Source organism: Narcine bancroftii, chromosome 1, assembly GCF_036971445.1.
Source record: "Narcine bancroftii isolate sNarBan1 chromosome 1, sNarBan1.hap1, whole genome shotgun sequence".
Taxonomy (NCBI): domain Eukaryota; kingdom Metazoa; phylum Chordata; class Chondrichthyes; order Torpediniformes; family Narcinidae; genus Narcine; species Narcine bancroftii.
This window is the reverse complement of record NC_091469.1, coordinates 251123692-251412049: the sequence shown is the minus strand read 5'-3', so window position 1 is coordinate 251412049 and position 288358 is coordinate 251123692. Positions and strand designations below refer to the sequence as shown.

At 45.6% G+C, this 288358-nt stretch overlaps 4 protein-coding genes and 1 long non-coding RNA gene across 22 annotated transcripts in view; 3 read left to right on the top strand and 2 right to left on the bottom strand.

Moving 5' to 3' along the window:
- Positions 1 to 1092, top strand: part of LOC138741213 (uncharacterized) — a 3350-nt gene extending 2258 nt beyond the window's left edge. Inside the window, exons 2-3 of the long non-coding RNA XR_011343401.1 lie at positions 46 to 122; positions 1018 to 1092. This is a non-coding gene — a long non-coding RNA (uncharacterized lncRNA). The remainder of the gene's footprint in view (positions 1 to 45; positions 123 to 1017) is intronic.
- The window catches only part of pex16 (peroxisomal biogenesis factor 16), a gene marked incomplete at its 5' end in the record, with an annotated part of 31112 nt that extends 16546 nt beyond the window's left edge, over positions 1 to 14566 (top strand). The window contains 6 exons of the mRNA XM_069921145.1: positions 8225 to 8312; positions 10141 to 10284; positions 10525 to 10597; positions 11291 to 11410; positions 12558 to 12622; positions 13503 to 14566. Of these exons, the coding sequence (XP_069777246.1) occupies positions 8225 to 8312; positions 10141 to 10284; positions 10525 to 10597; positions 11291 to 11410; positions 12558 to 12622; positions 13503 to 13561 (549 nt within the window). The remainder of the gene's footprint in view (positions 1 to 8224; positions 8313 to 10140; positions 10285 to 10524; positions 10598 to 11290; positions 11411 to 12557; positions 12623 to 13502) is intronic.
- A 34710-nt stretch (positions 14567 to 49276) lies between these two features.
- Positions 49277 to 111099, bottom strand: pacsin3 (protein kinase C and casein kinase substrate in neurons 3). Of its 15 annotated transcripts, none has more exons than XM_069894897.1 (11): positions 111012 to 111032; positions 80050 to 80177; positions 69578 to 69669; positions 67869 to 68025; positions 64985 to 65220; positions 64405 to 64560; positions 61805 to 61980; positions 57242 to 57362; positions 55464 to 55591; positions 54291 to 54451; positions 49277 to 50121 (listed from the first exon to the last, which is right to left on the bottom strand). In XM_069894897.1, the coding sequence occupies exons 3-11, from the start codon at positions 69620 to 69622 to the stop codon at positions 50006 to 50008; spliced, it is 1296 nt and encodes a 431-aa protein (XP_069750998.1). In that variant the 5' UTR covers positions 69623 to 69669; positions 80050 to 80177; positions 111012 to 111032; the 3' UTR covers positions 49277 to 50005. The 15 variants fall into 15 exon arrangements, with proteins under 15 accessions (XP_069750998.1, XP_069750932.1, XP_069751027.1 ...); XM_069894831.1 differs by lacking the exon at positions 111012 to 111032 and adding an exon at positions 110719 to 110939; XM_069894926.1 differs by lacking the exon at positions 111012 to 111032 and adding an exon at positions 110719 to 110939 and having other exon boundaries at positions 65126 to 65220.
- A 19943-nt stretch (positions 111100 to 131042) lies between these two features.
- acp2 (acid phosphatase 2, lysosomal) lies at positions 131043 to 194354 on the top strand. Of its 4 annotated transcripts, none has more exons than XM_069895019.1 (11): positions 131043 to 131331; positions 162642 to 162737; positions 165579 to 165665; positions 167425 to 167577; positions 168327 to 168425; positions 173975 to 174070; positions 181060 to 181192; positions 181820 to 181908; positions 182369 to 182472; positions 190677 to 190852; positions 193163 to 194354. In XM_069895019.1, exons 1-11 carry the CDS (start codon positions 131227 to 131229, stop codon positions 193309 to 193311), a joined length of 1287 nt encoding a protein of 428 aa, XP_069751120.1. In that variant the 5' UTR covers positions 131043 to 131226; the 3' UTR covers positions 193312 to 194354. The 4 variants fall into 4 exon arrangements, with proteins under 4 accessions (XP_069751120.1, XP_069751145.1, XP_069751129.1 ...); XM_069895038.1 differs by lacking the exon at positions 131043 to 131331 and adding an exon at positions 150744 to 150764; XM_069895028.1 differs by lacking the exon at positions 165579 to 165665 and having other exon boundaries at positions 131044 to 131331.
- LOC138741244 (prostatic acid phosphatase-like) lies at positions 193930 to 268233 on the bottom strand. The gene is made up of 11 exons (XM_069895005.1): positions 267973 to 268233; positions 250993 to 251088; positions 237076 to 237162; positions 233552 to 233704; positions 231145 to 231243; positions 226992 to 227078; positions 226149 to 226281; positions 221650 to 221741; positions 214921 to 215027; positions 212026 to 212201; positions 193930 to 201087 (listed from the first exon to the last, which is right to left on the bottom strand). The coding sequence occupies exons 1-11, from the start codon at positions 268165 to 268167 to the stop codon at positions 200957 to 200959; spliced, it is 1356 nt and encodes a 451-aa protein (XP_069751106.1). The 5' UTR covers positions 268168 to 268233; the 3' UTR covers positions 193930 to 200956.
- Between the last annotated feature and the right edge of the window lie 20125 nt (positions 268234 to 288358).

The window sequence follows — 288358 nt, the reverse complement described above, 5'->3', positions numbered from 1 at the left end:
GAGTATTGGTGGCCATCACAGAAACTGAGTTTGTCTGCTTGGCAGTATATTCTGTGTCGAATCTGCTGGTGCTGTTGAACGATGGGATACTGAGGAAGGAGCTCCCTCATTCATTACTGATGGTAAGTGACCTACAGCCACAGAAGGTTAACTTACTTTGGGTCTTTTCTGAAACAGACACATTTGGATCTACAATCCAATGGTGTGTTGCACTCTCCAGGTACCTCTTGTAACTTTCCGGAATCCTTTGAATTCCAGCTTGTGACTTGTTTTTAACATGAAACAGCATTGACGTGGTGGTTGTGGGGGTGGGGGGCGTCTGCTCCCCATCCGCTCCGATTTGGCACACAGAGGTTACACCTGGAGTGTGACGGAACGAGCTGAGGGGGAGGGAGGCTCAGGACTCGGACCCAGCACAGTGAAGGAGCAGTGGTGGTTCCGAGTCGAGCCTGTTGTGTGAGGTGGAGGGGAGCCTTCAAGGGGTGGCACTGCCTATGTGCCTGCTGCCCTCAGCCTGCCCAGTGGGGCTTTTCTGAAGTTTTGCATTCAGACCTCAGTCCTCTAGCATGGTTGTGAGAGAGGGTTGGCCATCACTAAGGGGGAGCTGTGCTGGCTCGGGTATTTCTGGTGCTGGTGTTTACTGATGGTTCCGGCATCGACCCAATAAGGTTGGGGGCCAGGAAGGCACAGGGTTGGGGTCCCAGAACTGAACCAAGCAGGGCAGGAGAGAACAGGGTTGTGGTCAGGAGGCAGAGGAGATACAGGGTCAGGGTCCCAGCACCATATCCAGGATATTGAGGGGGGGCAGGGGGGTACAGGGTTAGTGACCCATCGGGTCCGGGGAACTCACGGGTTGGGTAGAATTCTACGGCGAGAACAGTTGTTGCTTTGGCCGAGGAGGTGGGCTCTCGGACCCCCATTCCTCTGTTCTGCGCCCCCCAGACTGGCTGGGCTCAAGTGCTGGGACCGTGACCGTTATACCCCCTGACCCAATCCTTTGCTTTCCCCCACCACCAGCCTTTACCCCAGCATCAGTTGCTGACGTGGCTGACGGTGCTGGGAGCACTTGGAGGTTTTCACTGAGATGTGCTCCGGCCAGACTGTGGGGAGAGGGCTTCCGCTGGCTCATTCATCACCGCCACTCCAGCTGACCAAGTAAGTGACTCACTCCCCCCAATCCCTCTCATGTCTGTCGCTGGGAAACCCCCCTCCCCTCCGTCTCATTCACTGGGTGACCCACAACCTCCCCTACCTGTCCCCATTCACTGGGAATGACCCCCCCCCACCTATCCCCCACTGCTGGGAGACCCAGCACCCCACCCCCACCCTGTCCCCCATCACTGGGAGTTAACGTTCCCCCCCCACCTGACCCCATTGCTGGGAGACACCCCTCCCCCACCTGACCCCATTGCTGGGAGACGAACCCTCCCCCACCCACCTGACCCCCATTGCTGGGGAAGACACCCTCCCCCACTGACCACCCCATTGCTGGGAGACCACCCACCCCCCACCTGACCCCCATTGCTGGGAGACACACCCTCCCCCACCTGACCCCATTGCTGGGAGACACCCTCCCCCACCTGACCCCCATTGCTGGAGACACCCTCCCCCACCTGACCCCATTGCTGGGAGACACCCTCCCCCCCCACCTGACCCCCCCCATTGCTGGGAGACACCCTCCCCCCACCTGACCCCATCTGCTGGGAGACACCCTCCCCCACCTGACCCCATTGCTGGGAGACACCCTCCCCCACCTGACCCCATTGCTGGGAGACCAGACCCTCCCCCACCTGACCCCATTGCTGGGAGACACCCTCCCCCACCTGACCCCATTGCTGGGAGACACCCTCCCCCACCTGACCCCATTGCTGGGAGACACCCTCCCCCACCTGACCCCATTGCTGGGAGACACCCTCCCCCACCTGACCCCATTGCTGGGAGACACCCTCCCCCACCTGACCCCATTGCTGGGAGACACCCTCCCCCACCTGACCCCATTGCTGGGGAGACACCCCTCCCCCCCACCTGACCCCATTGCTGGGAGACACCCTCCCCCACCTGACCCCCCATTGCTGGGGAGACCACCCTCCCCCCACCTGACCCCATTGCTGGGAGACACCCTCCCCCACCTGACCCCATTGCTGGGAGACACCCTCCCCCCACCTGACCCCATTGCTGGGAGACACCCTCCCCCACCTGACCCCATTGCTGGGAGACACCCTCCCCCACCTGACCCCATTGCTGGGAGACACCCTCCCCCACCTGACCCCATTGCTGGGAGACACCCTCCCCCACCTGACCCCATTGCTGGGAGACACCCTCCCCCACCTGACCCCATTGCTGGGAGACACCCTCCCCCACCTGACCCCATTGCTGGGAGACACCCTCCCCCACCGCTGACCCCATTGCTGGGAGACACCCTCCCCCCACCTGACCCCCATTGCTGGGAGACACCCTCCCCCCACCTGACCCCATTGCTGGGAGACACCCTCCCCACCTGACCCCATTGCTGGGAGACACCCTCCCCCACCTGACCCCATTGCTGGGAGACACCCTCCCCCCACCTGACCCCATTGCTGGGAGACACCCTCCCCCACCTGACCCCATTGCTGGGAGACACCCTCCCCCACCTGACCCCATTGCTGGGAGACACCCTCCCCCACCTGACCCATTGCTGGGAGACACCCTCCCCCACCTGACCCCATTGCTGGGAGACACCCTCCCCCACCTGACCCCATTGCTGGGAGACACCCTCCCCCACCTGACCCCATTGCTGGGAGACACCCTCCCCCCACCTGACCCCATTGCTGGGAGACACCCTCCCCCACCTGACCCCATTGCTGGGAGACACCCTCCCCCACCTGACCCCATTGCTGGGAGACACCCTCCTCCCCACCTGACCCCATTGCTGGGAGACACCCTCCCCCACCTGACCCCATTGCTGGGAGACACCCTCCCCCACCTGACCCCATTGCTGGGAGACACCCTCCCCCACCTGACCCCATTGCTGGGAGACACCCTCCCCCACCTGACCCCATTGCTGGGAGACACCCTCCCCCACCTGACCCCATTGCTGGGAGACACCCTCCCCCCACCTGACCCCATTGCTGGGAGACACCCTCCCCCACCTGACCCCATTGCTGGAGACACCCTCCCCACCTGACCCATTGCTGGGAGACACCCTCCCCCACCTGACCCCATTGCTGGGAGACACCCTCCCCCACCTGACCCCATTGCTGGGAGACACCCTCCCCCCACCTGACCCCCATTGCTGGGAGACACCCTCCTCCCCACCTGACCCATTGCTGGGAGACACCCTCCCCCACCTGACCCCATTGCTGGGAGACACCCTCCCCCACCTGACCCCATTGCTGGGAGACACCCTCCCCCACCTGACCCCATTGCTGGGAGACACCCTCCCCACCTGACCCCATTGCTGGGAGACACCCTCCCCCAACCTGACCCCATTGCTGGGAGACCCCCCACCTGTCCCCCATTTGCTGGGAGACCCCCCCCCACCTGTCCCCCATTTGCTGGGAGACCCCCCCCCACCTGTCCCCCATTTGCTGGGAGACCCCCCCCACCTGTCCCCCATTTGCTGGGAGACCCCCCCCACCTGTCCCCCATTTGCTGGGAGAACCCCCCCCCCCACCTCCTGTCCCCCATTTGCTGGGAGACCCCCCCCCACCTGTCCCCCATTTGCTGGGAGACCCCCCCCCCACCTGTCCCCCATTTGCTGGAGACCCCCCCCCCCACCTGTCCCCCATTTGCTGGGAGACCCCCCCCCACCTGTCCCCCATTTGCTGGGAGACCCCCCCCCCCACCTGTCCCCCATTTGCTGGGAGACCCCCCCCCCCCACCTGTCCCATTTGCTGGGAGACCCCCCCCCCCAACCTCTCTCCATCCCTGGGAGACCCACACCTCATCCCCTGACGGAGATAAACATCCTGCATCCCCAGTCACCTACCCACTTCCCCCACCCCCTCAATCCCCAGAAGAAACCTTCTCTCTTCCCCCACCCCCAAAAAAAATGGACATCCATGCTGTTAACCCCTTGCTGCCCTGTTGCAGGGCGAGCCTGCGGGTGCTACTGCTGCTGAGGTACAAGACCGGCATCCACGCACCGACCATGGCTCCGTTGGACAGGGACGGACATCTGTGCCGCGAGGACCCCCAGGGTGAGGCAAAGAGGAGGGGACCTGGCTTAGGCTCTGAGGACATAATACGGCAGGGGCTGCTCCCCACCCCATCCCCTCCCCCACGTCTGCTCCTTCCTCCCCCACCACCACACCGGGTCTCCACCTGCCCCTCCTTTCCCCCCCCTTCCCCCCCGTGTCTCTGCCTGCCCCTCCTTTCCCCCCTTTCCCCCCGTGTCTCTGCCTGCCCCTGAGTGTGCCTGCCCCTGAGTGTGCCTGCCCCTGAGTGTGCCTGCCCCTGAGTGTGCCTGCCCCTGAGTGTGCCTGCCCCTGAGTGTGCCTGCCCCTGAGTGTGCCTGCCCCTGAGTGTGCCTGCCCCTGAGTGTGCCTGCCCCTGAGTGTGCCTGCCCCTGAGTGTGCCTGCCCCTGAGTGTGCCTGCCCCTGAGTGTGCCTGCCCCTGAGTGTGCCTGCCCCTGAGTGTGCCTGCCCCTGAGTGTGCCTGCCCTGAGTGTGCCTGCCCCTGAGTGTGCCTGCCCCTGAGTGTGCCTGCCCCCTGAGTGTGCCTGCCCCTGAGTGTGCCTGCCCCTGAGTGTGCCTGCCCCTGAGTGTGCCTGCCCCTGAGTGTGCCTGCCCCTGAGTGTGCCTGCCCCTGAGTGTGCCTGCCCCTGAGTGTGCCTGCCCCTGAGTGTGCCTGCCCCTGAGTGTGCCTGCCCCTGAGTGTGCCTGCCCCTGAGTGTGCCTGCCCCTGAGTGTGCCTGCCCCTGAGTGTGCCTGCCCCTGAGTGTGCCTGCCCCTGAGTGTGCCTGCCCCTGAGTGTGCCTGCCCCTGAGTGTGCCTGCCCCTGAGTGTGCCTGCCCCTGAGTGTGCCTGCCCCTGAGTGTGCCTGCCCCTGAGTGTGCCTGCCCCTGAGTGTGCCTGCCCCTGAGTGTGCCTGGCCCCCTGAGTGTGCCTGCCCCTGAGTGTGCCTGCCCCTGAGTGTGCCTGCCCCTGAGTGTGCCTGCCCCTGAGTGTGCCTGCCCCTGAGTGTGCCTGCCCCTGAGTGTGCCTGCCCCTGAGTGTGCCTGCCCCTGAGTGTGCCTGCCCCTGAGTGTGCCTGCCCCTGAGTGTGCCTGCCCCTGAGTGTGCCTGCCCCTGAGTGTGCCTGCCCTGAGTGTGCCTGCCCCTGAGTGTGCCTGCCCCTGAGTGTGCCTGCCCCTGAGTGTGCCTGCCCCTGAGTGTGCCTGCCCTGAGTGTGCCTGCCCCTGAGTGTGCCTGCCCCTGAGTGTGCCTGCCCCTGAGTGTGCCTGCCCCTGAGTGTGCCTGCCCCTGAGTGTGCCTGCCCCTGAGTGTGCCTGCCCCTGAGTGTGCCTGCCCCCTGAGTGTGCCTGCCCCTGAGTGTGCCTGCCCCTGAGTGTGCCTGCCCCTGAGTGTGCCTGCCCCTGAGTGTGCCTGCCCCTGAGTGTGCCTGCCCCTGAGTGTGCCTGCCCCTGAGTGTGCCTGCCCCTGAGTGTGCCTGCCCCTGAGTGTGCCTGCCCCTGAGTGTGCCTGCCCCTGAGTGTGCCTGCCCCTGAGTGTGCCTGCCCCTGAGTGTGCCTGCCCCTGAGTGTGCCTGCCCCTGAGTGTGCCTGCCCCTGAGTGTGCCTGCCCCTGAGTGTGCCTGCCCCTGAGTGTGCCTGCCCCCTGAGTGTGCCTGCCCCTGAGTGTGCCTGCCCCTGAGTGTGCCTGCCCCTGAGTGTGCCTGCCCCTGAGTGTGCCTGCCCCTGAGTGTGCCTGCCCCTGAGTGTGCCTGCCCCTGAGTGTGCCTGCCCTGAGTGTGCCTGCCCCTGAGTGTGCCTGCCCCTGAGTGTGCCTGCCCCTGAGTGTGCCTGCCCCTGAGTGTGCCTGCCCCTGAGTGTGCCTGCCCCTGAGTGTGCCTGCCCCTGAGTGTGCCTGCCCCCTGAGTGTGCCTGCCCCTGAGTGTGCCTGCCCCTGAGTGTGCCTGCCCCTGAGTGTGCCTGCCCCTGAGTGTGCCTGCCCCTGAGTGTGCCTGCCCCTGAGTGTGCCTGCCCCTGAGTGTGCCTGCCCCTGAGTGTGCCTGCCCTGAGTGTGCCTGCCTCCTGAGTGTGCCTGCCCCTGAGTGTGCCTGCCCCTGAGTGTGCCTGCCCCTGAGTGTGCCTGCCCCTGAGTGTGCCTGCCCCTGAGTGTGCCTGCCCCTGAGTGTGCCTGCCCCTCCTTCCCCCCCCACCCCTGGGTCTCTGTCTGCCCCTCCTCCCCCCCCGCTCTGGGGTCCCCGCCTGCCCCTCCTTCCCTCCCCACCCTGGGGTCCCCGTCTGCCCTTCCCCCCCCCCTCCCCGCCCTGGGGTCCCCATCTTCCCCTCCTCCCCCCCCCCCTGTCTTGGGGTCCCCGTCTGCCCCTCCCCCCCCCCCTGCCTTGGGGTCCACGTCTGCCCTCCTACCCCCCTGCCTTGGGGTCCCCGTCTGCCCTCCAACCCCCCCCTGCCTTGGGGTCCCCGTCTGCCCCTCCTCCCCCCCCCCCCCGCTCTGGGATCCCCGTCTGCCCTCCTTCCCCCCCTCGCCCTGGGGTCCCCGTCTTCCCCTCCTTCCCCCCCGCCCTGGGGTCCCCGTCTGCCCCTCCTTCCCCCCTGCCCTGGGTCCCCGTCTGCTCCTCCTTCCCCCTCCCGCCCTGGGGTCCCCGTCTGCCCCTCCTTCCCCCTCCCGCCCTGGGGTCCCCGTCTGCCCCTCCTTCCCCCTCCCCAGCCCTGGGGACCCCGTCTGCCCCTCCTTACCCCTCCCCAGCCCTGGGGACCCCGTCTGCCCCTCCTTACCCCCCCAGCCCTGGGGACCCCGTCTGCCCCTCCTCCGTACCACCCCAGGGTCTCCACCTGCTCCTCCCTCCCATCCTGGGTCTCTGACTGACCTTCCTTCCCCCCCCCACCCCCCACTGCCCTGGGGTCCCTGTCTTCCCCTCCTCCCCCCCCAGCCTTGGGGTCCCCGTCTGCCCTCCTACCCCCCTGCCTTGGGGTCCCTGTCTGCCCTCCAACCCCCCCTGCCTTGGGGTCCCCGTCTGTCCCTCCTTCCCCCCCCCCCCGCTCTGGGATCCCCGTCTGCCCCTCCTTCCCCCCCTCGCCCTGGGGTCCCCGTCTTCCCCTCCTTCCCCCCCGCCCTGGGGTCCCCGTCTTCCCCTCTCTTCCCCTCCTTCCCCCCCGCCCTGGGGTCCCCGTCTGCCCCTCCTTCCCCCCTGCCCTGGGGTCCCCGTCTGCTCCTCCTTCCCCCTCCCGCCCTGGAGTCCCCATCTGTCCCTCCTTCCCCTCCCGCCATGGGGTCCCCGTCTGCCCCTCCTTCCCCCTCCCGCCCTGGGGTCCCCGTCTGCCCCTCCTTCCCCCTCCTGCCCTGGGGTCCCCGTCTGCCCCTCCTTCCCCCTCCCGCCCTGGGGTCCCCGTCTTCCCCTCCTTACCCCTCCCCAGCCCTGGGGACCCCGTCTGCCCCTCCTTACCCCCCCAGCCCTGGGGACCCCGTCTGCCCCTCCTTACCCCCCCAGCCCTGGGGACCCCGTCTGCCCCTCCTTACCCCCCCAGCCCTGGGGACCCCGTCTGCCCCTCCTCCCTACCACCCCAGGGTCTCCACCTGCTCCTCCCTCCCATCCTGGGGTCTCTGACTGACCTTCCTTCCCCCCCCCACCCCCACTGCCCTGGGGTCCCTGTCTTCCCCTCCTTCCCCCCTGCCCTGGGGACCCCGTCTGCCCCTCTTCCTCCCCCCCCCCGGCCTGCCGACCCCATCTGCCCCTCCTCCCCCCCTGCCCTGGGGTCCCCATCTGCCCTCCCCCCCCACCCCAGGGTCTCCATCTATCCCTCCTCCTCCCCCGCTCCAGAGTTTCCCTCTGCCCCAACGTCTCTGTTTGCCCCTTCTCCCCCTGCCCCAGGGACTCTGCCTGCCCTTCCTCTTCCCCTCCCCGGGGTCTCTGTCTGTCCACTTTTCCTGCCCCGGGGTCTCCCTCTGTGCTAACCACCCCCCCCCCCAAAAGCCCCATGTCTCCTTCTGTTCCCCCCCAAAAAAAACCCAGTGTCTGTGTGCCCCTTTCCAATCAAGACTCCTTACCCCATGTTCTAACTCTGCCTTGTTTGCAGCCCAGCCCCATGGTGAAGCCGATAACCGCTGGTGCTCCAGTGACACTTTCACCGGCCATCGTTCCCGAAGGGTGGTGCGGACTCTCAATCGCAGTGAGTGCCCGACCCTCATCTGTCCGGTATCTGCTTGCCCTGCCCATTTGGTGAGCTGCTGCGATGGTCCCTCCCCTGTGAGACATGCACTGTACAGAGGCCTGCTCGAATGAGGGCTGCCTCTCCACGACTATGCTTCCTCCCCCACCCTAATCCACCAGAGCCCTGTTTGTCCAGAATTGCTGGCCCTCATGATCTTACCCCCACTTCCCCTTCATGTAGCATTGCAGACATTAGTTCTCTGTTGATCTGTGTGACCATAATGGGGGTTTATGATCATGTAAAATGCCAGATGCCAGGGAATTCTTGCCTTTTCTATGTCCCCTTTAGTGCAAACCCACCATCTCTGACTGCTGCGTTTCCTCAGTGTTGCACTATTGTCACAGAATCGATGTCATTTGCAGTACAGGTAGAGGTCGTTTAGTCCATTGCCCCATGCTGGCCTTGGGGTGTTATTTGGACAAATTCCATTCCCCTACTTTCTCTGAGGACAAGCTCCTTTTTACCCAAATGTGCCCTTTGCCCACTCGCAATTCTTCTTGCACTGTAAATGGTGCAGCCTTTACCCGGACACCTGAACCATTGACACAAGGCTTTCGGATATGTTATAGACCAGGAGTGGCCAAACCGCGGATCATGAGCCACATGCCCTCTGATGTGAATCACGGAGGTATTTTGGCTGTGTAGTGTTAATGGCCATGGGTTGAGGTTGTGATTGTGACACGTGTGCCTGGGTTGCGGCCATGGGATTAGTGGGGTGTCAGTGTGATCCAGGCCGCTTGCCCTTCCAAGCTCCCAACGCCTTGGCCGCTCGCATTCTCCCCGCCCCCCCTCAATATCCTGGATATGGTGCTGGGACCCTGACCCTGTATCTCCTCTGCTTCCTGACCACGACCCTGTTCTCTCCTGCCCTGCTTGGTTCAGTTCTGGGACCCCAACCCTGTTCCTTCCCGGCCACCCTCCCATCCGCAGCAGCCCTCCCACCAGAGCTCTCCATGTCTTGAACACGGATCTACCATCCAGTCCTTGCCGGCCGCCCATCCAAGCTCCTGACACCTTGAACGACTTAAGTATTTATCACAGTCAAAAGTTGATTGTGTGACTTTTTTTATGGAGCGTTGCAGGATGAGAGGAGACTTAATACAAGTCTACAAGATTATGAGAGGCATAGATAGGGTGGCAGCCAGCACCTGTTTCCCTGGGCAGGAATAGCAAACACCAGAGGACGTGTGTACAAAGTGATGGGAAGGGAATTTAAGGGAGACATCAGTATTTTTACACAGAATTGTGGGTGCCTTGAATGCCTTACTAGGGATGGTGGTGGAAGCTGAAACAGGGGCATCTAAGAGACTTTTGGACAGACACATGGATGGAAGAAACATGGAGGGTTCTGGGGTAGGGAGGGTTTAGTTCTATTCTTAAGAAATATGAGTCAGCACAAATTGAGGGCTGAAGAGCCTGTACTGAGCTGTAGTGTTCTAGGTTCAAACCCTTTTTGCCTTCACAAACTCCCACCCTGGGAGCATATTAAACAGCCTGTTGACCCATTTTGGCAGCACATTGCCCTGAACCCAGGTGTCTTGTGAGACAGCTTACTGAAGGCCTTAAGGTCCAAATACATCTCATTCACTGCTACAATCTCTTGAGCTGCTATCTTGAGAGGAAGATAGAGCAAGATCATTTGACCTAAACGTGGCTTGCAATTAGCAAACTGTTAGTGAGTAAAATGCTGATAAATTGAGGGGTAGCTGTCAGAAAAAACCCTCCTCCCCAGATGATGTTGAGGCTGAGGCTTTATTTAGAATGTAACCTGTTCCCTTTGTTTCAGCATCCAGCCAGCATTTCCATCAATGGGGAACTCCCCAGGAGAGAGTTCAGAGTTCACCGGGAGGAGCACAGCCGCCCCCGACAGACCTCAGCAAGCAAGAGGTGGTGGCTGAGGCGCTGTACATAGCTCGACCTTTGGTACACCGTATCCTACCGTGCAACAGCCATGTGTGCTCGGGTGGCTTTAGTTAGGTCCCAGGGTTTGGGAGGCCAGTTACCCTAAGATGGGGCTTAGGAAGTTGGTGGGGCTATCGGGCACTGGAGGCAGGCTGTGTGGGGCAAGCGCTGTAGTCACTGTGCTTGGAAGCAGTGGACAGCAGCTAGGGGTGGGAAATCACCAAACCCATCCTGGATCTTTGGTCTGGTCTTTAACCTTGGATGTCAGTTGTGACTTTGTGGATTTGGGGATGGAGATCATGGAAGCCATGGCTAGTGTCGGGAATCCTTGATGTTACCAGGTGAGTCCTTGTCACCAGTTATGTGTAGTATACAACATGGGTGCAGCCTTGCTTTACAGGCAGCAGGTCAGTGCCACAACATGACATTCCCCTCAGGAGGGGCAGGTTGTACCAAAACCAGGCTGTTTCTCTTTCGGTGGGGGGAGGGTTTGTACCAACACCAGGGGGTTCCCCTCTTGGGGGAGAGGGTGGGCTGTGATGAGATCAAGGCGTTCCCTTCTCAGTGAGGGGGGTGGGGGAGGGAGATTGTACCTACACCAGGACAATCCCCTCTCGAGGTGGGGGGGATTTGTACTGACACCAAGGTGTACCCCTCTTGGGGGGAGGGGTTGTGTGTACCAACCCAGGGCGTTCCCCTGTCGGGGGGGGGGAGGGGTTTGTACCGACACCAGGGCATTTTCGTCTCGGTGGGAGGGGCTATACCGACACCAGGACGTTCCCCCCTCGGGGTGGGGGGGATTGTACTGACACCAAGGCGTTTCCCTCTCAGGTGCAGTGGGGGAAGTTGAACTGACACCAGGGCACAACCCTTCTCTCTGGGCAGAGCTACACCACTCAGCATGCCTGTCCATTCATGGTTGGGATGGAGGCTGACAGCGGTGCTCCCGGACCGTTCCGAGGGCAGGGGGTGGGTTGTGGTCCGGTGCAGTCTCCGGAGTCATCCTCGCACATTTCCTCTCCGTTTCCCTGCAGCCTGAGCCTACTGAAGGACACCAAAGTAATGACGAGGGAGGAACGAAGTGAGCTTCAACGGAGGACCTTTGCCTTACTCTACTACCTGCTGCGGTCACCTTTCTACGACCGATACTCCGAGTGAGTCAGGTCCTTGTAGGACATTTTGCTCCATCACACATAGATGTCCTGGGCCCTGTGAGCAGGGTGTCAGGTCACCCATGCCCTCTGTCCTGGGTAATGCAGGGGTCCGGTTGAGGGGAGGTCGTCCAATTCCAGAGTTGGTGTGTTGATGGTTTGCCCCGAGCATCTCTACTCAGCAGCCAGCATCCTGGAAGATGGCTCTCATTGCCCACATCCTCAAAGCTGGTAGGGATCCAGGGCAGGAGAGTTGTGGCGGGACCTCCTTTGGAAAGGTTCAAGATTAAGTTTATTGGCATGTAATAAAAACAGGGTCATATTACATTTGCCATCGGCAGAAGTTGCCTGAAGCTCCTCTCTCAGTCAGAGAAGTGAAAGAGAGTCACCGAGTGTCCATGGATTCACCTCCAGCCCTCCCGCAGCCTCCAGAGCCACACAGTCCAGTCCAAACCATCGACAACCCGAGCTCCAGATCCCAACCTCTGATACAATCAGGAACCCTTGGCACCCTCTCTCATCCCGGTTCTGATACCTGGTACCCTTCAGCCAGTTTTGAGACAATCTCGAGCAGCCCACAGCCTGGTGTAAGTCCCTTGACCGCAGACTCCAGCAGCCCACAGTTTGCATGGGTTCCTTGCCTTGTCACCAACAGCCTGCCACCTGTGTGGGTCCTTCAGTGGTCTGTTGTTGTGGTCACCATTCTGTGGGTCGTCTCCTGCTTTTCCTTTTCAGGCCGGGGTGGGGCTATCCCAGTTTTTTGGTGCCCTGCACCAGAATTCCACTCCCTTGGAGTCTGCTACCCCTCGTGCCTGCTACTGATCATATGCACCGCCATCTTGGGTTCAGACCTTGCGGTCGCGGAATTAAAACTACTGTCAGCTCCTTTAACAGGCCATTCAAAGCCTGTACAGAGCTAATGACAGTCAGACTGGACAGTTGGACCCCATGGGAGTGCTGAGTCTCTGCTCCCCACTCTCCGTGGGTCCGCACCAATGGCAACACTGCTGTTACAGTTGCTCCAGTACCACTGCCATTTTCAATGAGCCTGGGGGATGGATCACTCGTGGTACTTCCTGGGCTACGTCTGTTGCACTTGGTCAACAATCTGTGTCTCATCGTTGTCCTCTTTTCCCCCCCCCCCCACCAGGACCATCATTCTGTTTCTGCTCCGCCTACTTGCTGACCACATCCCCGGAGCAGGACTGGTGGCTCGTACGTATAATCCGCCTTCTCTCTACGTCGAATAGCACAGGCCCAGACCCTTCGGCCCTCGACTGCTCTGAACACAGTGCCAACATTGAAAGTAGAAAGCCAGAAATCTCTTCTGCACACGAATCCTGTCCCTGCACTCACCGCATCAGCATGTGTATATCTAACTGCCTCTTATTGAATCTGCTTCAATTCCCACCCCTGGCACCCCATTTAGTCACCCACTACTTTCTGTATGTGTATATATAACTTGCCCCTCACAAGAGTGGCACAGTTAGCGCAATGGTATTATTGAACCAGCAACCCGGGTTCAAATCCGGAACAGTCTGCAAGGATTCTTGTTCTCCCTGGGAGCAGTGTGGACTTCCTCTGGGTGCTGTACTTTCTTCCCACCTACCAAAGACGTATGGAGGTCATTGGTCATAAGGGACTATTTGGACGGCACAGGTCTGTTTCTAAGCCGTAGCTTTATATTGAAAATCTCCTTTACATTTTCCCTCCCTCCTCTCCAGCATTTCTGCCCTGGGATAAAGATTGACTGCCTCACATAGTTTTGTAAAACTTCTCTTGTGCCACCCTGGTGCCTCCAACCCTTCGGTTTGTCCAAACTTTCCTAGCTCGTACCCTCTAACCCAGACAGCATCTTGGTAAACCTTTATCGCCCTAACATTTTTTCTGTGGCACTCCCTTCATTTGGGGCTTGTAGGGTCCAGGGACAGGGGGGGGGGGGGGGGGGTTGAGAAATTTCAGGGTTAGAAATTGTGGTGGGGGTTGTAGGGGTGCATTGGATTTTCACCGAACAGGAAGAGGAGCTGTGGGTGGGCACAGTGACCTCTGAATGCCAAGGTTTGTCCCAACACTCTGCTCCCTCTCTCTCTTCCAGACCCACTGATGGATTATTTACCAGTTTGGCAGAAGGTTTACTTTTACAACTGGGGTTAAGCAGATGCAATACCGTCCTCGTCATAAACATCTTGTGCTTGAAAAGAATTCTGCTGTGGTCGCCTTCAAAGGACCCTCCATCTCATCCTGCAGCCTTAGGAACTGAGGCCACTGGTACTGTGTGATTGACACAGTCAGGTTACAGCTCGCAATCAATCTGACTACAATTTATGGGAGACTGGGTTAGGCTCACCACACACTCAAGGTTGAACTGTACTGTGTGGCAGAGATGAGTCTGCCGTGAATACCTGGGATGGAGATTGCAGTCTGATGGTAACCTCGTTCACAGTCATTTTGCTGGATGAGGAACTCATGCAAAGGCCAGCAGTAATTCCACAAGGGACACAGCGAAGGGCTGAGACCTGGGCGAAGATTTTGTGCTGCTGGCCAGCTCACTGTTGCAGAAGCATAGAATGCTGACCACATGGGTGGAGGTCATTTGGCTCTGTGCAAGAGCAGTGCAAGTCCCCCTCTTTTTCACGGATGGTTCCTATTTGTAATCTGCAATTGGGCTACTCTGCAGCCCAGACCATAACCTCTCACCATGTAAGATCAACAGTATTTCTCAGTTCACCTTCAGTTATTTTACGGTCTAGCGCCCAGGATCGTGCACACCCTGTCATATTCCTTGTTGCTCTACTGTGTCACGCACCATGCTATTCTAACCACTGTCAGCTAGCCTGGCGGTGTACAGAAACCCCTCTCAATCAATGGCCATTAGCAGGGAAGACTCTGAAATGAAGGGGAGCTAAATGTCAGAACGGTAACACCACTCTCCCTACACTGACCTCATTCCTTGGAAGGGTATTACACTCTGCTGTATTAACAGCCTCCCATCCAGCTCATCCTTCCTCCTGAATAATGCCTGCCTGAACCAGCCAACATCCTCCGCCATCCACCCGAACCGGCCAGCACCCTCCGCCACCCACCCGAGCCGGCCAGCACCCTCCGCCACCCACCCGAGCCGGCCAGCACCCTCCGCCACCCACCCGAGCCGGCCAGCACCCTCCGCCACCCACCCGAGCCGGCCAGCACCCTCCGCCACCCACCCGAGCCGGCCAGCACCCTCCGCCACCCACCCGAGCCGGCCAGCACCCTCCGCCACCCACCCGAGCCGGCCAGCACCCTCCGCCACCCACCCGAGCCGGCCAGCACCCTCCGCCACCCACCCGAGCCGGCCAGCACCCTCCGCCACCCACCCGAGCCGGCCAGCACCCTCCGCCACCCACCCGAGCCGGCCAGCACCCTCCGCCACCCACCCGAGCCGGCCAGCACCCTCCGCCACCCACCCGAGCCGGCCAGCACCCTCCGCCACCCACCCGAGCCGGCCAGCACCCTCCGCCACCCACCCGAGCCGGCCAGCACCCTCCGCCACCCACCCGAGCCGGCCAGCACCCTCCGCCACCCACCCGAGCCGGCCAGCACCCTCCGCCACCCACCCGAGCCGGCCAGCACCCTCCGCCACCCACCCGAGCCGGCCAGCACCCTCCGCCACCCACCCGAGCCGGCCAGCACCCTCCGCCACCCACCCGAGCCGGCCAGCACCCTCCGCCACCCACCCGAGCCGGCCAGCACCCTCCGCCACCCACCCGAGCCGGCCAGCACCCTCCGCCACCCACCCGAGCCGGCCAGCACCCTCCGCCACCCACCCGAGCCGGCCAGCACCCTCCGCCACCCACCCGAGCCGGCCAGCACCCTCCGCCACCCACCCGAGCCGGCCAGCACCCTCCGCCACCCACCCGAGCCGGCCAGCACCCTCCGCCACCCACCCGAGCCGGCCAGCACCCTCCGCCACCCACCCGAGCCGGCCAGCACCCTCCGCCACCCACCCGAGCCGGCCAGCACCCTCCGCCACCCACCCGAGCCGGCCAGCACCCTCCGCCACCCACCCGAGCCGGCCAGCACCCTCCGCCACCCACCCGAGCCGGCCAGCACCCTCCGCCACCCACCCGAGCCGGCCAGCACCCTCCGCCACCCACCCGAATTGGCCAGCACCCTCTACTGGGGACAGACCAGTTTGCAGATGTTGGAATCTGCAATAACAATCAATCAGTGGGATCAACTCCGCAGATCGAGCATCATCAATGGCAGAAAAAGAATGGTGGAAATTTTTGGAGCCCTTCAGCAAGACTGGGAAAGAAGTTAACATAAAGGGTGCTGGCCGGTTCAGTGCCATAAAGGAACGCTGTCTTGATGTCCGAGCATTATTGAGCTCGTTCCCTTTTCGAGTATCGCACTCTACCTTTGGTGAGTCTTAATGAAGAGTTCATACACAAAGGGCTATGAGATATGGCAGACCAGTCCCTGCAAATGAGAGGGTTGTCTTGCAAGGAAAATGTTGGACGTGGCTACGTTTGCACGAGCATGCGGAGATTTAATTAAAACATGTAAGCGATGTGGAGAAAATGCTATTGTGGGAGAATCTAGAACCAGCGGCTGAATTGGAATTTTTCTCATGTGCCATTAGACATAGAGCTATACAGCACAGAAACAGGCCCTTTGGCCTAACCTGTCCATGCTGGCTAAGTTGTCCAGGCCCTCCTCGTTTGTCTGCATTTGGCCAATATCTTTCCAAATCTTGCCTATCCATGTACCAGTCTAATGCCTTTCAAACATGATCTTTGTACCTACCTCTACAACTTAATTTTGCTGCTTGTTCTATCAACCCACCGCCCTCTGGGTGAAAAAAGATGCCCTTCAGGTCCCTTTAAATCATTCCCTTCTCACCTTAAATCTATGCCCTCTTGTTTCACACTCCCCTACCCTGTAACTATCTACCTCAGCACCTCATGATTTTACATCTCTTTTTACACTCCCCCCTCATCCTCCTATGTGCCAGGGAAAAGAGTTCCAGGACATCCAGTTCTCTCTTACCCAAGCCTGGTAAAACCAGTCCCAGTAACATTCTCGGGAATCTTTTCTGCACCCTTTCCAGATTCATGACCCCTTCCAATGGCTGGGGTCCAGAACTGCCCAAAAAGCTCCAAATGTCTAACATCTTCTACTCAGTGGTATTACTGATGAAGGCAATCATTTCAAAGGCCACCTTCACTACACAGTCAACCTCTAGCACCATCTTCAGGTGACAGTGCACGTGTACCCCTCTGTCTCTCCGAGTCCCTGTCATTCACCATGCGAGTCCTGCCTTGGTTTGATTAACCAAAATGCAGCATTTAAAATGTTGGGGTTAGTCTTTGGAACTTGCTCCCTTGGAAACAGGGTCCTTGAATATTTGGAAGATGGCATTCGGCAGATCCTTGATAATCCAAAGGGTGAAAGGTTTCCACAGTTCAAGAGGAATTAAATTAAAGGTGACAATTGAATCAGCTATTTTATGAAATAGTGAAGCAGGGCTGCGAGGCCAACACCTGCTCCTAATTTGTTTGCAGAGAATGATCCTGGACGTGATTAGGATGGGAGGGAAGGTGTGAGAGGAGGGAAAGGGTCATTGTGGGAGAGGACTATGGAGCAGTTGAGGGTGTGGGGATAGCAGAGAACTACGGAGGAGACCAACCAAGTAACATGAACTTTGGACATACTGCGCAATCTGTTTACACTGTAAGCTCAAGGTCAAAGAAGTGGATTGTCCTGAAGTAACCAAGTCTGGGAGGAGTCACGTGATGGAGTAGTGGCTGGTAGGGGAACTCCAGCTCTCTCCAGAAAAGTTTAAAAAAAAGATAGAGAAAAAACAAAGGTACAAACATAAAAACCATAACAAATTGAAAGTGAAAGTGTGGAGAAAATGGCAGCGAAGAAAGAAAAACCAAAAACAACGGGAAGAAAAGAAGGAAGGACGTCGGAGGAGGAAGGTGAAAGCCTTACCGGTATGAGGAGGCCCGCTGTGGAGAGAAGCCAGCTCCCTGAGGTCAGTGGAAGCCCTGAACTCGGGACTACAGATCCTGGAGTGGACTCAGAAGAAGAGGAGGAAGAACACAGAGAAATGGAAGATGAAGGGAAGGGCAAGTACATGGATATATTTTTTTTAAGGAATATATGGAAACAGTAAAAGAATGGCAGTCACAAGAATTCAGTGAAATAAAAAATACAGAATAAAAAGTGAATAGATCAGAGATGATCATGACAGAAATAGGAAAAAGAGTAGACAAGGTGGAAGAATGAGAAACAGCCATAGAAATGGAAGTAGATGACTTAAAAAAGAAATTAGAAGAATCTGATAAAAAAGTTAAAGACACAGGAGCTGTTAGTTCAGAAGATAGATATATTGGAAAATTATAATAGAAGAAACAATATAAAGATAGTGGGCCTTAAGGAAGATGAAGAAGGCAAAAATATGAAAGAATTTATAAAAGAATGGATTCCCAGGGTCCTAGGAAGACCAGTATAACAGGAAGAAATGGAAATAGAAAGGGCACACAGAAAATTAGCCCCTAAACCACAACCACAACAAAAAGCAAGATTCATTCTAGTAAAATTCCTAAGATATACAACAAGAGAAAATATATTGGAGAAGGCAGTGAAAAAAATAAGAGAAGACAAAAAACCACTGGAATACAAGGGTCAAAAAAAAATTTTTTCTATCCAGATATAAGTTTTGAACTCCTGAAGAAGAGGAAGGAGTTTAATGCAGCAAAAATGACCCTATGGAAAAAAGGTTATAAATTTATGTTAAAATACCTAGCGGTACTTAAAATAGTTATTCCGGGGCAGCAAAGCAAACTATTCTCGGATCCAGAAGAAGCACGAAAATTTGCAGAACAACTACAAAACAGACAGAGAGATGAAGAGATGTGACAAGAACAAAAATGACAACAAACTAAAGGAGGAAAAACCCAACACCCAACCCCAACCAACCAATTTTCCCTTGCAACCGCTGCAATCGTGTCTGCCTGTCCCGCATCGGACTGGTCAGCCACAAACGAGCCTGCAGCTGACGTGGACTTTTTACCCCCTCCATAAATCTTCGTCCGCGAAGCCAAGCCAAAGAAAGAAATATATGTGTATATATAGGTAAGAACTAAGAAGGGAAAGAAAGGGAAGAAAGGAAGTAAGGAGGGAATTAAGAGAGTGACCTTTGTTATATATGAAGATTAAAATCTTTTCTGGGGGGTGGGCTGGGTGGGGAAAAAATAACAGTCACTGCGAAATCAGTTGATGCTTGTGAGCGGATTTGCAAATCCAAATGGAGAGGGGAGATGTGGTTGCCCGACAGGGGACAAAGGGCAACTCAGAAAGGGGAGGGACTATTGGGGTTAAAGGAATTTTAGATATGAGAATAGTGGAAATATTTTATGTTTTAGAAATGTTGTCTTATAATGTGTTCAAAAAAAGAAAGCAGAAATGGATAAGAAGGGAAGGTGGTGATGAGGAGACGGAAAGGAAAGATAAACAAAGTATGAAATGACTATGTTGAACTATATGACTTTAAATATTAATGAAATACATAACCAAATCAAAAGGAAGAAACTTAAATTTACTGAAAAAAAAAATTGATATAGCATTTGTACAAGAAACACATCTAACTGAAGTGGAACACAAGAAATTAAAGAGAGATTGGATAGGACATGTAATAGCAGCATCATATAATTCAAAGGCCAGAGGAGTAGCTATATTAATCAATAAAAATGTACCAATCAAAATAGAAGAGGAAATAATAGATCCAACAGGGAGATATGTAATGATAAAATGTCAGATATATTCAGAATTTTGGAATTTACTCAATGTATATTCACCTAATGAAGAAGATCAAAAATTTATGCAAGATATCTTTTTGAAGATAGCAGATACGCAAGGGAACATACTAATAGGAGGGGATTTTAACCTTAATTTGGACTCAAACATGGATAAAACTGGAAAAAAAACTAACAGAAAGAACAAAATAACTAAATTTATAGTTAAATCAATGCAAGAAATGCAACTTTTGGATATATTGGAGGAAACAACACCCAAAGGAAAAGGAATATTCATATTATTCAAGTAGACATAAAACATACTCAAGGATAAACCTATTCCTACTATCAGCCCACATTCAAGGGAGAGTTAGGAAAACAGAATATAAAGCTAGAATATTATTGGACTGTTATTGGCAATAGAGCTAGAGGACATCCCACCAAGAATGTATAGATGGAGATTAAACTCCATGCTACTTAAAAGACAGGATTTTAGAGAATTCATTGAACGACAAATTAAAATGTACTTTGAAATAAATATGGAATCAGTGAAAGATAAGTTTATACTATGGGACGCAATGAAAGCGTTCATCAGAGGGCAAATAATAAGTTATGTAACTAAGATGAAGAAGGACTACAATCGGGAAACAGAACAGTTGGAAAAGGAAATAACAAATATAGAAAAAGAATTAGCAATAAAGGAAGATACAACTAAAAGCAGAGAATTGACAGATTAAAAAAATAAAATATGAAACACTACAAACATAAGGTGGAGAAGAACATAATGAAGACAAAACAGAAATATTATGAGCTAGGAGAAAAAATGCACAAAATTCTAGCGTAGCAGCTTAAGACAGAACAAACTATAAGAATGGTATTGGCATTAAGGAAAAAGGACAAAGAAATTACATATAATCCAACGGAGATCAATGAAAACTTCAGGGAATTCTACGGGCAACTATATCAAACTGAAAACAAAGGGAAAGAAGACAAAATAGATGAATTTCTAACTAAAATTGAACAACCGAAATTACAAACAGGAGCAAAATAAATTAATAAAACCATTTGAAATAGAAGATTTACAGGAGATATTAAAAAAACTACTGAACAATAAAACACCAGGAGAGGATGGATTCCCAATAGAATTCTATAAAACATTTAAAGACTTATTAATTCCTCCCCTCCTGGAAGTAATCAACTAGATTGATAAAACACAAAGCATACCAGATTCATGCAAAACAGCAATAATTACAGTAATACCAAAGACAGGGAAAGATCCACTTGCACCAGTGTCATATAGACCAATATCTCTACTTAACACAGATTATAAGATAATAGCTAAACTATTAGCAAACAGATTGGCTGACTATGTACCAAAAATAGTAAATCTAGACCAAACTGGATTTATTAAAAAAAGACGAACAATAGACAATATCTGTAAATTTATTAACTTAATTCATGCAGTAGAAGGAAATAAAACTCCAACAGTAGCGGTTGCTTTAGATGCAGAGAGGGCCTTTGACAGAATAGAATGGAATTATTTATTCAAAGTGCTACAAAAATTCAGCCAACCAGAGAAATATATTAATTGGATTAAAGCATTATATAAGGGGCCATTGGCGAAAGTGACAGTAAATGGATATATATCAAAACAATTTAACTTAAGCAGATCAACAAGGCAGGGATGTCCACTATCTCCCTCACTGTTCGCGTTAGCCATAGAACCACTAGCAGAACTGATAAGAACAGAAAATAAAATAAGAGGGATAAAAATAAAAGAGAAGGAATATAAAATCAGTCTATTTGCAGATGACGTTATAATAGACTTAGCAGAACCAGAAATATTAATAAAAGAATTATATATGAAATTGAAGGAATATGGAGAAGTATCGGGGTACAAGATTAACGCAAATAAAAGTGAAGCAATGCCAATGAATAATGTGGATTTCACAAAGTTTAAGAAAGAATTGCCATTTAGATGGCAAACACAAGCAATGCGATACCTAGGTATATAGCTAAATAAAAACCTCGGCCATCTATATAAACTCAATTACCATCCATTAATGAAAAAATTACAAGACGACTTAGAGCATTGGAAAGACTTACCACTAACACTGATAGGAAAGATAAACTGTATTAAAATGAATATTTTCCCAAGGATACAATACCTATTTCAGTCATTACGAATACACCTAACAGAGAATCTTTTTAAGGAGTTAAAGAAAATAATAAGGAAATTCTTATGGAAAGGGGGTAAACTGAGGATAGCACTAGATAAATTAACAGAATAGTACAAACAAGGAGGCTTACAACTACCAAACTTTAAGAATTATTATAGAGCCGCACAATTAAGATACCTATCAGATTTTTATCAAACAAGGGAAAAGCCAGATTGGACTAGATTAGAACTAGATAAAATAGGGGAGAAGATACCTGAACATATATTATGATAATTAAAAAATTTGTAACAAACATGTACATTAAACTGCAAGAAAAGGAGAACGAGGAAACAAACGGTAAACCTAAACAAAAATGGGAACAAGGTCTAAACATAAAGATAAAGAATGAAACATGGGAGAAGTTATGCTCCGGAACTATGAAAAATACAATAAACACGAGGTTACGCATGATACAATATAACTGAATACACAGGCTATACATCACACCTCAAAGTTAAATAAATGGGACCCAACAGTATCAGACAGATGTTTTCGCTGTAAAAAGGAAACGGGAACAACAATTCATGCAATTTGGACATGTGAGAAAGTGGAAAAATTTTGGGAAGATCTAAACCAGATATTAAATAAAATCACAAAAAGCAATACACCAAAAAACCCAGAGATCTTCCTCCTAAGTAATATAAGAAACAAAAAATTTGGACTCGATTTGGATGGAGCACAAAAAAGATTTGTTATGATAGCACTAGCTGTAGCAAAAAAAATGTATTATGTCAACCTGGAAATTAGAAGACAACTTGAGAATACAACAATGGTATATAGAAATGAATAAATGTATTCCATTAGAAAAAATAACATATAATTTAAGAAATAACATTACAATATTCGAACAAATATGGGAGCCATACATGAAACACAATAGAGAAATCCTACCATGGACTTCCACCAGCTAAAATGACAGAAGGAGAAGATAACGAAAAGAACTGACTCAGTAAAATTTCTTGTTTATTTTTATTAAGTGACAACATTGTTTAACGGGTTTAATGTATCTTATAGATTGAACTTCAAATAAATGGGGAAGGGGTGAGGGAGGGAAGGGAGGGGGGGAAGGGGTAAAAATGACACTATATATTTAAGAAGAAAAGTGTTTGTATCTTGGTCAATATAATTTATAGTGTGAAAAATAAAAAAATTTAAAAAAAGAAACAAGTCTGGAACCATTCCAGCTCAGCAAGATGATTGGGAATTAGCTGGGCCTCTTCCATGGGACTAGACCAGCCAGAAACACTTCCTCCAGGGTTGGCAGGATGAGTCCAGGACAGAGTGGTGTGCTGCAGACGAGCATGAGAGAGGATGGAGGTGTAACACCACCTGATGCAGAACTGCTTGGGACCCTGGCTCTATTTCTTCAAGATTGAGCAGGGTCAGGTCTTTTAGACAAGTGTTCCCAAACTGAACGGAATGAGTTCTGCACTCACTGCTAAATAAAACCTCACATTCTTGCAAAAGATTCTAGCATTGCAGTGAATTGATAGGTTAGTTTCTTGTTCCCCTTTCATTATGGGTCATGATGGCCTGATTTATTAATGAAACCTTCAAAAATGGTAGCTAATAAGTTGTGAAGTCCATCACTGGGAGAACAGAGTGCCTTTGGATCCCCGGAAACATGCAGAGAGAATGCAATGAGCCTGGAGCCTTGTGTGTGTGCATGTGTCTCTCTCTCAGTTCTAGTCACTCATTTCAAGAAGGATGCAGACACTTTGATTAAGGTACAGAGATTTACCAGGACGTTGCCTGGGTTGGAAAGCAGGTCACATGAAGGCAAGTTGACTGAGCTTTTCTCTTTAGAGTGACAATGGGTGGTGGGTGACTTAATAGAGATAAGATTATGAGGGGCTTAAATAGGGTGGACAGCCAGCCCCTTTTCCCAAGGTGACAATAGCAAATACCAGAGGGCATCTGTTTAAGGTGTGGAGAGGAATGTTTAGGGGGAGATGTCAAGGGTAATTTTTTTAATGCAAAGTGGTGGGTGCCTGGAATGCATTTCTGGGAGGCTGGTATGAAAGCAGCATTTAAAGATTCTTAGGCACAAGGATGTGAGAAAAATAGAGGGCTATGAATGTGAGGGTTGGACCGGTGTGGAGTAGGTTCACATGGTTCGGGGCCCATCATGGGCTGAAGGGTCCCATACTCTTCTATAACAACTTACCAATTGTACAACTGGACACACCACTTCCACTGAGTTTTCTCAATTTTGACTTGTTTAATTTTCTACTTCATTTTCATAATTTCCTCTCAAATGTTCTGTTAAAGTTAACCCACCTCCCTCAAATCACTTTCTCTTGAGATGTTTTTGCTTTCTTTAAGGATCCCCACTCTCTTAGTGGTATGGGATTTGTCATCAATCCAAAGCTTAAATCAAATGCTCACAAAATCAGGTAACCCTTCCTCACCAGAAATTTATCTATTTTCTCTCACAAGAAAGAAACCAAACCAACATCATTTTATCTGTGGGTTCCTTCATTTGACGTTGAGCAGCTGAAGTTCCTTGTGAGTCACAAAGGCTTCGAACATGCTCCTGATTGGTCACAAGAGGAGCAATGGTCAATCCCAGCTATTCAGGAATCTCCCATCACGCTTTCGTTCTGCAGGAGATATTATGGCAGGTTCCTTTTAGGACGTATTTGTACTGAACGATTGATCTTGTCTAGTAAGCATTCATCCGCCTCCCACAACTTGCATTCCTGGCACCTGCACCAACGACCCCAGTATTGTGGCAACTTTGAAAGCCAGGGCATCGACAGAAACCTGTACAGGACACCATCAACCTTCTGAACATAGAATCCATGTTCTGAACCAGCCCAGGGAACATAACACATCCTCAGCCTTCCCCACAAGCATGTCTGTATCCAACCCCAGAGCTCAGCAAGAGAAGATGAGAGCCATGCAACAGGGAGAGCAGCAGCAAGGTCAAAGTCTGCTGGTGCCAGGCTCAAGTACACATTACGCACGGGAAGAGGAAAGCTTGACTTAATTGTCCAAGTTAACATGGACACTCTTCTTCCACTGACACGTGGTATTGCCCACTGATATTTTTTGCCATCAAAATACCTAACTGCATGAGGGGAGAGCTCAGCTCAGGAATAGAACCAGCCAGTCTCTCACACATGCTCTACTACTTGTATCCCCATATTCACCATTCCCTTCATAGAACTATAGCACAAAAACAGGCCCTTCTCGTCGGTGCTGAACTATTAATCTGCCTAGTCCCACTGACCTGAATCTGGACCATAGCCCCTCAGACTCCTCCCATCCATATACCTATCCAAATGTTTTTTAGATGTCAAAATCGAGCCAGCTCTCACCACTTCAGCTGGCGGCCTGTTCCATACTCATCCCTCTCTGCATGGAGTTCCCCCTAATGTTCCCTTTAGATCTTTCCCCTTTCACGCTCAGTAGAAGCCTGCTTCCATTTACTCTATACCCATCATAATTTTGTACACTTCTATCAATTCTCCCCTCATTCACTGCCTTTGTTAGCCTTTCCCTGTAACTCAGTTGTTCAAGTCCTGGCAACATCCTAGTAAATCTCTGCACTTTCAATCTTATTGACATTCTTCCTGCAGTTAGGTGACTAAAACTGGACACAATACTCAAATTTTAGCCTTACACAACTTCACAATAACATTCCAACTCCTGTACTTGATACAGTAAAACCCCTGTGGGGTTTGGTAGATGCCAGATAAGTGTATTTTCCGGTTGCTTGAGATTTACTCTTACAATGCCTAACTAATACACCTCAATTAAGAATAAACAGTTTAAAATACAAAAATATGATACTGCACTTACCCTGAACAAACTTCACCTGCATGAATATATAAACAAAGCATTTTTAGTCATATTCTTTGAGAACATTTACCATTGCTGCATCTGCAGGTTTCTACCCCTCCGTGGAGCCGCCTGAAAGATGAACAGTAACATTGTAGATAATTAACTCCCCCTCTCCCATTTACAGATAAAGCCTCTGAGTGGGGTGACTCTTACTAGCAGGGATAAGGTGACACTTTAAGCGAGTGGCATCAACCAGGTGACGCCATTGATGTTTCACACAACTTCATTCAATCAGGTACTATGAGCAAAACCCGACCCAAGGCGCTCCGCTTCACTCCCTTCACCAAAGCTTTCTTTACAACCTTGTCTAATCTGTGACACCACTTGTAGGGAATCGTGTTTCAGTATTCCCAGATCCTTTGGTTCCACTGCACTCCTGAGTGCCCTCCCATTTACCGTGTATGTCCTACCTTGGTTTGTCCTTCTGAAGTGCAACACCTCACATATGTCTGGGTTAAATTCTATATGGCATTCAGCAGCCAATTTTTCAGCTGGTCCAAATCTCTCTCCAATCTTTGTGTCATCTGCAAACTTGCAAATCTAATTTACTACATTATCAACCAGATCATTGATGTAGATGACAAACTGCAGTGGACCCAGCACCAATCCTTGAGGCACTCCTGTAGTCACAGGCCCCCAGCCTCTGGCATCTCTCTGTAAAGCTGATCCCTAATCCAATTTACTAATACCATGAACAGCAAGCGACTGAACCTTCCTGACCATTCCTCCAATGAGAGACTTTGTCAAAGGCCTTACTAAAATCTACATATACAACATCCATGGCCTTTACTTCAACTTACCTGTAACCTTGGAAAAAAACCCAAAAGATTGGTAAAACGTGACCTACCACGCACAAAGTCATATTGACTATCCCTAATCAGTCCCTGGCTATCCAAACACTTGTTTATCTGATCTCGTAGAACACCTTCCAATAATTTATCCACTACTGATGTCAGGCTCACTGGCCTATAATTTCCTGGATTTTTAAAGCCTTTTTTAAACACAGAACAATATGAGCTACCTTCCAATCCTCTGGCACCACACCCATGGCTGAGGACATGTTAAATATATCTGCCAGAGTCCCTGCAATTTCTACACTCGCTTCCCTCAAGGTCCGAGGGAATATTTTGTCAGGCCCTGGGGATTAGCCTAAGACAGCAAGCACCTCCTCCTCTAATCTGCATTGATTCCATGACCCCACTGGTTGCCTCACTTCCATAGACTAGCCTGTTTCCTGAGCAAATACAGAGGCAAAAAGCCTATTTACCATCATCCCCATCTCTTCTTGCTCCATATCTATAGCTGATCACTCTAATCTTCAAGAGGACAAATTTTGTCCCTTGCTATCCTTTTACTATACCTATAGAAGCCCTTAGGATGTTCCCTCACTTTGTCTGGCAAAGCAACATCATGTCTTTTTTTTTAAGCCCTTCTGATTTCTTTCTTATGTTTTTTATTGCAAATTTTTATACTCCTTGTTGCCTATACCTGCTATATACCTCTCTCTTCTTCAGATCCCTAATAGCCCTAAAAAAAACAAGATTCCTTATGCCTGTTAACTTTGCCTTTAATCCTGACAGGAACACACAAACTATGTGCTCTTAAAATCTCCCTTTTGAAGGCCTCCCTTTTATGAAGCATCCTTGTGAGTAAACCACCTGTCCGAATCCAAGCTTTCCAGATCCTTGCTCGTTTCCTCAAAATTGGCCTTTCTCCAATTTAGAATATTAACTCTAGGACATAATTATAACAAATGGAATTATTATCACTGGACCTAAAAGTGTTCCCCACACATTTCCATCACATGCCTGTCTCATTTCCTAATAGGTCCAAAATGTTGATTTAGAAAACGTTCCTGAACACATTTGACAAACTCTAACCCGTCCAGCCCTTGTACAGTATGGAAGTCCCAGTCAATTTGTGGATAGTTAAAATCACAATCACAACTTTGTTTACTGCAGCAGTTTGCTATCTCTATGCTGATTTACTCCTCCAATTCTTGCTGACTATTGGGTGGTCCGTAATACAACCCCATTAAGGTGATCATACTTTTCTCATTCCTCGGCTCCACCCGCATAGCCTCGGTAGACAAGCCCTCTAGTCTCTCCTGCAAGAGCTCTGCTATAGTTTCCCTGACTAGCGATTTCATCCCACTCCTTTCATCCACAGAATCCCGGAAACATTGAGGTCCTACACTTGTCCCCCTTGCAATCATGTTTCACTAATGGCCACAATGTCATAATTCCATGAGTCTTTATATGCAGTCTTAACATTTTTTCCACTACTCTATCTGCTCTGTCACTGTCCTGCAAATCTAGATTCCCCCCCCCCCCCCCACCCAGGCAACACTAGGAAACCTTCCCACAGAGATATTAGTCCCCCTCCAGTTCACATGCAAACTGTCCCACCTTCCCAGAAGAAAGCCCAATGAGCTAGAAATCCGAAGCCTTCCTTCCTGTGCCATCTCTTCCCCTTTGGCAATTAGGTTGTGATTTCCAAAGATTCACAACCCCTCTATGCTAGGAGGAAAAATTTCCTTCCATCTGTGCCCTGAATGACCAACTACTTATTTTGAGTCTGTAATCCTGGTTCTACAATCTCCAAGCAGTGAAAAAGATCATCCCTGCATCTCTTGTGCAAGCCCTGCATGGGCAATGAGATCAGCAACCATTCTCCTCAAAGGCACTGTCTGTTTAATCTCTTGCCAGAGGATAAACCTGCCATCCCAGGAACTGCACTCCCTCAGTGGCAGGTATATCTGAGGTAACATTTAGTTATGTGGGTTGATACAGCTTGCAGGTAAGAAAGAGATCAGCCATTATAAATGGTTTAAAACCAGTCATGTTAATGACAGGACTGCACTGGTAAGAAATTTATGTTATGCGGTGATACATCAATTTCCAGTGATGCGTGTTCGGAGGAACTAGGGAGCAGAATATCAATGTCTTGGATCAAGAAAACACACAAATGCTGGAGAAAGTCTGCAGGTCAAACAGTCCCTTTATATAGCAAAGATAAAGGTACATCAACGTTTCAGGCTGGAGCCCTTGATCAAGATGTGAGGGAACATGAGAGATGTCTGAACAAAGGGGGAAGGTGAGGGTGGGAGATGATAGGGTTGAGTTGGGGGGGTGAAGGACCGCAGGAAGGGGGTGTGAGGAGTCTAGGATGGGTGGAGAGAGAAAGCAAGTAGGAACTGGAATAACTAGTGAAGGGGGAGGCAAGCTGATTAGTGGAATGCAGTGAATTCGATGTTCATAACTTGGGGTTGGAAAGGGCCCAGATGAAAAATGAGGTGTTCCTCCAGTCTGTGGATGGTCAGGGTGGGGTGGTGTGAAAGGCCATGGACAGACACATGAGCTTGAGAGTGTGACTCAAAATTGAAATGGTTGGCTATGGGGAGGTCGCTTTTGTTGCGGATGGAGAGGACGTGCTGGGCAAAGCAATCTAATCTGTGACCAGTCTATCCGATGCAGAGGCCACAGAGGGTGCACCGAATGCAGTAAATGAGTTCTTTGGAGATATAGGTAAAGTATTGCTTCACATGAAAGGTCTGTTTCGGACCTTGGTGAGGTGCAGGTATTGTACCTCCTGTGACCACAGTGGAAGATGTGGGGGGGGGGGGGGAGGAGTCACGTGATGGAGTAGTGGCCGGTCAGGGAATTCCAGCCCTCTCCCGAAAAGTTTAAAAAAAACGCACAAAACACAAAGGTACAAGATTAAAATTTAAAACAAAGTAAAAAATAAAGGTGAGAAGAAAATGGCAGTGAAGAGAGAAAAGTCGAAAACAATGGGAAGAAGAGAAGAAGAAAGAACGTCGGAAGAAGAAGGTGAAGGCCTTACCTGTCCGAGGAGGCCCACCGCGGAGAGAGAAGCCCGCTCCCTCAGGTCAGTGGAACTCCCGGGCTCGGGACTACAAAAATGGCTCACCGAGCCGAGTAAAAGATGCGCATGAAAAAAACCACACTGACGGGAGGGGGGAGTAGCTGCGGAGTCGATCTCCACAGCTGAGAGAGACACCTGCAACACAGCAGCAGGCGCAGAACACAGACAATAACGACAACAAGAAAGAAGAGGGTAAAAAGAAAACAAGGAAACAACACATGGTCAACGCAGAGGAAGAAGAAGAAGAAGAACAGAAAGAAATGGAAGAAGAAGAGAAAGGCAAGACAATGGATGTATCTATTTTTAAAGAATAGATGGAATCAGTGAAAGAATGGCAATTACAAGAATTTAATGAGATAAAAAGAAGAATTAAGAATGCAGAAGAAAAAATGAATAAAATAGAAATGGTCATATCAGAGATAGGAAAAAGAGTGGAAAATATGTAAGAATGAGAAATAATTGTAGAAATGGAAGTAGAGGACTTAAAAGAGAAATTAGAAGAATCTAATAAAAAAGTTAAAGAGGCACAAGAGCTGTTAGCTCAGAAGATAGATATAATGGAAAACTATAATAGAAGAAATAATATAAAGATAGTGGGCCTTAAGGAAGATGAAGAAGGCAAGAATATGAGAGAATTTATAAAAGATTGCATCCCCAGGGTCCTAGGAAGACCAGAATTACAGGAAGAAATGGAAATAGAGAGGGCACATAGAACATTAGCCCCGAAACCACAACTGGAGCAAAAACCAAGATCTATTTTAGTAAAATTCTTAAGATATACAACAAGAGAAAATATATTGAAGAAAGCAATGAAGAAAATAAGAGAAGACAAAAAGCCACTGGAATACAAAGGTCAAAAAAAAATTTTCTATCCAGACATAAGTTTTGAACTCCTGAAGAAGAGGAAGGAGTTCAATACAGCAAAAACGATCTTATGGAAAAAAGGATATAAATTTATGTTAAAGTACCCAGTGGTACTTAAAATAGTTATTCCAGGGCAACAAAACAGACTATTCTCGGATCCAGAGGAAGCACGAAAATTTGCAGAACAACTACAAAACAAGCAGAGAGATGAAGACATGTAATGAGAGTAAAAATGACCACGAACTATATGTATGTGTGTATATGGGTATATGTGTGTGTGTATATATATATACATATATATATATGTATATATATATATAGATGTGTATGTATGTGTGTGTATACATGAATGTATCTGTATTTAGAGGAAAATATATAGAGATAGATAAGAATTAACAAGGGAGGGAAAGGGAATAGAGGGAATAAGGAGGGAATTAAAAGAGTGACCTTTGTTACATATGAAAATTGAAATCTTTTCCGGGGGGGGGGACTGGGTGGGGAGGAGTTACGGTCACTGCAAAATCAGTTGACGTTTGCGAGTGAATTCGCAAATCCAAATGGAGAGGGGAGATGTGGTTGCCCAGACAAGGGATAAAGGGCAACTCAGGAGGGAGAGGGGAGAATGGGGTTAAAGAAGTTTTAAATAGGAGAATAAGGAAAATGTTTGATGTTTTAGAAATGTTGTCTTATAAAGTGTTCAAAACAAGAAAGCAGAAATGGATAAGAAGAAAAGGTGATGATGGAGAAACAGAAAGGGAAGATAAACAAAGTATAAAATGGCTACGCTGAACTATATGACTTTAAATATTAACGGAATACATAACCAAATCAAAAGGAAGAAACTGCTAAATTTACTGAAAAAAGAAAAATTTGATATAGCATTTGTGCAAGAAACACATTTAACTGAATTGGAGCACAAGAAATTAAAGAGAGATTGGGTAGGACATGTAACAGCAGCATCGTATAATTCAAAAGCAAGAGGAGTAGCTATATTAATTAGTAAAAATGTGCCAATTAAAATAGAAGAGGAAATAATAGATCCACCAGGGAGATATGTAATGACAAAATGTCAGATATATTCGGAGGTTTGGAATCTACTCAATGTATATTCACCTAACGAAGAAGATCAAAAGTTTATGCAAGATATTTTTTTGAAGATAGCAGATACGCAAGGGAACATATTAATAGGAGGGGATTTCAACCTTAATTTGGATTCAAATATGGACAAAACTGGGAAAAAAATTAACAGAAAGAACAAAGTAACCAAATTTATAATTAAATCGATGCAAGAAATGCAACTTTTGGATATATGGAGGAAACAACACCCAAAGGAAAAGGAATATTCATATTATTCGGGTAGACATAAAACATACTCAAGAATAGACCTATTTTTGTTATCAGCTCGTACGCAAGATAGAGTAAGAAAAACAGAATATAAAGCTAGAATATTATCGGACCATTCACCCTTGATATTGACAATAGAGTTAGAGGACATCCCTCCAAGAATGTATAGATGGAGATTAAACTCCATGCTACTTAAAAGGCAGGATTTTAGAGAATTCATTGAAAGACAAATTAAAATGTATTTTGAAATAAATACGGAATCAGTGAAAGATAAGTTTATACTATGGGATGCAATGAAAGCGTTCATTAGAGGGCAAATAATAAGTTATGTAACCAAGATGAAGAAGGACTATAATCAGGAAACAGAGCAGTTGGAAATGGAAATAGTAAATATAGAAAAAGAATTAGCAATGAAGGAAGACACAACTAAAAGAAGAGAATTGGCAGATAAAAAAATAAAATATGAAACACTACAAACATGTAAGGTGGAGAAGAACATAATGAAGACAAAACAGAAATATTATGAACTAGGGGAAAAAACGCATAAAATTCTAGCATGGCAGCTTAAGACAGAACAAGCTAAGAAAATGGTATTGGCATCAAGGAAAAAAGACAAACAAATCACATATAATCCAATGGAGATCAATGAAAACTTTAGAGAATTCTATGAACAATTATACCAAACTGAAAACGAAGGGAAAGAAGGCAAAATAGATGAATTTTTAACTAAAATTGAACTACCAAAATTACAAATAGAGGAACAAAATAAATTAACAGAACCATTTGAAATAGTAGAAATACAAGAGATAATAAAAAAATTACCAAATAATAAAACACCAGGAGAGGATGGATTCCCAATAGAACTCTATAAAACATTTAAAGATTTATTAATTCCTCCCCTCCTGGAAGTAATCAACCAGATTGACAAAACACAAAGCTTACCAGATTCATGTAAAACAGCAATAATTACAGTAATACTAAAGCAAGGGAAAGATCCACTCGCACCAGTGTCATATAGACCAATATCATTACTTAACACAGATTATAAGATAATAGCTAAACTATTAGCAAACAGATTAGCAGAGTATGTACCTAAAATGGTAAATCTAGACCAAACTGGATTTATTAAAAAAAGACACACAACAGACAATATTTGTAAATTTATTAACTTAATTCAAGCAGTAGAATGGAGTAAAGCGCCAACAGTAGCAGTTGCTTTAGACGCAGAGAAGGCCTTTGACAGAGAAGAATGGAATTATTTATTCAAAGTATTGAAAAAATTCAGTTTACCAGAGAAGTATATTAATTGGATTAAAGCATTATATAAAGGACCATTGGCGAAAGTGACAGTAAATGGATATATATCAAAGCAATTTAACTTAAGCAGATCAACAAGGCAGGGATCCCCACTATCACCCTTATTGTTCGCGTTAGCTATAGAACCACTAGCAGAATTGATAAGAACAGAAAATAATATAAAAGGGATAAAAATAAAAGACAAGGAATATAAAATAAGTTTATTTGGGGATGATGTTATAGTATACTTAACAGAACTAGAACTATCAATAAAAGAATTATATAAGAAATTGAAGGAATATGGAGAAGTGTCGGGTTACAAGATTAACACAAATAAAAGTGAAGCAATGCCAATGAATAATGGGGATTTCCCAAAATTTAAGGACGAATCACCATTCAGATGGCAAATGCAAGTAATAAGATACCTAAGTATACAAATAAATAAAAATCTCGGCCATCTATATAAACTCAATTATTATCCACTAATGAAAAAATTACAGGGCGATTTAGAGCATTGGAAAGATTTACCATTAACACAAATAGGAAGGATAAACTGTATTAAAATGAACATTTTCCCAAGGATATTATACCTATTTCAGGCATTGCCAATACACTTGACAGAGAAATTCTTCAAGAAGTTAAAGAAAATAATAAGGAAATTTTTATGGAAAAGGGGGAAACCGAGGATAGCACTAGATAAATTAACAGAATGGTATAAACAAGGAGGCTTACAACTGCCAAACTTTAAAAATTATTATAGAGCCGCACAATTAAGATACCTATCAGATTTTTATCAAACAAGGGAAAAGCCAGATTGGACTAGATTGGAACTAGATAAAATAGGGGAAAAGATACCTGAACACATATTATATAAATGGGATGAAAAATTGGTACAACGTAGGAGTTCTCCAGTATTACATCATCTGCTCAATATTTGGAAGAAGATTCATGTAGAAAGGAATAAAACATATTACCAATTACCAGAACTAATATTGAGGCAAAATCAGTTACTCCCTTTTACAATAGATAACCTTTCCTTTAGAGAATGGGAGAAAAAAGGTATCAAAAGAATAGAAAATTGTTTTTCAGGAAATAGATTATTATTCTTTGAACAAATGAAAGATAAATACAATATAACTCAAGATACAGTGCTGGCATATTACCAATTGAGATCCTACTTGAAGGACAAATTAGGAAGCAGTCTGAGGTTACCAGAGGGAAGTAACTTTGAATATGTGATTACAGATACAATGATAATCAAAAGATTTATAACAAATATATATATTAAACTGCAAGAAAAGGAGAATGAGGAAACAAATGGTAAAACTAAACAAAAATGGGAACAAGATTTAAATATAAAGATAAAAAAGAAAACATGGGAGAAGTTATGTTCTGGAACGATGAGAAATACAATAAATACGAGGTTACGTATGATACAATATAACTGGATACACAGGCTATACATTACACCTCAAAAGTTAAATAAATGGGACCCAACAGTATCTGACAGATGTTTTCGTTGTAAAAAAGAAATGGGAACAACAATTCATGCAATCTGGACATGTGAGAAAGTAGAAAAATTTTGGGAAGATCTAAACCAGATATTAAGTAAAATTACAGAAAACAATATACCAAAAAACCCAGAGATCTTCCTCCTAAGTAACATAAAAAAACAAAGAATTTGGAATTGATTTGGATGGTGCACAAAAAAGATTTGTTAAGATAGCTCTAGCCGTAGCAAAAAAATTTATTATGTCAACCTGGAAATTGGAAGATAATTTGAAAATACAACAATGGTATATAGAAATTAATAAATGTATTCCATTAGAAAAAATAACATATAGTTTAAGAAATAATATTGAAATATTTGAACAAATATGGGAGCCATACATGAAACACAATAGAGAAAATCTACCGGGGACATTCACTACCTAAATTAACGAAAGGAGAAGGAAATGAAAAGAATTGACTCAGTGGAATTTCTTGTTTATTTTTATTGAATGATAACATTGTTTGACGGGTTTAATGTATCTTAGATTTTGTACTTTAAATGGATGGTGGCGGGAGGTAGGGAGGGGAGATGGGGGTGGGGGAGAAAATGACACTATATATTTGAAAAGGAAAATGTATGTATCATGGTCAATGTGGTTTATGGTGTGAAAAATAAAAATAAAAGATGTTGGGGGTGAGCAGGGGAGGAGGTGGCAATGGGTGCAGAGGAAAGACTGGACAAGAAAGTCATGAAGGAAGCATTCCCTACAGAAGGCTGAGAGGGGAGGAGATGGAAAAATGTGTCTGATGGTGGGGTCCTGTATTGAGTACTGGAAATTACTGCAGATAATGTGTTGGATGCGGAAGCTGATGGGGTAGTAGGTGAGGACGAGGGAGATTCTGTGTTTATTGTTTCTGGCAGGGGGGGCTAGAGCAAATGAACAGGGGATGGAGGAGATGCAGGTGAGGGCCATTGATAGTGGCTGAGGGGAAGCCACGTTTGTGATAGACCTCATCTTAGGAGCAGATACAGCAGAGACGGAAAAATTGAAAGAAGGGGATAGAGTCCTTGCAGGGGACAGGGTGTGAGGATGTGCAGTCCAGGTAGTTGTGGGAGATAGAGAGTTTGTAATAAATGTCAGTGGAGAGTCTGACTCCTAAGATGGAGACAGGGAGATCCAGAAAGGGGAAAGTGTGATCAGAGATGGAGCAGGTGAGTTTGAGGTCAGGGTGGAAATTGGCCGCGAAATTGATGGAATTGACGAGCTCATTGCGGGTGCATGAGGCCACCCTGATGTAGTCGTCTGATGTACTGGAGGAAGAATTGAGGGGTCTTGCCTGTGTAGGCTTGGAGCATGTTTTGCTCCACAAAACCCACAAACAGGGAGGCATAGCTGGGACTCATGCAGGTACCCATGGCTACTCCTTTAATTTGGAGGTAGTGGGATGAGTTAAAGGAAAAATTGTTAAGGGTGAGGACAAGTTCTGCCAGGTGGAGAAGGGTGGTGGTGGAAGGTGACTGCTCAGGTCTGAGGTCCATGAAAAAGCGAAGTGCTTTAAATCCTTCTGTGTGGGGAATGGAATGTAAAGGAATTGGACATCCATCATGAAGATGAGGCAGTCCGGTTCAGGGAATCTGAAGTCTTGGAGGAGATGGAGGTTGTGTGAGGAGTGACGGATGTAGGTGTGGAGGGATTGAACTAAGGGTGAAAAGATGGAGTCAAGGTAGGATGAAATTAGTTCTCTGGGGCAAGAGCAAGCAGACAATGGGTCTGCCCGGATGGTCAGGTTTATGTATCCTGGGTAGAATGTAGAAATGAGCAAAGCGGTGCAAGGATGGGAAACAATGAGGTTGGTGGCCATGCAGGGGGTGGGGGGGGGGGGGGAGAGGGGGAGGGGAGGTGCCCAGAGTCAAGTCAATGAAGTGAGAGATGGTGTAGGAGACAGTGGCTTGATGGGTGATGATGGGGTCCTGTGGGAGGGGTTGATAGGAGGAGGTGTCTGAGAGCTGTCAATTGGCCTCAGCAAGGTCGAGGTCAGTGCGCCAGACTACAACAGCACCACCCTTGTCTGCGGGTTTGACAGTGAGGTTAGGGTTATTGTGGAGAGAGTGGAGGGCAGAGCACTCTGAGGAGGTGAGGTTGGAGTTGGAGAGGGGAGTAGTGAAGTTGAGATGGTTGATGTCCCAGCAGTAGATGGAGATAAAAAGGTCTAGAGTGGGCAATTGGCCAGGAAGAGGTCTTGAAGCGGGAGAAATCTTGGAGAGTTGTGGACAAAGTAGTGAGCCTGGATATGGAGGCAATGTTAGAAGAGTTCAGCATGACAGAGTGTGCGGAACTCGTTGAGGTGTGGATGGAGGGAGATGAAGGTGAGTCTTTTGCTGAGGATAGAGCGCTCCACCTCTGAGAGGGAAAGGTCAGAGAGGATAGTAAAAACCAGGCAAGCGTCAGAGTGGGAGTCAGTGTGGTGAAGGGTGTTGGGGGGAGGTCCAAGGATGGAGAAGGGAGGTTGAAGGGGGGGAGGAGGTTGGGGGGGTGAGAGAAGGGTAGGATGGTTAGCCTGAGGGAGGGGGAGAAGGAAGATTAGTGGTTGAAGGGTGGGGATGGGGTGATGTGGGTGAGATAGTGGGAGGTTGGGGAAGGAGGTGTTGGGGGTTAGTGAAGAGTGATCCAATAGAGAGATCAGGGTTCCGGATGTAGTCAGTGTCGGGAACCACGTTGGACGAGTCAATGAGGAAGGCGCCAGTGTCTTCAGGTCCAGTGCTAGAGTCAGAAGCTGCGATGAGTAGGGAGGTCAGATCCTGGGTTGGGGTAGGCGGTGGTGGCGATGGGAGCTCTGTCGGGTTGGCAACAGGGGCTCCGATACTAATAGGAGATGGTAACTGTGGTTCCAGTGAATGGAGTGGTGGTGTGGGTGGCCATGGTGGTTGGAGCTCTGTAGTGTAGGCGGCCAGGGTCTGGGCCTGGGTAAGCTGCCGTGGCAGTGGGAGCTCTGTTTTGAGGGGGGCCAAGGCCTGGGCTTGAGTCTGAAGCCATGAAGGTGTGAGCTCCATGGTTGCAGCGGCCAGGGTCTGAGTCCGGGTTGGCGGCTGTGGTGGTGGGAGCTCTGAAGGGCAGGCGACTGGTGCCGAGATGGGGATCCACGTGGAGGGTCGCAGGGGCTGCAGTCTCCAGGGAGGTGAGCTTACAATCCTTGGTGAGTGTGGATGTAGTATAGGAGAGGTCCAGAGCTGTGGCTGCAAGAGGGAGAGTTGCTGCTGGTATCTAATGCATCGAGGTGAGGGTGGTGCATAGGTGTAGTTGGGAGAAGTGGAGAGAGCAGCGGTCAATGTGGTGCAAGTACCTTGGGTCCTGGTGTGGGCCGAGCTGAGGAGCCTGGAATCATAGCTGGAACCCATGTAGCATGAGCTGGTGGCAAAGGCAAGTAGAGAGGAAGGCAACGTGGCAGTGGAATGTAGTCTGGGTGAGGACATGGTCGTAGAGCTTGAGAGCAGCAGGGGTGAGAGTTGGGGAGAAGTGAGAGAGAATTCCCTGCGGAGAGCAAAAGCAAACTTCTTCAGGGTGGGCATCCCTTGGAGAGCTTTCAGAGGCGTTGTAGTGATCAGACATTACCAACGTTTCGGGCTTGAGCCCTTCAAGGTCTCCAGCATTTGTGTGTTTTTTCACTTAACCACGATGTCAACAGAATCCTGCATTTTACCCAATGTTGTGATCTTTCACCTTTCAGAATACACTGATTTTTTTAAAAAAAGTTTCCATCAATAGATGAACTCACATTTTTCTGTCTGTCACATCATCGTCGCCTGGTCTGTGCCTGTGATTTAGGTGACTGCATCGTTCTCATAAGCCCCACCACCACCAGCTTTGTGTCAGTGGTTAATGACTCTTGCACCACACCTCTAGATCATCGATATAGACTGTGAGCAGCTGGGCCCAGCAATGATCCCAGCAGCAGCCTATTCAGGGCCATCATCCATTCCCACGGTTCCTTGCCCATTAACCAGTTCTCCATCCATACCAGCACCTCACTCCACAAACCATTTTTGTGATTCCTGGCATCTTTTCAAAGGCCTCCTGAAAACCCAAATACATCCTGGCTCATGGCTCTCCCTAATTTATTGTTGGTTACTTCAGCAAGTTTGTCAAATAGGATTTCCTTTTCATAAATCTCAATTTTCTGTTCCCAGTCCTCTTCCAATTTTCTCAGTCTAGTGTCTTGTTACCAATTCCTTAATGAATGCTCTACAGATTCTTTCCAACAGTGATCAGTCTCTTGACCCGTGTTGCACCAATCAGGGACTGTTCTAACACCATGAAAGGGCTCTCTTATAAGCTTTCCTTATTTTGCTCTAAGATTACAGAACAGCCATGAGCTTATCTGCCTGTCCTCAGGACAGAGGAGGAAAGTAGAGGACCCACACAGTTACAGGGAGTACGCTGCAAACTTCACATCAACAACATCTGAAGTCTGGCTGAGCAATTAATCTTTGGAATGGGAAGAACCAATGACCTCCTTCCACTGAGCCAGGTCCTTCCACTTAATATAATACCGATAAAGAGATCAATGCCATCTACAATGTATGTAGGCACCAAGATCCTTACTTACTGCAGCTGAACAGGTACTTTGCAAAACAAAACAAAACTAACTACACACTAAATACTGAATTGAATTAGAAAGACAAATATACTGGGAGATAGAAATGGGCAAAGTTGCATCGTTCTGGGCCACTCAGCACATCTAGTCTGATGCATCAGGAATAAAAGCTAGAGAGTGAAAGGAGTCACCTTGGATGCAGCAAGTTCACTGAAGTACAAGATTCCAAGATGCCATCTGAAGAGAACCAATCCTTCTCCCTGACCAAGTATGGCATCTAGTTGGCCGTTTGTGGGACCTGGCATTGGTCACCATTTCCAGAGGGACCAGTGGCTGTGCAGGTCCTCGAGACACCCACAGGCAGTGTGGACAGTTACACTAAACTGGAGTGGGCATGGGGTATGGATGAGGAGGGCCGTGGGAGGGAGGGGAAGATGGACTCAATCGCCAGACCTGGTTGACGAAGTTGAACCAGTAGCCCTGGCTTGGGACTGAGCACCTGGCCTGTTGTGAGATTGGGTGGTGGGGAGTCCAGTCCCCTAGTCTGGTGGGGAGTCCAGTCCCCTAGTCTGGTGGGGGGGGGAAACACTGAGCCCCCTACCCCGAGTAGGCATCTGCTGCCCTGTCCAATATTTAACTATCAGAGATTCAGAGGTAAAATAACCAGCCTTCTTACAGTTTGGGTGAAAACTGCGACATTTTAAAATCCAGAGTGGGGTGGGTGCCTGGAGTGGGCTGCCATGGGGTAGTGGAAGCAGATACAACAGTAGCATTCGAGGGGCTTCCAGACAGACACAGAAATATGGAGGGGGTGGGGTATATGCAGCACATTCATATTCGGCACAGACATGTTGGTTCATGGCAGTAGTTCAACTTATGCATTTGTAGTTGGTGCATCTTTCATACCTTTGTGGCTACAGCAAGAATTTTAGAAAATCTATTATACATTGTACACAGCGAAAACTCTCATCTCAACTTGTAGGAGGCACGTGGAGCAGGTGTAGCGCACATTCTGGGTGGGGAGAGCAGTGAAGACCAAGAATGATGAAAGATAAACTATGAAAGTCTGCAGATACTGTGGATGAAGTAAAAACACACGATGCTGGAGAAGCTCGGCAGGTCAAACAGTGCCCTTTATATAACCCGCTGTTTCGGGCTTGAGCCCTTCATCAAAGCATGGAAAAATGTTGGAAGGCATCCGAACAAAAAGGTGAGGGAAAGGGGTGGGGGAGGAGCATGGACCCAAAGGCAGGAGGTAATAGGTGGAGAAGGGAGGGAGGGCACTGCAGCAAGCAGGGGAAGGGGGGATGGCTCAATGAATAGAGAGGGAAGGGGGTGGAGAGATGAGGGAAAGAAGACAGGGGACAGATGAAAGGGATGGGACAGAGAATGGAGAGCAGGGTAACAGAAGTTGGAGAATTCAATACTGATGTCATCCAGTTGGAGAGGGTCAGGTCGGAAAATCAAGTATTGTTCCTCCAATTTACAGGTGGTTTTGGTGGGATAGTACAAGGCCATGGACAGACATGTGAGTGTGGGAATGGAGTGCTGAATTGGAATGGTCTTACAATGGGAGATTCCTGTCACTGATACATACAGAGCATAGGTGCTCAGTGAAGCAATCTCCCAGTTCTGTGTCCAGTCTCACTGATGTAGAGAAGGCCACCAAGGTAAATCACCCGTGCAGGTACACAAGTGAAGTGTTGCTTCACTGGAAAGGTCTGTAGGGACCCCGAATTGTGGTGAGGGAGGAGGTGTGGGTGCCAGTGTTGCACTTGATGAAGGGCTCAGGCCCAAGATATTGGTTAGCCTTTGCTTCCTATAGATGCTGCTTGGCCTGCTGAGTTTCTCCAGCATTTCTGTGTATTGCATCACAAATTATCTGCCAACTTTCCTCTTCAACTATCACAGTGATAATGTTTGAGAACGGATGGACTGGGCAGTAATTCGGTTGGAGTTGTCCTGTGTTGAGCAATACTCCCCACTGTCCAGCAGGTGCCACTGTTGTACACAAGTCTCAGAGGAGGCAACAACTAATATCACGTGTCGAGTCCACAGCTCTTCACTAACCCTAGAATGTCCTCTCTCTTCCCCACCCCCACCCTTCATGCCATTCCAGTAATCTCTTTTGGACGAATGCAGTGGTTGAGCTCTCCCAGTCCTCCAGGGTAGTGAATTGCACCAGACATTTCCCCTCAACCCTGGTCCCTCTCTGCACCCAGCCCTGTGAAGGGTTTGCATCCTTTGGAGCTCCGTACAATATGTTGTGATCACCCACACGTGGCGGACACCCGAGTCACTGAACCATGCGTCTGCATCGGGGTAGGGTGAAACAAAGCAGGATCGTCCCCATCGCTGGCAGAGGAACACTCAGTGGGCCTCCCAGGTATATAATGTTGTCCAAGCATTTAAGAACATGGTAGATGCAATGCAACATGGTGGAAAAAAGGTACATTTTTTTGAATGGCCAGTGAGTGGCTTGAACGTCAGCCTACAATGTTGGGCCTGCCCATGTAACCTGCTCCACCATTAATCCTCTCTTCACTCATGTTTTCCACTCTGTTGCATTCTCACCTGGTCTGTGACTGTATATGTGACTTAGGCAGGGTTAACAACAGAACGTCTAATTGGGTGGGGGGGGGGCACAATCTGACATGGGAAGACTCGCTCAGCAGGGGAGGGGGGTGTTGGTGCCTACCTGCCACGAACCTCCTCCATGCTCCACAGCCACTCATAATCCCCTCCACCACCAGCTTTGTGTCAATGGTTAATGACTCTTGCACCACATCTCTGGATCATCGATATAGACTGTGAACAGCTGGGCCCAGCAATGATCTCAGCAGCTTATTCAGGGCCATCATCCATTCCCACGGTTCCTTGCCCATTAACCAGTTCTCCATCCATACCAGCACCTCACTCCACAAACCATTTTTGTGACTCCTGGTATCTTTTCAAAGGCCTCCTGAAAACCCAAACACATCCTGGCTCCTGGCTCTCCCTAATTTATTGTTGGTTACTTCAGCAAGTTTGTCAAATAGGATTTCCTTTTCATAAATCTCAATTTTCTGTTCCCAGTCCTCTTCCAATTTTCTCAGTCTAGTGTCTTGTTACCAATTCCTTAATGAATACTCTACAGATTCTTTCCAACAGTGATCAGTCTCTTGACCTGTGTTGCACCAATCAGGGACTGTTCTCTTACAAAAGTCTCCTTATTTTGCCCTAAGATAATGGAACAGCCATGAGCTTATCTCACACAGTCAGGAGAACGCTGCAAACTCCACATCAACAACATCTGAAGTCTGGCTGAGCCATGAATCTTTGGAGTGGAAAGAACCAACGACCTCCTTGCACTGAGCCAGGTCCTTCCATTTAATGTGATACCGATAAAGAGATCAATGCCATCTACAATGTACGTAGGCACCAAGATCCTTACTTACTGCAGCTGAACAGGTACTTGGCAAAACAAAACTAACTACACACTAAATACTGAATTGAATTAGAAAGACAAATACATGAAGAAAATGAGAGGAACGGGGACTGTTTCTGGGAGATAGAAATGGCTTTAATGGGCAAAGTTACATCGTTCTGGGAATAAATATGTTATACCACACACTAATCTTTTTTGTTATTTTCAATTAAGGGCATATCTGAGAGATAAATTAAGGCCAATTTTGTCTAATTTTACTGACATAGAACTTATTAGGAGTGGGAATGTCAAAAATATATTTCTTTGAAATATTGAAAGTGTATTGAATTAGGATTGTATAGATATAGGAAGAAATGGGAAATAGACTTAAATATTATGATAGATCAACAAATTTGGGAAAATTATGTAGAGATTCTATGACCAATACTATTAATATCAGGTATAAATTAGTCCATTTATATCTTATACCACAGAAATTGAAGATTGAAATCAGATTTATCAGATCAATGTTTTAGATGTGGTGAGGATGTAGGATCTTTCATACATTCAACATGGTCTTGTTCAAATGTGAGACCCTTTGGGTATCTATAAGTAATTTTTTTTACAAGTTACAGGAGTTGTTTTTCCATTAGACCCTGATAGCTGTTTTTATCAATTGAAATTTGTTAAATTAGCATTAGTGGTTGCAAGGAAATGTATTGCAATTACTTGGAAAATTGGATACATCTTTAACTCTGTTAAGGTGGCGTGCTGAAATTAAAAGGTGTATCCTTTTGGGAAAAAAAACTTATAAATTAAGAAATAAATATTCTATTGTTTTACAAATTTGGTGCCAGGTAATGGAATTAAATTTATAGTGGTATCGATTTTATCTTTCTGATCCTCCAGAATTCTTCTCTATATGTTTGTGTTAGAACGGATAAGTTGCACTGCACAACATCTCTCTCTGCAATCCAAGATTCTTGGTTTTTTTTTTCTCTATATTTTTCAATTTATATTTTTTTCTTTTTGTGGGGTGGGAGGTTGTGAATTTGGGAAGGGTTGAAACCCATTGTGTATGTAATCGATTTGTCCTTTGATATCTGTATTATAATAACTGTATTTACTGCATGTATATATATATATATATATATATACATGCAGTATATATATATGGTTATATATATATATAACCATAAATCTTCATCCGCAAAGCCAAGCCAAAGAAAGAAGATAGAATTATATAAAATATTACAAGAAAAGTTTCAAGATATTATTGAGATTGAAAAATTATTTAAGATTAAATTGTCATTAGACCCAAAAATTTTTTTGTTGTTTCTCTGACTGGTTTGGGGTTAGATAAGTTTCAGATAGCTTTTGTTCATTTAGCACTGGCAGTAGCATGGAAAAGTGTTGCAATTACTTGGAAAGATGATGTAGAGGTAAATATAACTCGTTGGCATAATGAATTGAGATCTTGTATTTACATGGAAAAAATACAATTTGCATGATGATTATTCTTTTTTTGTTCAGATGTAGTCACCTTTTTTGGAATGTGTGGGTTTAGAAATATCTTAAGATATTGTGTAGTTTATGTTTGTCATTAATTGATATATGTCTTTTTTTTTTCCCCTTGCGGGGCTTGCTGAGGGTGGGGGGGGGGGTGTTTATTGTATTTTAGTTTATTTTGTTCTTATTTTTATGTATTATCTCTATATAATTTGAAAATCTTAAATAAAGTTTTCTTTAAAAAAAATAGAGCCCATAGAGGGAAACCATCTGCAAGCCAAAGACTGTTCAGTGTTGATTAAATTTCTTCAATACTAGGATAGAGAAAAGATTTTGAGACTTGCGATACAGGGGGTAAGGGATAGAAAAGGCCCCCTTGTATATGAAGGAGATAATATTTTGTTTCATCCTGACATAAGTGAAGAGTTGCTGAAGAGAATTTAATATAGTTAAAAAGGGTCTCTGGGAGAAAGGATATAAATTGGTATTGTGACATCGTGCAACTTTGAAAATTTCCCCTCCTAGTGGACAAAATACATTTTTCATCAACTCTATGGAAGCAGAAGGTTATGTGAAATATCTTCCAGAACTATAGTCACAGGCAGAATGAAGAGTTACAACACTAATCATTCTTTTAGATCATTATATATAAAAAAAAACAATGACAGCGAATAGTGTTGTAACTCTTCATTCATTTTGGAAAGTTTTTCTTTTTTATTAATGAATTAATTGTTTAAAGATCATATGATAAATATATCGGGTTGGGAGTGCTATTTACGACACATCATGTGTGTAATTGTCATAACCTGTAAAATAGAGGGAGGTAGTGTTGTGCATTATTTAAACAACACTAGTTTTTTTTGGGGGGGGGGTTATTGTTTATATATAGTTATGAATGTTGGAACTTTCTTTTTTTAAAATGCTTTTTCCTTTTCTTTCTTCAGATTGCCAGGAGAGATGCAAGTTGGTACGTTGGACAATGAGTAATGGAATTGATGAGAGGAGATTTGCAGGGAGGGGTGAATGGAACAAGATGGAAGGGATTAAATATGGTTAATTGAGATGAGTAATACATTGAAATGTGTAAATTTTAATATTAACGGGATAAATGGGCAGGTTAGAAGGAAGAGAGTATTAATACGTATCAAAAAAATGGGTGCAGACCTGGCTTTTCTGCAAGAAACCCATTTAACTGAAAGCAAACATTTGAAACTGAAAAGGGATTGGATTGGAAATGTAATGGCCTCTTCATTTAATTCTAAGGCAAGAGGAGTGGTAGTTTTGATTAAAGAAAAGAATTTACCAGTTAAAATTCACAGCAGGAAAATATGTAATGGTAAATTGTCAAATATATTTGGAGTTCTGGACATTCTTAAATTTGTATGCCCCTAACATGGATCTTGAGAGTTTTATTCAAGAAACATTTCTTAGCAGAAGCGCACAAAAATATTTTAATTGGAGGAGATTCTGATTTTTGTTTAGATCCATTCATAGATAGATCAATGAGAGGAGGGACAAGAACTAAAGTGACGTTGGTTTTGATAAGGGATTTAAATTTAATAGATGTACGGAGGAGAATACATCATAGAGAAAAGGGTTACTCTTTTTATTCGAATAGGCACAATTTTAACAGCTCAACTGAGATTTATTTTTCTGAAAGAGAGAGAAAACTGGCATGGGTTAAAATAGAACTGGAATCAATAGGAGAGAGTAGCAGAAGAGTTCATATATAAATGGCATTCAAAATTAATGGTTGGTGTCAAAGAAACACCATTGTTGAAATATTTAATGTTTTGAATAAGATGAATGGTGAAATTGGAATTAAGGGAATTAAGACACTGTTATTTCAGAATTATCTTATACATATATCTTAAGTATTTGGTCCCATTGAGGGATCAAGAATATGGAAGATGGTTATGAACAGTTTCAATTGATATCATTTCAACAATGAAGGACTGGAGTAAGAGTGCCACAGGATCTAATGTTATTTTTACTGAGAGATATTAGAGGAATTAAACCTAAATTAAAATGAATATGTATCATGAAATTTGTTCAAATTGCTTTAGCAATAGCTCAAAAATGTATTGCTATAACTTGGAAGTCGGATGTCGATTTGGGAATGGAGGGCATGCAGAAGTTCGGAGTTGTATTCCACAAGAAAATTACTTACAATTTAAGAGGTAAACATTATATTTTTTGTGAAATATGGAGCCATATTTACAAACTGTTGGTATTAAAATTTAAATGAATCTCGAACATTCCCTTTCTCTGTGGGTCTCAAATATTTGTAAGTATCGGAACATGAAGTCCTCTTGTGGTGAGTTTCTTGTCCCTTTTCTCTTTAGTTTGTTGGGAGAGGGGGGATTTAGATGAGGTCTTTCTTTTGTATTTTTTTAAATTCTTTTTTATATAAAATACTACATGAAATATTGTGATATCTTAAGAAGTTTTATATTAAATATTTAAAAAAACAATGAAGGAATAAATATGGGATAGCTGGTAACACTCTTTTGAGAGGATACTAGAGAAAAATTGGGTTCAGTTATGTCATTACCTATTTGCAGTGAAGTGGAAAATCTCATAAGAAAGGGCAATATTAAAATTTTAATTTCTACAATGTATCTTTTAATACAAACAGGAACCCCTAAGCATGGAGTTTATAAATCTAAACAAAGGTGTGAGATGGATTAGAATATTGTAATTAATGAACGAAGATGGTCAGAGTTATGCCGAGATTGTAGAACTAATACTATTAATGAAAGGTATGAACAAGTTCAGTATAATTTTCTACATCAGTTACACATTACACCACAAAAATGGAATCAAATTATATCAGACATATTGGCTCAATGTGTTAGAGATGTAGAGGTGGGGACTTTCTTCCACTCAACATGGTCACGTCCCAAAGTAAGGCAGTTTTGGGTGGATTTAGATAACTTTTTAGAGCAGGTTACAAATGTATTTCCACAAAATCCAGATTTATTCCTATTGGGGAATATACAAGGGGCAAGACCTAAATTGAAATCATCAATATATCAAGTGGAATTTGTTAAATTTGCACTAACAGTGGCAAGGAAATGTATTGCAATTACCTGGAAATCAGACTTGCATTTGGGTATGAAAAAATGGAATGCAGAAATTCAGAGTTGTATTCCTTTAGAGAAAATTACATACAATTTCAGAAATAAATACAGTATATTTGTACAAATTTGGCACCTGGATATGCAAATTTTAGGCATAAATATGTAATAGTCCTTCCTTTCCCGTGCCCTGTATCGATCCTCTCTAACTATTCAGAGCAATCCTGGATGATTTTATTTTATTACTATATTATTGACCTTTAAATAATTTATTTTTGAGGGTAGGGGTAGAGGGGAGTAGGGAAGGGGAGGGATTATAAATATCATGTAGTGTTTTTTTAATGAATTTTATTATTGTATTAACTACATGAATGTAAAATTTAAATAAAATATTAAAAATCTTGTCCTTTATATAGGAAAGACAAAGATGCATAACTGACATTTCAGGATTGAGCTCTTCATCAAAATATGGAAAAATGTTTCCAGGTGCCTGAACAAAAAAGGTGGGGTGGGGTGGGAGCACGGAGCCAAAGGCAGGAGGTTACTAGGTGAAGAAGGTGGGGGGGGAGGGAGACTCCGTAAATAGAGAGGGAAGGGGCTGGAGATATGAGGAAGACAGGGACCGACAACAGGGACGGGAAGGAGAATGGAGAGTAGGGTAACAGAAATTGGTGAAGTAAATATTAATGCCATCCATTTGGAGTGTGTCAGAATGGAAAATCAAATATTGTTCCTCTAACTTATGGATGGTCTTGGTGGAATAGTAGGAGGCTGTGGACAGACATGTGAGTGTGGGAATGGGGTGCTGAATTAGAATGGTCTCACAGTGGGAGATGTGGAGAAAAGGTGCTCAGGGAAGCAATCTCCCAGTAATGCTTCCAGAATCTCCGACGTAGAGAAGGCCACCATTGGAACACCAAATATGCTAAATCATTTCCGTAGATACACAAGTGAAGTGTTGCTTCACTGGAAAGGTCTGTAGGGACCCCGAATTGTGGTGAGGGAGGAGGTGTGGGCGCCAGTGTTGCACTTGATGAAGGGCTCAGGCCCAAGATACTGGTTAGCCTTTGCTTCCTATAGATGCTGCTTGGCCTGCTGAGTTTCTCCAGCATTTCTGTGTATTGCATCACAAATTATCTGCCAACTTTCCTCTTCAACTATCACAGTGATAATGTTTGAGAACGGATGGACTGGGCAGTAATTCGGTTGGAGTTGTCCTGTGTTGAGCAATACTCCCCACTGTCCAGCAGGTGCCACTGTTGTACACAAGTCTCAGAGGAGGCAACAACGTGGCTGTTTGATCTTCCTCTATCACGTGTCGAGTCCACAGCTCTTCACTAACCCTAGAATGTCCTCTCTCTTCCCCACCCCCACCCTTCATGCCATTCCAGTAATCTCTTTTGGACGAATGCAGTGGTTGAGCTCTCCCAGTCCTCCAGGGTAGTGAATTGCACCAGACATTTCCCCTCAACCCTGGTCCCTCTCTGCACCCAGCCCTGTGAAGGGTTTGCATCCTTTGGAGCTCCGTACAATATGCTGTGATCACCCACACGTGGTGGACACCCAAGTCACGGAACCATGCGTCTGCATCGGGGTAGGGTGAAACAAAGCAGGATCGTCCCCATCCCTGGCAGAGGAACACTCAGTGGGCCTCCCAGGTATACAATGTTGTCCGAGCATTTAAGACACAGTAGATCCAATACAACATGGAAGATTGTGAAATCTGTTGCTTCAGAACTTTTTTAAATGGCCAGTGACTGACTCGAACATCAGCCTACAATGTGGTGCCTACCTATATAACCTGCTCCACCATCTATCCTTTCTTCTCTCACACCCATAATCCTTGTCCCTATCTGAGAGTAATTTTGAAACGTTGATGCTTCCTTGCGAAAGGCCAACATGGCAGGTTCAGCAATTAGGAAAAGTATGTTGGCCTTTATCATGAGAGACATCTTTCAATTACCTTGACTGAGATTACATCTGGGGCATTTGTGCACTGATTTGGTGTCCGTTATCACGTTGATGGGGTATAACCTTAAGATTTTGCAGAGATTTAGGATGGAGATGAGGGGGGAACTGCTTCTCCAAGAAAGTAGTGTATCTATGGAATTCTCTGCCCAAAAAAGCATTCAATGTATGCATCCATTCAATGTATTTAAGACACAGATAATTGGGGAATTTAGTGTTATGGGGCAAAAGCAGGTAAATAGATCTGAGACCATGGCCATGTATGGTGAGGCATGCTTAAAGGGCTGTATGGCCTTCTCTGTTCCTACTTTCTCTGTTTTTATAAGCTGAGATAAGGAATTATTTGCAAATGATTCGAGCTAACTGGTGGAAGGGTTTGAGCAAGTTCAGTAAGTGAAGACCTCTCTCCCTGAGAAGACCACGCAGCCATCACCAAACAGCTGGACAAGCCAAACTCCCACAGGACAGACAAGCACCTGGCCAGCATATAACCGATGGGCTAAATGGCTTCTTCAATACAGACCAGGCAGCTGTGAGCAGTGTTCCCCTCCTCCCCCCCAAGCATAGGATAACAAGTCACCAGATCACTGGGTGATGACTCATTTATTTTCTCTTGACACAAGTACATTCAAGATCCATTAGAACACAGTCCTTGCCAGCTCGCTCGAGGAACATGTCTAATCTTTTGTCCAGAACAACTGTCGCTGCATCCAGCATCCACTGTGGTCAAAACTGTCCTTCCATGTTCCAGAGGGAAGATGAGATATGGGATACAGTTAAAGCAGGCATCCAGACCTCGCTCAACAGACCCAGAGCCCTCAACCAGAAACAGGCTCAGACCACCCCAGTATCCATGGTGGGAGAAACCAGGCTGCTACCTCCAAATTCAGTTCACTGAGCTAAAATGTGGACTCTGTTCCTCTCTCCACGGACACTGTCTGACAATACAGTGGGGACTCACCAGGTTGATTCCAAAGATTCAGCAGCCCCTACACCTTGTTTATGAAGAGACACTCCCAAAAGTCATGAGCCGCGAACTGAATGATCCATAGTTTATAAATAGCGGTCTGCTCATTCTAGAAGCTCTGTACAGGCCCTTGGTTAGATAACACATAATAAAATGCACAAGGGAATACAAGGTGCCAAACAGGCCCAGGATCAATATACTCAAGTGCTTAACTGCAGTGTGTCTAATTCTTCACTCCGAGGCTAAAATGAACAATGGGAGAAGTTGGGTGGGGGGGGGGGGGGTGGGGAAATAATTGACCGAAGTAAGCTGGAGTGGGGGAAGGGGGAGGTTGCGGAGTCTCTGGTCAGGATGTCACCAGCACTGCATAGTTGGCAGGGTACAGCCCTGCTTGTCCGCTGTTGAGCTGACCCTTGCACCAGCCCTGGTCATCCTCTTCTCCGATCTTCAGGAACTCTTCACCTGCAGGAAAACAGAAGAACACAAGAGGAGAGGAGCAGGAATTGGCAATCAGACCCCTGAGCTTGGAATCTGGCCGTGGACTCAGCTTCATCTGCCCACCTGATCCCCATCACTCTCAATTCCCCTACTATGCAAAAGTCTATCTCATGGTGTCCTAAATATTCTGCTTCCTTTGGGAGAGAGATCTGCAGATTCACCACTTGCTGCAGGAAGCAGTTTCTCCTCATCACCATGCTAAATCTACTCCCCAGTATACTCCCACTAGTTCAGTCTCACCTACAGTGGAAAAAACTTTCCTGGTCCTATCCTATCCATCCTTTTCTTAACTTCATACATCTCTAGAAGCTCCCCTCTCACTCCTCTGAATTCTAGTGAGTACAATCCCAGGCAACTCAATCTCGCCTCATGGGTTAAGCCCCTCATCTTCAGAATCAACCTGGTGAGTCCCCACTGTATTGTCTCCAGAGCCAATTTATCCTTCCTCGTGTGGAGGATAGATGACCAGGCTGCCAACAGGATCTGTGTCCAGGGTGTGAGTCGGGGTGGTTGTTACCATACAAGGTAGAAAGAAGTTGGTGGGGGGGGGGGAGAAGAAGCTGGAGGGGGAGGATTAGGGTGCCAGAAACCCTTGCCACCAATAATACCACCCTCATTCCACTCTTCCCCAACTGCTACCTCGTTGGTGTCCTCAGCCCACACATCACATCACGAAAGACTGCCTTCCCATGGGCTAGGTCGGGTCACACCGCCCCCACAAACAGTGAAGTCTGCAGGGTCAGGGCAAACTAAAGACGGGGAATGCACTGTGTGACACTGGTTTTTCCTGCATTGGCATGGTGAGGCTCGGAAGTCTAGATGTGGTGAAACAAAAGTGTTCGGGCTGCAATGGAAAATGGGTTTGGCTGCAGCTTCAGGCTGGAGGTTAGGAGAGAGGGTCAGAGGCAGGCAGGACTGGGAGTTGGCTCTGAGTCTGTCACCATGCACAGGAGGGAAGATGGCAAGAGGTGTGCACCAGATCAGAGCCAAGGCTCTACATTATAATCCACAGCAGGTAAATGTGTCTGTTCCACATGGTGGGCTTAGAAGATTGGGCCCCACATCACGCAGTCCGGGAGTAACAATGCAGAGAAGATTTACAAGGATGTTGCCAGAACTTGAGGAACTGAGTTACAGGGAAAGGTTAAACAGGATAGGACTTTATTCCCTAGAGCAGAGTTTGGGATAGAGGTATACAAAATAATTAGGGGTCTAGATGGAGTAAATACAGTGGACTTTTTCCACTGAGTTTGAGTGAGACAAGAACTGGAGAACATGGGTTAAAAGTGAATGATGAAATGCTTAAAGGGAACATCAGGGCGAACTTCTTCACGCAGAGAGTGTAGAACGAGCTTCCAGCTGAAATGGTGAATACAGGCTCAATTATGAAATTTAAGAACAATTTGGAGAGATACATGGATGGGAGGGGATGGAGGGCTGTGGTCTGGATGCAGGTCATTGGGATGAGGCAAAGTAATAGTTCATCACAGACTGAATAGGCAGAAGCGTCTGTATTCATGCTGTAGAGTTTGATGGACCCTCCCACATCCAAAGCCTTACAGGAAGAGTAAAAGGGTCTATGCTAGAACACATGGCCACCACAGTCCCAACTACAATCAGAGAGAGAGGGACAACACAGAACCAGGCATTTCAGCCCATTGGGTCCATGCCAACCATCAGCCACCCTGCATTCTTGTTAACCCCCCCACCCCTTACCCACACTGGGGGGAAATTTACAGAGACCAATTAATTCAGCAACCCACTCATCTTTGGAGCAAACCTGCGTGGATAAAGGGAGAACAGGGAATGCCCGAAATCAGGAATAATTACAGGTGAGGTAGAAACTCTGCTAGCTGCATCAACGACCATGCAGGAATCGTGTCTTCAATTAAGCTTTCAGCAGGTCACAGGCTCTGTTTTTCAACGTGAGTGCCTCATGTCCTGATACCCCAAGGCATTTTCATCATCTTTTAGTTTCCATTCAGGGATGGATGGGATCTAGGGATGTAGGCTTTGCAGCCTGGGCCAGGACTTACTTAGTTTCCCATTCTGAATCTTGCTTCACAAGGTGGTGAGAGAGCTACCCTCTTGAATCCTGCAGCCCCAGAAGTGTAATGTCCCACCCCCCCACAGTGCTAGTAGGGAGGGAGTGCCAGAGTTTTCACCCAGCAGCGGTGAAGGAATGATGACATGTTTCCTCGTCAAGTGTGCCACTCGGAGGGTAACTTCCAGTGCTGGAGTTCCCCATGCTATTGCTGATCTTGTCCTTCCAGCTGCCCAAGGAGTCTTGGTGAGTTGCTGCAGGTGGTCCAGAATGCTGCTGCTGTGTGTGGGGGATGGAGTGAGTGAATGGTTGCAGATCGGGGTGTCTACCAAGTGGGCCACTGTGTCCTGGATGATGGTGGCATTGAAGCTGTCCTTGACTATGCAAGTCGAGAGTGTTCCCTCACGTTCCTGACCGGAGCCTTGGAGATGGCAGAGTCCTTGTGGTGTCAGGAGTCAAGTTACTCACTGCAGGGGCCCCAGCTTCTGACCTGTTCTCATTGCCACATTGTGTACATGGGCCACTTCTGTTCAGCTTCTGGTCAATGGTAAACTTCATCTTCGTGGCACAAGACAGAAGTTGGATGGAAGCCTCTCCACTGACATCCAACACACAAGAAACTCGATTCCATCTAGGACAAAGCGGCCCATTTCAATGGTATCCCATCCACCTGTGTAGATATTCATGGAAGCCCCTCAACCAATGGGGTGGGGTGGAGAAACAGCAAGACGCCACATTGGTGGTAATGGAGTATTAAGAGAAGACTGTAAAATGTACAATGATGAGTATGTCTCGATATGATTGACACTATGGTTGCCTGGCACCACAGTTGGGGGCAAGGATGGAATATATCGCAATATACCAAAGTGCTGGAGGATGTCAGCAGGTCACGCAGCTTCCATAGGAAGAAGCAGGCCTGGGACCTTCGTCAGGAAGTACCCAAGTTTCTCCAGTACATCTCTATCTGCAGACTTTCTTGTTTAACTGGAATATATTGGAGTTATTTTCTGACAGCACCTCCCAAGCTGCTCACCATCCTGATCTGGAAATAAAGCCACATTCTTGCGCAGTTGCTGACTCTAAATTCTGGCACCCATCATGCAATGGGAGCACCTTGTCCAGGACGTCAAGCTGGTAGCTCACTCCCACAGTGCAAAGCAAAATTCATAAGAACAGCTTGGGACAGATAAAAAAACACTGGTCTTGAAGGTGTCAAAAGGTAACAATATATACTCCGTCCAATCCCAGTAATCCTGCACACTTCCAACATTCATTACTATCCACCCGAGCAAATTCCAATTGCCCACTCACTGCTTATACCCCCGTCCAACAGCATTCTGTCTCCCCAGTCTAGTTCCAGTTCCTGGCTCCATCACCATGACCTATAACCACAGTCCAAATCCACCCAACACCTGTCCATCCTCTAATATCTCATCATTCCTTCTTATCTTGTGAAGTCCCACTCTCTCCACATGGGGCATCAAATGAGATATTGTGGGTCACAGGGTGTGGTCAGCGAGCAGGATAGTGTTAGACTGGGTGGGATATCAAAGGCGTGGGAAGAGAACACGGTAGGATTGACTGGGTGAGAAATCAAAGAATCAGGGAAGTGGGTGGGACATGAGGGGTCAGGGAAGTGGGTGGGACATGGAAGGGTCAGGGAAGTGGGTGGGACATGAAGGATCAGGGGAGTGGGTGGGACATGGAAGGGTCAGAGAAGTGGGTGGGTCATGGAAGGGTCAGGAAAGGTGAGATGGAAAGGGTGAGGGTGGAGTAAGAGCAGAAGTCTGGGAAATTGAGGAAATCTGAGCACTGGACAGTGGGGCTATGGATGATTCTGAACAGTAAGGTAGGACTGGACGGCATGGGTCATTGGGAGAGGACAGCAGTAGGTTTTCTGGGCTTTGTGTTCAAGCCAGGGTATAATCTGCTGGTGAAGTGCCCTGCATTTGAGACAGGCAGCCCATGCTGCCACCACAAAGGTGTGGTGCACTGTGAGTTTTGAACAGCACACAAACATGCAAAGCAACGTGCAGCCCACGGAGGAAATCCTGTGCATCAAAGCCAATGCATGTTAGTTGGTCAGTACCTGCAGAAAAGCTCAGCTCATCAGCCTCCAGCCCCATGTAATCGTACAGCGCACGCACTCTCACTGCTGCTACCTTCACTGCATCCTCCGATCCCAGCATTGGAACGCTCCTTCTGGGACTATCCTCCTCCGACCAGTCGGATGAGTAATCCCTGACTCCGCTGTGGAGAAAGGCAGAGCTCAGTGCATGTCCAGAGGGGAGAGGGGAGGTGGAGGGAGGGGAAAGAGCACAGAGAGCAGGGGAGTGAAGAGACAGGTGGAGAAGTAAAGGGCAAAGGACAGGTGAGGGACGGGGCGGGAGAGGGAGAGGTGGGGCGGAGAAGGGGAGGGAGAGGCAAGGGGGAAGAGGAGGGAGAGGTAGGGGAAGGGGAGGGAGAGGCGGGGCAGAGAAAGTGGAGGCAGGCGCATGCAGATTTTCATAGCACCAGGTGACAGAGAGAGCACATTTTGCAAGATGGGATTAAACGGAGTCAATCAGAGATCTGACGATCATAGACTGTCTGCGCTTTGACAGGATTGCCGATTAATTCTGGCCCACCACTTTATCCATCAAGTACTTATCTAGTTCTGCTTGCCAATCTGTTTGTGGATCTTCTAATTGGAGCTAAACAGTCCATCTCTGTTGGCTGGTGTTTACAAAGATGTTTCCTGCTTCATTCCCCAATTACCTGAACTTACTCTCCTGACACCACAGTTTCCATTTCTGACAAAACTGTGTTTTCGATTCTCATCAGATTGGTTAAATCTGATCTTTTGTGCTTGTGCAACCCAGTTTTCCCCATTTCTCCACACAAGCCAAGTCCCTAGGACCTTCTACTGCATAATCATGACAAACTTCCATAGAAACAATGCCCGAGGTGTATTCTAAGTGTTGTACGTAGGATTGTGTCCCTTTCATGAAATTTCTAATCACCTGAAGGTCAGCTGCCATGTTCCCCTACTGGAGGCCTGTGACTAGTGGTGTGCCTCAGGGATCGGTGATGAGACCATTGTTGTTTGCCATTATCTGGATGATAATGTGATAAATTGGATCAGCAAATTTGCAGACGACACTAAGATTGGACAATGAGGAAGGTTTTCAAAGCTCGCAGAGGAATCTGGACAAGACTTCCATCCTTGTATTGTGGTAGGTCAAGAAGGGGTAAGTGATAGGGTGGATGAGGTACTCTGTACCTGTTCTGTGGTGAGGAGTGCGGAACGGAATCACGGGACGGCAAGACGTTGGTGAGAGTCACTTCATCTGTAACTTGACCGAACCTCTCCTTGCGATGAATAGCTCGGTTTGCCTCTGGAAACCACTCCTGTCAGGACCACAAGATAAATGAAAATGGGGTCAGGAATCCCAGTGTGAATATTCTAACAATGTAGAAACGACTTGGCCCATCAGGACCATGACAGCTACTATCACACTCATTCTCTCTTTAATTCTTTTTTGTCATTAACCTATGCCGTGTAGTAAATCTACCTGCATGCTTTTTGGAAGCAGGAGACAAATGTGGTCATTGGCAGGATGTGCAAACTGCACTCAGTGACATGACTGGAAGTGTACAAAATCGTGAAAGGAATGGATCAGGTTAATGCAGTCTTTTGGTCAGTCAAAGGGGAGTGAAGAGCCAGAGACAAAGGTTGAAGGGGCAACTTTAAAAAAAAACTATACACAGAGGGTGGTGGGTGTATGGAATGGGCTGCTAAAGGAGGTGGTTGAGGCAGGTGCTGGTGGAACATTTAAGAAACATTTGGACGGATATATGTATAGGATGGGTTTTTGAGGGATACAAGTGAAAGATAGGCAGGAGGCAGGTTGGGCCTAGTGTAGGTGGGACATTTTGGACAACATGTTAATGCAAGCGGTGACTCTATGATCCCTGGAGCTGAGGCAGTACCTGTTACTGCCCAAGCACGTTCGGCTGACGCTGGGGCTCTGTAGTCCCTGGTGTATGCACCTTCGACAGGGACACCTCCTGCAGCTTCGTTGGGAGCATGGATTGTGCCTCTTACCCATCTGAAATGGTGCTTCTTGGAAATTCACCTTCCGCAGAGGTCGCGCAGTCCATGCCTGACAAAATTTCTGCAGAACACAAGCCTCTGGGATTGTGAAAGGGCAGAGAGTGGGGGTGGAGGGGGAGATGTCGGAGGAGGAGCTGGTGCATAATGTTTCAAACAAATAGGGACCTGAAGAAAATGGCAAGAGTGGGGACATGGAAACATCCAGCAATTAAACACCAACTTGTGTTCAGTTCTGGTCTCCTCACTCCAGGAAGGATATGGATACTATCGAGAGGACGCGCAGGAGATTTACAAGGACGCTGTCTGGATTGGAGATCCTGTCTTCTGAGAAATAGGTTGAATGATGGAAGATGAGCGATGAGCAGAGGTATTGGTGGTGGGGATGGTCAGTGGCTGAAAGAGCTAACATGAAGGGGCATAGTTTTAAGGTGCTTGGGAATGTGCGGGGAATGCAAGAGGCATTGTATGATTTTCACACAGAGGGTGGCGGGTGTATGGAATTCACTGCCAGCCACATGGTGGAGGCAGATATACGAAGATTGTTTAAGAGTCTTTTAAATCGGTACACGGAACTGAGAAAAATAGAAGTATTATGCAGTTGGGGAATCCTGGAGTAGGTTATTAGGTTGCTACAACACTGTGGGACAAAGGGCGTATACTATGTCCGCCTGGTAATGGGCTGATCTCGAATCAACAATGGTTCTATAAGCATCCCACATGGTGCTCTAACCAGCATCAAACAAACCCACTCCAACAGCCAGAGCACAATGTACAGTGTGCTCCATAGCCACAGGCTTCTTCCACCCCAGGCATGCCCCACCCACCTCAAACCTCCTCCTGTGGCTCCGCATGAGGTCCAATCTCATCTCCCCAACTCGCCTTAGGATAACATCAACACCAAGAAGACCCTCTAGCCCCGAGACGAGGGAGAAGCAAGCACTCACCTCGAACTGTGGCCAGCTCATGGGCACACCGGGCCCATGTGTGTTCTGCCACCACCGGAGGTCTTCCTGCTCGCTGGCCAAGGCTATAGCCTGGCGCATGTCCCGGTAGATTGTCCGGAAACTGCAACAAGACCAAGGGGGCAGAGACTAGTCACAAGGCTCTCATAAGAGAGCAGTTCAGCACAGGGCAGGCACTTCAGCCCCACTTGTCCATGCAGCCCAAGGTGGCACTCTGGGCTAGTCCCATCTGCCTACATATGGCCCATATCCCTCTTATCCATGTATCTGTCCAAATGCCCTTTGAACATTGTACCTGCACCCACATCCTCTGACAGCTCATGCCAGACATGGACATGGAGTGCAAAAAGGTCTCCCTGAAATCTATTCCTTCTCACTTTAAACCTATGCCTTCAAGTTTTAGAATAGTTCATCTGGGAAAAACTGTGAGCATTCACTTTATCCATGCCCTTAATGATCTTCAGATCACCCTGTATATTATTATGGTGCCGGTGCTCTGCAATTGCTCACCTAAAGGACACTCCTTCTGTCCGATAGCCTACAGGTCAGCCTTGGGCAAGGTGTAGTCCCTGTTCAGCTTCCCAATCAAGGTCACGTGAAGCCATGGATTGCAGATGGTGGATGGTTTTTACCAGAAGACAGTACAAATTGGAATTTATGGTTGTCAGACTAAAAACACTGGGCAGATGAATCTGCTGATCAGTGGCCAGGGTTACCTGTCCAGTATGGACACTGTGACTGAAGAAGGCAACGGGAAACCACTTCAGTATTTTTCCCCATGTATAATCATGAACTCAACATCGACTATGGTCTCAGCTCAAAGATGGAGCCTTCACGGAAGGAGAACAGGGGAGGCAACAACTACAATTCGGAGAGTCAAAGATCATGACGGATGGAGAGACATGATCGCCCACACCAAACGTCAGGGCACCTAAATGATGAATGATGTACATTATTAAGGGACAAGGAGGAAATCATATATATGGGTTTGAGACAAGGATTGGTGGAACAGGACAACAGCCCAGTCTGGTTATAAATTCAATTTTTAAAAAGATTTAGACATACAGCACAGTAACAGGTCCTTTTGGCCCATGAGTCTGTGCAACCCAATTGACCCACAACCAAGGTACATTTTTGGAGGGTGGGGGGAATCCCAGAGCACCTTGAGGAAACCCATGCAGACATGGGGAGAACGTGCAAACTTCTTCCAGACGGTGCGGGATTCGAACCTGGGTCGCTGGCACTGTAACAGCGTTCCGCTGTCTTGCTAACTGTGCTGGTTTTATTCATAATATCAAGGTCTAACAATTGGATGAAGATTGCCCACAATGTCCTTCATTGATAAACAAACTGTTCGCAATAGCCATTCAAAACTGCACATGAAGAATGAAAATTAACTGAATTGTGTAAGATCACCCTCAAGCTCGTGTGTGCCAGGGAATAAAGTCTACCTAACCGTTCCCTAGAACTCAAGCCCTCTACCCCCAGCAACGTCCTAGTGAATCCTCTCTGCATCTCCTTCCATCTTAGTGACATCCTTCCTGTAGCTGGGCTCATAAGTGCACAGGGAACTTCAAGTGTGCTCTCACTAATGCCTTGTATAACTGAATCACGGAGTCCCAACTTTTGTATTCAATACCCTGCTCAACAACAGTCAGAACGGAAAATGCCTCCTTCACCAGCTTGTGAGTCACAGTTTTACTGGGAACTATGCATCGGTCCTCCAAGGTCTCTCTGTTCTACAACACTCTGCCTTTTCTTGCTTTGACTTAAGCAAACTCTCACTTTATTCAGAGTTAAAATGAACTTCCCAATCCTTGGCCCACCACCCCAACTGATCTAGATCTTGTAAAACTTAAATATCCTTCCTCACCATCTGCTACACCCCCAATTTTGATGTTATTTGTAAATTTCATCTTAAATTAATTGACATCCAAATTTTTGAAAAAAAAAATTTTTTTTAATTTTAATCGAGAAGATGCGGGTAAGGGCTGAGTTAGTGGCAGTGGAGGGGAAGACATTTTTTGAAGAAGGAGGATATCTCAGATGTCCTGGAAGGCTTCATCCTTGGAAATGAAGGAACCAAGGGAATGGAATAGAATCCTTCCAGGAGACAGGGTGGGAAGAGGTGTGGTCAAGGTAACTGTGGGAGTTCATGGCTCTATAGTTGTCTGTCTTCAGAAGTGGAGGCAGAAAGATTGAGAAAGCGGACAGAGTTACCCGAGATGGCCCAACTGAATTTGAGGGCAGAGTGGAAGTTGATACAGTTGACTGTAGTAACAAAGAGTTGAGGTGTCTTGCTTGTGTAGGTTTGGAACAACAAAAAAAAAGGCCTAGTTGGGACCCATATGAATACCTAAACCACCTTTAATTTGGAGAAAGTGAGATGAGCCAGTTATTGAGGGTGAGTACAAGTTCTGCCAGGCGGAGGAGGGTGGTGGTGGTGGAGGGGGTCTGGTTAGGTCTGTACCCAGGAAGAAGCAGAGAGTCTCTTTATGGGGAATGGAAGAGTATAGGGACTGGTGCTTGGTGAAAATCAGTCAGCCCAGCCCAGGGAACTGAATGCTGGTCAAACTGGAGAGTAGGTGTGGTGTCCCGGTTGTAGGTGGGAAAGGACTGGACCAAGGGGCACAAACCTCTTCACTCAGTGAGATGTGAGCTCCCTGCCACAGAATGTTGTTGAGGCTGGTTCATTAGACATTTTCAAAAGGGAGTATGATGTGCCCCTTATGGTTAGATGGATCAAGTAGAATGGAGAGAAAGCAGGAAGAGGGGAGTGAGGTCCTATTATCATGTTGAATGGTGGTGCAGGCTCAATGGGCTGAATGGACTTCTGCTCCTATTTTCTATTAATCTATGAAGTGGCAAAGGTGCTCAGCAATCAACCAACCTGTGTTTGGTGTCTCCAGTGTGGAGGCCGCCAATATTGTGAGCCCCAAATGCAGCAGACTTCAATGGAAGTACAAGTGAATCGCTCCTTCACCCAGAACATCACACTCTCTTCTCCCTCCTGCCATCGGGCAGAAGATGCACATGCTTGAAAACACAAACCTCTAGGTTCTTTGCTGCTGTTATCAGACACTTGAATGGACCTCACACTGACAAAAGCTGATGCCCTTCCATTGTATTTTTCTCCATTCCCCATACTGTTTGGACTTTTCTTTATTCATTGCAGTATTTGATTTACTCCCTACACTGTTGCCTTATTTGCTTTATTTTGTTTTTATTACACTACCTGCTGATTGCCTAGATAGCACATCTAGCTTTTTACTGTATTGCAATACACACAAGTCAATTCAATGATTGTTCGGGTCACCCATGCAGCCCAGGGGCAATGAAAGGATCACAGTGCCTGAACTCTCAACCACAGGTGCAGCCCAATTTATCTCACTGAATTGAATTGTTTATTGTCCCCTATACCAAGATACGGTGCAAGTTTTGCTTACCGTGCTATCCAGGCAGGTCAACCCACATTTGACTAAAGCAGGTGGCATAATACTAAATAACAGGGTGGCACAGTTGGCATAGTGGTTAGCGCAATGCCTTTACAGTGGCAGCGATTGGGACAGGGGTTCGAATCCCACGCTGTCTGTAAGGAGTTGGTACGTTCTCCGTGTCTGAATAGGTTTCTTCCAGGGTCTCACCCTTCAAAACATACTGAGGGTGCATATTAATTGGGCAGCAAGGACTTGTGGGCCAAAATGACCTGTTACCGTACTGTATATCTAAATTTAAAAAAAATGAAACCTTCTTACAGCACCAGCAAACCCAGGTTCGAATCCCGTGTTGCCTGTAAGGAGTTGGCATGTCCTCCTCATGCCTGTGTGAGCTTCCTCTGGGTGCTCCAGTTTCTTCCCACCAAACCATACAGGGGCTGTAGGTTAATTAGTATATTGGACGGCACGGGCTCGTGTGCCATATTGTATGTCTAGATTTAAATTTAAAATAAACCAAAACTGCAGTGGTCCCGTCAGAGTGCAGAGTATAATTTTACAAAGACTCAGACACCAGAGAAAGAAGTGGGACCTTCACTCTGCATATCGCATCAGTTGTCGTTGCAGAATGTCATCTCAACACCGGCTGATTCACCCATTGAGTATTGCTAGCATTATCAATTTCTATCGCAGATTTTTAGAATCTGCAAGGTTTTATTTTGCTTTGATTCCTATTGGGGCTTCCACAGGGCAACAGAGCAGGCAGTTCTGGTATCGTTTGCCTGCTCTCCCCTTTTGCTACTTACATGAGAGAGTGGCGTGGTTAGTGATGTGGATATTACAGTGCTAGCAACCTATAAATGCATTTGCCGCGATCTGCAAGGATATTGTACATTCTCCACATTACCTGTGTGGGTATTGTCCTTGTGCTCCGGTTCCCTCCTATGTTTCAAGACTTACGGGGTTAATTGGTAGCATGGGCTCGTGGGATGGAAGGGCCTGTTTCCGTGCTGCATCTCCAAGTTTATAAAAAAACACTAATTTTTGCAGCAAGCTACTTCCCCCTTCCAAGCTCCCACCTTCACCCTGACTCCCTGGGCAGCTTCCTCACCTGTCGACACTGGAAAGGTCCAGATGTGTGTGAAAGTCAAGTAGGACTTCTTTGAAGAACCGGAGGCGTTTTCTTTCATTGTCCTGGCAGGTGTCAAAAACCTGTTCCATGTCTTCCATGTACTTTGGGTTGTATTTATTCAGGTCTTCCAGAGCTTTCTGATAGCGATCCCGACTCTGCACACAACCAGCATTCGGGTTACCTCCTCTGTCTACTCCAACCCCCACTGGCCTGAAGCATTTCATGTCTCTACTCCCAGCCTGAACCCCCTGTATTTCCAACTACAGGCTGACTGTTATGAGGGGTGGGCCAAGACCCACGAAGATACATCCGTGACCCAGGTTGGAAGGGCCTGTCATGGGAACAGTGGGGGTGGGGGGGAAGTGCACAGGGAGTGATGTCCTCCCCAGCATTCCCCCCCCCGTCTCCCCCAACTCCTGTCCCTTCCCCCCACCATCTCCAGTCCCTCCCTCCCAGCTCCAGTCCTTCCCATCTCCCTTCCTTTCCCTCCTACTCCCCTAACTCCCGTCCCTGCCCACCATCTCCCATCCCAGTCCACCATCTCCCGTCCCTGCCCACCACTTCCCCCATCTTCCCCGCACCATCATCTCCTGTCCCTGCCCACCACTTCCTCCATCTCCTGTCCCTCTCCCCTTCTCCTGTCCCTGCCCCCCAGCTCCCGTCCTTCCCCCCAGCTCCCGTCCTTCCCATCTCCCTCCCTCCCCACCTACATCCTCACCTCCTGTTCCACCCTCTGTCTCCGCCCCCCAGCTCCCATCTCTCTTCCCTCCTCACCTACTCCCCCAACTCCCTTCCCTGCCCACCATCTCCTGTCCATGCCCACTCTCCCACCATCTCCCGACCCTGCCCACCACATACCACCGTCTCTCATCCCAGCCCCATCTCCCGTCCCTGCCCATCCTCCCCATCTCCTATCCCTGCCCACCATCTACCACATCTCCCATTACTGCCCAATCTACCCCATCACTTATCCCTGCCCACAACCACCCCCTCCCTGCCCACCATCTTCCTGATCTCCCATCCCTGCCCACCCTCTTCCCCATCTCCCTCCCCTGCCCACCATCTCCACCCCCGCAATCATCTCCTTCATTTCCCATCCCAGCCCACCATCTTCCCATCTCCCCGACATGCCCACCCCCTCCCCTGCCCACCCTCTCCCCATCTCCTGTCCCTGCCCACAACTACCCCCATCTCCAATCCCTGCCCACCACCTTCCCATCTCCCATCCCTGTCCACCACCTTCCCATCTCCCATCCCTACCCACCACCTTCCCATCTCCCATCCTTACCCACCACCTTCCCACTCCCATCCCTGCCCACCATCTCCTCCAACTTTCGTCCCTGTCCCCCATCTCCCGACCCTTCCCAACATCTCCATTATCTCCTGTCCCTGTCTACTACTTCCTCCATCTCTCGTCCCTGCCCACCATCTCCCCATCTCCCATCCCTGCCCACCATCTTCCATCTCTTCCCAACAACTCCCCATCTGCCGGCCACCCTCCCTGCATCTCCTCCATCTCCAGCTTCTCTCCCATCTCCATCAATCCCCAGCCCCTCCCCATTTCCTGCCCATCCTTCTTCAGCACCTTCCCCACTACTTGTCCTTCCCCCTCCCCCCCATCTCCCATCCCTCTCCATCATTTCTCTCCCTATCTCCAGTCCCACCCTAGCCCGTGGTTGGCACAGTGCTTCATGTTGTGATTCTGAGTTCACTCTGCTATGCATGTGCTCTAGTTCCCTCCCGTATCCCAAAGATGGGTTGGTTGGTTACTTGGCTGCTGTATATTGCTTTGTGTAATTGGGTGATAGGACTGTAGGCGATGCTAAGCAAACAAGATGCAGCGAAAATTAGTTGTGGGGTATAGGCTTGCTTGGTGGAGTGGGATATTCTCAATGAGCCTAATGTCCTCCAGTGCAATATGGAACATACAACCTCAGACAACCACAGAACAGAAACCGGGCCTTCAGCCCACCCAATTTATTACCCTGCCTCGTCCCATTGACCAGCACCTGACCATAGCCTTCTATACCCCTTCCATCCATGACCCATCCAAATTTTTCATAAAATGTCGAGATCGAGCCCACATTCACTACTTCATCTGGCAGCTTGTTCCTTACTCTCAGAGTGAAGGTTACCCTAATGTTCCCTTTAAACAATTCACCATTCACCTTTAACCTATGTCCTCTGGTTCTTGTCTCACCCAATCTCATTGGTAAAAGCTTGAATTTACCCTATCTAAACCCCTCACAATTTTACCTCAATCGGATCTCCCCTCATTCTCCATCACTCCAGGGAATAAAGTCCAGTTTAACCTTTCCCTGTAATTTACCTCCTCAAATCCCATCTGAGTGAGACACCAGGATGAGGGGCACCCCAAACCCTTGCTTCCAATCCCAAGGCATGGGTGAATATTCCCCTCTTGCCTGACTGGGTGCAGGGCCAAGAACCTTTGAGATGTTCAACATCATCCTGGACCATCAACCTCACCCTATTTATGACATGTGGACAGACCCTGCTCCTGCACCACACATGACCCCAGGCCACAGATGAACTTGCACCGAGACCCACATCTTCCTGACCTTCGCCACCTCCTCCGAGCTCCTCTGCACCCGCTCCTGCAGTTTGCGGAGCTGGTCTGGGGCCAAGGACTGGTCAGCTCTGCCGTTGCTTTCGCGGATCTGCGCTGCTCGTTCCTCTTTGCGAGCACCGTGGTAGCTCCGTTTGGCTGTGTCTACCTGTGGTGGGTGGGGGGGGGGGGGGTAGAGGTTAGGCACAGACCATGGAATGCAGTAAACCGCTGTGGAGAGGGAGTAGTTCAATCTCCCCTCAATAGAGGTTAGAAACTGACCCGCCCCAGCTCATGGGTCAGAGACCAATCTGCCCCACACAGGGGCCTGAGAGACCGACATGCCCCAGCCCAGGGGTCCAAGACCAACCTGCACCACTCCAGGGTCCATCCTACTCATCCCAGGGGACTGAAACTGACTCCCCCACCCACCCAGCCCAGGGGGACCATTTGAGCCACCCAGGCTCAGGGAAAAGAGAAACTGACCCATCACACCCAGGTCTGAATAACACAAGGAGACATTTTGGGTCTATGATGTGAACACCACCAGTACATTCCCCAGCTGACTGACACCCCTGAAATGGACACCTTACCTCCTTGAGCTTTTTGACCCAGGGTTTCTGTGCCTTACAGAACTCATCCTCTGCCTCTCTACTCTCCTTGAATCCCCCGACCAGCTGCTTGTGGTACGCCTCCCTCTGCCACTGCTTAACTTTGGCACTGTCTGCACCCACCAAATGTCTCTGCATTTCCAGGTGGAGTTCACTCAGCTTGTCCGCAGCCAGCATGAAGGCCTGCCAGGCTTTCTCCAGGGTGCCATACTGGGAACCTGGTGAGGAGGGGTACAGAGGGAATGTGGAGGGAAGGTCCGAAGGGAGATGAGTGAAAGTGGGGTGGTTGGAAGAGAGGGCCAGGGAAAGAGAGGGAAGGACCAAAATGAGGATTGAAACAAACGGCAAGGTTACAAAGGGTGTAACATCACAGAATAACATTGTGAATGGGACAACACGGTTCGCATAGCAGTTAGCACAATGCTGTTACAGCGCCATCGACTGGGGTTAAAATCCCGCTCTGTCTGTAAGATGCTTGTACCCCATGTCTGTGTGGGTTTCCTCTGGATTCCTCCCACCCTTCAAGGTTTGTAGGCTAATGGGTGTATCTGGGTGGCATGGGCTTGTGGGCTGGAAGGGCCTGTCACCGTGCTGTATCTCTAAAAAAAAAATATTGAAATAGTGATTTGTTGCAACCTTGTGGAGCACGCGTCACAGCTGCCCAACGAGAACCAACCCTATTCTTTACCCCCTGTTGCCTGGATAGCTTCAACTGTCTGCATTTGCCTTTAATTTCATAAATTCTAATTTTGTACCTCACAAGAAACTTTTAACAGAGCATTCCCAAAAACCCATAGAGATAGGACGTGGATGAACACAGTGACACCAAAGCTTCAGATGCTGGGAATCTCGAGCAAATAAAAAACTCAACAGGTCAATGTCTCAGGTCTGAACCCTTTATCAAGAGTAAGGTGGGATAGGTGAAATTCCATATATAAAATGGGAAAGAAACTGGGTGAGGGGCTCCCAAAGGTGGAAGAGAACAGAAGATGTGAGGGGTGGAGGGAGATAGGAGAAGGGGGGGGTGAGAAGAAAATTTAGAGAGGGTAAAATAAATCAGTACAGAATGAAAACCCAGTGTTCATGTCATTAGATTTAAGGCTGTCCTGGGAGAATATGATGGGTTGTTCCTCAAGTTTACACTTGGCCTCACCCTGACAGTGAATGAGGATGAGGGCAGGTTGTTGGAATGGTTGGGGGTGTTGAAGTGGTTGGCTACAGAAAGTTCAAATTGAGTCCCACAGACAGCGTCGTAGTTTGGCAACCCACTCCGTGCTTCGTTTCACAAAGGTACAGAGGCCTCCATCATATCACTGCATTCGCAGACCTCTTCAAAAAGGTACATCAGCCTGATACAAGTTCGAGTTGTGATGGGTGTAAGAAAGGAGAGGGGCCATTAGTCCATATGTTCTGGACTCGTCCTCGTCTGGAAAAGCACTGGAGAGAGGTTTTTCCACCCCTACCTTTAATTCTGAATATAAAATTAGTGCCGAGCCCTTTCGTTGCTCACAAGAGGGAAGGATGGAGTTCCTGCACCTTCAGTTCAGAGTCGCACTCTCCTTTGCCTCTCTTTGGGCGAGACGTGCAATTTTGGAAGGATGCTGGCCCGCCCACTCACGGTCAATGGCTGGGGGACATCATGTCCCGTCTAAACGTGGAAGAGACTTGGTATTCAGTTAATAATTCAGGTATAAGATTTCAGATGTGTGTGTGGGGGGGGGGGGGGGGGGGGTGTTCATTCACAACTCACTTGCCCACTTTATTTTTTTTCAACATAATTTGACTGTCTGACCCATATCTTTTCTTTAATCCCTTTTTTCTCCCTTTGCTTTTATTTTAATGTTAAATATATGTAAAATCATACAACTGTGGGAAGGGAAAGGGCTGGGATTTTTTTCTTTTGATAATTTCACCTTTCTTTTTTTCCCCTTTATTTCTGTTTGAATATACTACCCAGACTATGATTTATGGATGTTTTTCAATTTATATTTTTGACCGATTGTTTACTAGCCATGTACAACTCTTCAAAACTCACTTTCATTGTATTTTTAAATTTGTATAGTTTAAAATGAATAAAAATAATTTAAAAAGGAAGGAAAAAAAAGTCCACTGGGTACATCCTACAAATCAAAGTAGATTCTCTCTACATCAAACAGTACAGGGAACAGGCCCATTTCCGTGCTGAACACAAGGTCCAAATCCAATCAAAACTGCTGCTTGCATCTGATAGATATCCCTCTACCCCCTTCATATTTGCCTGTCCATCTAGCTCCTCCACTGCATTGTGTTTAGCATCAGATTCGGCATCTGAAGCCACCTGTGTGACCCAACCAAACAAGATGTTGGTACAGTGTGGACTGCCTATAGCAACGTGGCAAAGTTAATTATTAATGGGGGGGGGGAGGTGGGAAAGCATCTGAAACCTACTGCATGCGAGTGCAGCCGGGTCAGAAATACTCAGCTCCAAATGCAAAACAGGGTGAGTGTGCAGGAGTGCGAGTGTAGATGGTTCAGAAGAGGGAGAGAATAAGGTGGTAGAGGGCGGGATGAGGGAGGAGCCAGATGGAGAGTGATAGAGAGAAAGGAAAGGGGAGAAGCAAGGAGACAAAGAAGGGGGTGAGAAAAGGGCAAAGAGTAGATGGCAGAGGAACGGGGGAACGAAAGGGGTGGGGAGAGGGAGAAAGAAAGGGGTAAAGAGATAGGTGGCAGGAGGGAGGGATAGAGGAAGTAGAGAGGAAGGGGAAGGGGAAGCAGGGGGAGAGACAGACACAGGAGACTGAATTTTGCAAGGAAACCTCTAGAGGGATGGGAGGTGTGGGAATAGTTAAGGGAGGAAGGGCATGGGTAGATTTGTAAGCCCTTTTACCTTTCTCCACCCTGGACCTCCATTTCTTGGACCAGTTAGTCAGCATCTGAGCATATTGTTTCTCGATCTGTGCCCTCTCCTGGAAGCAGCCGAGCAGCTCATTACAGAGACGGTTCCCATCGTCGATCCGCTTCACTGTCCTGCTGTAGCGTCCCGGCTTCAAGGAAAGGCAGAAAGCAAGAGGTGAGCACTTCCAGGGGGCCGACCTGAGCAGGGGAGCTGAGGTACAGGGTGAGTCACAGGATGTACCACCGACGGTCTGGAGTTATTTCAGGAAGTGTAGCAGGAAGGGTGAATATGGTCCAAGATTGTGGGGGGGGTGGGGGAAGAACAGGAGCGTGCCAAGGGTTAGAGGTAGGGGAATTGGCAGGGGAATGTGGAGAGCAGCGAGAAGAAGGGATGTGAGAGAGGAACAGGAGGCAGCCTCCCAGGCCAAAAGTCAAAATTGTTCATTGTAATGTGTACAAAGGTTGAGCAAAAAGCTTTGTTTTACATGCCATCCAGGTAAATCAATCCATACTAAAGTAGAGCAGTTAGTGAAAGAAGTGTAGACGACAGTATTACAGGTAAAACAATGCAAGGACAGGACAGGCAGGGTTTGTGAAATCAGGCAATCAGATTTTACCGATAGGAGTCTGGTTAACAGCAGGAAAGGAAGTGTCCTTGAACCTAGATAGATTACGAGAACGGGCAGAGAAGTGGCAAATGAAATATAACATCAGAAAGTGTACAGTCGTGCACTTTGGTAGAAACATAAATGAGCAGACTATTTTTTTAAATGGGGAGAAAACTGCAAATTCCCAGATGCAAAAGGGAACTGTGACCACCCATACAAGATATACTGAAGGTAAAACTGCAGGTCAAGTTGGTGGTGAAGAAGACAGATACAACATTGGTATCCATTTCAAGAGGAATAGAATGTAAGAGCAGGGATGTGATGCTGAGGCTCTATACGGCACTGGTGAGACCTCACTTGGAGTATTGTGACCAGTTTGGGTCCCCTCATTTAAGAAAGGATGTGCTGACATTGGGGAGGATTTAAAAGTGGATGATTCTGGGAATGAAATGGTCATCATATAAGGAATGTTTGACAACTCTTGGCCTGTATTCATTGGAATTTAGGAGAATGGGGGTGGGGGGGGGAATCTCAATGAAACATCTCGAATGTTGAAAGGCGTGGACGGAGGAGATGTAGAAAGATTTTTTCCCATGGTGGGAGAGTCTAAGACAAGAGGGCACAACTTCAGGATTAAAGGACATCTACTTAGAACATGAATTTCTTCAGCCACAGGTTGGCAGAATTTGTTGCCACAGACAGTTGTGAAGGCCAAGTCATTGGGTGTATTTAAGACAGAGATTGATAGATTATTATTTAACCAGGTTTATGGGGAGAAGACCGGGCAGTCGGGCTGAGTGGGAAAATGGATCAGCTTATGGCAGGGCAGACTCGATGGACTGAATGGCCTATTCCTGCCCCTAGGTCTTAACCTGGAGGTACGTTTTCATGCATCTTCTGCCTGACAGGTGGGGTGGGGAAGAAGAGAGGGTGATTGGGGCAACGGCGGGGAGGGGGGTGGGGGGGGGGCAGGTCAGGTTGAGAGTGAATGGGGGGTTGGGTGGTAATGGGGCCAAGGACTAGGGAGGATCAGGCAGGAGTGATGGGAGATGTTGAGCCAGGACCGTGGTGGAGTCAGGAGACTGCAACTGACCTCCCAAAAGCTCTCGCCAGCTTCACCTTCGCCCGGCACTGACATGCCTGCTGTTTTCTTGCAGCACAGAATTTTGGCGGCTTATACTTCTGCTGGGAGAGAAGAACAGACGTTAGCAGAGGCATTCTCAGAGAGGATGCGCAGCCTGTAGTATCGGGGATCGGCACTGCCCAGTACCCTGCCAGCTGAGGTGTGGCATAACCTGGGCACAGAGCTGCTGCGGCAACACTCCCTGACCAACCAACTCAGACCTGGCTCTGAGTATTAGGACTCCAAAAGGGCCTCAGCTTCCTGAATCATATCAAGGGTTCAGGACCAGCTTGACTTCACTGCTGGAATGGGGAGGAGGCTGTGAATCTGCAGAGGTTACAGATCCAAGGACACGGTGTCTTTGAAGGGACTCTTTTGGTTCTCTTTCTTGAGCTTGTTGGCACCTCTTTATGCACCTTTACGGCAAGAAACAGTTGGCAGATTTTGTGTATTTATGTATATGACAATAAAGGAATCTTGAATCTTCAAAGCTAACCCGCTTTCAACAGGCCGGCAGTCAAACTGCGTGCTTGAATGCAACTTAGAGGAATCAGCAAGTTTAGGTCCAATACACCACACCTGGATAGATGTGGGGCAACACTGTTAGCGCAAGACTCTTATGGCACCAGCAATCTGGGTTCGAGTCAGTCGCTGTCTGTGTGGACGTTCTTCCCATGTCGGCTCGAGTTTCATGTGGGCGCTCCAGTTTCCTCCCACGTTCCAAAGGCATAAGGGGGTTAGTTGGCTAATTGGTCCCATGGCTGTATTTGGGTGGTGTGGGTTTGTGGACTGGGAGGGTCTGTTAGCACCCTGCATCACAAAATTAATAATCAGATTAACTTTATAAACCACTATAAAGTTATCCCTCCACCTCCTATTTTCCAATGAGAATCATATCTATATAACTACAATCCTCCACTCTAAGCAACCTTTTTTGTTGAATATTTTATTGATGATTTTCCAATCAACATTGTCAGTGTCAATGAAACAGGATCAGCATTGACTCCATTTTGTACAGTTTTCTGCAGAGTTCAAGCTCCTGCCATCTCTCTCCCTCCCTCTCCACCCCCACGTTTAACACTTAACCAACCACTGTTACACACAACATTCAGAATGTTCACGTCCAAGATATGAAACGGACATCATTATGGGTTTGTCACAACACAGCGCCAGTGGTCAGGCTGCTTTCTTCTCTTTTCCTGGTTGGGATGGGATGGACCCCCCCCTCGCCTCTTCTTGAGGGATAGATGAGGAAGGTAGGATGGCAAGGCGCGATGGTCCACACGATAATCGCCCTCCTATGGAATTTAAGTAAGGTTGCTAAATTTTCAAGAAAGTGTTATACTTTTTCCTTAAGTTGTAAGTAATTTTCTCCAAGGGGACCCAGCTTCATATTTCTGTGCTCCAGCATGTAATGCTCAGGCAGGAGTCAGATTTCCACGGAGCCGCCAGGCACTTCCTGGCCCCTGCCAATGCGATCATTGCAAATTGGATTTGAAATATGGACAGGTTCATTGTAAGTCTTATGTCCATTATGCTTTCCAACAGGAACAGCTCTGGGTCCTGTGGGAATTCTTTACCTATGATTTTTTTTTCTAGGACTTGGCCTAGTTTCACCCAGAAGGGTCTCACCTTGGTACAGGTCCAAAGGTTCCTGTCTCAATGCCACATCTGAAGCATTGATCTGATAATTCTGGTTTAGATCTTAATGCATCATCAATCACTCAGGAGACTATTGTGGAGGAACCAATGGGCTTTAATTCACTTGAGAACATGGCATATCTCTACTGTTCTGCTGCCCTGCACTGAGAAATAGGAAGCTGTGGAACAGCCACCTTTATACAGGAGCCTGCGGGGAGGGGCACAGGTACAACCAGCCAATCAGCATGCTTGACCAGATAATTATACGTGAGAGTGGTTTACCACGTTCACCCCTTGTTTTTAAAAGGAGTCCCACGGGGTGAAGTGGAACTTACAAAGTTACATGCTTACAATTTGAAAGTCATAAGTTCAGCCTATCAGGCAGTCTGGCCATTCACTGGGACCATCATAGAACCAATTACGGCTGCAGTGCAGCAGCGGAGCCCTGGACGGTGTCGGGCGCCTGTTCGTATCCATCAGAATTGTGCTGGTGGGTGGGTGCCGTGCCTGGTGTACCCTCCCTCAGGGCAGAAGCAGGATACCAGAGGTTGGGTGCATCATGTGAGGAGGGTGTGGGGTGATTAGCAGTGGTCTCCAGGGCCTGTGAGGGAGCCAAGTCCCTAATGGAAGCAGTGTCCTCGTGTGAGTCCAGATATGCCACGTAGGCATATTGGGGGTTGGCATGGAGGAGGTGGACCCTTTTGACCAATGGGTCAAACTTATGGTTCCTCACATGCCTCCGGAGCAGGACATGCCCCAGGGATGTCAGCCATGCTGGTTGTGTGGTCCCTGTCATAGATTTCCTGGGGAAGGAAAACATACATTCATGTGGTGTAGCGTTAGAGGCACAGCAGAGACCTGGGAGATTGAAGGGCCTCCGGGAGAACCTCCCGGGAGACCGGGAGGCCTTTGGACTGCCTTCCAGATGGTAGCATTCTCCCTCCCCCCTTCTTGCCTGTTACCCCAGTTTGTAACTAGTGGTCCTGCTTGTGCCACTAAGTCCCAGTTGCTGTGGATATAAGCTAAATAGAGTGAAGATACCGCACAGGACCTCGATGACTGTGGCAGCCGTCATGTCCGATCAGGGGATGGCAAATGAAAAATGGGAATATTCGGCCATGATGTTAAGGAAGTATATGTAACAGTCGGTGGAGGGCAGGCGTCTTTCAAAGTTGCCACTAAGTTGCTCAAAGGGGTCAGTGGCTTTAATAAGGTGTGCCCTGGTCTGGCTGGTAGAAGTGCGGCTTGCCCTCAGCACAGCAGGCAGTTCTTTGTCATGGACAGGATCTCGTTATTGGAGAACGGCAGGTTGTGTGCTTTGATGAAGTGAAAAAACCAGGTGACTCCGGTGTGACAGAGATCATTATAGAGATTTTGCAGTCAGTTGACCTGAGTGCTGGCACAAGTCCCACTGAACAGGGCATCTGGTGGCTCATTTAGCTTCCCCAGCTGGTACAGGATGTTGTAGTTATCAGTGGATAATTTTATTCTCCACCGCAGTATTTTATTGTTTTTGATTTTTCCCAGCTGCTGATTGTCGAACATGAACGTGACAGCGTATTGATCGGCCAGTAGGGTGAATCTCTTACCAGCCAGGTAATGCTGCACTGCCTCAACAATGGCTTGGGCCTCTTTATCAATTGAGGAGTGTAGATCTCGGGGCCCTGGGCGTGTAAAAAAAAAATGCAATGGCTCTGCCAGCCTGGTTAAGGGTAGCTTCCAGGGCACAGTCTGATGCATCGCTTTCCACCTGAAAAGGGGTGGATTCATCCACCGCGTACATCATTAGCCTTGGCAATTTTGGACGATGCAGTTGAAAGCTGAACAAGCCTCTTCTGCCAGAGGGAAGGACATGGATTTGATGAGGGGGCTGGCCTTGTCCACATAATTGGGGACCCCCTGAGCATAAAAGGAAAAAAATCCAAGGCACCTCTTTAGGGCCTTGAGGCTGAGTAGGAGGGGAAGCTCCAGGAGTGGTCGCATGTGGTCTGGGTCCGGGTCAATGATGCCATTCTCCATGACACAGCCAAGGATGGCCCTGCGAGTTGTGCGGAACACACACTTGGCCTTGTTGTACATTAGATTAAGGTGCTTGGCTGTCTCGAGAAATCTCTGGAGATTGGCATTTTGGTCTTGCAGGTTGTGGCCACAGATGGGGACATTGTTGAGATATGGGAAAGTGGCCCGCAACTCATACTGATTCACCATCCAGTCCATCTCCCACTGGAAGACTGAAACACCATTCGTGACACCAAAGGGGACCTGCAGGAAGTGGTAGAGGTAGCCATCTGCCTCGAACGCTGTATACTGGTGGTCCTCTGGGCGGATGGGTAGCTGATCATATGCTAACTTTAGGTCGATGGTCAAAAAGACCAGATACTGGACAATTTGGTTGACCATGTTGGCGATTCGCGGAAGGTCCAATTGAGTATCTAATGACCATTCTATTCTTTTCCCTGTTCCGCACTACCTGTGCTCTCCAAGGTCTATCACTGGCTTCAATAACCCCTTCCTTAAGTAAGTACTGTATCTCTGCACAGATGAAGGCACTGCCACAGTCTGCTTTTAGTGGCAATGGGTTTGCAATCAAGGGTGAGGTTGGCGAATAGTGACAGGCCCCTTTAAGTGTAGAGAGTTCACAAGCCGTACATGGTGAGTAGTTAGGCTAGTGGACAGGTATGGCAGAGGGGGGGGGGTTTGCTATTGAATTGCTGGGTATGAATGGTGAGGTATGAATGAATCGTCACGCTTTTAAGGGGACATTGAAAATCAAGCCCCAACAGTATAGCAGCCCAGAGCTGCGACATTACCAGCAGTTTAAAGTCACAATACAGAAACCCTGAATGTTTTGGATGCCAAGGCGACCTTCTGGTTTACCGGCAGTACTGTGAGGGAGAGATGCTGCACTGCGTCTGGATGTATAAAATTCTCCATATTTCTGCTATTGAACAAGCATCTTGTCACATGACCGTTTACCTTGATGTCCATCATCGACCTGGTGAGTTGGTGCGGCCCGTCCTGGTTGAGGGTGATGGAGGCTAGGATCGGTCATTGCACATTGCTGCAGAAGAAGATGGCGGCCCCCAGGGCCTGAATGCGGTGTTGCCGGATCCAGAATATGGCACCCAAGATGGTGGCCTCTGCGGCCCGCACGTGACGCAGCTGAGTCCTGGAGATGGTGTCCAAGATAGTGGCCGTCACAGATCGCACAGGGCGCTGCTGGTCCCAAGAGATGGTGGTGCTGCAGAAGACAGACTCCACAATCTGCACGCGGCACTGATAGGAATGGGTTTGGATTTGCACACCTTGGCCTAACAGCCCTTCTTTCCGCAGCTGGAGCAGATCAAATCCTTTGCTGGGCAGTGCTTTCTCTGATGCTTACCCAGGCTACAGAAGTAACACCTTGGGGGTTCCTGGAACACCACTGCTGTGGTTGGGTCATTACCAGAACCGGTCAAGAGCGTCGGGAGGCTTTTGCAGAGCACTGCTGCTGTAGTCTGGTCGTTAGCAGAGCTGGGGGGTGGGGGTGGTCCCAGGATGGCTGCAACCGGGGTGACCATTAGGTGGCCGCGTTGCCAGATGGTAGGCCTCCATGTTCTGGAGGACCACTTCCAGTGCATCTCCCAGCTCAACTCCTCTCTGCAGGCCGAGTTCCCCTTGCTCCAAAAGTCTGTTGTATGGAATTCGACCTGACCCCCTGCATCGTGGATCAGGTCCTCTGTGTACTCTACGGCAGACACGGCTTTGCATTCACAGGTGGTCGATGGTTTTTACAAGCAGATTCTACAAATTGGAATTTATGGTTGTGAAACTAAAAACACTGGGCAGATGAATCTGCTGATCAGTGGCCAGGGTGACCTGTCCAGTATGGACACTCCAACTGAAGAAGGCAAAGGGAAACCACTTCAGTATTTTTTCCCCTGTATAACTCAACATCGACTATGGCCTCAGCTCGAAGATGGAGCTTCACCGAAAGAGAACAGGGGAGGCAACAACTACAATTCAGAGGGTCGGAGATCATGCAGATGGAGAGACATGATCGCCTTCACCGAACGGCAAGAAACCTGAATGTGAATGAATGAATCTGGCACAAAATAAGTCGGCAAAGAGTGCTCAATCACAGCTTACCAAGGAAATTATTTAACTTAAAAGTTTAATGTAGAGATACAGCATGGTTACAGAAATTAGGCTTAGTGCTTAAATCCAAAGATAAAGACTACAAAGTTTCCAGAAAAAAAATCAGAGCATAAGATTGGGAGCATTTTTGAAATCAGCAAAAGAGGACCAAAGCTTGAAGGATGGAAGATGGAATGAGAATAAATGAACAGGGAACGTAAAAACTGACTGAAAGCTTTTATAATTATATACGTGGAGAGAAAGGTTAAGAGGAGAGAAATCTTCAATCAGAACCTGAACGGCCAGCCCCGCTCTGCAGTACTGTCCATGTTCTAATTGAATGTATACTTTGGTTCTGTTTTCACAAAGAAGGCAGGCAAAACCCCTAGTATATATGTGGGAATTAAGTCTCTGCTAAGAGGGATGCAACTGAAATTAATGGAGGTAATGGCTTAACTAATCCTCAACTGATAATCTACATTCTAAAGTACTAAAGGAAATGGGGGTCAGCTTCCAACATTATTTTTTGGTACATTTAAATTTATAAGTTTTAACTACCAAATAAAATTTACAATACAAGACTTTAAAATAGTCTAATCCATTATACGTGTGTGTGTGTGTGTGTGTGTGTGTGTGTGTGTGTGTGTGTGTGTGTGTGTGTGTGTGTGTATCCCACCTATACATGCATATATGTGTGTGTGTGTGTGTGTGTGTGTGTATATATATATATATATATTTATATATACACACACACACACACACACACACACACACACACACACACATATGCATGTATATATGCCCATACCCACTCCTCCCCCCCCTTCCCCTAAGGCCCCAAGAAAGAAGGAATGAGAAAGATACAAGATGTAAGAAAGACCAGAGATTGTTGAGAGAGTCCTTTCCAGAAATCATATTTACCATCAAATAAAGGAGGTCATCCAGGTTTGAGGTTACAGAGAAATGATTAAATGATTAAATTGCAGCGGTACGCCATTAGGTAGGTGAACGGCACCGCGTGTCACGCATGCGGCGGGTCAGCTGGCAAAAATGGCGCTGTCAGGGATTTCATCCCGACCTTGGCACCAGGCTCAGAAGCTTGCGCTCGGGGACCCACGTGACGCCCAGGTGACGTCGGGGCCCCTCAGCGTGGTTCTCAGCCAGGTCCGAGCTGGGAGTATAAGACCAGCCAGGCAGCCTGCAATAAATCAGTTTTTGCTCACTGAACTCAACCCATCTGGTTGTGTGATCCTTCAGTTAGCAGTGTAGCCGCCATTACAATTGGTGACCCTGACATGTTCAAACGTCTTTTAACCCAACATGAACGACCCTTTGATCAACGCTATAGCCATCAAGCTTCCTGACTTCCGGGTTTAGGAGCCGGAGACCTGGTTCAGCCACGCAGAGGCTCAGTTTCACCTCCGCCAGATTTCATCAGATTCAACCAAGTTTTACCATGTGGTTGCTGCCCTGGACCAGGCCACCGCCAAACGAATGCTGCATCTTGTTCAGCACCCACCCGTGGAAGATAAGTACGGGACCATCAAGCTGGTGCTCACCAGCTCCCTCAGCCCCTCCACGCACCAGCGTGCCGCTCGGATGCTGCGCCTTAACGCCTTGGGGGACAGAACTCCAATTGAGTTGATGGACGAGATGCTCGCACTCACGGGTGATCACACCAACTGCCCACTCTTCAAGTGCATCTTCCTCGACCATCTGCCTGAAGACATCTAGCCATTACTGTCCCAGGAGAGCTTCGATGACCCTAGAAACGTCGCTCAAAAGGCTCAGGAGCTATGGTTTGAACGATTCCCAGAGGGCTCAGCAGTCCAGCAGGTTATGAGTCACGGGCATGACCACGCCAAGCCTTCCTCTAGCGCTGCGGTGGAACACCTAGCCCTTGCAGGGGCTTCAAAGAGCATACCCAGAAGCAAGTCATCCATTTCAGGCTTCTGCTTCGTCCACCAGCACTGGGGAAATTATTTAACTTAAAGTTTAATGTGCCACTGCCAGTTTGGGAAAGAGTCCATGCAGTTCCTGGGCCATACCATCATGGCCGAAGGAGCCACATCTGCCGCTACGAAGGTTGCTGCAATCAGGGAGTTCCCACGCCTGGACAACCTCAAGGAGCTACAGGAGTTCGCGGGTATGGTCAATTTCTATAACCGCTTCATTCCAGGCGCTGCACGCATCATGCAGCGTATCACGCTGCGCGCATCATGCAGCTGCTCTTCGTCCTCGTCGTGGCCAAAGACACTCGCCTGGACTCCAGAGGCCAGCAGAACATTTAAAGCCACAAAAGATGCCCTCGCGAAGGCTACCCTGCTTGTCCACCCACACACCGACCTACGTATGGTGCACTCTGTCGATGCCTCTGCCACAGCCGTTGGCGCCGTCCTGGAGCAGCAGGTGAACGGACAGTGGAAACCACTGGCATTCTTTAGCCGACTTCTTTGCCCACCAGAGCGCAAGTATAGTGATTTTGATCATGAGTTGCTGGGCAAGTACCTGGCGATGCGTCATTTCCTCTATTTATTGGAGGGGAGGCCTTTCACCATTTTTACCAACCACAAACCCCTCACTCAGGTGCTCGCTATGGCAAGAGATCCCTGGTCGGCCCGCCAACAATGTCACCTCTCCTTCGTGTCAGAGTTCACCACTGACATTTGGCACAAGGTGGGGAAAGACAATGTGGTCGCCGATGCACACTCACGACTGGCCATTCGTGCGCTGACACCCGGCCTCGACTTTGACCAGGTTGCTTGGGACCAGAAGTCCAATGAGGAGACACGGGCCTTCAGAACTGCCATCGTGCGCCTGCAGTTCCAGGACCTCCCGACTCCTCATAGTGAGGGCACCATCCTATGCGATGTCTCCATGGGCACCCCACAACCAGTGGTTCCCCAGCAGTGGTGCAGAAATCTTCCACCATATCCATGACCTTTCCCACCCTTCCATCAGGACCATGGTCTGTATGGGGGCAGAACATTTCGTCTGGCATGGGCTTCGGAAGCAGATTGCGGACTGGGCCAGAACTTGCACCCATTGCCAGCTTTCCAAGGTACACAGGCACATCAGAGCGCCCGTACAAGATTTCGAACACGTCTGGGAACAGTTCAGCCACATACATGTGGACATCGCTGGACCCTTATCCGTTTCCTGAGATAACCGTTACCTTTTCACAATGGTAGACTGCACCACTCATTGGCCAGAGGCGATCCCGATGCCAGATGCCTCCATGGACTCCTGCTCCCAAGCACTTTTGAACGGTTGGGTTGCCTGGTTCAGCGTCCCGAACCACCTCACCAGTGATCAGGGTGCCCAGTTCACCACTGCGCTCTGGGCACAGCTCGCCAACAGGCTGGGGATCAGGCTACATCACACCATGGCCTATCACCCACAGGCCAATGGGCTAGTCGAGTGATTGCACTGCCACCTTAAGTCGGCACTTATGGCCCACCTCACCAGCCCTGACTGGGTGGACGACCTGCCTTGGGTGCTCCTGGGCATCTGCTCGACACCCAAAGAAGACCTACAGGTGTCATCAGCTGAGTTGGTCTACAGTGCACCGCTAGCCTTACCCGGTGAGCTCATCAACGCACCTCACAACCCCCATCAGTTTCTGCACGGTCTACTTCCCTGCCTCCGGGCCCAGTTGGACTCCTTCACACCCCTACCGCTGCCCAGACACGGTACACTGGCCTATTAAGTCCCCAGCGAGCTGTACTCCGTAGAGTACATTTTTATCAGGCGGGGACCATCCACAGCACCTCTACAAAGACCATACGAAGGGCTGTACAAAGTCGTCCAATGCTCAGAATCCACTTTCACACTGGACATCGGTGGTAGCAGAGGGAACTGTTTACGGTGGACAGGTTAAAGCCAGCCCATCTCGACCCCACCAAACCAGTAGTTGTGGCCCAACCCAAGAAGGGAGGCCACCCAGCAAAAAAAGGACATTGGCGCTGGTTCTGGTGGCTCTGTGTGGCGGTACGCCATTAGGCAGGTGAACCAGCCCCGCTTGTCACGCACATAGCGGGGCAGCTGCCCAAAATGGTGCCATCAGGGGTTTCCTTCCGACCTCGGCACCGGGCTCAGAAGCCTGCACTTGGGGACCCACGTGACACTCCGATGACGTCGGGGGCCCCCCAGTGCAGTTCTCAGCCAGGTCCGGGCTGAGAGTATAAGACTAGCCAGGCAGCCTGCAATAAATCAGTTTTTGATCACTGAACTCAACCCAGCTGGTTGTGGGATCCTTCAGTTAGCAGTGTAGCTGCCGCTACAAAATATTCATTCCAACACTCTGCAAATATGGGCACCATATTTTCTAAAATACATGGTATCTATTCCTTATAGCAATATATTTCCTATATATTGCTAAGGCAATTGTTACAAACATTATTTGATACATATTTAATTTTAATTTAAGTGTAATGCCTTTAATATTACCCATTAAAAATAGCATAAGATTCTGCAGGAATTTGATCCCTATTATAATATTCGTTATAATAAATTACTCAAATCAAGCCAAAAAGCTTTTTACCTTAGGACACTGCCAAAAAGAATGCAAAAATGTACCAACCTCTTGTCCACATCTAAAACACAAACCTGGTAATGTATAGTTCAATCTATGTAACTTTTGTGGGGTAAGATTTAACTGATGAAGAAAGTTATATTGTACCAACCTGTATCTTACATTAATTGTATTTGTCACACTATCCTTACACAACTCCGTCCAATTTCTTTCATCTATTTGCCTATTCAAATCAACTTCCCATCTCTCTCTTAAGCACCCTTCTTCAGAAGATCCCTTCTGTAACAAAACATACATTGCAGAGATAAATTAACGACTATTACTATTACAAATTAACAATACAGCCTCGCTACAATTTGGTAACGTCAAATTCACTCCCACTTTTTCCATTCAGAAAGTCCTTTACTTGATAGTAACAAAAAAAAATGTTTTATTAGAGATATATAAAATTTATTCAAAGGTCAATTTTTGACCTCTCAGAACAATCTTCAATATTTTTAATACCCTGTCGTGACCAAATCCTTAAAGATTGGAAAATGGAACGTCAATTCTATGGTAAAGGCTTCTTTCTTAACAATAATTCTCTTGAACCTATTTCTTTATCAATTTTACTCTAGATTGTTTCAAATGTTTCAAAATAAGGGGTACCGCTAACTCCAGTCAACAATTTAGAATTCCATTTATAAATAAAATCTTGTGAATTCATTTCTCCTATTTTATAGAGTTCAATATCCATCCAAGCGGGTTTTTTCTCCAAGTCAAACAATACATTAATAAATCTCAACTGGGCAGCCCAATAAATCATTTTTAAAATTAGGGAGTTGCAAGCCTCCCAAATCAAACTTCCAAGTTAATTTTTCCAAAGAAACCCTCGCCATTTTACTTTTCCATAAAAATTTCCTTATATTCATATTTAAATCCTTTCATTTTTTTTTAGGTATTGATTGAAAAAATATTGTATTCTAGGAAAAATATTCATCCTAATTCAGTTTACTCTACCAATTAAAGTTAGTGGTAATGTGCTCCATCTATTCAAATCATCTATAATTTTCTTAAGGAATAGCAAATAACTTAATTTGTACAAACTATTTAAATCTTTGTCCACTCGAGTACCTAAGTACTTAATTCCTGTATCTGGCCATTTAAATGCGTGTGTCATTTCCAGTCAAAAAAGGCATAATTTCACTTTTACCCCAGTTAATTTTATAACCTGATATTTCACCATATTCCTCTAACCTTAAATGCAATTGATGGAAGGAATTCAAGGAATCAGTCAAATATATCAAGACATCATCTGCAAATAAAATTATTTTATACTCCTCTTGATTAACTTTAATGTCCTTAATATCAGGATCTGATCGTATTAATTTAGCCACTTCCAAAGTTCTTTATGTTCTGGAGCAGCTGTTGTAGATTGGGAAATAGCAAATGTAATCCTGCTATTTGGCTTGGCTTCGCGGACGAAGATTTATGGAGGGGGTAAAAAAGTCCACGTCAGCTGCAGGCTCGTTTGTGGCTGACCAGTCCGATGCGGGACAGGCAGACACGATTGCAGCGGTTGCAAGGGAAAATTGGTTGGTTGGGGTTGGGTGTTGGGTTTTTCCTCCTTTGCCTTTTGTCAGTGAGGTGGGCTCTGCGGTCTTCTTCAAAGGAGGCTGCTGCCCGCCAAACTGTGAGGCGCCAAGATGCACGGTTTGAGGCGTTATCAGCCCACTGGCGGTGGTCAATGTGGCAGGCACCAAGAGATTTCTTTAGGCAGTCCTTGTACCTTTTCTTTGGTGCACCTCTGTCACGGTGGCCAGTGGAGAGCTCGCCATATAATACGATCTTGGGAAGGCGATGGTCCTCCATTCTGGAGACGTGACCCATCCAGCGCAGCTGGATCTTCAGCAGCGTGGACTCGATGCTGTCGACCTCTGCCATCTCGAGTACCTCGACGTTAGGGGTGTGAGCGCTCCAATGGATGTTGAGGATGGAGCGGAGACAACGCTGGTGGAAGCGTTCTAGGAGCCGTAGGTGGTGCCGGTAGAGGACCCATGATTCGGAGCCGAACAGGAGTGTGGGTATGACAACGGCTCTGTATACGCTTATCTTTGTGAGGTTTTTCAGTTGGTTGTTTTTCCAGACTCGCCAAGGCAAATAGCGCCTTTGGAAGACTACACAAAAGAGTCTGGAAAAACAACCAACTGAAAAACCTCACAAAGATAAGCGTATACAGAGCCGTTGTCATACCCACACTCCTGTTCGGCTCCGAATCATGGGTCCTCTACCGGCACCACCTACGGCTCCTAGAACGCTTCCACCAGCGTTGTCTCCGCTCCATCCTCAACATCCATTGGAGCGCTCACACCCCTAACGTCGAGGTACTCGAGATGGCAGAGGTCGACAGCATCGAGTCCACGCTGCTGAAGATCCAGCTGCGCTGGATGGGTCACGTCTCCAGAATGGAGGACCATCGCCTTCCCAAGATCGTATTATATGGCGAGCTCTCCACTGGCCACCGTGACAGAGGTGCACCAAAGAAAAGGTACAAGGACTGCCTAAAGAAATCTCTTGGTGCCTGCCACATTGACCACCGCCAGTGGGCTGATAACGCCTCAAACCGTGCATCTTGGCGCCTCACAGTTTGGCGGGCAGCAGCCTCCTTTGAAGAAGACCGCAGAGCCCACCTCACTGACAAAAGGCAAAGGAGGAAAAACCCAACACCCAACCCCAACCAACCAATTTTCCCTTGCAACCGCTGCAATCGTGTCTGCCTGTCCCGCATCGGACTGGTCAGCCACAAACGAGCCTGCAGCTGACGTGGACTTTTTTACCCCCTCCATAAATCTTCGTCCGCGAAGCCAAGCCAAAGAAAGAACCTAAAATCAGTGACAGGGTCTATTATAAATCATCACAAATCTGCTGACCTTTTGTTTTTTGAGTACGGCGACAGGGTGTAGAGAGAGAACCCACGTTTACCATGACGCATGTTGCACCTAGTAAATGGACTGGGCCATACGGTCCACTTCCAAAACAGTTCCTTTGACTCCAAAGTAAATCTGAATTTTGGAAGTGGTGAAACACTGCTGGAGGGCACATTTAGCACTCATTCCCAAGGTCAAAGCTAGACTTCTATTGACCTCGGATTTAAAGTTTAACTCAGTATTAATTTCCATTTGCAGAAGATGGTTCCAAATGTCTACAAAATTCCACACATAAATATATTGTCTAAATTCATCTCTGAGAGATCTGCTTCTTATTTTTAGATAGCCCTCTCAGTCCAAACCAAGGAGAAATACTTTCTTTAAGTTCCTTGATAACCAATCAAAATCACCTCTTAAGTTCAGTATTCCTGGGAAACCAACACAGATTAATGTAATCAATCTCTCAGAATTCAACACTTGGGCTCCACTTAGCGTCTTGACAAATCTATGTTACGCTCTCTCTTCAAGGCCAATTGATGTGACCAGAAACTTAGATACACACACTCTGCTCTGTGGTCTAATTTAGGCTTTGTATATCTGTCACTTGGTTTCTTCTCCCTCTACCCACATCCCAGCACCCCCTTGCAACGTGGTCTTCCCTTGTTCATGAACCAATATTCCATTAACTTCTTTTGATTGCTTCCTGTGCCTTGCCACAAATATGTATCGATATCTGGCAATCCGACCATTCACCATCTGATAATTTGACACCCTCTAGATGAAGAAAGTGTGGACCGCACATTTTTTGAACACAGTTTTATTTTGCCCCTCTCCAATGATGTTTCACACAATTGTAATAAATTTTCCAGTGATTTTTCTGGGAAGCCCATTAAACGTCAGCTGGTGAGCCTGATGCCGAACAATCCGGACTCTGAACAGTGGATTATTGGAGTTTTAGTGCGAAAGGTTCCATCCTTTTTGGGGCTTTGAATAGGCTTTACTTTTGCTTCTAATGAAACCACTTGATCAGACATTTCATGTGTTTGCTTCCCTCCAAAAAGTGTTAATAATGTTTCAGATTGGAGGACCCTTAATTGGTTCTGACAGAGGGCATCAACTTGGTGTTCACGGTTTTTCTCTATCTTGCTGCTTGACCTTCTGAGAATTTCCAGAATTCTGGATGTTTTTAAAATTTAAGTTTTAAGAATAGATGGAGGGGAGAAGGATGAAATTGAAGGCAGCCATTGTAAGCACCATTTGTAGTCAATGGAGAGCAAGAGAGGGAGATTTTCTTAAAAGTATTTATTTCAATGCTAGGAGCAGTGTGAGAAGTGTAGATGAGTTTAGAGTATGGATAAATACTTGGAAATATGATGTGGCAGCCATTAGTGAAAATGGCTGCAGGAGGGATGTGATTGGCATCTAAACATACCAGGATTTTGTTGCTTCAGGTGTGATAGAATAGGGGGAAGAAGAGGGGGAGATGTTGCATTGCTTGTTAGAGAAAGTATTACAGCAGAGCTTTGGGAGGAGAGATTAGAGGGCTTGTCAAGAGAAGCAATATGGGTGGAACTGAGGAGTGGGGAAAGAAATGGTAACATTTATGGGGGTGTATTATAGATTACCTAATGTGGAGAGGGAACTGGAGGAACAAATCCATAAGGAAATAGCAGATATTTGTAGTAAGCACCAGGTTGTGATTGTGGGAGATTTAAACTTTCCCGTACTGTAATTGGGCTGGATGGTTTGAAGTCTGTCAAATGTGTGCGGGATTGTTTTCTACATCAATATATAGACATACCAGTGAGAGAAGGGGCAGTGTTGGATCTGCTATTAGGAAACGAGATAGGTCAGGAGACAGAAGTGTGCGTTGGGGAGCACTTTGGGTCCAGTGATCACAATGCTAATGGTTTCAAAATAATTATGGAGAAAGATGGGTCTGGACCCAGGGTTAAGATTTTTGATTGGAAAAAGGCTAATTTTGAGGAGATGAGAATGGATTTGGAAGGTGTGGACTGGGATCAATTGTTTTATTGGACAGATGTAGAAGGAAAATGGAAGGCATTCAAAGATGAAATGTTACAGGTACAGAGACGGTATGTTCCTGTTAGAATGAAAGGTTAAATGTTTTAGGGAGCCTTGGTTTTCAAGGGTTATTGGAAATATGGTTCAGAAGAGAGAGGTGTACAAAAAATCTAGATGGCATGAAGTAAATGAGGTGTTAGAAGAATGTAAAAAAGCATCTTAAGAAGGAGATTAGAAAGGCTTAGAGGAGATATGAAGTTGCTTTGTCAAATAAGGTGAAAATAAATCCAAAGGGTTTCTACAGATTTATTAGGAGCAAAAGGATAATGAGGGATAAAATTGATCCCCTAGATGTTGACAGTGGACAGCTATGTGTGGAGCCAAAAGAGATGGGGGAGATTTTGAACAGATTTTTTTTTATTAAGGAGAAGGATATTGATCTGTTTAAAGTAAGGGAAATAAGTGGGGAAGTTCTGGAAACAATGAATGATTAAAGAGGAATTTCTGGGGCTTTTATGGAAAATAAAGGAGGATAAGTCTCCAGGTCCTGACAAGATATTCCCTAGGGAAGTTAGTTTAGAAATAGTAGGAGCTTTGATGAAGATATTTAAAATGTCATTAGTGACAGGAATTGAGCTGGAGGATTGGAGGGTAGCTCATGTAGTTCCATTGTTTAAAAAAGGTGTCTGGAGTAAATCTAGTAATTGTAGGCCTGTAAGTTTGACGTCAGTGGTGGGTAAGTTAATAGAAAGTATTCTTAGATATAAATATCTGAATTGGCAGGGTTTGATTAGGAACAGATAATGTGGATTTGAGGGGAAGATTATGTTTGACAAACCTTATCGAATTTTTTGAGGAGGTTACTAGGAAAGTTGATGAGAGTAAGGCAGTGGATTTGTATATATGGACTTTAGTAAGACCTTTAATAAGGTTCCTCAGGGAAGGTTAGTTAGGAAGGTTCAATCATTGGGTATTAACATTGAAGTAGTAAAATGGATTCAACAATGGTTGAATGGGAGATGCCAGAGAGTAGTGGTAGATAACTGTCTGTCTGATTGGAAACCAGTGACTAGTGGTGTGCTTCAGGGTTCAGAATTAGGTCCATTCCTGTTTGTCATATACATTAATGATCTGGACGATGCAGAGGTAAATTGGATTAGCAAGTATGTGAATGATACTAAGATAGGTGGAGCTAGAGGGAAATCCAGAGGGATTTAGGTCAGTTAGAAGAGTGAGTTGAAAGATGGCAAATGGAGTTGAATGCAGATTTGTGTGAGGTGTTACAATTTGGTAGGGCAAATCAAAATAGGACATAAATGGTGAATGGTGGGGCATTGAAGTGTGCAGTAGAACAGAGGGATCTAGGAATAATGGTACATAGTTCCCTGAAGGTGAAGTCACATGTGGATAGGGTGGTGAAGAAAGCTTACCGTATGTTGGCCTTTATAAATCAGAGCATTGAGTACAGGAGCTGGGAAGTTGTGTTAAAATTGTGCAAGGCATTGGTGAGGCCAAATCTGGAATATTGTGTACAAGTTTTGGTCACCAAAGAATAGGAAAGATATCAACAAATTGGAGAGTGCAGAGAAGATTTACTAAAATGTTGCCAGGGTTACAGGATCTAAGTTATAGGGAAAGGATAAATGAGTTAGGTCTGTGGCGGCACACATCCTCATGGCGAAATGGCCCCGCTTGTATCGTCACGTGGAAGGGCAGCCATGGGGAAATGGTGTCGTCAGAGGTTTCTCTCTGACTCCAGCATCCCTTCCAGCGCCCACCCTGGGAGGTGATTATGACGTCACAATGCACCAGGTGACTGAGCTCACGCTGCCCTTAAATGGGCGTGCTGAATTTGAATAAAAAGTCATTAACTACCTTCGGTATGGTAGCAGTGATTTCCTTCAGCTCCTGCAAGCGCCACAGGTCTTTATTCTTTGGAGCGTAGAAGGTTGAGAGGGGATTTTATTGAAGTATTTAAAATTATTAGGGGTATAGATAGAGTTGACGTGGAGAGGCTTTCTCCTTTAAGGGGGAGATACAGACAAGAGGACATGAGCTGAGAGTTGGGGGGGGCAAAGATTTAGAGGAAACATGAGGGGGGACTTCTTTACTCAGAGAGTGGTGGGTGTGTGGAACGAGCTTCCAGATGAAGTGGTGGAGGCAGGCTCGATATTAGCATTTAAGGAGAAGTTGGATATGAATATGGATTGTAAAGAAATGGAGGGTTACGGGTTGAGAGTAGGTCAGTGGGGTTAGGTGGGAAAAAGCGTTCGGCATGGACGAGAAGGGCCAAGTTGGCCTGTTTCTATGTTGTAATTGGCATATGATTATAGACATACAGCACAGTAACAGGTCATTTCGGCCCACGTGTCCGTGCCATCCAACTTACAAACATTTAACCTACAACTCCCCGTACATTTTGAACGGTAGGAGGAAACTGAAGTCCCTTGGAAAACCCACGCATGCATGGGGAGAACATACAAACTCCTTACAGACAGCACGGGATTCGAACCCCGGTCCCAATCGCTGGTGCTGTAACAGCGTTGGGCTAATCGCTACACTAAGTGCGCCGCTCCAGCAGGTGCAGCTTTTGCCTTTCTCTCTTTGCATGTGGTGTTTAAAACATTCATCCGCAGTGCTGACACTGCTTCCTATTTTTGCGGCATTGCTAAGCTTGGATATCTTACCATAAAAATAGTTTTTGAAAACTGAATAATAGAATGCGCAACACTTACTCTAATGGGACCACACTCATCACAAGCTGGAATGGTATGAAAATAAAAGACCGAGCTGTAACAGCAGCTCTGCTGCTGGTGCGGACCCACAGAGAGCAGAGACCAAGCTCCCGTGGGGTCCAACTGCCCATTCCGATTGCTGCCGGCTCTGTACAGGCTTTAAACGGCCTGATAATGGAGCCAACAGTGGTTTTATTAAAAAATTCTGCAATCGTGGGGTCTCCGCCCAAGATAGGGTGGGGTCAGAGCCTATGATCAGAAGCAGCCACGAGGGGTTGCAGACTCCGGGGAAGTAGAGGACTGGTGCAGGGCCCCAGAAAACATGGACAACACCTTCTGTTTGAGAAGAACCAGAGGAGACGACACCCGGGACAGTGACCATGGTGGCGGACCAGTGAGGGCTCTGCGGCTAAAGGATGCTGTTGGCGACTCGAGGCAATGAACCCACTCAGGCTGTAGGCGACTATGGTCGAGGGAGTCACACCAGGAGGCAGACTGATGGACACTGGCTGAAGGGGTGCCAGGAACTGAGATGTGAGAGGGTGCTGAAGGGTTCATGATCATGCCAGAGGTTTAGATCTGGAATTCGGGTTGCTGATGGTTTGGACTGGACTCTCTGTGTGGCTGCAGGAGCTGTGACAGCACAGGAGGCAAATCCACCGACACTCGGTGACTCTGAGGGGATTCTCTTTTGCCTCTCTTTCTCTTATTGCAAAGCACTTCAGGCAATTTGTCTGTCTGCCTTACATCAGACTAAAGCAAATTCCATGTAATGTCTTTATTACATGAATCTTGAATCCACTGCCTACTATTACCAAACTCAGTGCAAGTACGCAGCCTCCTTCACCTTTAGGCTCACACAGACACATCTTCCCTTACACACACACTCTTACTTGTATATATATGGGCATTCACACAAGGTGCCTTGCGCATGCCCCATGCACAGTACAGAAAATAGCAATCCCTCTCATTCACACATACACCATCTTCCTGTGCATCAGATATCTCCTGCTTGCATAAGCAAATGTACAAGCAGAGCCACGCACAAAGAAACGACTTGCTCTCCCACATACACACAGCCAGTTCTAACGGTATGTGACATCAGATAGCTCCCCATTGTTATGTCTCAGTTACTAGGGAGGCTTCTTAAATAACTTAGAGATGCAAAGTTCAAATAACAGAAGAGATTTCACTTACTGATGCCTTCCACCATCTCAGAAAACCGTTCACACACTCATACATATACATACGCCCCACAGTGGTGCACTTCAGTTACTACAGTGAGAAGGGTGTATTCTTACGCAGTTACAAAATAGTTCACATTATCCTGACTATATAACATCCCTCCTTCTCAAGATAAAGAAAAATTTGGTGTTCTTTATCACTTCCTTTCCAGTGCATCCAAGTAATTGAGCTTGTACACTAGTTTATTTACACAACTATTTTTAAATGGTTCTTATCGATATCGCACTGGCGGCAATATGTTCCTTCGCCATCTTGTGGATTTGGCTGTGACCGTTGGGCTCTGTGTTGCTGGTCCACATGGAGGTGATGTCACTTGTTGTGCTTCATCTGATAACTGCTGTGTTGATGTTTCGGTATTAGTGGTTGTGGTCCCTTCACTTGATACCTCACTTGTTATGGGTGTTGCAGGCTTTGCTGGTATTAAAGCTTTCTGCTTTATCACATCTTGTGTCGCCTGGATGTGAATTCTGTTCCTCCTCAGCTGATTGCCAGATTCTGTCTCAACAATGTACGATCTGGTGTCTCAGCTTCTCTGATGACCTTTGCTGAGGTCCATGTTTTCAACATCGGCTCTTGAATATGCACATGCTGCTCTCTGAAGAGTTCTGGAAATGTTGGTGCATGTTTATTATAATGCTAGCATCCTGCTTCTTGTATGTCAGCCAGTCCTCTTCTGGTTTCCTCCTGGACTTCTGGAGGGTGTATTTTGCTTGGCAGAGTTGTTTTATATCTCTTGCCATTTCGAAGTTCTGCTGGGGACTTCATGTCAGCCCTTAAAGATGTTGCTCGTGACGATAGAAGAGCTGGGTCTTCTTTTGATTCACGATACTCAACTAGTGTGCGTTTCAGTTTGCACTGGTCTTTCAATGAACCCATGACCTTTGGGGTAGAATGGGGATGATGTAGTGATAACAAACCCATACTCTGCAGCCAGCTCTCTGAATTCTTGTGACATGAACTGTGTTCCATTGTCGCATATTAATTGCTCGGAGATTCCTTGTTCAGCAAGGAGGGCTCTCATTTCTGAGGTGATAGTTGATGCTCTCAGGTCTTTCACCCTTTTGACAAATGGAAACTTAGAGTAGTAACAGGCTTCTTGATTCCACTTTTGATTCTCGGTGAACAAGTCTGCTTACTGTGTGCCATGGCCTGGCAGGTACTTCTGTGGAAATCATTTCCTCTTTTTATTGTATGTTTCTGTACTTTTGGCATATTTGACGTAGCCACCATATTTTCAATGTCTTTGTATATACCAGTCCAGTACACAGCTGACTTTGCTGTTAGTTTACATTTCTCCATTCCCATGTGACCTTCATGTATTTTCTGCAGAATCTCTTTCTGCATTCTTTCAGGTATAATCAGACTTGATCCAGCCAGCAGAACACCATTCTCCAGTGATATATCATCTCTGTTGATCCTTTTGGATATCTTCTTCATCTGGATCTCAAAATTGACAGCCCAGCAGCTATCTAAACCTAGAATTGTTGATCCGTCTGCATCTACCATGTAGAACATACAGAGGATGTTCTTCCCCTTATGGCAGCCATTGATCTTAGGTCTCCCTAGCTGCTTGATCATGGGTCCACCAAAGGCTGATAACATGACATTCACTGCTTCAAATGCACTGTCTTTTGTGCACCCTTTTATTATGTTCTCTGGGAACATCTGGCGGTAGAGTCTGAGTGGAAGGACGTTGCTTTGTGATTCACCTTTAGGATAAATATCGTAGGCTTGTTCTGGTCTGTCTTCTGTACTTGGATCCTTGTGGGCAACTCGCTTCCTTCCTTCATCACCCGACATCTCATTGAAGGTGTATGGATTTCATGTCCAGTATCTGGCTGTCGGAGTCCTCATTGTTGTTTCCTTTTATCTTCTTGACTTTTTTCTTCACTGGTTTCTTTGTACCAGACTTGCACATTTTCTCCCAGTAGTTGGCTTTACCACAGGCTTTACATTCAGAACCAAGTGCACTTCGGTCATCGAAGGGATGTTGTCTGTCGCACTTCCTACAGATCTTGGGGGGGGGGGGGGGTTTGTATTTATTTGATTGTGTTCTTTATAGCATCGACCCTTCCTTCTCTTTGCTGTGGGTGGGTCTGCATAGATAGGGATTTCATTTGTGGCCTCGTAGCTTTGAAGGCTCTGGCTGTGTCTATCGTTTTGGCCAGCTTCAAGCTATCCTTCCCTATAAGAGACTTTTGCACTTCAGGATGGGCACTCCCCCATATTAGTGGATCAACTAATCTTTCCTCTCTATCCTTAATTCTGCATTTTGCAGCAACAATTTTTAGTCTAGTGATGAAGTTATCAACAGTTTCATCAGTCTCTTGCATTAAAATCCTTTAATAGTGTTTAATTCTATGATTAGACCTGGGTTCAAGGTGAGAAGCAAATATCTGGTCTGGATCATTTTTTTCCACCTCTGTAGGCTCCCAGCTATTAAATAAGTCAAGGCCTCGCTCCCCTGTCCAGAGAAGTATATAACTGACCTACTCCTCTGCTGTTGGATTTTTAAAATAGCTTTTGAATGATAAATTGTACTTCTGCTGAAACTTTTTAAACGATACAACAATGTCTTCAGCCTCCCCGTCCATCACTGGGTGAACTACTGTTGCTCCAGCCATTTTTTTTCAGGAATATTTTTTTCTCTTCTTCCCCTTCATATTTCAGTGACTTACAATCAATTGTATGGCTTTATCTTGTTCTCATACCGCTGCCACCATGTTATGTCTCTGTGTTACTTGGGAGGCTTCTTAAGTAACTTAGAGATGCAAGATTCAAATAACAAAAGAGACTTTACTTACTGATGTCTTCCACCATCACAGGAAACTGTTCACACACACTCATATACATATGCCCCACAGTGGGGCACTACTGTTACTCCAATGAGAAGGGTGTATTCTTACACAATTACAAAATAGTTCACATTATCCTGACTATATAACACCCACACATAAACACCAACAGACACAACATCCTTTGCATTGACGAATGTAGAAACCCCAACAAAAAGCACACAGACAGCAGCTCCCCATACAGACAGAACCATGACCCAGAGTGCATACACACCGACTTTGCCAATTCAACCTGCACGCTTGGACATATCGACCTGACTGCACATACACATGTGCGCACACAGCTACTCCCATCACTCTCAAACACAAGCATCTAGCTTACCATGCCTGCGTACGCTCACATAAAATATTCAAACACATATATCAGCCCCCTGTAAATGTGCAGACACCTACATAGAACTCCCTAACTGCACATACAAAGCCAACTGCCCATGCAGTGACATACATAAACTCAGATCAAGCTGCCAGTGCAGTATGTATGTGTATGCATGCTCGCATGCACAGATACCAAAAAGACAGTCATTGTCTCCATCCCTCCATACCCCTGCCATCTTCACTCTCTCTCTCTCTCTCTCTCTCTCTCTCTCTCTCTTTGCAAGTTACCCTCCTGTAGTGGCAATCAAATGCTGGTGAAGCACATCAAGGGCATGAAGGGATCTATCCAGGTTGGGAATGCAAGTCAGGATGTCCCTGGACTGTAGGAAGGTGCAGTGTATACACAGTGGTATTCCTGTTAAGCAAAAAGCTGTATTCTTTCCATAATACAGAGCCAATGCAAATTCCCAGAGTCTGCTGGCTTCAGCTCATTGATAAACAGGTTTCACGACTGCCTTGGCAGGTAAACAGCCCACGTTAGCAGGGAAATAACCCGATAGGACTTGGTGCAGCTGGAAACACCCAGAAAGAAACAGGAACAGGCCTAACCAGTCATGACAAATGAAAGACACAAGGGCAGGGGGCAGAGCAGCTGAGAGGGGAGACTCAAATCTGATAATATCAGGGAGCAAGTTGTGAAGGAAGTTGGATCACTCACCTTGCTCTCCGTACACATGACACTGTCACTAACAGGCAAACGTCAGGTGCAGCAGAAGTTTTCTACCTCCTCATTTCCAATTGTGCAATGTATTAAACTCTTTCCAGGGACAATGGTGGATCTCTAGCTTAGTACAGGAGGCTCCGATCACCTGTTTACTGCCACGAGGGCAGGTTGTTATTGCACCATGTTCATATAGAGATGGAGCTCTGCACCCTGGGATTCAAATCTGCTGGGAATCACATCAAGGACCTCCCCTATCCTAAAGAAGCTAGTGACAAAGAGCCCTCACGATGGCAACAGCGAGATTTTGAAGCAAAGGCATGCAATGATGCAAGTGTATCCGACAAAGGGGAACAGACCCCAGGTGTTCAGGACTGAGCACGACTTGGTAGACAAGCTGCAAATGGCACTCCCCTCTCCATCAGTCACCACCTGACCAAGCTTTCAAGGCCTCTTCCTTTCACTGTCCCCCTCTTTGTGCTCCAAAGGAGACTGGCACAGAACGAAAGAAGGGACTGATAGAGGGAGCAGGTACCATAAAAGAAACAGTGAGCTGGCCACAGCAAGCATTGTTGTGAAAACACCCAGACTCTCAGAGAACCACAACAAAGTTTTTTTTATATGACTTGTATAGATGTCGCATTTCAGTGGGGGGGGGGGGGCGGGAGGAAGCAGGGTGGCACAGCAGGGGTTGCAGGGCAGTCAACATATGGCTCCCCAGTCTCTGACCTTACACTGAGTAGAGATTTCCTCTGAGAGGGAGTGTGTTGAGAGGGACTTTAACTTCCAAATGCAAGTTTTACGATTTTCCACAACAGATGGAATGCATCAACTGGCTGCCTTGTCTGTTGTCAACTTGGCTTGAGTTTCCGTGCAGACCAGGCACTAGACGAGAAGCAATCACACACCGTCCCATCGGTACATCCCAGGTATCAGCAAGGGCATTTGGTTATATTACAAACAAAAATAACTTACACAAGGCAGAGAAAAATCCATACACTCCACCATACCGCAGAGAGGCCCTCTCCACAGCTCTGTCTCTGCCCCCGCTTTTAGATGCCAAATGATTGTTATTAATAGGCTCATTTTCATGTTAGTAGCATGACGTCAATGACAAGTAGATATCACAATCACATTCCTTCGAGTCCCAGCTTCAATCCCGCCCTGCCATCCGATAGCCAGCAGCATGTGAACAGGGCAGGGCAGGGCTGAGGAGGAACGAGCCCTTGTAAGGAACTGGCCAGCTAATGCCACACACTTATTTTAAAACTAATATTTCATGCAGACCCTGCAACTGACCATGATAGACTCTCACAAACAACAACATGGTGTCTCAATCCCACCCGAAAATATCCCGCCAGACGGACAAGTCAGCACTGCTAAAAAGTCATTTTTATAATTCCAGTCCTGCCCTGAAATACCCATTAGTCTCATTGAGGCAGGCGCACAGCCAGGGTGGCCAGGGTGCATTCAACAAGGTCTGTCGCAGGCTCAAGAGAGGCTTCTCGTGAACAAGAGAGTAAATGAACTAAGCAGGAGTGGTTCAACAATGGAAACCTCTTCTATGTTATTCCTGCATTATCTCACTCTCTTCAGAGCAGCACTACCTACTGCTCCACTGCCCACTCGCCCCACTGCCCCAAACCCACTTCTCACTACCTCTTGCCCCACATTCCACTGCCCCCTTGCACCACTTCCCAGTGAACCCTTGATCCACTGCCCAATGCCCTGACCATTGATCCCCTGTCCAACTGCCCCTTTGACCCACTTCCCAATGCCTTCTTGCCCAATGCTCCTTTTCCTCAGCCTCTTGCTCCACCTCCTCTCCTAAGTAGCCCATTGGTCAAGAGCTGAGTTGGATGGAGAGAAAGGGAGGGATCTAGGTGGGAAAAGGAGCATAGGGGCAACAAAACCAAACTGCAGCACTTCCGATGTTAAGTATTCCATGGGAGGTGGCTGCTGTAGAATTATGTGATGCACAAGTGTGCACTGTGGCCATTAGTGAAATTTGGTTGCAGGAGGGGCAAGACTGGAAGATCAATGTTCTGGCTTCTGTTGCTTTAGACATGATATAATGGGGTGAGGGTGGGGGGGGGGGGTGCGGAATGAAAGCGGAAGTGGCATTGCTTGTCAGGGAAAATATTGCAGTGATGCTCAGGTAGACAGACCAGAAGGCTCGTCTACTGAGGCTATATGGGTGGAGCGGAGGAACAGAAAAGGTATGACCACGTTCAAGAGGTTGTATTATAGACCACTCAATAGTCAACGAAAATTGGAGGAGCAAATCTGTAGAGAGATAACAGAGAGCTGCAGGAAGGATAAGGTTGTGATAGTAGGAGATTTTAACTTTCCACATACTGACTGGGGACTCCCATACTGTAAAAGAGCTGGATACCTTGGAGTTTGTCAAATGTGTTCAGGAACATTTCCTAAATCAACATATAGAGGTACCAACTAGAGAGGATGATTTACTGGATCTCCTATTAGGAAATGAGACAGGACAGGTGACAGAGGTATGTGTAGGGGAATATTTTGGGTCCAGTGATCATCACACCATTAGTTTCAAGTTAATTATGGAGAAGGATAGGCCTCAGGTTTAGATTCTAAATTGGAGTAAGGCTAAATTGGAAGAAATGAGAAAGGATCTAGAATGTTTTTGGGCAAGGATGTGCGAGTTAAGTGGTGGACCTTCAAAGGTGAAATTTTGAGAGTACAGAGTCTGTTTGTTCCTGTCAGGATCAAAGGTAAGGTTAGAAGGCACAGGGAACCTTGATTTTCAAGGGATATTGGGGATCTGGTTTGGAAGAAGAGAGGTGTATAGCAGATATAGGCAGCCTGAAGAAATCGAGGTACTTGAGGAGTATAACGAATACAAGAAAAACCTCAAGGAAGAAATGAGGAGGCTAGAAGAAGACGTGAGGAGCCTTTGGCAGACAATGTGAAGGAAAATCCTTAGGGTTTCAACAGGTATATTAAATGAAAAGGATAAGAGACAAAATTGGTCCCCTAGAAGATCAGAGTGGTCAGCTTTTTATGGAGCTAAAAGAGATGGGGGAGATCTTAGATAGGGTTTCCCCCAAGGATTCACTCAGGAAATGGGCATAGAGTTGTGGGAAGTAAGGAAAACAAGCAGTGAGGTCATGGAACCTGTACAGATTAAAGAGGAGGAAGTGCTTGCTGTCTTAAAGTAAATAAGGGTGGAAAATTCCCCAGGGCCCAACAAGATATTCCCTTAGACCTTGAGGGAGGCTAGTGTAGAAATCACAGGGGCTCTAGCAGAAATATTTAAAATGTCCTTAGCCACAGTGAGGATTGGAGGGTAGTTCACGTTGTTCCATTGTTTAAAAAAGGAATCAAAAGTAACCCTGGATATTATAGGTCGGTGAGCCTGATATCAGTAGAAGTAGGTACATTATTGGAAGGTGTTCTAAGAGATCAGATATACAATTATTTGGATAGGCAGGGACTAATTATGGATAGTCAACATGGCTTTATTCATGTTAGATCATGTTAAACCAATCTTTTTTACATGACTCGTACAGGAGAAGTAGTAGGTTACCCAAGAAAGTTGATGAAGTTGGCTGTGGAAGTAGTGAAATGGATGCAACAATGGCTGGACGGGAGAAGCCAGAGAGCAGTGGTGGAAGATTGCTTCTCAGACTGGAGGCCTGCGACTAGTGGTGGGCCTCAGGGATAGGTACTGGGACCATTGTAGTTTGTTGTCTATATCAATTTGGATCAGCAAATTTGTAGACGACACTAAAATTGGAGGTGTTGTGAACAATGAAGAAGGTTTTCAAAGCTTGCAGAGGGATATGGACCAGCTGGTAAATGGGGTTGAAAAATGGCAGATGAAATTTAATGCAGACAAGTGCGAGGGGTTGCATTTTGGAAGGACAAACTAAGAAAGGACATAGACGGTAAACAGTAGGGCACTGAGGAGTGCAGTAGAAGAGAGGGATCTGGGAATACAGATACTTAATTCCCTGAAAGTGGTGTCACATGTGAATAGGGTTGTAAAGAAAGCTTTTGGCATATTGGCCTTCATAAATCAAAGTGTGGAGTACAGGAGTTGGGGTGTTATGGTAAAGTTGTACAAGACATTAGAGAGGCTAAGTTTGGAATATTGTGTGCAGTTTTGGTCATGTAACTACAGGAAAGATATCAATAAGATAGAAAGAGTGTAGAGGAGATTTACAAGGATGTTGCACAGACTTCAGGGACTGAGTAACAGGGAAAGGTTAAACAGGTTAGGACTTTATTCCTTGGAGCGTAGAAGAATGAGGGGTTATTTGATAGAGGTATTTAAAATTATGAGGGGGCTAGACAGAATAAAGGTAGCTAGGCTTTTTCCATTGCGGGTGGATGGGTTAAGGGTGAAAGGGGAAAAGTTTAGGGGAAAATGAGGGGGAACCTCTTCACTCAGAGAGTGGTGGGAATGCGGAATGAGCTTCCAGCTTAAGTGATGAATGCAGGCTCAATTTTAACATTTAAGGGAAATTTGGACAGGTACATGGATGGGAGAGGTATGGAGTGTTATGGACTGAGCGCAGGTCAGTGGGACTAGGCAAGAAAAATTGATTCGGCACAGACTAGAGGGCCTGAGATGTCCTGTTTTTGTGCTGTAACTGTTTTATGGTTCTAAGCCATGAGGTGGGTATGTTTTGAGTAATGCTAGAAAATGGGAGGAACTTCATATTGCACACCCAACAATCCAACTTATGCCTCCAGACTCAGCCTTTCCTAAACCACCTTCTCCAATTCCCATTACAAAATGGCAGCACAGTTGGGATAGCAGTTAGCGCAATGCCTTTACAGCGCCGGCGATCGGGTCTGGGGTTTGAATCCAGCACTGTCTGTAAGGAGTTTGTACGTTCTCCCTGTGTCTGCATAGGTTTTCCCCAGGAGATCCAGTTTCCTCCAATCATTCAAAACGTACCAGGGCATAGGTTAATTGGGTGTAAAGTGGGCAGCACAGACTTGTGGGCCGAAATGGCACATTACCCTGATGTATAAATAAAACCCATCCCAATATGCCATCACCTGAGAACTGACCCTCATTCACAACCTGTCATCATTCTGAAATTGAATCATCACACCCGCCCCTCTATGCCCAACCCAGTCACTCCCGACCTGCCCTGACCACCAGGGCTGTCACTCCTGACCTTCCCTGACCACCAGGGCCGTCACTCCCGACCTGCCCTGACCACCTGGTCAAACAACTTAGGGGCTAGATTCTGTGTCACTCCCAACCTGCCCTGACAACCAGGGCCATCACTGCAGGCCTGTCCTGACCACCTGGTCAAACAACTTGGGGGTTAGATTCTATGATGTTCTCACCCCCCTAATAATATGGACCTGAATGAACAGGATCTTATACGACAATAGGAGGATAGGGTACACTGACAGGAGCTCCCGCATACCAACTGTCACAGAAAACCATCGCAGATCCTTGCTGAATCTTCTCCCTGTTAAATGCTAAAGAATATCTTTGGAATGTATCAGCACTGAAAAACTCAGAGCCATTTACACTATTCAAGTGATGCACTAACAGCCTTGTCCAATAAGATGTACGAATCCCATCAATTTGCTCACTAACATTGTAGATCACATCCGTTATTAAAACACACAGTCTAAAGGACAGACAGCTAACATAGATGGGTTCAATAGTGTAACTTGGATAAAATTGCTGTTATTTTAGTCTCTTAATTAGTGCTGAAGGGTTGTTTCTCAGGTTATACGAGGTTCACAAAGCATTGGAATTAGGACTCCTGCCCTCTCTGCTGTATGTTGAAATTATGGCCTGTGTCAAGTCAACAAAGTGTGGATGACATAAGAGTTTGGAATGTTTTAAGCACTTGAGGATGATAGAAAACATTGGCCACTCACTAAACATCCATCCACAAGTCAGTTCCCTTCAACAGAAATCACTAGCCCCTTTTCCACTGGCACCCTGTCCCAGGAATTAACGGGGAACTTACTGGGACAGGGTCCAGTGGAAAAGGAACATTGTTCGAACGCCAGTGTCAAATGACATCATTTCATGCTGGGGATTAACCCCCTCTACCCCTACTCACATCCCCGGCATTTACTGATGCTGGCGTGCTGATAAAACCAGTGGAAAAGGGACAGCAGGAAGTCACCATTTCCAGTTGAAGGTAGAACACTCCGATCCCCGGGGATGAGTGTGTTCAGTGGAAAAGCAATTAGTGTCCCAGTTTGGGGTGGCCCAAAGGGCTTCCTATCCTGGGACACTGCACAGCCAATTAACTGGGATGCCAGTAGAAAAGGGGCTTGTGAAGGGACTTTTATAGTATAAAGACAGGGAGGTCAGATGAACGAAATGGTATGATTCTGAAAAGATTTGCAAGTGCAATGAAAGGGACCAAAGCTGTGAGTAAATAAGTCTTGAAGGTGACAAGTTAAGAAGGCTCTGAAAAGAAAAAGTATGGGACCATATAGGCCATTCAGCCCCTCAAACCTGTTTCACCTCTCAACGAGATCATGGCTAATAGATGCCTTAAGTCCATGGACCTGTTTTTGTCAAATATTTCCCCTTCATTAGAGCAATTCCTCAACCACAGGTATTCCAATTCTCAATTTTCTTAAATGAGAGTGACATCCAATCTGATGGACTGGTTGGTGAGATAAAGAAAAATTATGTTAGTTGGACTGGGTTAAGAGAAATCTCCCAACCTGAGGTTAGACCACCTTCTGCTGTCAATTTTCCTTCATCACTGCTATTTTGCTTTGATTAGTTTGGTTGAACCCTATCCAGATTCAATATTATTTTCCTTGGAACACTTCACCTTCCTCCCGAGGGAATGCAATCATTCAACATCTAACCATTTTGGACAACTGGCCACTTCCAAATAAATAGACATGCTGTCCATTTCCAGCATTCTCCTTTTGGTTTCAGCTTTCAGTCGTGGCTCTGACCAACAGCCTTACTCTCACCCTTTGCTCTCTCTTTCTCCTACGGAGCCCAGTAATGCACCAATTGAACTGCTCTGTAGATTGTGGGGCCTTGCTGCAGCAAGTGGCTTTTTGCCAGAGTCCCTTTCTGAAACTTCAAATTACTGACTTCAAGCATGGCCATTGGTAAAATTGTGTCAATTAAGTGGCAAGGTTGCTTGATCACAAGTACACACTTGTAAATTATTTATCCAATGCATGTGTTAATACCAGGTTGCCTACTGTACAACACCAAATCACACAATGTGAAATCTATTTTGAATTTAAAAAAAATTTTAAACAGTTGAAGACCCTTCCAGCCCTTGAAACCAGTGTAGCCCAATTAACTTACCAATCTCGTATGGTTTTTTTTTTGTTTGTTTCCTTTATTACTGTGGTCCAAGTAAGCATTCTCATGCATCCTGTCTCAGTATATTGCTGAAATGTTTAATGGTTATCTCAGTAATTGCATTATGATTAATATTGATTCTGGGAACTGCTTGTGAGAACTGAGGATGGTAGCAGATACCCTGAATCAGCATCTGCAAGGTGTAATGGTAATTACCCTGGAGTTACAACATTTACCATCACTAACTTCTCGACAAAGGCTGTAACATGCAACTCTATGTACAACTTACAACCAACTTTTCCTTGTGAATATTCCATCACTTTCACCAATAATACAACTTCACCAGTGAAGTTGCTGAAGGACTTGACTGGAAACCTTTCCATTCACCCCTGAATCTCTGCGTGTGGCAGACACAGAGAAGACAACTGTGTGATCAAAGACAGATAATTTGTCTGCTTTAAACATCTCAAGGATTGATTCATTATGAAGAAATGGGAGGGGATGGGGAATATGGTGAGAACAAAAAATATTGGCCATGATGAGTATATGATGGGGTACAAATCAAAGCTGTCAAAAGAGCATTTATTTTACTATTAATAGTTGGAACAAAATGATACAAAAAAGAATTTAAAACATAAATTGAAGCCAAGAGGTACAGCCTAGGAGGGAAGGTGTCACTGTAAATTGTTAAACTGAGGGCTGACGTCAAAAGATGATATGCTCCTTCTCCAGCTTATTCTAGGAGGTCAGACTCAGAGAAGCCACATTGGGAGTGAGGTCAGAATGAGAGAGCGAGTAAATAGGAATGGGGAGGACTTGCTGTAGTATATAGAGGAAGATTTCCATGACGCGCGAGCTTTACCCCCATGCAGGAGGACCTGGCCCTGGGGAACGAGATAGAGCATGTGGACATGTATTAATGGGAATACACATGGGGTGCATTAATCACTGGAAGATAAGGTTTAGTAGAATGAAAGTGAAAAGCAATGAAAATTGGATAAGAACTCATTTCAATTACATGTGTAAACTGAAGCCAAATAAATGGCGGGTAAAGCTTGCCTGTAAGGGGTTTGTACGTTCTCCCCGTGTCTGCGTGGGTTTCTCCAGGGGCTCTGGTTTCCTCCCACCCTTGAAAATGTACTGGGGGTTGTAGGCCAATTGGGTGTAATTAAGGTTAGGGTGCTGTATGTCTAAATTTTAAAAAAAGGTGCAACAGAAGAAGCAGAGATCTTTAAAGGGGTGTTCCAGGTGTAGCCCAAGTAAGGAGAGGCAACCAAAACCAGAGGGAAAAGAGAAGACAACAAAACAATACAAGTGGACATGCACTGTGGATCAACTGAAAAATTTAAATGAGAACCAAACTGAATATGATTAAAGTGAAACAGAAGAGCAGGACAGAAGGATAGCAGCTCATAAAAAAAGAAATGCAAAAATATTCTCGTGGTTATCTATGCATCGAAGCAGAGAACAGAGCCAGTCATAGAATTATGCAGCATGTAAGCAAACCCTTCATTCTAACTCATACAAACTGCCATCTACCTAGGCTAGTCTCATTTGCCTGCATTTTGCCCATATCACACCAAACCTTACTTATCCATGTACCTGTCTAAATATCTCTTAAATGTTATAATAATACCCACCTCTACAGCTACCTCAGGCTGCTTGTTCCATGTACCACCATTGTGTGAAAAAAAATTACCCCTCAGATAATTTTAAACCTTTCCCTTGAAATCTCTGCTCTCTAGGTTTAGACCCCCTTTCCCTGGGGAAAAGGCTGTCACCACCATATCTATACCCTCAATGATTTTTATATATCTCTGTAAGGACACCTCCTCACTCAGCCTTTTAAGTTTGTGGGGGGTGGGGTGGGGGTGGGGGGGAGAGATCCTTGTGACTCAAGATTCCACTTTTGGTAACAAGCTCCATAAAACATTACACCACAGAAACAGGTCCCTTTGGCTCTTCTAGTCTGTGCCAAGCCTCTCCCCTCCCCCATATACTTGTCCAAATGATCTTTAAACATTAATAATTGAGCCCGCATTCACCACTTAAGCTGCCACCTCATTCCACATTCCCACCCCTCATTGTGTGAAGAATTTTCCCCATATGCTCCCCCTAAACTTTTCTACTTTTACCCTTAACCTATGTCCTCTGGTTTGTATCTCACCCATCCTCAGTGGAAAAAGCCAACCTACATTTACTCTGTCTATCCCCCTCATAATTTAAATACCTTTATCAAATCTCCTCTCATTCTTTTATTTCTTCAGGGAATAAAATCCTAAACTGTTCAATGTCTCCCTGTAACTCAATTCTTGAAGTCTGGGGAATGCTAGTAAATCTTCTCTGCACTCTTTCTATCTTATTGATATTTTCGGTGTCCAAAACTGCACACAATGCTCCAAATTTGGCCCCACCAATGTCTTATACAACTTTACCATAATGTCCAAACTCCTGTACTCAGTACTTTGAGTTATAAAGATCCATATGCCAAAAGATCTCTTTACCACCCTGTCTATCTGTTATGCAACTTTCAGGGAGTTATGCATCTGTATCCTAGATCCATCAGTTCTACCACACTTCACAGTGTCCACCAGAATCTTATTTCCACCTTTTCTAGCTTATTTCAAATTGAATTCTATTTTTATTAAGAATATGGATTCTGTCAATATCTCCGTGGAAAAGAGTACTGATAGCAGATGAGATGAAAGGAGGAGATTCCTGAAGGGCTAAAACAACTCACCTTGACAAGAGTATTTAAGGCAAGGAAGAAGCCATTTCCAATGCCATAAGGGTGGTTGGATAGAAGAGTGGATTCCTCTGTCAGGAAGCTGTGGTTAGATATGTTGTGCCTGAAAATGGGATTTTGGTGCAACTGTCCATTTTCTGTGACTAAATCGCATTGAACAATGATTCATGTCTGCAAGGGGAAGAATTTGAAGGGTGCTAGAAAAGTGCAGAATACTGCAATTAATTCAGAGGCCTTTCAAGGACCAGTGTAATCACAATGACCCAAATGGCACATTTCTGCACTGTATGGTCTTCGGAGTCACAGCTGGTCAGGTTGAGAGAAGAGAGGGCCAGTGTGCCCCTGGCTTTCCTGAAGAGCAGATGGTATTGTTTACCCATTATACCTCTTTATCCTCAACACCATGCTGCCTCCAACCTACCCAGGTCTTGTATTTCCTCCACTTGCCCAGGCCTGCATTCATCACTCATACACATTCACCAATCTACATAACCAGGCAGGGTTAACCCTCTTAAGACTGCCATCACTGGGATTTCAATTAGGAATCCAACTTCCTATTTATGTGAGACCAAAACTCAACTTCAAAGCTTCTATTACAGGTTCTGCACATTCATTCACACACAATTTAAGCTCCCCATTCAATGTCATTGATTTTCTTTTGTTTAATCTCTGTCTGATTTGTGCAATGGCAGTCGCTATTGTCACTGTCAACATGGAGAACAGACTCCATCAAGGTCACTGTGTGACCTTGGTGGAGTCCAAGTTAATCAGTGCGTGCATGTGTATACTCATACAATCACGCAGTGCAGCAGAGATCACAAGACAGCAAAACCAGTCACAGGCTATCTCATCTTTGCATACTCGCATCAGCAAGAATCCACAACCCCTGCTGACCAGATACCCAGTATCACCTGCAACTCCAGTGGTTACTCTGGATCATTCCCACTGCCGCACACAGTTTGGGTGAACGCGACCCAGGAGAATCCATTGGGGGGGTCACGCTGGGAAGATGGTCAGTGGAGGGGCAACTATCAGAGAGAAAGTGTGGAACTTTCCTTGTCATTCATCCAATCGTGGCTGATCCACCCACACACTATTTTTTGTATTATCCCCATATCCCTTGAATTCCTCAATTCCAGAAAGGTATCCATCGATGCTTTGAATAGAATCATTAACTAGAATGTCGAAGGGCACCAGGGTGGAGAATTCCAAAAGTTCAGGCACCTCCCGTGTAATTCATGGGACAATATCAGAGGGAGAGGGTCTGAGGGTGGGAAGTAGGTGGCCAGTAAGGGTCACTGGGACGAGCGAGTGCTGGGGTCTGCCCCCAAACACCACTGATGTGCTGCTGTTTTCCAAGCAGAGTTCAGCAGCCATACCTGTGCTTTGTGTGGAGTCATAGAATTAGGACTTAATGGCACAGGTTACTACCTGGCTTACAGCCTCTGTGCTGGTCAAGTGAATGCTCCCCAACCTAATCTCACCTTCTTGCTCCAGGACCACTCCTTAAATACACATCCCAGTACTCTTTAAATGAGGTTCTTGCCTCACACACCCTCTTAGTCCCTCAACATCCTCTGGGTATAAATTAGTCCTTACCTCCCCTCTAGCATGAGTCTAAATACTTTAAATCTTAGTTTGTAAACCAACAGATTAAAGGTGATAAAGGTATGTCCTACCTCAGAACTTCATTATTTTTATATTCCTCAATGAAAAGCATCTCATCTGCTTTTTTTAAAAAAAAAATCACCATTTTCCTGCAGTGTGACTATCTTGCAGATGAACGCACTGCTCCTCCCACCCGTGGTTTCACCCTTCTTCAGTTACATCTTGTCCATTTTCTGGATTAAACATCATTTGCTACCATTCTCCTCCACAGACTTGTCTTTACCTGGAGTCTAGCTTAGTGCAAGTGAGGTAGACTAATCATTGAGATGGTGATGGGGAGAGAGGGAGGAAGTGATACCGACCCCAAATATGGCGGTCAAGTCTTGGATTGGGCGAACAAGGGGTAGGGAGAGGTTCTGCTTCAGAACCTGGGTGTAGGATTAGCAAGGCCAGAAGTACTAGAGGTAACAAAGACCACAACGTCACCTCAAACAAAATCAGCTGACGCAGCCTCCAATACTCTCCCCAACCTCACACCCCACAAAAGTACCGAAAACCAGTCTCTACCTATTGTGTTTAAACTCGTCTGGGGCTGCTCTCCTTGTTCAGTAATTGAGGAATGCTCAGCAGATCTCCGGAGTGGCAATGCCAGGTATAGTTCATCACACTCTTTCCTTCCCACCTCTCCACAAAGAAGCAAATCAGCTCTCAGCTTTCTGCTGAGCAGCTACTTGTGCCCACACAGAAACAGCTAAGAGCAGTGAATGGATCCTCTGTGTGGAGACACCCACTGGTAAATAGACAGCAGCCATCTGTCGCACACTCCACCGAGGCACAGCATAAAGGGCTGCTTGTTCTCAAGTTAGTGTGGTGCACTGGGAAACTCCACCCCCAATAAGCAGCAGGGGGAAAGAGTGCAGCAATCAGGTTTGCACCACTTCTCCTGTTCTCTCATATGCAAGCACACTTCCATGCCCTCCCTTTTTCTTTACCTCATTCACACTCTCACCTTACCTCTTGCATGCCTGTCTCTCCTCTTGGACATGTGCCCACTCCATTCCCTTCCTCTTTCCAGTTACAAACAGGCCCTTCCTTGCATAGGGACACAAATTGCCCCCTTCCCTGTCAGTCACAGATGCACTCTCTGTTCCTCCGCTCCTCTACCATGCCAGCATGGCCTTTCTCTCCTTCCCCAAGTGTTTCTATTCCTCCCCCTTCTAGCTTCACGCTCAGATGATATCTCACTCTTCCTTTCCCTTTGAACATTTGTGAATGCTCTACTTCCCTCCACCCCCCACACCCCATCACCTTTCATGCAGAGGCACAGATTGCTTCCCTTTCCTCTGGTGTGTTAATGTGCTTCATCTGTCCCCTCTCCCTCCACTCCCAGACTACATACACCTGCTCCCTCCATCCACCAGCCCTCTCTCTCTATGCCTCCATCTGCCAAACCATGTGTGCTCTCTCCCTCTCTTGATATCTTTACATTGCATCCATCTTTTGAAAGGCCATTTTGGCCCACGAGTCCATGCCACCCAATTTACACCCAATTAACCTACATCCCCAATACTTTTTGAATGGTGGGAGGAAACTGGAGCCCTGGGGAAAACCCACACAGACATGGGGAGAATGCATAAAACTCCTTACGGATAGCACAGGATTTGAACCCTGGACCCAATCGCTGGTGCTGTAAAGGCATTGCGCTAACCACTATGCCATCTGTGGTGCTCTTCTTGCAGATGAGCACACCTGTTGGCCATTCCTCTTTTCTTGCCGCACACATAGCTGCACACCCTTTATCCTCCTCTGCCCGTCACCCCACACTGTGCTTCACCACCCTTCCTCTTTGTGGCATCCCCCTACTCCCTCCATGCCATTGGCATGCATGCTCTGCTTCCTCGTTCTCCTACTCTAATCCCCTCATCCATACTTGCCCTTTACCTCCCTCAATCCCCTCATTGCAGCAACTCCGCTCATTTGTTCACCCTCACGCTCGCACAACTTTGTTCTGCACAAGCCCATATCCCCTCTCCCTGCATGCACACACTCAATCTCATTCATGCTCTTCCTGTTTACAAGCTCACCATCTCCCTCCACCCATCCTGTTTTTAACTGTAAGCCACCTCTCTCCCTCAGACAGAAGGGCCAAGCCTTCTAATACATCCACGTGCACCTCCATACTCCCCTTCCTTCATTCCCTCTTCCCTTGTACAAACATTTGCTCAGCCTTGCTCCTGACCCTCCATATGCATCCTGCATGCGCAGCTTGTTTCTTTTCCTTTCCTCGGTTCAATATTGGTTCTTTCCTCTTATACCCACCCCTCTTTCCTTGAATCTCTGCCTACACGTTCCCTCTCTCTCCCCAGCCTCCTTTCTGTCTAAACACTGCATCGATCAACAGTGCTGAGGTGTAGATGGTGGAGAGCTTCACCTTTTTAGGAGTAAGGAGCACCAATGTTTCGCCATTGAGCCAAAACCCTTCATCAGAACTGAGGAAAGTTAGTCCAGTAGACTGCGTTGGTTATAGATTCCAGCACGTGCAGACTCCCTTGTATTACCAACAATCTACCCTGAGCCAATGACACAGAGATCAAGAAAGTGCACCAATGACTCCACTTCCTCAGAAAATTTCTAAGGTCTCTTATCAATTTCTACAGTCATTGAGTGGGCATCACTGTTGATGTAGCAGTTAGCACAATGCTATTACAGTGCCAGTAACTCAGGTATGACTCCAGTGCTGTTTGCAAGGAGTTTGTATGTTCTCCCTGTGTCCATATGGGTTTTCCTGGGTGTTAGTTTCCTCCCACCCTCCAAAACCTATGGAGTTGGTAGGTCATAGGGTATCCTGTCCAGATTTATCATAGTTTGGTGTGGGAACTGCTCTGGTCAAGCCTGCAAGAACTGCAAAGGGTTGTGTACATGGGTCAGGTCGTCACACAAACCAACCTGCTCTGCATTGACTCCATCTGATCCTCCCGCTGCCAATATATTAAAGTACCCGTGCCACCTCAGTCACACTCTCTTCTCCCCATCTTCTGCCCACAGAAAATAGATGAGCTAAAACACAAACCTCCAGATTTGAGGACACTGCCCAGCTGTTATCGTACTCTTGATGGTTCATTGGTCAGAGGTGATGCACCAGCACTGTTGAACTGTAGTTTTCTTCACATCCTGTACTTTGTCCCAGTAACAGCATACTCTGCACTCATTCACTCACTGTAACATGACACACTATTTTATTACACTGTTTGCTGTTCTTAAGTACGAGTGGACTTGCCTGAATAGTGCATGAAACAGTTTTTCACTCTTCATGAATGGTTCCATTCAAATTCCTTCCTTTCCTACATGTGTACTCTCTCCCTTCTCCTCCACACATGCCAGCTTCCTCTCTCTCACTTTGTGCTGCTCATGCCTGCCATTTCTCTCACACACAGATGCTCACCTTTCATCCATCCATCCATTGTGCAGGCACACATTCCCTTGCTCTATTCTCAGACAAATGATTATCAGTACATTTAATGTGAGGTCAGCAATGAACTTAAGTGCTGGAGCCTGTTGAGATTAAGAAAGAGCAAGTGCTAGATCTTCTTAAAAACATTTAGATTGCTGAGTTCCCATGACCAGATGAGAAATGCCTCAAGTTAATAGAGGAAGGGCATTAGCAATGATCTTTGCATCATCCCTGGCCATGGGGGAGGTACCAGGGGATTGGAGAATGCCAAATGTAGTCCCTTGTTTGAATAAAAATGTAACAGAGAGAATCCTGGCAATTATAGCATTGTGAGGGGTAGGTCGTGCCTAATTGAGTTTTTTGAGGAACTGACAAAAGAAATTGATGAAGGTAGGATGGTAGACGTAGTGTATATGGATTTTAATAAAGCATTTGACAAGGTCTCCAATCCTGAAGGTTGAGTCATTGAAAAAGTCAAGAGGCATGGGATCCTTGGCTCCATGGATTCAGAACGGGCTTCCCTGCAGAAAGCATGAAACATTCTGTTTGGGGTACTGTTCTGAGACCCCTGATCTTTGTTATTTTTTATAAATGACCTGGACAAAGGAGAAGGATGGGTTAGAAATTGTTGTGTTTTTAATTTGGCTCTGCCACTTGGTGAAATAAAGCAAAGTACAGTAGTGGGTCCCTGGGATGGCTTGCAGCAAGTAATAGAGAAGCAATAACAGAGACTTCATACTTGAGAGCTTTATCACACATGGGATGTAGAACATGATTGTAACATTATTCTGTGGGCATTGGAAGTAGCTTTGAGATCTTGAATGGCCAAATCAGTCACCTAATCTAAATGCACCAGTCTGCCTTCCAAATACTGAAGAGAAAATATGGATTTTGGTTCTTGGGAGTCACTCTCAGAAGATCTTTCCTGGAACCAACACACCAATGGCATCATGAAGAAGGCCTCTACTTCCTCAGGAGTTTGTGGAGGAGCTAATGGAGTTGTTCAAGTAAACCGGTACGGACTTGAAGGGCCCACATGGCCTGTTTCTGTGCTGTAAATGGTTATATGGTTATATATGGTAAGTTTGCAGATGTTGTGGATAGTGTAGAAGCTTGTTGTAGGTTACAGCAGGATATAGACAGGATGCAGAGTTGGGCAGAGAAGTGGCAGATGGGAGTTCAATCCGGATAAGTGTGAAGTGATGGCAGAACTTCAAGTTGGAGTACATGGTTAATGGCAGGATTCTTAGCGGTGTAGAAGAACAGAGGGACCTTGGGGTCCAAGTCCATACATCTCTAAAGGTTGCCACACAGGTTGATAGTGTAGTTGAGGAGGCTTAAAGTATGCTGGCCTTCATTAATCGGGGGATTGGGTTCAAGAGCCGTGCAGCTCCATAAAACACTGGTTAGACCACACTAAAAACATTGTGTTCAGTTCTGGTTATCTCATTACAGGAAGGATGTGGGAGCTTTGGGGAGGGTACAGAGGAGATTTACTAGGATGTTGTCTGGATTGGAGATTAAGAATGAATCCTCTCCCTCACTCATGTGATTTCAGGAAGTCACAAGCCTTCCACAATCACTAGTCAATAGTTATCGGGCAACAAGTCCCATGGCCTGGAGTTGATTAGGATTGGTCAGAAAGGCCTTGTGCATACCTATCCTGTGCAACATGTACGACATTCAAGCTGTGTGCAAGAATAAAGAAGATAAAGACTGTGCATTCTGGGTGACAAAACTGATCTCATGCAGTGTTTGAGTGGGAGATGACAACTCAGGACATCACAAGGAAGTGAGGTGCGTGTTGCCTTGCCAGGAGAAGATGGGGTGTTATGGAGCACCAAAAAAAACTGCACATGCTGGAAACTAAAGCAAAAAACAAGTGCTGGAGAAAGTCAAGAGGCAGCACCTGTGGATGGAAACAAAAGAATTCCAGATGCTTGGAATCAATCTTAGGCATACAAGAAGCTGGAGGGGCCCAGTAGTTCAGGGCAACATCCACAGAGAGCCAATATCTCCAATCAGGACCCTTTATGTTCAGCATTCATGGAGGGACAGGAGAGCAGGGTTTCAACTCAATGTCAACTGTTCATTTCCCTCTACAGATGTTGTCTGACCACCACACACACCCCCACCCCCTCCTTTCTAACAGTTCACTATTTTTTATCCTGGAGTAACTGATATTCAAATGGGCAACAAGAAGTTCTTTCAATCCACGATTAGGATCAAAATGGATAAGATGCAGCTAGAAATATTATCAGGGATAAAATTAAACAGACTGTACCTAATGTGAGACATGGCATAATCAGGGAGCTTGTTGCAAGGCTGACCTTTATATCTAACAATGACTTAGATGAAGAATGGAGAGATGAATGCGGACACAAGGTGGTACCCCATATGCTGCTGGATGGAAGCAAGTTGCCAGATAAATGAGGGTGAAACTCATTTAATCCTCGACCAAGTAAGAGAAAAGATAAACCATAGCCCGGGAACAATGTCTTCACCTCCCCGTGGGCTTCATTCCCCCTTCGCGGTGCCGAATCACCGAGCGCTCTCAACAATTTAAAAGTTTCAGAAGTTCCGACCATGTCCAAACCCGTCCCGTCCCTCCCTCCCTCCCTTCCCCACCCACCCACGGTCTCCCTCCGGACCCCCGACTTCAATTCCGTCCCCCCTTCCCGGTTCGGCCGCTCCCCAGCCCGTCTTCACCCCACAAAAACTGCCCTTCACTCCCCCGACGCCAGGGACGGAACTTCCAAACCACCACCCCCTGGGTAAAGGCAGCGGCCCCGACCAGAAGGCGTCCAGCTTCTTCGGCAAAGTCTCCGGAAAGGGGGTTTCCCTTCCAGACACCCTCCCTTCCCGCTGCCCTTGTTTGGGAGCCTGGCTCACTCCTCCCTCTCCACTTACCGGCCGCTCGGCTCCTCTCTCAGCCCCGCTCAGGCGCAGCCCCTCACCCCCAGTGACCCGTCAGTCACTTCCAGTCTCTCCCTCTCTGCGGGCCCTGCAGCGTTTAACCCTTTCACCCAGCGAGTTACTCTCAGGCCCTTGATTGACCGAATCCCCTTTGCCGTCTTGTGGTATTTTCACCCTGAGTAACTAATGTCGGTCTCTGCTGTCGCACCAGTGTTTAACCTTTCAGCCTAGGCGAGGAATGCTACCCTCTCATTCGAAGTTTTAACCCTATATTTCTCCCAGCGTACCTCTTCTGGTCCTTTTCACCCTGGCAATAAATTGTTTAACCGCTTCCCCCTGGCTGTGTAATGTCTTTGTCCAGGATGGTGTGTTGTTGGAGACACACTTGATCGGGTCAGTGGAGAACATTTCAACAAACTGGTTATTGTCATGTGTACAATATAAAACTTTGTTTTGCATGCTATCCAGACTAAAAAAAAACCTCTACATAGTATAGCAGGTAGTGAAAGAATAAAAACAAAAGTCCTGGGCTTTGTGTTAAAGAGAACAAATTCAGTTAAACAAAGTAAGGCATCATCTTATACCAGTGGGAGGTTCTGTTCAAGAATGATTTACACCAGGAAAGTAATTGTTGCTGAATCTGGAGGTGTGTATTTTCAAACTTCTACCCTAATGGAGAGAAGATATTATGATTAGGATAGGATGTGACTATGTTTAGTGGGTGGTTAAAAATGCTTTTAGCATCAGAATGCAAGTTACCTGGCCTCTGACCAGCTGGCATAACCACATTTTTTCTCTGGCTGGTCAAGTTGAGTTTGTTCAATGGTATCTTTCACGTTATTAATGATTGAGGGCTTGGGAATGATAGAGTGCTGTGATACTCCCGACCACTAAAGGGAGTGAGAGACTAGTTTATTAGCAGCTTGGTTGGATTCAAGATGGATGCCTTCACAGTCATGAGTTCTTTAGCTAATAAAATATAGTTATTATAAAAGAACCCAAGTTTCTTTATTACAATAAAATAAACCACATGATATCAGGAGTGGAAGAAATTCCAGGAGTGTGTATCAGTTGATAGCAGCAGAAAAATGGAAAGTGTGATGACTCCTGATGATGTAAATTGAACTGGAAATGTCAACCATGAGTGGAAGCTATTCAAAAATTCATGCTGAATCTGCAAGCCATTGGACTCGATAGCAAACTTGATGCATGGAAGATTGCAGTGCTACTTACTGTGGCGGGACCTCAAGTACTAGAGGCTTTCAACACATTTGTTTTTGCTGAGGCAGCTGTCCAAAGCATGTTCAACGAGGTTATCGAGATGTTTGATGAACACTGTTCACCAAAGAAAAATGAAATGTTCAAGAGGTACATGTTTTGCTCGCGCATGCAGCTGCAGAGAGAGCTTTGATACTTTTTTTTAACAGACTTGAAATTAAAAGCAAGAACAAGCAATTTTGGATCGCTGCAATATTCAATGATCCGTGATCAAATTGTGTTCGGGATTATTGAGAAGAAAGTGAGCAAGAGGTTGCTGCGAGAGGCAGAGCTTACCTTAGCTGGCAGATGGGAGTTCAATCCGGATAAGTGTGAAGTGATGGCAGAACTTGAAGTTGGAAAACATCAATTCAGAGGGTCAAAGATCATGATAGGTGAAGAAGGCACCTAAATGAATGATGATTTTGTGATATCTTCATGCAGTTTATACTGGCATTCAAGTCTTTTGGGTCCATGCACACACATAGGTCACCGTTCTTTTGTTTGACACGCACCATTGAATTCACCCATTCTGTGGGCTCCTCCACTTTCTTTATGACTCTTCGTGACATTATTTGGTCAAGTTCCCGCTTGAGTTTTACTTTTAGCAAAAGGAGTGGCAATTTTTAGTTTCTCCGGTGTTAAATATAACTGATGTATAAAATTGTAATTAATCATCGCTAATCTAGCATTAACCAATTTCCTAATACTATTCTGACAAATTTCCATCCAAGCTTCTTCAGCTATTATAAAACCTAAATCTTTTTCCCATTTCAACTTATCTTTATCCCAATCTTTTTTACTATCAATTTCTTGTAAAATACAATACAAATCAGATATATATCCCTTTTGTGGTATTGAAAGTACATATTCCTCAAAATTAGCATCAGGCAATAAAATCATATGTCGACCACATATCTGTTTTACAAAAGATCTTAATTGATAATACACAAATACGGAAATTCCACTAATATCGAATTTCCTTTGTAATTCATCAAAAGAACAAAAACATCCCTCAGAAAAACAGTCGGATAAATTTTTTATTCTCTTCCTTTCCCACTGTTTCAAAGTAATATTGGAGACTGTAAAAGGAACAAGTTGATTGTAATATAATGGCAGTCGTCCAGACCATTTATTTTTGAGCCCCAATTTATTAAGTTTACTTGTCCATAAGTTTAATAAATGCTCCAATGGACATCATAAGTTCGTAATAAATTTTTATTCCACTGAAACAAAAACTCATGAGAAAATTTTTCTGAAATAACCGCCGTTTCTATCTTTGCCCAACTGGGCGGATCATCCATATTCATTAATGCACTAAGAAATTTAAATTGAGCTGCTTCATAATAATGTTGAAAATTCGTAATCTTAAACCTCCAAATTGAAAATCCCACATCAACTTTCTCATCGCTACCCTTGGAAATTTTCCCTTCCATAAAAAGTCTCTAATTGCTTTATATAAATCCTTAAAAAAACTTTAATTTAAAAAACAAGGAATTGATTGAAACAAATATTGAATTCGGGGAAAAATATTCATTTTTATTGTATTAATCCTCCCTAATAGACCCAAAGGCAAATCCTTCCACTTAATCAAATCTAATTTAATCCTTTTTATTAAAGGAAGATAATTAATTGAATATAAATCTTGAAATTCCGTATTAACATTAATTCCTAAATATTTAATTTGTGTGGTCCACTTCAAATTTGTAATACTTTTATACATTGAATAATAATTTTTACAAATTGTTAAAATTTCACTTTTGGTCCAATTTACTTTATAACCAGATAATTGACCATAAATTTCTAAACATTCTTGAATTGCTGGTAAAGAAATACCCGGATCCACCAAATATAATAAAACATCATCAGCAAATAGATTAATCTTGTATTCCTCATTCAAAACTCTCATGCCTTTAACATTTTCATTTTGACGTATTAATTGTGCCAAAGGCTCAATAACTATAGCAAATAAAGCAGGTGACAATGGGCATCCTTGTCTAGTAGACCTTGTTAAATTAAAAGATTCTGAAATCTGCCCATTGACAGCAATTCTGGCCTTCGGACTATTATATAAAGCCTTTATCAATCCAATAAATGAAGAACCAAAACAAAATTTCTCAAGTACTTTAAACAAAAACTTCCATTCCACTCTATCAAAAGCCTTTTCTGCATCCAGCGAAACCACTATTGGATAATTCATCTGAGATTTATCAAAGTTATTAAATGCAAAATATTATCTGACGCATATCTATTTTTTATAAATCCCGTTTGATCACTATGTATTATTTTAGGCAAATATTGAGCTAATCGATTAGCCATAGCTTTTGCTACAATTTTATAATCTACATTTAACAGTGATATTGGTCTATAAGAAGAGACCTGTAAAGGATCTTTATCTTTTTTTGGTATAACTGTAATTATTGCATTGGAACAAGACTCGGGTAATCGAAAAGTATCATAAATTTGTTGTAGAACATCCTTATATATAGGAAATATATCAGCATAAAAAGTTTTAGAAAACTCTATAGAAAATCCATCTTCACCAGGTGCCTTTCCATTTAGCATATCTCTTATCGCCGTTTCTATTTCCTTTTCTGTAAAGGATTTATCTAACTCCTGTCTATCTTCTTGATTCAATTGTGGCAATTTAATATTTTTCAAAAAAGAATCTATAGCATCCTCAGTTACATCTTTACATTCCGAAGTATATAATTTTTTATAAAAATTACAAAATTCCTCATTAATTTCCTTTTGACTAAAAGTAATACCCGATTTCTTTCTAATTACAGGTATAATTCTAGATAATTGTTCCTTTTTTAACTGCCATGACAGAACTTTATGAGCTTTCTCACCCCATTCATAAAATTTATGTTTAGTTCGATTCATTAAACATTCAAACCGATAAGTTTGTAATTCATTATATTTAAATTTTAAATTAGTTAACTGATTCTTTTGCGTTTCAGTAGCATTTTTTTGAAATTCTTTTTCAGTAACAGTTATCTTTTTCTCTAAATCTTCAATCTCTTTAATTCTCTCTTTTTTTACTTTAGAAGCATAACTAATAATTTGACTTCGTAAAAAAGCTTTCATTGCATCCCACAAAACAAAATGACTAGAAACAGAATTACTATTATTACTAATAAAAACCTCAATTTGTTGTTTTAAATAACTAATAAATTCCGGTTTTTGCAGTAACATAGTATTAAATCTCCATCTTGGAGCTCTCTGAACTTCCTGTAAACTCTGATATTCTAATAATAATAATGAATGATCCGAAACCAATCTTGCCTTATAATCCACAGATGTAACCCTATCCTGCAAATGTGTTGAAATTAAAAAATAATCAGTTCTAGAAAAAGAATTATGTCGTGACGAATAAAAAGAAAAATCTTTCTCTGTAGGATTAAATCTTCGCCAAATATCAACTAAATTCATATCTGACATCATATTAGTTACTTGAACTGCCATCTTCGATTTCTTAATTACTCTTGGATACTTGTCCAATAAAGGCTCCAATACCACATTCAAATCTCCCCCAATCATCGCATTAGAATTTGATTGTCCAAGTAATAAAGACATATCGACAACAAAAGCTGTATCCACAACATTTGGAGCATAAACATCAAGCAAAGTCCAAGCTTCATTAAAAATTGTACAGTTCAATTTTAATAATCTTCCACCATTTTTCTCTTCCTTTTGTAACTGAAATGGTAAATTCTTGTGCACCAAAATTGCCACTCCTTTTGCTAAAAGTAAAACTCAAGCGGGAACTTGACCAAATAATGTCACAAAGAGTCATAAAGAAAGTGGAGGAGCCCACAGAATGGGTGAATTCAATGGTGCGTGTCAAAAAAAAGAACGGTGACCTATGTGTGTGCATGGACCCAAAAGACTTGAATGCCAGTATAAACTGCATGAAGATATCACAAAATCATCATTCATTTAGGTGCCTTCTTCACCTATCATGATCTTTGACCCTCTGAATTGTACTGGTGCCTCCCCATTCACCTTCGGTGAAGGCTCCATCTTTGAGTTGAGACTGTTGTCGATGTTGAGTTCATGATTATTCAAGGGAAAAATACTGAAGTGGTTTCCCATTGCCTTCTTCAGTTGCAGTGTCCATACTGGACGGGTAACCCTGGCCATTGATCAGCAGATTCATCTGCCCAGTGTTTTTAGTCTTACAACCATAAATTCCAATTTGTAGTGTCTTGTAAAAACCATTCACCACCTGCAACCCATGGCTTCACATGACCTTGTTTGGGAGGCTAAACAGGTACTACAGCTTACCCAACGATGACCTGTAGGTTATTGGATGGAAGGAGTGCCTTACACTTCCTTTAACTGAGAAATTGCGCAGCACTGACACCAACTCCTGTCAGAAGAGGCCCTTTGGAATTTCCTCGTCTCTGTAAGTGTTCCACAGGACAATGGAGCACATCATAGAAGACATAAATGGGGTATGTGTGTACCTGGATGACATGATCCTATAGGAATCCACACAAGAACAACAGAACGAGAGGCATCAAAATGCCATAACATATGGATTAAAGAAACAGAGAAAAATGTCAGTTTGGTGCGAAGGTAATTACCTTTCTGGGAGGTAAACTGTCAGAGGCAGGCATGGAGCCTGACAAGAGCAAGACGAAAGCAATTTTAGAGAACTCCAGACCCACTGAAAAAAAAAGGCGTATTGAGAGTACTGGGAATGATCAATTTCATTGGTAAATTCATACCAAACCTGTCTTCCAAAACAATGTACCTAAGGAAGTTGTTACAGGACAAATGTGAATTCAAGTGGATGGCCAACAACAGGGAAGATTGGGGACGACTGAAGACCATTCTTACTACAGAACCAGGGCTTTTGATGAAAATATATACAGATGCTTCAAAAGATGGAATAGATGTAGTCCCTGACTTACGACCGATGCGACTTATGACCATCCACACATACGACCGAATTGAAAAATATATATAAAAAAATTTAAAATTTACATGGTTTATGTTGTATTTGACAAACTCTAACAGGGATACAGGACATGTAAAAGCCAAAATGTGTGTACTTACCTTGTTAGTTGGCATTCTGGGGTCCTGGGGCTGGGCATGGTGTAGCGTAGATAAAAGCTCTCACACAACCAGAGGGAGAACAAATGCTTTTATTAGCTTTCAATAATGGATAGGGTTCACGAATAGGATTGAGGGGTTCTGGGTTTAGGTGGGAAACCAGGTAAATGGGGGTGGAGCCAGGAGGCGGGGCCAGTCATCAATATAGCAATTTTCCAGTGAATCCCAGTTCACTGCATTTACCCTTTCCTGCAGAATTAAGAGTCTGTGGATGAAGAAAACATGGGATCAGAAGCCATCAAAAGACAGAATAAAAAACACAATACAAACACTATTTACATATTTAGGCAGTCCGGGAGTCTGGAGCATCTTAGCACTGGGGGGCCTTGGGCACCTTGGTTCTCCTGGCCCCCTGTGATGGAGAAGTAATGGGATGGGGCTTCGGCTCGACAATGGTTGGGGGGGGGGGGGTTCACTCTCTTCCTGAACCAGATCCCCTGAGGCCCTGAGTGGGGATGGAGAGAAATAGCTCAGTAGCTCATGGGGCACCTGAGGCAATGGACCCTCTGTTCCAGTGGGTGCCAGGTCCCTGATGGAGATGGTGTCCTCCCTGCCATCTAGGTACTTCACATAGGCGTATGTGGGATTGGCGTGGATCGGTCTTGCTTCTCCTCATATGCTTCTTAAGAAGGACTGGACCAGGACTAGTGAGCCAGGCTGGGAGTGTAGTCCCCAATGCCGACCTTCTATTGAATGAAACAGAAGCTCGTGAAGAGTAGCATTGGTCGCAGTACTGAGTAGCGACCTAATGGAGAGGAGCGCGATTGGGAGAACATTCTGCCAGCGCAAGCCTGGAAGGCCTTTTTGCTTCAGTGCAAGTTTGATAGCCTTCCAGATCGTGGCACTCTCTTTTTCAACCTGCCTGTTCCCCCAGGGGTTGTAACTGGTAGTCCTGCTGGATGTGATGCCCCTCACCAGCAGGTACTGACGCAGCTCATCGCTCATGAAGGAAGACCCCTGGTCGCTATGAATATAGCTGGGATACCCAAACAGGGTGAAAATGGAGCCTAGGGCCTTCATAACTGACTAAGTGGACGTGTCTAAACATGGAATGGCAAACAGGAAGCGAGAGTACTCATCAAAGACTGAGAGAAAGAAGATATTCCCATTCGTGGAGGGGAGAGGCCCCATATAATCGATGCTAAGCCATTCGAAGGGCATGGATGACTTGATCAGATGCACTTTTGCAGGGCTATAAAAGTGTGGCTTGCACTCCGCGCAAACCTAGCATGCCCTGGCCATCTCCCTGTCTTTTATTGAATAAGGCAAATTGCAGGACTTTCCACCCGGAAAGGTACATTCTCGTCCACCGCGTGCATGGCAGATTTTGCAATGTAGCTTCAGAGGTAATTGAAAGCCGTTTGGGCTTCGGCCGAGAGGGGGAAAGTAGTGGCCTTTAAAAGTGGGCGAACCTTGTCGGCGTATTGAGGGACCCACTGGGTGTAATATGAGAAAAACCCCAGGCATCTCCTCAAAGCCTTTGTGCTCCCAGGGAGGGGGCACTCTAACAGGGGACGCATCCTATTGGGATCGGGGCCAATCATGCCATTCTCCACCAGTCTGCCAGTCGCGTAGTCCTGAATACACATTTGTCAGAATTGTGGAGAAAGCTCTGGAGATTTGCATCATGGTCTTCCACGGTGTGGCCACAGATGATGACATTATTGAGGTAGGGGAAGGTAGCCTTCAACCCATACTCATCCACCATCCTGTCCATCTGCCGCTGGAAGATAGATACCCCATTGGTAATGCTGAAAGGGACCGTTCACCTCAAATGCTGTGTACGGGTGGTCCTTGGAATGGATTGCCAGCTAGTGATAGGCAGCTTTCAGGTCAATAGTCAAAAAGACCCGATACTGCACAATATCGTTCACCATGTCTGAAATGCGAGGAAGGGGGTATGCATCCAGGAGTGTGTATCGGTTTTATAGTCAATTACTAGCTGGACTTATTTTCCCCCTTTACTACCTGCACGCGCTCTCCATAGGCAGGTGCTGGGTTTGAAGATCCCCTCCTCCAGCAGGCGCTGAGTCTCTGTCTTTATAGACTCCCTGTCTGCCATGCTGTACCTCCTGCTTTTGGTGGCAATGAGCTTACAGTCAGTCGGCAGAGAGAGCGGTGGTGGGGGGGGGGGGGGGGGGGAGTTGTGTGGTGATATGTAATTACACCACTAGGTCACCAGGGGTCATCCCGGTGACCTTGTATATAAAGCAGTCCAGAGCTACAGTCTAGCCTTCCAGGTTTGTCTTGCAGAGAGACAAGACTTCTCACAGCCTTCGCAGCCCCATAGCCTTCAGCACCCCGAGCTCCAGATCCAAACATCTGACATGACCAGGAAGCCTTCAGTGCACTCGGCACCCTCTTGCATTCAGTTCTGATACCTGGTTCCCCTTCAGTCAGTCACAAGCCAGTCTCCAGCAGTCCATAGTCTGGTTGAATCCTTTGACTGCAGTCGCCAGCAGCCAGAAGCCTGTGAGGGCTTCTTGCTTTGAGTCACCAACAGCCTGCTGTCTAGGTGTACTTCAACCTCAGAGCCCCTCGTTGGTCCACCGCCGTGGTCACCATACTGTGGGTCTCCTTTCTGCTTCTCCCTTTCATATTCTCATATGGGGGTGGTCTCCCTGTTTTCTGGTGTCCGGTGCCAGTCTTCTGCTTCCCCAGAGTCTGCAAACCCTCGAGGCCACTGCTGAATATAGGTGCTGCCATCTTAGACCCAGACCTCCTTCAGTTGCAATATTTTAAAATAAACCATCAGCTCCTTAAACAGGCCATTCCAAGCCTGTATGGAGCTGATGGGAGTTGGATTGGGCGGTTGGACCCCACAGGGGAACACTGTATCTCTGGTCCCCACTCTCCGCAGGTCCACACTAGTGACAGCAGGTTTTGGCTCCTCATTTAAGAAAGGATGTGCTGACTTTAGAAAGGGTTCAGAGGAGGCTCACAAGGATGATTCTGGGAATGAAAGGGTTATCATATGAGGAATGTTTGACATCTCTTGGCCTGTATTCACTGGAATTTAGGAGAATGAGGAGGGAATCATTGAAATTCATGACTTGTTCATGATAATAAATTCTGATTCTGATCTCATTGAAACAGTTCAAATGTTAAAAGGCATGGACAGAGTAAATGTAGAAAGGTTGTTTCCCATGATGGAAGAGCCTAGGGCAAGAGGGCACAACTTCAGGATAGAAGGTTTGTTGGGATGTGGAATAAGCTTCCGGTAGAGGTGGTTGAGGCAGAAATGTTATTTACATTTAAGGAAAGACTGGATAATTACATGGAGGGGAAAGGATTGGAGGGGTATGGACCAGGTGCTGGTCAGTGGGACTAGGAGGGTGGGGATTTGTTTCGGCATGGACTAGTAGGGCCAAACTGGCCTGTTCTGTGCTGTATATGGTTATATGGTTATAAGGGCGGCCACATAGAACAGAGGAATTTCTTTAGTGTAATTCTGTGGAAATAGTTGGATGTATTTAAGGCACAGATTGATAAGTTTTAGCCAGGGCATCAAATATTATGAGGCAGTGGGGCTGTGTCGGAATATGAATCAGCTCTTGATTGACAGGCGGAACAGACCTGATGGGATGAATAGCCTATTTCTGTCCCTATGCCTTATGGAATGGGAAGGCAGCACACAAACCAGGTCCCAATGAGTACAGGAATTGTAGCCCTGCGAGTCCCTGCACAGGAACTAGCCCCCATTGAGAACAGAACATCAGCGAGTGTGGCAAACGTCTCCTGGTGAGTTAGATGCCAAACCACAGGGATTCCCAAATAGTCAGACAGTTGGTTATCTGAGTCTTACTGTAATCAACTTGAATGAAATATGATCTGGACACACTTGGGTAATTTTCCACACTGGCAAGTAGATGGCAGTGTTGTCTGTACTTGAGTAATTTGGCTAGATCAGGGGTGTCAAACTCAAATTCACGGAGGGCCAAAATTAAAAACTTGGACTAAGTCGAGGGCCGAACTAAATATTTATTGAAAATTTTCAACAACATCTGCATGTTTTCTCTTCTTTCAACATATGTAATGTTAAACTTTTTCTTATTAAAATAAATGTTTAATAATAGTTTTGGATAAACTCTTTCCAGAAGCATTAACAAATGAGAAATAAAATATTCAATAAATAATATTTCTCTATAGAGGATTTGTCAAATGTTGCTAGTGTGCTGTCGAATAGTAAAATCTGAGGGCTATTGAGAATGTGGGAGAATAACATGATTCCTGAAACAATCAAATGGGTGACTGATTGTGGGCATGAACTCTAGCAGGGTTATTTGCCATGCCCTTTTTCCATTGGTACAGATATCCTTTGATTTACACACTTTTCAAGTTTTATGCCTAATGAGCTTGTATCCAGGTGCCGGACCATTTTTAACCAGGAATATATTTATCACTGTGACATGAAACTATTGGAAGATCGTTTTATCCTGAGATTAAAGTTCATAATACTTACTCAGGCCTGTGTGCGGGAGGGAGGGGTTTGCGGGCGATCGGGTTGGACAACGACAGTGCGGGGGCATCAGTTCTCGCTGCAGGGCAGCATCTCGGCGGATCAGCGGCCCCGTCACCGTGAGTCGCGGATCGGCCTGCGGCAGGGAGGGGGAGTGGGCAACGGTCCTGGCGAGGTCAGGCCCGAGGCCACCGGTTCTGGGCGCTGGGAAACGGCCTTGGCTTCCCCTGACACCGGCCAGGCCCCAAAACCAGAGTCCACGGTGAGACCCTGCAACGTAAACAGAGGAGGTGGGGGCGATTAGCGGGGTGACCCCAATGCATTCTGGGATTTATAGTATTAGCTGTGCATGCGCTATACTGCCGCGGCCGCCAGCGGGCCACCTCTAATACATTTTTGAAATGATCTTGTGGGCCAAATATAATTAAATCGCGGGCCAAATTTGGCCCGCGGGCCAGAGTTTGACATGTGTGCCCTATGCCATCGGAACTCTGTAATTAGTAAGGGATTGCTTAAGGTGGGATGTGAGTGGGAAGGAAAGGGTGAGAATCACTGCTCTAGACCCAATTGTTACTGAAATATTTTGCTTGAGAAAAATTGTCATTGGTCCATTTCCTTTAGCGTTCTGAAACCGTGCACATGACGAGTCAATGAGGGATGATTAAAGCAGTGGTCTTCAAACTTTTTCTTCCCACCCACAGACCACCTTAAGCAATCCCTTACTAATCACAGAGCACCAATGGCACAGGGACGCAAGTGGAAAGAAAAAGGTTGAGAACTGTTGTATTGTGGTAACTCCACCTGATTAGGTTAACTGTTAGGCAAGTGGTCAGAGAAGGAACCCCCCCACCCCAAGAAAGGCTTAAATCACAGGAACAAAATAAGCTTCCGTCTCACTGCTCCCAATCTTACACACAGTCCTGATGTGGAATGTGGGGTCGCAGCTCCACGTTCACCCGAGTTCAGGTGCTGTCTGTGTGGAGTTTGTACGCTCTCCCCTTGTCTTGGACCAACAGGTCGGTCGCCTGACGAAGGTACCCGAACCCCCAGTTGAAATGCCGGCGTCCGGGGCTGTGGAGGAATTGGCTGAGAAGAGTGCATTGCTCCCACCCCCCTCCCATGGTTGGAGAGGGATTAAACTGCGATCTCACGGCGCCGGGCTCGTCTCCAACAAAAGGAGCGGGAGGCAGGGTCCGCCGCGCACGGAGTGAAGGGGAAGGCATCGCCAACGAGACGTTCGGTCCGGCGTCGCCGCTGAAGCGCAGACCCAGCAAGGATGGTCCCCAACTCCAGCCGTGTCTGTGTGTCCGGGAGCCGGGCGGGCTGAGTGCGGCGCTCCGATCCCCGGGATTCGGGACTCTGAGATCCCTCCACACCTCCGGTGTCTTCATTTTCACCTTCAGTGTGCATGCGCTATACTGGCGTGGCGGCCAGCGGGCCAACTCTAATATATATTTAATATGATCTTGCGGGCCAAATATAATTATATCGCGGGCCAAATTTGGCCCGCGGGCCAGAGTTTGACATGTGTGGGCTAGATCTTTGGAACTACAGTTGGGATGTTGCCCAGTTGCCTTTGCTGGATCCATTGCTCTCAATTATTGACACCCTTTGCAGTGAACTGAATTGGCTGAAGACACAGTGGACTATCAATCAAAACATAATCTGTTGGAAGAACTCCGTGCGCCAAGCAGGGCCAGTAGGAGAAAAAGAATGGTCAATGTTTTGGACTAGAATCCATCAGGTTTGACCTGATGCCATGAAGGTTCATGGGGTTTACTGTCAATGTTAAGAGATATACTTGACTATGTACCAGCTGTGGTGAGTATGTCCTGATGATTGGACAGCATGTACCAACAGTCCAGCTTATTGTCTGTCAGTTATGATTCTGTAAGTAAAGCCACTTTCAGGTGGCCAGAATACCCGAATGTAAAGCCGCCTAAAATACCCCAATGCGGCTGTCGGGAGGCCACCTGAAAGCAGAAAACCTGTCCCTGAGGAGCACTTACTCAACCCATCTTGGGGAGGTATATTCTCCGCTTCTGAGTGCTCCCCCTAGGCACCTGAAAGCAGCAAGGCAAAGCAGCCAGTAGCTTTCAGGTGCCTAACAGGGGGTGGGCTGATGACAGTCAGCTGGCGATCCGTCAGGTGCAGGGAGGGGGGACTGTTGGAAGTGGGGAGGGGTCTGTCAGGCACTGCCCCTGCTCTGACTAAGGAGGAGACATTTGCTCCAAGGCACCTCTCCCCGCTGCGGACCTTTCAGGTGGCAGAACACTGCCTTCAGCACTGCCACCTGAACGTCCCTCGCAGATACCCGCAGCCGGCTCCAGAGCGCATTCTCCCAGCGATTCCACCTGAAAGCGGCTTAAGACTACAACAGGCTGTTGTAAAAGAAAACCCACTGAAGGAACTCAGCAATCCAAGGAGCATCTGTGGAGGCTGAGGGATAATCGACATTTTGGGTCAAAATTCTGCATCAGGACCTGAAACATTGGCTTTGCCTCCATAGATGCTGCTTGACTCACTGGGTTCCTCCAAGTGTTTGTTTACAACATCTGCAGCCTCTTATATCCACAGGCGTTGCTTAAAAACCTGATTCAAGGATTTTTTTCATGCTGTCATCAGACTCTAAAGTGGTCCTTTCATTGCTAAAAGTGCACAGTTTTAACTCATTGCCTGAATTTTGTCTTTGAAACACTCTAGCCTGCACTCTGATTTATTTTAATACTACATCCTGCACATTTAGTCTCACAATACACATTGCATTTAAGTATGAGTTGGTTTGCCTGGATACAATGCAAAACCACACATTTAATTGAATCTCGATACATGTGGCAATAAACAATTTCATTAAAATTAAAGCAACTAATTTAGATGTCAAGCCCCAGATGTCTATGGGGAGTTCGTTGTAAGTTTGACTGGGCTGGAATTGACATGACAGTGTTCCAAATCCATTGTCAAAGTCAAATGAATCTGGGTAGTTTTCATATAGCCAAATAGTTTGCTGCACTATTTTGGAAGACAGTCAGTGAACCTCATTGTATGGTTCTAGAGTCAATGGATCTGCAACGATGGGGAATTTTCTTAGCTGAACCATACAGAAACAGGCCCTTTGGCCCATCTAGTCTGTGTCCCATTGACCTGCACTGGGCCGTTGTCCTCCATACCTCTCCCATCCATGAACCTATCCAAATTTATGGGAGATTGGTGAACTTAATGAGTTGTTATGATAATTCCATCAATTCAAGATTACCATGACTGAAACAAGCTATGTATAATTCAGGTTCAAGTTCATTCGTCATCCGGTTATACCAGTACCGACAAAACAGTGTTCCTCAGTCCACGATGCAGAACAGTGCAAAACATGTGAACAGATATGAAACACGAACAAGAAAATGATACTTATACACACTACATATATACATCTATCAAAATAAATATTCTTAATAAATAGTAGAGTCATGAAAGTTATTTTAGCAGTCACTCGGCAGCCTCACTGCCCGTGGGAAGAAACTGTTCCTCAGCCTGGTGGTTCTGGCTTTCATACTTGTGTATCTTTGTTGTGATGAGAGTAGCTGAAAGGTGCTCTGTGGGAGTGGTAGGGATCCTGCCTGACTTTGTGAGCCCTCTTTAAACAACGATTCTGGGAAATCCTATCGATGGGAAGGGCGGCCCCAGTGATTCTCTCTATCACTTTTATGGTCCTGTGGATTGACTTCTGATTTGATGCACTCAGCAACCATACCTCACTATGATGCAGCTGGCCAGGACGCTCTCGATAGATCTCATGTAGAAAGTTGACTGAAAGGTGACCGGTAGCCTTGCCCACCTCAGTCTTCTCAGGAAATGCAGTCGCTGTTCTGCGCATTCCTGACAATTGAGATGTTAGGTGTTCAGCATAGGCCATTCTGAAGTGGACTCCGAGGAACTTGGTGCTCTCCACTACCGAGCTATTAATGTGTGGTGGAGGATGGTCATCCCTGGTCTTCCTGAAGTCTACAATAATCTACTTTGTCTTGTCCACCTTGAAATTCAGATTGTTATTCTCGCTCCATTTCACGAGATTTTCCAGAATGTTACAGAATAAGTTAATAAAATTATGATATATCTTAAAAGGGTAAGATTGTGAGGTTTAGTTATTAGGTCATATTTTGCAAACAAACATCTCATTTGCCATGGAAGAGCTATGCAAGAGTAGACTTCATGTCTGCAGTTGGCTTTGCAGAGACAATGGGGAGTGCTTGTGGGAGTTTCACAAGTAGGTGTTAATGGACCATTATGTTTGAACAGTGTCCAGGCTCAAGAACTGAGAAATCTTTTGCTGCTAGACTGGGGTCAGAGTTTTAAATTTCTGGTTGATGTTTGTTGTCCTAGGAGGACCTTGTGGTTTTGGAAACAAAGAGAAAACATCCATTTTTTGGGGGGGAGAGAGACAGAGTATTCTGCAGCAGTTTGAGGTGAAGGCTGCAAGTTGGCAGATCTGCTGAACGACTCCATTTCGAGACAGGTTTTGAGTTTGGAGTTCAGCCTATTCTAAATCTCTGTGGTCAATTGCAGAGGTTGTGTCTGGTTATTGTGTTTATCCTGGAATAGGGGAAAAAGAAGAACTCTTTGTGGTCACCTGGAAGAACCCAAGAGGAGGCAAGTTTTTTTGATAAGACCCTTCAGTTTGTGTGTGTCCAACGAACAACGAATATCTCTCTGAAACCAACAAATACCTTCCTGAGTGGCAAGAAGTTAAAGCACCAGAGCCTGGTGAATATAATAAATGTTTTATTTTGTGTATAGTGTGGAAGATTGCATGATACCAGAGAAGTGAAAAGTGAATGATTGGACAGTGAAAAAGAACTTTCCTTTAACATTCAACTTTCCTTAACATACATATGTGCTTAGAATTAGAAGGGGGTTATTTAGGTTAAGATAAGTTAATAGTGATAAGTTAAATATTGATCTTATTATTCTATATTAAGAAAATAAAACCAGTTTTGTTTAAGTAGCCATTGTCTTGGTGAATTTCTGTTGCTGGTGGTTTTTGAGTCCTTTGGGTTCGTAACAGTTGGGCGACCCATCATTGTTGCTGATGAGACCAACTATGGTCGTGTCATCTGCCACCCTGATGAATCTGTTGGAGTTGGATCTGGCGATGCAGTCGTAGGTCAGTAGCATCATTAGGAGCGGATTGAGCACACAGCTCTGAGATGCACCAGTGCTCAGTGTGATGGTGCTCAACGTTCTGCTGCCATCCAAGACAGACTGTGGTTTTTTCCATCAAGAAGTCCAGAATCCAGTTGCAGAGAGGGATGTTGAGTTCCAATGAGGACAGCTTCTTCAGCAACCTCTGAGTTATAATTGTATTAAACACTGAACTGAAGTCAATGAGCAGCAGCCTGGAATTTGAGGTACCGTTCTCCAGGTGGAACAGGATGGATTAGAGGTATAAGGCTATGATATTGTCAGTGGAACGGTTCTGTCTGTAGGCAAATTGAAATAGGTCCAATGTCTCTAGAGGTCAGTTTTGATGTGGCAGTCATTGAGGCCTGTTACTGTTGCCCTCTTTGGTACTGGGATGATAATGGCTGCCTTGAAACCTGTGGAGATGATGGACTGCTGCAATGATGTGTTGAAGATCTCTGTTAGGTCCTCCGTCAGTTGGTCAGCACAATCGTTTGGTACCGGGCTGGGCACGTTGTCTAGTCCCACTGCCTTGTGTGTTTTCACCCTGGATAGATTCTCCTCACCTCAGCTGCAGCTACACAAGGGACCTGTTTTTTAGGGGGAGAAGGAACTTTCTTTGTTGTCAACCTATTCTTCTCACCATGCAGAGAAGATGTTGAGTCTATTTGTGTGGTGAATCTATGTTGAGTTGTCAGTCTCTCATTATGCTTAGCCCTGCTTTATTGACATTGGACATGTATTATCTCTACCACTTAAGACACTCCCCCGGGTATAACTGTGTAGGCAGCCATTGTCTTTCATTATTGTACCACTAGTTTCTGCTAATAAAAACCATGATTACTGCTTGACTACACACCCTTCATCTTCTTCATTAACTGGCACTCAAATTTGGAAGGGAGGCATCGCTGTCCTTGACTCACAAGGTTTTGATACCTTGCCACATGTGTCGCATCATCGGTAACAATGATGAATCAGCTTACACAGAGGAGGTTGGAAGGCTCATAAAATTGTGCAAGAACAACCTGTGTCTCAACATGGACAAAACAAAAGAGATGATTGTGGATTTCAGATGGACATAGGTCAGCCATTCTCCATGACACATCCTTGGTTCCATTGTGGAGAGAGTGGAGAGCGCAAAGTTCCCTGGTGTGCATATAAAGGACAACCATCCTGGACTCATAACACCTCCTCATTAGTCAGGAAGTTGCAGCAGTTCCTATACATCCTAAGGAAGTTGAGGAGGGCAGGGCTATTGGCCCCTCATTTAGACAACTTTTTAAATGAGCATAATTGAAAGTATCTGTCTGGCTACATCATTGCGTGTTCTGGTATAGGATCTTTGAAACAGCTGAGATGATCACTGGGTTTCCCTTTCCATATTGACTTTTACCAGGAGCGTTGCTTAAATAGGGCTCAAAGAATTATAGAAGACCCTTTCCGTCCAGAACACAGTATCTTTCTCTCTCTACCATCGAGAAGAAGGTAAAAGAGCATCAAAGTCAGGACTGCCAAGCTTTGAAACTGCTTATCCCCACAGGCTGTGAGATTTATGAACAGTATCCTGTAACCAAGTAAATCATCCCAAAATATTTATATATATTTATTGTAAATTGTATCCTTATGTGTTTATTTTGTACTGTTGTCCGTGTGTGTATATGTGCGTGCACTGTTTCATCAGGTTGTATAAGTACAGTCAGATGATAATAAACCTGAATTGGATCTTGAATATGGTTCTGAATGTTGCGGTGGGAGAGCTGCCCTGTCAGAGAGATGGTGCTGAGCCAATGGTAGGGCTGCAGTTTTGCTAATGCACCATTAAGCACCTCACTGCAGCAATCCATCAATCCTGCAGGGTTCAAGACAGCCACGATACCAGTACCCAAGAGGGCAACAATAACAGGCCTCAGTGACTCTACCACCCTGTGAAATGCTTCGAGCATCTGGTGATGGAATTCATCAAAGCACACCTCCCAGAGATGCTGGATCCATTTCAATTTGTCTATAAAAGAAACCATTCCACAGACAATGCTACAGCCTTGTCCCTCCACTCTGTCCTGACCTACTGGGAGAATGACACCTCATACGCCAGGCTGCTGTTCCAATTAACTTCAACTCAGCATTTAATACGATCATGCCCCAGAGGCAGGTGGAGAAACTGTCCTCACTGGGACTCAACACCCCACTCTGTAACTAGGTTCTGGACTTCCTAAAGGAAAGACCATGGTCTGTCTGGGTCAGCAGCAGAATGTCGAGCACCATCACGCTGAGCACTAGCTCAACCAGCTCCTGTTCACGCTACTGACCCACGACTCCATCACCAGATCCAGTTCCAACAGAATCATCAAGTTTGCAGATGACTCAACAGTTGTTGGCTTCATCAGTAACAACACTACAGAGAAAAGATAGAAAATCTTGTGAAATGGTGCAAGAGAAACAACCTGAATCTCAACATGGACAAGATGAAGGAGGACCAGGAACTACCACCCTCCCCTACACATCAACAACTCTGTAGTGGAGAGCACCAAGTTCCTTGGTGTTCACTTAATTAGTGACATATCGTGGACACTCAACATCTCCTCACTTGTCAGGAAGACACAACACTGAGAAGACTTTCTGAGAAGACTGAAGTGGGCAAAGCTACCAGCTACCATTATGTTGACTTTCTACAGGCGCTTTATCGACAGCGTTATGGCCGGCTGCATCAGTGTGGTACAGTTGCTGCAGAGAAATCCACAGGACCATAAGAGCGGTGGAGAAGATCACTGGAGTTTCCCTCCCTCCTATCGACAAGATCTACTGGGATCGTTGTCTGAAGAGGGCACTCAAAACCATTGATGACCCCTTCCACTCCGCACACAGCAGCTTTCATCTCTTCTGTCAGGGAAGAGATACAGGTGTATCAGAGCCAGTACCACAAGATTGAGGAACAGCTTCTTCCCACAGGCTGTGAGAATGCTGAACGACCAAAGAAACTGCTATCACTAACCATCCGAGACTCTTATTTATGAAACAATATTTACTTATTTGTATAGATGAAGACTGTCCTATATATGTATTATTTGTCTGTACATGGGTTATGTCTGGTGGTGTGTCTGCATGTTTTGCACTGAGAACACTGTTCATTGGGTTGTGCTTGTGCAATCAGATGACAATAAACTTGACTTGACTAGATTAAACCCAGTCACAGCACTCTCTTTGTAGAAAGGCAGCATTCTCACCATCAGCTGGTCAACTCGGCTCTTGTGGGACCGTGCTATCTGCACACTGATGATCATATTACAACCACTGCATTTTCAAGAGGGCCTGATTTGAGCACCTTGGCTCTGTCTGCCACAATAGTGGGGATCTCCCAGTGGCCACCCATTTCAATTCCCCATCCCATTTCCTTCCTGACATGTCTGTCCAATGGTCTCATGTACTGCCAGACTGAGACCACCTGTAAATTGGAGGAACAACTGCTCATCTTCCGACTGGGCACCCTCCAAGGGCATTAATATTGACTTCTCTGGCTTTCGTTAAATACCCACCCCCTCACCATCCTCCATTTCTTCCTCCATCGCCGTTCCCTATCTCTGTCTCTCCATTCTGTCTCCTTTTGCATGAACTTGATAAATTCTTACCTCGTCCCATTATCACCTTTTGTTGGTCCGAATTCTGAGAGCTTCTGAGATTTCCTGCTTCTGACTTATTCTGGCTTATTCCTTGAAGAAGGGCTCAGGCCCCAAATGTCGGCAATGTATCTTTGTCTCCTATGGACGCTGAAAAGACCAGCTGAGTTCCTCCAGCATTTCAGTGTGTTTACTACAGTCACAGCATCTGCAGACTTTCGTGTTTCTCAGGGGGAATGTCCCTGTTGCCAGAGGCATGTCCCAGTTACCAGGGGGCATGTCCCAGTTGCTGAGGTGTGTCCCAGTTGCTGGGGGTGTGTCTCAGTTGCCAGGGGCGGGTATCAGTTGCCAGGGCATTGCCTCAGCCCAATTGCTCTGCTTGGAGTCAGAGAGTACTCAGTTGCCAGGAGCATATCCCAATTGAAAGGGGGCGGGTCCCTGATGCCAAGGGATGGTCCCAGTTATCAGAGGGTGGGTCCCAGTTACCAGAGTGCAGGTTCCAGTTACCAGGGTTGTGTCCCAGTTGCCAGGGGATGGGTCCCAGTTACCAGAGGGTGGGTCCCAGTTACCTGGGTTGTGTCCCAGTTGCCAGGGGATGGGTCCCAGTTACCAGAGGGCAGGTTCCAGTTACCAGGGTTGTGTCCCAGTTGCCAGGGGCGGGTCCTAACCAGGGGGCCAGTCCCTGTTGCTGGGGGGCGTGTTCTAGTTACCAGTGGGCAGGACCGCGGCCCCATCGGTCCGCCCGGTAGCCGGAGGCTGCTCGGGGTTCCACCGCCGCGTCCGTTCCGTTAGGGTCTGGTTCGCGGTTTCACCTCCTGCCGCAGCTGCCACACACTTCGTGGGACGGGTTTCCGGCGCGGCACCCGGACTGGTGGCTCCATGGCGGGCGCGGCGGCGGCGGGGCTGCGCTCCCTCCTGTGCGCTCTGCTGGCGTTCGGGGCGCTCACACCGGCGGCGGGGAGGACCCTGGCATTCGTCAACCTGGTGAGAGCGGGTCGGGGCGGACGGAGGGAGGGAGGGAGGGAGGGGCGCATGGGGCCGGTGTCAGGGACCACCGAGACCATGATCGGCTCACCTTTCGGATCGGGACCATGAACGAGGCGGGAGAGAGGGGGAGCGGGAGAGAAGTGGGAGGGGGGGTGAAGAGGGGGAGTGGGGGAGCGGGAGGAGGGGCGGGAAAGAAGGGGAGGAAGGGGGCGGGGGAGAGGAGGAGGGGGGCGGGGGAGAGGAGGAGGGGGGCGGGGGAGAGGAGGAGGGGGGCGGGGGAGAGGAGGAGGGGGGCGGGGGAGAGGAGGAGGGGGGCGGGGGAGAGGAGGAGGGGGGCGGGGGAGAGGAGGAGGGGGGCGGGGGAGAGGAGGAGGGGGGCGGGGGAGAGGAGGAGGGGGGCGGGGGAGAGGAGGAGGGGGGCGGGGGAGAGGAGGAGGGGGGCGGGGGAGAGGAGGAGGGGGGCGGGGGAGAGGAGGAGGGGGGCGGGGGAGAGGAGGAGGGGGGCGGGGGAGGAGGAGGGGGGATGGGGGAGGTGATATTGGGCAATTGAAAGGAGGAAGGTGGATAAAATAGTGGGGGGGGCGGGCAGGTATAGGTTGGGTGGAAACTGTGAAACCCATTGGAAAACCCAAGGTCTGTGCCGTGGGGTTCAAGGGCAACCAGGAGGAATCAAATAGAATCCTGACCTGCCCTTTTTACACTCATCAGGGACTTCTCTGACCCCACAAAAGGACTGGCTACTGTGCACTAGTGCATTAGTGAATATTTACGATCTATCTGGATTATTTTTTGTGTATTTATTGTCTCTTTAGAATCGGAATTTATTGTCATGGGCATGTCACAAAATTCATTGTTTTGCGGCAGCTCACAGTTCAAACGTTTCCATAAACTACATTTTAAAATAAAATAGTGCAAGAAAAGAAAAAAGAGGTTCCTTGACTATTCCGGAATCTGATGGCAGTGGGGAAGAAGGTGTCCTTCTCCCGCTGAGTGCTCGTGTTTAGGCTCCTGTACCTTTTCCCCACGATGGTAGTAGTGTGAATGTCGCAGGCCAAGTTAACAGCCCTCTAAAGATTTTTTTCCCTGTCCTGAGCATTGGCACCTCCATACCAGACTGTAGGCCCTTTCACAAGGCAAAAAAATCCCTCGCGTTAGAAAACGTAACTTCATGAATGCTCCCCAACTGGCTCCAAGCCGCCGACTCCAGTCCCTCTCCGAGGTAGTGCCAGCGGCAGAGGGAGCGCTCCGCCAAGCATCATGAATGTACTCTGGCTGGCTAGAGGCAGGCCAATGACATGGTGACACTCAGCTCTGTGACTCATCTCACTTTTCTTTCTCCCACCCACTCACTCACGCCTCTCCCTCCATGACCCCTCAGGGCAGGGGTGGCTGACGGGGGCCGTCAGGGGGCAGCTGGGGTGGGCTGTAACACCCCGCTGGCCGCTCCAACCTCAGCAGGCTGCTTCAGCCTTCAGGGTTGCTTATTGGTGCCAGCAGCTCAATAAGAGGCAGAGCATTGGCCATCTACCCATAATCTCTCACACAGCTGGAAGCGTTCTGAGAAACGCAGAGCGGTTCTGGCTGCGTAGGGGATTATGGGTTACAGAGTCAGCCATTGCTCAGTGCTTATGTATGGCACCAGTGGCCACACCTCCTGAACGCCACATCAACAGCCCAGCTGCTTCCAGGCTGAAAAGGGAAATCAGAACAGGCTTTTCCGGGCCTGCACAAAATGGCAATAAATACCTTTTCTTTTGGGTTTTAGCTAGTCTCCATGCGGAGGCTGACTATGAAAAGGCCTTGTGATGCAACCAGACAGAATGCTCTGCACAGTACACCTGTAGAAAATTTTGAGAATTTTTGGTGACATAATGAATCTCCTCAAACTTCTAACAAAGTATAGACACTGGTGAGCCTTCTTCGTGATTGCATCGACGTGGAGGGTCTAGGACAGATCCTTGGATACCTAGGAATTTGATGTTCTTGACCCTATCCCCTGCTGAGCCCTCAATGAGGACTGGTTCATGTTCTCCTGAAGTCCACAATCAGTCCCTTGGTTTCGCTGATGTAGAGTGAAAGATTGTTGCTATTGACGCCACTCAATGAGCTGATCTATCTCCCTCCTGTACACTTCCTCATTGCTGTTTACAACAACCTTGGTGTCATTGGCAAATTTGTAGATAGCATTTGAATTGTGCCTTACCACACAGTTATGGGTGTAGGGTGAGTAGAGCACTGGGCTAAGTATGCATCCTTGAGGTGCATCTGTTTGATCGTCAGTGAGGAGGAGACATTTTTTCCAATTTGTACTGACTATCGTCTTCCAATGATGTAGTCAAGGATTCAGTTGTAGAGGCCCGGAGTTTGGAGCTTGTTGACCAGCAATGAGGGAATAATAATATTGAAGGCTGAGCTGTAGTCGAGGTAAGAGTTGCTGTTGTCCAGGTGATCCAGAGCTGAGTGGAGGGCCAGCGATATTGCGTCTGCTGTGGAGTGATTTTGATGGTAGGTGAATTGCAGTGGGTCCAGTCCTTTGCTTAGGTACATGTTAGTTTTGGCCATGACCAACCTCTCATAGCATTTCATCACAGTAGCTGTTAATGCTACTGGGTGATCATCCTTGAGGCAGCTTTTCTTGGGTAATTGATGCCCTTTTGAAGCAGGTTGGAGCCTGCGACTGCAGCAATGAGAGATTGAAGACGTCCATGAACACTTCGGCCTGTTGGTTAGCACAAATTTTCAATACCTGCCAGGTATGCCGTCTGATGCCTTGCAAGGGTTCATTCTCTTGAATGATGTTCTGACATAAATATAAATTTGCCAAGATCCCCCTGTACATTAATGCTTCAAAGGTCCCTGGCATTTATTGCATATGTCCAGCCAATATTAAATGGCTCAAGTGTAGTATCTCATACTTGTCATAGAGGCATACAGCCTGGAATCAGCCCCCTTGGCAGTAAAGAGAAATTGGCCGAATACAAACCAGTTCTCATCATGGGGTCAGCAGTGGAAAGGATTAAGAACTTCAAATTCTTGGGTGTCACCATCTCTAAGAATTTGTCCTGCAGCCTTCCTGTTGATGCAATTACAAAGAGGACTTCCCGGTAGCTTATACTTCATGATAAGTTTGCAGAGATTTGGTATGTCACCAAAGACTCTTGCAAACTTTTACCAGCGTACTGTGGAGAGAATTCTGACTGCTTGCATCATTGCCTAGTATGGAGGTGCCAACACTATGGACAAGAAAAAACTACAGAGGGTTTTTAACTTGACAAGCACCATCGCAGAAATCAGTCTCCACTCCATCAAGGACATCGACAAGAGACGGTGTCTCAAGAAAGCAGCTTCTATCATCAAGGACCCTCACCACCCAGGCCATGCCTTGTTCACATTACTACCATTGGGTAGGAGGTACAGGAGGCTGAAGGCAAAGATTCAGTGGCACAGGGACTGCTTCTTTCCCTTCTCCATCAGATTTCTGAATGGACAATGAACCACAGATAATACCTCACTTTCTCTTATTTTTACATTAATTTATCTATTTTTTAAATGTTACTTTTTAGTAATATCTGCACGGTGATGCTGCCATGAAACAACGAATTTCGTGACATGTTCACGACAATAAATTCTGATTCTGACGTGCACCTGCCAACCAAAATGCTCCCCACATTCCACTTTTACCTGCCTTTGTTTGGCCCATATCCCTCCAGAAGACTGGAAAGTGGGGGACCTGGGAGAGCAGAGACTGGAGACAAAGCGATCCTCCGGGGGGTACAAGTGCCTGGTCCTAATGCTGCTGGCTCCATACAGGCTTTAAATAGCCTGTTGAAGGAGCCAACGATGTTTGCAAGTGAAAACCTGCAACTGCAAGGCCCATGCCCAAGATGGCGACAGCGGCCACGAGGGGTTTCAGATTCTGGGGACCAGCCGAGCGGACAGATGCAGGGCTCCAGAAATTGGGTTAATGCTCTCCTTGAGATGGAGAGGCAAAGGAGACGACGCTACAGGACTGACCATGGCAGCAGACAAGCGAGGAGCTCAGCGACTAAGTGGCCCCACACAGGGCTTGAAGTTGGGGACCTGCATGGGCTGCGGGCTGCTGGAGACTGACTCATGGGAATCAGATATTGAAGCTGGGATTTGAAAGGATGCCGAGGGCGAGAGGGGCTCCCGAATGGCCTCGGGCACTGAAGATGTTCCTGGAGGTTTGGATCTGGAGATTGGATTGTCAATGAATCGAACAGGAGTCTGTACGGCTGCAAAGGCTGTGGGAGTGCTGGACGCAAATCCATGGACACTTAGTGACCCTGAAGGGAGCCTCTTTTGCTTCTCTTTCTCCTATTGTTATGGGCGCCGGACTAATGGCACCTCTTTGCCTTATGGCAGACAAACGTTGATCATGTATATTATATTTTTCATGTATTATGATGTGACAATAAAAGGAAAGTTGAAGGAGTGAACACAAAAATCTGCAGATGCTGTGATTGTAGTAAAAAGACAAAAAGGTTGGAGGAAGTCAGCAGGTCTCACAGCGTACACATGAAGGTTATCAGAGTCAGAATTTATTGCCATGAACGGCTCACAAAATTTGTTGTTTTGCAGGTGCCAAAATTGCTTTAAATTACATTTTAAAAACAAATTAACGTAAAGAGGAGAAAATTGAGATAGTATCCATTCGGAAATCTGATGGCGGAGGGGAAGAAGCTGATTTGTACTGCTGGGTGTTCATCTTCAGGCAGGTACACAATCCTTTATCTGGAACCCTTAAGGGGCAGTGTGTTCTGAATTTCGGATTTTTCCGGATTTCACAGCAAAAGTCAGCTGCCCCGGATTTAAGCCCACCCGAATTGTGCTGCCGTACCCACCCCCTTCCAGTCACGCTGCCCTCTCTCCTCCCCCGCCCACCCGAGTCGTGCTGCCCTCTCTCCTCCCCCGCCCACCCGAGTCGCAATGCCCTCTCTCCTCCCCCGCCCACCCGAGTCGCGCTGCCATCTCTCCTCCCCCGCCCACCCGAGTCGCGCTGCCCTCTCTCCTCCCCTGCCCACCCGAGTCGCGCTGCCCTCTTTCCTCCCCTGCCCACCCGAGTCGCGCTGCCCTCTCTCCTCCCCCGCCCACCAAACCTAGTCACGCTGCTGTCTCTCTCTCTCTCCCTCTGCTGTACCAGCACCAGGAAAAATATTGCCGGTTTTTGGAACTTTCTGGATTTTAGATGTCCAAATAAAGGATTGTATACCTGTAGTAGCAATGAGAAAAGGGCATAGCCTGCGTGGTGAGGATCCTTGATGTCAGAGGCTGTTTCTTGAGACACTGCCTTTTAATTCAGGTGCCTGCCTGCTTTTTACTCATACCTGAAGAAAAGCTCATGCCCGAACCATCAGTTCGATAACTTTGCCTCCTATGGATGCAGTAAGGTCTGCTGACTTCTTCCAGCATTTCTGTGCTTTTACTTCATCCGTCTAAACCTATCCAATCCATTTATCTGTCAATAATCTTTCATTGTCATGTCATAAAACACAAAATATATTATTACACAAATGTCCCTTCGTCTGCTGTAAGGCAGACAAAGAGCCACTATTAGTTTTGCCTGGTTCCGCTTACAGCATGGTTAATGCAATGGTTTCACAGAGCTAGCAATACAGTTTTGAATCCAGTGCTCTCTGGAAAGGAGTCTGTACATTCTCCCCATGTTTGCATGGGTTTCCTCAGTGTGCTCCGGTTTCCTCCAAACCTACACTGGGCGCTCGTGGGTTAAAGGCTCGTGGCTTGGAAAGGTCTGTTACCATCTGAATGAAATGAAATCTTTAAAAAAAAATCAAACCAAAAGAAAGTCCCTTCAGAGACGTTGTGTGTCTGCAGATTCACCTCCATCTCTCCTGCAGCCTCTGCAACTGCACAGAACCTGCTCTATCAGTTAGCAGCCCGACCTCTGAACCCAAACCTCCAATGTAACCAGGAAGCCTTCAGCGCCCAAAGCCGTTTAGGAGCCTTTCTTGCCTTTAGCACTCTCTCAAATCCTGATTCCGATACCTGGTTCCCACGAGCCAAGTGGCATCTGTCCAAATGTTTCTTAAACATTGTAACAACACTTGCCTCATCCAGTAGTCCCTTCCATTCATTTTCAATTCTCTGTGTAAATAAATAAAAATTTCCTCTTCGGTCCCTGTTTAATCTCTCACACCCCTCACCTTAAACCTGTGTCCTCTGATTACCCTACACTGGGCCAAAGAATCTCTGTTTTTCACCAGTTTTATTCCTCTCATGATCTTGGATTCCTTTATGAGGTCACCCTTCAGTGGTCCAAGGAGTAAAGCCTCCACCTGCTCAACCTCTCCCTAATGCTCAGGCCCCTGAGATTCAACAACATGCCCAAAAATCTCCTCTGCACCCCTCCAGGTTGACAGCATATTTCCCGCAGCATGGTGACCAAAATGGAACACAATAGTCCAAATGGGGACTCACCAACGTCTTGCACAACTACAACATGACCTCCCAATCTCTGTACTCAATACACTGACTAATGAAGGCGAAAATGCTGAAAGGGTTTTTGACGACCTGATATATCTGTGATGCCATTGCGGAGACCATTTTCTGCAAACGTTTTCCAATAGTTTCCTTATTGCTGACATGAGTCTCACAGGCTTGTAGTTTCCTGGCGGAACCCTGCCACCCTTCTTGAATAAGGGATCAACATTAGCTCGCCCCCATTCTTCTAGTACCTCACCCTTAATTAAAGATGATGCAAAAATCTGAGGCATAGCCCCCAGCAATATCTTACCTTAGCACCCTGGAATAGATTTCATTGGGGAATTTGTCCACCTTAACACATGTCATTATGTCAACACCTTGATCTTTCCTGATACACACAAGTTTCAGTATACAGCTTCTCTGACTCTCTTTCTCCCTGGTGAATATTGAGGCAAAGTATTTGTTCAGGACACCACGAGGAATTCCCCTTTGGTCCTTGGCATTCCACTCATTCCGTAGCAACTCTTCAAGAATCCTTTATTATCATGTAATAATACAGAAAATCTTATAACATTACACAAGATTTCCTTTGGCCTGCAGTAAGGCAGATAAAGAGTTGCCATTTGTATTGCCCTGCACCCCTTACAGAAATAGAGAAAGAATAACAAAAAAACGTATTTTCAGAGTCATTGATTTGTCTCCTGCAGCCACTGCAACTGCATAGACCCCTGTTTGATCCATTGGGCAATCTGAGGTCTAGATCCAAACCTCTGATGTGATCTCTGATATCTATATAAAATGTTTGCAATTCTAGTCTCCAGGACTATTTCATGTCCCTTCTTTTGTACTCTTAATTGTTTTAAGATCTCTTCCATATCCTCTATCACCCTCAAAGAACTCGTTTGCTATAACAGACATGGGTTCACCAGTTAGTCTTTCCTGTGCTCCCTTCCCACTCATTGATGCCCTGGTTCTTGCACTCCCTTTCAACTCAAGACTTAATGGAACATTTCTTATAGCCCTGTGTAATAACTCAAAATGAAAGAAAAGTTATTTTAAAGTGTGTTGGGGTAGTATTTGACTACTCGTTTGGAAAATCTGCAGGTGTGGCACCACTGAATTCCTGAGCACCCCAGGGTTATGGAAATTTTAGTGTACAGGACAACTTTCCACATTACTGTGTAGATGTTTGGCATTTGAGTAGATTTGTGTTTAGGAAGGACTCAGAAGAATATGGACCAACGCAGGCAAAAGTAAGTAGTCCAGAATGCCAATTGTCGGCATGGACGCATTGGCTAAAGAGCCTTTTCCATGACTCTGTGTCAGAGTTTGAACTGTACTGGAATCGTCTGGCTAGAGCTGCAGCCAGTTCTGGAGTGCATGCTTTCAGTACTGCAGCTGGGATGTGTCTGCTCTTGAAGGTTAGCTGATATTGATTGTAGCATACGTGTTTCATGTGGCATCTGAAGGTTGCCATTTAGTTGAATTTGGTGGTGCTCTTCAGGATTTCTTGAAAGGTTAAGATTAGCTGATGGATTTGTTGCTATCTCCTTCAGAACCTGGCTGATTTGGTCACTGAGCCAGTGTTGGTGATCCTCCCACTCACATCCACTCCTAGTGCTGCTTCTAAGTCTTGAAAACTTGTATTTCAACTGACTGAGGTGATGTGGAATTGAATTGTTTATTATTTGCATGTACTGAGATAGTGAAAAACTGATTTACTGTCCAGGCAAGTCAGTCTCCACACAGTACAACAAGTGGTGCAAGATTCCTCCTGGCTCAACATGGCTGTGGCTGGTCCCCTGCTATACGTCCATGATTGTGTAGCTAATCTATAATGCAATCTAAATTCACTGAAAACACTACTTTTTTTTGCCAAATATAGGCTAGAGTTTGAAAATCTGGTGGTGGTGTGCCAGAACAACAATCTTGCTGCTACTGTGGACTTAAGGAAGGGGAGGCTGAGGGGCCATGTACCTGTCATCTTTGATGGGATGGCAGTGGGGAGGGTTAGCACCCTTGAAGTTCCTCTCCTGGAGCCAGCACACCGAGGCAACTGTGAAGGCAATTTTGCTCAGGAATGCAAATCTAACCAAGTGTATCATGGATACTGGCCTTCCATCTCTGAGATCAATACGAGGCGCTGCCTCCAGAAGGCAGGCAACATTGGTCACAATCTCTTCTCACTGCTAGCTTCAGGCAGAAGCCTGAAGTCCAGCAACTCTTCGTTCAAGGGCAGTGTTTTCTCCAACAGCATCTTGAGCCTCCCTGGGCTACCCAAACTCTCACCATAAACTAGTCCAGGACCTCCAAAAATGGGTTTGTACTATTGATTGGCCACTTGTTTGGCTGCAGAAAGTAAAAGGTTTGGTGTAAGAAATGAAACAGACAAGTCTGCAGACATCATGGTTGAAGTAAAAACACAAAGCTGGAGAAACTCAGCAGGTCAAGCCATGTCCTTTATATGGCAAAGGTAAAAATACAGAACCCATGTTTTGGGCTAGAGTCCTTCCTTGTGTATATAAGGAATTCTCAGTTCTCATTAAAACAGTGGTTCAATAAAATAGAAAGGTATGTGTCACATAAGACAGAAGTGGAAAAGGGCCAGGCATCATCTTGAACTAATGGGAGGTTTATTCAATTGTCTGATAATACACACCACCAGATTTAAGGTGTTTTCAAGCACCGGTATCTTCTGCACAAAGGGAGGGGGGAGATGATACTGTCCTTTAATATGCTGGCTGCTCTCCTCCACAATCTCCAACAGTATCAGAGCACCACAGGGCTGTGTTCTTAGCCCCTGCTCTACTCTCTATACACCCATGACTATGGCTCAGTACAACAATAACACCATCTACAAATTTGGTGACAATATCACAGTAGTGGGCTGTAGTTAAAAATAAAAGGTTGATGAATCAGCACACAGGAAGGAGAGGGAGAACTCGGCTGAATGGTGCACCGGCAACTACCTCACACTCAATGTCACCAAAACCAAGAAATGGATTGTAGACTTTAGGGGATGGGGTGGGGGGTGGGGGGGGTGGGGGAACAGTGATCAGAGGTGGAGAGGGTGAGCAAATTTAAATTCCTGGGAGTCGCTATCTTAGAGGACCTTTCCTGGACCCAACGCATGAATGTCATCGTGAAGAAAGCAGATCAGCATCTCTACTTCCAAAGGAGTTTGAGGAGGGTTGGTATGGCATCGAAAACCTTGGCAAACTTCCACAGATATGTTCGTGGAAAGTGTGCTCACTGGCTGGAGCTTGGCCTGGTATAGGAACATTGATACTGCTAAGTAGAAAGCCCTGTAAAAGGTAGTGGACACAGTCCAGAACATCACGAGCAAAACCCTCCCCACCATTGAGAAAATCTACACGGAACGTTGCTGTCAGTGAGCAGCAGTAATCCTCAAGGATCTACACCACCCAGGATGACTCTATTCTTGGTGCTGCCATCAGGAAAGAGGAATAGGTGCCACAAGACACACACCACCAGGTTCAGGAACAGCTGCTCCCCCTCCACCATCAGACGCCTCAACAACAAACCCAATCAGGGACTCATTGAAGGGCTCTTGCCTCGCTCATTACTTTTTATTAAAACCATTGTATATTTATTTTCTGCATTGCACAGACTGTTTGTTTACATTTCTCTCTTTTGTAAATGTATCTTTTTGTACAGTTTTTGCCCTACCAATTAGAAATTCTACCGCGCCTGCAGGAAAAAATTCTCAGGGTTGTATGTGTTGTCATGAGGTGAAGGTATCATCGATGGAGGGGAGGTTAGTTTTTGTGATGACTCGAGTTGAGCTTACAGCTCTCTGCAGTTTCTTGCGGCCTTGGGCAGAACGGTTCCTGCATCGAGCTACAGTGCAACTTGGGAGGATACTTTCCACGGCGCATCTTTAAAAAGATCTGGTTTACTTGTCAGTATTTGCCCAAGCTTCTAGATGGCTCACAGGGCTAACAACTTCTGTCTGTATCACTTCTGTAACATCCTAACAGGATGCAGTTGTGATGAAGAGATTTGTGAAAGATTCATCTAGAAGAAGTAAGAGGTGGATATAGGTGGAAGGGTAGAAGAGAAAGAAGCTGAGAAGTGATAGGAGAGAGGGCTGAGAAAAATAGCTCCCTGGTTGCTGGGTGGGGAGAAGATAGGAGCTGGAAGTAAGGAGATAGTGAGGTAGGGAAAGAGAGAGACTGGGGTGTAGGGGGGTGGGGCTAACAGAAAATGGCAAACTTGATATTCATGTTGTCTGGTTGGAGACTGCCAAGATGTAATAAGGTGCTGCTCCTCCAATTTAAGGGTGATCTCGATTTAGCAGTACGTGAGGCCTTGGACAGATGTCAGTGTGTGGAATTAAAATGGTTGGGGACTGAGAAGTCTTTGCTGTTACAGCAAAGGTGCTCAAATGATCTCCCAGTCTGCATTACCTCCATCCAGAATGATACCATTCTACCGCTGCTCTCCATCTTTTAAGGGCCAGCCAATTCTGAGATAATTCTTGATCATTTCTTGATGTGATGTCTGTTCTTTCCTCAAAGAACGTGGTTTTTTTTTATCTGCTCTACTTTTTACATTAAAGATATAACAAATAGATATGGTGAAAGGTTAGTCACTGAGTATATTCTGCCTTGAATATATTTAGTGTCTGAACGTTTGGCGCTTCTGAGAATTCTAGAGATTTACTGCCCTCTGAGTGAAGAAACTTCTCATCTGACCTGAATGTCTGTCCCTTTATTTTAATACAATGAACTCTGGTTCTCCATATCCCAATCAGGAGAAAGACCCACCTGATCAAGAGTATAGGCCCAGTCTATGGATTTATTTTTTGTTTGCCAAACTGGCCAACCTAGTAATCCAATTTGCAATGCAACCCACGATGTGCAGTGTGGTCAGTGCGGCGGGGTCAGTGAGGCGCGGCCAGTGCCGCACGCTTACAGTGCCAGTGACGTTGGTTAGAATCTGTCACTGTTTGTAAGGAGTTTATGTGCTCTCCTTGGATTTTCTCCAGGTGTACCAGTTTTCTTTTGCATTTCAAAGGCCTATGGGAGTAGTCAGTTAACTGATCAAGTGTAATTGGATAGCAAGGGCTTGGGAGCCATAGGCCCTGTTACCGTGTGGCATCTCTGAATTTACAGAAAAAAAGTAGGAGACCAGATGTCCAGAAATGCCTCTCGCGTGTGAATTTGTATGTAATAAACCTTTATAGTTGCTTTTTGTACCTGTATGTTAAAATTCTAGGATTTACATAAAAGAATGCTTTCTTTGAACGTGGATACCTTTCTATATTTTTCTCTAAGGTACTCTGTAGATTTCTTTGCAGTTTTATGTCATTTGCTTTTGACCTTTCTGTGTCTGCATGAAGCCTCTCTGCATCTTTCAGATAACCCATTCTGCTAGCTAGTTAGGTATTATCAGTTATCTTGGACTTGTAACACATCTGCCCTCCAACCTATTTATTAATTATAGATTGTGAACACTTGAGGTCAGTAAGACTGATCCTTATGATACCATTGGCCATAGCTTCCTAACTCAAAAATCGATCCTTTATTCTTCCTCTCTAATTTTTGGCCAATCCTCGGTCTGTAGATTGGAAATGGTTCATTCTAAGTATGGTGAATGATTTCTTACTTCTAATTTAAAAAAAATTAGGCTGCAGCCCAATTACGCCCAATTGACCTACTTCCCCCGGTACATTTCGAACGGTGGGAGGAAACTGGAGCACTTGGAGGAAATCCACACAGACATACAAACTCCTTACAGACAGCTCAGGAATTGAACCCCAGACCCGAGCAGTAGCATTGCGTTAACCATCCTGCTCTTTGAAAGACCTTTACAAAGTGCAAATACAAATAGCTCCTCTTTACCTAAATGGTTTGTTACAATCTCTGGCAGAATTGTCAAACATGGTTTCCGTAAGACCACAAGACATAGGAGCAAAAATAGGCTGTTCAGCCCATTGAGTCTACCCCACCATTCAATTGTGAAATGATCAATTTTCCCATGCAGCCCCACTGCCTGGTCTTCTCCCCATAACCTATGATGCTCTGTCTAATCAAGAACCTAGCAATCTCTGTCTTAAATCCACCCAATGACATGGTTAACAAATTCCTCAGATTTACCACCCTCTGGCTGAATAAATTCCTCTGCATCTCTGTTCTAAGCAGACACCCTTCAATCTTGAATGCCCTTTTGTCTTAGACTCTCCCATCAGGGGTGTGAGAGATGGGAAAATTGACCTAAAATTATGAACATGGAAGAAACTAAAGTTCATCAGTAAAATGGCTGAAACCAGTTCAAACAGGATAAGCTTGGGGCTTAGGATGCAGGAAAGCAGAGTCAGCACGATTAACATAAGAATCTTCTAGTCTTTGTGACAAGACCATAGGACTAAGATAAGGAATGGTAAGGTACAATAGAATGTAGGAAGTTGAGGTAGTCTGGATCAGATAAGGGTCTCCTAGCCCTGGACAGAAGTACCAAGTCATACATTTCTAATTAGCTAACCATACACAGATTTATACATATGAAATTAGCCAACCCTAGATAGAATGAGTCAACTCTGCATATCAAGAGACTGTAGCCCCGAGAATCAGGAAGGTGTGAATAAGGACAATGACATGAAGGGACACCGACAGGATACCCCCCCCTGGTCCTCCAAGTGTACTGAAATTGCACGTAGGCAGGCAGGATTGCCTAATGCCAAACCTCTCCAGCAGGAGGCAGAAGAATGTAAGGGGGAGGGTATTCCTACACTGAAATCAACTGTATAAAAGTTGGGTGAGCCCCAGTATGTGTGTGTATTCCCAGGGTAAGGGGAAGCACCCAACTTTGCATTGTTGTAGTAATAAATGTTCTTTGTTCTCAATTTTTGTCTCGAGCAATTTCTTTAAAGGTACTTTAATTCCTAACAAATGGGGGCTCGTCCGGGATCACACTCCCTCCACTGACAGAGTACCCCGACGACGAGAGTAGGTGCACCCCGGCTGATTCAGCTGGACTCACGGGCGACGGGTGGCTGGTCAGTGGAAGAAGCGAGTGATATCCGAGAAGAGGCATTGAGAACAAACGGCGGAAGGACGCGCGCTAGAGCAGTACTGCCAGAACTCGGTAAGAGTATTTTACTTGTTCCTAAGTATGGGAATAGCGGGCAGTAGAGATGAGAGTCCTGACACAGGACGTGACCACCAGATAGCTACGTACAGCCCGCTTGGGATGATGTTATCTGAGTGGGGCACAGGAAAGACCCGCGGTAAAGACAAACTGACGACGGTCAGGTATTGTTGTAATGAATGGGTGGGATACCCGGTTAAAGGGAGCTCCGTGTACTGGCCAAAATTCGGATCCGAGGATGAATGGATGTGTGAAGCTTTGAACTTATGGCTCTATCAAAACCAGCCAGACAATGTTGAGAGCAGGGAATATGCAGCCTGCTGGCTCAAGGGATCCATTGAACAGCTGGTTTTGAATGAGAAAGAATCCAGGGATAAGAGAGAGGAGGAACCTCTTGTCCCTGAATCACAGGGTTGGGATGTGTTACATTCCCTCCCTCCACCCTATGTTCCTCCTATGCCGGCTCCTATCTTTCCTTCCCCTCCTATGACCTACCCTTCTGCACCTTCCCCACCTCCCCCACCACTAGAGAAGAGAGAAGAGAGCAGGAGTGGTATGATAACTTGCTCACAAAGCACTCGATTACCACCTCTGTTGGCAGGAGGGAGAGGTAACTTTAATTCAGAACAGCGTGAGACTCTTCAGGAAGAAAGGGCAGAACCCTTTGATTCATTTCCCAGGGAGCAGGAACCCAGACCTAATAAGCTAGAAACCAATTGGATGAGACCACTGTGGGAAGTTCCCATGGGAGAGGGTCTCGGTTTCGTAAATGTGCCCCTGACCAGTACTGAAGTGTGTAACTTTAAGAAAGAACTGACCTCCCTGATAGAAGATCCCCAGGGATGTGCTGAACAGTTAGACCAATTTTTGGGACCAAATATATATACAATATGGGGGTCTCGACATAGAATCCCCAGCAGGGGAACAATTGGTACTAACAGGTTTTGTTACCAACTCAGCCCCAGACATTAAGAGAAAATTACAAAAGACAGAAAATTGGCATGAGCAGGGAATAACCCAGCTTCTACAGATCACACAAAAAGCATTTGTCCAGACATCTGAGGATAAGCAGAAAGCAAAGGCTAACATTTTGATGCAAGCAGTTAAAGTAATAGTAGATGAGTAACATGGAAAAGGCAGGGACTGTGTGCCAGCTCCTGAATGTTGGGAGAAGTGCAGGGAGTGGGAGAGTAGAGACCAGAGATAATTTCATAAATCACGACTTCCCACTTCAGTCACTGACCAATATTGATTAAAATTCATGCTAAAATTTAAATGTCATAAAGGATCATTTTTCAATACTGAAGAATTAGCGAATTTAACTACCAGTTAATTCCAATTTATGAAATAAATTGTATTCAAATGTGATTTTGCACAGGGACTACCTGAGAATAGTGATGTTATAACATTTGCAGGGAGAAATGTTTGCGCAAATAGGGTGAGTTCTATACATCTTAACTTTAAGTGTATGTGAGATAAAGAAAGGATCTGATGTGTAAAGTGGCTGGATCAGCCAGTTGAAGGGGGAGTGTGCATGTCCCTTTAAGTGCACTGTGGCACTTGAAATTGAGGCTTCAGGCTCTTGTCTTGCAGTTAGAGGTATGGAGCCCTATCAACACATTTAATACATTTCTTCTACACATTCAGCAGTCAAGGTCCGTGAGTTTAAAGATCACCCACCTCTGGAGAATAAAGATACCTCTGGGGATTCCTATGGGGATTCCTATAAGTTTAATCATTCATTTCTCTGGTGCATTTTCCTCCGGAGTGAAATTAATGCCTCAGCACAATTTCTCTGTATTGCCGCTGTTATTTAATTCATGATAACTTTCCCCCATTCATCAGGTTTATATTTAAATCCGGTAGTGCGGAAGTTACATTGTAAATAATCACGGAGGTAAATCCTGCGCAACTGGATTCAGCTTAATGGAGAAATAAACCTGCGAACTGGTCTATGGTGGTGGACTAGACTCTTTACTGAGAACTGGAGCCTGATACTCCAAACCCTAATAAGCAGCTGGACTCACTCCCCTGACCTTCATGGTGCTCCCCTACCTAAAGACTTTACACAGACATTACAATTCGGTTATTGACCAGCTGGGTAAAACTACACCTTACACTTGAAAGATCAGTGTTACTGATCTAAAAGAAAAGTGAGGAGAGGGGGGGGGGGGATCAGTCACACTGACACTAGTAACCAAAGATCAGTAACACTGATCATGGTGAAAGATCAGTATTACTGATCTAAAAGAAAAGTGAGGATTGTGAGAGATGGGAAAATTGACCTAAAATTATGAACATGGAAGAAACTAAAGTTCATCAGTAAAATGGCTGAAACCAGTTCAAACAGGATAAGCTTGGGGCTTAGGATGCAGGAAAGCAGAGTCAGCACGATTAACATAAGAATCTTCTAGTCTTTGTGACAAGACCATAGGACTAAGATAAGGAATGGTAAGGTACAATAGAATGTAGGAAGTTGAGGTAGTCTGGATCAGATAAGGGTCTCCTAGCCCTGGACAGAAGTACCAAGTCATACATTTCTAATTAGCTAACCATACACAGATTTATACATATGAAATTAGCCAACCCTAGATAGAATGAGTCAACTCTGCATATCAAGAGACTGTAGCCCCGAGAATCAGGAAGGTGTGAATAAGGACAATGACATGAAGGGACACCGACAGGATACCCCCCCCTGGTCCTCCAAGTGTACTGAAACTGCACGTAGGCAGGAAGAATTACCTATGCCAAACCCATCCAGGGGGCAGAAGAATGTAAGGGGGAGGGCATTCTGATACTGAAATTGACTGTATAAAAGTTGGGTGAGCCCCAGTATGTGTGTGTATTCCCAGGGTAAGGGGAAGCACCCAACTTTGCATTGTTGTAGTAATAAATGTTCTTTGTTCTCAATTTTTGTCTCGAGCAATTTCTTTAAAGGTACTTTAATTCCTAACAGGGGAAACAACCTTTCTCCATCTGCTCTGTCCATACCTTTCAACATTCAAAATATATCAATCTGATTCCCTAGCTCTTTCTGCTAACTTCCAATGAATTCAGGCCAAGAGGTGTCAAATGGACCTCATATGATAACCCTTTCGTTCCCAGAATCATTCTGCGCACCTCCTCTTAACTTCAAGTAGGGTCACTGAATATTGTCTCCTCCGGTCTTCCCTGTCGCGGTTGTGAAATCTGACCTAAAGATCCCATTGGAACTGGGCAGCTGGTGGGATAAGCACGGATAAACCCATTGCTGATTGTTCCAAGTTTCAGTTCATAGGTGAAGTCTAGTTGAAGGGTCTGAGGTGTAGTGGAACGGTTTACCGCTTGTGAAAACTGTCTCCATGGAGATGTCTAACAGCCTGCAGAAATCCGACCTTTGTGTGAGTGGCCTTTGAAGCACAGAGACGTTTGGCATGTGACTGTCAAGTGACTGTCAAATGATTTATGCTGGAAATGCTGAAACAAGCATTGAAGAAACATTGAGGTTTTCTGTTTCCTCCTGATAACTTGCCAAATGGCCATGTGCACGAAACTAAAGCAAGATTTAAATTTAGACAAAATAGCACAGTAACAAGCCCTTCTAGCCAATGAGTCGGTGCCACCCAATAATCCCAATTAACCTCAAACCCCCGTTAGCTTTGGAGGGTGTGATGAAACCAGAGCACCCAGAGAAAATCCACGCGGTCACGGGGAGAACATAGAATCTCCTCACAGGCATTGGTGCATTCAAACCCAGGTCACTGGTGCTGTAATAGCATCTCAATATCCACTCTGGTTACTGTACTAATATATAGACAAATAAGTGCAGAGCCGCATAACAATAGTCAAAAGGTCCATGGTATGGAGGGAGAGATTACAAAAACATCGAGCAGTGCACTTATGAAAGACAGTGCAAAGGCATCATCTTTTGCCAGTGTGAGATCCATTCAAGCAGGAAAGAAACTGATCTTGATTCTGGAAGTTTATGTTCACAAGTGCATGCATTTTCTGCCTTACAGAAGGGTGTAGAAGAGAGTATGGGAGGAGGGGTTGGATGGATCCTTTAATATTTTAACATCTCTCCCAAGACAGTGGGGCTGCAGACAAGAGTCCATGGCAGGGAGGTTGGTTCGTTTGATGTTCTGAGCTGTGTCTACCACTCCGCAGTTTCTTTCCGCCTTGGACAGAGAAGTTCCCATACTCGGCTGCGATGCACCCAGACAGGATACTTTAAAATGGGGCATCTGTAAACATTGGAAAAAGAACTCGGGGTAAATGCTGAATTCCCTCATCCTTCTAAGCAAGAGGTCTCTGGTGTGTTTCCTTCATTGTTCTAAGCAGACACCCTTCAATCTTGAATGCCCTTTTGTCTTAGACTCTCCCATCAGGGGAAACAACCTTTCTCCATCTGCTCTGTCCACACCTTTCAACATTCAAAATATATCAATCAGATTCCCTAGCTCTTTCTGCTAACTTCCAATGAATTCAGGCCAAGAGGTGTCAAATGGACCTCATATAATAACCCTTTCGTTCCCAGAATCATTCTGTGCACCTCCTCTTAACTTCAAGTAGGGTCACTGAATATTGTCTCCTCCCGTCTTCTAAGCAAGAGGTCTCTGGTGTGTTTCCTTCATTGTAACATCAAGAACAGGGTGGATGGTTGTTGATGGGTCCTCCTAAGAACTTGAGACTCTCCACCATCTCCATTTCAGCACCAATTCCAGATTGCACTCCAGGTTAAAGACTTTTTTAGTTGTTTAGTGCTGTAAAAAATCTGTACAAGTCAGACAAAATTCCACTACAGTGACATGGTTAGCATAGCGGTTGGCACAATGCTGTTAGAGCACCAGCTCTAACAATCTTGTGGGGTCTGTAAGGAGTGTGTAGGCTCTCCCCGTGTCTGTGTGGGTTTCCTCCAGGTGCTTCAGTTTCCTCCCACCCTTCAGAAACGTTCTGGGTGTAGGTCAATTGGATATAATTGGGCAGCATGGGCTCATTAGCCTGAAGGGCTGGTTACTGTGCTGTATGTCTACATTTAAAAAAAAATTAAATTTAAAACTTTAAAATCCTAGGCAAGGATATTTGTCTGTGTGTCATTGCAGAAGATATTCACCAGAATGATTTACGGGATGAGGAAATTGAGAGAGCAAGATTGGGTGACATTCACTGACAACGAAGAGAGCAAAAGGTGTCTGAGAGGAAGGATGAAATGCTGATTTCTCTGGCTGGACCCTGGGCACAATCTCTGGACAGTACGTTCTGGGAAGGGGAATTATCTTCCAAAGGTGTACAATCTCACTCCTGATGTCTGACAGAGCTCCTTGGTTGAGTGTATTTTAGAGTGCAAGTTGCGAAACTTTGAATGTTAAGGGAGTGGGAAGGCTATGGAGATTGGGGGAAATGCACAAGGATCAGGCATAACTTTGCTGAATTATGGAGCACGAAATTGAAGGGACATGCAAGCTCCTCTTACTCTATAAGCAGACAATGCAGCTGTTCCTCACCACTGCACTACATGTTCCCAAATCCAAAGGTAGGGCTTGAATCCAAAACCTGAGAAGTGCCCAACCACGCAATCAAGGGTGTACAGTGGGTAGAGCTGTGGGCTAAGCACGCATCCTTGAGGTGCACCGGTTTGATCGTCAGTGAGGAGTAGTTGTTGTTTCCACTTCGTACTGACTGTGGTCTTCCAATGAGGAAGTCAAGGATCCAGTTGCAGAGCAGGGTGCAGAGGCCCAGGATTTGGAGCTTGTCGGCCAGCACGGAGGGAGTAATAATGTTGAAGGCTGAGCTGTAGTCGATGAAGAGCAACTGTTACTGTTTTTGATCTGATCCAGGGCTGATATTGTGTCTGCTGCGGAGCGATTGTGATGGTAGGTGAATTGCAGAGGGTCCAGACCTTTACTTAAGTATGTGTTAATTCTGGCCATGATTAAACTCTATAAAGAATTTCATCACAATAGATGTTGATAAACATCCAGCGCTACTGGGTGATAGTTGTTGAGGCAGCTCACCCTGATCTTCTTGGGAACCAGGATGTTGATAACCTTTTGAAGCAAGTGGAAATCTGCGAATGCGGCAGTGAGAAATTGAAAATGTCTATGAATGCTCTGGCTAGTTGGTTGGCCCAGATTATACCATCAGGGACTTGCAGAATAAAATATCGAAGGCAACGAGTGTTCTTATGAGGAACCGGTAAAAGAGATTGGCAACATTGAGATCACTTTGAAGAAGTCATGTCTCACTGCAGAATTACAGAAGTGTTATGCTTTGACTGTAATCACTTTGAAAATAGTTTACATGAATGGGGGGGGGGGGGGAGGAGAGAGAGAGAGAGGGAGGGAGGGAGAGAGGAAAGGCTCATTAGTTTAAAGGCAAGACTCCAGAGTCATTGCAATCTCTTGGAAGTTTACAGGGTTCTGGGACCAAAGTGAGTGCAGAGCTTGTTCACTTCAATCAACACCCTCCCTGGGATCCCTTATCTGAAAGATTTGACTCTGTACACATTTGTAGAGCTGACCTTGTTGACGAAATTGAAATGTTTATTGTCAAATGTAGTGAGAGAGTTTAAAAAGCTTAAAACTCAAGGATCTGGAACTGTTAGTTCCTCTGCAGCTGGATCAGTGATTTCTTCATTAACAAACCCCAATCAATGCAAAATAGCAGCATCACCTTCTTGCAGACCATCAACACGGGCTGTGTGCTTCGGTCCCTGCTCTACTTCCTCTGTACTCATGATTGTGTAGTCAAATTCTTCTTCAACACAGTCTATGCATTCACTGATGACACCACAGTTGTTGGCCAAATGGGATGAGTCAGAATTTAAGATTGAGGTTGAAAATCTGGTTGTCTGGTGCCAGAATTATATCCTTGTTGTCAACATCAGTAGTTTTACTTTGGAAAGGGGAAGTTGAGTGACCACCCACCTGTCTTCATTGATGGAATGGCAAAGGAGAGGGCTAGTTCCTTGAAGTTCCAGGGCATCCAAATATTGGATGACCTCTTCTGGAGCCAGCATTATTGAGGCATCCATGAAGAAGGCACAACAATGCCTCTACTTTCTAAGAAGCCTGAGGGGATTTGGCATGCCTTCAAACCTCTACAGGTGTTCTGTGGAAAACACACTGACTGGTTGCATCGTGGCCTGGTTTGGAAACTCAAGTGCCCAGGAACACAGAAATCAAATTTATTGTCATCTGATTGTCAACCTGACAGAAGAGCATTCTAACAGTCCTTGGTGCAAAATATGCAAACACACAACCAGACATAACACACAACCAGACATAACACACAACCAGACATAACACACAACCAGACATAACACACAACCAGACATAACACACATTCAGGCAAACAATACATATGCAGGACAAATATTTTAACTATAAAAATAAATTAATTAATATTGGTTTGTACAAATGAGAGTCTCGGATGGTTAGTGTGAGTAGTTCCTTTAATGTATCCTGGTACATCATGTCGATTGGGGTGGTTTTCTGGATTGACCACTGATACATTTCTCTGCAGCAAAAGTACCACACTGTGATGTAGCCGGCCAGGACACTCTTGATAGAGCTTCTATAGAAGATTGACACATAATGGTGGGCAGTGGCTTTGCCCATTTCAGTTTTTACAGAAAATACAGTTACTTTTCCACATTCCTGACAAGTGAGAAGATGTTGAGTGACTACGATAGGTCACTAGTTAAGTGAACTCCAAGGAACTTGGTACTCCTCACTCACTCCACTACAGATTTTTTGATATGTAGTGGAGAGTGGTCATTCCTGGTTCTCCTGAAGTCCACCATCAATCTCCTTCATCTTGTCCATGTTGAAGTTCGAGTTGTTACTCTTGCATCATATTACGAGATTTTTCACTTCTCTGTAGTGCGACTCATCGTTTTTGATGATGAGGCCAATGACTGCTGTGTCATCTGATAACACTGATGGAGCTGGAACTGGCAATGGAGTCGTGGGTCAGTAGTGTGAACAGGAGTGGGCTGAGCACACAGCCCTGCGGTGCACCAGTGTTCAGCGTGACGATACTCGATGTTCTGCTACTGACCTGGACAGACTGTATTTTTTTAGTTAGGAAGTCCAGGATCCAGCTACAGAGAGGGAAGCTACAGACAACTTCTCCACCAGCCTCTGGGGAATAATCATTTTAAACGCCGAGCTGAAGTCAATAAACAGTAGCCTGGCGAATGAGGCATCATTCTCCAGGTGGGCCAGGATGGAGTGAAGCGACGAGGCAATAGCATCGTCTGTGGAATGGTTTCTTCTTTAGGGAAATTGACATGGACCCAGCTTCTCCAGGAGATGTTGTGCTTCAATGTTTTTCATCATCAGATGCTCGAAACATTTTGTAATGGAAAAGCCACAAAAAAAGTGACAAATCTAGCCAAGTCCATCATGGGTACCAACCTCCCATCCACTGAAGACATCTATGTGATGTGTGGCCACTTCACACTGGTCACAAACTCTCCTCACTGCTACCTTTGGGCAGAAGTTCAGCACCTTTTGGCTTAAGAATAGTGTTTTTCCAAAAACGATCACCCTCTTCAATCTCAATGCACTACCCTAACCCTATCCATAAACTAGTCCTGGACCACCAAAAGATCTGTCTGACTACTGAAACGTTTTTTGTTGTTGCAATAACTGCAATTGTGAACTGAACTTCCTGAGAAGACTGAAACAGGTAAGGCCACTGGTCACCATGATGCTATCTTTTTATAGGAGCTCTTGTCGAGAGTGTCCTGGCCGGCTGTATCACGGTGTGATATGGTTGCTGCAGAGAAATGGATTGGAGATCAATCCACAAGACCATAATAGTGGCAGAGAGGAGCACTGGAGTCTCTCCCCCCCCCCCCCCCAATTGACTTGATCTGCCAGGATCATTGTCCGAAGAGGGCATGCAAAATCATTGAGGACCCCTTCCACCCCTCACACGGCATCTTTCAGCTGCTCCCGTCGTGGAAGAGATTCAGGGGTATCAGAGCCAGCACCACCAGGCTGAGGAGCAGCTTCTTCCCATGGGCAGTGAGAATGCTAATAAACTAAAGGAATTACTCACATTAAACATCTGAGATTCTCATATTAATGAAGCAAAATTTATTTATTTGTATAGATGAAATATTTGTCCTGCATGTGTGTGAAGTCTGGTTGTGTGTCTGCATGTTTTGCACTGAGGACTGGAGAACACTGTTTCATCAGGTTGTACTTGTGCAATCAGATGACAATAGACTTGACTCTCCTCTATAATCACATAGAAATAGAACCATAGAGCCAAGTACAGGCCCTTCAGCCCATGGTTGTGCTGGCCCATGTAAGCCTACTCCACAACTATCTAGTCCTTCCCTAACTCACACCCATAACCCTTTCATTTTCTTACATCCATGTGCCTGAGAGTCTCTTGAATGTCCCCATTGTACCAGCCTCCACCACCACCCTCAGCAATGCATTGCAGGCACCCACCACTCACCTTAAACAGATATCCTCTGGTATTTGCTATTTCTATCAAATTTTTCAGTCACCTCCATCCCTATCTGTTTTCACAGTTTCCACTTACACTCTGATCTTTTCAACCTCACCCACTCCACCCCTTCACAATGCTCAACAAATGTATATTCTAGTTAAAAACAAGGACACTAGGGATCGGGAAAGCCACTGTGGATAACTAAAGAAATAAAGGAAGGCATCAAATTAATAACTAACACATTAAAAGTGGCCAAGAGTAGTGTTAAAATTGATATGGAAATCTTTTAAAACCAGATGTATTTGTTGTCATTTATCAAAATTCTCAGAACTCTAGGCAGGTTCCGTCCGGCAGACTGGAATTCAGCAAGCGTAACCTGACTGTTTTTTAAAGGAAATGGACAAAAGGCAGGTAATTATAGTCCAGTCAACTAAGGTATGAAAATGGAAAATGATTGAAGCTATCATGAAGGAAGAAATGGCAAGACATCCGAATGGTAATTGTTCTAACAGGCAGATGCCTGGATTCAGGAAAGTCAGGTCCAGTTTAATTGATTTACTGGAGTTCCTAGAGGATATCACGAGCGTGGTTGAAGGAAGGGAATAGGTCAATGTTGTATACTTGGATTTCCAGAAGGCAATCGATAAGGTGCTACGGAAAAGAGAACATAGAACATTGCAGCACAGTACAGACTCTTCAGGGCTGTGGGCTATTGAGGCCCTCCCTTCCTGTTCCTGACTTCCACCCATACTGAATCAGTAAACAATCCTTCCATAATGTCCACCTTTTCTGCAGCTGTGATACTACCCATGATTAGTAATGCTACTCTTTCCCCCCACCCCCACCCTTCCCTTAATACCTTCCTTCCTAGCCCCTTTGAAACATCAAAGTTCAGTACCTGCATCAGCCAATCCTGTCCTTGCATCAGCCAGGTCTCTAACAGCCACAACATTATAAATCTATGTACTGATCCATGCTCTCAGTTCATCTCCTTTATTCCTAATATCTGTCATTCTCCTGGCACAAGTTGAAGCTCATCGAATTGCAGCTGCAATTCCCTAACGGTCTGTGAGGAACTGCAACTCTGTGCACTTCATGCAGATGTAGCGATCAGGAAGATCTCCCTGAATTCCCACATCTCACAGGAGGAACATTCCACTAACCATGTTACCATTCTGACTTTTCTACTAGGCATAAGGTCAAAGAATAATAAACTTGCACCAGTCTTAACTTAGTCTCCATCTCTTCTTGCCAAAGCCTCAACTCACCACTCTAACTTTGGCCCAGTAACACAATGGCCGCACTAGTTATACATGCTCACCTTATTAAACTGTCCTAGTCATGCTCCAAATCCCCTTCGCTGGAAGAGGACAAGCCCCTAAACCCCTCTGATCTTGTATAACTCTATTCAGTTACCTCTTCTGCTTATGATAAGGGTGCATGGAGTTAGTCTGGATAGAGGATTGGTTAACCAATAGAAAGCAGAGAGTTGGGACAAATGGTTGGCAATCAGTAGTTAGTGGGGTGCTCCTTCATAACCATATAACCACTTACGGCACAGAACAGGCCAGTTCGGCCCTACTAGTCCATGCCGTAACAAATTCCCACCCTCCTAGTCCCAGTGACCAGCACCCGGTCCATACCCCTCCAGTCCTCTCCTCTCCATGTAACTATCCAGTCTTTCCTTAAATGTAACCAATGATCCCGCCTCAACCACGTCTGCCGGAAGCTCATTCCACATCCCCACCACCCTTTGTGTAAAGAAATTTCCCCTCATGTTCCCCTTATAATTTTCCCCTTTCAATCTTAAAACCATGCCTTCTAGTTTGAATCTCCCCCACTCTTAATTGAAAAAGCCTATCCACATTTACTCTGTCTGTCCCTTTTAAAATTCCATCAGCCATTTCTCAGCCCACACCTCCTTTTAATCTACGGTAATCTTCCTCACTGTCCACAACACCACTAATCTTTGTATCATCCGCAAACTTGCTTATCCAATTCTCCACCCCTACTTCCAGATCATTAATATATACATATAAACAAACAATAGTGGACCCAGGACCGATCCCTGAGGAACTCCACTAGTCACCGGCCTCCAATTGGACAAACAATTTTCTACCAGTACTCTCTGACACCTCCCATCCAACCATTGCTGAATCCATTTCACTACCTCCTTATTTATATCTTGTGTTCTTGCCCCTGAAGTTGCATTATTCTTGCCTTTCACCTTGGAGTTTGTCTTTTCTTCGACAGATACCCCTGCTCCCTTGATCCAATAAAGGCAGACTACCCGATTTTTCTTCAGGTCATCCTGTTAGCTCTTGAGCTGAATTTGTAACTCATAAAAAGGCCATTTTGTCCTGTACCTCTTGTGCTGACTGAAGACGAGTTATAAAACTTAATCCCAGTTTCCAGCCCTCTAAGATTATGAACCTTCAAATTCTCAGACTGCATCTCTTTCAAGTCTGCCATTGTAACTCCTCTCAAATAAAAGGATATTGGGAATGGGATAGCAGTTTGCATATCTGGTGAAATAGAGGCCTTTTTTTTACATATCTGATGAATGTACTACTTTGCTTCCACATCTGTCTCATTGTTCGATCTCTCTCCTGTGAATGTTCCAATCAGCTTTTTACTCCCACCACAGTACCAAAGGTGCTAACTGATGTCTTTGGCTTGGCTTCGCGGACGAAGATTTATGGAGGGGGTAAATGTCCAAGTCAGCTGCAGGCTCGTTTGTGGCTGACAAGTCCGATGCGGGACAGGCAGACACGGTTGCAGCGTTTGCAGGGGAAAATTGGTTGGTTGGGGTTGGGTGTTGGGTTTTTCCTCCTTTGTCTTTTACAGTGAGGTGGGCTCTGCGGTCTTCTTCAAAGGAGGTTGCTGCCCGCCGAACTGTGAGGCGCCAAGATGCACGGTTTGAGGCGATATCAGCTCACTGGTGGTGGTCAATGTGGCAGGCACCAAGAGATTTATTTAGGCAGTCCTTGTACCTCTTCTTTGTGCACCTCTGTCACGGTGGCCAGTGGAGAGCTCGCCATATAACACGATCTTGGGAAGGCGATGGTCCTCCATTCTGGAGACGTGACCCACCCAGCGCAGCTGGATCTTCAGCAGTGTGGACTCGATGCTGTCGACCTCTGCCATCTCGAGTACATCGACGTTAGGGATGAATGCGCTCCAATGAATGTTGAGGATGGAGCGGAGACAACGCTGGTGGAAGTGTTCTAGGAGCCGTAGGTGATGCTGGTAGAGGACCCATGATTCGGAGCCGAACAACGGCTCTGTATACGCTTATCTTTGTGAGGTTTTTCAGTTGGTTTTTCCAGACTCTTTTGTGTAGTCTTCCAAAGACGCTATTTGCCTTGGCGAGTCTGTTGTCTATCTCGTTGTCGATCCTTGCATCTGATGAAATGGTGCAGCCGAGATAGGTAAACTGGTTGACCGTTTTGAGTTTTGTGTGCCCGATGGAGATGTGGGGGGGCTGGTAGTCATGGTGGGGAGCTGGCTGATGGAGGACCTCAGTTTTCTTCAGGCTGACTTCCAGGCCAAACATTTTGGCAGTTTCCGCAAAACAGGACATCAAGCGCTGAAGAGCTGGCTCTGAATGGGCAACTAAAGCGGCATCATCTGCAAAGAGTAGTTCGCGGACAAGTTTCTCTTGTGTCTTGGTGTGAGCTTGCAGGCGCCTCAGATTGAAGAGACTGCCATCCGTGCGGTACCGGATATAAACAGTGTCTTCATTGTTGAGGTCTTTCATGGCTTGGTTCAGCATCATGCTGAAGAAGATTGAAAAGAGGGTTGGTGCGAGAACACAGCCTTACTTCACGCCATTGTTAATGGAGAAGGGTTCAGAGAGCTCATTGCTGTATCTGACCCGACCTTGTTGGTTTTCGTGCAGTTGGATAACCATGTTGAGGAACTTTGGGGGGCATCCGATGCGCTCTAGTATTTGCCAAAGCCCTTTCCTGCTCACGGTGTCGAAGGCTTTGGTGAGGTCAACAAAGGTGATGTGGAGTCCTTTGTTTTGTTCTCTGCACTTTTCTTGGAGCTGTCTGAGGCAAAGACCATGTCAGTAGTTCCTCTGTTTGCGCGAAAGCCGCACTGTGATTCTGGGAGAATATTCTCGGCGACACTAGGTATTATTCTATTTAGGAGAATCCTAGCGAAGATTTTGCCTGCAATGGAGAGCAGCGTGATTCCCCTGTAGTTTGAGCAGTCTGATTTCTCGCCTTTGTTTTTGTACAGGGTGATGATGGTGGCATCACGAAGGTCTTGAGGCAGTTTTCCTTGGTCCCAACAAAGCTTGAAAAACTCATGCAGTTTGACATGCAGAGTTTTGCCGCCAGCCTTCCAGACCTCTGCGGGGGATTCCATCCATACCTGCTGTTTTGCCACTTTTCAGTTGTTCGATTGCCTTATATGTCTCATCCTGGGTGAGGACCTCATCCAGCTCTAGCCTTAGGAGCTGTTGAGGGAGCTGGAGCAGGGCGGAATCTTGGACTGAGCGGTTGGCACTGAAAAGAGATTGGAAGTGTTCTGACCATCGGTTGAGGATGGAGATCTTGTCACTGAGGAGGACTTTGCCGTCTGAGCTGCGCAGCGGGCTTTGGACTTGGGGTGAGGGGCCGTACACAGCCTTTAGAGCCTCGTAGAAACCCCTGAAGTCGCCAATGTCCGCGCTGAGCTGGGTTCGCTTGGCGAGGCTAGTCCACCACTCATTTTGGATCTCCCGGAGTTTGCGCTCCGTGCACTCCGTGAACATGATAAAAATAAACCACTTCTTGTCCTTTTTGATATGACTGCAGTCTATGTGACTTACTGTGTCATCATTGTGGGGCTGTACTTCATTAGTTCCATTCTTTTATTATTCAGTTGTACTAAGAGGATGTGCCCTATTTTTTTTCTTTTCGAACTGGTGGTGTCAATCTGATGGTCATTTCCACCATCCCTTCAGGCTGTGTCATTGGATTTCTGACATTCCACAAAGGATAGGTAGTGTGGCAAAGGTTTTTCTGACACCCCCTTTTACCTCAAGCCCTTCAGGTAGTGGTCAGCATGACACTAGGGGATGAGGACTCGATGGGTGCTGTGGGTCGACCCCGGGGCAGACTGTCCAGGTTATCCGTAAGAATATCTCATCACCAGAGCTCATTATCAGCATCAGAACCTGGCCCGGCTGGTGGTGAGAGGAGCCCTCCTGGTCAGATGCTTCCTGTATGACCGGAATATCACCCACAAGCACATTTGTCCTTGAGTTGAATGTGGTGGAGTGGAGTCAGTCACTCACCTTATTGCAGACTGTCGATTAGCTAAGAGGGTGTGGAGAAGGATGCAAGGGTCCTTATCAGAGACTGGAGGGGAAGGCCCTCAAACAACAGAGGGGAGTAACTACAAAGTGGCAATGGTGCTATGTAGCAAGTAGTGGAACAACTTAGTGTCGTATGATACGACACTAAGAATGCAAAAAAAAATTGCTTAGTTTTCCTTTATATGTAATTTTATTGTGAATAAAGTTTACTTTTTGAGAAAAGAAATGGATTTCTGAAAGTTGTCTGTTACTTGCTTAAGATGCGTGGTTCAACACATGCACCAGTCAAATCTCAGCACCAGCTCTTGTCTGGAAGTTGTCAGGCTGCTTCACCTCTGGGTCTTGTTGGTCCTGCAGTGGCTGATCATAACTTCTTCTTTCTAAGTACTTGTAAGTTGTTGTTGCTTTTGCTAACTGTCACAAGCTCTGGTTCCACCCTGCTCCTGAGAAAGAGGAAATTAAGCCACAGCCCTGAGCATTACATTTGGGCCCAATAAGATTTGGAGCACATACCTGTCACAAAGCCCATGGAAAACATTCACGTGTTTGGCCCCTGGTTCTGCTCATTTCATACATTCCGAGAGCACTCTCTTTCTTTCCAACAGATCTCCATGATTACAATCAGCACTGGAGCTCCTCAAGAATGTGTACTCAGGCCCTGAACTATACTCCATCTAGACTCTGTACCGGCAAAACTGGAAATTGTCGGACTGAGCCAATTTAATATAGAAATCTGGAGAAATTTCTTTAGCCAGAGGGTCGCGAGTCTGTAGAACTTGTTGCCATAGGTGGGAGTGGAAGTGAGGTTGTTGGGTGTATTTAAGACAGAAATTGACAGGTATTTGATTAGTAAGGGCATCAAAGGTTATGGGGAGTTGGGCTGAGTGGGGCCCATGATTAAATGGCAAAGCAGACCTGACGGGCCAATTGGCCTCCTTCTGTTCTTGTGAAAACTATCCAACTCCATCTTCAAATTGTCTGACACACCACAGCAGTAGACCATGTTTGAAACAGCTGTTGACAGCTGGCCTGTGCTTTCAGATCCTCAACTATTTCTGGGTAACCAACCAAGTGAAACCCAAGTACTGCAGGTGCTGTAATCTTGAATGAACCACAAGAAGCTGGAGGGACTCAGTGGGTTAGGAATGTCATTGCTTTGTAGATCTTGATTTTGTGGGTAACTCTGATAAGATTACTTTATTCAAATATGTACACATTAATCAAGCCATCTAAAGTATTCTTAAACTTGCTAAAATGCTGCATTTCCCTTTGTAGATCATGTCATTTCTACTGTTGAAGGAAGATCCTCAATTACTCACCGATTGTGTCTATATTGTATTGTCTATATTTGTATCAGTGACCATATTTAATGCATTTAGTTACATCTTTTCTTTGGGACTCCAGCTACATTTTCCTTGATGACAACTGATATAAAGTATTCATTTGGACCTCAGATCCCTGTACCTCATTTAGTAACTTCCTTTTTTGGGGAGGTCTCTGCCATTTGTAACCCTTTGCTCTTTAAATTAATTTTTCTTTCCTTATGTTTCTCATGCTCTTTCGTGATACTTCCTTTTCTGCTTCCCCTCTAGAGCTTTCTATAATCACCAGGATTCTTATTTGTTAGCAGCGTCTGCTTGAGAAGAGAGAAGCATGGGAGTGAAGGCAGAAGCTAGCTAACCCACTGATACCCAGGACTTCAGTTGACCCATGAAGCACCTGGAACCTGCAGCTGAGCCGTAAGAATGAGAGTTGGGACAGGAGAGTGAAACCGAGTAAGGGATTGAGGTTCTGATCTCTCCCAAGAATAGAAGCTGGACTCAGCAAAGGCCCCACATTGATTTTGATTTGTGGTCTGCTGTGTAGGCAGCCCTCCCATGGCTTCAATAAAAGGCAAAGGCTTTTCTCTGTTCAAGAATATTGGGATTGTAAACTTGTTTAAAAGTACCTGCAGAACTGCAGAAGCTAGTCCTCTAATTGCAAGCTGCAATGTTTGTTGTATTCACACCTCTGTAGTTCAGACCTCCTGAATCACTTGCACAATCATTTGACTATCTATACTGCCTTTGTTGTGCTATTCTACCTTCCTATCCCTTAAAACCCAAAGATTTCCACTGATGGTGAAGCCCGCAGATTGTCTCCAAAACCCTCTGCCTCTTTCTCACCTCTTCATAAGCCTCCTTCCCTTTTTTATCTTTCGGCCTCGATATCGCACTGGGGTTTGCTGCAACATTTCTCTTGTCCCCTTCTCCCACTGGAGCAATTTGTTTTGGTGCTCTAAGGCGGTTCACAGGAATGTGATTGTAAATTACTGCAGCTCTTGGGCCCTTGCGTCCAGATTGGGCAAAAGCTTTTTCCCCCAAGCCATCAGAATCCTGAACTCCCAGAACATTTGTAGATAGGGTACTGTGGACTGTTACTGTATACACCAGTGGTTCTCAACCTTTTTCTTTCCACTCACATCCCACTTTAAGTAATCCCTATGCCTTCGGTGCTCTGTGATTAGTCAGGGATTGCTTAAGGTGGGATGTGAGTGGAAAGAAAAAGGTTGAAAACTACTATTTTAATTGTTCCTAATTGACTCGTTATGTGCAGGGTTTCATAACTCCAAAGGAAATGGGCCAATGACAATTTTTCTCAAGCAAAATATTTCAGTAACAATTGGGTCCAGAGCAGTGATTCTCAACCTTCCCTTTCCACTTGCTGCATCCCACCTTAAGCAATCCCTTACTAATCACAGAGAACTGATGGTATAGGGATTGATTAAAGTGGTTTGTGAGTGGAAGGAAAAAGGTTGAGAAACACTGGCATTCATATCGTCATCCACTGGTGTACATCTTAATGTTTTAATGTGTTTAACTTCTATTCTAACTTGTATTTATGTAAATATAGTGGTCCTGGAGAAACGCTATCTCAACATTACTGATGGTATGAACGATAAATAAAGGTGACATGACTATCTTCACAGGTTTATCGTCATGGCGACCGATCTCCCATTGTGGCATATCCAACAGATCCAAATACAGAGAAGGATTGGCCCCAAGGTTTTGGGCAGCTTACCCAGGTTAGTGAACTCTGTTCCTGCTTCCCCATCTGCCTTTCTGATCTTTCTCGTGAAGAAATGAGTAGGCCATTTGGCCTCCCATATCTGTTTTACGACCAAGATGCTCATTTCCCACAGCTCCACTTTCTTGCACTAAACCCACATTCCTTTGAATAATTAAAGTTCTATCAATCCCTGTATTGAACATACTCAATCACAAAGCCTTCAAAACCCTGGTATTCAAGTTTGAGTAATTCATTTATTACATCTTTCCCCCCACCCCCACCAAAGTATTTGATGGAAGTTGTGAACAGCAATGGGCCACAGCAGGAGTTTGAAAATAACTGGATGGCATTAAAATTGTCATCTTCCAACCAGATGGCATTAACATTGTCATCCTCCAACCGGATGGCATTAACATTGTCATCCTCCAACCGGATGGCATTAACATTGTCATCCTCCAACCGGATGGCATTAACATTGTCATCCTCCAACCGGATGGCATTAACATTGTCATCCTCCAACCGGATGGCTTTAACATTGACACCCTCGAACCGGATGGCATTAACATTGTCATCCTCCAACCGGATGGCATTAACATTGTCATCCTCCAACCGGATGGCATTAACATTGTCATCCTCCAACCGGATGGCATTAACATTGTCATCCTCCAACCGGATGGCATTAACATTGTCATCCTCCAACCGGATGGCATTAACATTGTCATCCTCCAACCGGATGGCATTAACATTGTCATCCTCCAACCGGATGGCATTAACATTGTCATCCTCCAACCGGATGGCATTAACATTGTCATCCTCCAACCGGATGGCATTAACATAGACACCCTCCAACTGGATGGCATTAACATTGATACCCTCCAACCGGATGGCATTAACATAGACACCCTCCAACCGGATGGAAATAAAATTGTCATTCTCCAACCGGATGGCATTAACATAGACCTCTATTTTCTGCAACTGCTACCCCCACCCTATCTTTGTCCCCCTTTCTCCTTTCGTTTAGGCTGTCTCCCTCTTCCCTTTTCCCTCGGTTTCCTTTCACAGAGCCAAAATCAATGTTCACTTTTCCTCTTATCCATTTAACACTTTTTGTTTGTTGGTCTGGACTCCTCCCCCTCCCATTTTACACCTCTCTCTCTTTCAGTCTTTATTAAGATAACCGTCTGCTTTTGGCTTGAAGAAATACTCAGGGCCAAAACATCGGTAATATATCTTTACCTCCTATTGGCGCTGCAAGACCGCCCGAGTTCTTTCGGCATTTACTGTCCAATCTGTGGGAGCCAATCTAGATTCTATGGAATATTGCAAGATGACAATTGGAGCATCTGCTATATTCTGTAAAACCTTGAGATACATTTTATTAAATCCTGGACATGTATTGGCTTTAAGACCCATTAGTTAATTTCATTCCACATTCATTCGACTCTCACTAGATTTCTTTTGTGCCCTCAAATTACTTTTGTATTTTTATAATTATTACAAATTTGCAGATTTTAAATTTTATTGGAAAATACTCATTGTTTTACAAAAATGGGATGCATTTGTAATATCAAGTGAATGATCACATTTCAGCCTTTTTCTCTTCTGCCCTTCCACCCATTTCTACTTGTATTCTTCCATTGTCCTTCTTGGGGATGGAGGTTGCAGGTTTGGGAAGCACTGGGGGACTAGCCTGGGCAACTGTTTCTGGTAAAGTCAACTGTCAAATAGCATCGAATAATGTCTCAACAAGAGTGAAGTGCTCTGCAGGGGGCAGCACTGCTTCAGAATAGTTGGGACTTTCTTATCCATTAGCAATGTCAAGAACATTCAACTCTTTACATTTAAACATAAACAAATTAGCGTTCTTTACATATTGGAGTGTGCCAGAAGGTATTCAAATCAAACAAACTCTCTCTCGCTCAGTTCATAAGCGGAAATAGCTTGATGTAATAGACAGATACAAACCAGAGGACATGGGTTAAGGGTGAAAGGGAAAAAGTTTAGGGGGAACATGAGAAGGAACTTTTTCCTTCTCCCAAGGAACTTCTTCACACGGAGAGTGGCGGGAATGTGGACCAAGGTGCCAGCTGAAGTGGTTAATGAGAGTGCACTTTTAACATTTAACTAGAATTTGGATAGGTATGTGGATGAGAGAGGTATGGAGGGCAATGGGCTGGGTACAGGTCAGTGGGACTAGGCAGAAAAATGGTTTGGCACAGTCTAGAAGGGCCAAATGAGCCTGTTTCTCTGCTGTAGTGTCCTATGGTTCTATTACCTCTTGCCTGTGCTCCTCCCCCCACCATTTCATTCAGGCATCTGTAAGGCTCAGGGCCGAAACGTTGGTTAAGTATCTTTTCTGTCACATAAAGAAAGCTGCAAGACTTGCCGGATTTCTCCAGCATTTTTGTATTAACTACAATCACAATGCCTGCAGACTTGTTTAACTGGTTCTAGGATTATTGTTTTAAACAGAAATTCTACTATGATTAAACCACAGGTCATCTTATTTGGGAATGAAACTAGCTTCTTGTTAAGTGAGGTCAAAATAAAATTGTTCCAGATCATTTGTGACCATCAGGTTTTCTCCACTAACTTCATGTGCTTTTGGGCTGTGGCGTAAGTGTAAATGTTTGCTCTTGACTGTAACCAAAGTGTCAGTGAAATATAGCTGTGTTGCAAAAGACCAAAGAAGAATGAATGGAGAAGTCAGCCACGTGAATCTGGTCAGCAATCCTGCAGAGTTGGACCGGATTTAGGTTTCAAACTTGCAGGTGCTGAGCCGGATCTCACTGGTGTGTTGGTTCCTGATTGGTTTTTTCAGTACTGTAATGACTGGGATTTCTGCTTCTGTTTGAAGATTGGGATGAAGCAACACTATGCACTGGGCCAGTATCTGCAAAATCGCTACCATGGCTTCCTCAACGCCTCTTATGACCGATACGAGGTGAGCTGGTCTGTACAAGTGTCCAATTCAGCTTTGGATACAGTTGACTGACAGAGACCAAATATACACATTTTGATCTGCAAACCATCTGATGCTAGCTAATTGTATTTGAAATTTGTACCCTTCATAAAGTATGCAATGGCTTGTAGAGCAATTAAATTGAGCCTGCACTGAACTTCCACCTGCTTAGAAGCCTGATCTCACATCACGTGAACATTCATTCAAAAGCTTCTGAGGAATACCTTGGGATATTTTGTTTTCTCAAAGGCACTTTTTAAATATAAGCAATTAGGGTGTCGCTGACCTGTCATTAATTGTGGTGACTGGTTTTGAGGATGTTCTCAAGTTGGATCGCCTACTGGCGAATCATGAACATGACACACAAAGGTCAATGCATCTCTCCGCAGCCTTCAACAGTCTGCTAAGGTGGTCATGGGGTTCAAACATTGGCCCAAGGCACCCAAAGGTAATTTAATGCATCATCAGTCATATGAAATGGTCCTACCTTGTAGCATTTTCCAAAATGAACCCTCCAATTGCCATGTTCCAATGTTAGTGACCTTAATATGAGGAACAGCTAGCACCATTTTCCCAGGCGACAATCGCAAATACCAGATGACATTTATATGAGGTGAGTGGAGGAAAGTTTAGAGGAGATATCAGAGGTTTCTTTTATAAACACACACTGAGAGTGGTGGGTACCTGGGATGCATTGCAAAGAGTGGTGGTGGAGGCTGGGACAATAGGGACATTCAAAAGACTTTTAGCATGGTACACAGATGTAAGAAAAAATAAAGGGTTGTGGGTGTGAGGTAGGGAAGGATTAGATTGTTGTGGAGTAGGTTGGCACAACATTGTGGGCTGAAGGGCCTGTATTGTTTTGTAGTGTTCTATACTGTGTTCTATGATTGTTTTAAGCTCAGTCACTAACTTCAAGAAAGTAGCCTTCAGAGTTGTGTTCTTCCAGCCACTACTGTCTGGTGTAACAGCAGGCACATTCCTTCAGCTGTGACTGCAAAGCCAGACTCAGGAATATTATTATTCCGTGCACACAGTCCAGGTATGGCAATGCTGTCCCATTTATTTTTAGTGTGGAAGGTGGTATCTGAAGGAGTTCCCAAAGAAAGGTGTCATTGAATTAATTACTGGCTCCAGGATAATAATTTGGCAGTAACAAAACTACCTTCTCCATTAATTGGCAAAACTTCTCCAAAGTAAAACCATAAAACTGCAAATGCTGAAAATCAGGAAGGAAAAACCAACATTGTTGGAAATATCTGGCCAGGGAGTACTTGTGAAGGCAAGAGGAGAGTTAACGTTGGAGGTTGATGACCTTTTACTTCTGAGCTGCTGTCTGAATGGATCTCCTCCAGGGGCTCCAGTTTCATCCCACCTTCAAAATGTATGGGGTTGTAGGTCAATTGGGTGTAATTGGGCAGCATGGACTCATGGGCTGGATGGGCCTGTTACCATGCTGTATGTCTAAATTAAAAAAAAATTAATCCAGGGGAAATACAATTGGACCATCAACCCCACCCCCCCCATGGGAATTGTGGCATGAACAGAATGAACACTGTGCAAACCAAGACTGAAAGGTGTAAAGATGAGCAGGGAGGATCTTCCAGAAAGGGGCCGATCTGTTAATCCTGATGCTGAAATGTTGACTCTCTCTCCCCACAGATGCTGCCTGACCTTCTGGGTGTTTAATTTCTCTGTTTAGTCTAACGTCTTGTGATTTATATCTGCTTTCTCTTTGTAGATTTATGTTCGGAGCACAAATATTGACAGGACTCTGATGAGTGCTGAGTCCAACCTTGCTGGCTTGTACCCTCCACAGGGGCAGCAAATTTTCCATCCCGGCCTAAAGTGGCAACCCATCCCTGTGCACACAGTGCCCGTTGGACAGGATAAGGCAAGTGTCAGAGGAGAGGCAGTGAGGGACAGCAGTCCATGTTGATTATAGGGTGGGGAGCAGTGTCTGAGTGAGGAGAATGTGATGAGGAGAGGGTCAGTCCACCTCACTCTGATGCCCAATGATGCTGGGAGTCCATGCAGAGGCCCGGGCAGCTCATCCCACTGGGGAGGAAAGATGGTAAGTGTCTCTGGAAAAATAGGCATTGCACTCACATAAGCTGGAGCTTTTTAAGAGCATTAGAGTTAAGGTCAATGGTGGGGATATGGTATTAGAAAGGAATGGGCATTGTACTTTGTGCATGTAGGGAAGAGCAGGAGTGTGCATCTTGTGTTACATTTCCCAGTCTATGCTTTCTATCTGTGTCCTTTATAGTTCTTCTTAGGGTGGGGGTGGTGGGAGGGGGTGTGGAGTGGAGGGGGAAAGGTGAGGTACAAATGGAGAATGCATGTAAATATTTTTCACTGACACTGGGGTGAGAATGAATGTGTGTGTATATGTATCTCTTTAACTGGCACGGGGGTCAGAGTGAGGTTGTTTGTGTATGTGCCTCTTTAATTGGCATTGGGGCCAGAGTATGTCTCTTTGTACTGGGGGTCAGAGGAGGAGTATACATGTTCATCTCTCACTGAGTCAGAAGGCAGAGAGAGAGAGAGAGACTTTCACTGTCATTGGGGATAGAGTGTTGTATGAATATGTGTGTGTGTGTATATATTATCTTTCTCTGAAACTTAAAACTATTGTTTTAGATACTTCTGTTTCCACTGAAGAACTGCTCTCGCTACACAAAGTTGGTTGAAGAGACGGAGAATACCGATGAATACAAAAAGACACTGATGGAAAACAAGGTACATATCAAGCGCTTGGTTCTTTTAATATCTTTCTTAAGTCTGGAGCTAGTCAATAATTCTGGCAGCTTTGTGAAGAATGAGATACAGTGCCCTCTGTAGTGTTTGGGACAAAGACACTTTTTTCCTTTATTTGCCTCTGTGCTCCACAGTTTTAAATTTGTAATCAAACAATTCACCCATCATTGAAGTGCACATTCCAGAGTTTATTCAAGGTTATTTGTAAACATTTTGGTTGACTCTGGAGAAAATACAGCTCTTTTTATAGACAGCCCCTCATTTCAGAGCATCATAATGTTGGGACATTTGGCTTTACAGGTGATTGTGATTACTGAGGGATGTTGAATTGCTTCATTGGTGCAGGTATAAGAGGTTTGCTTTCAAACCTTTGGAGTCTGTCGTTGCCATTTTTCAACACGAGGACCAGAGTTGTGCCAACGAAAGTCAAAGAAGCCATTATGAGGCTGGAAAACAAGAATAAAACAGGAAGAGACATTGCCCAACCCTTCGGATGACCAAAATCAACAGTTTGGAACATCATTAAAAAGAAGTTCTGGTGAGCTCAGTAATCGCAAAAGGACTGGTTTTCCAAGGAAGATCTCCACTGTTGATGACAGAAGAATTCTCATCATAACGAAGAAAACACCTGTCCAATAGATCAGAAAGACTCTTCAGGAGGCAGGTGTGGATATATCAATGACTACTGACCACAGAAGACTATAATAAACGAGATACAGTACTCCAAACCATAATGCTACCTACACATCACGAGATTACACAAAAAACAACGTAGACAGCACAAGACTCTGCCATTCCTACAGCAGACAAAACAAAAGGAAAAAACTACACTAGACTGGAACACACCTACACAGTGAATAAAAACAAACCGTGCAAATGATACAGCAAAAGATGAAAAAAACTAGATAGTAGTCACAGCGGAGACGAGTTACATTTTTGTAGAATTAGATTTAAAAAAGTTTGGTAGCTTGAAGTGAAGAACTGTCACGCAGTTTACACGTCCATACGGGCCCGCAAGCTTCAGCACAATAGCATTAGAGAGACTCAATGACCTACTCGCCGACCCCACCATCCGCCGCAGGGACCCGCTCTCCAAGATGGCACAGCCTCCAGAACCTCCGGGGCAGGCCCTCAACATGGCTGGTCTGGGGTCCCCAACACTTCCACCGCAGAACACAGAGACCTACAGATCTCCCTGGCAAGCACACGGTGTAGCCTGGTTTGCCACACCTCCACAAAACCCACCACAGCGTCTCCTCAGCCACCGGCAGCAAACAGTGTCAAAGTCTGGAAGCCTCGTCCCCACAACAGAGGCCCGATCACCACACCAGACTAGGCCGCAAAGCCCGGCAGCTTTCTTCTGTTTGCCTGTATCTTACTTCACAGTTCTCACATTTTCCCAGGTCCACATCTCCACAGTGCTCTACCGTCTAACCTTCATCAATTCAGAATTGTTGTACGGCACCTTACTTAACCGTTGTGGTAGCATAGGGTTCGGAGAAGCCACTGCCACGCTGGCATCATCCGGAACTGGAATGAAAACAAATACAGAGGCAACGCCAAAAGATGCAAACCATTGCTTAGCACAGAAAGGATGGCCAGATTAGTTTGTCAAGAAGTATTTCAAAGAATCTGCAGGATCCTGGGAAAAAAGGTCTTGTGGACAATTGAGACCCAGATTAACCCATATCAGAGTGAGGGGAAGAGCAAAGTTTGGAGGCATAAAGAACTGCCCAAGATCCAAAGCATACCACCTTTGCCATGGTTTGTATCTTGCAGTGTAGCCTCTGTATTTCTGTTCATGAAGTCTTCACAGGTAGTAGTCATTGACATTTCCACATCTATCTCCGGAGAAGTGTTTCTGATCTGTCGGACATGTGTTTGGGGATATTTCATCATTATGATGAGAATTTTTCTTTCATCAGCAGCGGAGTTCTTTCTTGGAATACTAGTTCCTTTGCGATTACTGAGCTCACCGGTACGCTCTTTCTTAATGATGTTCCAAACTGTTGATTTTGGTCATCCTGAGTTTTGGGTGATGTCTCTTCCTGTTTTATTCTCTTATTTCAGCCTCATAATGGCTTCTTTGACTTTCATTGGCAGAACTCTGGTCCTTGTGTTGAAAAATGGCAACGACAGACACAAAGGTGATCAAAAGCTTAGATGCAAGCCAAACTCTCTTATATCAATTCAACATACCTGAGTACCTGAGTAATCAGAAACACCTATGAAGCCAAATGTCCCAAACATTATGATGCTCTGAATTGAGGGGACAATGTAATTTCTACATGGTCAAACCAAAATGTATACAAATAACCAGTGTCTCGGATATGATCACACTTCAATGACGTGAATTGTTTAATTACAAATTTAAAACTGGAGCATTGTGGCAAATAAAGGAAAAAAGTGTCTTTGTCGCAAACTTTATGGAGGACACTACGAGTTAACGAGTTGGGTTATATGGGTCACACCATCCTTTGGAGACTTCCCATCTTATCCCTCACACTACAATTCAAACCAGCTCTCCAGAAGTTTTGGCAATGAATGGATGCATTGGAGAAGAATTAAACAAGAAAGTGTGCTGATGCTGGGATCAAGTCCAAGTTTATTTATCATCTAATTGTACCAGTACAACCAAACAAAACAGCATTCTTTGGTCAACAATGAATGCAGACATAATGCAGATATAGACAATACATATATTTAAAATAGTTGGGTCTCAGAGAGTTGCTTCAGCAGTTCAGCAGTCTCTGCCTGTGGGAATAAGCTGTTCCTCAGCCTGGCGTTTCTGGTTCCAATACTTCTGTATCTCATTCCCGACAGGAGTAGCTGGAAGATGCTGTGCGAACGGTGATTAGGGTCTTCACTGATTTTACAAGCCCTCTTTCAACAACAGCGTTCCTGATAACTCACAGCATTGTAGGAGAGGGAGACCCCAATGATCCCCTTTGCTGTTTTCATGATTCTGTAGATTGACCTCCAATCCAATGCTCTACAGCAGCTGCACCACACCAAGATGCAGAGTGAGCAAGGACACTCTCAATAAAGCTCCTGTAGAAAGTTGATAGAATGGTGGCAGGTAGCCTTGTCCACCTCAACCTTCTAAGGAAGAGCAGGGCTGTGGCACCTTCCTGACATGTGAGGAAGTGTTATGTGTGCAGGATAGGTCACTTCTTCAGTGGACTCCAAGGAACTTGATGCTCTCTACTCTCTCCACTACTGAGTGATTAATATGTAGTGGAGGGTGGTCACCCCTGGTCCATAATCATCTCCTTTGTTTTGTCCGTGTTGAGTCTCAGGTTGTTAGTCTGGCACCATTTCATGAGATTTTTCACCCCTTCCCTGTTGTGTGACATGATGAGGCCGACGACAGTCTTGTGATCTACAAACGATGACCCTGTTGGAGCTGGATCTGGCGATGCAGTCGTGGGTCAGTAGCTTGAACAGGAGTGGGCTGAGTACACAGCCCTGAGGTGCGGCAGTGCTCAGTGTGACGGTGCTCGACGTTCTGCTGCAGACCTGGACGGACATTAGGAAGTCCGAGTCAAGTTACTGAGGGGGGTTTTGAGTCCCAACCTGGACAGTTTTTCCACCAGTGTCTGGGATATGATTGTATTAAATGCTGAGCTCAAGTTAATGAGGCGTCATTCTCCAGGTGGGTCAGGATGGGGTGGAGGGACGTGGCTATAGGGTGCCCAGTTGAACCGTTCCATCTGTAGGCAAATTGAAATGGGTCCAGTGTCTCTAGGAGGTGTTCTTTCATGCGTTCCATCACGAAACACTCGAAGCATTTCAAAATGGTGGAGGCCAGTGGCACAGGGAGGTAGTCATTCAGGGCTTGAAACCCACAGGGACATTGGACTACTGCAATGATGAGTTGAAGATGTTTATAAGGGCCTGTGTCAGTTAGCCTGCATGACTAACAATATCCTACTGGGTATGTTGTCTGTTCCTGCTGTCTTGTGTGAGTTTCCTTACCTCCACCCTGGTGACCTTGGAGCAGGCCACGTGGCATATATAGGAATGTTTCAGGCCTGGGATGAAAGGCTCTGGCCTGAAATATTGATTACCTTGTAGCGGCCTGTGCATGGAGATACAGACCTGCCAGCAAAATGGCCAACAAGTGCGGTGACCGCGCGGACCTAAGGGTGACACTGGCCATTGTACCAGGTGACCTCCGTGCGGTGGGAAGATGGGCAACTCTGGCGGGAACACTGGCCAACTCGAGGCCTGCGCTCCGATGACACGTGGCCTTGACGTCAGTGCCAGGAACCCATATAAATGCAATGGCCAGAGCAATAAATCAGTCTTGTTTTCCAAGGCTTTGGTGTGCGTTTTGTTCTTCTCCACTCTCGCATAGTGTATATGCTACAACCTTTTACTTCCTATGGATGCTGTATGAGCTGCTGAGTTTCTCCAGTACATTTGTTTCATGCATTGAGAGAGGAACCTGCATCAGGTTCTGAAACAGAGTGCACTCAGGAAAGGACGCATACAGCAGCCAGGGAGCATGGGCACGGGTGTCTCGGCTATCAGGAGCCCCTTCCAGGTTGGAACGCTGCGTCACATATCCAAACTAGAAGGTTGCCCACTTTCTGGATAGGATTCTTCAAATCATTGCAGTGAATTACAAAGTCTAGGACGAGGTACACATCAGTGGAGGTAGTTGTAAGGGTCTTAAAGCAGGGTTTTCAAGAGTGAGGGTTGCCCTGACTTGGGTTTTTACTTGTATTCCATATGAACTGGTTTGGGTTTTTTTTTTGCCATTTGAGGTTGCATACTATGGTTCAGTGAACCCCTCTCTTTACCCAAAATATTGACTGACCATCTCTCCCTTGGATGCTGTCTGACGGGCAGAGTCCCTCTAGTTTCTCTTGGTTAGCTCTCTCTTGAAGTTCTTGGTCCAGGTTTGGTGAACTCCCAATCTCTAGACTGAATTGTCAGGAGCATGTCATAATTAAAGCTCATGAATCAGAGCAGTTTTGTGGAGCCTGGAGCAGTGTGTGCAGTCGTGGTGTAACAATCATCTACACTGTGTCTTTCTTTGTAAAATATTGTTATTTACACACAAAAAAACCCAAACCAGTTCATATGGAATACAAGTAAAAAAATTATACAAATCAACATATTACTTCACATCTATAATTACATACAAAAGTAAATATAATATACAAGGTGAAAAAAATTCATAGATTAATCAAAGAACCCCCCATCCCCCTAACAGCATTGCACAGCAGAAAGGATTAACAATAAACTTCACTCCTAAAAGTGAAATGAAAAAAACCAACAAAACTCACAATCGAAAGATTGTGATAATAATTCAAAAATGGTCCCCACAACGCTTGGAATCTTGCACTAGAATTATTCATTGAATATCAAATCTTTTCTCAACTTAAACAAAACCTAATATCCCTCAACCACTGAGCATGAGTAGGCGGGGTGGGCACTCTGTATCTTTTACTAATGAACTGGTGCTCCTGCTGATCGGCGTTCCTGTTGATAGAATGCTTGTTCATTTGCCATCTCTCTAGGACTTTTTGGACATGCTGTCTAAAGCCACAGGGGTTCCCAGGGAACAGTTGTCGCTGGAATATGCTTGGTCAATATATGACACCCTGTTCTGTGAGGTGAGTTCCGTGCACTTGTGACAAACTGCAGACTTTTACAGCAGTCCAAACTGGACACTGGAGCACACCTGTGCAGCTTCTCTATCTCCATCCTCACTCTTTGGATTTGGTCTTATCTCTTACTTAAACCACAGGGGGAAAAAAAAAAGTGATGGTGCTAATGGGAGTTGAATGCCACAGGGAAGTATTGGGAATGTGATGCGCAAGGATGGAGACTGAGAATTCGGCCTCAGCTTGAACAGTCAACCATTCTTCTTCCTCCACGATGCTGCTCGACCTACTGGGATCCTCCAGCAGATTGTGTTTGGCTTCAGGTTCTGGTGTCTGCAGCTTCCTGTGAAGATTCCAGTTCAAGTCAAGTTTAGGATCATCTGACTGTACATATGCAATCAGATGAAACAGTGTTCTTTCAGGCTACAATACACACAATGCACAGTACATAATATATAAATATTTAGATATAATTTTACTATATAAATAATTTGGAATGATTTACTTGGTTCATCAATTGCACAATCTGTGGGAAGAGGCCATTTCCCAGCCTGCCAGTCCTGATTTTGATGCTCTTTCCTGATGGTCGTGGGCCAAAGATACTGTGTGCTGGATGGAAAGGGTCCTCAATAATTCATTGAGCCCTGTTTAGGCAACACTCCCAGTGACTATCGCCAATAAAGGAAAGGGATATTGATTTAATTCCACCTCACACCTTTGTGCTCTGTACAGAGCATAATCACTCTTTACCTGTCACCACTGTCCAGGACCGGTGTCACCCTGAAGTGTAGGATGCTGAGGGAGGATTTAAAAAGGATGAGGAGTACTGATGAGGGAAATAGTCAGTCATTCCCCTTGATGGGGGAGTCTAAAACTTGAGGGCATGGATAAAGGGGACAGATTTACAAAGGACTTGAGGGGTGGTGGTGGGTATGTGGAATGAATTACCAGAGGAAGTGGAAGGCTATATTTCCAACGTTTAAAAGACATTACTTTTCAAGTTTAAATTTAAATTTAGACAAACAGCATGGAAACTGCCCATTGTGGCCCATGAGTCTGTCCCTACACCCACGGTATGTTTTGAAGGGTGGGAGGAAACAGAAGCCCCTGGAGAAAACCCATGCAGACATGGGGAGAATGTACAAACTCCTTACAGACAGCGTGGATTCGAACCTGGGTGCTGATCACTGGTTGCTGTAAAGGTGTGCTAACCGCTACACCAACCGTGCCTCCTGAAGACAGGGACGAGGTTAGGAAAGGTTTGGAAGGACAAGTTTGGTCAGCACGGATAAGTTGGGCCAAAGGGCCTAGTTCCCTGCTGCAGAACTCCACAACTCTACAGATGTCACAATGCAGAAAACTGCAACTGAGGGGGTGGGGGGAGGGAAACTGCAAGTTCCTGCAAATTGCTTTTTGCTAAGGTTACTCTGTAGGCCAGCTGTGGTGGGGAACACGTTTGAAAAGTTCAAAGGGTGACCGCCCTTGACATGTGGTAGTATTAAACTGTGAACAAATACGTAAAAATGACACGCACATTATCATACAAGTTAACTACAAACAACCACAACCATCCAGGGCTGAAACAAACAATACCTGCCATCTGTTCCCTGACGAGCAGTTATAGCTTAAATAAGCTATTTACAAATTAGATCAGAAGACCTACAATGGTTCCCTTTGAGGTCCATGCAAAGGAGAGCCCTGACCCATCTACACACCTCACAATTAGTTAGTTCTCCAGCATCCCCCATCTGGAGCAGCTTTGGTAGTTACCTCAGCAAGAGGACAAAGGAGAAAGAGAGTTTTTGGTCCACATGGTCAGGGTTTAGATCTGGCACTTGGGGGCTGACCCAGGTACTGGTTCATGTAACTCCAGGTGACCAACCATAAAGTGGATTTGGCTCTGGGCAGGTCTGACATTCAAAGACATGGGTGGGTGGGTCGGGTAGTGACTGACATCTTTTCCCATTCATCCAGTGATGTACCCCTCTACCTTGCACAAGCTGAGAGCGCTGTCCAGGATCACTGCGGGCACTGGGAGTTGGGGAACCATGTGTTATCTCTGGGTGGTGGGGGGGGGGGTGAGGCAGTGAGGTAGATATTGCACAGTGTAAATGTGGGAGGGTAAGAGTGGACAGGCCTCTGAGTCAGGGGTATCTTCAGTGCTAGATGCAGGTGAGGGAAGTAGAGTGAGGTGGTTATAGATCCATTTTGACAGCAAGTTATAGTTCGCCTCATTTTCAATTAAGTTCTGCACCCCACAACTGTTCTAAGCAGAAAGCATTCAGAAGAGTGGACAGTATTACCAAGGACCAGAATGGACTAACTTCAGTCATTTTTCAAATGCACTCTCTGGATACACTTGTTCTCACAGAGTCACTTGCGATTTTGCTTATGACAGTCCATCTCATTGTTAACAAGAGCCACTTTCTCCTGGACACGTAGGGTTCAGTTTTGATGTATGATTTGATTGTGTGGATAGCATGCTTTCTTTTTCAAATATAGATATCAGGTGGGTAAATGAGATTAGAGTTGATGTAGCAAGGATGGCTGTAAATGTAAACCTGTCGTCAGTCATGAGTCCACAACTCAATATAAGAACATAATAAATGGGAGCAGGAATTGTTCATCTGGCCCATCAAGCCTGCTCTGCATTTCAATGTGGATGGGTGATTTGGCCATGGACTCAGCTCCACTCATCTGCTTTTTCCCAATACTCCCCACTGTTCCCTTTAAACATTTCACCTTTCACCCTCTCGTTCTTGTCTCACCCAACCTCAGTGTAACACCTGCTTGCACTATCTATACCCCTCATAATTTTGTATACCTCAATCAAATCATCCCTCATTCTCCGACATTCCAGGGAATAAAGTCCTGACCTGTTTAACTTTTCCCTGTAACTCAGCTCCTCAAGTCCTGGCAACGACCTTGGAAATCTCTGCGCTCTTTCCGTATTGTTGCTACCTTTCCTGTAGTTAAGTGACCAAAACTGCTCACAATACTCCAAATTTAGTTTCATATATCATATACAACTTCACCACAACATCCCAATCCTGTCCTCAATACTTTGAGTTTTGAAAGCCAACATGCCAAAAGCTCTTTTTATGACCTGTGACGCCTCTTTCAGGGAATTATGTACCTGTATTCCCAGATTCCTCAGTACTGTGCTCCTCAGTGTCCGACCATTTACTGTGCATGGCCTACTTTGGTTAGTCCTCCCAGAGTGCAACACCTGGCACTTGTCCACATTAAGATCTGTCTGCCATTTGCAGCCCATTTTTGTAAATGTTCTAGATCCCGCTGCAAGTTTTGAAAGCCTTCCTTGCTGTCTACTACATCTTTTCCCTTATTATTCCAAAATCTATCTATCTTGATCCTACATATATCAAGGCAGCATGTACTGGTTCCTTGGACAGAGAATTCTACAGATTTGTTCCTCTCTGGGAGAAGCAGTTCCTCCACATTTTGATCTTACATTGACTCTCCTGAACCTTGAGGCCATGTCTTCTAGTTGTGGTCTCGCCTGCTAGTGGAAACAACCTCCCTGCTCCTATCATTGCTTTTATAATTTTGTGTTTCTATAAGGTCCTGTCATCAACCTTCTAAACTCCACATTACTCACTGAGCAGTGGAGAAAAAGCTTGAACAAAGGCAATCTTTGCGAAGGTGGTTGACATTCCCCCCTGCACCTTAAATTACTTCACTCTCCAAAGCAATGGAGACAGCTAAACCTATACCTACACTAACAGGGAAAATTTTGTTCCCAGCAGTTTCTGTTTTTTAAAAACCAATGCCTGGAATATGGCAGTGCCCAAGGAGAGGGGAAGGGAGTCAGTGTTTCAGAGCAATGACCTGTCCATCAGTGCTGGAAGTAGTGAGAGTTAAATGGGGTCTGACATAGAGACAACAGGAGAGAAAGCAGAGTAGGGTAAACAACATAGTGAGATGTGAAATTGAGTTCTGCGGACACTTTAGAAGGCCAAACTTGAAGGCAGAGTATGTGGTTAATGGCAGGATTCTTAACAGTGTGGAGGAACCAAGAGATCTTGGGGTCCAGATCCATAGATCCCTCAAGTTGCTGTGCAAATTGATAGGATGGGTAAGAAGGCATATGGTGTACTGGTTTTCATTAAATGGACGATTCACTTCAAGAGTCATCAGGTAATGTTGCAACTCAATAAAACTCTGGTTTGACCGCACTTGGATTATTGCATTCAGTTCTGGTAGCCTCATTGCAGGATGGATGTACAGTGCACAAACAATTAAATTGCGCATGTAATTAAAGTGCACATTCTAGATTTTATTCAAAGTTATTTGTTTACATTTTGGTTTGACCATGTAGAAATTACAGCACTTTTTATACATCGTGCCCTTATTTTTTGGCACCATAATGTTTGGGACATTTGGCTTCACAGGTGTTTGTGAATACGCAGATATGCTGAATCGCTTCATTGGTGCAGGTATAAGAGAGCTCGGCTTGCTTCTAAGCTTTTGATCTCCTTTGTGTCTGTAGTTACCATTTTTCAACACGAGGACCAGAGCTGTGGCAGTGAAAGTCAAAGAAGCCATTATGAGGCTGAAAAACAAGAATAAAACAGTAAGAGACATCACCCAAACCTTAGGATGACCAAAATCAACAGTTTTCTTCTTAATCAACATTAAGAAGAAAGAGCTCAGTAATCGCAAAGGGACTGGTTTTCCAAGGAAGGTCTGCTCTGCTGCTGATGTCTTCCAGCCTCATAATGGCTTCTTTGACTTTCACTGCCACAGCTCTGGTCCTCGTGTTGAAAAATGGCAACTGCAGACTCCAAAGGTGATCAAAAGCTTAGAAGCAAGCCTAGCTCTCTTATACCTGCACCAATGAAGCGATTCTACATATCCAAGTAATCACAAACCAAATGTCCCAAACATTATGGTTCCCTGAAATGAAGGGACTCTGCATAAAAAAGTGTTGTAATTTTGACATGGTCAAAATAAAATGTATACAAATAACCTTTAATAAACTTTGGAATTACTTGCGAATTGTTAGATTACAAATTTAAAACTGGAACAGAGGAAAGGAAATAAAGGAAAAAGGTGTCTTGGTCCCAAACATTATGGAGGGCACCATAGATACTTTGGAGCGAGTACAGAGGAGATTTGTCAGGATGTTTATAGAAGACTGCTGGAGAAACTCAGGCAGTGATAGATAGGAAACACAAGAAATTTGTAGAGACCATCTCTGTGGCCATTCCCCTCAGCAAGCGGTTTATCGTTCTGGATGGTATTGGGGACCTGACAGAGGATGACCATAATGACTGGGTCTCTGGCATTGAGGATGGCTCTAGCTGAGAGGGTGAAGGACCATGCAATAGTCATCAGAGATTCCATTGTGAGAAGAACAGACAATATTCTGTGCGCCTGATAAAGACACCCAGATGGTGTGTTCTCTCCCTGGTGCCAGGGTATGTGTCTCATATCGGGTCCAGAACATTCTGACAGGAGAGGGTAAATAGCCAGAAGTTTTGGTACATGTTCGTAAATTAAGTCAGGAGGTCCTAAAGAGGAAATGAGGTAGGAAACTGAGAAGCAGGACTTTCATGGTGGTAATCTCTGTGCTGGTGAGGGCAAAAATAGCGAGATCAGGCAGATAATTGCCTGGCAGACAAACTGGTGTAGGGGAGGGCAGGGTTTCAGATTCTTGGATAATTGGGAACTCTTTTGGTACAACCTATACAAAAAAGATGGGTTACACCTAAACCCCAAGGGGACCAATATCCTGGTGGGCAGGGTTAATATAGCTGTTAGGGAGGGTTTAAACAAATTTGGCAGGGGGATGAGGACCAGAGTGTTAGGGCTGATGAAGGGGGAAACAGCAGTAAAGTGAAGGTAGTGGGCAGCAAGGATGACAGGTAGGTGATGAGACAAAATAGTCAGCAGAGGGACAACAGAGACACAGTACATTCCAAAACTGGTATTATACTTTAATGGACGCAACATTAGAAACACAGTGGATGGTCTTGCTGTACAGCTCTAAATTGGAGTTACGAAGTTGTGGCCATTATTGAGCCATGGCTAAAGGATAGGAAACATAGGAAGTAGGAACAGGAGTAGGCCAAAAGTAGCCGATCGAGCCTGCTTCGCCATTCAATAAGATCATGCGCTCCTCCCCCTACCCCTCCCATCACCATTTTATTCAGACGCCTGTCTGCTTTTTGTTCACACCTTGATGAAGGGCTCAGGACCAAAATGTCAGTTATGTATCCTTATCTTTGTTACATAAAGAACGCTGCATGGCTAGCACTTTTATATAAACTACAATCTCAGCACCTGCAGAATTTTTTGTTTAACGTTTTCTGGATATTGCCTGGATTAGAGAATATGTCAGATAAGGCAAGGCTGACAGAGCTAGAGGGCTTTTCTCTTTGGAGCAACAAAAGAAGAGTGGTAAGGTGCCCTGATAGGGTGGGCAGCCAGAAGCTTTTTCCTGGGGCGACAATAACCAATACCAGAGAACATGTGTTTAATGTGAGTAGAGGGAGTTAGGGAAAGTTGTCAGAGGTACATTTTTATACTGAGTAGGGGATGTCCTGCACTGGACCCCAGCACCTGCAGATGTTCTTGTTTACCACCTACATGGTCCTATTCAAATCCTAATTCTGTATAAGCAAGAGAGGGGTGTGATGGGATGAGGAGAGGGAAACCTGTTAGCATGGTGGGAGAATGATGGAAGATTAGGGAGCAGTGTAGTTTTGGGGAAGGACAATATTCAGGTTGGGATTTAGACCGTAATGGAGCTTAGCAGTCATTCTGGTCAGAGCATGAGATGGGTTGGTGGACAGTTAAGTAGCAATTTGGCCATTGTTTATATACAGCTCTGGGTACTTGCAAGATCCACGAGGCACAGTGGGCACGTGCTCTCAGTGTCACCACAATACATTTCACATTGCTGGTGGGGTGCGTCCCGGCCTTGGGACCGTGCAGGTCAACGCCTAACCTCAGCACGCATCTTACCCCGGCAGCAACTTCACCACAAAACCATGCCTGCCTGGGTGACGCCATCGGTCATGGAGCATCTGAGAATGCTGAAGGAATTCCACCTCCAGGCCATATTCGGAATGTACAAGCAAGAGGAGAAATCACAGCTCCAGGGAGGTGGGTGCACACAATTTATGCTGGCGCCAGCAACAGGAAAGGGAGACAGTCATGGTGACACACCGTGGATGATCTGGTTTTCTGGTGACAAACCTGCAAACAGTCTGGTTTGCTGGTAGTTGGTCCATTGTCGCGGTAACCCACCCATGGATGGTACGGATTAACGGTGACCCAACCATGGACTGTCCGAATTGGCGGTGACCTGCCTGCAGATGGTCCAGATTGGCAGAGATCCATCTGCAAGCGGTCCAGATTGGTGGAGACCTGCCTGTGAGCCGTCCAGATTGATGGTGACCTAGCTGAGAATGGTTCAATTTACCAGTGACCCACCTGTGGGCAGTCCATGTAGGTGGTGACCTGCCTGCAGATGGTCTGGTTTCCTGGTGACCTGCCCGCGAACGGTCTGGTTTCCCAGTGACCTGGCCGCAGACGGTCCATTTTCCCAGTGACTTGCTCATGGAAGGTCCAGTGCCATGCCGCTTCCCTGATCTGGTCTACGGTTTAATCTGGCTGCAGCCTTGTGCTCACTGCTTTTGTATCAATCACATTAGGCAACTTCACTGAACTGTGTCAGCACGCCCTTCCTTGCCTTCTCATTTGTTGTTTGCTTTGTTCTTAATGTTGCAGGTCTGCTGGTGAAACAAATTCTCCAAAATATTGAACAGTCCTTGAAAGTGACTCCCACACTGAGCCCCAAGCTGATCATGTACTCCGCGGTGAGTCAGCCCAGCATTCCGGTACTAGAAACATTTTGTGCACCACAGTTCTTCATTTTACAAATAGAAATGCTCTCTTTGTGATGGTACCCTTCTGGAATTGTGGCTGTAACCTTGAACCTGCTGGCCTTGAGCTGTAATATTATAGATATTATGCTATCACAGCATCAGTGATCCAGATTTGAATCCGGTGCAGTCTAAGCAGTTCCTACTTTCTCCCCTGACCTGTATGGGTTTTCTCCAGGTGCTTCAGTTTTCTCCCACCCTTCAAAAATGGACGGAGTTGGGTATAATTGGGAGGCACAGGTTTCAAGGACCAGGAGACCTTTATCTGCGTTGTATATTAAAATAAAAACTTTAAAATAGTCTACTGTATTGAACACTTTGTGTGCAAAATGCATGGTACAGATTTGTGTCTAATTCTCTTCGGTAATAACGGGCACTTTTATTCTGTTCCCAGCATGACACAACAATTGTAGCTCTTCAGATGGCTCTGAACATTTACAGCCAAGCTCCTCCGTATGCCTCCTGCCACATGGTTGAGCTGTACAAGGAGGACAACGGGTAGGTCCTGCTTCAGAAACAAATGCTGAGTGCACTCAGGGCTTCACCAAGGGCCTGATTATTGGGGGTCTTAATGTCTGCCAGCATCTGGGGACTGGTGGAAGATCTGTACGTACTGAGGCTCCCTCTGTCCATTGTTCTCCTGCTGCAAACCAAAGCGCTTGTAAAGCAAAAACAGGAAATGTATGCGTGAATGAGGTGAAAATATACCTCTCCACGGACTCCATCTGAATCTCCCACTACCTAGGAAAGACAGTCAACGCACTGAAGGATCCATCACACCCTGGTTGTACTCTCTCCTCGCACCCATGATCATGGAGAGGCTTAAAAAGTGTGAAAGCAAACACCACAGGCTTAACGACAGTTTCTTCCCTGCAGCCATCAGGCTCCTGAATGAACCCCATAACATTGCTCTCATGCTGCCCTTGCTTGGTGCTAAGCGATCTTTCTTTTCATTGTAATCCTGTACTCTTGTGCATTTTACACAGCTGTAATCCGTTGGTCTGCTCACAGAAGAACCCTTCTCACACTGCCAGATGCTTTGTGATGAATAAACTTGAAATACTTCATCAGGCAGCACCTGTGGAGATAGAAGCAGCAGAAAATGAAAGATGGCTGAGCTGTTGACTCTGTTCTCTTCTCCACAGACACTGCCTGACCCACGAGGGGTTTCAGCATCTTCAGCTGTGGCTTTGCATTTCAACACTTTAATTTTTCACTTTCCTAATGTTTACCTGAGATTCTTTTATTTTAATATTTTATATGCTAATTATATTTATATAAAAAACTTGTTTAAAAATAAGCAAACAAAACAACCCCCTCCCTTTCACATTATAAATCCACACACCGTCAGGGCTCACATTTATGTTGATTATCAAAAATTCTACATGGGGAAGTCACTTGCATTTATACTTCAGCATTTATTATTGTCCTTTTTATTATATTGTATTTGTAATTACAATTGGGCCCCTATATGATCCAACTATGGCTGCCATATCTTAATATGTCATATTTGTTCTTTATGTTGTATGTAATTTTTTTCTACATGTATGCAACTATTCATCTCAGCAGTCCATTGTGCTATCTGTAGAGGGGAGTCGGATTTCCAAGTAATTGCAATACATTTCTTACCCACTACTTAGGTTACTTTAACCCATGAAATTTGCAATTAAGTTAGTTTATTACTTATTTTCAATGAAGTTGCCCAAAAGATAAAGCTCCTGGTCATCCGTGAAGGCCAACCTTGTTATCCTTGTTAATATTTCAGTAATATCCTACCAGAAAAGTCTCACTTTCACACATGACCACGTGGCATGTAAAAACATTCCTATTTTTATCCCACACCTAAAACACATCTCTGATATTTCAGATTTTGATTTATGCAACATTTGTAATGTGAGATATGATGATATAAAAAGTTATATTGCACTAATCCATATCTTGCATTTATATTTGATGCCATACCATCCAAACAGCATCTTTCCATTATTGCAACTCCTAAATCCGACTCCCATCTCTCCCTCAATCTCTGTAAACATGGTTTCGCACTTTCATTCTGGAGAGTAAAGTCCATCTTACTTATAAATTTATAATCATTGGTTCTATTTCACTAATTTCAGGTGGGGCCGAACGGCCCCATCTTTCTCTTAGGAATGATCTTAGCTGGAGAAAACAAAAGAAAGTCCCATTAGCTACTCTGTATTTATTTCTTAATTATTCAAAAGACATAAAATATCACTCTACTTAATAGTCATCAATATATATTATTCCTTTGTTATACCATAAATTCAATATTTTGTTGCCCAGATTCATAGACACCAACACATTTTTACATATGGTGTTCTTAATGATGTTCCTGCTTTTTTTCCTCCAATATACTCATTTATTTCTTGCCATTTTCTAATCATCTGTATTAATATTGGGTTAGCCATTCTTTTTTGTTGATAACAGCATTTCACTTATAAATAAAATCCTTTGCTGTTTCTCCTTTTATTGAATTCAATCCCATTTGGATCCAAGAAGGGGGAATGTCTTATTCAAAAATGAATGATAAAAATCTTGCTTGTGCTCATAAATAGTATTTCTTAAAGTCCAGAAGTCTTGTGACCCTGTTCTGATATTCTTTTTCCAATTTTGTTCTTTCTCTAGACTATCAGTTCTGTAGCATATTCTCTCAAGATTTTTTTGTATAAGAGATAATTTGTCCTCTTCAGTAAGCTTTAAGTGTATGCCATATTAAAAAGCTATTATCAGTAGAAGAAAGGTTAGTTTCGCAGAATAGATCTATCTGTCTCTTAATAAGCTCACAAAAGTCCTTCCTTTTCAACAGTGTGGCATTGAGATGCCATCTATATACATTTTCTTGTTTTTCCATTATTGTAATAATTAAAGTTAATGGTGAATGATCTGATAAAAGTCTTGCCAAATATTCCATTCTTACCACTCTATAACTGGGCAGACATTAAAAACAAATCAGTCCTTGTATGTGAATCATGTTCCTTTGAGTAGAATGAGTAGTATCTTTCTACGGGGTTAAGCTGTCTCTATATATAAACTGCGCTGGGTAGGTCATGTCTCCAGAATGGAGGACCATCGCCTTCCCAAGATCGTGTTATATGGCGAGCTCTCCACTGGCAACCGTGACAGAGGTACACCAAAGAAGAGGTACAAGGACTGCCTAAAGAAATCTCTTGGTGCCTGCCACATTGACCACCGCCAGTGGGCTGATATCACCTCAAACTGTGCATCTTGGCGCCTCACAGTTCGGCGGGCAGCAACCTCCTTTGAAGAAGACCGCAGAGCCCACCTCACTGACAAAGGGACTTAGATCTATTCCTTCAGAATAAGGGTATTAAAGGTTATGGAGAGAAGGCGGGGACGGGTTACTGAACTTTAAGATCAGCCATGATCTCGTTGAATGGCGGAGCAGGCTCGAAGGGTCGAATGACCTACTCCTGCTCCTATCTTCTATATATTTCTATAAAAGACAAAGGATGAAAAACCCAACACCAAAACCCAACCAACTAATTTTCCCTTGCAACCCTTGCAACCGTGTCTGCCTGTCCTGCATCGGACTTGTCAGCCACAAACGAGCCTGCAGCTGACGTGGACATTACCCCTCCATAAATCTTCGTCCGCGAAGCCAAGCCAAAGAAAGAAGATATATCAATCAAATTTAAATCCTTCATAAATGATAGTGCCATTTTTGCAGCTTTTGCCCTTGTCACTGTTTTAGCTGATTTATCCAGTATTGGATCTGGACAGAAATTGAAGTGTCCTCTGACCAGTATATTTTGTCTTCTCTCTGCTGTTTATAAAAAGATATCTTTCATAAAATCTTCATCATCATAATTTGCTGCATAAATATTCATAAATTTCCATGATTCTACATAAATTTTACAATGTGCCATTACAAATCTTCCAGCTTGGTCAGTCAGTTTCTCTTCTATTATTATTGGTATCTTCTTATAAATTAAAATTGCTACTCCTCTTGCTTTAGAGCATCTTCTTTTTAATTTAGCGCGTTCCGATTTGGTAAGATGCATTTTTTGTAGAAAGACAATATCTGCCTTCAATTTTTTAAGGTGTGCCAAGACCAGTCTCCTTTTCACTTACCTGTTTATCCTAGTAACATTAAGACATTAATTTTTAACATTCTATCCATATTGATTTTTTTAAACAAATATTGTTTAACCATAAACCTTTTTGATTGTTTAAATAAGTGTTCTTTCCCCTTTAAAAAAAAATCACGAACGATGTCCCTGCCCTGACCCAAAGAGGAGACCCCGAAATCCCGTGAAAAAAATCCCATTGAATCCTACGAGGAAGAAGAACTCCTCCCTTTCACGCCATCTTTTATAGATTCTCCTCTCTGTGCACCATTCTCCTCCTTAAAATGGGGTCTTCACCTTGTTACTAATTTTCCCAAGTTTTCTATCTTTTGTGAGCTCTTCGAGAACATTTCAATAATTTGGACGTTATTTCATTTGTTAAATTCTCCATGTGGTCGATCTTGTCCAGCAGACCTTGTCTGTCCAACTCCAAAGCTTTGTTTATCTTGTGTTTTTATCAAGTATATTTCTGTTTTGGTCATTCTTTCCATTAAGTCTTCAACGATTTCTTTAATTTCAGTCATGTCTCTCATTACATTTTCAATGCCAACAAACTGGTTGCTCAATTTTCCATTTTCTCCAGGATAATATTTAATTCTTGTCCTGACTCCCCAGCTCTGCCGGGGTACTCTGGTCCCGAGGCCACTCTTGTGCCGCTCCCTTTTGGGCTTTGGCTCAATTTTCCTGGTTGAGTAGAAACGTCTTCATTTTTTGTTCTCGGCTGCCTTGGTTTCTTAGTTTTTTTAGTGAAAAATTATTAATTTTAAGATTTTAACCGTCTTTTTGATACTCCTCATGGAGAGCTCGATCAAAACACGTCTATGTCCTTCACATGGGCAAGCCCCCCTTTACGTGATATCCTTTCATCAATTAAAAATGTTTGGTTAAGAGTTTGTGATGATGCAGGGGATGGGAAATAAATAGAAATGGACAGCAAGGGTAATGTTTGTGTTCATAAGGATGTTTGAAGGAGGTAGATGCTTTGAGAGGCTGCAGAAGAGATTTACCAGGATGTGGCTGGATTGGAGGACATGCCTGGTGAAACAAGGTTGACAGAGCTGGGGCATTTTTCTTTGGAGTGACAAAATATGAGATGACTTAATAGAGGCATACAAGATTATGAAGGACCCAGATAGGGTGAACAGCCAGCACCTTTATCCCAGGGGGACAATAGCAAATCCCAGAGTCATCTGTTTAAGGTGAGTGGAGGTCAGTTTAAGGGAGATGTCAGAGGTAAGGCTTTTTTACCCAGAGAGACGAGGATGCATGGGCAGGGTGGTGGTGGAGGCTGGTACAATAGAGACTTTCTAAAACTTCTCAGGTAGGCACATGGATGTAAAAAACAGAGGTTATAGGTGTGAGGTAGGGAAGAATTAGATTTTTGTGGACTAGGTTTATATAGGTTGGCACAACATCATGGGCCAAAGGGCCTGCACTGTCCTGTCCTGTTCTATGAAAAATTAGGGAAGGGTGAAATAGCAGTAAAAGAGAAAAAGTAGGAACTGGTGTGAGTGTGGGAAAAGTGGGTACTTGCTTAAGTGTGCTCAGAGAGGACAGTTTTTTTTTCCTGTTTTGTGTGGTCATTCTCTGTTACCCAGCCCTAATTATCCATGAGGTAGAGGTGTGGTACAGCTTCTGTCCTTCAATAGCCTCTTCCCTGCTCTAAGAGCCACAGTGGAGATAAGAGATTTGTGAGGAAGGACCCAGACCTGAAATATTGGTCATCCTTTACTTCCTATGGAGGCTGTGTGACGTACTGAGTTTCTCCTGCACTAGAGGGGCCTGCAGGAGCTTGTAGAGACTGGAATCTGGAGCAAAAAAAAAGTAAACAAGCTGGAGGGGAAGGGATAGTCAATGGTTCTGGTTGCAACCCTTCATTTGGGTCTCGAGCCGAACTGTTAACTCTCCTGCTTCCCTCCGCAGATGCTGCCTGGCCCACTGAGTTCCTCTGGCATGTTGTTGCTTGGAGCCACAGTTTTTTGTGTTCCTGGTCAGCAGTTGAATGTTGGGAACTTGGTGAAGGTGATGTTACTGAAAAAAAGGATGGAAGGAGGCAGCAAGAATGAAGGAGAAAGACTGGAGCATTCCCAGAGAGAACACATGGGGCTGGAAGAGGTGATGGCAAGACATTGAACAGCCAAGAGGAATTTATAAGGTAGTAACTTCCTTTAGTGAAGCAAGTGAGTTGTCAGAAAAAAGACATGATGTGCCCCAAAGTTGACTAACATTTTGGTCGTGGTTTAGTTTTAAGTGAAATTTCATTCCAAAATAGAATCTTCCATTGCAGGATATCTGAAATGTCCTCCTTCTTCAAAAACCACAGCTTCCCCTCTACTGCCATTACCTCAACCCACATCTGCATCTGCCCTGACCATTTCTCTCCCTAGACGTAACAAGGATAATGTTTACCTCCACCTTGCCTACCACCCCACCAGACTCCGCATCCAACATATTAATTTCTGCCACCTCCAATGGGATCCCACCAACTGACACATTCCCGTCCCCTCTCTGCGTTCTCTCAAATTGGCTCTCTACATAACTCCCTCATCCACTCATCCATCCCTTGCACTCCCCTCCCCCCCCAAGTAACTACCCCTGTGACTGTAAGAGTTGCTCCTCTTGCCTCCTCCATCCCAACGTTCAGAACCCCAAACATTTCTTCCAAGTGAAGCCACACCTTGTGTGAATCTGTAGGGGTTACGTCAATCTGGCCTCCTCTACATTGGGGAGACTGTGGAATAATTTCATGGAGCACCTTCACTCTGACAATTGCAACAGCAAGGACCTCCCAGTGGCCACCCACATCAATTCCACACCATTGCCACACCAACATGTCTGTCCATGGGCTCATGCATTGCCAAATCGAGGTTACTTGCAAATTGAATTCCGTCTTGGCACTCTCCAACCACCTGGCATTAACGTTTACCTCTCTCCCCAATCTCTCCTTTTCCCTGTTTCTCTGTCTCCCTTGCTCCAGCTCCTGCCCTTCTATAAGAGAATGATCCTTCTCAGCCCTCTGCCCTCTCCCCATCACTTCTCAGCTGCTTTTTCATCTATTCTCCAACCCATAGCCACTTATCCTCCCTGTTGGCCTGTGCTCCTCCCACCTGTTTTCCCATGTCTCTGAGAAGGGGCTCAGATCTGAAACATCAACTGCTTTTTTTTCTCCAGCATTTTTGTGAAACACTGGACACCAGCATCTACAGATTTTCTTGTTTGAGAATGATTTCAGGCAAAGAATTTGAGAGGAATATAATAGGAGGCAAATTCCTGCATTAACTTCAAAGCCAGAAACAGAAGAGATTGATGTTAGTGATTGACATGCTGGAGGGATTGAGAGAGAATGTGGTATCGAGTTAACCTCGAGTACATCTGTGAGCACGGGAGATATATTTAGGACACATGATGGTCATGGATGGTCAGCACCTTTGGGAGTGCAGAATAGAGAATGGAGAAAATCCTGTCTGGATGGATTGGCCTGGAAGGGAATGAGGAGGTGCTATTGGATCAGGTAAGTGGGAAGAGTGCGGGTGGAGGAGGTAGGGAGAGATGGGGTAGTGGTTTATTGAGCAGGAGCTTGTGGAATGAGAATGAGAAGTGCCCAGCCTGGGGGAAGAGCAGAAGAGCAGGTGATCTGATGGCAGGCAAAGAGAAAGGAAGAAATTAAGACATGGGAAGACAACAAGGATATAAGGATGAAGAATGCAAGAAAAATTATGACTGCTTTGGAGAAATGGAGAGGAGGATATTGGGACAGGTGCCAACAAGTGCGAGTGGTCAGAGGAGGTTTGGGGGTGGAGTGTTTGGATTTGGTTGAAAAGAAAACGGGGCAGCGGAGAGCGGACTTCAAATATGAAAGGTCCTCACTTTAGCCAAACCACAACCAGAGAGAGGTCAAAACTGACCATTGTCAGGGAGAAAATGACTTCCTGCTGTTCCAAAAGTCTGCACACTGGTTGAAGTAAAATCACAAAGCTTGGAAAAATTCAGTAGGCCAAACAGTGCACTTTATAGAGCAATATTTCAGGCTTGAGCTCTCCATCAAGGCATGGAGGTAAAGGACACTGTTTCACCTACTGAGTTTCTCCAGCATTCTGTTTTACTTCAACCACAGTTCGTTTTTTACTTCTGCCTGCTGCAAAACTCTGTTCTATCTCTTTGAGGGAAGCCTTCCCTGAAGAAGTTCTCCTTTTCTTTCTGAAGGGAGTACTGTGGGATTCTCTCTCACTGCTCCCTGCTGCTCTTGAGCTTTACAACCATGTACTCACCCAGACCCACTTCCACAGCCACGCTGCCTTCCTCGCTACTTGCCTCCACTGCCATCTTGTACCTCGTGGTTTCCTGCTCTGGTTCCAGGTCTCCCAGTTTTGGCCCCCACAAGGATCTGAGGTACCTGCCCAGCATTGACTGCTGCTCTCTGTGCTTCTCTGGATGCATTCTATAGACCATTTTTAAAATTTGATCCATCCCTTGATGAAGGGCTCAAGGCCGAAACATGGGTTATGTATTTTTATCTTTGCTCTATAAAGTACACTGTTTGATCTGCTGAGTTTTTACTCCTGCTGTTCCAATGTGTGCCCGTGGCATTTACAGGACCTTTACCGTGGAGATGTACTACAAGAATGAAAGCTCTTCTGCACCCTACCCCCTTGCTCTTCCAGCCTGCTCCCAAAGTTGTCCCTTGGACAGATTCATCGAGATTGTTAAGGGAGTGATACCAGATGACTGGGATAAGGAGTGTGGCCATACCAGTAACCACTTCAAAATAGGTAAGAGGTCAAATCTCCATATGTGTGGTCCCTTCTGAATTTCTTGTTAGTTCCCTCATCCCACTTGGTGTGGTTAGGTCTAGTCCCAGTATCTCACACAAGAATTGCACTCGCTCAGCTCAGCATCACTTGTGCTTTGATTGCTAGGTGGGAGGAGGGGGGAAAGAAGCATCAATTTGATGTGGGACTGACCGCAGAGGCTGTATTACAATGGGGACTGGGAACTGAAACAGATCCTTGTTTAGATCAAAGTAGGTCAATCCAAGCTGAGGCATTGTGCTCTCTCTTCTCTTGCCTTACCGTCTGCCTCCACCCCATCCCTCCATTATCTCCCCATTTAACCCTTCCAGTGTATGCCCTCTCTTTATTCTCTCCTCCCATACTCCAGCAGGGGAACCATCCCTGCATCTGGCCTGCTGAGCCCTGTTGTCATGTTTCACTACGATAACCTCATTTTTTTTCATAACTATGAGAGTATTGTTCCTTGGACCATCATCTATCAGACAACAAACCCTAGGAACCAATCTGGTGAACCGTTTCAGAACCAAACACTTCAGTGTAGAGTCTGCACTAACCAGCACCTAATTGACCTCTCAACCTACATATCTCTGGGATATGGGAAGACACAATGAGATGGTGTGGATTTAACACAGGCAGTAGCTGAGGTCAGGATTGAAGCCAGGTCTCCTGTATGGAGGTTTAACTGTGCTGCCTTAAACATTCTCAACACCCTGTGACTGGAAATTAGTGCAGTTCTCTAGTGGTCACCTAACCATCAGAATCCCTCCCCCCACCTCATTTTGTACTCTTCTTGTGTATTCCACATCTCAGATGTTTTGCTGTCTAGAACAATAGTTCTACAGCGCAGAAACAGTCCATGCCAAACTATTTTGCACCCTCGTTCCACTGACCTGCATCCAGACCATTTCCTTCCATTCCCCTCCTGTCCACATGCCTGTCTAATGTTTTCTTAAATGTCAAAATTGAGCCCTCATTCACCACTTCAGCTAGCAGCGCACTTTGCCTGAAGTTCTCCCCAATATTCCCTTTAAACTTTCCCCCTTTCATCTTTAACGCATATCTTCTTGTTTTTATCTCCCCTAACTTCAGTGGGGAAAAGCCTGTTTGCATTTATTCTGTCTATACCCATAATTTTCTATACCTCTGTCAAATCTCCCCTCATTCTTCTACATTCCAGGGAATAAAGTCTTCACCTATTCAACCTTTCCCTGTAACTCAGCTCAAGTCCTTGTAAATCTCCTCTGCACTCTTTCAATCTTATTATATTTCCTGTAGTTGCGTGACCAAAACTGCACACAGTATTCCAAACTTAGCCTCTTCAATATCTTGTACAACTTTACCATAACATCCTAACTCCTGTCTTCGATACTTTGATTTATGAAGGCCAATGTGCCAAAAGCTCTCTTTACTCTATCTTCCTGTGATGCCATTGTAAGGGAAAACAACTCCTTTGAAACCCTTTGCCACCTGCAAAGATCTGTGGCCCAAATGTCCATGCACACTTCAGAGCAAAGCCATTAAAACATGGAACAGTCCAACACAGTACAGGCCCTTTGGCCCATAGTATGTAAACCTACTCCAAAACCCTACCTCACACTCATAACTCTCTATTTTTCTTACATCTATGTGCCTAAGAGGCTCTTGAATATCCCTATTTTGCCAGCCTACATCATCACTCCAGGCAATGCATTCCAGGCTCCCACCACTCTCTGTGTGTAAAAGAAAAACCTCTGATGCCTCCCCTAATCCCTCTCACCTTAGATAGATGTCCTCTGGTATTTTGCTAATGTCATCCTGGGGAAAAAATGTGTTGGCTGGCTGCCCTATCTTGTCCCTTATTAAACCTACATTGCCTCTCCCTATCACTACATATCATCACCTTTCTGCTAATCTGTGGCCCATTGCAAGTGCTCGGTTTCAATTTCACTCTTTCTCAAGCCTCATATTCTTCAGTTATTGACATTTATCAATCACCCCCTTGTTTCGTCTTGCTCTCCATAGTTGTCATCATGAGGAGCTTTCTTCACCCTTGTTCCTGAAAAATCTCTTCTTTAAAGTCTCAAGTTAGCTTGTTCTGACAATCTGTGGTTCCATTTACCCTGGGTTAAACTCTTCCCATCCTACCTTCCAGTTCAGAGGTTCTGTTCCTAATTGGCTGTTTGCTGAAACTGATGAGGGTTCACGAGTTCTCAAGCAAAGTGTCCAGCGTGCAGGCAGTGAGTCATGTGGCATGGTTTTCAGATTATAAGGCCATATACATAGCCTTCCTCACGCTCTGTGTCTCCACAGATCTGCTCTTGGGCCTGGCTGGGAGTTTCTGCCTTCTGGTCCTCATCTTCCTGGCTGTGTGGCAGTACTGCTGCAACTGGAGTCAACACGAGGGCTACCAGAAAGTCTCCTCAGGCATAGAAGGAGGGAAGAAGATGGCCTTAATGTGATCAGAACAGTGGCACTCATGACCAACCTGGCCACAGAGGAGTTGGCTTTAAATTGTTTTTTATCTGGCTTTAATTTGTTTTTTTTATAAGAAGTTATAACCCCACTTTTTTGATAATCAGGGGCATAATTTCTGCAGTAAAGGAGCAATGGCTGATGGAAGGAAGCTTGAGGAAACTAAAAACTAAAATGGCACTGGATTTGGTCACTTGATTCCTTCCTGGTTGTTTTATGGTGTAGCTGAATGGGATTAGTAAACTTCTCAGTGGGCATGGCTGCCACCACTGGCTCCATCTCAGACCACGAGCATCAGAGTAAGTTACTAGATCTGTAACTGCAAATTGTTCCATCTTCTGCAGACCCAAGCCGCGTGTACAGGATAACCACCACTTTGGGCCAGAGCCATTCATCAGCAATGTGACTGACTTTTGCTTCCTGCAGATGCTGCAAGACCTATTGTTTCTCCAGCACCTTTGGGTACTTGTTTATATAGGCACCTGCTTGGTCCCCAAGGCTGGTATTGGTAGGATTTGAGAATGAAAATACCTTAACGTGTAGTAAAAGTGGATATCTTAAAACTAGAATAATGGGAGTAATTTGCCAAAAGCCTTTATTGTTCCACTGTGCCCTCCCTCCCCCCCCCCCCCCCCCCCCCTGTAGTTTCAACCTTTGTACTTGAGAAACTGGATATTTTTATTATCAGGTGCTCTGAGGCCAGTTTGTCCTTTGGAAGAGTCTATTCCTTCATGCTGAGAGTGGTGGGTGGGGTGGGGGGGCGGGTGGTGAGAATCGGGTAAATGGAAACAGACTGTTCTCCTTCCCCAAAGCTGGTTGATGCCATGGATAATTTTTTTTTCAACAGCAAAATGGATGGGTTTGAGCAAAAGCAAATTCAAAATCTCATAAAAATAGAAAACAGGGCCCTTACAATTCCTATTTGATTATTTTTAAAAACTCCACTATTCTAAATAATTTGTTAAATTCGGTGATCTGTGGCACTTTCAAAATTTTATGTGATGTCTTTAATAAACATGCTTTTACTGCCTCTTGCGTTGCAGATCAAGTCTTGTTTTCTTGATAAACCGGATTAATTACAAAGTGTAAATATTATCTGGGCACCTAGAGCAGTGAGATTGAAGTATGTAGGAGGTGCAAAATATAGAGCAGGATGACGTGTGGAAGGTTAAGTGGAGGACGACCATCAACCCAAGAGAGGGGAAAACAAGGTAAGCTCATCTTACAGATATCTGATTTTAATTAAACTCCCCAAGTTGTTGAGTTCAATTAAATCCAGAAGGTCACAACATGCGTAGAAGGAAGATGAGGTGCTGTTCCACTAGCTTTTGTAACTATGTGAATGTCATGGAAACTCAAGTTTAGAGTAAAGATGGGCCTCCGCATCCAACGTGTTATTACTGGATCCCACTACTAGTCACAGCTTCCCTTTTCTGTAGGGACAGCTCCCTCTAGGACTCCCTCATCCACTCATCCCTTTCCATTAATTACTCCTGTGACTGCAAGAAGTACAACACTTGTGCCTACATCTCCTCCCTTACCACCATTCGGGGCCCCAAACTTCTTCCAAGTGAAGCAACACGTTGCTTCAATTTGTCAGGGTTGTTTACTGCATCTGGTGCTCCCAATGTGGCCTGCCCAATATCGGTGAGACTGGACATAAGACTGGGAAATGGTTTTATTGAGCACTTTCACTTACTGCTGTAAAAGCAAGGTCCTCCCAGTGGCCAAACATTTTCATTCCACAAACATTTTCATTCCACACACCTCCACATCCGAACGTGGCCGCAAGCACTGCCAAACTAAGGCCACTGTAAATTGGAGGAACACCTATTCCTTCTTGGCACTCTACAACCAGATGGCATTCACATTGACTTCTCCAATTCCTGTTAACACCCCTCCCCAAGTCTCTCCCATTTCACTCTCTCTGTCTTCTTTCTGCCAGCTCCCCACCCCATTCCATCCCTTCTATCAGAGAGCTACCCTCTTCCCCATCACTTCTCCAATCTTTTCACTTCTCTCCCGTGACCTCTTTCCCTCCCCCCACCTTTTTATTCAGTTACCTGCCTGTTTCTGCTTCAACCTGAAGGATCCAGGCCTGAAATGTTGGTTACCCTTCACTTCCTATGGATGCTGCGTGACCTGCTGAGTTTCTCCAGCTCACTTGTGTGTAGTACTTGACAAGGGAGGCGCAGAGTTGGTTTCTCCCCCTGGCTAGGATTCTAAGCTAAGAGGGGTCACAGTTTCAGAGTAAGGGGCTAGCCATTCTGCATTGAGCTGAGGGGGAGGGGGAAATCTTCACCCAGAGGGTAGTGATTCTTTGGACATCGATGCTGAGGGGCTTAATCACCACTTTATTCAAAACAGATCACTGCATTGTTAGATATTAAGGGAATAAAGTAAGAAATCTAGAGTTGGTGCAAGGAAACAGTACGGAGGTGAAAAATTAGCCATGAGTACAAGAAGCTGAAAGGGTTTAACCTTGTGTGGTGGCAAGCAACATTTGAGGGCACTCGATGCAACAAAGGATATGGGACCAGGAAGTGGGTAATTTGCCCTCCAACATCCCAAGGTCTTTCCATCTACAAAACATGTAGGGAATAGGACCAGATTCTCCACACTTACCTGGATGCGTGCAGCTCCAACAACTTCAAATTGTCCATCCAGGACCAAGCAACTCACTGGATTGCTGCCCCATCACCTAGATTTTCATTCCCTCCACCACAGTCACTCAGTGGCTAGAATGTGCGGCATCTACATCCAACACCACCTCTCAAAGCTGTCGCTACCACCAATGAGGATAGGGTCGTGGGCACCTGGGGCTCTTCTTTCCCAAGTTGCATATTATCCTGTCAGGGCACTAGCTCTGCCAGTGGCAGGCAGATCCTAAAAAAAAATGAAGTCTGACATTATTACTTTTTCCTCTCTGCTATTCCAGGTTGAAGTGGTCCTCCCTTAGAAACATCTTGACCTACACTGCCCTCTTTCAGCCAATATTGCTCATCACTCAATCGCTTTGTTTCATTAAAAAAAATGTAGACATACAGCATTTAGGCCCATGTGCCCATGCTGCCCAATTTACACCCAATTACCTACAACCTCTAGTACATTTTAAACAGTGGGAGGAAAACCCAGGCAGACACGGGGAGGATGTACAAATTCCTTACAGACAGCGCAGGATTCAAACCCCAGTCCCGATTGCTGGCACTGTAACGGCATTGCGCTAACCGCTATGCCAACTGTGCCACCCAATCACACTTTACATTCTAACTCTTTGACCTTCCCCTTCTGCAAGTGTAAACTTGCTTCCTGATCTAAAGTGTGAACCGTTTCTCCCTACAGAGTTGCTACCTGACCCTATTGAGTGTTTGCAGCATGTTTTTTAATTGCTGGAAAATTTGTGTTGCCCAGGATGTTTGTTTCCGCAGTAACACCATGGAATCGAGAGGGGAGAGATTGAAGAGTAGTCTGAGGGGCAACGTTTTCACTGAGGGCAGTCCTTACTTGGTCATTCAAATGGCATTTGGAGAGCTATATGGATAGAAAGAGTCAAAAAGGAATGTGGACTAAATGCAGGAAAATAGGACTAGCCCAGAATGGACAAGATGGGCCAAAAAGCCTGTTCTGTGTTATGTTCCTCTGACTAATGGTACATACCCTGTTCAAGTATTGTAAAAAGCAAAAGAGCATTTATCAGACATGTGACATACAAATCAGCTTTCACCACAAATTATAAAAAAATTACCAGATCACTTTGTATTTTCAAACTTATTTCATAAAGTGCTTTCAAACTTCAAAAATAATGGAATATATCGATAACATTTTCAATGTGACAGTGGCTACTGGTCACAATCCAAGAAAGGGTATATCATTATTCAAAACTATCCATCATAGACTTCACAAAATCAGGCTCTCAGATCAGCAGAGATCAAAAGCCAAGGTGCAGTGATTGAAAGATTGGAAAGGAGATAACAAAGACTGTTCTGAGTCCAGCACTTATGCACTGCCTGCAGGATGGGAAAGACAGAAGCTTTCAACATGCAGATGTGATGAAGACTTGTTCTCTATTACATAATGAGGTGAGTTAGGCAGGGATAGAGACAATGGTCTGAATGGTCTCTTTATGTGTGATACATCATCCATTTCCACAGCCTAGCTGGACAATGAGCTTAACATCAACGAGACTAAAATCTAAACAAATTGCTTCAAGTACCAATAATTAAGGTAATTAATTGGATTAACCCCTGAAATTATGGCTGTAATAGGTTTCTTTTAAATGTATATGTACATATGTACAGGACGGTGGTGGGGGGGGGGGGGGGAATAGTGCACCAGGAGAGATGGGCAAGGTCAGGGCAAAAATCCAGTAGTTTGTTGGGAAAGTAATTCAAGTCAAAGATTGTGAATGGGATCATTTAAACTCAGGTAGCAATGACTTAGGAACACAATTTCTTTGAGGATTGAAGTCACATTGTGGATCCAAGCCCATCACCCCAATTTGCTCATGCCAACCAAAATATCCCACCTTCCTGTGTTTGGACATATCTCTCTCAACCCATCCTATCCATGTATTCATCCATTTTTTTCCCCTAAACATTACATAGTACCTGCCTTAACCACCCCCTCTGGCAGCCCATTCAATACATCTACCACCCTCAATAAAAATAGTTACCCTTCAGGTTTCTGTTAAATCTTTCCCCTCTCACCTATGTCCTCTGGTTACAGATTCTCCTTCTCTGGGCAAGACTCTCTGCATTTATCCGATCTACCCCTCTCATGATTTTGTACACCTCTGAGATCACCCCTCATTCCCTCCTGGGCTCCAAGGAATAAAATAAAATAAAATCTCAAACTTCCCCTGTAGCTCAGGCCCCCAAATACTGGCAATGTCCTCGTAAATCCTCTTCAGCTTGACACCTCAACCCACACCTGCATCTGCCCTGACCATTTCTCTCCCTAAACGTAACAAGGATAATGTTTACCTTCACCTTGTCTACCACCCCACCAGACTCCGCATCCAACATATTAATTTCTGCCACCTCCAATGGGATCCCACCAACTTACATGTTCCTGTCCCCTCTCTGCGTTCTCTCAAATTGGCTCTCTACATAACTCCCTTATCCACTCATCCATCCCTTGCACTCCCCTCCCACCCCAAGTAACTACCCCTGTGACTGTAAGAGTTGCTCCTCTTGCCTCCTCCATCCCAACATTCAGAGCCTCAAACATTTCTTCCAAGTGAAGCCACACCTTGTGTGAATCTGTAGGGGTTACATCCTGGATCTGGCCTCCTCTACATGGGAAGACTGTGGAATAATTTCATGGAGCACCTTCACTCTGACAATTGCAACAGCAAGGATCTCCCAGTGGCCACCCACATCAATTCCACACCATTGCCACACCAACATGTCTGTCCATGGGCTCATGCATTGCCAAATCGAGGTTACTTGCAAATTGAATTCCGTCTTGGCACTCTCCAACCACCTGGCATTAACGTTTACCTCTCTCCCCAATCTCTCCTTTTCCCTGTTTCTCTGTCTCCCTTGCTCCAGCTCCTACCCCCTTCTTTAAGAGAATGATCCTTCTCAGCCCTCTGCCCTCTCCCCAAAATGAAACACAATGTTCCAAATGGGGCTTCACCATCATTTTATACAACTGCAGTATGACCTCCCAACTCAATACTGTGATGAAGGCCAATGTGCCAAAAGCATTTTGACCACCCTATCTACCCATGACACCATTTTTAAGGTACTATGTACTGGTACTCCAAGATCCTTTTGCTGTACAACACTCCCCAGACACCTACCATTCACTGTGTGGGCCCTACTTGTATTAGGCCTCCCAAAATGTAACACCTCACAATTCTCTGTATTAAATTCCAACAACCACTCCTCTCCCCACCTGCCCAACCAATCAAGAACCTGCTGCAATCTTTGGCAACTGTATTCACTATCTAAATTGCCAAATACTTTAGTGTCATCTGAAAGCTTGCTAATCGGGTCAAGTACATTTTCAACAAAATCATCGATATGGATGACAAACAGCGGTGGTCAAAGCCCTTGTCGTTCATGCAAGAGGAGAGGACTGGCTGCCTAATGTTTCACTTGAAATAAGAGAAACAAAAATGAACTCTGTAGTGACCTGAAAGAAAGAGGTTAGAATTAAAATGGGGTAAAGTTAGGTTAATTAAGTCAATAGTGATAAGTTAAAGTGTGATTCTGTTTTCACGTTTAAAGATAATTAAAAGTAACTTTTGTTTAAGTAACCATTTGTCTTGGTGAATACCTATTGCTGCTGGGTTTATGGGTCCTCTGGGCTTGTAAGTTTCCTTTTCCAGATTTGGAAAGTTAATTCCCCCTCCCCCCTCTACTCTGATACCCTTACTTGATCTACAGCTGGCAGCAATTTCCTGACATATTTGGTCCTCTAATTCCCGTGGACTATTTGTGGGCTTCTAGTACACTCCCAACAAAGAGGTCATGCCTTTCTTGTTCCTCAGCTCCACTTCACTAGTTGACCCATTGGTAATGTCACATCTGACCATTGCCATGACATCCTCCTTAACCAATAATACAACACAGTGTCCTCTTTTATCCCCATCTCTGTCTTTCCTGAAGCACCAATACCCTGGAATGTTAAGCTGCCAGTCCTGTCCCTCTTTTAACCAAGTTTCTGTCATGGCTATCACATCCCATTCACATGTGTTTATCCATGCCCAAGTTAATTCACCTTACCTGGCAAACGTCTAGCATTAAAATGGGTAGAATTTAAATCAACACCTCACACCATGCCTTTCTCCTGCCCATTAAAACCTCTAACCCCTCACTAGGCATCTACATAGGATCCCATCCCTCCTTGCCAATCTAGTTTAAACCCTTGTGTGCATCACTAGCAAACCTGCCTGCCATGATATCGGCCTGTTCATTGTAACCTTCTGTTCCCCCTGAAGAGATCCCAATAATCCAAAAAAATTGCCCCTTGCACCAGCTCCCCAGCCACAAATTCACCTGGCCTGTCTTCCTATTTCTGAGCTCACTTGCACGTGGCTATGTCACTGCAACAAGCAGGAATTTCAGGGTATTTGTATATTGTACTTTTGTATACGACAATAAACTCCCATCATCATGATGGACGTCTAGTAATGCACTGAGTCTTCAAGGGGCAGTGTGGCTGCTTGTTGCTGCAGTTAAATTACATGGTTATCAGGCTCAGACTCTTCAATGAGGCTGAAGGGAGATGGGCTCAGAGCTCAGACAAACATCCCAGAGAGGTCAAGGGATAAAAGTGTTACAAGAAGAATGTGCAAGGGTGTGGGGTTCCAGGCTCTCTAGACCCAAGACAGTAGGTTGTGGGACTGAAGGTGGGAATGGGAAGGAAGTAAAATGGCACTCAGAGAATTGAGACCCTGATCGACAATCATTGGTGGTGAGGACGGTGTTTGGAAGCCACATGAATTACATGAGCTGGTGGGTCATCTGGCTGCAACAGCGCTCCCCACCACACAGCAATGGATTAGTACATCTCCCAGCCATCCGTGCCCTATCTCCAGCCCCCCTCATCCTGGGACAGGCTTGGATGCGAGTCTGGTCAGAGCTCCTCTTCTTCATTGGCTTGGAGCAAAGCCACTGACAGTCAGGCAAGCTCATCGCTGCCAGTTGGCACCTTGTGGCTTCTCATCTTTCGATTCCAGTGCCAGTACAGGGCGGCCCCCAACAGGACTGACACACCAATGAGCACGCCCAGTGTCAAGCCCAGAACCGCACCTGCAAAGCAAAACACAGCACTGGTGACTTCATAGAGGCCTATGAGATTGAGAGGCATAGACAGGGTGGACAGCCAGCACCCTTTTTCCCTGGGGTGTCAGTAGCAAATGCGAGAGGACATCTGTACAAGTGAGGGGAGGAAAATTTAGGGGAGACGTTAGGGGTAAGTTTTTTAAAAGATTGTTGAACAGGTTTGTATAGGTTGGCACAACAGCGTGAGCCGAAGGGCCTGTACTGTGCTGTAATGTTCGGCCAAGAGGTTCAGAATGCAGAGGATCTCTGTCTCCTTTTCTTACAGACAGTGCTGGATTCAAACCTGCGTCATTGGCAGTATAAGATGGTAAAACCAAAACTTACCTACTCTCCCAAGAAGATGGATCTTCGGAATGAATGTGGAGGATCAGAGAGATCTTGAAGTCCAGGACCATAGATTCCGCAAGGTTGCCATACCTGCTAATAGGATGGTTAGGAAGACGGATAGTGTGTTGGCCTTCGTTAGTCAGGGAATTGAGTTCAAGAACCATGAGGTAATGTTGTAGCTCTATAAAACTCTGGTCAGACCACTCTTGGTTTAGTTCTGGTCACCTCATTACAGGAAGGATGTGGAAGCTTTAGAGATGGTGCAGAAGAGATTCACCAGGGTGCTGCTTGGATTGGAGAAGCAAAGTCGACAGAGCTAGGGATTTTCTCTTTGGAGTGATGAAGGATGAGTGTGACTTAATAGAGGTTTCTAATACAAGTTTATGAGGAGCTTAGACAGGGTGGACAGCCAGCACATTTTCCCCAGGGTGACAGCACAAATACCAAAGGACATCTATTTAAAGGTGGGGGGGGGGGAGGAAAGTTTAGGGAGATGTCAGAGGTAAATGCTTTGTTTTATATTGAGAGTGGTGGGTACCTGGAACGTAATGCAGGGGTGGTGATAGGTACATGGATGAAAGGAAAAGAGAGGGTTATGTGTGTGAAGTTGGGAAGGGGGTGATTGTTGTAGAGTAGGTTTACATAGGTTGGCACAACATTGTGGGCCAAAAGGCCTGTACTGTGCTGTGCTGGAATGTGCCATGTTCTATCTCAGCCCGTAGTCCTCCCCCCACTTAAACCTGCAGCTGATCTTTCAAAGAAATTGCAACCCAGGTACATGATGCCAGCACGTGATCTTTTTTTAAAAATTTTTTATTTTCACACTATAAACCATATTGATCAAGATACATACATTTTCCTTCTTAAATATATACAATGTCGTTTTCTCCCCCCTTCCCTCCTCCACTCCCTCACCTCCCCTCCCATTTATTTAAAGTTCAGAATATAACATACATTAAACCCGTCAAACAACGTTGTCACTCAATAAAAATAAACAAGAAATTCCACTGAGTCAGTTCTTTTCATTCTCTTCTCCTTCTGTCATTTGAGGTGGTAGATGTCCATGGTAGGTTTTCTCTATTGTGTTTCATGTATGGCTCCCATATTTGTTCAAATATTGTAATGTTATTTCTTAAATTATAGGTTATTTTTTCTAATGGAATACATTTATTCATTTCTATATACCATTGTTGTATTCTCAAGTTATCTTCTAATTTCCAGGTTGACATAATACATTTTTTTGCTACAGCTAGGGCTATCATAACAAATCTTTTTTGTGCACCATCCAAATCGAGTCCAAATTCTTTGTTTTTTATGTTACTTAGGAGGAAGATCTCTGCGTTTTTTTGGTATATTGCTTTTTGTGATTTTATTTAATATCTGGTTTAGATCTTCCCAAAATTTTTTCACTTTCTCACATGTCCAGGTTGCATGAATTGTTGTTCCCATTTCCTTTTTACAGCGAAAACATCTGTCAGATACTGTTGGGTCCCATTTATTTAACTTTTGAGGTGTAATGTATAGCCTGTATATCCAGTTATATTGTATCATACATAACCTCGTGTTTAATGTATTTCTCATAGTTCCTGAGCATAACTTCTCCCATGTTTCATTCTTTATCTTTAGATCTTGTTCCCATTTTTGTTTAGTTTTACCATTTGTTTCCTCATTCTCCTTTTCTTGTAGTTTAATATACATGTTTATTACAAATTTTTTGATTATCATTGTGTCTGTAATCACATATTCAAAATTACTTCCCTCTGGTAACCTGAGACTGCTTCCCAATTTGTCCTTCAAGTAGGATTTCAGTTGGTTATATGCCAACACTGTATCGTGAATTATATTATATTTATCCTTCATTTGTTCAAGGGATAATAATTTATTTCCCGAAAAACAATTTTCTATTCTTTTGATCCCTTTTTTCTCCCATTCTCTAAAGGAAAGGTTATCTATTGTAAAAGGGATTAGCTGATTTTGCGTCAATATTAGTTTTGGTAGTTGGTAATTTGTTTTATTCCTTTCTACATGAATCTTCTTCCAAATGTTGAGCAGATGATGCAATACTGGAGAATTCCTACGTTGTACCAATTTTTCATCCCATTTATATAATATGTGTTCAGGTATCTTCTCCCCTATTTTATCTAGTTCTAATCTAGTCCAATCTGGCTTTTCCCTTGTTTGATAAAAATCTGATAGGTATCTTAATTGTGCGGCTCTATAATAATCCTTAAAGTTTGGCAGTTGTAAGCCTCCTTGTTTATACCATTCTGTTAATTTATCTAGTGCTATCCTCGGATTCCCCCCTTTCCATAAAAATTTCATTATTATTTTCTTTAACTCCTTGAAGAATTTCTCTGTTAAGCGTATTGGTAATGTCTGAAATAGGTATTGTATCCTTGGGAGAATGTTCATTTTAATACAGTTTATCTTTCCTATCAGTGTTAGTGGTAAGTCTTTCCAATGCTCTAAGTCGTCTTGTAATTTTTTCATTAGTGGATAATAATTGAGTTTATATAGATGGCCGAGGTTTTTATTTATTTGTATACCTAGGTATCACATTGCTTGCGTTTGCCATCTGAATGGTGATTCTTTCTTAAATTTTGAGAAATCCGCATTATTCATTGGCATTGCTTCACTTTTATTTGCATTAATCTTGTACCCAACATTTCTCCATATTCCTTCAATTTCCTATGTAATTCCTTTATTGATATTTCTGGTTCTGCTAAGTATACTATAACGTCATCTGCAAATAGACTGATTTTATATTCCTTGTCTTTTATTTTTATCCCTTTTATTTTCTGTTCTTATCAGTTCTGCTAGTGGTTCTATGGCTAATGCGAACAATAAGGGAGATAGTGGGCATCCCTGCCTTGTTGATCTGCTTAAGTTAAATTGTTTTGATATATATCCATTTACTGTCACTTTCGCCAATGGCCCCTTATATAATGCTTTAATCAAATTAATATATTTTTCTGGTAAGCTGAATTTTTGTAGTACTTTGAATAAATAATTCCATTCAACTCTGTCAAAGGCCCTCTCTGCGTCTAAAGCAACCGCTACTGTTGGAGCTTTATTTCCTTCTACTGCATGAATTAAGTTAATAAATTTACAGATATTGTCTGTTGTTCGTCTTTTTTTAATAAATCCAGTTTGGTCTAGGTTTACTATTTTTGATACATAGTTGGCTAATCTGTTTGCTAATAGTTTAGCTATTATCTTATAATCTGTGTTAAGTAAAGATATTGGTCTATATGACGCTGGTGCGAGTGCATCTTTCCCTGTCTTTGGTATTACTGTAATTATTGCTGTTTTGCATGAATCTGGTAAGCTTTGTGTTTTATCAGTCTGGTTGATTACTTCCAGAAGGGGAGGAATTAATAAATCTTTAAATGTTTTATAGAATTCTATTGGGAATCCATCCTCTCCTGGTGTTTTATTATTCGGTAGATTTTTTAGTATCTCTTGTATTTCTACTATTTCAAATGGTTCTGTTAATTTATTTTGTTCCTCTATTTGTAATTTTGGTAGTTCAATTTTAGTTAAAAATTCATCTATTTTGCCTTCTTTCCCTTCGTTTTCAGTTTGGTATAATTGTTCATAGAATTCTCTAAAGTTTTCATTGATCTCCGTTGGATTATATGTGATTTGTTTGTCTTTTTTCCTTGATGCCAATACCATTCTCTTAGTTTGTTCTGTCTTAAGCTGCCACGCTAGAATTTTGTGCGTTTTTTCTCCTAGTTCATAATATTTCTGTTTTGTCTTCATTATGTTCTTCTCCACCTTATATGTTTGTAGTGTTTCATATTTTATTTTTTTATCTGCCAATTCTCTTCTTTTAGTTGTGTCTTCCTTCATTGCTAATTCTTTTTCTATATTTGCTATTTCCCTTTCCAATTGCTCTGTTTCCTGATTGTAGTCCTTCTTCATCTTAGTTACATAACTTATTATTTGCCCTCTGATGAACGCTTTCATTGCGTCCCATAGTATAAACTTATCTTTCACTGATTCCGTATTTATTTCAAAATACATTTTAATTTGTCGTTCAATGAATTTTCTAAAATCCTGCCTTTTAAGTACCATGGAGTTTAATCTCCATCTATACATTCTTGGTGGGATGTCCTCTAACTCTATTGTCAATAACAGGGGTGAGTGGTCCGATAATAGTCTAGCTTTATATTCCGTTTTCCTATCTCTCTCTTGCATGTGAGCTGATAACAGGAATAGGTCTATTCTTGAGTATGTTTTATGTCTACCCGAATAATATGAATATTCCTTTTCCTTAGGGTGTTGTTTCCTCCATATATCCAAAAGTTGCATTTCTTGCATCGATTTAATTATAAATTTGGTTACTTTGTTCTTTCTGTTAATTTTTTTCCCAGTTTCCATGTTTGAATCCAAATTAAGGTTGAAATCCCCTCCTATTAGTATGTTCCCTTGCGTGTCTGCTATCTTCAAAAAGATATCTTGCATAAATTTTTGATCTTCTTCGTTAGGTGAATATACATTGAGTAAATTCCAAAACTCCGAATATATCTGACATTTTATCATTACATATCTCCCTGCTGGATCTATTATTTCCTCTTCTATTTTGATTGGTACATTTTTACTGATTAATATAGCTACTCCTCTAGCTTTTGAATTGTATGACGCTGCTGTTACATGTCCTATCCAATCTCTCTTTAATTTCTTGTGTTCCACTTCAGTTAAGTGTGTTTCTTGTACGAATGCTATATCAATCTTTTCTTTTTTTCAGTAAATTTAGCAGTTTCTTCCTTTTGATTTGGTTATGTATTCCATTAATATTTAAAGTCATATAGTTCAACATAGCCATTTCATACTTTGTTTATCTTTCCTTTCCATTTCCTCATCATCACCTTTCCTTCTTATCGATTTCTGCTTCTTTTTTTGAACACATTATAAGACAACATTTCTAAAACATAAAACATTTCCCTTATTCTCCTATCTAAAATTCCTTTAACCCCACTCTCCCCTCCCCTTCCTGAGTTGCCCTTTGTCCCTTGTCGGGCAACCACATCTCCCCTCTCCATTTGGATTTGTGAATTCACTCACAAGCGTCAACTGATTTCGCAGTGACCGTAACTCTTCCCCGCTCAGCCCCCCCCCAGAAAACATTTCAATCTTCATATATAACAAAGGTCACTCTCATAATTCCCCCCATACTTCCTTTCTTCCCTTTCTTAGTTCTTACCTATATTCTATTTTTTATATATATCTATATCTATATATAGATATAGATATAGATATATATACATACACACATACACACACACATATATACCTACATACACACATACATATAGTTTGTGGACATTTTTGTTCTCGTTACATATCTTCCTCTCTCTGTCTGTTTTGTAGTTGTTCTGCAAATTTTCGTGCTTCCTCCGGATCCAAGAATAGTCTGTTTTGCTGCCCTGGAATAACTATTTTAAGTACCGCTGGATACTTTAGCATAAATTTATATCATTTTTTCCATAGGATTGTTTTTGCTGTATTAAACTCCTTCCTCTTCTTCAGGAGTTCAAAACTTATATCTGGATAGAAAACATTTTTTGACCTTTGTATTCCAGTGGTTTTTTGTTTTCTCTTATTTTCCTCATTGTTTTCTCCAATATATTTTCTCTTGTTGTATATCTTAGGAATTTTACTAGAATGGATCTTGGTTTTTGTTGTGGTTTAGGGGCTAATGTTCTGTGTGCCCTTTCTATTTCCATTTCTTCCTGTAATTCTGGTCTTCCTAGGACCCGGGGGATCCATTCTTTTATAAATTTTCTCATATTCTTGCCTTCTTCATCTTCCTTAAGGCCCACTATCTTTATATTGTTTCTTCTATTATACTTTTCCATTATATCTATCTTCTGAGCTAACAGGTGTGTCTCTTTAACTTTTTTATCAGATTCTTCTAATTTCTTTTTTAAGTCATCTACTTCCATTTCTATGGCTGTTTCTCGTTCTTCCACCTTGTCCACTCTTTTTCCTATATCTGACATGATCATCTCTAATCTATTCATTTTTTCTTCTGTACTTTTTACTCTTCTTTTTATTTCACTGAATTCTTGTGATTGCCATTCTTTTACTGTTTCCATATATTTTTAAAAAATATATATCCATGTACTTGCCCTTCCCTTCAACTTCCATTTCTCTGTGTTCTTCCTCCTCTTCTTCTGAGTCCACTCCAGGATCTGTGTCCTTTACCTCTGTCTCTTCTGGTTTTCTTGTTGGTTTGTTTGTTTTATTTTGTTGGGTATTTTTGGTCTTCTTATTTCTACTAGAAGTGTCTTGATGCAGGTCTTCTTCCTCTGGGTTGGTCATCTGTTGTTTCTTTGATTTCTTTTTACTCTCTTCTTTCTTGTTCTCGTTATTTTCTGTGTTTTCCTCTTGCTGCTTTGTTGTGGTTGTCAATTTCAGCTGTGGAGATCGACTCCTCAGCTGGTCCCCCCTCCCGTCAGTGTTATTTTTGTCTTGCGCGGTTGCGCACTTTTGCTTGGCTCTGTGAGCCATTTTTGTAGTTCCGAGTTCGGGGCTTCAACTGACCTTAGGGAGCGGGCTTCTCTCTCCACGGCGGGCCTCCTCGCACAGGTAAGGCCTTCACCTTCTTCTTCCGACGTCTTTTCTTCTTCTCTTCTTCCGTTGCTTTTGGCTTTTCTTTCTTCGCTGCCATTTTCTCCACACCTTTACTTTCACTTTATTTTGGTTTTTGTGTTTGTGCCTTTGTTTTTTCACTGTCTTTTTTTTTACTTTTCTGGGGAGGGCTGGAGTTCCCCAACTGGCCACTACTCCATCATGTGGAGCAGGTCACGTAGCATTCATAGGAAGTAAAAGGTGACCAATGTTTCAGGCCCGAGTTCTGCAGCTCATTTGTGTATTGCATTCTTACCCCAGCATCTGCAGACCTTCTGGAGTAAAGCTCTGGATGATTCCAAGGCAAGTCAGGAGGAAGAGCATTCACATATACCATTCCATCATTTCTGCACCAGGTTGGGAACACTGTTCGGTAACGCCAAATGCCAAAGTTGGAGCACTTTTGACTTGGAGTGATCTCGCTCTGGCAGCTTGAATTGGGCCACCCCAGAATTCTATCTTGCATGAACTCCTTTCATTACCTCCAAGACCCACAGATTCAACAATCACTTTCTGCGGTTATCTTTAATTCAGATACAGTGCAGCCACAGGCCCTTCAAGCACACTCTGCCTAAATGCACCCACGTGATCAATTAACCTATTAAGGTTGCACGGTTAGCAAAGCGGTTATTGCAGCGCTGTTACCCTTCGCCCGGACCGGGGCCGAGGCCGCCGCAGCTCTCCCTGTGCCCGGACTGGGGCCTCCGCCTCCCACTCTCTGCCCGGATCGGGGCCTCCGCCTGCCTCACTCGACCGAGCAAGGGAGAGACTCAGAAACCTGGCCAGGAATCCTGGGCAAGCATGGCGTCGGCAAGTGCAATGACAATGGGCGCCTCCTGTTGGAGCTCTGCGCAGAACAGCGGCTTGTCATTACAAACACCCTTTTTCAGCAGAGGGACAGCCTTAAGACCACCTGGATGCATCCCCGATCCAAACCCTGGCACCTCCTGGACTACATCCTGGTGCGAGAAAGTGACAAACGAGATGTGCTCCACACCAGGGTCATGCCCAGCGCGGAATGCCACACTGACCACCGGCTGGTTCGCTGCAAGCTCAACCTTCACTTCAAGCCAAAGCCCAGGAACAGTAAAGCACCCAGAAAGAGGTTCAATGTTGGAAACCTGCAGTCAGACGAAGCGAGAGGAAACCACCAGGCAAACCTCAAAGCAAAGCTCAACGATGCAACCCGCCTCACGGACCCGTCCCCTGAAACCCTCTGGGATCAGTTGAAGACTACCATACTACAATCCACTGAAGAGGTACTGGGCTTCTCCTCCAGGAAAAACAAGGACTGGTTCGACGAGAACAGCCAGGAAATCCAGGAGCTGCTGGCAAAGAAGCGAGCTGCCCACCAGACTCACCTTACAAAGCTGTCCTGTCCAGAGAAGAAACAAGCCTTCCGTCGCGCATGCAGCCATCTTCAGTGCAAACTCCGGGAGATCCAAAATGAGTGGTGGACTAGCCTCGCCAAACGAACCCAGCTCAGCGCGGACATTGGCGACTTCAGGGGTTTCTACGAGGCTCTAAAGGCTGTGTACGGCCCCTCACCCCAAGTCCAAAGCCCGCTGCGCAGCTCAGACGGCAAAGTCCTCCTCAGCGACAAGATCTCCATCCTCAACCGATGGTCAGAACACTTCCAATCTCTTTTCAGTGCCAACCGCTCAGTCCAAGATTCCGCCCTGCTCCAGCTCCATAAGGCTAGAGCTGGATGAGGTCCTCACCCAGGATGAGACATATAAGGCAATCGAACAACTGAAAAGTGGCAAAGCAGCAGGTATGGATGGAATCCCCCCAGAGGTCTGGAAGGCTGGCGGCAAAACTCTGCATGCCAAACTGCATGAGTTTTTCAAGCTTTGTTGGGACCAAGGAAAACTGCCTCAGGACCTTCATGATGCCACCATCATCACCCTGTACAAAAACAAAGGCGAGAAATCAGACTGCTCAAACTACAGGGGAATCACGCTGCTCTCCATTGCAGGCAAAATCTTCGCTAGGATTCTACTAAATAGAATAATACCTAGTATCGCCGAGAATATTATCCCGGAATCACAGTCCGGCTTTCGCGCAAACAGAGGAACTACTGACATGGTCTTTGCCCTCAGACAGCTCCAAGGAAAGTGCAGAGAACAAAACAAAGGACTCTACATCACCTTTGTTGACCTCACCAAAGCCTTCGACACCGTGAGCAGGAAAGGGCTTTGGCAAATACTAGAGCACATCGGATACCCCCCAAAGTTCCTCAACATGATAATCCAACTGCACGAAAACCAACAAGGTCGGGTCAGATACAGCAATGAGCTCTCTGAACCCTTCCCCATTAACAATGGAGTGAAGCAAGGCTGTGTTCTCGCACCAACCCTCTTTTCAATCTTCTTCAGCATGATGCTGAACCAAGCCATGAAAGACCTCAACAATGAAGACGCTGTTTATATCCGGTACAGCACGGATGGCAGTCTCTTCAATCTGAGGCGCTTGCAAGCTCACACCAAGACACAAGAGAAACTTGTCCGTGAACTACTCTTTGCAGACGATGCCGCTTTAGTTGCCCATTCAGAGCCAGCTCTTCAGCGCTTGACGTCCTGGTTTGCGGAAACTGCCAAAATATTTGGCCTGGAAGTCAGCCTGAAGAAAACTGAGGTCCTCCATCAGCCAGCTCCCCACTATGACTACCAGCCCCCCCACATCTCCATTGGGCACACAAAACTCAAAACGGTCAACCAGTTTACCTATCTCGGCTGCACCATTTCATCAGATGCAAGGATCGACAATGAGATAGACAACAGACTCGCCAAGGCAAATAGCGCCTTTGGAAGACTACACAAAAGAGTCTGGAAAAACAACCATCTGAAAAACCTCACAAAGATAAGCGTATACAGAGCCGTTGTCATACCCACACTCCTGTTCGCCTCCGAATCATGGGTCCTCTACCAGCATCACCTACGGCTCCTAGAACGCTTCCACCAGCGTTGTCTCCGCTCCATCCTTAATATCCATTGGAGCGCTTTCATCCCTAACGTCGAAGTACTCGAGATGGCAGAGGTCGACAGCATCGAGTCCACGCTGCCGAAGATCCAGCTGCGCTGGGTGGGTCACGTCTCCAGAATGGAGGACCATTGCCTTCCCAAGATCGTGTTATATGGCGAGCTCTCCACTGGCCACCGTGACAGAGGTGCACCAAAGAAAAGGTACAAGGACTGCCTAAAGAAATCTCTTGGTGCCTGCCACATTGACCACCGCCAGTGGGCTGATATCGCCTCAAACCGTGCATCTTGGCGCCTCACAGTTCGGCGGGCAACAACCTCCTTTGAAGAAGACCGCAGAGCCCACCTCACTGACAAAAGGCAAAGGAGGAAAAACCCAACACCCAACCCCAACCAACCAATTTTCCCCTGCAGCCGCTGCAACCGTGTCTGCCTGTCCCGCATCGGACTTGTCAGCCACAAACGAGCCTGTAGCTGACGTGGACTTTTTACCCCCTCCATAAATCTTCGTCCGCGAAGCCAAGCCAAAGAAAGAAAACATTGCCAGTGACCCAGGTTTGAATTCGGCGCTGTCTATAAGGAGTTTGTATGTTCTCCCTGTGTCTGCGTGGGTTTCCTCCCATTTTTCAAAATATACCAGGGTTTTAAGTCAATTGGGTGGCATGGGGTCATGGTCTACAAGGGCCTGTTTCCGTTCTCTATGTCTAAATTTAAATGTAACCCCATACCTCTTTGGAAGGTGAGAGGAAAACTGAGCACCCATAGGGAACAAATGCGGACACGGATCAACCCTGGGGTTGCTCGAAAGAGCAAACCGAGGAGAGGAAGACCACTTTGAAAAGCGTCTGAAAGTCAGGAATGAGGCAAGTGCCAGCAGGAAGGTGGGGGTGGGGGTGGGGGAAGAGAATTCCCCACGTACATGCTGCTGATAGTTTCCTGGTCTTCTCCATTGCATTACCTGTTTGTCGGGTGTCCCTGGAAATCTTGCATTCCTCAGTCCAGTCATCAGTGATCAGGTGTTTGGTGATTCGAATGAAGTCTTGTAAGGGACAATGCTCCGTACATTTTGGAAGCGTCAGAAGGTGCGGCTCTGAATCAGATTGGTTCCGGAAATACATATCCAGTGTGTAGGACCTAGAAAGGCAAGACATTCTGTTCAATGGGACCCTTACAGAAATTGAATGAAGAGACAACTCCATCCACATCGGAACCTCGGTTGGAGGCTTTGTTGTGTTCATGCTTAAACCTTTGGACCCCATCAACCAGGTAATAAATAATCTGCTGGAGGAACTCAGTGGGTTAAGCATCATCACGAAGGATGGCAGACATTTCAGGCCAAAAATAGCTGGGAATAACATGGAGAGTGGGGGACTGGTAAATAGGGAGGAGTGAAGAATGATGGACAGAGGCAGGGAGTGAGGTAACAGAAAAAATGGTCAGGTGGAAGAGAGTCATACTGGGTGAAGTGGTATGTGGAGACAAAGATTGCAGGTGCTGGAACCTGATAAGGGGACAAAGATGGGGAAGGACAGATGGGAACAGATGGAGTTCTGCATGCAGTTCTGGTCTCAACTGAGAAAGGTTCTGGAGGTAGTGCTGCTGAGGTTCATCAGGTTGATTCCAGAGGTGAAAGCATTAACCTATAAGGAGAGATTGAGTATGGGACTGCAGTATACTTTTTGGAGTTTAAAGTGATGAGAGGGGTAAAATCATAGAAAATTATGAAAGGAACGAATAAGATAGAAGCAGGGAGGGCAGGTGAGGCTAGAACTTGGGAACGTGGCCTCAAGATTTAGTGGCCAGATTTAGGATAGGGATGAGGAGAAACTACTTTTTCAGGCAATTGTGAATCTACGGTAACAGGCCTTTCCGGCCCATGAGCCCACGCCGCCCAAATACCCCAATTAACCTACAACCCAATTACATTTTGAAAGGTGGGAAGAAACCCACACAGACACGAGGAGAATGTACAAGCTCCTTACAGACAGCGCCGGATTTGAACCCAGGTTGATGGCAGCGTGAACCGCTACGCCAACCGTGCCACCCAATATGTGGAATCTGTGGAATTCTCTGCTGAAGGAAGCAGTAAAGCCTGCCTCATTGAAGAATAGGTAGGTGGACCCGAGTCCATGGCCATATCACCCATGATCTGGCTGAATAGTGGAGCCAACTCCAGCGCCAATTACTTGTGTTCTGACTCAGGGTAGATAAACTTTGTGGTGTGAAGTGAAAGAAGAACATGTTGAAATTTAGTGACAAACTTGAAATAATTAATTAGAATTTGGAGTGAGCAACTTTATTTTTCTTTAAAACTGCTCGTTTTGATAAATGAAGCATGCTGTGTTTGCTAATGAATAAACTCTCAAAATTTCATCTCTTCTTTATTCCTCCTTAAATTTGAATTTTAAAAGTTTTCCCTTAGAATCTGGAAAATCCAAAAATCTATACTGACCCAATCCTCGAGCAGCCTGAATTTTTGGACTTCTACTGAAGTGCCAGTGGTTTGGAGGGTTGCTCATGTTGTTCTTTGTTTCTAACAAAAAAGGCTCCCAAAATATTTGGATAGCCAGAAATTGATTAGGGATAGTCAACGTGGCTTTGTGTGTGGCAGTTCGTGTTTAACCAATCTTTGGGAGTTTTAAAAAGGTTGATGAAGGAAGGGTTGTGAATGTGGTCTACATGGACTTTAGTGAGGCCTTTGGCAAGGACCCACATGGGAGGTTAGTCAGGAAATTTCAGACACTTGGTATTCATAGTGAATAGTGAACTAGATTTGACATTGACAATACGGGGGAAATCAGAGAGTGTTAGTGGATGATTGCTTCTCAGACTGGAGGCCTGTGACTAGTGGTGTGCCTCAGGGATCAGTGCTGGGACCATCGTTGTTTGCCATCTATATCAATGATCTGGATTATTATGTGTTACATTCCATCAGCAAGTTGGCAGATTGGAGGCACTGTGGATAGCAAGGAAGGCTTTAAAAGCTTCAGAGAAGCTGGACCAGCTGGAAAAATGGGCTGAAAATAACAGATGGAATTTAATTCAGACAAGTGTGAGGTGTGCATTTTGGAAGGACAAACCAAGGTAGGACACACACAGAAAATGGTGGGACACTGAAGAGTGCGGTAGAACAGAGGGATCTAGGAATACAGATACAAAATTCCCTGAAAGTCGACCCACAGGTAGGGGTGTGGAGAGCTTTTAGCATATTGGCCTTTATAAATCAAAGTATTAAGGAGTTGGGACATAATGGTAATGTTGTACAAGACATTGGTGAGGTCAAATTTGGTGTAATGTGTGCAGTTTTAGACACTTAACAACAGGAAATATATCAATAAGTTTGAAAGAGTGCAGAGAAGATTTACTAGGATGTTGCTGGGACTTCAGGAACTGAGTTGCAGAGAAAGATAAAACAGGTTACAACTTTATTCCCTGAAGAATGAGAGATTTGATAGAGGTATACAAAATTATGAGTGCAATAGGCAGAGTAAATGCAAGTAGGCTTTTCCCACTGAGGTTAGGTGAGATACAAACCAGAGGACATGGGTTAAGGATGAAAGAGGAAAGGTTTAAGGGGAATATTCACGGGAACTTCTTCACACAGGGAGTTGTTGGAGTGTAGAATGAGCTGCCAGCTGAAGTGAATGCAGGTTCAATTTTCACCTTTAAAAAAAATTTGGACAGGTATATGAATGGGAGGGGTATGGAGGGCTACGGTCTGGGTGCAGGTCAGTGTGAGGAGACAGAATAATCGGCACAGACTAGAAGGGCCTGTTTTCTGGGTTGTAATGTTCTATGGAGTTAAATACCATCTAATCTACCATTCATTGGTAGAAGAGGAGGCAACACCTACCCGTCATCCTCTTGATACAGCTCAAACATATAACAGGAAGCGTATGGGGGAATCATATTGTTGTACACATTCAGTGCGATCTGTAGAGCAATTATCGTCAAGTCGTGCTGTTGAAAGATTCTTACAATTAGATACTGTACTCCAAACCCCCTCTTCCACCATTGGCAAATCCCTCAAGTCACTCTCCTCCAGCCAGGGCTCTGATGCTCATAGTCCTCCTGTCAGAAGGATGTTTGGTCCATGGAGTCTATCTAATGCAGATAGCATTCCCTTTCATCCCATTCCCCACTTTCTTTCATAGTTCAACTCTGAGGTCCCCTGTGTGTTGCTAATTATCCTGTCACCACCCACACTAGGGACAATTTACAACAACCAATAAAGCTACCAGAATGTCTTTTGAATGTGGGAGGAATTCAAAGGACCTGGGGGGGTGGGGTGGGGGGAATGCAGGGGAGGGGATCACAGGGAGAACCTGCAAACCCTACAGAGACAGCACTAGGGGCCAGGAACAGAGGCAGCAGCAACACTAAATTTCACCACTGTGCCACTCCTTATGGTCTATCAAGACCAAAACCAATGTGATCCTACCCTACCTTCTATAGTTCACCCTCCCACTGAGAGTCCCATAGCATGGAAACAGGCCCTTTGGCACAATGTGCCCTCACTAACCAAAAGGTCCTACCTGCTGGCATTTGGCCCATATCCCTATCAACCCATCCTATCCATATATCCATCTAAATGTTTCTTAAATGTTGCAATAGTACCTGCCCCTAGAGTTGGCATGAACAATAGCCTCAGTGATGGAGAGAAGAAATGTTTACAGTGATGGATGGTGTGTCTATTAAGTGGGCTCCTTCTGCTGCAACAGCAAGGAACTCCCAGTGGCCAACCACTTCACTTCCAAACCCAACTGCCAGGACTATCTTTGGACTTGTTTATTGTCAGAGTGAGGCCAAATGTAAACTTGAGAAATAACACATTATATTCCTCCTGGACAGCCTTAAATGGCATAAATATTGATTTTTTTCCCCAGTTTTAGGTAACTCACGACCTCCACCTGGTTATACTAATTCCATCTGTATTTACTTTTCTAACTAACCTGCTCCCAATGGTTTATCCTTCTACCTGTACCTCCACCTCTCATACCTCTCCCTTACCCTATCACCTCTAGTTTCTTTCCTTCATCTACATCATCAGAACACAAAGCCAAAGACATAAGAAACAGGAGCAGGAGTCAGCCATTCGGCCCGCCAAACCTTCTCTGCCATTCAACAAAATCATGGCCGTGGATGTACATGCCTGTTCCCCACAACCCTAATTTTCCTGATTCTTCTTCTCTGTGTCTTGAATACATTTAATAAAGCAGGATCTCCTGCCTCTTTAGGGAGAGAATCTACTTTCTTAAATTTTGGAGGTTCCATTCACGGATCACTTCCCATTGGGAACAACCTTTCTGCATCCATCTTGCCTAAAATCCCCACTTACTCTTCTGAATTCCAGTGAGTACATTCCCACATGACTCAATCACCCCTCACAGGCTAATCCTCTCAAGGAACCAACCTGGTGAACCTCCTCTGCCCTGCCTTCAAAGCCAATAGGTACATCCTGGAAATCAGAACAGCACATAGTACTCAAGTGCGACATCACCAGTATCTTGTACAGTTGTGGCAGAACCTCCCTGATCTTAAATTCAATCCTTCTAGCAATGGCCAACATCCCATGTGACTTCTTGATGACCTTCTGCACATGCATACCAACCTTTTGTGATTCATGCACAAGCACTCCCAAGTCCCTCTGCACAACAACAATCTTTCATAATTTAAATAATAATCCCATTTACTATTTTTTCTTCATATTTAGGGGTGTGGAGAGCTTTTAGCATATTGGCCTTTATTTTCCACTCACTTATCACAGAATCTCTGCAGATTCAGATTCAGTGTACTCTACACTATTTGCTTTTCCACTTCATTTAGTCTCATTGGCAAACTTCATTATGTACACTTGATCCCTTCCCCCAAATCATCAATTTATATCATGAACTGTTGTGGGCCCAACACCCACCCCTCTGGCACTCTACCAACCAGAGAAATGCCCAGTTCTGCCAACTTTCTATTGGTTAACCAATCCCCTATCCAAGCTAATAAATAACCCCTCTTCTCCGTGCATCCTTGTGGATGTTTTTTATGCAGTAGTGTATTGACCACCTTCTGGGAACTCACCTGTTCCCCTCTATCCACCTCGCCTCCCCAGTAAATGTGTCAAACCTGGCCTCCTATTCCCAAGTCCATTCTGCCTCTGTCTGATGGAGCAATTTCTATCCAGAAATGTCTGCCATTTCTTCCAAAATGATGGCTTCAAGCATGTCCTCATCTTTGGGAATTATGCTAACTGATCTATAGTTACCTGGTTTTTGTCTTCCTTGCTTGTATTTTTTTTAAAAAAGTGGCATGACATTTGCTGACTTCCAGTCTGCTGAAATCTGCCCAGAGTCCAGAGAATTCCGGTAAATTATTACAAATTCACTCACCAATATTTCTACCATTTCTTTCCGTATCCTGGGATGCATTGCATCAGGACAAGTGGACATGTCTTCCTTTAGGCCCACTAGTTTACCCAGCACTACCACTTCAGTAATAGCGATTACATTCAGGTCCTCACCTTCATTTGCCTCTTTAGCATTACTCTTCGCCATCCATCCTCTTCTTTGGCCATTTCCACATTATCCATTAATTCCCGCTCCTTGTCTTCCAAGGGACCCAAGTTGACTTTAGCCATCCTTCTCCACTTTATACATTTATAAAAACTTTCACCATTTGATTTTACTTTCATCATCTATCTTTCCTTTCTGGATTGCTTGCTTTGTGGTTTTTGTTTATTTATAAAGTTTATCTTATCTTCTAGTTTCTCTACTCCTGATGTCTTTGTAATGTATGGGCTTTTAATTTGAAGACATGCCCTCCCTATCATTCTGGAATACAGGCATACCCCAATTTACCAAGGTACAGCGTTCCTGAGAAACCGTCGGTAATCCAAAAATTTGTAAAGCGAAGACCCCATTGATGAGTATTGAAGGCAATTTTCATAAAAGTGAAAACTCAATATAAACAGATTATAATATCTTCGTAAAAGCAAACATGGGTTTCTCTGTATAAACAAATTTCTGTAAAGGGAGTATTCATAAAGCGGGGTTTACCTGTATACCTTTGTTGAGGACTGTGAAAAGTCTCTGAAAATATTTAACTCTTCTTCAACAGTCCCACCATTAAAGCCTGTCCCAGACTCTTCTACCTGATACCTTGTTTAGGCAGGAGAATCTTACTATTTTTCACCCTCCATCGGAATGAGAAATTCACTTATAGTGTGATGACTCTTTCTGAGAGGATCCATAGCTATGACTTCATTCTACAATGCTGGCACTGCCAGAGCCACTGTAGAACTGTAGCAGCAGTTCTACCAGTGGTGCAGACCTGGAAGGAGCAAAGGAACGGAGATGCAGCGCTCCCGCAGCTGCCCAGTCAACTGCTATCGGCTCTGAATGTGCATTGATGGAGCCAACATGGGTTTTTATTTCAAATTCCATGACCGCAGGTCTGCACCCAAGATGGCGGCGCCTATTAATTGGCAGCAGCCATGAGGGGCTTCAGACTCTGGGGAAGCAGAGGACTGGAGCAGGGCCCCAGAGGATGGGAAGACCACCCTCCCCCCACCCATCTGAGAGCGAGAAGCAGAGGAGACGATTAGCGGAGACGGTGGCCACAGTGGCCGGCCAGAGCATGCGTCGGGCTGCTGGCGACTCGAGGTGAGGAATCCGCAGAAGTTGCGGGCTGCTGGAGACTGGCTCGAATTGGCTGGAGGGGAACCAGGTATCGGAACCGGGATGCGAGGAGGTGCGGAGGGCGCTGAAGGGGCCCTGACCATATCGGAGGTTCAGATCTGGAGCTCGGGTTGCCAATAGTTTAGACTGGACTGTGTGGCTGTGGTTGCGAATCTACATACGCTCAGTGACACTGGGGGCCCTCTCTTTTGCTTCTCTCTGACTATAAGAGGGGCTTAGGCAATTCCTGTCAGTGGTGAATCTGTCCGCCTTGCAGCAGGCAAAAAGAAATTTCATATAATTTGACAGTATTTTATTACTATGATAATAAAATGAATCTTGAACCTTTTACTTGTCTCACTGCGCAAGGACCAGATCTGAAATAGCATGTTCCCTTTTAGTTATCACAACATTCTGTTCAAGAAAGCTGTCATGATACACCCTCTTTTTACTTGTCCCAACCCAAAACACTAACTGGCCGTTTCTACCCATGGATGCTGCACTGACTTCCTCCAGTTCACTGCATGCTTTTGACACCCATTGACCTCAGTGCACCCAGGGATCCTTGATGCCACACTTGGTCAAATGCTGACTCTCCTCACCTCTGAAATTCAGCTCTTTGCTCCACATTGGACCAAGGCTATGATGGGGTCTGGAAAAGGGTCGCCCTGGCAAGATCCAAACTGAGCAATGAAGTGGAGGTTATTGGTGCTACTCTATAGCACCAGCATTGACAGCTTCTATCCCTTTACTAATTGGAGCAACACCAGCACAGTTGGTTTCTTTCAGTGTTCTCTAAGGCCTTTTGATGATACAAGCTGCTGTCAAATTCGGATTATAAACATAGAATATAAAATATTCCAGCACAGTACAGGCCCTTCAGCCCACGATGTTGTGCTAACTTATGTAAATCTACTCCACAATCTAACCCTTCCCTACCTTATTCCATAATCTCTATTTGTCTCACATTCATGTGCCAATCTGAGTTTTTTTGAATGACCCAATTGTACCAGCCTCCCCCACCACCCCGGCAATGAATTCTAGGCACCTACCACTCTCTGTGTAAAAATCTTACCTATGACACCACCCCTAAACTTTCCTTCATTTATCTTAAACATACGGTATATTCTTTGCTACTGTATTGTCAACACCCAACCAATTTTCCCTTGCAACGAGCCTGCAGCAGACGTGGACATACCCCTCCATAAATCTTCGTCCGCGAAGCCAAGCCAAAGAAAGATTGTCAACCTGGGAAAAAGGTGCTGGTAGTTCACCTTATCTAAACCCCTCATAATCTTATATACCCCAATGAAGTTGCCTATCATCCATTCCACATCAATGGCTCTGTCATGGAGACAACAAAATTATTTGGTGTGCATTTCAAGATCATTGTCATGTAATAAAGCAAAATAATGTGATATTACATGAAATTTTCTTTATTGGCAGACATATTCACTGTCGGCAGTTATTAGCCAGTGCCCTTACAGCCAAAGAGAAGCAAAAGAGAGGCCCCCCAGAGTCAGTGTGTGTTGGTGGATTCGCCTCTACCACTCCCACAGCTCCTGCAGCCACAGAGGCTTCAGTCCAAACCATCAGCAACAGATCTCCAGATGCAAACCTCTAACACAATCAGGAAACCTCCAGTATCCTTGGCACCCTCTCGCATCTCAGTTTCGAGACCTGGCACCACTTCAGCCAGTCTCCATAGACCACAGACTGGTGGAGTCCCTTGTCTGCAATCCCTAGCAGCCCACGTTGGTTCCTCGCCTTGAGTCACCAACAGTTCACCACCCGTGTGTCCTTCGGCCATAGAACTCCTCGCAGGTCTGCTGCCGTGTTAACTGTCCCATGGGTCATCTCCTCTGCTTCTCCTTCTCAAATCAGGAAGGGGAGAAGGGATGGTCTCCCTGTTTTCTGGTGCCCTGCATCAGTGCTTTGCTTCTGTGGAGTCTTCAACCCCTCGTGGCTGATCACAGGCGCCGCCATCTTGGGCCCAGATCCCATGGTTGCGGGATTTTAAAGTAGACCACATCAGCCCCTTTAACAGGCTGTTTAAAGTCTGTACAGACCTGACGGCAGTCAGATTGGGCAGATGGACCTATGTCTTTGCTCCCCACAGGTCCACACCAGTGACAGTACTGGGAAATCTGGGAGGCAAAAGGATATATAGCTCATCGTACATTCTAGACGTTTCTCAGAATTTATTCTGAAATATGTTTATTTTATATTGTATTTTCGTGTATAGGTGTTTATTTTGTGCTGTGTGCACCATGGTCTGGAGAAATGCTGTTTCATCTGGGAGAACATGTAGTCAGATGGTATAAACTTGAAATTTTGTACTGTCTTATATAAGATCTTGACTGGTCTGTTTGCAAAACAGCCTCTATCACTGCATTGATATTAGTACATGGAATATCAGACTTGAATTTCAGTGCATTTGAACATTGTACTTAAGGGTGTGACAATAACTATCTCCCAGCTTCAAACAAAATGCTTCTGAGCCCTCCCACTTGCAAGTTGGACGACAGTAGACAATCAGTGTCTGTTCTTTGACATCTCTCAGGTCTCAATCAGCTCAACTCTTGCTTCAAACATGGGCAAAGCACAGAGTTGGCAACTGCAGCAGGGCCACAGCAAGGACTCCCTCCCACCTCCCCGGGCGCCAGATCAGCTGCGATCAAATGGAGGAGCAAGCTCGACAGGCCAGGTGCTCTCCTCCTGCTCCCATTTATCATGCAAGTTCTGATAATACACTGGGAAATCTGAGAGGCAAAGGGATAGATAGCTCACTGTACCTGGATGCTTTTCAGCATCTCTGCTCGTATGATCTCTGCTGTGATTGCCCGTTGATTTGAATTGTTGTCATATCTCCATTCTGCCCCTCCCCCACCGTGGTGCAATCTAGAGTGACTCACCGCTGAGTACATGATTAACTTGAGGCGTGGAGTGGGAGTAGACTCATTTATTGCTTGATCAATGTTTCTCAGGATTTGTTTGAGGAGCAAACCTGGAACAAGAACAAAGCGTCAGACAGAGGCCACAAGGAACAGGGCCTCATCACAGTGCAGTGACTTTGAAGGGTACAGGATGCAGAATCATTGAACTTGCAAAATGGGACTACACAAAACAGTGTCACACTGGGGATGGATAACAAATAACCAAACAGATTGGGAACACAGCAGCAAACCTTACTGGAGTGAACAGACCATGTGAACGAGCATTTCAGTCCGCAGGAGTGACTCAACACTTTAATTCTGACCTGTTTGTCTGGATCCAACAGGAACTCAAGGCACAACTCATCTTCTACCTGGATTCAAGGTCGACAATACCAAAAGGCTCAGGTTTGAAACATCGGTTACCTTCACTTCCTATGGATACTGAGTGACCTGCTGAGTTTCTCCAGCACATTTATGTGTTGCTCAAGATCAAATTCAAAAATTTTAGTTCATCTTTCTGTCTGCATCAGAACAGACAATATCATTCAAGCTCAATTTTTATTTTCCCAGTACTCAATGTATTCAGCATGTCACAGATTCCTGCTATTAGCAACACTTAACACAGACAATTCCTGCTATTAGCCATACTTAACACAGACAATTCCTGCTATTAGCCACACTTAACACAGTCAAAGCATAATCTGGTTCAAGTTCAGACGTATTGTCAGAGTATACACAAAACATCACATACAATCCTGAAATTCTTTTTCCTGTGGGCGAGGCAGAATGACGACTTATTGGTAGTGTAAAAAATTGTACTCAAGAAGTCGTTGTTGTTGGTGCACCACTCAGCCAAGTTTTCAATCTCCATTCTGTATGCCATTTCATCATCCCCTTTTTTGCAACCCACTATTGTGGGATCATCAGTGAATTTGTAAATGGTATTGTCATAGCAAGGCACACAGTCAAAGGTGTATCACGAGTAGAGCAGGGGCTAAGAATGCAGCCCTGTGGTGTTCTGATACTGATGGAGATTGCGGAGATGTTGTTACCAATCATCACTGACTGGAGTGTGGAGGTGAGGAAATCCAGGATCCAATTACACTGCGACCGTCTTGGAGTTTGCTGATCAATTTTGAAGGGATGATTGTAGTTGATAAAGAGCATTCTGAATTATGCATCTTTGCTGCTTTGCTGTCCAGGTGTCGCAGGGCTTTGTGTAGAGCCAGTGATATGCCGTAGGCCTGTGGCTATGGTAGGCAAATTGGAACGGATCCATATCGGTGCTCAGATAGGAGCTGATACACTGTCTCAGTAATTCAATGTTCTAAGTAATTATTTCTCATCGAATCAGAGATATTACATTTTTTCAACCACATACTCTGTGATTGAAAACTAATCCATTTTATCTTTCCCAATTCTGAGAAGGCTCTCTGAGGTGCAACATTCACCCCTTTTCTCCTTTCGTAAATTCTGCCTGACTGCTAAAGAGTTCCAGCATTTTTTTTTTGGGGGGGCGGGGGGGAGGTCAGATTTCCAGTAACCGCTTTCATTGGAAACCATGGATGAGATTTGGAAACTGGAGATGAGCCCAAGTATAGTACACCCCACATTGCAGAGAGGTAGTAGCCCCAGAAAGAGACTCCTATTGCAATTTTCCATAATACAAACCATCGACAAAATTTGTTTCTTTCACCTTGTGTTAATGAAGTTATTTTCATCCACAAATGTTGGGGAAGGATACATTTTTGTTCCACATCCTAAATGTTTTGTAGGTGGCTTGTGAATTCCATAAGGGCACATTTGTGTCACCTGGCCGACCAGGTGCTGTATGCTGTAACATATGGATGCACTGTAGATTTTTAAAAAAAATTACTTGACATAGATATGTCATAAATGGCCCTGATAATATTTCCCTTCCACTCCCACATTCATATTATTTTCAGCAGGAGTTAAAACCGATTAATAATTTAGATGAAAATGTAGTTAGCACGATTAAAGTTTACAGATGACACTAAAGTGTCTGACATTGTAGATAGTGAAGACGACTGCCAAAAATTGCAGCAGGATCTTGATTGATTTGGTGAGTAGAGGAATGGTGTTGGAATTTTAAAATCAGAGAAACGGGAGCTGTTGCATTTTGGGAGGTCTAACGTGAGGAGGAGGGATCTGAGGAATGTTGTGGAGCAGAAGGAATACTAGTACAAAGTAACTGGAAAATGGTGTTACGGGAAGATAAGGTAGTCAAGAAGGCTTTTGGTACAGTGGCCTTCATCAATCAGAGTATCGAAGTCATATTGCAGTTGTCCAAGATGTTGGTGAGGCCCCATTAGGAGCATTGTGTTCAGTTTTTGGTCATTGTGCTACTGGACAGATGATGCCAAGCAGAAGAGGATGCAGAGAAGATTTACAAGGATGTTGTCAGGGCTTAGGGGCCTGAGCTATATGGAAAGATGGAGCAGATTGGGCCTTTATTCAGTGGAGTGCCAGGAGTATGACGGGTATCTCATAGAAAATTATAACTACTTGTTTAGTACACAAGATCAGAAAATGCTGAAAATACACAGCAGGTACTTAAGGAGCAAGAATAAAAGTTATTGTTGCATGTTGATAAAAAGCTTTTGAACTGAAACATTCACTTTATTCCTTTTTCCTCAGTTGCTTCCTGACCTGCTGAGTGTCTCCAAGGGCCAAATAGCTCCCTACATTCCCTGATATACTCGACTACTGTTCACTGTCTTACCGGGCTTGGAAATTGGATTCCATTTCAAGAACTCTACTTCTCTGTCCTTCAGAATACCAGTACTGCCGGTATCATCCCAGTTAATATCAGAATAGTTGAAACCCCTAGTTTAATTAGCTACTATTCCATCCCTCACCTCCTCTGCCTGTTACCCATATACTAATCCATCTGGGTTTCTTCCCACTTGCTTCACTTTTTGTGTTGACTTGCCCACCTGGTTCCATGTGCTCGTCAACTTTCCTTTATCTGGTTGCCCCACCATCTTCCAGCCTGTTGTTAACCTCTCCTCTACCCAGCTTTATGTGCCTAATTTCTTTACCCATCATCTGTTTCTGCCTGTCACCTCTAAGCCTTCATTTCCACAGAAACTCCCCTGGCCCCCATCATGAACCCCTCATCTGGTTCCACCTATCACCTGCAAGCTTCTGTTCACTTCTATACACTGGTCGCCTTCCCTCTACATTCTCAGCCCTGATGCAGCGCTTTGACCTGCTACATCGATCTTCTATTTGCCTTCACAGATGCTGCTTTACCCACTTTGAGTGCTTTGCTGTTTTGTTCCAACATAAATACAGCCCGGATGCAGGGAATGTTCCCAAGGGAGAGGACACCAATATCCTGCTTGGTGGACCAAGAGATTTGTACTGGGTGTGTGATCTCGATCTTCAAACATTTCTCCCAAGATGTCCAAAGGCTATTGGAGGGGAGAGGGGATTTCATCAATAATGCCCATCTTCTCTGAGATTTTCTAACTGAAAACCCTTCAGCCTTCATCGCTCCCACTGCAGCATACAGTCAACACTTGCAGAGGTGCATGCTCGGAGGCCAAGTTCATTCACCGAGCCTCCCACTTGTTATCGATTGAGATGGTCTTCCACCAACCTACTTCCTCTGCACAACACCACTGCTGACAAGAGTCTTTCTGGAATTAAAGTATAAATGAACTAAATCGTACCACGACATCGATTTCCTCCCTCCCCTTCCTATCTTTGCTCCCTCTGCCTTCCAAGTTTGCTTTCTTCACCCCTACTAACGTCCGAGGGAATCTGTTGGCTGGGATACTAAAATACAGTGTGACGATTCTTCACAAACTCCAGAAAATAGTGACAGTGAAATCGAGAACTTTCCTTACAAGTACCAGCTAAAAATAAATCAGGCATTAAGGATGATTCAGGTTCAATATCTGCAGTATATTGGTCAGGAATGTGTAATTAAGAAACTATATTTATTAACTTTCTCTCAGGAATGCTGTGTCCCGGCCTATTAACATTTTTATTGTCAGAGAATGGCATTAGACAGTTTGTCCACTGCTTACATATCAGGATGAATTGCATAGAACAGTACAGTACAGGCCCTTCAGCCCATGATGTTGTGTCAACTTAGGTAAACCTACTCCACAACAATCTAATCTTTCCCTACCTCACACCCATAACCCCATTTTTATATATCCTTGTGCCTAGCTAAGAGATTTTTTAATGTCCCTATTCTACCAGCCTCCACCACCACCACTCCTGGCAACGTATTCCAGGCACCCACTACCTCTGATGTCTCCCCTCATCTTTCCTTCACTCTCCTTAGACAGGTTCCCCCAGGTATTTGTTACAGGGTTAGTTTGGAGGGGCAGAGAAGTAGAGGGACCGCAAAGAGAAGATCTGTTGGCAGCAGCTTGCCAAACATCAACTTGCTCTGGCACCATTTTCCGAACGAGCCTTCCCCTCAGTTGTCACTCACTCACCCCCTTGCAGCCGCGATTTCTCTTGTGTCTTGTTAAGTCCAAAGAGAATTTTTATGCCAAAGCCATTCAGTTCTCTCAGGTCAGTGATCACCTCTTGTGTCACCCAGGAAGGCAGGGAGAAATGGTGGGTTTTCTGCCAAGGAAGGATCGAAAGACAAGTTAGTTTAACTTGAAAGTCTGCTGATGCTGGGCTAAGAACAGTGTACCAAGGTGCTGTAGGAAAGGGTAACCCCTTTATTTGCTGTGGATGCTGTATGACCTGCTGTGTATCTCCAGCAATTTTGTGTATTGAAATATAGGTCAACAGGATAAAGTGCAGTGCGTTGGAGGCCAACAATCAAAGCCATCCTGCAATCAATGAGAACAAGTTTGATTCGAATGATTTTGAACTAATAGCAGCCTATTAACTTCAAAACCTACGAAAGAAAGGGAACAGAGAGGATAAAGGCATTGAGTAGTGAAAAGAGGGAAACAATTGAGGGAGCTCAGGTCAAGCAGAGGGAGAGGAAGATGGGCATTTGAATGCAAGGTGCGCAGCCTTCATGCTGGTTGACAGACTTAATTTTGCTCAGTCTTGTGCACAGAGTAGGGCTTACCTCAGAATTTCCTTTGACATGCAGCAGTGAAAGGTGTGGTGTCAGGCATTGCTCAGCAGTCTGCTTAATGCTCATGGTCATTGGTAAACAAAGCAGGTAAAGTTCTGCTAACATATCTGTGATACTGTTGCAAAGGGCCTGGCTTTGTTTACTCAATGTAAGCAGTTTATATATTTGCAACTTTCCACCATCGACTGGTATGACAAACAACAGCAAGAGGCCCCACGAACGAGTATATAATACGCACCTCACAAAATATGGTGTCATACACCTTCCATTCATTTTCTATTGTGACATTCATCTTGGTCTTATTAGACACCATGTTCAGAAAATCCTAGATGAGTTGCAAAAAAAAAAATCAGAAAGTTCCCTGGTTCATCGTCAGAGGTTAAAGGAGAGGCTGAAAAAGTGAGGCCTTACTCATTGCTCTGTAAGAGAAAAACTTTTTTTAATAAGAGGTAACAGGCTCTTTCAGCCCACAAGCCCATACCTCCCAATTACACCTCTGACCAATTAGGAAGCCCACACAGAAAATGTGGGCTCCTTAGCCAGCGTCATATTGTAACCGGGTCGTTGGCACTGTAATTACGTTGTACTAACCGCCAGAACATTCAAAAAAGGATGCACAGGATGGAGATAACAGAGATGGTCACAGCTCATCCACATAATTGAATGCACTAATCCGAGCTCAATGCTGTCTGATTATTTCTTTGGAATTACTTTAAACTCCAAGGCCCTGTGAGGGGAATGAAGGATCTGTCCAGGTCAATTAGTCAAAGCAGTTGAAGAGACCCTACAATGAGCAATAGATACCAGGGCAGATTGTCAAGGCCAGTCTGTTGTCCAAATCACAAATAGCTAAGTTTTATGAAGGGCGAGTTGTTGCTTTCCTTTAATTCCTTCCCTAAATATTTATCCTAAACTCTCAAATTGAAATACATTTGCTCACCCTATTAAAAACACATGGATTCAAACCAATGCAAATAAAAGCACAGAAATATCATTAACCAAGAAAGTCTGCAGATGCTGAGGACAAGTGCAATACACAGACGAACTGGAGAAACTCAGTGGGGCACGCAGCACTCATAGGAAGTAAAGGCCTGTGCTCTTAGTCAGGTAGAAGCAAAATCAGGCAGGTACCTGACTAAAAAGGTGGGGGAGGCAGGGAGGGCTCTCAGTTTGAGGGCAGTCGGGATGATTGTAGAGTTTGAGAGGAACAGGGAACTTGTAACCTCTTACTTGTTGGCCCGTACTCCTTCGCTGCCCTTTCCCCCCCTCTCCCCCTCCACCTTTTTATCCAGGCACCAATGAGCACGGATGAGTACTTCCTCTGGATGCCGCTTGACCTGCTTCAGTTCCTCCAGCGCAGTTATGTATTACTCACCAATGTCATGCAAACTTATACAGCAAAGCACAAACAACCTGAATTGAAACATACAGAGCACGACAGTAACAGGGAGGTAATAGCTGTGACCATTAACCAGAGTCCTTCCTTGTCGAGCTTATTCCTGTTTAGGTCAGGACATGAAGATGGATAAAAGACATGCAAGATATACTTCAAACTTCAATTCAGGCACTGTTATAACATCACATTTTGTTTTGCATTAACCTTGACTGTTAATATATATCTATCCTATTATATTAATGCTTTTTAAGTCAAAAAAAGTCACCTTTATTTATTGTTCATGTTGCCCAGTCTGGACAAAAGGGCCTGAGTGCTATGGTACCTCCTACCAGATGGCAGAAGGGGGAACAGTTTATGTGAGGGGTGTGTGGAGCACTTCACAATATTTATTGCCTTTCGCCTGCATCAAGTCTTGTTTGTCTTTCATGGGAGGAAGAGAGCCCTCAATATTTTCCTCTGACTTCACTGTCCTCTGCAGGGTCTTGTGGTCCAAAGAGGTACAGCTTCCAAACCAGGTGGTGATGCAATTGCACAGGATGCTCTCGATACATCCTCTGTAGAATGTAGTGAGGATGGAGGGTAGGAGATGGACTTTCCTCAGGCCTTGCAGGGAGTAGAGGCGCTGCTGGGCTTTCTTGGCTATGAAGCTGGTGTTAAGGGACCAGGTGAGATTCTCTGCCACGTGCACTCCAAGGAACTTGATACTCTTGATGACCTCAATGGTCAAACCATCAATGGCCAGCAGAGCGTGGGCTCCCCCCCAACCCTCGTGCCCCCCGCCCTGGGCCGACCCTCCTGAAGTCGACAACCATCTCTTTTGCTTTGTTAATGTTCAGAGACAGGTTTTTGGCTCTCTACCAGTTTGTTAGCAACTGCACCTCATCTCTGTTCACTGACTCCTCATTCTTATTCATCAGACCCACCACGGTTGTGTCGTCAGCGATCTTGATGATGTGGTTCGAGCTGTGTTTAGCTGCGCAGTTGTGGGCCAGCAGAGTGAGCAGCAGTGGACTAAGCACGCAGCCCTCGGGGGGCTCCCATGCTCAGTGTGATGGTCTTGGAAGTGCTGTTACCGATCCAGATTGCCTGAAGTCTCCCTGACAGAAAGTCGAGAATCCAATTGCAGAGGGAGGTGTTTAGACCCAGCAGGATCAACTTCCTTATCGGGTACTGAGGCATGATTGTGATAAATGCTGAACTGAAGTCAATAAACTGCATTCAAACATACAAGTCCTTGTTTTCCGAGTGGGTGAGGGCAAGTTAGAGGGTGGTGGTGATGGCATCGTGCGTAAAGCGGTTGGGTCTGTATGCGAACAGCAGGGGGTCTAGTGACAGTGCAGCAGGAGCATGATGTGCCCCTTGACAAGCCTCTCGAAGCACTTCATGATGATGGGCGTGAGTGTGACAAGGCAATGGTCATTGATGCAGGTCACAGACAACTTCTTTGGCACGGGGACAATGGTGGTGGCTTTGAAGCACGTTGGGACCACAGTGCTTCTCAGGGAGATGTTAAAGAGGTCAGTGAGAACATCTGCTAGCTGAGCCAGACATCCCCTGAGCACTCTGTGGGAATGTTATCCGGTCCAGCAGCTTTCCATGGGTTGACCTAGCTCTCTCTTCTCATTGGCCACTGCAAGACACAGCACCTGGTCCTTTGAAGGAGAGATGATCTTCTTTGCTGCAACGTCATTTTTCACCTCAATGCATGTGTAGAAGTTGTTCAATGCATCTGGGAGGGAGGCATCACCAGCACAGGCAGATGGCGTAGTCTTGTGGTTGGTGTTATCTTGGATGCCCTTCTAAATGCGTCATATGTCCTTTCTGTCCAGGAAGTGACTATGAATGTGCTGGGATTGCACAAGCTTTGCTTCTTAAAGTTGGTAGTAGAGTTGGGCTGCATGGTTGACGTAGTGGTTAACAAACCTTTACAGAGCCAGCAATCAGGACCAGGGTTCGAATCCCATGCTGTTTGTAAGGAGTTTGTACGTTCTCCCCATGTTTGCGTGGGTTTTCCCCAGGGGGCTTTGGTTTTCTTCCACCTTTAAAAAAAACGCACCGGGGTTGTTGATCAATTGGGTATAATTGGGTGGCATGGGCCGACAGGGCCTGTTACCATGCTAATATGTCTAAATGTAAAGAATTTAAACTGATGCTGCAAGTGTGGATGCAAGAAAAACTCCACAGCAGCATTCATTTACAATAGCAGAGTCCTTCTTAGTGTCATGACAAATATTCGTTCTTCAGCAAACGGCACCAAAAACAGATTGTCTGTCCACTTACTTATCACCACATGTAACAATGAATTTCGTGACTTGTTCATGACAATAATTTCTGATTCTGATTCTGAGTTTATTGGCATATACATCATTAAATGTACTCATGATTGAAATTGTTACTGGCTGCACCAGGTGGGTGGGAGGGATGAGTTGATAAGGGATTCAAGGAGGGAGTGATCCCTGAGAAACGGGTGGGAAGGGGTGTCTGGTGGTGGGGTGGTTGCAGCTGGCAGAAGTGGTGTTAGGTTGCCCTTTGAGATGGCCAAATGTAAGGGGATTATATACAGTAAATGGGGTTCAGGTCCAAAGATCCTCAAAATGGCCTTGCAAGTAGATAGGGTGGTAAATAAGGCATACTTGTCTTCATTGGTCAGGGCACTGAGAACAAGAATAAGAAAGTGCTATATAAAACTTTAGATAGTGCACTTGGTGTACTGTGCGCAATTCTGGTCACCCCATTACAGGAAAGAAGTGAAGGCTTTGGCAAGGACACAGAAGCAAGTGACTAGGATGCTGACTGGATTACAGGTAGGAGCTACAAGGAAAGATTAGAGAAACGAGCTTTTTTTTACTGGAGCGTCAGAAGCCAAGGAGAGATCTGATGGAAGTTTATAAAATTACAGGAGGCATGGACTGTCAAAATCTTTATCCCAAAGTAAAATTTTCACATACTAGAGGACATGCATTTAAGGTGAAGGGGAAGGGACGCTGACACTTGCCTTGTTTTTCTGTATTTTCTCTTGAACCTCTCTGCTGTTCATCGTCTCCTCCAGCAGTTCTTGATAGCGGGGACAGTTTCTTTGTGGAAACCTGAGAAACTGGGGGGGGGGGGTGTAAAGAAGTCACAACTTGCTTCCAGGATTCATTATATGGAAAAAAGCTGAAGAGTTCAATTCATTCAAACACACAACCCATGCTACCACAATGAATGATGCAAGACCAAGAACCCTGGGCCAAGGAGTAGCAAACACATGTTGAAACAACAGGGGAGATGGCAACAGTAACCTTGTCCCATGGATGATAGAGCAGGAACTTTTCCAAGCTTATAGTCAGAACAGTACAGGTCCTTCAACCATGATGCTGTGTCGACCTATATAAACCTACTCCACCTTTCCTGCCCTCACAGCCCATAACCTCTATTTTTCTTGTATTCATGTGCCTAGCTCCCCAGAGTCTTTTGAATGACCCCATTGTACCAGCCTCCACCACCATCCCCAGCAATGCATTCCACTCTTTTTCCAAAAACAAATCACCTCTGACATTTCCTTTAAACCTTCCTCCACTCACCTTAAACTAATGTGGCCTGGTATTGACCATTGCCACCCTGGGAAAAAGGTGCTGGCTGTCCAACCTACCTTTACACCTTGATTGTAACCTCTCATCATCTGGCACTCCAAAGAGAAAAGCCCAGGTCACTCAGCCTTTCCTCATAAGTCATGTTCTCCAGTCCTAGCAGCACCCTGCACCCCACACATGAACATTCAACACTGTTCTTCTCACACTCCTGCCCTGTGCTGTATATTAATTATTCAGAAAATGAAATGAATGGCTTTGAGACTGTTTGCAAATGATTCAAAGGTAGGTGGAAGAGCAGGTGATGTGGAAATAGGGAGGCTGTAGAAGAACTTTGACAGATGAGGAGAATGGGCAGAGAAATGGCAAATGAAATAGAATGTCAGAAAGTGTACAGTTACACATAAATAGGGAGAAAAATTCAAATATTCAGATGCAAATGGGCCTGGGAGTCCTTGTACCTGAAGGTAAACTTGCATGTTGACTCAGTGGCGAAGAAGGCAAAGGCAATGGTGGCATTCATTTCAAGAGGAATAGAATACAAGAGCATGGAGGTGATGTTGAGGCTTTATAAAGCACTGGTAAGACCTCAAGTGGAGTATCATGAGCAGTTTGGGTCCCCTCGTTTAAGAAAGGATGTGCTGTAATTTGGTTGAACTGTTGGGGAGTGTTTAAACTCATTTGGCAGGGGGATGGGAACCAGAATGTGAAGGAAGAGAGAAGAGAAGGTAGATAGGATGAGGTTGTGGGTCTGTGAGGAAGGACAGGCAGGGAAGGAAGCAGAAATGTAGTCAGTTGGAGTGTTTGAAATGTGTCTGTTTCAATGCCAGGGATGTTAGGAATAAGGGAGATGGACTTAAAAGCATGGATCAGGATGTGGAATTGCGATGTGGTGGGCGTTACAGAGACTTGGCTGATGCAAGGACAGGATTGGCTGATGCAGGTACTGGGGTTTATGTTTTAAAAAAAGGATAGGGTGGGGAGAAAAGGGGGGAGGATAAGGATTACTGGTCTGGGATAGTATCACAGCTGCAGAAAAGGAAATCCTTTGGAGGGAATGTCTACTGAGCTTGTGCGGGTAGAAGTCAGAAATAGGAAAGGAGCAATAACTGTATTGAGAGTAGTCTAGAGGCCCCCATATAGCCCTCGAGACACTGAGGAACACATCAGCAGGCAGATTTTGGAATAGGGTTGTTGCTGTGGGAGAATTCAACTTCCCAAATATTGACTGGCACCTCCTGTCTGCAAGAAGGATAAATGGGGCAGAATTTGTCGGGTGTGTTCAAGACTGATTTCTGACACAGTATGTGGATCAGCCATCAAGAGGAGAGGCCCTACTGGATTTCGTACTGGGCAATGAACCCGGTCAGGTGACAGGTATCTTGGTGGGGGAGGATTTCAGTGATAGTGACCACAACTCCCTAAGCAAACAGACAAAATGGTAAAGAGTTTAATTTGGGAAGGGCTAATTATGAGGAGATGAAGCCGGAACCAGGGAGAGTAAATTGGCAACAGATGTTCTCAGGAAAAAGCACAGGATGTTGAGAGACTTGTACAGGGTTCTAGAAAGGATTGTCCCACTGAGGCAGGGAAAAGATGGTAGGAAAAGGGAACTATGGTTGACAAAACAGATGAGGCAGCTGGTCAAGAGGAAGAAGGAAGCATTCAGTAGATTAAGGAAACAGGAAGGGCTCATGAGAAGTATATGGTAGCCAGGAAGGCCGGGCAGGGGGCTGAGTGGGAAAATGGATCAGCTCATGATTAAATGGCTGGACAGACTCGATGGGCTGAATAGCCCACTTCTGCTCCTACTGTATGTCTGATGACTCTTGCCTTGTCTTGCTCCACAGGCACTGTATGCACAGGAATCGGTTGCCAATTCAAGTCAGGATGGAAGATCTGCTGTTCTTGCGGAGGGTACAGAGCAGCAAGATTTACTTCAGCACTCATTAGAGTCCGGTCGATATCTGTGCTGCGAACATAAATCTATAGGGAGAAAAATTAGAGTACTATGAAATGTGTTCTCAATAGCCAGCAGTCACCTGATGAGGTAAAAGGAATCATGAACAGCACTGCCCCCAACCCACAAGGGGCTAATTGGAGGAACAAAGGTGCCTAACCTTTTATTCGGGATCGTCGGGACCGGATACCTGCTGTTGATCAGAATCTTATAGATTTCGGAATCATTTTGATTTGGTCCCTTTAAGCAAATGCCTTGCTCCTAGCTTCCACCCCTGGCCATCCATCACCACCCGTCTGTCCGTTGGCGCCCATCCCCCCCCAGTGCCAGACTATTTTGCGCCATAGGCCGGGCTGAGCTTGGGGAGAGGGGGTGATGCTGACCAAGGGGAGTGGTGGCTCAACGTGTACCATACAGGAGGCTCTCAACCAGCATGTCAGTCAGATGGAAGTTGGAGGCGACGGGGTGGCCCGGGAGCTTAATCAAAAAGGTGGCCTGCATTGGCTGCTCGGACGGAGCCAGTGGCCAAACGGGACAGAAGGCTGGACACGAGGTGCAGAGCTTCTGGAGTGGGCTGTCACGTCGGTGGAGCTAAGTGCCGGTGGCTTTTAGACACTCCACAACCTCAGTGGGCTGGCCCTCAGGCACACCCTGGAAGTGCAGCGCCATCTGTCACCAACCCCCCCATCTAACTCCTGACGTGGCAGCAGGGTTGCAGTGCTGCTGAACCCAGAGTTTACGGAGCACCCCACTGGATCACAGCAACGGCTCAATTCAGGAGCAATGGCCATCTTCCTTACCTACAATCCACCCCCGCAGCTGGAACCACTCTGCCAGAACCAGAGCGGTTCCAGCTGCATGGGGGATTATGGGTAAGGAAGGTAGCCATTGCTCCTGCATTGAGCCAGCTGCCTCCTGCTTCTTTTCCACCGGGTGCTAGGGGCCGAGAGTCACCTTTCCACCAAAGGGGCAGGGACAACAAGGACGGGAGGGGGAGGGCCCTCCCTCTGAAAAAGGAGAATTTATTACAGGAAATTAACGTTACTTATGTGTAATGTCATCTACTGAAAGAAGTGCTGGTTTTTGGAGGTTGCGGGTGTTCGGAATCCCGGATAAAAAGGTTAGGCACCTGTACCAAGGACATAAAGGTCAGCCCCTTCCCATGTAATATGAAGAGGAAATAACCAGCCTCAGGGAAGAGGGGCCAGGGACCTTCTTACACGGACAAATAGGGTTGCAACTGGATTGCCAATCCCATTATTGAGTGCTCCGACCCTTCGCCTTTTCTCCTTTGTGTGTCCCTTCCCTCAGAGCCCAAACCCTTCACCCCACATGTCCTCAGCTCCTGCTCCTTCCCCCCCAGCAGATCCATTTAGAATCTAGGCCAAATCTCCTCTGCACCCTCTCTAAAGCTTCTACATCCTTCCTGTAATGAGGCAGCCAGAGCTGAACACAATATCCAAGTGTTGTCTAACTAGTGTTTTATACAGCATTATCTCACAGTTCTTGAACTCAGTCCCCTGACGAATGAAGGCCAACACACTATACGCTTTCTTAATCATCCTATCAACTTGCTTAGCAACCTTGAGGAAACTATGACTTTGAATCCCACGATCTCTATTTTCTTCTGCACAAGAATCCTGCCTTTATCATAAGTATGATTTGCTGAATAAAACTTTCTTTTGCTATCTTCAGCTAAGATCTTAAGGGATAACTTGGGGCTGTCTAAGACTCTGCCCATGTGGTGACATGGAGACTCTAATTCTAAGGAGGAATTACATGTAAATTTATTTCAGTGATGTATCTCCTATTCCAGAGTGAAGGCCCTAAGTCGGGCTTTCACAAGGCAAGGGAAAGGTGGGAGTTGGACTTGGGCACAACAATCCACGAGCAGTGCTGGTCAGACCTGTGTCGGGACAGTAATGACAACAGTCATTAATGCCAGGTACAGGTTGGTGCAATGCAGCTGTACCTCACACGACAAAAATTACATAAATCCAAACCAGAAATTCAGAAATGTGGAGATTGGAACCTTTATCCATTCAACTTGGCTGTGTACAAAGGTCCTTCTGGGAGGACCTGGGATGCATTCTGGAAAATATTACTAATGTAGATTTTCCACAGTATCCGGAATTGAACCTTATGGAAAACATTATGAACATGAGTTTTAAATTCTCCAAGTACCAAATTCAGTTTGTGAAGGTCGCCTTGGGGATAGCCAGGAAATGTATTGCTGGCCAACTCCTAGCTAAAGATTACATGATGTCGTACAAAAATGCAGAGTTGTACTCCTCTGGAGAAAAAAAAATCACATACAATTTAAGGAGGAAATATGACACATTCGTTAGGGTGTGGCAGCCTTACCTGCAATATTATACCCCTCCTGAATACAAGAAAGGCCATAATCCATGTTAGTCGTGGCGCAGATGATGGGCTTTTGTATTTTGTTCCTATCTTTTATATTTCAGGTTACTTTGGGGTTTTCTCAAGTTCCTTTAAGGGTCTTTGATTTTACTGATAATTGTCTTTATGCGTTTGTTTAATTTGTATAAACTTTGTGGTATTAGGGTATGGAAGAGGGGAGAGGGGCGGGGGAAAATATGAACTTTATGTTATATACTATTGTTGAGGGAGATTGTATTGTTTGTTTGGATTTGTGTCTTTGAAAATCAAAATTAAATATTAAAAAAACATATTCTGCTATCTTCAGCTAACATCTTTCTTAAGGAATAACTTGGAGCTGTCTAAGGCCCTGCCCACATGGTGGCATGGAGACTAATTCTAAGTTCGACCTTCCAAGGTGCATCACTCCATACTTATCCAGATTGAACTCTGTCTACCACTTCTCTGTCCAACTCTGCATCCTGTCTATATCCAGTTGTAACCTATGACAACCTTCTCCACTATCCACAACACCACCATCTGCAAACCCCTCCACTTCTTCACTCTTCATTTATATATTTTTAAAAAATCATAGAAACATAGAAGATAGGAGCAGGAGTAGGTCATTCGACCATTCGAGCCTGCTCTGCCATTCAACAAGATCATGGCTGATCTTAAAGTTCAGTACCCCGTATCATAAAATTCTGGTCCCCTTTAACTTTCAGACATAACCACTCCATTACTTCACCATCAACTGATCATTCTATCTCTTCCCAGCACAAGCCTCTTGCATTCCCCTTCACCATGACACCCAGCCCCTTTCCCCCTCTGGTGACACAACCATGGTTCTACTCTTCTCCATTCCAAGGCTCTTGCCATGCAATCTCTCCAATGCCCCATCACTCTCCTCTCCTCTTCCAAACCCATCAAAACAGCACCCACCCTCTTCCCCATCTCCCAGTAATATCATTCAAGACCCGAAGATCATATATCCCTTAGATCAGCTGCTGCTCACCTCATTCCGGTCATAAGAAGAACTGAGGAAGCCACTGTAGCGATGTCTTAGATACTGTCCCAGAGCATAGTGCTGCTTCATCCCAATCTACAGAACAGTGGCAAAAATCACAGGCATAAATAGTATAGATAGGAAACGTCAAATGTAAGCACACAATCACAAAAGTGACCCCCACCCATCAATTTGAAACCCAAATCTAAGTGAACACATTTTAAGGTTATTCCATCAGTAGAGCTGGAGCCATGCAGCATAGAACAGGCCCTTGGCATTCTCATTTACCTGAACGTGTTCAATATCCTTCCTGTCCATATATCTGTCCTGTTTATCTGGGTATTCTCGAACTGGATGGCATTAACATCGACTTCTCCAGTTTCTGCTAGCCGACTCCCCGTTCTCCCTCTCTTCTCCATCCCTCTGTGTTCTTTCCTCCAGCTCTCCACCCCTTCTCTTCCCTTGTTTGCTTTTGTGCTCTCCCTCCCTTAACCACCTATTACCTCCTGCCTGTAAGACTGTGCACCTTCCCCTGCCCCTCCTCATTACCCCCCAGCATTTTGTTCAGACGCCTGCCCACTTTTTGATCATAACTTGATGAAGAGCTCAGGCCCAAAATGTTGGTTATGTATCTTTATCTTTGCTCCACAAAGTCCTCCATTTGACCTGCTGAGCTTCTCTAGCATTGCTTTTAATTCAAATGGTGTTATTGTACCCATTGCTGTGCTTCCTCTGGGAGCTTGTTTCAGATATGGACCACCCTCTGATTGAAATAGTTTCCCCTCAGGTCCATCTTAATATTTTCCCCCCTCCACTTTAAACGTATGCCCTCTAACTCTAGAATTGCCCGCCCTGGAAAAGAAACAGTTAGCATTCACTTTGTCTGTGCTTCTCATGAAATAAATCTCTTTAAGGTTTACCCCTTGGATTTCTACAATCTATGGAATAAAGACGCAGTCTATCTAACCTCTCTCTATTCTTAATCCCTCCAATCCCAGCAACATTCTGGTGATGCTTGGTAATATTTACTCTACGTGAATTGGGCCCCAGTCCCACCCAGATTTGTGGAAGGGATGTTTATTATTCATGATCAATGAAGTTATTGAAAAGCCAAAATAATTCTTGAAGGAAATTATGATCTTTTATGCTCTCTTTGTAAAGGATAATCAACTGTACCAATGAGAATCCCTGCAGAAGCTGGCGACCTTGTGATATTTGTCTTTGAGGCTAATGTAAGAAGGTGAACCCTCGCAAAGTGTCAGGCTCTGATGGCATACTGAAAACCTGTGTCAAAAACTAGCTGGGGTATTCACAGACATCTTCAATCTCTCAGTTAGAATTTCCCACCTGTTCTAAATCAGACTGATGCCCAATAAGAGCTGAGTGAGTTGCTACAATGAATATCGCCCACTAACACTCACATCTACTGTGATGTGGGGTTTGAGGGGTTGTTCATGGCCAGAATTAACTCACACATAAGTAAAGACTTGGCCTACCATGACAATCACTCAACAGATGCAGTCCAATTGGCTCTCTAATCAGCCCTAGATCATCCAAACAACTGCTTTTCATCAATTACAGCTCAGCTTTCAACACCATCATCCTCTCAGTACTGGTCAGCAAGCTCCAAAACCTGGGCTTCTGCACCTCCTTCTGAAACTAGATCCTTGATTTCCTCATCGGAAGACCACGGCCAGTGCAAATAGGTAACAATATCTCCCCCTCACTGACAATCAGCACAGGCACATTTCAGTCATGGGTGTGATCTAATCTCTCTGCACGCATGACTGTGTGGCTAGTCACAATTCAAATGCCATCTCCAAATTTGCTGGAGACACCACAGTTGTCGGCAGAATCACAAATGGCAATGAGGAAGCGTACAGGAGTGAGACAGATCAGCTAGTCACAACCTTGTACTCAACATTAGCAAAACTGATTGTGGACTTCAGGAAGGGGAAACCAGGAGTTCACAAACCAGTCTTCATCAAGGGGTCAGAAGCAGAAAGGGTAAAGTACTTCAAATTCCTGGGTGTCCACATCTCTGAAGATTTATTCTGGGGCCTTCATGTCGATGCAATCACAAAGGTGGCTCGCCAGTGACTATACTTTGTTAGGAGTTTGAGGAGATTTGGTACGTCACCAAAGACTCTTGCAAATTTCTGCAGATGTACCATGGAGAGAATTCTGACTGGTTACATCATTGTTTGGTTTGGAGGTGCCATGTACAGGACAGGAAGAAGCTACAGAGAGTTGTAAACTTGGCCAGTGGCATCATGGGCATTAGTCTTCACTCAATTGAGGCCATTTACAAAAGGCAGCATCTTAAGAAAGTCAGCCTCCATCATCAAGGACCCTGACCACGCAGGTCATCCCCTCTTCTCACTGCTATCATCAGGAAGGAGGTACAGGATCCTGAAGACGAACACCCAATAGTACAAAAACAACTTCTTCCCCTCCGCCAGATTGCTGAATGGACAATGAACCACCGATACTGCCTCACTGGCGCTCTTCTTCTGCCACTAATTTATTTTTAAAGTGTAATTTATAGTAATATTTGCACCTGTGTTGCTGCAGCAAAACAACACATTTTGTGACAATAAATTCTGATTTTTGACTGCTTTATAATGACCCTCTTCAGACATCAGTTGTGCAATGGCACATGGAGAGAGCGAGTGTTCAATAGTCATTCCACCTGCTCAGTCCCATACACCCACAACTGGCACTCAGATGAGCACCCAAGTGTTGTGGCCCTTTTACAAGGCCAACTGCACAAGTGTTGGTACGTTTCTTTACATTTACATATTTTTGTTATTTGATTTCAAGTTTGTTATCATCTGACTGCACAAATACAACCCAATGAAACAACGTTCTCTGGTCCTCGGTACAAAAACATGCAAACACACATACGTGATACATAAGCAGCGTGCACTTAAAACACACACACACATAAATATTTAAATAAATAGTAGACTCTCAGAGGCTTTATATGAGCAGTTCATCAGTTGTTCAGCAGTCGCACTGCCAGAAAAAGAAGCTGTTTCTCAGACTGGTGGTTCTGGCTCTGATCCTCCTGTATCTCTTTCCCAATGGGAGTAGCTGGACAGTGCTGAATGCAGGGTGATAGTCCTCAACGATTTTGAGATCCCGCTTTAGACAATGATCCCAGAAAATCACAAGAATCAAGAGAAGTAGGCCAATTGGCCCATTGGGTCTGCTCTGCCATTTAATCATGAGCTGATCCTTATCACTCAACCCCATGCCCTGGCTTTCACCCCATTACCCTTGATGCCCTGATTAATCAAGGACCTGTCAATTTCCATCTTAAATATACCCAGCAACCTTGCTTCCATCACCTCATGTGGCAACTAGTTCCACAGACTCATGACCCTCTGGCTAAAGAAAATTCTCCATATTTATCTTGAAATTGTGGCCTCTTGTCCTTGAATCCCCTACCATGGGAAGCAACTTTATCACATCTACTGTGGCCAGGCCTTTCAGCATTTGAAATGTCTCTATGAAGTCATCCCCTCATCCATCTGTACTCCAATAAGTACATTCCAAGAGCTGAGAAATATTCCTCATATGCTAACGCTTTCATGCCTGGTATCATTCTAATAAATCTTCTCTGAACCCTCTTCAATGCTAGCACATCCTTTCTCAAATAAGGCACCCAAAACTGAGCCTAGTCTCACCAGTGTCCTATAGAGTCTCATCATTACATCCCTGCTCTTGAAGGCTATTGCTTTAGGAATGAAAGGCAACATTGCATTCACTTTCTTCACCACTGACTCAAGCTGGAGGTCAACCTGTAGGGGATCCTGCACGAGGACTCCGAGTCCCTTTGTACCTTTGAATTTTCTCCCTAGCTAAACAATAGTCTGCCCGTCTATTTCTTCTACCAAAGTGTATGACTACACTTTCCAACATTGTATTTCATCTACCATCTCTTTGCCCATACTCCTAATTTATCCAAGACTCTCTGCAGCCTTTCCGTGTCCTCAGCACCACCTGACCTATCATCTATTTTGGTGTCCCTGCAAATTTAGCCACAAAGCTATCTATTCCATTATCCAAATCATTTATATACAGTGTAAAAAGAAGCGTCTCAAAATCTGACCCCTGCAGAAGACCACTAGTAACAGGCAACCAACTGAATAGGATCCCTCTTATTCTCACTCTCTGTTTCCTGCCTATTAGACAATGCTCTACCCATGCTAGTATCTCTCCTGTAATTCTATGAGTTCACAAGTTGTTAAGCAGCTTCATATTATGGTCAAGAACGCAACATCCACTGCTTCTCCACTGTCTATCCTGTTTGTTATCTCCTCAAAAAAGTTTAGTAGTTTTGACAGGCATGATTTTCCTTTAAGGAAACCATGCTGATGTGGACCCATCTTGAAATGCTCTGTAGAGCTCGTCGAAAGAATCAAAGACTTGTTGATCCAAACCAAGGCTTTTATTAGCAAAAGACAGGAGCTCTTCACAGGTGGCCGACCAGTCCGGAATGATCCGACCTGGCTAGGGACACAACCCTTTAAGGCCCAAACAGTAGGCGTGGCTTAGCTCTCAGCCAATCGCTGTAAGCACAGTCTAGATACTGTAACTATATTACACTATATACATTGGTGATAGATCTGTACTATCACGTTCATCCCTTCTTGGAGAACTGACCCTGGAAAAAAAACCAAAAAAACGAGGGAGAGAATGAAAGAAGGGGTAGGTTAAGGACTGTAGCGGTCAGGGGGTCTGACCATCCGGCGTGACCGCCGTGATGCCGGGATTGGGGTCGCTGGAGTGGTGTCGCCAGCGGGCTCATTGGGTGTGACCGCTCCTTCGCTCAATTCCCCAGTCGTGTTGTCGGCAGGGTGGCCCGGGTCGTTGGGGTGCTGTTGGTCCTTCTGTTGCGGCACGGGGCCTGGGGAATAAAGAGTTGGGGAAGGTTGGGTTGGGGGGTTTGCTGGGTCTACCGTGTCCTGAGCTAGGTCCCGCACCGAAACAGTGTCCTCCCGCCCATCTGGGAACTCAACGTAGGCGTAATGCGGGTTCGCGTGGAGTAGAGTCACTCGGTCGACCAAGGGGTCGTTCTTTGAGTGCCGGACGTGGCGTCGCAAAAGGACGGGGCCAGGGACGGTGAGCCATGCCGGTACAGTGGTTCCCTAATTCGGATTTCCTCGGGAAAAGGAACATCCTTTCGTGCGGGGTGGCATTTGTTGCAGTACATAGGAGGGAGCGGATGGAGTGTAAGGCACTAGTGAGAAACTCCTGCCAGTGAGAGGTGGGGAGACCTTTAGACCAAAGAGCCAGTGTAACCGCTCTCCATATGGTGGCATTCTCCCTCTCGACCTGGCCGTTACCGCATGGGTTATAGCTCGTGGTCCTGCTTGAAGCGATACCACACTCCAGAAGGTACTGTTGCAGCTCTGCGCTCATGAATGAGGACCCCTATTACTGTGGATGGAATTGGGGTACCCGAAAATGGCGAAAATACTGTGAAGGGCCTGTATCACTGAGGTGGCAGTGGTGTCTGGGCAGGGCACAGCGAACGGGAAGCAGGAGTACTCGTCGATGGCCATAAGGATTACGGTTGGTCGACGGTAGGGTTAAAGTCTACGCTAAGACACTCAAAGGAGCGGGTGGCTTTGATAACGTGGGAGTTATCCGGACGGAAGAAGTGGGGCTTGCATTCAGCGCACACCGAACAGGCTCGGGTCATGGAGCGGATCTCCTCGACTGTGTAGGGTAGGTTGCGCGCCTTCACAAAGTGGGCAAACCTAGTGACCCCTGGATGACAGAGCACCTCATGGAGTTTCTGTAGTCTCTCCATCTGTATGCTGGCGCACGTCCCCCTGGAGAGCGCGTCAAGCGGGTCGTTGAGCTTACCAGGCCGGTACAGGATGTCGATTCTCCATCTGGCGATTTTGTCGTTTTTTTAATCTTACCACGCTGAACATGAAGGAGACCGCGCGTTGATCAGTCAACAGTGTAAAGCGCCTCCCAGCGAGGTAATGTCTCCAACGAAGCACCGCTTAAACTATGGCCTGGGCCTCCTTCTCGATCGAGGAGTGTCTACTCTCTGGACCCTGGAGGGTTCTGGAGAAGAAGGCTACAGGCCGACCGGCCTGGTTCAAGGTGGCTGCCAGAGCGAAGTCAGATGCATCACTCTCGACTTGAAACGGGCCAGACTCATCAATCGCGTGCAGCGTCGATGTCGGATTTGATTCGATTGAAAGCCGCTCTGGCTTCGGTCGAGAGGGGAAAGGAGGTGGTCTTGATAAGAGGACACACCTTGTCGGCGTAGTGTGGAACCCATTGGGCGTAATACGAGAAAAGGCCCAGGCAGCGTTTGAGCACTTTCTGGGTATGGGGGGGGGGGGTGGTGGTAAGTCCATTAGGGGACGCATGCGGTCAGGATCTGGCATGACTATCCCGTTCTCCACCACGCAACCTAAAATCGCGAGTCGTGTGGTCCGGAAGACACACTTGTCCAAACTGTAAGTCAGTTTCAGCCGACGGGCAGTTTGAAGAAATTTGTCTAGGTTGGTGTCGTGGTCCTGCGTGTCATGGCCGCAGATGGTGATATTGTCCAGATACAGGAAGGTAGCAGTTAGCCCGTTCTGGTCCACCATCTGGTCCATTTCCCGCTGGAAGACCGCGACACCATTCGTGACCCAGAATTGTACCCTGAGAAATTGATATAGCCGCCCATTCGCTTCGAAGGCCGTGAATGGTCGGTCCTCACAGCGGATCGGGAGCTGGTGGTAGGCCGAACGTAGGTCAATGTTGGAGAATATGCGGTATTGGGCGATCTGGTTCACCACATCCGTGATGCGTGGCAGGGGGTACGCATCCAGGAGCTTGAAGCGGTTAATGGTCTGGCTATAGTCGACCACCATCCGTAGCTTTTCCCCGTTCTTAACAACCACCACCTGGGCTCTCCAGGGACTTGAGCTGGGTTCGATGATGCCCTCATCCAGCAATCTACGCACCTCACTCCTAATGAATTGCCTGTTTTCGTAACTATATTGCCGACTTTTGGTAGCTTCCAGCCAGGGGTGAGGTTTGCGAAGAGTGCTGGCGGGGCAATCCGGAGTGTGGAAAGGCCGCAGGATTGGCCCTGGGGCACGGGGGCGGGTTGCTCGGGTGCTTTGGGGGTGGTGCGATGGCAGACCGAGAGGGGGGCGTGGGGTCCCCCAAAGTGTAGGGACACCGTTCGGAACTGACACTGAAAGTCTAATCCCAGCAACACTGGGGCGCACAATTGGGGAAGGACGAATAATTTGAAGTGGGTGACCGTTACACCCTGTACTTCCAGCGTGGTGACGCAATACCCCTTTATCCCGGTCGAGTGCAACCTTGTCGCTAATGAGATCCTCTGGGTAGTGGGGATAATGTCAAGTCCCCAACGGAGGGCCAGATCTGGCTGGATAAAACTGTCAGTTGACCCAGAGTGAAATAAGCAATTGGTGTAGTGTCCATGCACTTTAATCAGTTCCATTGCTCTGGCGAGGGGATGAGAGCATTGCTGGTTTAGTGTTATTGAAGCAGTTGACAGGGGAGTTCCGCGTGATGACGTCACGCAACGGGATGACGTCACGCAACGGGATGACGTCACGCAACGGGATGACGTCACGCAACGGGATGACGTCACGCAACGGGATGACGCCACGCAACGGGATGACGCCACGCAACGGGATGACGTCACGCAACGGGATGACGTCACGCAACGGGATGACGTCACGCAACGGGATGACGTCACGCAACGGGATGACGTCACGCAACGGGATGACGTAATAGACGTAGTCAATGCTGGAGGAGCAGGTTGGAGGACCTCCCGGAAGTGCTGTTGTGGCGGCGTTGGCGGATGAAAGGTAAGTAGTGGGGTTTGTAGTTGCTCGTCGTTGGCAGTGGGTAGGTTGTCGGTCACGGCGGTCGGGCCCCGGCGGTCGTCAGCGATGGATGCTAGGGTGAGTACCTGGTTGGCCGTGGCGGGTCCCCAGTCGGTCGTGGTGGCCGCATCGGCGGCAGCGTAGGCAGCGGCAGTAGCGTTGGCCGCGGGGGTGGCTGTGGAGGCGGCAGCAACAGCGGTAGTGTCGGCCCCGGGGGTGGCTGTGGCGGCGGCAGCAGCAGCGGTTGCCACAGTCGGGACCGAGGCCGGGTCGAGTGTTCTGCACGGGGGCGAGAGGCGGGCCAACACCATGGTTGAGGGAGGGCTGCCCCTTCCAGGTTCGGCGTCTCCGTGACGTCAGGCGTTGCCGTGCAGGGGAGCCCTTGCTCTCATTGGATGAGAGCTCTGGGGAAGAAGAGTTTGAATGTGATAGTGGCGGTTGGGCTTCACACGAGGCACTGTGTTTGCCGGAGGCCATTTTAGACCTACAGACTGCAGCAAAGTGGCCTTTTTTAAGGCACTTCTGGCACCTGGCTTTTCTTGCCGGGCCCTGGGACCTGCTGTGCTTGTCCCTCCCGCAGAAATAACATTTTGGGTTTGCAGGGGGCAGTGTAGCAGCAGCCGACAGGCCGTCAGTATCTCGGGGGATGGTAGGGTAGAAGGGCACTCTACTCACTTCAGAACGAGGGGTCCATTCCCTAGAGAACTCGGTGGACTTTAAGGCTGCATCCTCCATTGTGATTGCAATCCGGGCCACGTCCTCTAGTTTTTCTACCCCTTGTTCGAGCAAGCGCAGCTTCACTTCGTTCGATCGGAGCCCGGCCACATAGGCATCCCAGATGAGATCGTTTGTGATCTCGGCAGCAGTTTTGTCCACAGTTACAGTCCTTGCCCAACGCCTTTAATACTTGTAAATATGCCCTGCTGGACTCGCCGGGCTGTTGCTTCCTCGACGCAAGCACGAGCTGGGCATGAACTCTGTTCACCGTTGATCATACAGTTCTTTCAGTACCTTTATGGCTGCGATGTAAGTGGTCTCATCCTGGATGTTCTCGTAGACTCTCAAGGACACCATAGACAGCAATGCTGTTAGACGCTGGTTATCCTCCTCTACCTGAATGAATCTCAGAAAGTTTTCAAAGTTCAGCAGCCAGAACTTAAAGGCTTTGAAGGCTGTAGCTGACTGTGGGTCGATATCAAGTTTTTCTGGCCGAGTTAGACGCTCCATCCCTTTAAAAAAAAAATTATTTTTGCTAATAAAATTGTAGAGCTCATCGAAAGAATCAAAGACTTGTTGATCCAAACCAAGGCTTTTATTAGTAAAAGACAGGAGCTCTTCACAGGTGGCCGACCAGTCCGGAATGATCCGACCTGGCTAGGGACACAACCCTTTAAGGCCCAAACAGTAGGCGTGGCTTAGCTCTCAGCCAATCGCTGTAAGCACAGTCTAGATACTGTAACTATATACACTATATACATTGGTGATAGATCTGTACTATCACATGCTCCTCTAGCAACTCCATAGCCTCATCATTGACAATTGATTCCAACATCTTCCCCACCACTGATGCCTATAGTTTCCTTACTACTGACTCCTTTTCTTCTTAACCAGTGGTGTGATATGTACAATTCTCCATTCCTCTGGAACCATGACTGAATCCATTGATTCCTGGAAGATCATTACCAATGCATTCCATCCAGTCCAGGAGACTTATTTACTCTTAGACCATTTAGCTTCCCAAGTACCTTCTCTCTTGTGATCTTGACAGCACTCAATTCACTTCCCAGAGATTCTCGAGATTCCAGTAAGCCACTGTGACAGAGTCATAGATATGTTTTTGGGAGATACATTGGGGCAGGTCACATACAAACACTTTAAAACAGATTTTATTTAAAGTACTGGAGCTCAGCTCATGCTAGACAGGCCAAATCCAAGGGCCTTTGCAAAAGCTTTGGAGAGTGTTGTTTAAAAAAGGCAACAGATGAAAGAACTCATCGGAGCCGCAGGCTGTCTGGAGTGGAAATTGCTGTACTAAGAGGGTCATGTGGTTTTCCAAGCAGAGAGTAAAACAGGCTTTTTTTTGGTGAGAGAGAGAATTCAGTTCTGCAGGGGTACACTCAGCAGCAACAGCTTTCTAGAAAAACCCCATTTGGAAGATGGGTTGTGAGTGCTTAGTTCAGCCTGGTCAAAGCCCTTGTGGTTCATGCAAGAGGAGAGGGCTGGCTGCGTAATGTTTCAATTGAAATAAGAGAAACAAAAAGGAACTCTGTAATGACCTGAAAGAAAGATATTATCATCTGGAAAACCCTGAGGGGGCAAGTTTCTTCAGCAAGACACTGATTAGAAGGGATCAGTTTGCGTCCTGGAACAACAAATCTCTCTCTGAATACTGACAAGAACCTTCCTGAGGTTAACCATTTACCTTTCAAGCACCAAAGCTTGGTGAACTTCATAAGTGTTAAATTCTGTGCACAGTATAAGAATTGCCTACAACCAGAAAACTTGGAAGAATGAGAAGTGAGATTGGACTGTGAATCAAAGAATTTTTCTGAACTTACGTACACACATTACATACATCAGCGCTTAGAATTAGAAGGGGGTTAAGCTTGGTTAGTTAAGTTAATAGTGATAAGTTAAAGTGTGATTCTGTTTTCATGTTTCAAGATAATTAAAAGCAACTTTTGTTTAAGTAACCATTTGTCTTGGTGAATATCTATTGCTGCTGGGTTTTGGGGTCCTCTGGGCTCGTAACACTACTAATGCCTTCTACCATAAAGACTGATCCAAAATATTCATTCGATTCTTCAGCCATCTCCTTGTTTCTCATTACAAGCCCTCCAGTGTCATTTTCTAATGGTCTTAAAGTCTACTCTTGCCTCTCTTTTGCTTTTTTTAAGTTATTTGCTATCCTCTTTTCCTTCCTAATCACCTTTGTCGCCTTCTGTTTTTAAACATTTCCCAGCCCTCGATGGTCCCACCAATTTTTGGATCCTTCTATGTCCTCTCTTTCGCTTTTACTTTGGCTTTAACTTCCCTCATCAGCCATAATTGTCTCATTTTCCCATTCACAACTTTCTTTCCTTTTGGTCTGTGCCTGTCCTGCTCTTTCCTCATTTCTTACACAAACTCCAGCCATTGCTGATCCTGCAGTCTTCCCCATTACTGTGTCGTTCCCCCCCCCAGCTGACTTTGGCCAGTTCCTCTCTCATGCGACTGTAATTTCCTTTACTCCACTGAAATATTGACACATCAGACTTTAGCCTTTCCATTTCAAATTTCACAGTGAACCCAATCACATTGTGATCATAGCCTCCTAAGGGTTCCTTAACCTTAAACTCTCTAATCACCTCTGGTTTATTTGATAGTACCCAATCCAAAACAGCCGATCCCCTGGAGGCCTCATCAGCAAGCTACTCCAAGAAACCATTTCATAGGCATTCCACAAACTCTCCCTCCTGGGATCCCATACTGACCTGACCTTCCCAATCTACTTTCATATTAAAATCACCCCACTTGCCTTTTTTATTTCCGGTTGTATTTTGTAGTGCATATCCTGGCTGCTGTTTGGGGGCCTGTCTATAACTGCCATTAGTGTCCTTTTACCTTTACCATTCCTTAACTCAACCCATAAGGATTCTACCTCTGTCACTTCTTTCCAATGATTTGATATTGTTGTTTACCTGCAGAGCCACGCCACCCCCTCTGCCTACCCTTCCAATACACTGTGAATCCTAGAACGTTCAGCTCCCAATGACATCCTTTACCCATGACTCAGTAATGGCCACAATATCGTACCCTCTCACCTATAGCTGTACAGCAAGATCATCTACCGTGTTTCTAATGCTGCGTGCATTTAAGTAGAATACCCTGAGATCAGATTTTGTATGTGCTGTGTCTGTTATCCCTTTGACTACAATTTTGTCCCATTACCTGCTTGTAATCCTTGCTGCAGACTATTCTTGGTTTATTTGTATTTTTCTCTTCATCAGCTGACACTCTGGTTCCTACCCCCCTACAAAATTTGTTTAAATCTTCCTTAACAGCCACATTAAACTTGCCTGTCAGGATATTGGACCCCTTTGGGTTTAGGTGTAGTCCATCCTTTTTGTATAGGTCATACCTTCCCCAAAAGAGATCCCAGTGATCCAAGAATCTAAAGCCCTGCCCTCTGCACCAGTTTCTCACAGCAATGGGGTGGGAGGGATCTTCTCTGCCACTATTATGGTGCTATTGACCTCCGATTCAATGCTTTACAGCCACCATACCACACTATGATGCAGCTGTCCAAGACACACGATAGAGTTCCTAGAGAAAGTTGACATGATGGTGGCCGGTCGCCTTGCCCATCTCAGTCTTCTCAGGAAGTGCAGTTGCTGTTGCACCTTCCTGACAAGTGAAGAGAAGTTTTGTATCCAGGATAGATCACTTGTTAAGTGGACTTCAAAGAACTTGGTGCTCTCTACTCCCCACTACCGAGCTATTAATGCGTAAAGTAGGGTGGTCGTCACTGGTCCTCTTGAAGTCCACAGTCATCTCCTTTGACTTATCCATATTGAGACTCCAGTTGTTATTCTCATACCATTTTACAAAATTTACCTCCTCTTGGCAAGGCATAGTTAATGCAACACTGTTACAGCACCAGCAGCGGGGGTTCAAATCCAGCGCTGTCTGTAATGGGTTTCCTCTAGGTTCTTCGGTTTCTTCCCACCTTTCAATATGTCCTGAGATTGTAGTCAATTGGGTGTAATTGGGCGGCAGGGGAGCATGGGGCAAAGGACCTGCTACCGTACCTTATGTCTAAATTTAACATTTTTATTTAAAATTCCTATCATTCTGGCTGATGAGGCCAATTACTGTTGTATCATCTGCGAACTTGATGACACTGCTAGATTTTGATCCGGCATTGCAGTCGTGGGTCAGTAGCTTGTACAGGAGCAGGTTGAGCACACAGTCCTCAGGTGCCCCAATGTTCATCATGATTTTCAACGTTCTGCTGCCAACTCGGACAGACTGTGATCTTTCCGTTAGAAGGTCCAGAATCCAGTTCCAGAGAGGGGCGTTGAGTCCCAGTGAGGAAAATTTCTCTACCAGCCGCTAGGGAATAATTGTATTAAACGTTGAGTTGAAGTCAATAAACAGCAGCCTGCCGTACGAGGGGTCATTCTACAGGCGTTATTGAACATTTCATGTTTTTTTTGTGAGGAAAGGAATATTATTGATGGTTTAGGATGTTATGTCTCAAAAGTCAGGGTTATTGGATTAGAAATATCAATCTGAAGTCATCGCAATCTATGGAGACACAAGATACCGGAACTGCTGAGGAATTGAGTCAAGCAGCATGTATGGATAGCAGGTGGATGTAACTGGGGATTGGGGGGGGATGGGGGAGAATGGGAGGACCGCAGGTGGATTGGAACGTGGGAGCTACTTCAAATTGGAAAATTCATTGTTTAAATGACTGGGTGTAGATTACCCAAATAGAGTACAAGGTACTTGTTTCTCTAGTTTTCATTGAGCCTTGCCCTGGCAGAGAATAAACATGGGTTGGATGGGAAAGGAAAAGGGAGTTATCCCTTGTTTCATCTGGTTCCCTCTGCCCTTCACCTCCCCTCTAATGATTTCCATTATCACCTTCCTTATCAGAATCCCAGTACTGGCAGTTTTGGTGTTCCCACATTACCCTCCAAGTAATTGCCTCCAAAATACAAATGTGCTGGAGAACCTCAGCAAGTCACGCAGCACCCATAGGAAGTAAAAGGTAACCAACATTTCAGGCCTGGGCTTTTTGAATATCATACCGTAAAGCTTTCCACAAGTCTCAATTTATTGGCACTGGGAGAATTTGAAGGAAGGAGAGAAAAGCTGCCCAGGTCAGAGACAGGCAGGAACAAAGGATTGAACGAATGGCTGAGACAAACTGGCTGAGTGAGGGCACAACAGCAGATGGGAGTGAGCAAGAGAGGGCAAGGTGGCAGAGTGGCTAGAGAGAGCAACAATAGGGACAGGGTGCAGAGGACTGATAATGAGAGCTCTACTCGACCTGTGTAAGCTGTGCAAAGCCTTGGGGCCAGTCTTTCTCTGTATATGGATCCGATGGATATGCTTGAATCGGAGATCGGTCACCATGACGATAAATCTGTGAAAACAAGTCACAGTTAATAAAATCTATCTGATTTAATATCAGTTTACCATAGCTTAATCCTAGTCCAAATAAGAGCAAGCATTCAAGAGGAAGGGAGCAAGACAGAGGAAAAGTCAGTCTAACCGGGGTAACACCATCAAGGCCTTTGAACATTCAGTCCCAAAGGGCTTCTCTTGTCACTGAGTGTAGGCTAACCATGATGAATATCCCAATAGGATTTTCATGCCTTCGCTTCCCATCTTTAACTTGAAATTCTCTTCCTGCTCAACTTAAGCGTGAGGAGGTTATGAGAGATAGGTTATAAAGGAATTGGGAATTACATTGCTGGAACAGCCAGAGTAGTTGTAGTAGGGATCATATATATGAACTGAAAGGATATGCAGGTATTTTAAATAATTTGTTTCTGAATTTACTGGTAATAGCAAGAATGGTTTGAATGTTTCTTGTACGTTTATGAATGACTTCCAACCTCTTCCATTTTCTAGAGTTCATGGACAGAGCAGTTTCCAAACCAGACTGTGATGCATCAATAAAAATTGAAAACAGCCACATTTTCTTAGGCTTCTGAGGAAGTATAGTTGTTGCTGTACTTTCTTGGTCAAGATGTCAACGTGGTTGGGCCAAGATGGGTTGTTCGTGACAATCACTCAGAAACCTGAAGCTCTTCACCATCTCCATCTCAGCACTGCTGATATAGATCAGGGTATATCTGCCCAGCCAGCTTCCCATCCAAATTTCCTGAAGTTAGTGACAGCTCCCTCATTTTGCTGATATCAGGGAAGAGCTTGTTGCCCTGAAACATAACACCAGGGTCTCTTTCTCCTTCCTGTGTACCATTGTGTCATTGATCCAGTATGCAATAAAGTACAGGAGGATCCCTTACTAATGAATGTGCATAGGGATTATCTCCAAATAATAAAACTGAGGACTTGGATAAGATTGCTGCACCTGTGGGACATAAGGGATTGCTGTATACTTTGTGAAACAGATATGTGGCTTACCCCAACTCTGGACTTGGCCCTTCAGCCCAAAGGTTTCTCCAAAGATTGCATGGACCAAATGGTGTCCTCAGGAAAACAAAGAGGTGACATGTCTTCTTCACAGTTCACCTCTCGTGGTAATCTGGTCAGTCCCATGGCTGCTCCCCTCATCTGGAATATGGTGCCAAGGTGTTCACCCTTCTACCTCCTGTGATAATTCACCTCCTTTTTTCTGACTGTAGTCTATATCCCCTACAGGTGGATGTTAAGCTAGCACCGGAGGACCTTGACACCATGATCAACAAACATGTCATACGGTGTATCCCAATGACTTCTCAGCCATCGAAGGGACTTCAATCAGGCTAGCTTGAGGGTACTCCCAAACTCCCAGCAGCACACCACCTGCAACACTAGGGGAACGATCACTCTCAACCACTGCTACACTATTCTATATCCATACAACCACCTGGCTTGGCTTCTTCCTCCTGTATGTAAGCAGAACCTAAAGCACTGTACCAAGCTGGTCTGGGGAGGTAGAAGGGAGGCATCGTTACTGTTTGGAGTCAACATATTAAAGGACATGGCAGCAGATCTGAATGAGTATGTCACAGTTGCCTTTGAATTAAATCAGGAAATGTGTGGATGATGGTGTTCCTACTAAGACTATTTCAGTGTGCCCCAACCACAAGCCATAGGTGAACCAAGAGGTCCACAACCTGTTGGAGCAGATCTGTAGCATCCATAACAGGCAATTCAGAAAGTTGGAGTCTCAGACATTGCAATGAAATTCTACCATTTGAATTTGGCACCTTTGAGCAGGATTTAATAGGTTGGCAAATTACAGTTTTTTAAAAATGTTATTTTAATGCTTGGATTATGTCTGGCTGGGAGTTTAGTACACCATGTCCTGGCTACAATTCATGCCACAAAGAGAGATGCATCCTATACACTGGGACACTGCAAAAAGCAAGTTATAAGGTGGACCTGAACTTTACTCTCAAGTTAGTTAAGTCATGAAGATCAATCTGCTGTAGTTTAGCAAATTTTGGCCAGAAGTCAAATTACTGAGAGATATATATGGCATGGCTTGTATGCTATCACATCCTACAAGGCAAAATGAGATAGTATCATTAACCATAAAACATCTCTTCTGGAGGAGCTCAATGCCTTCCATGCACACTTCAAAAGGGAAAAAAACAATGATCCACCCTCAACCCGGTGACTCTGTGTTTCCATTTTCTGAGGTTGACACAGAAAGAACCTTCAGGAGGTGAATCGTCAGAAAGCATCTGGCCTAGACCATATACAGGGCTGTGCAGACCAACTGGCTGAGCTTGTGCAGACGTTTTTAACTTCTTGTGCTACAGTCCAAGGTCCCGACCTACTTCATGAAGAGCAAGGTGACCTGCCTCATGGCCATTGGTCTGTGGCACTTGCACCTTTGTGAAGGACCTGGACCCTCTTCAATTCACCTATCATAACGACGTCAATGGCAATGCCTTCTCGCTGGGCCTTCACTCTGCATTAGATCACTTGAACCACAGGAACGCCTATGTCAGGCTGTTGTTCATGAACTTAAGGCTCAATGTTTAACATCACCATACCAGAAAAACTTAATAATCAAACTCAGAAAGTTAAGACTCTGTCTTTCCCTTTGATATTGAATCCTTGATGTCCTTATCAGGAGACCTCAATTAGTGCTAATTGGCAACATCATCTCCTCCTCACTGACATTCAACATAGGGTGTAATTAGAGGATTAAAAATAGATCTTTTGGTTTAAAATGGAGTTATCAGCTCACATTCCTCAAACTGAGCAGCCATGTTAACTGAGAAGATAAGCAAGATTAAGTCCCGATTCAAGACAAAGGAATGTGACGTGATAAAATAAATTTGGTCATCAATGCGAGATTCGTCTTTTAGTAAAAGATTCAAGACAAAGGAATGTGACGTGATAAAATAAATTTGGTCATCAATGCGAGATTCGTCTTTTACTAAATATGTATCAGTTTTGAGAGTTATAGTCAATTAGTACGTGTAGATTAGGAATGAAGCACAGGCTTCATGATTATATAAACTGTTATGTTATGGCTAGTCATTGGCTAGTAAAGGCACGGGCTGCCCCGTCCCCTGATGACACTGCTCCCCTGTGACCTAAATGTCAAGCCACCTCCCCCTTCCCTGCACTTCCCTAGCTTGGATTTGGTCCAGCTCAAGTCTTCTGTACAATAAAGTCTATCATTCCCCTCAGTCTTTGTCCTTGTGGTTATTGGGGCAACTGGTAGTGACCATTAATTTATTTTACAGTAAATTTTTAATGTCTCCGGTAATGGAGAAGTTGCTGTGCGAGAGGTGGATCCCCAAGTCCCGGGTGCATCGGAACTCTTTGAACAGTGGATCTGTTGTTCCAACAAATTCCTTGAGGTCGCTGCTGGAGTGGTCGACTCGGAAGAGAAGAGGCTGAAGGTTCTACAGGCAAGAGTCGGCCAGAGGGCTTTCAAGGCCATCAGAAGCTGCGTGACCTACACCGAGGCGATGGCTAAGCTATAGACACTATACAAGCCAAAAATCAACGAGGTCTACTCTCGCTACGTCCTGGTGTCTAGAAAGCAGCAGCCTGGTGAGTCGGTAGAGGAATTCGACCAAGCCCTGTTCACACTGGGAAAAGACTGTTTGGGGAACTCCACGGTCCCTGTGCCAGGGGCCCAGTGTGTGGAAGACCTGGTCCAGGACACTTGCTTGTCAGAGTGGAGGTCGGACTATATCCAACAATGTCTCCTCGAGGAGGATCAACTACCACTGAAACGGGCGATCCAATTGGCCAGGACTTCAGACTCAGCCCAGCACCAAGTGGATCGCAGGCAGAAACGGGCCTACTCAGTACACACTGCTGCGAGGGCCGCCACCCTGGGAGTCGGCGTCGGGGATGGCTGACCCGACCGCAGCTGCAGTGATGCCGGGATCTATGAGATGCCACCTCTGTGGGCAGGCAAGACATCCATGACATCTCTGCCCCGCGAAAGGAGCTACCTCCTCGGGCTGTGGGAAAAAGGGCCATCATCAATGGGTCTGTAGGTCAGAGCTTTATCCCAAAGTAGCGCGGCATGTATGGCTGAGGAGCTTCTGGTGCCAGCTCCGTGCGCGGTAAGGGGGCGCCATCTTATTCGCTGCCGCCCCCATCCTCTACGTAGCGGCAGCCCTCTTCGATGACATCAGTTCTGCCCCCGATGATGCCACTTCCACCTTCTTCATCAACATTGGCAGCATAGTCAACATGGAGGCCACCATCTTGGACATCGGGCCTCCCCATCGACAACGAAGATGATTCCCCCATCCTGCCATCGATCACCTTGATCTAAGCGAGCCCTCATCCAATCACGAATTCCATGATGCAGATCAAGGTGAACGGGCACAAGTTGAACTGCCTCTTTTCATACTGGCAGTACCGAAAGATTTATCCACCCCAAGGTAGCCCATAGGCTCTCGATCCCCATATGGCCGATGACCAGATCCATGTCGATGGCAGCGAAAGACCAGTGGACTTGTATCCGGGGTTACATCTGGTGACCATTGTGTCATTGATCCAGTATGCAATAAAGTACAGGAGGATCCCTTACTAATGAATGTGCATAGGGATTATCTCCAAGTCCTCAGTTTTATTATTTGGGGTTACATCATGTGGCATCTCTGACGGTGGAGGGGAATGTTATAATGACTTTTTGTTGTTGGTCATGCCCCAGCTCTGCGCACTGATCCTCCTGGGCCTTGACTTCCAGAGTCAGTTCAAGAGTGTGACGATGGCATTCGGGGGGTCCCCAACCGCCGCTCACCATTTGCAATCCATAGGTTATGGGACCCCCCCCCCTCCTAACTGAGCACCCAGCCTCTGGCACCGACCTGCAATCTCACCACCCTGCGAGTGGCCCCTCCGTCAATATTTGCGAACTTCACCCCGGATTGTAAACCGATCGCCACCAAGAGCAGGTGCTACAGGGCTGAGGATACGGCGTTCATCTGGGCTGAGGTTCAGCGACTCTTGGCAGAGGGGATCATAGCCCCTAGCTCCAGCCCCTGGAGGACACAGGTCCTCGTGGTCAGAGGGGCAGGCAAGTTCGGATGGGGATTGACTATAGTCAAACCATCAACCGCTTCACCCAGTTGGACGCATACCCTTTACTCCGGATAGCCAACTTGATCAACAAGGTCGCACAATACAGGGTCTTTTCGACCATTGACCTCAAGTCAGCTTATCTTCCATTTCTCCTTCGCCTGAGCGACTGGCTCTACATGGGGTTCGAGGCCGACGGCAAACTTTTTCACTTCCTTCGGGTGCCTTTCGGTGTTACTAATGATGTCTCTGCTTTTCAGAGGGTTATGGATCGGATGGTGGAGGAGCGCAAGCTGACGGCGACGTTCCCATGCCTTGACAATGTCACCTCAAACACCCTAAAGGTGCTGAAGAGGGCTGTTTTCCTATTATGCACAATGGGTGCCCAATTATACCAATAAAGTTCACCCCCTGATTAAGTCCACAACCTTCCCGTTATCGGCAGAAGCTCAAGCTGCCTTCTATCAGATCCGAGGAGACATCGCAAAGGCCACGATGCTGCTGTGGACAAGTCCGTCCCGTTTCAAGTGGAGAGCGATGCCTCTGAATTCTCACTGGCCGCCACACTCAACTAGGCAGGGAGGACAGTAGCATTTTTCTCCCTCACCCTGCACGGTCCCAAGGTATGACACTCCTCAGTCGAGAAGTAGACACAAGCGATCGTTAAGGCAGTGCGCCATTGGCGACATTACCTGGCCGGTAAACGGTTTACCCTGCTGACAGACCAGAGGGATGTGGCCTTCATGTTTAATACTAAACAGCGGGGTAAAATAAAAAATGACAAGATTCTTAGGTAGAGGATCGAGCTCTCCACCTATAATTATGGCATCTTGTACCGTACCAGGTAAACTCAACGATTCCTCAGATGCCCTAACACGGGGGACATGCATCAGCATGCATCTCAACTGCCTCCAGGCCCTCCATGACAGTCTGCGCCACCCCGGAGTCACAGGTTGTACCACTTTATCAAGACTCGGAACTTTCCGTACTCCATTGAGGACATCAGGTCCATGACTAGATGCTGCCAGATCTGCGCTGAATGTAAGCCGCAGTTCTACCGACCCGAACAGGCACATCTTATTAAAGCCACATGCCCTTTTGAACAGCTCAGTGTCGATTTCAAGGGTCCCCTTCCCACTGCAAATAGGAATGCCTACTTCCTGACGGTGGTGGACGAGTTCTCCAGGTTCCCCTTTACTATTCCCTGCCTGGATATGACCTCGGCAATGGTAATCAAGGCACTGCACAGCATCTTCACTCTGTTCGGGTACCTCGATTATATCCACAGCAATCAGGGGTCCTCGTTCATGAGTGAGGAACTGTGACAGTACTTCTTGGCCAGAGGCATAGGCACCAGCAGGACCATCAGCTATAACCCCAGGGGTAATGGCCAGGTGGAAAGGGAGAATGCCACTGTCTGGAAGATGGTGCTCCTGGCCCTTAGGTCCAAGAACATGCCGGTGTCCCGCTGGCAGGACGTTCTGCCAGAAGCGCTCCACACCATCTGATTGCTCCTGTGCACCGCAACTAACACCACCCTGCCTGAACGCTTGTTTGCTTTCCCTAGGAGATCGTGAATGGTTCCTCCATTCCTCCTTGGCTGGCAACCCCAGGGCCGGTCCTACTACGGAGACACGCGAGGGGCCATAAGATGGATCCACTGGTGGAAGCGGTCCACCTCATACATGCCAACCATCAATATGCATTTGTGAGATACCCTGACGGCCACGAGGACACTGTGCCTATCCGAGTTCTGGCAAGGACTGGAGATCTCGAAACTGCCCTGTCCACCACCAACCATCCCTGGAGCAGACCACCCCACACGTACTCAATACTAGAGGGCGAGCCACTGGCTCTCCTCTCCAGGAGTCGGTCCCCTGGGAGACATCAAAGCCCCCGGGAGTCCTCAGTCATCAGACAGATTTCCCCACCCCTGCTCCCCCCCACCGTGACAGCTTACCCTCCCAATCAGCAGAGCATGGACACCTGCCCCCCCCACCACCCCGTCGGTCCCGCAGAAGGAGGAAGTCACTGGTGCGACTGAACCTCTAGTTAGACAGATTTTTTTTTGTGTGGTTTCCACCTCTGGAAAAAGGTGGGGGGGGAGGGGGTTCGGTTTAAAAATGAAGGGGGTGAATGCAATGATATGGATTGTACATCATCATTGGCTGGTTAAAAGCATGGGCTGACCCACCCCCTGATGACACTCTCCCCTGGACTCCTCAGGCAATGTTCATGCAGAGTTTGGACACTGTCTTTGTGATCTTGGAGGGTTTCTCCCAGGTGGTCCTGTTTCCTCAACATTTCAGAGATGTGTAGTTTGGCAGACTAATTGCTCAATGTAAACTGCCTTTTTTTTTTAATAGGAGAGGGGCAGAATCTTGGAAGAGTTGACAAGAATGTAGGGAGAATAAAAACTTAAGATCATCCCAAGCCTTATCCATGTCTAGCTTCCTGTAGCTTATTTAAATATCTTGCACCTTCTCTCTTGATTACATAGACTCCAGCAGCTTGCTTACAGGTGTGAAGCTTGCAGACCCATAGTTGTTCGCTTTAGGTCTTCCTTCTTTCTTGAGTAATGGAGACACATTTGCAGTTTAAAATCTGGCGATACTTCCTACAGTTCCGAGTTTAGAAACAAGGTGGCTCAGAGATTTTTGAAGCCGTTACCCTTAAAACCCTGGGTCCAGTCCTTTGGTTCCTGGCAATTTGTCTGCATTTTGTTGCATCAGCTTTTCCAATGCCTTGGTCCTTACTTACAAGTTCTTCAGTGCCATTTGATAATACCCTGACAGATAACTGTGGGGCGGTGGCATCAATAACCTGCATTTATGGAATACCTGATGAAGGTTATACATGATGGAACCAAATGTAACAGCAAATAGTCAGGGCCATAATGCATGCAATTTGGAGTACATTATTCAGAAGAGCTGGAATAAAACTTGTATCTTGATGGGTCAGAGAAGCAAACCTAGCTGATGGTAAAATGTAGAGCCAATATGGACTCTATGGTCAAACAGCGTCTTTCTATGCTGTTAACATACAGTGATCCTGAACTATCTCTCATTATTTCATAAATACATTTTAAACTCAGAAAAATTCACATCCTATTTTTGGAGAATAAGTTCTCTTCAATATTGTACATTCATTTCCCAATAAGACCAAAATATGCCATACTAAAAATTCAATCAGTCAGAACTTTAAACCAAGTGTACCGAACATTAAAGATCTCCAAACATTTTTCATTAAAGATGAGAAAGGACATTTATGCATTAAATTGAGAACTGTGTCAACCATTTGACAAAAGGCTATGACCTGACTCATTGACCAATTTTTCTCTCCCATTGATCTTCCTCAATTGGCTGAGTTACTCTGAGGAAAAGGAGCTACATACATTTTGATCCCCAAAACCTCCTGTTCCTCAAACAGTGTTACAGGAGGGAGTCAAGCATTTGAGAAGTTCCTCAAATTTCTGCAATTGTATTAGGAAGATTTCAAACATGGCCTGAAAACTGGAAAACAAAGGTACAAAAAACCTGCAATTCAGAGAACTACCCCCTCACCCTGGCACTTCTCAGTTTTTTTTTCCCTCTTCTACCCTCCTACCCTTCCATATCCACCTTTGACCTTTTACTGTGCCCTCCTCTGTCCCTTCCTCTCGTCCCCTCACCTTTTTATTCAGACACCTGCCTGCTTTTTGCTCACACCTTGATGAAAGGCTTGGGCCCAAAACAGTTATCCTTTACTGCACTACAATCACAGCATATGCAAACTTTCCTGTTCAAAGATTTAAGACTTTAAAAGTTCAAGATCTGCCTGTTCATGTCATTAGTACAAAAGGCTACCAAAGCAGGATTGCGACACTGATTATATTTGTCTGATGCAAGGTGAGATTTAGCTTCCAAGACAAACTTCAATGCTCTAAATTTCAAGTAATTTTCCCTTAAGAGTTATAAAACAGGAAATTCAACTCAAATGTTCAATCTGGGAAACAGTAAAACAAGTTACGATGTCCAATTTATGATTCAACATTCAGAACTTGGAAGGAATGCCCCAGCTGTACTGGAAACCAAACAGAAAACCTATTGTCAGCATAAACAATACCCCAATGCCGAATCAATTGAGACAACCTCAATGTCTCCAGACCACATCTGGCTGACTACAGAGTGGTGGACAGCTGGTACTCCTCTATCAAACCTGCACTGTCAACAAAGCTTTCCAGCCATATGTAACGAGCCCATCCTGGAAATACTTTGGCTGCCAGTTAAGTCCAATACATGTGAATGTCACATTCAGAAATAACCATATAACATCACTCTTAACTTAAAAATTATAATACAAGCACTCAATTTAATCAGATTGCAAAAAGGTTACTTGAAATATGCCGAACTGCCTCTCGGACATTCCTCTGCACAGAAATAAATGAAATAGTTGACACTGCAGCAAAAATACAATGTGCTGGAGAAACTCAGCTGGTTGAGCAGCACCAGTGGGAGAAAAATAATGGTCAAAGTTTCAGGCCGTGGTCCTTCAAACACAGCTCTATATTTTAATATACGAGGATAAATAAGAGCAGGAGTGGACCATCTGGCTCATCAAGCCTGCTCTGCCAATCAAGAAGATCATGGTTGATCTGACCATGGTCTCACTTGTGCACCTTTTCCCCATTACCCACAATTTCACTACTGTACTATGCAAAAATCTATCAGTGTCTTAAGGGCAATTAGCACAATGCTAGTATATAGCGCCAATGACACGGGTTCAAATGTGCTGCTGCCTTCAATGAGTTTATATGTTTACCCTGTGACTGTGGGTTTCCTCCCGTGCTCCAATTTCCTCCCACATTGCACAGACATATGCGGTTAGTAGGTTAATTTGGACAGCACAGGCTCATGGGCTAAAAGGGCCTGTTACTGTGCTGTGCCTTTACATATAAAATAATTTAAAATATACTCAATGAGGCAACTTCTACCTGCTTCCTTGGACAGAGAACTATTCATTACTCTCTGGGAAAAGCAGTTCCTCCTCATCTCCTTCCCAAATCGACTCCCCTGAACCTTGAGGCTATGTCTCCTAGTGTGTCTCACCCACCAGGAGAAGCAAGTTTCTTGTATCTACCTTACCTATTTTTTTCATAATTTTAAATGTTTCTCCAAGATCCCTTCTCATTCTTTTAACTTGCAGTGAGTAGAATCTCAGACAATTCAATCTCTCTTTATCAGCTAACTCCCACATTTCTGAAATCAACCTGGTGAACCTCCTCTGCACTGCCTTCAAACCCAGTACAGTAAAACCCCTGTTATGCAGAATTCAAGCAACTGACAACCTCAACCAACTAGTATTTATTAAAAAAACTTGAAAATAATTAGGTTAAAAATACTGAAGTTTAAAATTGGCCTCACTGTTACTTTACCAATCACGCAAGAGCATACTCAAGCAATTGGAAAATTAACTTAGCCAGCATCTACCAATCTCCATAGGTGCTGGATATCAGTAGTTTTACTGTGTATCTTTCTCAAGCAAGAAGACCAGAACTGCACACAATACTCCACCAGTACCCTGTACACGTGCAGCAGAACCTTCCTACTCTTCAATTCACTCCTTCTTGCATATGAAAGCCAACATCCCATTTGCTTTCTCATCAGTCACTTATTAAGGAATGTCTGCACTACTGCCAAGTCAGTATTTGCACAAGGATATCTGTTAATATTTATTATACAAGGTGTGTAGGGATTTTCAACTGCTGTTATCCAAGATTGGCACTCCCTACCTTAGATGTCCCTGTTTTTATCCAGAATAATTTTTGTTGAGCATTGTGGAAAATCCTCTGAACGTCTTCCATTGTTTCCAACTTTCCCAACCGATGGTAGCCAATGAGGGTCTCCCTTGTTTAAACACATTGCTGTAGCGGCTACTACGGTAGAGCGACTGAAATAATACAAAAACACACACCAGACTAGTCAACTGAAGACCGATTTATTCAGGGTTTACAGGCTTCTTTAATAGACTGCATGTCCCAGGCTCAACGGGACAAGGTGGGACGTCACTCTGAGATTGCTGCCAATCCACCGGACCGGTCAGCTTAATTCTAGCCTTGTAAGTGTCCCATGCCTTCTGGTGGGAGACTCGATGGCTCAACGTGCCATTCCTCGGCGTTCGGTATCTCTTGCGTGCAGTTCTTTAGGTGAGAATGCAGTGTCCGTATTCTGATTCTGCACGCCCGCAGAACCGCGCCAGCGACAGTTCGTGTTGCCGCGCTGTGCATCCGCTCGGCCCAAGACATGGCCGCTACATCGCCTTAGTTTTAGGTCCAACTATTGCCCCCTCTATTTGTATGAAAAAATTCATTTCTTTCTGAGGATCCCAAACTGCGTGGGTCACAGGTGCTGGTTGAAGAACACGTGCTTTCCACTGACCCTCAATTAGTTGTTCCAGCACACTGCCGCCAATTGCTCAGTTGGAAGCCTCAACCGTGAGGGCTGTGGGCACATCCACCCGGGGCGTACCAGGAGAATGGCGTTTGCAAGGGCGTCCTTGGCCTGTCAAAAGCCGCTGCTGACTTCGTGTCCCAGGTGATTTCCTTCGTCTTGCAAGGCATCGGGCCAAACAGGCTGATTCAGGCTGGTGACAACAGGAATCGGTGGTAAAAGTTATCATGCCCACGACCTCCTGCAGGTCCCTTATTGTATTGGGCCTGGCAGACTGGTGAATGGCCTCGACCTTCACTGGCAAGGGAACTGCTCCATGCTGCTTGATGCAGTGCCCAAGGAAATCAATGGCTGACAGCCCAAATTGGCATTTCACTCAGGCAGCGGCAGAGTTGGTCAAATGCTCTTGGTGCAAGCAGCTGGAGATTAGGATATCATCTAAGTAGATGAAGATGAAATCCAAGCTGCGCCCCACTGAGTCCATGAGCCACTGGAACGTCTGTGCCATGTTCTTGATTCTGAAAGGAATCAGCAGGAATAGGGTGATGAGTGCTGTCTTGGGGTCTTGGATGGGAATAATAATGGCTGGGAATTCCACTAGTTCTTTGGCAAATTAGTTGCCTGACAAAGCCACAGATTCCAGGTGTGGGGCTAGTAACTTGGCCTCGCCGAGCGAGAATGTCTGGAAGGTCTTGGCATTCACTACCTGCCATCCCTTGAGGTCCACTAGGATGCAGTGTGCCCGGAGAAAATTTGCTCCCAATAAAGGCAACGACACTGCTGCCAGCGTAAACGACTAGGTGAAACTGGAACCGAACTGCAGTGGGATAATTCGCGTGCCGTATGAGCAAATACCGCTGTTGTTGGCAGCAGTGAGCACCAGTTCTGTTGTGACTCGAGGGATGGGGGGGGGGGGGGAAGAGAGAAGATGCTAACCTCTGCCCCTGTGTCTATGAGCTGAGGTACTTTTGCCCAGAGTGTCAGTCCCATAAGTAAAGGAGGCTATCACAGTGATCAACCGCCGTAGCCATTAGCAACAGCCGGCCTCAGCGTTTTCCAGAAAAGATCAGGATGGGCAGGAACAATGGGCTTCTGAACCCCACTTTTGGTGGTAAAAACACTAACGGTCCGAACTGAGGTCACTCCTGCTGAGGGCGTGACACAGCAACTTGGTATGCCACAGGATATCTGCGCGGGCCACTATTTTGTGTGGGTCAATGAAATCGGCGTCAGCGATGAGGAGGTGGATATCTTCTTGCATCTGCTCGAGAAAGATTTCAAACAGTAAACATGGCTTATGGCCGTCTGCTAGTGCCAGCATCTCGTTCATTAAGGCAACCACGCTGCGTGCTCACGGTGGGAGAGGCCAAAAGTACAGATCAGGAGCGCCTTGATTGTTTCATACCTGTCCATAACCAGTGGCTGGCGTAGGAAGTTGATGATGGGGCCTGCCGTTTCTTGATTGAGTGAACCGACCACATAGTAGTACTTTGTGGCATCGAGATGATTTTCCTAACCTGGAATTGGGATTCAGCCTGTTCAAACTAGAGCTGTGGCTGCAAGGTCCAGAAAGTCAGCAATTTCAGTGAAACTGCATTCTGTGAGCTTGGGTTGGTCATCGTTAGGTCCAAATGCTGTTTGGACCGTCGGGGTAACCAGTGTAGTCGCACTAGGCACGCAATGAGCGACATAACCACGCAAAGTCAAAAGTGAGTTGAACCAACTGACTTTAATAGAACTCTTGCATGCACTTAAATTCCTCAGAACCTGATGTCGCTTGCGATTCCTGGAACCTTTACGACACCAACCGCCAGGCTGTGGGCTTGCCTTGCAACTGGAGCTCTCACTGTCAGATCTGCCGTGGACTTGTCCATGACTCTGTGAGTCACCACGGTATTCAAATTTACTTTCCAAATCATCACATAGCATAATAGATAATTATCAGCCAAACGTACTTAAATCAGTCACATATTAATTACGACTGCATCTGGCTCCTTGCCACAAGATGCTGCCCTCACTGGTTTCAGACAATTATTGCTGCACATGTAATTTAATTGAAATATCACCTGGCCCATGCTCTCTACTCCCCTCCCCACAATAGTTTCCGGTCTAACACCCCCTCTTTTCCTACTGCCCCCACCTACCACCTCATCCCATCACTGTTCCCCATATCATTGTTTCCCCCACCATGACAGCTCTAGTCCCATCTCACAACACAGCTCCTTTTGCCTCCTCTGATCCCCTTTTCCTCCTCTTGTGCCTCCATCTCCCACCAACTCAAACTCCACCACATCCTGCTCTTCCCTCCCTAACCCCTTTCTCCAATCCCTAGACTACTCTCCCCTCACATACCCATTGCACCCACTCCCTCAAGTTCAAATTCCAATTTATTGTCAGAGTACATACATGACATCACATACAATCCTGAGATTTTATTTTTCCCTTGGGCCAGGCAGAATTTCTATTTATCCGGAGTATAAACTGCACTCAAGAAAAAGGAACATATACAAAAGAGAGAAATGCAAAGAAAGAAATGTTAACAAACTGACCGCACAAATAAAGAAAAAAATAAATATTTCAGTAATAAAGTGCTCAGTAGGAGTCCTTAAATGAGTCCCTGATTGAGTTTGTCGTTGAGGAGTCTGATGTTGGAGGGGTAGCAACTGTTCTTGAACCTGGTGGTACAAATCTTGTGGCATGTACCTCTTTTCTGACAGTGGAAGCAAGAACAGATCGTGTCTTGGGTCATGTGGATCCTTGATGATTACTGGCAGCACTCCACAAAGATTTTCTTGATGGCGGGGAGAGTTTTACCTGTGATTTACTGAGATGTGTCCACTACCTTTTACAGTGCTTTCCACTCAGAGATACTGATGCCCCCATACCAGGCTGTGATGCAGTCAGTCAGCACACTTTCCACTACACATCTGTAGAAGTTTGCCAAGGTTTTCGATGTCATATCAAACTCCTAAAGAAGTAGAGGCAGTGATGTGCTTTCTTCATGGTGAAGGTATTAGCATGGTGGACCCAGGAAAGGTCCTCCACAATAGATTCCCAGGAATTTAAATTTGCTCACCCTCTCTAACTCTGATCCCTCGATGATTGTACACCTTTGGTTTTCCTTTCCTGAAGTTAACAATCAGCTCCTTATTTTTGGTTTCATTGAGTGCAAGGTTGTTGTTGGTGCACCATTCAGCCAAGTTTTCAATCTCTATCCTGTATGCTGACTCATTGTCTCTTTTTATACAACCCACTATTGTGGTATTGTCAGCAAATTTGAAAATGGTGTTGTTGTCATATTAAGCCATACAGTTATAGGTGTAAAGCAAGTAGAGCAGAGGGCTAACAGTGGTGAGTCAAGGCCCAGGTCTTGGATAAGATGATTGGTCTTTAGGGGATGACAGTGTTGAGTGCTGAACTGTTGACAATAAAGAGCATCCTGATGTATGGGACTTGCTGTCCAGGTGTTGCAGGGTTTTGTAGAGCCAGTGAGATGGCATCTGCCGTAGACCTATTGTTGAATTAGGCAAATTGGAATGGATCCACATTGGCCCTCAGACTGGAGCTGACATCAACAGTTGAAACACTTTATCAATGCAGATGTGGGTGTCACAGGTCGCTAGTCATTTGGGAAGGTTACCATACTCTTCTTGGGCACCAGTACAATTGAGGCCTATTTGAACTAGTTGGATACCACACTCTGCTGGTGTGAGATGTTTAAAATATCTATGAAAACATTGGCCAGTTGGTTGGCACATTTTTCCAGTCCTTGACCAGGTACCCCACCCAGATGCCCTTAGTTTCACTCTCCTGAAGACATCTACATCATCTTCTGATACATGAAAGTAGAGGATCATAGAATGGAGAGATGCACAATGGTTCTTCCTTGTTCAAGTGGTCAAATCAAGCATAGAAGGCATTAAGCTCCTCTGGAACTGAAGGTTTGGTGTCTCCAACTGTACTGGATTTGTTGCAGGTTATGTCATTTAGGCCCTGCCATGGATGTCGAATATCCTTGTTTCCATTCGCTTCCGGAATCTCCACTATGCAGGAGTTGGCTTTTTGTCATACCTGCTCCTTGTGTAGTGTTCTAGATCTCCAGACTTAAATGTCTGTGATCTGGCTCTCAGCAGGTTCCAGATTTCATTGTTCATTCAGGGCTTCTGGATGGGGGAAAACCCTGAATGATTTGGTGGGACACAGACATCCACAGATAAAGTCCATAACAGCCCTGGTGTTTGATCATTCAGATCCTCAGCCACCTGCTACCCATCCTTTCCTCCCACTCAACTCTTCATCTCTTCCCACTACTGCATCTTCAAATTTCTATAATCTCCGTACCCTTCTACTCCACATTATTCCTCCCATTCCCTATTTACCCCTTCTCTACTCTTCACCACCCTTGCCATATCTTCTGTACTCCACACCCCTCTCACTCACCCCTCCTCCATCTTGCTGTATTTCCTCTTCCACACCTTCCTTCTCTTCTCTTTCCCTAGTCTCTCCTCCTCAGGTTGTTACTCTTATGAGATGGTGTGAGAGTAACAACCTGAGCCTCATCGTGGACAAGACGAAGGAGAGGATCGTGGACTTCAGGAGGACCAGGAATGACCACCCTCCACTACACATCAACAACTCTGTAGTGGAGAGCACCAAGTTCCTTGGAGTTCACTTAATTAGTGACCTATCATGGACACTCAACATCTCCTCACTTGTCAGGAATGTGCAACAGCACTTCCTGAGAAGATTGAAGCGGGGCAAGGCTACTGGCCGCCATTATGTCAAGCTTCTCTACAGGAGCACTATCGCCAGTGTCCTGGCCGACTTCATCATGGTGTGATACGGTTGCCGCAGAGAAATGGATCGGAGGTCAATCCACAGGACTATAAGAGTGGTCTCCCTCTGCCCCATCGAGTGATCTACTGGGATCATTGTCTGAAGAAGGCACGCAAAATCGTTGGAGACCCCTTCCTCCCCGCACACAGCAGCTCCCATCAGGAAAGAGATACAGGAGTATCAGAGCCAGCACCACCAGGCTTCCTCACGCAGGCGGTGAGAATGCTGAACGACCCTAGGAACTGCTCACACCAACCTCTCAAATGTACAAAACAAAATGTATTTATTTGTATGGACGAAGACTTGCCCTGTACGTGCATTATTTGTCTGGCTGTGTGTTTTGCTCCGAGGAGCGGAGTCATTGGGCTGTGACTTGACCTTTCCGCTCCTTACTCTCCCCCTCTCGCCCGCCTCGTTCATGGTCCCGATCCGAAAGGTGAGCCGATCATGGTCTCGGTGGTCCCTGACACCGGCCCCATGCGCCCCTCCCTCCCTCCGTCCCTCCGTCCGCCCCGACCCACTCTCACCAGGTTGACGAATGCCAGGGTCCTCCCCGCCGCCGGTGTGAGCGCCCCGAACGCCAGCAGAGTGCACAGGAGGGAGCGCAGCCCCGCCCCCGCCGCCGCCGCCGCCGCCGCGCCCGCCATGGAGCCACCTGAATCAATCGCAGACACTGCGTGGCGGACACGGGCTGATGTGAAACACCGGTCCCGACGCCTCATGGAGCAGGCGAAGCGATGGGGGCCGCTTTCCACCCCTAGCAACCGCGACACGCCCCCAAGCGACGCAGCCCCTGACGCGGGCTAGTGGGCGGGAGGAATGGACGAGGCCACGCCCCCAGCAACAGAGATCAGCCCCCAAGCCAGCAGCTGGCGGGTGAGAGAATGGGGGCGGGCCACGCCCCCAACATCTGGGAACGCCCCAGGCAACCCGGTGGATCGATGGTCCCAGCACCCGCCCTATCAACTGGATGGAATCGGTTCCAGCCGCTGACATTGCTGGTGGAATTAACTCAGTGAGTTTGTCGTTGACTTTGCAAAGTCTCATTGTCTCCTGCTGTCACCCCCTACCTTCAACCGCGGTGGGGCCTCGGAATCTGGAGCTGGCAATTCTGCGCCAAGAAAACTATTTGGAGGCACGTTAGAATTGCTAAGGCAGCAAAAGAGTCTTCCCCTCCACTATCATCACCTGCATATCTTCCTTGTCCTGCACATCTAACCCAGCCTGGTCCGCTCCCTTGTGCCACAGAACAGGACTCCCCTTGTCCTCACCAGTCTCCGTCTATCCTCCCACCACCAGACAAGTCTTCCCCTCTGCTTTCCATAGGGACTGCTCCCTTGGACTCTCCTCCCTTCCTACCAATTGCCTCCTCGGCACCTATGCCGATGATCACAAGGAAGGCTACACTTGCTCCCACATCTCCTCCCTCATCAGTAATCAGGATATTAACAGTCCTTCCAAATATAGCAAGACTGAATCTGTAGGAACATCCACTGCATCCGCTGCTCCTGTTGTGGTCTCCTCTACATCTGAGCAACTGGGAGATCGCTTCATTGAGCACCTTTGCTCTGTCCCCTGCAAGAGTGGGGATCTCCCAGTGGTAAACCATTTCAATTCCCCATCCCATTCCCTTGCTGATATGTCTTTCCATGGTTTCATGCACTCCCAGACTGTGAGACCACCTGCAAATTGGAGAACACACTTCATATTCTGTCAGAGCACACAGCAACCAAATAGCATGAACATTGACTGCTCTGGCTTCTGTTAGCTCCTGCCCCACCTTCTCTCCCCTGCCCTATTCTCTGTTCTCTTTCCTCCAGCTCTGCATTAACAGAGCCAACCCCTCTCCTGATCAATTCTAATCTTTCCTCTCCTGTCCTCCTATCCAGGTCCAATTATGGCCTTTTGCCTGTAGGCCTACTGTCTTCCCTTGTCTCCCAGCCTTTTTATTCAGGCATCTGCCTCCCTTTTGCTCATACCTTGAAGAAATGTCAGTCATATAATCTGGCACATGTCTAAGGATTGCAATCTGGAGACTACAATAAGCAACAATGGAAATTAAAATAGCATTGCTCAATATGTGCAGTGTCAAACATGCTACACGACATGTAAATGCCTTGCAATACCTTGTTAAAGTCAAGGCAGATGTATCTCATTCATGAGAGTGGGCTACCATTCATCAGGAACTATCAGAAGTGGTCCCAGTGGTGGCCCCACAGGCTGTCTGAATGGTCGACGGGGAACGATTGTTGCGCATCTGGTCTCAGTATCTTGCTATGGAAAAAAGTCACCGAGGTTAAGGAAGTGGTTGTGGTTGTGGTGGCTTCTTCTCATATTGGATCTGAAGTACCACAAAATCCCACTTCGTCTGATCAATATGTACTGTGCGGAGCGAAAGGCTGGCTGTTTTTCAGCAGCTCCCACCACTGCTGGCATTGTCCAAGCCAGTTTTTCTGGCCAGTGACTTCAACTGTAACACAAGAGTTTGTACCACTCAGGAACAGTTGTTACCCCTCCACCATATGGCTCCTCAACAACAACCTTAATCAGAGACTCATTTAAGGACTCTTACTTTGCTCATTATTTATTACTGACCAATGCACTGACAATTTGTCTAAATTCTTTCTCTTATATACATATCTTTCCTCGAGAACAGTTTTGTGCATTACCGATAAGTAAAAATTCTGCCTGGCCTACAAGAAAAAGAAGGATCTCAGGGTTGCATGTGATGTCATGTTTGTACTTTGAAAATATATCTGAACTTTTTGAACTTTGATTTATGCAACTGGATGATCCGGTGCTGCCGACAGCAGACTGGACAGCTCCTCCAAACTCCTGATGGAGACAGTAAAGGACGCACAATTGTGCGACATGTTCAACAACCCTGCAGGTGGAGAACAGCCGCAGCCCACCTGGTTGAGTTCAGACAGCTCAACCCGGTCTCGGATAGACCTTCGTGTCGAAAGCCATCATGGTCAGAACCACCAACATGACATTCTTCTATGATCTCTGCTTCCTTCACAAGAGATAGAGGTATAAAGGGATTGGACCACAATTGATGCCCAATTCCTTTATAACCTCTATCCCCCACACAGAAGGTCTGAAAGCACTTCATTTCTTCCTGGACCAAAGTCCCGACCAGTCACCCTCTACCACCACCCTCCTCCACCTGGCAGATGTCCTCACTTTAAATAACTTCTCCTTCAACTCATCACACTTCCTCCATTCAAAGGGTACCTGCATAGGTCCCAGGTATGCCTGCCTGTTTGTAGGCTTTGTGGAGCAATCCATGCTGCAAGCCTACACAGGCAAGAACCACCCCCCCCCCACCAAACTCTTCCTCCGGTATATCGATGACTACATCAGGACTACCTCATGCACTCGCAATGAGCTTGTCAACTTCATCCAGTTCACATCCAACCCACCCCAATCTCAAAATCACCTGGTCCATCTCCAACAACACTCTCCCCTTCCTAGATCACTCTGTCTCCATCTTGGGAGACAAGCTTTCTACTGACATATACTAAAAACCTTCTAACTCCCACAACTACCTGGACTACACTTCCTTACACCTCGTCCACTGCAATAATACCATCCCTTTCTCTAAATTTCTGTCTCCACTACATCTGTTCCTAAGATGAGGTCTTCCAGTCCAGAGGTTCTGAACTGTCTGCCTTTTTCCACAAACCTGCTTCCTCCCACCACCATCAACTCAGCCCTCACCCACATCTCCTCCATTTCCGCTCATCTGCCCTGGCCCCCTCTGCTGCTGGACGCAACAAACATAGAATCCCCCAATCCTCACTTACCACCCCACCAGCCTCTGCGTCCAACACAAGATCTGCCGGAATTTCTGGCACTTACTACAGGATCCCACCACCAGACACATTTTTCCTTCTCCTCCCCTCTCAGCCTTCCACAGGGACTGCTTTCTCTGCAATTCCTTTGTGCACCCATCCCTTCCTACTCATCGCACCCCCAGAACCTTTCCCTGTGCCCACAGGAGGTGCAACACCTGCACCCACACCTCCTCCCTCATCACAGTCTGTAACCACCATTGCAGCATCTTACTGTTTCTCCCTCTCTGTGTTGATTGAGGGGGTTCCCCTTGGTCTCAACTCCTCAGTGGGAGGACTCAAGACTGTGGTCCTTCCCCACAGCGCCCTCGCATTGGCTGCACCCAGCCTCAGTGTGTCCCTCAGCACATATTCCTGCAGCCTGGAATGTGCCAGTCAGCAGCATTCCCAGACTTCCATCTCAGTATGCTGAAAGACCAACATGTTTTTGGCAGAGCAAAGTGCGTCTTTCACTGAGTTGATGGTCTTTCAGCAGTTCTGGATGTCAGACTGAGTGTGTCCCTGGGGACAGTCATAGATCAGATAGTCTTCTGTCACGCTACTGCTGCAGATCAATGGCGGCAAGCTGAAGTTCTAGCCATCCCAGGTGTCGCAAAGGATGGGCCTGGCCCCATTGCTGCACAATTTTCCAGTCAGCTGGGTTTTGCCACACCACGTATCCTTCATGGAAAAGTTTTTCCAGTCAGACACCATTGATCACAAGGCCATCAGGCAGTGGTCACCACAGAACATTCTGCAGACACTGAGAGACAAAGACTCAATGGACAGGGTGGGGTGGTTCCCGGAGCAGTCTGTCCAGGTCATCTGGTGGAATGCCTCATTACAAGTGCTCAAAAACAAGGATTTGGCCTGACTGGTGGTGAGAGCCCTCCCAGTCAGATCCTTCATGTACAACAGGAACATCACCCAAAATGAACGTTTCCTCAAGATGACCGGAGAGACTTTGAAGGGTTTTCCTTTTGAAAATAATTGTGAATAATGTCTTTGTTTGGTGAAAACAAAAGTTGATTATGTATCTTTACACTGTTTGACCTGCTGAGTTGCTCCAGCATTTTTGTGTTTTTACTACAATCACAATATCTGCAGACTTTCATGTTTTACTCCATTCAGCTCAGTGTTGGGTCCACTCGAGTATTCCTTGTCAGTACCACCACCCCGCACTCTATCCTCTCTCAAGTGGGTGTCCCACTTCACTTGTGGATGCACGTAGCTGATTCTGCCTGCAGGGGCTGAATTCCAGATCATAGCAATGGAATTCTGAACTCCTCACAGAATCTCCACACATGGCTTTTGACTAACATTCACTCTCAAGAAGGATCCTTGCTTCTAATGCTTTTTTAGTTTCCCAAGATATATTAAAAGGAATTATTTATTATTGAAAGACTTAAGTGGTCTTCACCACAGGATGAATTCAGAAATGCCATTTTCAGCTCCAGCAATTCCATCATCCTATCTCTCATATGACTGGAGATCACCAATGAATCCAAAAGAACACATTTGTCTTCAATATTTGTTGCTGTTTAAACAGCTTGCAACACTGTTTGGCAATCCTGCCACCTTGTGAAAAAGTATTTTGCCTTCATTCTGAGCCATTGGTTTTTATCAAGATAAACTGTTCACCTGTTCACAATTCACCTGATTGTGTGAGCTGTGGGGCTCATCTAGCAAACTTATGATGTACACAGGCATCAAAATGTTCACCTCCCTCAGAGATTAGTGCTGGTATCTCCTCATTGAACCTTACAACATATCATGAAATCTTAGAAAGGCTGATGACCATGCCTTTAGAAACCCCACATCTAAATATGGAGGCTAAAAGTAAGGAAATCACCTCCTTATCAGATTAAACTGATAAATTACATCAGGAGGAACTTGGCATAATAATACATTGCCAAATATTAACATTTGACCTAGGAATCTACTTGAATCTTATTTGTTTATTGGCCTCATTGTAAGTGTTACTTTGCAGAAAAATTTGTCCTTGTGTGGGAATAACAATGGTTGATTTGACTAATGCACTCCCAAAGGATATGCTGCAATACCACCTATTAGAGTTCAGCAGGAAAATTTTCTGACTGATGAAGGAGGATTCTCCAGCACTTTTGTGTATTGCATAAAAGTGCTGGAGAATCTCAGCAGGTCACACAGCTTCTGAGCCCTTTGTCAAGGTATGAGCAAATAACAGGCAGATGCTTGGATAGAAAGGTGGGGGTTGGACAGGAGAGGAGGGAGGAAGGAGATGGGGATGGAAAGAGAGAGACTCAGGAAAGGGTTTAATGGAATCCAGAGAAGTCAATGTTAATGCTGTCTGGTTGGAGAGTGCTCTGCACCCATGATGAGCTCATTAACTTTATCCACTTTGCTGCTAACTTCAGAATCAGAATTTATTGTCATGGAATTTGTTGTTTTGCAGCAGCATCCATATAGTACAATCATTTATATAAACCAATGTACAAAATAAATAAAAGATAGTGCAAGAAAAAGTCAAACTAACGCAGTGTCTGTGGTTCAAGAACCTGATGGCAGAGAGGAAGAAGCTGTCTTTGGGCCACTGAGTGCTTGTCTTCAGGCTCCTGTTCCTTTTCACAATGGCAGCAGAGTGAAGAGAGCACAGCCTGGATGGTGGGGGTCCTTGAGAATAGAGGCTGGTTTCTTAAGCCTCTTAGATGTTCTTGATGGAGTGAAGAATGGTCCCCATGATGTCACACTGTCCTCAAATTCACTTGGTCCATCTTTGGCAATATTCTCTCCCCTTTCTCTATCTCTCTGTCTTTATTTCAACAGACAAACTTTATTCAGACATTTTCCACAAACCCACCAACCCCACAGTTATCTCAACTACACCACATCCTATCCCCTGTAAGAATTCTATTCCTTTTTTGCAATTCCTCTTTCTCCATTTTATCTGCTTCCAGGATGAGGTCTTCCATTCTAGAACATCTGAGATATCTTCCTTCTTCAAAAAATCTGGCTTCCCTTCTTCTGTCATCAACTCAGCCCTTACCCACATCTCCATTTCCTGCACATCAGCCCTGACCCCCCCTCTGCCTCAAGACACAACAAAGACAGGATTCCCCTTGTCCTCCACCAGCCTCCACATCTAACACATTATCCTCTGCAATTTCCACCATTTACCACATGATACCACCACCAGACATATCTTCCCCTCTCTGATTTCTACAGGGGCCACTCATCCCTTCCCACCAATCGCCCCCTCAGTATCTACCCTTGTGACTGCAAGAAATGCTACACTTGCACACACATCTCCTCTCTCACCACTATTTGGAGCTCTGAACAGTCCTTACAAGTGAAACAACATTTTACTTGTGAATCTGCAGGAGTTATCTACTGCATCTGGTGGTCCTGTTATGGCCTTCTCTATATCTGGGAGATTGGATGCACACTGGGATATTGTTTGTTTAGTACTTTTGCTCTGTCTGCTGCAATAGCATGGATCTCCTAGAGGCAATCCATTTCAATTATTATAAACAAATTGCCTTAGAAGCTGAAGGATTTATGGAGAACCAAAGTTGCAGAGTTTAAGATGCTTCCTGGAAAGGACATCACTTTTGAAGATCCTGTACAATTTTTGGAATGGCAAATGCATGTTAACACTGTACCAGTATTTGGAAATATTAAGGATACTGCAATAGTTCCAGGCAAAGAAGTGGACTTGTAGGGCCAAGATGGCCTGTTTCCATATGGTTATATTATTAATTCCCTGCCACTCCCATGCCGACATGTACATTCATGCAGAGCCAGACTGAGACCATCCACAAATTTGAAGGAACAACACCTCATTTTCTGTCTGGGTACCCATCAATCAGATGACATTAACATTACGTTAACGCTCTCCCCGAGTTTCTCTTTTTCCCAATCCCTCTATCTCTAGCTCCCCACCCCCTTCCCTCTCCATTCAAGGAGCTACCCCCTCCTCTATCACCTAAATCTTTTTCTTTTCAAACCTCCCATCTATGAACTTTTACCTGTTAGCCTGTACTCCTTTGCCTCCTCCTGACTCTTCCTTCCTCCTCTCCTCTCCTTTTTATATAGGGTCCTGCATTTTGCTTATACCTTAATGAAGGGATCAAGGTCTTCCACTGCAGCAAGAGAGGTCTCCAGTCTTAATGGTTGTCTGTACCACTAGATCAAGGTCTCTTCTTCCAAGAGGGTGGGATTGCCCCTGTGCAATGGCTGTTCCACTTACAACTCCATCACGCACAAGTTCTGTTGAATCGAAGGACTACCACCGATGAAGGGATCAGGCGTGAAATGTTGGTTATCTTTTACATTGTGTAGATGCTGTGTGATCTGCTGAGTCTCTTCAGCATTTTTGTGTATTCCAAAGCCAACGATTGCCTCATTCCATTCTTTTAATTCTTTCATAGCATGGCTCAAACCTTTATCTCCACCTCACCTATGGAAATATACTTATTTGACAGACTTCATGATAAATCAGTGCTGCTCTTGGCTATGCAGTAAGAGCACATCTATGAACTGCTCATGACTTTCAAAGGGTCACAGTGTCTCAAACTTAGGTCAACACATTGATCTTTTAATTAAATTAAGTTTAATTCAATTGGCAGCATGGTTAGTGTTGTGGTTAGTGCAATGCTGTAATAGTGCCAGTGGCCTGGGTTTGAATACCATGCTGTCTGTAAGGAGTTTGCATGTTCTCCCCATATCTGCCTGGATTTCCTCTGGGTGCTCTGGTTTCCTCTCACCCTTCAAATGTACTCAGATTTGTGGGTCAATTGGGTGGGATTAGGTGCCACAGGGCTCATGGGCTGAAATGGCCAGTTATCATCTTGTATGTCTAAATTTAAATATACAATTGTAGTTGTTTTTGTAGTTTTTCTTTCCCCACAAGTACCTGTTCAGCTACTTCAAGAAAGAATGTTTGTGCATGTAACCTTGTACAATGTGTATGACAATAAACTCATTGTCATTATCAAAGAGATGTTGGAGTGACCCAACGGGTCAGGCAGCGTCAATGGATAGAAATGGTTAGCCAACGTTTCAGGTTGGGGCCCCTTTATCACGATAAATGTCCTGACACTGTCTTGATACAGGGATCTGAACTGAAACCTCGTCTAATCATTTTTTTTTCCATGAATGCTGCCTGGTTCCCTGAGTCCCTCCTGCCTTTCTTAGTTCATTCAAGGTTTTGAGGATCTGCATTTTTTGTAGATCAGCAAGTCTTCAGTCACAATACATACCACACAGTCATTGTGCCACATCCTTAACTCTTGGAGATCTATGCTGAAGGAAGGCAAGTAAATCATACATACAGGAATCCAAAACATAAAGGGAAAAGGCTTGATGAATTCAGCCTGTCCAGCAGCAATGTAACATGAGAGGTGGGGAGAAGAAACCATTTTACATTTTGAGTCAGGGACACTTTCTCAGAACTGGTAAAAGAGTACATTGTTCAAAGCAGAGCTGGGGGGAGGTATGTGACAAAAGGTTATGGGGAGTTTCATTAGACAGATGAACTGATTGGATCAGGGATTATACTGCCTGGTGTCCTTCAACCAATGGTTCATTTCATCCATCTGGAGACACAATGGACGTGTGCCACAATGCCAAGAAAAATGTAGGAAGCAGCATCGATCAGTGTAGAACATACAGCATTACAACACAGTACAGGCCCTTCAGCCCATGATATTGTGCCAACCTAAGTAAACCTGTTCCACAAAAAGCTAATTTTCCCCATCTCACACCGATAACCCTCTAATTTTCTTGCATCCACTAAGTCTTTGAATGTCCCTATTGTACCAGCCTCCACCACTATCCCCTACAATACATTTCAGACACCCGCTGCTGCAAGTAAAAAAAAAACTACCTCTGACATCTTCTCCAAACTTTCCCCCACTCACCTTAAACATACATCCTCTGGTATTTGTTATTCAAGAAAAAGTTGTGGCCTATCCACTCTACCTAAGCCTGTCATAATCTTATATACCTCTGTTAAGTCACCCCTCATCCTCTGTCGTTCTGAAGAGAAAAGCATTAGTCTGCTACTATATTAGACAAGGATCTGTGATTAATAGGCTTTAATCACCTTTACCTGTCACCACATCTTCCATGTTGCAGGCCCAGTTCCAAGACAGGTACTGAGGGAGGGGTTTGAGCATAACAGCCGGGAGGGAGGAGTCACCGGTTCAGGGGTGGGTCAGCCCATAAGCACATAAATATGATAAACATAGTGTGAGCACACAGTGGTAGCACCATATTCACCCCTTTTTAAAAACAAAGTCTGGTGGGGGTGATGTGATACAATGTTCATTACAGATTTAGCCTTTCAGTGGTCTTGTCCATCGCTGTGACTGTCACAGGGTCTCCTGTGGCACAGCTGCTGGTTCCCAGGTAGTGTCTCATTGTCTCCAGTGTAAGGACAGGTTGGTACAGTGGAATTGTTCAGGTCAGTTTGTGTTTGAGGCACAGGGTCAGGTGCCAATGGCAGGGCTGGTTGGTCAGGGTAGGATCGGCTGGTCAGAGTTACTGAGGGGTGCTGTGGACTGGTTGGTTGCAGGATCCCCTGCATGTGCCAGGTTCAGGAACAGTTGCTACTCCTCCACTATCAGATTCCTCAATGACAAACTCAGAGACTCATTTAAGGATTCTTACTTGTGCACTTTATTGATTTTCTTTTTGTTCTCTCTGTATTGCAGTCAGTTTGTTTACATTTGTTATCTATTTAAAGTTCTTCATTTGTTTGTTTTTCACAGTGTACAGTTAGAACATAGGAATATAAAAAGTAGGAACAGGAGTAGGCCAAAAATGGCCCATCAAACCTGCTCCACCATTCAATAAGATCATGGCTGATCTAATTTATGACCTAACTCCACCTACCTGCCTTCTCCCCATATCCCCTAATTCCTCTATCATGTAAAAATTTATCTAACCAAATTTTAAAAACGTTTAATGAAGCAGCCTCAACCACTTCCCTGGTTAGCGAATTCCAAACATTCACTACTCTCTGGGAAAAACTATTTTTCCTCATCTCTGTCCTAAATCTACTCCCCCGAATCTTGAGACTGTGTCCTCTCATTTTAGTTTCCTTGGCCAGCTCAAAAAACCTTCCTACATCTCTCCTATCCATACCCTTCATAATCCTATATGTTTCTATAAGATCTCCTCTCATTCTTCTGAACTCGAGCGAATACAATCCTAGATAATTTAATCTTTCATCATAAGTCAACCCCTTCATCCCAGGGATCAACCTAGTAAACCTCCTCTGGACCGTCTCCAAAGCCAGTATATCCTTCCTCAAATATGGAGACCAGAACTGGACACAGTACTCCAGGTGCGGTCTCACCAGTACCTTATACAGTTGCAACATTACCTCCCTACTCCTGAATTCAATTCCTCTAGCGATGAAGGCCAACATTCCATTTGCCTTCTTAATAACCTGCTGCACCTGCAACCTAACTTTTTGCGATTCATGCACAAGCACTCCCAAGTCCCTCTGCACAACAGTATGCTGTAGTTTTTCACCATTTATATAATATTCAGCTCTTTTATTTTTCTTGCCAAAGTGGATAACCTCACACTTACTAACATTGTACTCCATCTGCCAGACCTTTGCCCACTCGTCCATCTTAACTATATCCCTCTGCAGACTCTTCACATCCTCATTACAATTTGCTCATCTGCAAACATGGCTACACCACATTTTGTCCCCTCCTCTAAGTCATCAGTGTAAATGATGAACAGTTGTAGGCCTAGCACCGACCCCTGTGGCACCCCACATTTTATGCACTACCAATTAATGGTAATTCTGCCACGCTCGCAGGAAAAAGGAATCTCAGGGTTGTATGTGATGTCATATATGTACTTTGACAATAAATCTGAAATCTGACATTTGTCTGTCCGGAGAAACTTGTCTCCATCTTGCATTTCCTTCACCAATTAACCTGTTAACAATGAGCCCAGAACAGACCTGGTCTCCCAAACCACTCACTTGCCCATCCCATGCACTTCCTGCTCTCATTGCAACAGAGTCTCAGATCAGCCATCTCAGATCCCAACTGCAGTTGAAGAAAAGTCACCCTTGATTCGAGAAAATAAGTCGTGTGAGCACCTCACCTTAAGATATCTGACCAAAATACTTTTATTTTATCCTATACGTTACTGAGTGATGCGCTATCAATAACTTGAAAGGCTGGAATCACAGAACAATAGGCTTTAATTTACAATGCTGTGACCCAGGCTTTCTGGGGATGAGTTATGGTGTTGGAGCCTTTATACAGGGTCAAGAGGGAGGAGCCACAGGTACAATTACAGAGCGGGATGGAGCCAGATAAATGAGGGTATATCAATTCACAACATTCAGCCTTTGTTTTTTTTAATTTTGTCTAGTGGGTGATGTGGGGCATAAAATCTTACACATTAAGTCTGTCTGGTGGCCTGGTCTTCTGTTGTAACTGGCGGAGAGTCAGTTGCTGCACTGTAGCTGGGGTTGTTGATGATTCCTGGACCTCCAATGCTGTGTCAACCTGCTGGAGGTGTGGCAACTTGACCGGAGTGACTGGTGTGGGGATGGGGTTTGGGTGCAATGGTATGTAGTGTGGGTCCATGAATGGGGGGATGCTGTTTAGTGAGAGAGGTCCTGGTTGGAGACAGTTTCCTTGCGCCCATCCGGGTAGGCCACGTATGCATATTGACAATTCGCATGAAGGAGCAGGACCCTTTTGACCATTGGGTTAGTTTTATGACCCCTCACATGCGTCTGTAGCAGGACCAGCCCTGGGGATGTCAACCAGGATGGCAGGGTGATCCCCAACAGAGACTTCCTGGGGAAGGAGAAAATTTGTTTGTGAGGGGTAGCATTGGTTGCAATACATAACAGCGAACAGATTGAGTGGAGCGTCTCAGGAAGGACCTCCTGCCAGTGAGAGACTGGCAGCCCCCTGGACTTAAGGGCAAGGATAATGGCCTTCCACATGATGGTGTTCTCCCTTTCTACCTGACCATTCCCTCACAGGTTATAACTGCTAGTAGTGATACCTCTGGTCAGCATGTATTGGCGCAGCTCGTCAATCATGAACAGGACTCCTGGTTCGCTGTGAACATTTGACAGGTACCTGAACAGTATGAACAAGTTGTGTTGTGTCCTAATGACCATGGTGGTGGTCATGTCCAGGCAGGGGATGGCAAAGGGGAAACGTTAATACTCATCAATTACCATAAGGAAATAGATGTTACAGTTAGTGGGGGGAAGGAGGCCCTTGAAGTCCAAACTCAGGCATTCGAAAGACTGCAGCTTTTACCAGGTGTGCCCTATCTGGTTGGTAGGATTGTGGTTTGCACTCCGTGCACACCCGGCAGTTCCTAGTCATGTCTCTAATATCCCTGATGGAGTACGGCAGATTACGAGATTTAATGAAGTGGAAAAATCTTGTGACACCGGGGTGACAGAGGTCATTGTGGAGGGTTTTTAGGCAATCTATCTGTGAACTGGCATATGCCCCTCAGGACAGGGCACCTAGGGGCTTGTTGAGCTTGCCCAGCCAATACAGGATATCGTAGTTATAGGTGGAGAGTTTGATCCTTCACTTCAAAATTTTATCATTCTTTATCTTAAACATGAATACCATGACCCTTTGGTCCGTGAACAAGGTAAAATGTCTGCTGGCCAGGTATTGCCTCCAATGCTGCACTGCCTCAACTATTGCCAGAGCCTCCTTCTCGATGGAGCAGTGTTGGACTTCAGGGCCTTTGAAGGTACGGGAGAAAAATGCCACTGGCCAACCTGCCTGGTTCAGGGTAGCGGCCAGAGCAAAATTGGACACATTGCTCTATACCTAAAATGTTGCAGCTTTAGCAATGTCTTCTTATATGCGACAGAAGGCTGCGCAGGGCTCTCTTATCAGGGGGAAGGATGTGGAATTGATAAGAGGGCGGGTATTGTCCATGTAATTAAGAACCCAGTGGGTGTAGTAGGAAAAGAGCCCCAGGCATCTTTTCAGGGCCCTGAGGCTGAGGGGGAGGGGGAGGGGAAGCAGGGGGGCGCATGCAGTCGAGGTTGGGGCCAATGACTCCATTCTCCACAACACAACTAAGGATCACCAGGTGGATAGTGCGGAAAATACATTTATCCCTGTTGTAGGTTAGATTTAGGTGTTTGGCTGTTGTGAAGAATTTCTGGAGGTTGGCATCACAACCTTGTAGATTGTGGCTGCAGATTGTGACGTTATCTAGGTAGGGAAGGTGGCACGCAGGCCATTTTAGTCCAACATCTGGTCCTTCACTGGCTGGAAGACGGAGACGCTGTTGGTAACACCGAAGGGGACCCTGAGGAAATGGTAGAGGCGGCCATCTGCCTCAAAGGCAGTGTACTGGTGGTCCTCCGGGTGGATGGGGAGGTGGTGGTAGGTAGATTTCAGGTTGATTGTGGAAAACACACGATATTGGGCAATTTGATTAACCATGTCTACAATGCGAGGGAGGGAATCCTTATGGTAATACGCATCCAGCTGTGTATAGCGGTTAATAGTCTGGCTATAATCAATCACCATTGTGTGTTTACCTGCACCCTTGACCAGCACTATTTGAGCTCTCCACAGGCTGGTATTGGCCTCGATGATCCCCTCATTCAAGAGTCACTGCTTTTCTGCTTTAATAAATGCCCTTTTCCCTTCACTGTATTGCCTGTTTTTTTGTAGTGATTGGTTTACAGTTGGGGTGAGGTTCGCGAACAGTGGTGGTGGATCATAAGAACATAAAAAATAGGAGACAAGTCAGCCATCCACCCATTGTGCCTGCTCCCCCATTCAATAAGATCATGGCTGATCTGATCATTGACTCAACTCCACCTAACTGCCTTTTCCCCATATCCCTGAATTCCGTTCTTACGTAAAAATCTATCTAACTGAAACTTAAATATGTTTAATGAAATAGCCTCAACTGCTTCCCTGGGCAGAGAATTCCACAGATTCACTACTCACTGGGAAAAACAGTTTTTCTTCATCTCCATTTTAAACCTACTCCACTGAAGCTTGAGGTGGTGTCCCCTAGTTTTGGTCTCACCTAGTTCTGGTCTCACCTAGTTCTGGTCTCACCTAGTTCTGGTCTCACCTAGTTCTGGTCTCACCTAGTTCTGGTCTCACCTAGTTCTGGTCTCACCTAGTTCTGGTCTCACCTAGTTCTGGTCTCACCTAGTTCTGGTCTCACCAACCAGTGAAAACAATTTTTCTGCCTCTATCTTATTGATCCCTTTCATAATTTTATATCTTTCTATAAGATCTCCTCTCATTCTTCTGAATTTGAGTGAGTATAATCCCAGACGATTTAATCTCTCTTTGTAGGTCCACCTGGGATCTCCAGGATCCACCTGGTGTACCTCCTCTGGACCAGAACTGCACACAGTACTCCAGGTGTGGCCTCACCAGAACCTTGTACAGTTGCAGCAAGACCTCTCTGCTCTTGAATTCAATTCCTCTAGCAATGAAGGCAAACATTCCATTTTCCTTCTTAATAATCTGTTGTACCTGCAACCCAACTTTTTGCAATTCATGCACAATCACTCCCAAGTCCTTCTGTACTACAGCATGTTGCAGTTTTTCACCATTTAAATAATCTTCTCTTCTGTTTTTCCTACCAAAGTAGTAACCTTGCATTTACTAACATTGTACTTCATCTGCAAGACCTTTTTCCACTCACCTAACTGTAGCCTCTCCACATCCTCTGTACAATTTGCTTTTCTGCTCAATTTATTATCATCCGCAAACTTAGCTTCACTACACCCTGTCCTCTCTTTCAAATCATTAATGTAAATGGTGAACAGCTGTGGGCCCAGCATTGATCCCTGCAACACCCCACTTACCACTGTCAACCAATCAGAAAAACACCCATTTACCCAGACTCTCTGCCTTCTGTCAGTTAACCAATCCTCAATCCATGCCAATATACATCCCCTAACTCTATTCTTCTGTATCTTATTGATAAGTCTCTTATGCGGCATCTTATCAAATGCCTTCTGGAAATCCAAATATACAACATCAACCTGTTTCCCTCTATCTACCGCACCCATTATATCCTAAAAGAACTCCAGCAAGTTTGTCAAACAAGACCTGCCCTTTCTGAATCCATGCTGCATTTGCCTGATGGAACCCCATCCTTCTAAATGTCTCACTGTTTCATCTTTAATGACAGCTTCAAGCATTTTCTCGACTCGAGATGTTAAGCTAACTGGCCGATAGTTACTCGTCTTCTGCCTACATCCCTTTTTAAAAACTGGTGTGACACTTGCTGGCTTCCAGTCTGCTGGGACCTGCCCAGAATTGAGTATCAACGCATCGACTATAACTCCCACCACTTTCTTCAGTATCCTGGGATGCATCCCATCAGGACCAGGGGATTTATCCACTTTCAGTCCCATTAGTTTGCTCAGCACTATGTATTTATAACAATGATTTTATCGAGGTCCTCACCACTCTTCACATCCCTATCACCACTCTTTGGCATGCTGGACGCGTCTTCCACTGTGAAGATTGACACAAAATATTTGTTCAATGTCTCGGCCATTTCTTCATTACTCAATATCAATTTCCTTTTCTCATCTTCCAAGGGACCTATTTGACTCTCTTCCATTTTATATATTTATAACATTTTTTGCTATCTGTTTTTATATTTTGTGCTAATTTACCTTCATAATCCTTTTTCCCTTTCCTTATTTACCATTGCTGCCATTTAAAGTTTTCCCAATCCTTCAGTTCCCCACTACTCTTAGGTACTTTGTACACATGAGCTTTAATTTTATACTTGCCTTTGTTAAACAAGGCTAACTCTTCCCTCTCTTATTGCCCTTCTTTTTAATGGTATATATTTTTGTTAAGCACTGAAAAATCTCTGGAAGTCTTCCACTGTTCTGCCAATTAGCCTGTATTCCCAGTCCATGCTGACCAATTCCTCCCTCATCCTGTTGTAGTCTAATACACTAGTTTTAGATATAACTATTGGACCATCCATCTGCATGAGAAATTCAATCATACTTCTAATTCATCACTTTTTCCAAGAGGATCCTAACTACTAGATTGTTAATTTTACCTATCTCATTGCACAATACTAGATCTAAAATAGCCTTCTCCCTTGTTGGTTCCTTAACATGCTGCTCAAGAAAGCTATCACGGATGCATTTTATGAGTCATCCTCCAAAATCCTTTGACCAACTGGATTTTCCAAATTTTCGTGGAAGTTAAAGTCCCCCAAAAGTTCATCCTTTTTGGGTTTCTATTAGTAAATTTTTACAACGGATGACGGGAGTGAATTTTCCTTTAAATCCTGAATTACTTTTGTTAGGAAATTTTGAAAGTGTTTCTCCTAAATTATAGTTGTCAGATTCCCAATTAAAGTTTGTTAAGTTGGTTTCAGTAATAGCGAGGAAATGTGTGACTGTAACCTGGAAATGTGATGCTTCATTAACTTTGGATAGATGGCATGCTGAAATTCAAAGCTGTATATCATTAGAAAGATTACGTATAATTTAAGGGATAAATATTCTTTATTTTTGCAAATTTGGGGTCTGTATGCTAAAATAATAAAAGTTAAATTATGATTTTATTCCTTTCTTTCTTGATCAGTGAAGTTTTCCCTAAAAATATAACAACTTTATGATGTTTTTGAGGTCTTTGAGTGTTAACTGACACAATCCGAATTAATTATTTGTAATGTTTTATCATGAAATATCTTATATTTTAATTTTGGGACTAGATTAGTTTCAGGGGAGGATGGTTAATATTTTTTTTTGTAATTTATAGTTTTTTTAAGTTTTTAGATTTTAGTATTTTAATTTTAATAAATAGACTTCCAGTATATATTTGTTGATATTTTATTATGTACATGCTATAATATTGTTAATTTTTTACTTTATATATGTTGAATAAATAAAATATTTTAAAAAAGAAGTTAAAGTCCCCCATGATAACTGCCGTTCTGTTCTTACAAGCCTCAGTTATCCCTTGGTTAATTGCCTGTGCCACTGTGCTATTGTTATTTGGTGGGCAATAGACAACTCCCACCAATGATTTTTTTCCCTTCACTATTCTTAATCTCTGCCCAGATGGACTCAACATTTTGCCCCTTAGATCTTTATTGCCTCTCACTATTGCCCTGATCTCATCCCTAATTAAGAGCACCACCTCACCACTTTTACCATACTGTCTATCTTTTGTATTACCTGATACCCTAGAAAATTTAATTCCCAATCATGCCCACCTTGCAACCATGTTTCTGTGATGGCCACTAAATCATATGCCTGGGTAATGATTTGCAGCTCAAGTTGACTAACCTTGTTTCTAATACTATGGGCATTTGGATAAAGTGCCCTTATGCTCAAAAGGAGAGTAGCAAGACCACATGTTGGTTGGGCTGGTATGGGGATGTGAGGGGGAGCAGGGTAAACATAGAAGAAACATAGAAGATAGGAGCAGGAGTAGGTCATTTGACCCTTCGAGCCTGCTCCTCCATTCAACGAGATCATGGCTGATCTTAAAGTTCAGTACCCCGTCCCCGCCTTCTCTCCGTAACCTTTAATACCCTTATACTGAAGAAATATATCTAATTCCCTCTTAAATATATTTAATGAACCTGCCTCTACTGCCCTCTGTGGCAATGAATTCCACAGATTCACCACCCTCTGGGTAAAGAAATTCCTCCTCATCTCGGTCCTAAATGGTTTGCCTATTATCCTCAAACCATGGCCCCGGGTTCTGGATTTTCCCAACATTGGAAACATCCTATCTGCATCGATTCTGTCCAGTCCTGCCAGAATTTTATATGTCTCTATGAGATCCCCTCTCAATCTTCTAAACTCCAGCGAGTACAATCCCAATTTGCGCAATCTTTCCTCATAAGTCATTCCTGCCATTCCAGGTATCAGCCTGGTGAATCGCCTCTGCACTCCCTCCATTGCAAGAACATTCTTCCTTAGATAAGGTGACCAAAACTGCACACAATACTCCAGGTGGGGTCTCACCAAGGCCCTGTACAGCTGCAGTAAGGTATCCTTGTTCCTATACTCAAACCCTCTTGATATGAAGGCCAACATACCATTTGCCTTTTTAACCGCCTGCTGTACCTGCATGCTCGCCTTCAGAGACCGGTGTACAAGTACCCCTAGGTCTCTCTGCACTTCCCCATCTCTTAATTTATTGCCATTCAAATAGTAATCTGCCCTACGGTTTGTGTTACCAAAGTGGATAACCTCACATTTATCCACATTGTAGTGGATTTGCCATGTATCTGCCCAGTCCCTCAATTTATCCAAATCACACTGGAGCTTCCTGACCCCCTCTTCCATGCACACAACCCCTCCTAGCTTAGTGTCATCTGCAAATTTGGAGATATTACATCCAATCCCCTCATCCAGATCATTAATGGAAATTGTGAACAGCTGGGATCCCAGTACAGATCCCTGTGGCACCCCACTGGTCACCACCTGCCACTCAGAAAACGAGCCATTTATCCCAACTCTCTGTCTTCTACCTGCCAGCCAGTTTTCAATCCACATCAATACTTTGCCCCCAATCCCATGAGCCTTGATTTTGGAAGGCAGTTGTTTATGCAGGACCTTATCAAAGGCCTTTTGGAAGTCCAGGTACACCACATCCACTGGCTCTCCTCCATCTATTTTCCTGTCACCATCTCAAAGAATTCCAATAGATTTGTCAAGCACGATTTACCTTTTGTAAATCCATGTTGACTCTGTCTGATCCCTTCTCTGCTAGTCATATGCTCCGCTATTACATCTTTAATAATGGATTCCATCATTTTGCCCACTACTGATGTAAGGCTCACCAGCCTATAATTCCCCGCTTTTTCTCTACCCCCCTTTTTAAATAGTGGGGTAACATTAGCTACCCTCCAATCCATGGGTACTGATCCTGAGTCTATCAAGTTCTGGAAAATAATTCTTAAAGCATCTGCTATCTGAATGGCCACTTCCTTAAGTACCCTAGGATGTAGATTATCAGGCCCTTGGGATTTATCTGCCTTCAATCTCATCAATTTCCCCAAGACCATGTCCTTAGAGATACTGATTTTTTTCAGTTCCTCCCTTGCATTAGTCTCTATGTTTCTCAACATCCTTGGGAGGTTATTTGTATCCTCTCTTGTAAAAACAGAACTAAAGTAAGAATTTAATTGCTCTGCCATTTCCTTATTCCCCATTATATATTCCCCTGATTCCGACTACAAAGGACCTACTCTGGATTTCACCAATCTTTTCCTCGACATATTTATAAAAGCTTTTGCAGTCGGTTTTTATATTTGCCGCAAGCTTACTTTCGTAATTTATTTTTGCTCTCTTGATTAATCCCTTTGTCCTCCTTTGGTGCATCTTGAACTGCTCCCAGTCTTCGGTTGTGGTACTTTTTTTGGCCAATTGATATGCTCTCTATTTGGACCTAATGCTGTCTCTAATTTCCCTTGTTATCCACGGTTGAGTCACCATTTTTGGTTTATTTTTATGCCAAACCGGTATAAACGATTTTTGCAATTTCTCCATTAGATCTGTGAATGCTTTCCATTGTCTATCCACAGTCAACTCCCCCATAAACACCACCCAATCAATCTTACTCAACTCCCGTCTCATACCATCATAATTCCCTTTATTTAAATTCAGGACCTTAGTCTCGGTTTTAATTTCATCACTCTCCATGTCGAGTGAGAATTCGATCATATTGTGATTGCTCCTACCCAAAGGGCCTCGTACAACAAGATTGTTTTTTTTTTGTTTTTTTTTTAAATTTTTTATTTTTCACACCATAAATCACAATAGCCATGATATACACTTTTTCTTTTCCACACATTTACAGTGACTTTTTCTCCCTCCCCCCTCCCTCCTCCCAAGCCACCCCCCCATCCCCCCCCCTCTCATCCATTTTAGTTATACAATCTAGGTTGCATTAATTCAGTTAGACAATGTTGTCATTCAACAAAAATACACCAGAAATTCTACTGAGTCCATTCTTTTCTTTTCTTCTCCTTCCATCAACTTAGGTAATGTTTGTTCCCGGTAGGTTTTCGCTATTGTATTTAATGTAAGGCTCCC

Excerpts from the sequence above, each read along its gene's own strand:
- pacsin3 (XM_069894909.1), bottom strand. The coding sequence starts at position 69,622 with ATGTCAGTGCCGGGCGAAGGTGAAGCTGGCGAGAGCTTTTGGGAG. Across the intron at positions 68,026-69,577 it reads CTGGCGAGAGCTTTTGGGAG|CCGGGACGCTACAGCAGGAC; the intron begins GTCAGTTGCAGT and ends CTTTCCTTGAAG. Across the intron at positions 61,981-64,404 it reads GCTCGGAGGAGGTGGCGAAG|AGTCGGGATCGCTATCAGAA; the intron begins GTCAGGAAGATG and ends GGTTGTGTGCAG.
- acp2 (XM_069895019.1), top strand. The coding sequence starts at position 131,227 with ATGGCGGGCGCGGCGGCGGCGGGGCTGCGCTCCCTCCTGTGCGCTCTG. Across the intron at positions 174,071-181,059 it reads ATGACACCCTGTTCTGTGAG|CAACTTCACCACAAAACCAT; the intron begins GTGAGTTCCGTG and ends TTACCCCGGCAG. Across the intron at positions 190,853-193,162 it reads CAGTAACCACTTCAAAATAG|ATCTGCTCTTGGGCCTGGCT; the intron begins GTAAGAGGTCAA and ends GTGTCTCCACAG.
- LOC138741244 (XM_069895005.1), bottom strand. The coding sequence starts at position 268,167 with ATGAGGCGTCGGGACCGGTGTTTCACATCAGCCCGTGTCCGCCACGCA. Across the intron at positions 237,163-250,992 it reads GCTTTGCACAGCTTACACAG|ATTGGGATGAAGCAGCACTA; the intron begins GTCGAGTAGAGC and ends ACTGTTCTGTAG. Across the intron at positions 215,028-221,649 it reads AGTTAATCATGTACTCAGCG|CACGACTTGACGATAATTGC; the intron begins GTGAGTCACTCT and ends ATCTTTCAACAG.